Here is a 245198-nt window from a genome sequence, read left to right as displayed (position 1 = left end):
CGATACCAAACTAGCGGAACCGGAGAGGGGTGGGCAGGGAGGGAGGACCCCATGATAAATGTTATGGCAAAGTAACGTGCGTTTGATGAATTACTGGCTTTATTTAAACATTACATACTGGCAAGTTTTCTAACGGAAGAGTCATACATATATTTATACGGGCAACTCCTTAAAGTAGGCGATATAACAAGAAACTGAACTTTTATTGCAACTGTTCGAAAGAAATAGCTTCGCTGGAAATCGGGTTGTAATGGTCGTACACATCTGCTGTCTTTTTTTCTTGTGAATATTGCAAGTAAGTTAAGTTGATTATTGTTGTTGAATAATATTACCTAAAATAGCGATACATTTATGCTGTACACTTAAACACCAAGTACAATTCTTTGTTTAACTATTAAATTTGTTTGTAGCAAATGTGCATTTTTTTATGTGCGCCGTGCGTTGTGCCCCTATCGGTAGCAGTTGTCAACTTGTTGTCAACTTCTCTTAACAAATTGACAGTCACTTTAGCATATGCCAAAGTGGGTGAAGGAGAAATCCTGCGCGCTCAAGAGACATTCGTTAAGTTACTTGAAATTCTCATTCGAATGCGTTGCTACTTCTTATTACTTGTTTTCTCCCACCAAAGGTCGTGGGTTAGAGTGCCTTAATTTACGCTACCTTAATTACCTTTGCCTTAATTAGCTCTGCTCTAATTAACACAAAAATCATGCGTTCGACTTCCACATAAGCTCGAGGGTTCGACCCCCACCGAAGGCCGTGGGTTCGAGTGTCTGAATTAACTCTATAATAATTACTTCGCTTTTTTGGGGGGGCATAATGAGCGGCATCGGGGCCAGCTGCGGAAGAAGACGACGAAGAACGCGCGGGCAGCGGCACGAGCGCGTGTCTGCGCGAGGCGAGCCCACATGACTTTCTGTACCGCATGCCGCGTTTTCCAGACCATCGGGGGAACGGGCGCATTCACACTTGCGAGTCGCAGAGGTCGTGCGACCGTCAGTCGCCTGCGACCAGGCAGCGGCTCGACAACGCCGACGTTTACACTTGCAAGGGCAACCTCGGCGGCCTGCGGGTCGCATTCTCGTTCGAAACGAGAACTCTCGGCAAGGACGCCGTTGGCGCGCTTGCGGGCATTTCGCCTGCTGTGACCGCGTCTCCCGCATTCGAGCTCGGTGTGCTCTAGTCCCTCGCAGTTCGCGATGTACCATGACGGCCCGAGTGAAGAGGAGGCTGTTGTGGCGGTTTTGATGTGCACCGCGGCCGTACGGGCACTTCAAGCGCCCAGGCAGAGAAGACGGCGGCGGTGGTGGGTCCGCCCGTGCCTCCGTTCGCGGGAAGTGGCAAGCCGGATGCACAAAGTCTCGCACGCTACTTCTGGGGCACCGCTGATTGGTTTAGCGGTTTGCGACTCGCAGTCGCAAGGCTGGAAAATCGAGCAGCGTGCGACCGGCCTGCGACCGTCGCTTTTCAACCAATGGGGGGGGAAGACGACGACGCCGCTGACGGAGCGCACGCGCCTCGTATGGGCTCCGTATATTTCAAACTCTTGTGGCCAAACAATCACCGCTGGACCCAAACTAACGTCGGAACCAGCTTCTGGAAGTGTTCTGCTACCGATCAAGACCAGTCCCGACGCCAGGGACCCAGGACAAGGGTTTCTACGACCACAAGATTGCTAACCCTAACAAGATCTTCAGCTCCTCCGTCTGGCCGAGAGACAGGTGCGCCGCAGCTACGAAGGTGCGCGGCGTCACTGTCGCAGTCCCGGCTCCCGAGGACTTCGCCCAACGACTCGCACCCTCGTGAAATCAAGTAAGTGCAGTCCCTCCCCTGGTCATGGAGGTAGTAGAGGTTGAAGGCATGGAAATAGCCCCCGAAGAAGTTACCGTTGAAGCAGGGTGGCTTGTCAGCCACCGTAAGCAACGACAGACTACGCAGGCATCATCCCTACTCATACACGGATCCCTCCGTGCAACAGCAAGCGCACGCACCGAGAGTACCGAGCAGTCCGCACTACGCCGACGCGCACCACGGCTACCACGACTTCCGAAGAATGATATCAAGATCGTCATACGCCGAAGAGACGGTTTCAACGTGTCCAAACTAGGAGACGCCCAGATACGCGACTCAATACTACAGATCACGGACATTACAACCAAAGAAGCAGAGGACGACATTTACCGCTCATGCACGGATAATAACGTCATTGTAGTTAGCACGCCAATGATGTCTAACGCCGAAAAATACTGTCGCATCCGCAGTCTCCCCATCGGAGCAGTCCACTACGCTGCCACAGCATACGTCACACCGCCGGAGGACACAGCCAAAGGAGTCATACATAACATCCCTTCATATGACACGGAAGAAGACATTACCAACAGTCTCGTTTACAAGAAGAACCCTACGATTCTGCAGGCCCGACGCATGGGCAGTACTAATTCAGTGCTCATCGTATTCGACGGAAAGCAAGTACCGTACCATGTCTACTACCGCGGAGCAGAGTACAAATGCTATCTACATAAGAAGCGCATCGAGGTCTGCGACATCTGCGGGACCGTCGGCCACAGGGCCGATGTATGCCCCACACCAACCCAGAAGAAATGCAAGAGCTGTGACACAGTAAATCCGCCGGCTGATCACCCCTGTCACCCTTGCTGCGCGCTCTGCGGCAAAGACCACCCGACTGGTGATAAGTCCTGCCATCGCCGCTTCCAGACACCACACCTCCTACTCCAACGACGATGGGAACGCCTACGACTGGGACAACAAGGAGCTGACCAGGAGACGGGGCCATCGACTTCTGCAAATGGAGACTCAGCTCTGCCAACACCGAAGTCAACACTACAACCGCAGGCTCCCGAACGCAGCAATTCACGAGGACGCAGTCGGTCTCGTGGACGCAGCCGCTCCCGAGGCCGCAGTCAGTCACAAGGACGCAGTCACTCCCGGAGCGGACCGGATTCAACACCGCCGCAGCAGCAAGAAAACGCAAGCCTCAGAACGACCACAGTTAAAGTGCAAGACGCACCCCCCAAGGTAAGCTGGGCCAGCATTGTCTCCCACACAGGTCACACCACACAACCTATAGCAACCCCAGTGAACACAGTTAGTGACGCTACCATGCACAACTTCATGCAGGAGCTCCGATCCTTACGTGCTGAGATACAAGAACTCAAGACAGAAAACGCTAATCTGAAATCACAACTTGCAGACACACAACCCAAACATTTACCATCAAATGCAGACATCCTTCCTGTCCCTGCAATAGATTGCCCGCAAACCACCCAACAACCAACCTCGCACAAACGCAAAGCTCTCGAACCAATCTCAAAAGCGGCAGCACCAGCATACACTTCAGAAGGAATTGTCAACTGTGAGGCTCTCACTGAGCTGCAACAGCGGATAGAACGCAACCTCAACGAAGCATTAGATTGTAAGCTTGCCACATTGCTCGACGCCTCCATTGCAAAGGCTCTCGAACGCGCAATGGACAACCTCCTAACGGCGAAACTAGAAACGCTACTACTGCCCAGAATTGAGCAAGCCTTTGCGGCAAGAGAACAACAGCGACAGGAAAACATGGACGACACGCGCAGTGCTTCAAGACATGGTCGCGACTTTGGCTCAAAATCACAACACCCGTTTGACAGAATTGGAAAACACCCTACTCCGTCCCAGAGCAAGTCCCCTAAAGAAGCCGTACTCGCGTCCCGACAAAGATGGCTGCGAGTAATCCAGAACGTGTTACCTACTGCATTTGGCAGTGGAACTGCCGGGGCTTCCGGCGAAAGCGAGCACACTTAGAGCAATACATTACCTCTCTCGCACCACATACTTCCCCCGATGTTATCGCATTACAAGAGACCGGAGAAGCGGCTAAGCTGTCGGGATACGCGGCATACACCGCAGTTTGCAGTGATAACCGCAGGCCCCAAGTAACCACACTAGTTAAGCGAAACATTCCAGTTATACAGCATCATACAGGCATTGATACAGCAGCCCACATTTTTCTGGAGATCATCCCGTCTGCAAGGCGCAAGCAACAGAGCCTCTTCATCCTCAATGTGTACAGCAGCCCCAGAGAACAACATAGGTTTCTACGACTTTTCACCAAAGCAGATCAAGTAGCTAGGGGAGCCCCCCTGCTCATCGTAGGGGACCTAAACGCCCCTGCGGTGGCATGGGGATACCCAATTGACCGCAGAAAGGGAAGACAACTATGGCTTGACGGACAGAATCTAGGTCTTACTCTTGTCACGGATCCATCTTCTCCCACTCGTATGGGAAACAGTGTTAGCAGAGATACTACTCCGGACTTGACATTCGCAAAACGAATTCCAGAAGCAGACTGGATCAACACACAAGACAACTTGGGCAGCGACCACTATTTAATCCAAACAACAGTTCGAGCGGGCCCGCGAAATCCTAAGGGTCGTCAACTCCGCATAACGAACTGGGACGCTTTCCGGCAGGCCAGAGCCCTCACCTCTTTCTCGGGTACCCAACCCCCTTTCGAAGATTGGGTCGCATCCTTGCTCCAAGACGCGAGCAAAGCCACTAAATTGGTGCCTGAAGAAGCCAATCTGCAGGAGGCAGATAGCAAGTTACTTCATATGTGGGAAGCCCTCGCCAGTCTGCAACGCAGATACAAACACAACAAGCTCAACCGAACGCTCAGGAAACGTATTAGTACTCTCACCCTTCAAATCGAAGACTATGCACAACAACTTACTCGTCAAAATTGGCACAGCACATGCGACAGCATGGAGCGGCAACCAAACCTGCCCAAAACGTGGAATATCCTCCGTTGCCTCCTCGATCCGGCTAACAGCAAGAACACACAACAGCACAACTTGCGAAAAATTATTCACACCCATCCGGGCACGGACGCACAAGTTCTTCAAGAATTGATAGACCGATACATAGGACCTCAACCTGCTACACCCGCTCCAGCATACACAGGCACCGATAACGACCACCTGGACGCGCCCATAGAAGCAGCAGAAGTACGTGAAGCCATCCTCGCACTCCGCCCTAACTCAGCCCCGGGACCTGATGGCATTACTAATAAAATGCTTCGCAACCTAGATGAGGATTCTATACTAGCCCTCACAGCTTATTTTAACGCATACTGGGAAACTGGAAACCTCCCCTCACAATGGAAAGAAGCCAAAATTATTATGATTCCCAAACCCGGGAAGCGCCTCCTACTCGAAAACCTCCGCCCTATCTCCCTGACTTCATGTGTCGGAAAGGTCCTCGAGCACGTCATCCTCACACGCTTACACAGACATATGAACGACAACGACCTCTTCCCCAATACCATGGTTGGCTTCCGCCCGAAACTTTCTGCTCAAGATGTCATGATTCAGCTCAAGCACCAAATTATCGATGGCGACAAAAGCTCCAGGCTGGACACCAGAGCCATCTTGGGGCTAGACCTAACCAAGGCCTTCGATAACGTCACGCATGAGGCCATACTGAACCAACTGGCACAACTCCAGGTTGGACATCGAACATATAACTACGTGAAGAATTTTCTTACAGGTCGCACGGCGACCATTACCATCGGAGGGTTGCAGTCGCCAATTATTCACTTCGGCAGCAAAGGCACGCCGCAAGGATCGGTTCTATCCCCTTTTCTGTTTAACGTGGCCTTGCTCGGACTACCGCCTGCATTAGCCAGCATCCCCAACCTCAAGCATAGCCTCTACGCAGACGATATCACCCTGTGGGTCACCGGGGGCAGCGACGGGGACATCCAAGACACGCTGCAGCAAGCCATCAACGAGGTCGTTGCATACGTAGAACCGCGCGGCCTGGCGTGTTCCCCACAGAAATCGGAGCTCCTTCTGTACAAGCCTAATTGGGGAGGTCGACGTCCAGACCCTCACCCACCCGAGATAGAACTTCACGTGCACCAGGAACGCATACCTACAGTACCTAGCATTCGTATCCTTGGCTTACGCATCCAACAAAACGGCAGAAACACGGAGATACTCAAGCAATTAGATAAACATGTACACCAAACCACTCGCCTCATTGCACGCATCGGAAATCGACATCACGGCATGAAGGAAAGCAACCTTATACGCCTGGTAACCGCCTACGCCCTGAGCAGGATCACCTATGTCGCCCCGTACCTTAGCCTCAATGCAACTGACAAGCTCAAACTCAATACCATGATCAAGAGGGCCTATAAACAAGCCCTACATCTTCCCATCACCACCTCTAACGAGAAACTGGACGCCCTAGGCATTCATAACACCATAGACGAGCTTATTGAAGCGCACCGTATTAGCCAATACGAACGACTTGCCACTTCCACCACGGGCAGGCACATTCTAGGCACCCTGAGCATAACCTACACCACCCAATTCGGACCAAAAGTACCCATCCCTCCAAACATTCGTGATCAGCTAGTTATCCCGCCCATACCTCGCAATATGCACCCTGAACACAATCCGGAGCGACGTGCAGAAAGAGCTAAACAACTACAAGAGCGCTACGACCAAGCCGCTGACGTAACCTACGTGGACGCAGCAGAGTACCCCAACCAAAACGCCATGGCGGTCGTCGCAGTCGCGGGTTCGCAGTACCACCTCTCCGCGGCCGCATCAATATTCGCCACGCAACCCGAAGTAGGAGAAGAAACGGCCATCGCTTTGGCCTACGCGGCTACCAATGGACACTGCATCATCAGCGATTCAAAAACGGCCATTCGTAACTACGCAAGAGGACTCATAGCACCCCAAGCGCAGAAGATTCTCTCTGGCACTCCGCCCTCAAGGCAACGCCGCGTGCAGATCATCTGGGCCCCTGGTCACTCGGGTCTGGCTGGAAACGAAGCCGCCCACGATGCCGCCCGAGCTCTCGCACACCGGGCGCATCATCCTTCTCCTGCGTCTTCCGATCCCGACCAGCCCTCTGTTCTGCATCGCGGTCACGCGCGGGACCGAATGGTCACGTTGAGAGAAATTCTCCTGCACTACCACCAGGAGCGGTTACGCTACCCCCCAGCACACAAAACACTGAATAAGTCTCAATCCACCACTTGGCGACTCCTTCAGACACGAACTTTTCCGAGCCCCGTGCTTTACAACCGCATGTACCCCGATCGGTCTACGCGCTCACCTGTTGTCTTTAGGCACCCGGAAGAGCCTTGCAGGCCTTGTTTTTTTGAAGTATTTGTGCACCACTGCACGATGCATAAGCGGTGCGAGCCGTGAAACGGAACATCGCGGAGCACAAGCACGCAGCTATCGAGGACCACGAAACTGACGAAACTGCCCGCGCCGGTCAACGCACAGCAGCGTATGCGCTTCCCGATAACAGCAGGTAACGAAACATGAAACTTCATGCAGTGGGCTATGCTGGCGCGGAGACAGCCGAAAGTGAGGGAGTTGCAAGGGAGGGCAAGGGGAGAGGAGTTAAGAGGAGGGGCGAAAGGGCACAGACTTCCTGGATCGGCGCGCGCGGGCTCGCGCCTCTCTAGGAGGCCGTGCAAGGGAAGCGGAGTTGCTTTCCCGCCCTCCTGATGGATGGCGCCAATTACCTCTGCCACCGAAGCGGCGGAGTTTCCGAGGCCGGACTGATCAGCGAGAACACAGCACACGCAAAGCTACGAGCCATCGGCCCACCTAGACTGTGCCCCCAAAACAGATCGCTTTCAAGATAAAGCCCGCGCGACCGCGCGCCATACGCAGGTGCTGCCAAAGGACAACGCCCAGCCCCCTACATGCCCTCCCCCCGGTTCCTTGCGCGCGACGGAAGACGGCGTGCTTCCTCCCCGCTTTCCTCCCTTGCGCTCGCGAGATTGAGCCGCGATCGTCGGATCACCTTCGCACGCTTTCACTAGCACATACAGTATACGGCGTGCGGCTGCAGTGGTATCGCCCTTGGATTTTATACAGAGCATCACGGCGACGGCAAAAATGCGCCTGAAGTGTCCGTATAATTGCTATCGCAATGAACGAACAGCCAACATGGAACCGCGTCGCACGGCAGCCGCGTTATCGGCGGCACAACGCTCGCACATACGTTGCGCTCCCTTATTCCATCAAACACAAACATACACAAGCATTGAGTATGCACCTGTAGCGTCAGTACGGAGGCTTCGCAGCACCGGCGACTCCATGGCTAGACGTATGGCGCATGCTTCCACCCCCCTCCCCGCCCGGTGTTTCTTGTTTTGCTTCTAAAACTGTGTCCACTCTTCGCGTCTCCGCCACCTTTGCGGGACGATAGAAAGAGTTTGGAAAGGAAACTTGGGAAGCCTCGCAGGCGATCATGGGTGAGCTCGAAGCATTGGGTACTATGCCAACGTAGAGAGAGAGAGAGAGAGAGAGAGAGAGAGAGAGAGATAAGGGAGGGATGAAAGGCAGGAAGGTTAACTAGACTGAATCCAGTTTGCTATATACATGGGGAGGGGGATGGAGGAGTGAAAGACAGAGAGAGAAGACATGAGTCTATATCGCACTTTCACGAGCACTAAGCTAGATGCAGCATGTCTACAGTCGGAGACTCAAGTCTGTTGCCTTCAGGTACTGAAGGTACGCTATAATGGCTTTCTTGGCTAATGAACTGCGAGGCCAGGCTCCCAAGACCTTTCCTTCTGTGAATGGCCTATCGTCCAGTCTATTCAAGGCATACTGGAGAGTATGACGTCGGTTATCGAAGCGAGAACAGTGGCACAGAAGATGACTGATGGTCTCTTCAGACTTGCGTTTAGTCCACACCCGTGGATCCGCCATTCCAATACGATAGTTGTAGGAGTTAATGAATGCAACTCCTACCCACAGCCGGCACACCAGTGTCGTGGCACATCGTGAAAGAAAGGTTTGCTGGTAATTTCAGTGATGGGTCGAGATTTAATAGTCGATGGTTAGAGTTCTGCGGTGTATGCCAGTAATTCAACGTGATGGTAAGAGAGAAATTACGATGCTTTCGTGCAGCGTCTACTCTCGATAATGGTAAAAGGAGCGTCGGTGCTCCAGCCTGGGCGCGTCGGGCCGCGTCATCGGCGAGGTGATTACCAACGACGCCACAGTGTCGCGGCTGCCACTGAAAGATTACATCATGTCCTCGTTCAGAAGCGCAATGGCAAATTTCGTTAGTTTGGGACACCAGCTGTTCGTAATTACCACGTCGTAAACCTCCCAAGCTTTGGAGGGCTGTTTTCGAATCACAAAGTATTGCGCACTTGCTAGGCGGTTTCCTTTTTTTCTATTATATTCCACAGCAGCATGAAGAGCGGCCAGTTCGAATCCTGTAGATGTTGTGACATGTGAAGTCTTAAACTTGATGACGACTGATTGAGATGGTATAACAATGGCACCCGTTGAACTTTCCGAGACCGAACCGTCCGCGTAAACATGGATTCGCTTAGCGTACGAACAATGTAAAAGTTCCAATGTGATCTGTTTTCGCTTTCGCCGTCACCTTAGTGAGAAGAGTCAGGTGCCGTAGCCAGAGCCCGCGAGGCCGTCGGCGTCGCGAGAAGCGAGCGCGATCGACGTCGATTGGCCGAGTGCCAAGCAGTTAGCGTTCCTTTCACCCTCGTGCGCTCGATTTTCTTTTGCTGACGCGTGCATGCTGCTTAAATCGAGCGTCCGCGCTGTTGCCCTGTGCGGATGCGGCAGGGGCGTTCAGTACAACTGAGAGAAACTGTCAATGTCACGGCTGCGCACTGGCCGTGCTACGCGCACGTCTATGCCCGTGTGAAATTTGTGCCATGATTGCATCACTACTGTTGCATCTGTGAAGCAACCCTGCACCTTCGAAATCTTCAGTACTCAGCGCTGCATTCTAGACCATTGAGGTGAGCCGGACTGTCAGCAGTGCTCGTGTATCCTAGTTAGGTTAGGAATCGGGCTACTTTAAGCTTGCTTATGCTGAATTTATGGCGCGCACTATTTCTCTTACAATGCAATCTTGGCGATGTTACGTTTCGCCTACAACGCGCGGTAATGCCGGCGCGGATGCAACGGACGCCGGGGCTTCGTTCAAAGCGGCGGACATTTTGGGCCGTTCGACGCCGCCGCAACGCCTCCCCGCCAAGCGTGTCCAAGCGTGTTTCAGTGCCACGTGTCTTCGTGTGTGCGTGTGTGTGTGTGTGCCCACGCTTGTCAAAGCGCGGCAGCCGGGGAGCGGAGCTCCCCAAGTGAGGAGCCAGCAGGTCTGTCCGTCGGCGGGTTGGCGATGCGTCACTACACTCGGCTCAACATGTCTCTCGGCTCGACCGTGCGCGCCGTCGTGGGCTCATGCTCCGCCGTGTCGTGGGCTCATCCCGTGACCTTCCTTCTGGCCCGCGACGCCGAGAGTATAAGAGCAGCTGCCCCCGGACGCCAGGAGAGGCTCCGATTTGTACTGTTGAGTTACGTGCTCTCCCGTCTCTCCACTTCGGTCGACCTGACCGGCCGCTCTTTTGCTATGTTAGAATAAACAAGTTGTTCTGTTACCAGTCTTCTCATGCTTTGCCGGGACCTTCGGATGCTTCCAGTGCCCCAGGCCGCCAGGCCAACGCTACCCTTGGGGCTTGCGACCCATTCGCAATAACGGGCGCCAGCACCGAGACCCCAACAGCGAGCATGCCTCACAGCGTCAGGAAAAACTTGCCTAACCGAGTGAACAGCTAGTATTCAAATGGTGTTGCTTTCATTGCGTTTTGGATCTTTTCAGTTAAATTTTATTTTCCCGCTACGTACTTGTAGCCGTGCGTCTGATGATCACGCTGCCGGCTCATTTTGTAACTGATTTCTAGGCATTGTGATGCACAGAAAATAAGGTGATTCATTGCATGTTAGATATTACGTCAGTTTTCTTCCGAGATTTGTAACTTGTATACGTGTGCATGGGCTCTATATCAGACTGACGATGTTTTGTTTTTAAATTTTTATGTACATTTATCATTGTTTGAATGTTTGCAACATTTTGTCGCTAAATAAGTATGTACCATTTATGAAGAAAAAAGGCCTTATTATCCAGTTGCGACGGAGATTTTCCCTTTACAAATTCCTAAATCAGTACATGTGTACGTCAAAGGAGGCTATTTTGTACACTTTGCGCATACTGAATACGGATGAAAATAAAAGCAAATACGGAAACGGAGGGAGCGCAGAGACGGGCGCGTCGAGGCGCCGCACCACACTCTAGATCTAGCGTAGCCGCTGCCTACTAAGATGGCTGCCTCTATGCGTGAGCTTGCTGTGGCTGCATAACATTAAAGTTCCCTAATTGACGTTTATGTAAAAGCATAAACTGCCGTATCCCACGTGCCAGATAGTCCATTCCTGCCTCTTCATGATATAAATTGCTCGTGCGCCCCGCAGACAAGTCTCTACCGCCGGGCGACGTGTGGCCATGAGGCTAGATAAAGTGGACTAGGCCGAACCGGTTCGCGAACTGTTATATATATATATATATATATATATATATATATATATATATATATATATGGACCAGCATAATCAAACCAGCATTGTTTATTTTTTTTGAGGAGGGGGGGTACACTCTTGTTAGATTATCAGTAAACGCTGACGAGTGTGAATGGACGTCATTATGAGCGTGGACCCGTGCGTGTAAATGTGAGCAGAAAAGTTTGCAAGTGAGTGCTTGGCAGTGCGGGTGTGTAGACGTGAGTGCGAACGTGACTTAAAGCGTGAGCTCTGATATTGCTCTGTATCAGTGATCCTTTTTGTGAGCTGGAAATTCACATGAAGTGTAAGCCTGTGGAGTTCGAGTCATCTGAGTCAAAGGATGATTCCATGAGATTTAATGTAGTCCGATCCCATGATTCAGATAGTATGACTGTGTCCGGGATTGAGCGTGAATCCGCAAGAGCCTGAGTGAGTGTAAGTCCGTGAGTCTTTGATGAGTCTGAGTCCCAGTGAACTCGGATAAATAGGATATTGGTGAGTGTGAGTCCGAGTGAGCCCGGTTGAGTAGTATTCTGGTTAGTCTGAGTGCGAGTCATCTCTCAGCAAAAATATAAATTTTGTGAGTGAGTCTGAGTAAGTTTCGTCTATTTTTCCCATCTATTGTTCTCGCTATCTCGTCGTGAGGGAAGCCTGACTTGTCAAGTTCATTCACTCAATGAATATGCTTCGAAAGCGAAGCGACCGGCGAGGTACGTTTGTCTGCACCGACATATCTATTTTGCAGCAACGAAAAAAGAGAACACGATGACAACAACTCGGAATTAGCTGAGTGGGCGCTTTCCGCACTCTAGAATGGAAGCACAATACACAGACATGCTGCCGACAGAGATATAGTTCCAACAAAATCAAAGCACAAGCCTTCAACGAGATAGAAGTCTAGAAAAGTACAATACGCATAAAACATGCACAGTTTATTGCTTTACGCCGGACAGAATATTTCGCTTTACGGCTTTGGAACTAAATTTGTGAGGCTAGATCGCAACAAGAGCAAACTTACAAAGGCTCATAAAGTTTGGCGCAGAAATTTGCGATGGACTAAATGTTACGGTGACCGCGAACTGCGTCCTGCTTGAATGTGCAATCGTCTACATTATACAATACTCGCATGCACGGCTTCACTTTACGCGATCCCCATCAATGCAAAAGCGCAAGACGCACCGGTGACACTAAACGAAGGGCCACATTTCTTCAGCAGGTCCAACAACGAACTCGGACGCGTGACCTCGTATATTATTCGTCTCATGACCGACCGTCCTCGCGTTTCGCCATCCCCGAATTTACACGCACGGCCCGTGTACCGGTGGTAATAATGATTGAGAGGCCAAAGGGGTCGGCGGTAAAACCCGCACCGGCGAAATGATGGCCGCTGTGAAATACACCGCCGCTCCTGAAAAGCGATGGGAAAAAAAAGGAAAGAAAACTTTATCCTTCCTTCGAAGCAAGGGCGTTTTTTCGCCGCATCGTCGTCTCCTCAAAGGTCGAAACACCGATTCGTTTCGCAAGACGGAGCGGGTGCGACACTGCGTGACGAGAACCACAGACGTCTCGGGTTACTCTGGGTACACGCGACGCCTTCCCGTATGCCGTGTCACGACGACGTCATCATGCGTGATAAAATGCCGTGGCATGCAGGCAGACTAAAGGGCGAACTCTGCGATAAGGGAGGTGGCTGTAGTTTATTGACACTTTCAAGGGCGTCTTCAGCTCCATTCATCCAGGGGAGATTTATGCCGAAAGCAGTTTAGAAAACGGAGGCCAAACTGGCACTAGGGGTGCAAAATTATTATGCCGAACAATCAGCGGGAAGAACATACGTGTTTGCTTTTCGTCATCATATGCTAAAACAAGTTTAGTTCGTGAAGGTTATGGGGCGTTTCCACGTACCTTTTCACCAATCTTTTATTTCTTGTTCATCTCTGTCTAAATGCAATACTCTTGATATTCTCATTATAGCCTATTAGCTTGTGTGTATAACGCCATGGGCTACAATTAGCACATGACCGGGGTAGTTGGAGAAGTATGGGAGAGGCCTTTGCCCTGCAGTGAGCGTAACCGGGCTGCTGCTGTTGCTGATGATGATGATGATGATGATGATGACGTCATGGGAGCGCTTTTGTGCTTCACTCTCACCAGAGCATGCCAGCATATAGACTAGGGTGTAAGCTTATGGATATTATATAGCTATTTTCCATTCAGCGTGTATGCACACATAGGTGTAAATAGGTGCCAACATAGACTGAATTGAGCACATGCTTTCAAATTGCTCACCTTGTCGGCAGGCCGGCAACGGCGGGATTTGACGAACAAGGAGCCACGTGAATGGGCTTCATGACTGACAGTGAACAAATACTACGTCTGTGAGTTGCTTCGTTGCGACAACTTTTTAACCTGCAGTTTCAATTTTGCACAGCAACCTCCTTACTCTTTCCCCTCTTTCTCCTAACGGCCATCGATGTAGCGAGAATATGGCCACAAAAATAAACTAACGGAATCTAATACCTGTATTTTTAATCTTGGTAACCTTGACGTCAAAACAGCGATCTCAAAGCCTGTACATATGGCATGTCCTACAAATTCACCCAGCCAAACCATTTATTGAATGAATTTCATGATGCTTTACACAACGAAGCGTGTTTCAAGAATAAGGGTTTTGATGTGATTGGGAGACCATCTTCCTTGCATAAAGGTACAAGAGAAAATGGGGGCACGGCTACCGTCTTGAAGGTTCTGTGAAGAATGCACTCGTCATACGCCTAATACCAACACAAGGAAAAGTGGCGCTACAGAGCGGACGTTATTGCAGTGGATGTCGTTTATCTATTTTCTTCACGTCTCACCTTTGATGATATGCACTTTGAGGTCCATTTTCCAGTCTGTCGCTTCTGAATGAATGCTAGCGCGCTCTGTTTGTACGTGCATCAGGAGCACAAAGCACAGGCTTATGGCGAAGCCAGCTTTTGTGTAGCGGTGCAGCGAATAACACTGGAAAGGCGAAAGTACCGTTCTTGTGCAAAGGTCACATAAATATAGAGGAGAGGAGGGCGAGGTGGAGGAGCCTTTATATTTGAGACCTCTCGTGATGACGAGAGCAGTCACTCTCGTTATATTGGTTTCCGTTTTCTACGGGTAGAATGCTATATAATTCTAGGCCGCGTGATTTATGGCCCGTTGATGCGTGTTTGGCGGCCATTTACTATTGCCAAAGGGCTTACGTAACGTACCATTGGACTATGGCGATCGAAGCGATGGCAATATATTTGACGTGCCACTTTCCGTTGTCGCCTCTATCGATTATTAAACAGCGTGTTCTATTCGAAAGGACGTCTGCATTTGATTATAGGGTGTTTTTTAGCTGTGAAGCCATCTGTCACTATAGTATATATAACTTTACTCTCCTTGTAATTGTTTACCTAGCCTGGTAAAACGCAGTCAACCTGGAGCCATTTGCTGCACTTTCGTAGGTGCTTGCTGCGGACGTAACGATTTGTTCGAAGGTATAGAGGGCACTAGCCTCACTGCATGAGCACCAACGGGGCTGAACCGGTGCTACACTTTGCTATTTTAGCTGGAGTCGCAGCCCACTCCGTTTTCATCTTGCGAGAGTTCGCAAAAAGTAATGATAACATTGTCTTGTCTTTAAGCTTTTAAGTGTTGCGGAGACTGTGAAAGGGATGCGTCTGCAAGTATATTCATTGTGAAAGTTGAGGCCAATGAGTTAAAGTTTCAAGGCTCCATTAAGCTTTAGAGGACAACTCTTGCCGGCGGGGATGAAGGAATACGTCGATACTCTTCGTTCGGGAACCTTCAGGGAAGCTTCCTGCGATAAAGACATCGAATATTTATTGCAAAGTTCCTTCTTTTTTTAAACGTCAAATTGCTTTTGCCTGACAACGGGTCGCGACCTACCTGCGGGCGAGAACGTTAGCTATATCACTATCCCCCTTGGCGCTTTTCCGTGGCCTTTTTGCCGCGGTACGTGAGAACGTATTGTTGCACTTTTCTGTAGACTTAGCTTTAGTGGCGTGTTTCATGTTTTAGTTGGAATTGGTTCTATTAGACGAAGTTGTAGCCCGGGAACTATTAAGAGCCGTCGTGTGCCTCCAATTCCCATGGATACACTTCATAAGTAGAACGCAGTGAAGCAAATCCATCAAAGGGCAGCACGATGTCATGGGCGCTTGCTACGACGCAAGAAATTTTTTATACAGGAGCGACGGCGATCACAGATGTGAAAACACATTGCCTTTGAGCCTATGATGAATGGGTCAAATAGCAAACACTACAGTGGGCATTGCTTTCTTTCTTCTTTTTGTTTAAAGGCGGCGTCGGCTGCCAGAGAGGAGGTAGCGCGACTGTTTCTTACTCTTTCTTGAGATGACGGGTTTTCCTGCCTGTGCTGAAACTCGCACTTTTGCTAACCTGACTAAGCCGGAGACAGACCCGGTTTTGCTAGGTTAAAGCAGCCTGAAATTTTTCAACGGCACCATCATCCCGCGGGTAAACTGAGGGTGATATACAGCTTTATTTCTCACCTCAGGTGTTACTCGTGCCTGCTTTCACTTTGCCTACAACGTGGCATGGCACATATGATACGAGCAACCACGAGTATACAGTCTCGATTTCAGATGCAATTTACATTGGCCGGGATTTCAATAGTGCGCCTTCTTCATGTCTGCGTTCCTGCCACCGAAACTTTATTCGCAGTTGAAACAGCAATCAGAACCGCACCCTGCAGAATTCGATCAGAAATGAAGGCGCATATAAATAACGATTGGAACACGTCTCACGTCAATCGGCTGGCAGCAAAGCATTTCATGATCTTGTCTTGTAACACAATTTGAAATTTTAATTTTTTAATGAGATAGACGCGCCAATCTTACTCCCACAGCTTCTCACTGCTCATGCACGACACACAAAATGCATGGTTCATAAAAAAAAAAGTAAAGAAAAGAAAACAAGAACAATGTTTCCTGAGACGACCGAGTACGTAGACGCAAATGAAGTTATACGAATGCCTCGTCGTGGTCGAAGGTCTCCATAAGAAAGAAAAAATGAATAAAGACTTACGTTGCTCTCTTGCTTGCTTAGCGGAGAAAGCGAGGAGATAGAGAAACGAGCAATGACCTGCTCAATTGACGTCGCAGGCCTACATTGGAAGAGTATAGAGTTGGGCCTCAGATCGGCGCCGATAAAGGCACGCCTCAATCGTTCTATACGGCCGTTAGTGCAACCGGCGAGGCAGCAGCTGAGTCTATTCTCACGCAGCCACTGGAAAAGCGGTTTCGCCAGCGGTGAAAGTTGCAGCGTAAGCTCGATAAGAAACACGACTTTTTCTTCTTGGCCAGCTCTGTCCTGCACTTTGGCAAGGAACCCATTGGTCATTGCTTCTCGCGCTCAAAGACGGACAGAGACACGCCGAGATCGTTCAAATAAAAGGAATCGTTCACTCTTCTTGTTACGCAAATACGAAGAGGGTAATGACCTTCGAAAGGACGGATACAAAGTGAACTGAGATCGCTCTCTCCTTATGGAGCCGGTCTGGAAAATTATGCTATTTCCATCATCTGCTTTTTATTTGCGAAAAGGCGAGCACTGTAACGTATAGCAAACGTTAGGAAATTGTAGCGGAAAAGAAAGTTGATGAGCCAGTATTCAATTACATGTGGTGACAAATCACGAGCGAAAGTGTACAATTTGCTGCGAACTGTCGCTTTGAACGTTGACGAGAGCAACTGTGCCGCTGCTGGTTTATTACAGGGCAAAGTAGCGTGTCGGTCAAATGACAGGTTTTGCGGAAAAAAAATTGAATCCTTTTGAGAGATAAACTGTGCAAAGAGTGTGTCTGATTTAAATATCTCCTTCTGCGACCTCTAGTTACGTTTAACAGATTACATGCCATCAGAGAAGACACCACCAGAATACAGTGTTATCAGTTTGCTGAAAATGACAAAACTTTCTGGCCAAATGTCTCAATGAAAGAAACAAACAAACGAAGAAAGTAGCAATGAAATGAGAAAGTAAGGGCAACAAAGAGCGAATAGGTGGACGACAGGCATCTCAAACTCTTGGGTTGGTACTCAAAAAAATTCTTACGCTAGATGCCAGACAATCGATCTGTTGGAAATATTGTTGGCGAACACGACCGCCTAAACGCAAAGAGCACTTACGAACCAAAATGTTTGTCCATTTGAACCCTGGTGTTTACAACTGTCCACGCTGTCAATAGAGATCCGCCCCATGGCGTGCCGTTTGTGACCGCCTTGCCAACGGTAGCGTGATGCCTCTCTCGTGCGGTGAAGCGAATCGAAGTCAGCGCTGAAATCTAAACTGTGGGAGCAAAGAGATATATATGGTGCTTTTGGCATTCTTGGGAATCCTTGTAGCGAAAATCGGGAAGCGACTGAATGTCAAGATGTCATATGCCTACAGAAACTGCAGCCTTATTCGGGAGTTCTTCTTCAGTTCCCAAAGTTCTACTGTCCGAACATCACAATGATTTGGAATATTCTTTCACCTGGTATTGTTCATATGGTAAATAATTAAGTCTTTTACAGCAATTTACGTCTGTGACTGTTAATTTTTTTTATGCAATACCCCCCCCCCCCCTCCTCCCGTTAGGTGTGAATCAGGTGCAAATAAATAAATAAATAAATAAATAAATAAATAAATAAATAAATAAATAAATAAATAAACGAATAAATAAATCTGTCGTTCGCAATAAAGGTTTCCAGATGAAAGTGAGCGCTCGTCCTTGTCTGCTCTTCGGTTTATGTCCTCGTCATAAAGTAGCGCTGTCATAGTTTTCGAGAGTGCTTCTAACCTTTCACCTTAACGCACCAGTTGCGTATAGAAGATGTGATAGGGTTTCTAGAACTCAAGCTCAGCACTCCTGCCAATCACTTATGCTGGAAGTCTAAGCCACACAGAAGAAAAATAACTACCTTTGTTGCGCAAATCCGCTCATTTCAAGCTATAGTAAAGTGAAGTACAGTGCAAATGTGTTTAAGCAATGCCCTTAGTGAATCTTGCATCAACTCTGCGCACAACAGTTTTGCCTCAGGCGTGCCACCTGTGATCAGCGGCCTGTAGAAAACAAAAACAAAACAAAGGTCGTCAGTGGTGCATGTTATGCGCGGGCGACAGTCGAGGTTGACAAAAGAAACATTGCTATAACACCTTACATTAGGGTGTCCCAACTAACATTAGCCAAGGTCTTAAAAAGAGAATATAGAATATACGGCGACGCAACCAATGGTATTCTGTCAGTAGGGACGTACTGCACCAGGATGACTTTTTTCATAATTGAACTATCGCTAATTGGATGACATTAAATAAGACAATTTTTAATTACACAATTGTGGGCTAGAATATTGATAGAAAAGTACTAATTGTGTTTTAAAACAGCCGGAGCAGTTTTCTTTTTTTTTTTTTACTGTGCTATGCCTCGCTAAGTAATTTTCCCGCGTTATGAGGAAAACGCGCGAAATATGGAAATAGCCGGCACGATCACGAGTCCGCGCGCCCCGACACGAGCGGTGCCAGGCGTTGCTCGGAAGAACGAGCTCAGCCCTCCTCCTCCTCCTCGATGCCGCTGCGAACTGCATTGGCTTCGTGCGGAAGAGGCAGCTCGCAGTTCGCGGCGACTCCGCCAGTACCGGTGCCTCGCCACTGTCACGAGGCCACAGGCATTGAGCAGAGTTCATTCTTCCGAGCAACGCCTGGGACCGCTGGTGCCGCTGCACGCGGACTCGTGATCATGCGGCTATTTTCACATTTCGCGCGTCTTCCTCGTAAGGCGGGAAAATTAGTTACGCGAGACATGCCACACTGAAAACAAGCGAGTCGGGTGTTTTAAAACAAAACTATTACATTTCTACGAAAATTCGCGCCCTCAATTGAGTACATAAATTTTTGTTATTTAATCTCCGCTAGTTTTCGATAGCTCAATTAAGAGGAAGCTTTAGCTCGGGCCCAATTCCGATGCGGCCTATTCAAACACACGTACAACGCAAAAACGCTTTTCTAAGATAATCCCTGGACCGATTTTAACGAAATTTGGTGCAATTGAGAGAGACAGTTAAATTCTAGTGACTGTTGGAAGCATAATTTCCATTTAGGGCCTGAATTTTGTTAAAAGAATTTGAAAGGATTCGGAAATTAAAAAAAAACATAAACGCACGAAGTTTATAAATTAATAGCTCTGCATCAAGAACAGATATCGCAGTGCTGTAAACGCCACCCATTAGAGCATTAAAAGCGTACAAATTGGACGTGTTAGTTTATATCTTACCTTAATTTGTTACGTTGTGTACAAGGGTTCTGCAAAAGCTGTATTTACATATTAACTGAATTTTTCCACATTCATGCGTAGCATATCGATTTTGTCCGCTTTAGATGTACTATCACATGCAACTCACAGAATTGTGATATCATTTTTCCTTGTTGAGTTACAGAGTTGTAAACTTGATAGTTTCGTTTTATGAAAATTTTCTATTTTTGCCAATATTTATTAAAAAATTGACTATCTAAATCAAACATTCGAAGCCAGCAGTCACTAGATCTTAAGTTTTCTTTTAAATGCAACAAACCTCGTAAAACTTGGTGCAGTGGTTGCCGAGAAAAACGAATTCTCCTTTTATATGTATTTAGATAGGAGCACCTGAGCTAAAGCTTCCTCTTAAGAAAAAAAAATCCTCTTTGTGCGGTACGTCACTGCTGACAATATTCCATTGGTTGAGTCCTCATATATTTTATATTTTATTTGTAAGAGCTTGGCTAACGTTAGCTGGGACACCCTGTATACAGAGACTATCACACAACCTAAAAAAAAAAAAAAAAGACATATCGAACTCTAGAACTGCAGGCCAGTCAGTGTAGCATTCTCAATGATTAAATAGCGCAACAAAAAGGACGGCGAGCAAGACGAGCCAACGCGAGCGCTAGGCCTCGTCTGACTGTCCGTCCTGTCTATGCTACTATATTATCCTAAGCTATGCCGAAAAGCAGGCGTGAATATTACCCTTTCCGCTATACATAAGCTGTCAAGAATGCGCACTTCAACAAGCCCTATCGACAAAACGACGCATAATGCAAAGTGAAACATTGCCATCAGTATGTCTCATGTGTAATGGCTGTTGCCTATCACATTTTAATTAGCCCCAGGTGGTCCAAATTAACCTGCAGTCCCCCACTACTGCCTGAAATAGTAAAGGCTCTGAAAGAGCCTCGACATTTTTCCCTTGAAAAAAAAAAGAAACTTTAAATGAAATAGCCGGAAGGCGCGTTGCTTCCAACGTCTTTATCGAATTGAGCTCACGCTCAACAGCAAGTGGCTGTTGAGTTACAGGCATTGCAAGGTACAGAGTTTTGTGTTGAGAAACAGCTCTGAGCAAGCAACTTTCGAGTTATTGTTGGAACGTGCAACAATAACGGGACCTTTTTCTAAAGTCAAAATATAGCTGGTGCATAAATATAGCTCAGGCTGCTGGCAGTGGCGAAAAATCACTGCCGCCAGCCAGAGGAATCGTGTCTTACCGAAAGAAAGAATCACTAAAACTATAAATAGCGGCAACAGTAGCACGCTTAGAAGGGACACATTCGTAAAGGAACGTATGTTCTTAGAGTCTCACTCTCGTGCCAGACAGAAGTGCGAAAGAAAGTGAGTCATTGAAGCTCTGCCTCTCAGTGTGAGCGAAAGAAAAGAAACACCTACGCAGAGCGGAGAGGAATTGCAATTGAAACGTGGTAAGACTGCCAGAATAATTTTCGTTTCATCAGTCTTCAAAAATAACTTGAACGGCTGCATTTACCACCCAGACGCGTGCACTGGAAAAACGCCCGAGGCTATTATTCGATTGATCTCGCAAAATGTGCTGTTTCTGTTTTGTAGAAATAACCGTGCAGTTTCGGATTCTTTTATTTCTTTCTGAATATAAGATTTCATTCGACCGAGAACTTAAGTGCAGGAAAGTAGCGTTGGATCCGTAACGCAAACAACCCTAAGTCATCCTCGTCGTAATTTTCTTTTAAGTTACGTTTGCAAATCGTCGAAGAGTCGGCACTTTCTACTTTCTGATCTTTCTACCGAAATCAGAATCTCGACTTTTATTTTTTTAAGAAAATGAAAATAAAACAAAGAGATACAGTAACCCTAAACTGTTGACGGCTACTCTTTTTCGCACAGTAGTAACAATAGTAATTGAACAAAATATCGAAAGAAAAGATGAAACAGCGTCACAGGTTAAAATATCTGCAGAATACAATTTTGAATAGAGGGAAAATCAGACATCCACCCGTTGTAGCAATTGCTACGAACGGGTGGATGTCTGATTTTCCCTTTATTCATTACTTCTCTCCACCTTGCGGGTTTCCGCAGAACTACTACGTCAAACTCTTGCCTTTGCTTCGTGTTGTCGACAAGTTCGACTTCGCCCTGCCATCTGCTAGCCGCCTGGTTAGCTCAGATGGTAGAGCGGCTGTCCCGGAAAGGCGGTGGTCCCGGGTTCGAGTCCCGGACCAGGACGAATTTTTCTTCAACTATGAGGCTTTTCTTTCGAGGAACCGTTTGGGTTTCCTTTGTAGCGATTGCTACGAACGGGTGGATGTCCGATTTTCCCTTTATTCATTACTTCTCTCCACCTTGCGGGTTTCCGCACAACTACTACGTCAGAATACAATTTTATACACACACGAACATATAGAGATATCACACCACACTGAGTCCCTACATATAGGCGTATGCAGAGTTAAACACATACACTATCTCGTGATGCGGTATGGGATGAGCAGGTGGACACATGAGGAAGAAGCACAATGAAATAAAGCACGCACAGAGACACGAGATTCAAAAACGAGCTTGTGGTTATGTACTTTAGCGTGATGTATGCTTGGTTTATGGGCTTCAACGGCCATTTTTTTTGCGAACAGGCATGTTCAACAGCTACACAATAAACTAAAGCTTGTTAATGATGATTATTACATTGCCGATTATGGTATGCATTAATATGAGAAACTTGATCGTATTCGAAGACAACTCCACTTTTTTTTATCTTTCAGAACTCTTGCATGCCGGTATTTGTCATTCATACGCCGATTTCGCAATAACAGGCATAACCACTCCATAAAATGCAGCTTATAGCGAGGAAAGTCGCTCCTTCCTTGTTTTTCTAGCCGAGAGCAGCGATGGAGTTATTATCAGCTCTTCCCGGCGTATACACAGTCAGCCACGTCACCTGGCGGGTTCGTCTTTGTGTCAGGACTCCTGCCTCTGAGAGCGAGGTTTTATGGCGCACTGCGTGTCAAATTGGGTTACGAATATATCGGAACACATTATCTCGAGGAATCGAGCGCAAGGACGGCAAATACGGTTTCGGACCGGGTCACACCATTCACTATACGCGCCGTCCATTCCACCTCGCCCTGCTAGCCCGCCCACACGGCTCGCCATTCAGTGGCGCTCACACTTCAGTTTTCTTTATCGGGGAGGAACTTGACGCGGAGCTGAACACCTCCCTGCTAAATATACAATGTCCTCGTGGGAAAAAGACGTTTTTGAGCTTGTGCGCGGCGCCACTCTATGCTCCAGACCACCTCGCGACTCTTAGATTCAAATTTCGCTTCAGTGAAGAGGAAGACGCTGGTATACGGCTCAAGCAGCTTGGTCGATGAAGGGTCGACCTCGTGCTCTTCGTGCCTCGTACGGCGATTCGAGTATATTGGCAAAGAGATAAAATAATCTTAAGCAACGCCTTACAATGGACGTACGGTTGGAGGCACGACCTTTGTGCAGCAGCAGAGAAGGCGAGTGGAAAGCAATCGCAAGATGCGCTTCCGAGCGCCAGAGGGCGTCAGGAAGCTGTCAATTATTCAGGAACCACGGCCCTTCCCCTGACACATTGTTCTTATCACGTGTTCTGCATTTCCTATCAGAAGACCGTACTGGAAGCGAGAGAAAAAGCGGCAGAGGGAGAGAGAAAGCAGAAACAAAAAAAGAATGAATCGCTGGATGGCCAAAATGTGGTGCAAGAAATAAAAGATGACTCGTTATTTGTGACTGTTAGCTTTTTCTTGTTTTGTTCTGAAAAAGAAAGGGCGCGCGCTTTGAGCTCTACGTGGGGTGAATGGAACAATGGATTGTGACGCGTAGCAGTGACACTAGGCTCTTGCTTTTCCGGAAATTGTGGGAGAAGGTGTTCCGTGCTAGCCCACCGTAAATACTATCGCATTGACAAAGGGGTCATTGACATACACCGAGAAGCGTACTTCGGAAAGTGAATTTGTAAATTGCCACCTTAGTTGGTGCGAACCGAGGTATGCAGCAAATAAAACATAATCGCAGTACATTTTACTTGCAAATGATTTCACACCATCTGTTCCTTTTCATGTTGTTATTCTTAGTTTGCTATTTCCTATCCGACAACTGAAGAAAGAAAGAAGGAAGGGTTCCTAGTATATTACGAAAGCCAACCTCTATGCACGGACGAACTTTGCAACACAGTTTTCTTTGTGCTTGTTAGACATTGCTTTTTTGTTATTGTTGTCGTCCTGTCACGAGTCTGAGGACTACCTACCAGAGTATTTGGGGGCAGTTACTTTCACTGCTATCTTGATGGGGAGACTCCTCCTCATGTCACCCTCCAACCATGCCGTAACAAGAGTAGCTCGGTGCCTTGCCACTTCTGTTTTCGGGCCCAGCTTTCTTCATTTTTCAGATATGTTTCAATTCTACTCGGAAGAACAGACGCTGTAGCAGCACTTTGCTCCATGGCACGAGATAGTCTATTGGTTTTGTGGAATTCAACGAATTACACGAACAGTCGCCTACATTCCCTGTCTCCTGACTTGAAAATTTACCTACCGCCTGGGCTACCAAGGTGTGAAGAATCTCTTTTGCACCGGATGTGGCTTGGTGTCGCGTTTACCGAGTCATATTCATCCATAATTGGATGAGCCCCTACCTGTGACATTTGTGACTGTGAAGAAACAATGGTACATCTTTTAGTGCATCTCCCCACGTTATGGTACCCGGAGAGGCAGGTGATGTGTGCTGTGTTAGAGTGACTGTACAGCCGCTTACTGTCAGAGTACCAGACACTAGGACAGGGTTCACAGCGAGTGTGTGCACTGAAGGCAGCTAGAGTGCTAAATCGCCTCCAGCGGTCTGCGGTCCTGCGATATCGGCTGTGATAGCGACGTGTGCCGGTATCAAAATTTTGTGCGCCGATTTTTTCCGTTTTGCAACTCAACTTTCTCCCTTCCTAGCTCTTTAAATCTCTTTTCTCTTTCCACTAGTGAAGGGTATCAAACGGGGCTTTTAAGCATGAAATGCTGTTAGCTCCCGTTGTCGGCGACCTTCAAGTGACCTTGAGCCAAAAGCCAGAGCCGTTATCCGGGCAAGTTGCGAGAACAAAACGAGATCATTTGGGCAACCAGTCAAAACATAGGAAAGTATGGACTCTGGCCCCCAACCCTTTGTAGAGGACCACATTACATACGCGAGTTACTGCCCAAACAAGTTTTAAAAAATATTGCTTCCGAGTTCTTCCTAATGTTTGTTCGCAATATCACTCAAGCTGTAACTTCTAGTAACCTGAAGTTTTATTTGCTATTTCCAATAGCGGCGTTCAAAAGGCTGATACAGGGCACCATACACTTGGTTGTAATCTTTTGGAGCTGAGACAGGGTTGTCTGTGCTCTTTTGAACGCCAGCGGTCCGTGAGTTCCGCGGCGTGGGTTCTGCGTCGCCTCGAGAGATGGCGCCATGCTGCGTGGCGCCTCCTTCTGGCGCTTTTCTTCTTCTAGCTGGCCCGTGCGCTCTGTCTCCCTGTCGTCTTTCGCTGCCTGTCATGCGGTCTTCAGCTAGTTTTCTTCTTCTAGCTGGGCAGCTTCCATATGTACCAGTGCACAGTATGGCGTGGTGTGCTGCGGTGTGGTGTGGTGGACTGTGCCGTTGCGAATATGCACTATACCCATTTCAAGATTGTGGCTAAAATCATCTCCAACCAATCTGCTTTGCCGGTTGCCACGTCATGCTTACGTCTACTGTAGATTACGGAAGAGCCAGCAATTTTTTTCTGGTTACCTTGCCTGCCATTCCATTGCTTTTTTCTCTCTCTTTCTCTCTCCTTTCTGTCGCCTCACTCAGGCACTATCGTGTTGCTGTATTCCTCCTCATCATGGCTGGCAGATGGGCTGTTTGCTCCACAGGTGAAGCGATACCGTTACATGGGTCACTTGGCCTTCTTTATCTTCTTGGCTGCTGTGCACTGCTGTTCTTTTCCTTCCGAAGGAGGGAAGGGTAATAGGACAATTTAGAAATTGCATATCCAAGCGGCTTCGCGTGCCCGAAAACCCTAAACACCGCTTGTGTTCTTTTGTACTCTTTTTCCGTTCTTTTGTACGGCCAGTCGATACCGTCTCCTATATTCGAGACCCCTATTTCTATGACTCTCTAACTCCTCTTCTAACGCGTAGTCGAATGGTGGCCGAGTGGGTATACGGGAGTGTTATGTCTCTGAAGACACGAGACAACGAATAAAAGAACATACTTGTGCTCACTTCTAATTAAGATTATTGAAAAAAAAAAGAAAGTGGGCGCGACTGTATGCATAATGCAAGGTGAAAGGTAAAATGAACAACTAAACGGTGCGTGCGTATATGTGGAAACATGTGAAAAGGAAATGCCGGAAAACTGTCTAGGAGCAGAGACAAGCATAAGAAGTCCGCTTTCTTTGCCTAATACTGCAATACGAAGCTCAAAGAGAAATAACAACAGGTGAGCGTGCTGGAAGGGCCTTCGGTGGCAACCCTTGTAGTACTTTCGCCCTCTGTACGTCACATATCGCACAGAGTTCCCTAAGCAAACGGCCCTATAGGCAGTTTCGGCATGGGTAAACTAAGTGTTTTCTCTACCAAGCGTACAAAGTGTAAAAAAAAAGCCTTTGACTCCCTTGCGAATTATAACAGAATGGAAGGCGACGTGTTTTGAATTATCATAAATAAATATAGGCGGGCAACATGAGCGACAACACAGAGTACCCCAGTAACTACATAAAAATAGCTAGTCATTGCCGCTGTAAACTTATCATAAAGTATAGTTTGAACCAGGATGTATAAAATAAAACGGTTAAATATGTGGAAAAGGTCAGGCTGTAAGTTGAGAAAAATAAAACGAAGAAATTGTTAGCTATCCAGACCCGAGAAGAGCAGACGTTCGAGCGTAATATTAATTTTCGTAAGTGCTTTCATGTACTATAGCTTCCATGCCAAAAGCTCTCTGGTAATGAAAGCGTCCTCTTGCTTGATGCGGTGCACTTAGCAAACATCGCGTATTTTCTTTTCAATATACGTCGGCATCACCACTTCTATAAAAGAACAAAAGAGAAAAAAACTCTCAGGGTAGATTGAATGGAGTATCTGGATCTACTAAGTCAAGTAGCCTACTGAACTAAAAATAAAACAGTCAAAGTGCGCAAATGCTAAGGAGGGCACTGCAAAGCAGGGGCGCAAGAATTCGAAGCAGTCACAAATACTTATGAGCATGGCGCAAGCCCTAAAGGTCCTTACATGTGCCTTATGTGCAGGATGTCTCAACGGGGGCCCCAAAAGAGCTTGTCGCTTTGAAGAGCTCGTTTCTAAAGGTTTTTCGTGGTCATATCATTGGGAGAATGGCAAACGCGTTCTCTGTCTTCCACTGGGTAAGTGATTTTGAAAGAAAGTTCCGGGGTAACCAGCGCGAATGACTACAAACTTCGTAGACGGGCTTGTAAAATATACAGGGTGTTCCAACTATCATGCACCAAGATTTAAAAGCAAGATGCAAATGCCACTTAGCTGGATATAATGTTGTTGGGCATCGCTTGGAGATACTCAGATTATTTTTTGCATTCTACCTAATTACATAATTAGTCTTAATTAATTAATACACTTCTAAAATATTATAATTAGATGAAAAGTGTCAATTAGAAAATTGTAGAGCAACATGACAAACTCGCAATACAGTTTTCTGTTGCTCAATACCTGCTACATAAAAGTGTTTTTCCGAGCGGGAATGAAGCCGCGAATACGTGCAAAGTGCCTCGAGCGGCTACTCACACGGCAATTTTGCGTGTGGAGGAGGCATCGTATGGAGTAATGTACTGTACGTGACTACAGTATTATTTCATGAATGTTTTTTTTGTTTAACTAAGCCCTTCAGTCCCACTTCTCTCTGACATTAAATGTAGCAATGACTAACGTTTACCAGTACTGTACATACCTACAAGTGTTATTTCAAGACTGTGTTCTTAACTAAGTCCTTCACTCCCATTCACTCATTCCCGATCACTCACTCCCATTCACTCACTTCACCCCCTCCCCCCCCCCCCCCCCCAAATAAAAACATTTGTAACCTAGGCGCATGTAACCAAGTCACTGGTTATTGTCACCTTGAGCAACTCAAAGTGTTTTTTTACCATCATCTTAAGCCATTAATAAACAAAATGAAATAATAAATGAAAAGAAATCTTTAGGTCGCTGCAACAGCAACTTTTATTCCCAGCATGGTACTTTCACAACGCTTACCACTACTGCAAGGATAAGGTCAAGTGACCGACCTGGATCGGACATAAGAAGTAATGTCAACATATGCCACCTGCATGTTTTCCCTCGCTGCTCTGTCTTTCTCCAAGTCCACTGTGATCTGTAGAGCATTCCTCTTCTCTATGAGGAAAGCCGCCTCGAGGGAGGTTGTTGGCAAGATAATCCTGGCTATCAGCAAAGGAGTCAGCGTTGCGGCAGCTAGAGCTCGTCTGGTGTCGGCTGTCAAGAGGCCTGGCGTTAACGATATACGAGTAGGCGCGATATTGCAAGGGCGGCCAGGATGCGCTAGTGCTGCGACCATTGGCCACTGCAGCGATTGAACAGTCAAGCACCGCGAAAAAAATCGGGCTCCACGCTTGCGTGCGCCAAGCTACAACTCGAGCCAACGAAACTGCGCTCGTAGCACGTGCAAACAAACGGACACACGAGCGGACGCGTATGGACAAGAACGGCACCGAGAGCGGCGCTGCTGCGCCGGCGTTGAGAGCGCCGCATGCGACGCAAAATTCTTTTAGCGGGTGTACCCCTCTCCCATCTCTCGTTCGCACCGCCTTGATTGCCTCCTGCACTGCGCGTGTTTGGGCACGTTTCGTGCCGCGCGTGGTGTGTGCCTACGGGTGTGCGCGTGAACATTTCATTCGAAGGGCGATGTACAGTCTGTTCACATTTAGGGGGAAACTCGGAGCGCATTGCATCGCGGCGGCAGCAGCTCGCGCAGGTGCTCGAGGGGCGGGATCTTGAACGGCGTCGTCTGCTACGGCGGCGCGCGCTGGCCGCACTGTCGGGAAACCGTCTACTGTCAGTTGCAGGGCGCCCATCTCATCGTTACTGCGTGAAATGAGCCGGTATTCTTTACTAAGCGTTGTGCGACGCCCACTGATACGCCTCGAAGGTAAGTTCATCGTTGCAGGGCAGTCATAGACGACGTTCTGATTCCATACATTCTTGACGGCCCGTTTCTGGAAGGCGACTATATATTCTAACGCGATAGGTCGCCGATCCACACTGCTCGCGTTGTGCAAGAACTGCTGGAAGAGCGCGCAGTCACTCTCTTGGAGTGGTCGCCTCAATCCCCGGGCGCCAACATCATTTAAAATGTCTGGGGCTCGTTGAAAGTATCGCTGCAGCACCATCCCCTCTATCAGTCGCCCGAAGATAGGCTTCGATCCACCATCATCAGCGACTGAGACGTGCTGCGGATGAACACATCCCTGATCAAGTCATTCTACACTTCACTGCCTTCAGGATGAGCGCTGTCATCGCTGCCGCTGGGGACATGACGAGATACTAACCGAAGTTCCGAGCGTGACGTGTCCAATTCCCCGCCGGCGGACAGGGTCTGTCTGGTGTAGTGATTGATTGTCGAGAAAGATCACTTCCAGCTCATTGTCTTAACCTAAAACATTCCTTTAATCGTACCCGTTTGTTTCATCGTGTTCGACCCCCATAGTAATCATTGTTGAGTGCTTTGTTTTCCTTTCGAGTCAAACAAAGACTGAGTACGTTGCACGCACATCTTGGTGTGTCTTGTCGCTGCTTATTACGGTAGCACACACAGTGAACAAATATACGTGCACGCGCTCAGTGCCCAACCCTTTCGAAAGAACAAACGAAGCATGCTGTTAAAAGAAGTTTGTGGAACTCCATTATCGCTAATGAAGGCTCAGAGTTTGGCGCCGCACGACGTTTAGTAAAGAATATCAGCTCAGCTCCCGCAGAACCCGATGAAATCGGTACTCTGCCCCTGACAGTAGCACGCTTCCCGACAATGCGGCCAGCGCGCGCCGCCGTAGCAGATGACGCAGATCACGACTCCGCCCCTCGAGCGTCTGCGCCTGCTCGAGCTGCTGCCGCCGCACGACTCCATTGCTTGCCGCATCGCAATGCAATACGTTCCGAGTTTTCCTCTAAGTGTAAAACAGACTGTACACGCTTCTATTTGCCTTTAAGAAGATCGGTACGCTTGACGATTATTTTTATGGCTGCAATGCGGCGAAAGGACAGCGTCTGCTTAACCATGTAAGTGACGCTGAGCAGGTAATTGGAAACGACATCGTATGTGCCGCCGGAAAAATCGTCAGCACATACGATGCGGCACATGCATACGGCACATACGAGCTAAAGTCATTTTTGCAGTTTCTCACAATATGTTTGCTACAAATCCGTGTTGTCTCTGATGGCGACAACGGATTTCCATCGACACTGTGCGGAAATAAACAAGATATATCGCTGCATAGCACAAGTACGACATGCGCACACAACTTCAACTAGTACGTCCCCTACAATATGGACTAGAGGCAGCAATGTAGACAACTTGGCCATTTTTTAACAGTGCTCAAGAGGCGGAAGTTGAAAGTATTAGTAATCATTCCCGCTTCAGCAATGCCGGCGCGACCAAGACGCGGGCGTGTATCGTCCAGTAACTCGATCGATCGGTGCAGTGGTGAAGCGGGAATGAACTCCGGTCATGTTCAATGCATCGTGCACATATTCAATTCCTCGGCACGCGTGAACTTCGGCCACTGCTAGCGCATACAACAAAAGTGGTTTCCATTCTTGGGCAGCGCACACACAAACGAAACACGAGAAAGAAGACAGGACAAGCGCTCGTCGAACAACTGAAAGTTTTTATATGAATAAAAGGATTATGTACCGAGTAATTCTTAAATTCATGTGGGTTACATATAAAAACCGTCATACACTTAGGAGTGATCAATGAACGAGCTCGCTTCGTTTGCCAGTTGTTTACTTCGCTCGGCGCACCGCAGTAATCCATGTCTGTCGTCTGCTTTTTTCGTACCATTTTCTTGTGAATCGGCAGAATTTCACTGGTGGCATCAACCCTTTCATGTTTACATTGCTGTCGTGACAGTTAACAACACAATAATAATTTCCGGTCATCCGAAGAGACGCCGTCGCAAACAAGAGACGTTTCGCCCGCAGCGCGAACTGAACGCGGGCGCGATCGTGAAGGGAAGCGGCGGCGGAAACCTACCCCCGTTGGAGGTGAAATCGTTCCGCCAGGGGAGAAACGAGCGCTGGCGTCTAGGATGAAACTTGGCGTGCGGTCGTCCATAACGGCTGTCAGCGCTGCGAAAGTGCTCTGGCACGGCGCGAGGCTGGAGTGGCCTCGCGAGTAGATTGCCGCTACATTTTTGTCCGCGAAAAGAAAGTTATCCTGTTTTAAGCGCTAAAGACAAGGGCAGCATGAAAATATGAGCCAGTTATTATACAGCGATGACGGAGTTAAAAGTCAGCTTTGCTTCGACTTCTTGTTCTGCCAAGCGTACATCTCGTGCATCCTTTACAAAAAGGGTGCTGCGTGTGCGTCTCGGACTTCTCACGTGGGGTTGTTCCGAAGCCTGTTTTTGTCTGAGCCCATCTTTGGTTGATTTATATGCTCCATGTCAGCAGTGTACGGCCGTAAGCTCTTTAGCATGTCTTTGACACAGTTTCCCTTGTCGCCGTCGTTCCTGTCAAGGCTTCCTTTTTGATGACAGCTGTCATAAACTTTCGCCACACGAACGGAAATGTTTTTGCACCGTCCGGTCGAGGTACAGGATTTCGCAGCTCATGTTTACGGAAAAGCTTATGTTGTAGCTTTATGCTAACAAAGGCCACATAGGACAGCTACAGGAGAGATTGCGCTGAGTGGCATTTCGAGCAGCGCCTTCTTTCCTTTGATTTTATTCGGGCTGGAGGGCAGGTATATCGTGTTTTTCTTCTCTTTTGTTGATGCGAAACCATCGAATGGCCCACTGAGCGAAAATTCCGGTGTCTGTTGCAGCAAAACGGCACCTAAATTCCCATTCGCTGCGACACCACGTCACGTGCGGGCCTCGACAGAGCGGAGCGGGTGAAAGGGTACACCTTCTGCCGCGCGCCAGGTCTTGCATGAGGGCATCGACGCGACATCACGTCAACCTCGCAAGCTTGCGTTATCTGCGCGTTCCTTGTCTGCGCAAGCTCTCACCTGCCTTCTAAATTCGCCTCGGTAACCGCTATAATGGAATAATTGCATATATAAAAATACAATCAATCGAAAAAGGAAAAACGTTAGCGGCAGTGAATACCGAACCTACGACCCCACGTGAGAAGCGCAATGTCTTACCCACTGTGCCAAACAAGTGCCTCCTAGCTATCAGCCCTGTGCACGCTGAGTTATGACATCATCCTACTCCCTCTCTGCTTTTCACCTCTTGTTTTCTTTCCTTCCAATGCCAAGCCCGGCGTGACAGAAGCGGTGACGTCAAAATCACTGCGGCTTACCAACGCCTCCTAGATAGCACAAGGCTGGTGCATCATCATCAGCCTGGTTATGCCCACTGCAGGGCAAAGGCCACTCCCATACTTCTCCAACTACCCCGGTCATGTACTAATTGTGGCCATGTTGTCCCTGCAAACTTCTTAATCTCATCCGCCCACCTAACTTTCTGCCGCCCTCTGCTACGCTTTCCTTCCCTTGGAATCCATTCCGTAACTTTTAATGACCATTGGTTATCTTCCCTCCTCATTACGTGTCCTGCCCATGCCCATTTCTTTTTCTTGGTTTCAACTAAGATATCATTAACTCGCGTTTGTTCCCTCACCCAATCTGCTCTTTTCTTGTCCCTTAACGTTATACCAATCATTCTTCTTTCCATAGCTCGTTGCGTCATCCTCAATTTAAGTAGAACCCTTTTCGTAAGCCTCCAGGTTTCTGCCCCGTACGTGAGTACTGGTAAGACACAGCTGTTATAAACTTTTCTCTTGATGGATAAAGGCAACCTGCTGTTCATGATCTGAGCATGCCTGCCAAACGCACCCCAGCCCATTCTTATTCTTCTGATTATTTCAGTCTCATGATCCGGATCCGCAGTCACTACCTGTCCTAAGTAGATGTGTTCCCTTATCACTTCCAGTGCCTCACTTCCTATTGTAAACTGCTGTTCCCTACCGAGACTGTTCAACATTACTTTAGTTTTCTGCAGATTAATTTTTAGACCCACCCTTCGGCTTTGCCTCTCCAGGTAAGATAGCATGCATTGCAGTTGGTCCCCTGAGTTCCTAAGCAAGGCAATATCATCAGCGAATCGCAAGTTACTAAGGTATTCTCCATTAACTCTTATCCTCAATTCTTCCCAATCCAGGTCTCTGAATACCTCCTGTAAACACGCTGTGAATAGCATCGGAGAGATCGTAACTCCCTGCCTGACGCCTTTCTTTATTGGGATTTTGTTGCTTTCTTTATGGAGGACTACGGTGGCTGTGGAGACGCTATAGATATCTTTCAGTATTTTTACATACGGCTCGTCTATACCTTGATTACGCAATGCCTCCATGACCGCTGAGGTTTCGACTGAATCAAACGCTTTCTCGTAATCAATGAAAGCTATATATAAAGATTTGTTATATTCCGCACATTTTTCTATCACCTGATTGATAGTGTGAATATGGTCTATTGTTGAGTAGTCTTTACGGAATCCTGCCTGGTCCTTTGGTTGATGGAAGTCTAAGGTGTTCCTGATTCTATTTGCAATTACCTTAGTAAATACTTTGTAGGCAACGGACAGTAAACTGATCGGTCTATAATTTTTCAAGTCTTTGGCGTCCCCTTTCTTATGGATTAGGATTATGTTAGCGTTCTTCCAAGATTCCGGTACGTTCGAGGTCATGAGGCATAGTGTATATAGGGCGGCCAATCTTTCTAGGACAGTGTTCCCACCATCCTTCAACAAATCTGCTGTTACCTGATCCTCCCCAGCTGCCTTCCCCCATTGCATAGCTCCCAACGCTTTCTTTACTTCTTCCGGTGTTACCTGTGGGATTTCGAATTCCTCTAGACTATTCTCTCTTCCATTATCGTCGTGGGTGCCACTGGTACTGTATAAATATCTATGGAACTCCTCAGCCACTTCAACTATCTCATCCTTATTAGTAATGATATTGCCGGCTTTGTCTCTTAACGCATACATCTGATTCTTGCCAATTCCTAGTTTCTTCTTCACTGTTTTTAGGCTTCCTCCGTTCCTGAGAGCATCTTCAATTCTATCCATATTATACTTCCTTATGTGAGTTGTCTTACGCTTGTTGATTAACTTCGAAAGTTCTGCCAGTTCTATTCTAGCTGTAGGGTTAGAGGTTTTCATACATTGGCGTTTCTTGATCAGATCTTTCGTCTCCTGCGATAGCTTACTGGTATCCTGTCTAACGGAGTTACCACCGGCTTCTATTGCACACTCCTTAATGATGCCCACAAGATTGCCGTTCATTGCTTCAACACTAAGGTCCTCTTCCTGAGTTAAAGCCGAATACCTGTTCTGTAGCTTGATCTGGAATTCCTCTATTTTCCCTCTTACCGCTAACTCATTGATCGACTTCTTATGTACCAGTTGCTTCCGTTCCCTCCTCAGGTCTAGGCTACCTCGAGTTCTTACCATCCTATGGTCACTGCAGCGCGCCTTGCTGAGCACGTCCACATCTTGTATGATGCCAGGGTTAGCGCAGAGTATGAAGTCTATTTCATTTCTAGTCTCACCGTTCGGGCTCCTCCACGTCCACTTTCGGCTATCTCGCTTGCGGAAGAAGGTATTCATTATCGGCATATTATTCTGTTCCGCAAACTCTACTAATAATTCGCCCCTGCTATTCCTAGTGCCTATGCCATATTCCCCCATTGCCTTGTCTCCAACCTGCTTCTTGCCTACCTTGGCATTGAAGTCGCCCATCAGTATACTGTATTTTGTTTTGACTTTACCCAACGCCGATTCCACGTCTTCATAGAAGGTTTCGACTTCCTGGTCATCATGACTTGATGTAGGGGCGTAGACCTGTACAACCTTCATTTTGTACCTCTTATTAAGTTTCAAGGCCGGTGCACCATAGAGTAACATAGTAAACGTAAAGAGTGGACACTCCCATAGGAGCCTGCGGCCGACTTTGGCTCTCAGCGCACCTAGCGGAATCGGCGAAACGCACCAGCCTCCAAGATGGTCGCGCACGCCGCCGAACCTCGGAGGCCCTAATTTCAGTTTCGTTTCTTATTTTTTTGTGTGACCCATAACGTTGCTTGAATCGAGTGATTTCATGCAGGCGCTTGTGCCATTGTTTATATGTTGTGACGACGATCGCACAAAGGTGTTTCACTTCATGTTAGTTTCATTTAAATTCATATTTGCTGTTTCAAGCTGTAACTTAGCGCACCAATCATGCCAACTGTTGAGGAAGTAGAACTTTATCGCTTATGATATTGTACGTCTAGTAACTCACGCCAAAAGGTGTATCGTGCTATGTTCCTTAAATATAAATCAACTTGCTGCACAGTCAAGAACACAAAAATAGCAGACAACAATTTATTGCGGCAAGGTTGTATGAGGCAGATACATGAAAACGGGAAGAAACAGTGAAATGCAAGTAATACAGGTGTCACACGACGTACTTTTAAACGCGATCAAGCCCAATCCCATTAGAATTTCTCGGTCGCGATTGGTTCTCTTGCGCAAGCTGCGCGATGGAGCCAATAGCAGTCGAGAATTTCGATCCGGATCGGACTTGATCGCGATCGAAAATGGTCGTCTGACACCGGTATAATGGAGAATAGTCGGAAATTAATGGCGTGATGGCAATAACTTTGCACAAGCAAAACACATAGAAGACGTGTTGCAACTATCCAGATAATGAAATAAAAAAAAATAAATAACTACACATACATGCCAGCAATTTGCTCAAAATGGGATTGTTCTGTAAGGAAAAAAGTATGACTTTTCTCGTACTTCTGCGAAGGAGGGTGAATTAAGGTAGCAAAATTATGTGAATGGTTGCGTGTCAAAATAAAATGGCTGCCTAAATAATCTGACAGCGTCAGTTGGGCTGTTTGCAACTGTTGCTGAGTGTGGCGACCCTGTTAAAGCCGACCCTTCGTACCCTTCGCCGGAACAGTGCGCTCCGCAGTGCGCACTGCGCTGTCGACCAAGAGCTTGTCAGCCGAGACAATTTTCTAAAACGTGAGCGCCGCTGGGTTGCTTCTAATTCTTTTAGAGGCGAAAGGTGGCTGTGGCGGGTGATGGGTTGTATCTTGGGATAAGCCAAAGCACCGACTCGTCGCTTGGCCAATGATGGTGTTCGCCTGGACTAATTTGGAGTCACCGATAGCGAAGAGCAGGACGAATCGGCTACAGAGCTTGAAGCGCGAGTAGGGCCTTGAGCTGGAAGAATGTAACGACTCTATTGCACTGCTATTCCTTTTTGCTCTTCGCCAGTGGTCCGAGTGGCGCTTCGCCCATGTAATGAACGGGATCGGCCTGCCGTGAACAGCGGGTGATAAGAAAGGAATAGAATCAAACGAATGGAATCCTGACGTTTACCGGCCAAGTGCTGTAGATGGTGCAGACGCACTGCTGGGCGTGTCGCTTGCGCGAGATAAAATAGGCTCCATGTTTTCAGCAAAGGGACAGAGCGCGGGCAAAAAGAATGTAGACTACAACGTTGAAATTACTGCTTCATTGGTCGACGTCTTGACCTTTGCTAAGAAACTCATAAAAACTTGGCCTTGTCAGGATTTATCTTGCTTTATGAGAAAATTCATACCAATAGAGCTTGCCGTTTTTTTTTTGTTTTTTTTTGTCGGCACGAACCGTGGTGGTAGCGCCGCCTAAACTTCGGTATGCCACTTTCTGAAAATTGTCGACAGACCTCCCGCAGTTCATACATATAGACAGGATGCGGTATAGGGATGGTCAGTACGAAGCTCGACTGGGGTAAATGACATTCCCGTGTTGTGAACCCGTCGATCCATATTAAGAAGACATGAACCAATGTTCACAATAAGTGTTCAACAGGTGGTAATAAAAGCAATAGGGGGTAATCAAAATTTACTTCTGAAGCTTTTCGAGGGCAAACGTAGGTAGCAGTCTACAAGCATTCACTGCACCCTATTGTAGAGTGCCCCTGAACTATTAAACACAACACACATTGAGTGAGACCTACAGTGACCCCCGGCGACGCAGTTATTCTTTCTACTTGCGATACCAAGTTATACTTAGGTCTGATTCGGGAAGCCTCGTGTGTGCTTCCTTGTTTTTAAGGGTTTGGGCGCCCGCTTCTTATGCTTACGTAGTTATGCGTGAACATTGTCTTCTTCGTAAAGTGTACTCTTTCTGTATTTTCATATTATGTAAGTCTCTTTTTTGGTTTTTATGAGTGCATTACTAGTTCTTTCAATCTCTTTTGTTCCCTGCACTGTAAACTCGTAGAACTAATCCGGTATTTTTTACTCTTGGAATGTATTCGCGCCCCTCTTCTCTGCAATGTACAGCTATGTACAGTGCTCACGGAATGAAATGGGACACGGAGCATTTAGTAGAACCCTACATATGTGCAAAGTACGCGAGAGCAGCATGTCATGTCGCTAGGAATTTGATCACCAAAGGTGACCAGGACTCCGATGTAAGTGTATGCGCAAGAATTACGTCGATGTGACACGAACTACAATCGGTTGAAACGAAAGTGTGCGCATTACTTAGCCCTAAATTGACGCGTTTCATTCCGTGAGCACTGCTTGAGGGTATCACAAATAAATAAATAAATATTCATTGGAGTGTTAACGAGACGGTCGCCTCGACGACACTCAGTCGCAAAGGACACTTTCGTGAGAGGTTTGTGAACCTTTGCACTATTCTTTTCTTGCACCGTATTTAATGTAGTTTACTAGCGACGTTATGACAAAACAACAACAACAACAACAACAACAACAAAGCACCGGTGCCTGTATGGCTAAGCTTGGTTAGGCAGACACAATCATTATAGGGTTGCTCCTCTTTTTCATAACTTGCATCTGAAGGGCGTCAATCGGCTTTGGAGTTTGGAACAGCAAAGAAAAAGAAGGTGTGCGCACCCCTGATTAGCTAAGTGAAGACGACGTGGAAAGATATAGAAAAAGATAATTCAATAATGCACCTCGAGAGCGCGTAGGTCGATAAGCACTGTGTTAAATAGTGGCGGGCCGCGCTTAATTTATTTGTTCTTGTTGCCATCAAAACCTTGCATTTCATTATCTTAATCGCCCAGGGCTTCCTTTACCCATACGAGCAAAGACAGAATTTGCCTACGGGCGAGGCCTCTGCACTTCTTTACGTGTGCCGTTTTGGCGTAACGGAACTCGGGTCGAATTCCCTATTCGCTGAGTGTTTCGCGGTCGTACAGCACATTTAAGACACGTTCAACGTATGTGCACGAGAATGGTACGTATTGCAGTTATGGCCATGATAGCTATGTGCCTAATCGCTGTTGACCTCTTCCTCGACAGAAGGAAGTCTAATTTTGCCAACATATATACGTGGCAGTCACGAAATGTTTGACGTAAAGACATCCTTCCGCTCTGTCGGCTTCCAGTCCTTCGATCGTACACGATGTTTTTTTTTTAGGTGACTTCCATTAGGCGTCAAGTCGGGATACTCCTAATAGCTTCCGTGATGGAGTAACGACGTCGTGCTTCGCGGGCTCAGTGCGTTGCTTTGGCTTGTTGGTTGCTTTGCTAACGGGCGACTAGTTTTGAAGCAAGTGTCTAGACATAGGATATGATGAAACGTGCTTCGGTTGCTTTCAATTCATGGCTGCAGAGAGAACACGTTGGAACAGATGTCGCTGTTTGTAAATGCGATATTTTCATCCATTCCGATTGCTCCCAAGGTAATGTATGAAGGCGGAAAGTATACGATGAACTGCATGAAGCTATACAGGCGCGCATATGTACTGATTATGCACTGTTCAGAGCGGGAAACACCGCGGACCATGTGATTTGAGCGACACTGCGGAGAACTTGCTGTTCAGAGTGGAACAAATGCTCTGGACTACAGGAGAGGGAGAGAGATAAGCTCTTTATTGAAAGCCAGAGGTTTTTGCTCTTGACCACGTGAAGAGTGTGCTGCAACCAAATGTAGCGGACCTCGTGGTATTGTGACGGTGCGCCTGCGTGTCAGCAAAGAAAGGTGACATTATGAGGGCACACACTACACTCTAAGAAAAGCTTACACCCTTTGGGTCGGATCTTGCCACACAACAATAAACGTCATCTGTCTTGTCCGCATTTCCTTTCTTTAACGCTGCGAGCCCGGTACTTCCCAGTAACGAACGGAATGCGCGTTATCAGCATGACAGAGCATTGCCGACAGGAAAGTAGCGGGCGTGGCGTTTTCCAGAAAGGAAACGCAAGCAAGGTAGATGAAGATTATCGTTGTGTGGCAGATATACGCCCCAAAGGGTGTAAACTTTTTTTACAGTGCGTACACCCTAAAAAAAAGGATAAAACAACGACAACGATAAACATTCGCGTGATGAGTCGCAAAAAAAAGAAGGATCACATTTCTCCTGTTTTCTGTCTGCAACTTCTGGTCACATGATAAGTTTTTTCTTTCTTTCTTTTATTTTCTGCCTTAAGGTGCAAATAAAGGTCAGTTACGAAATCGTCAGTGAAACTTTAAAAAATAAATAAATTATGGTGTTTAACGTGCCAAAACCACTCTCTGATTATGAGGCACGCCGTAGCGGAGGACTCCGGAAATTTAGACCACCTGGGGTTCTTCAACGTGCACCTAAATATAAGCACACAGGTGTTTTCGCTTTTCGCCTCCCATCGAAATGCGGCCGCCGCGGCCGGTCAGCGCGGCCGGTCACTTGGCAGCGGCGGCTGCAGCGGGACAGCACGGCTTACGCTGTGTCTCCTCTTCTATGCCTCGCGGATTGCCTATCGTCCGCCGGCCCCATCGATGTATCGGCCGCCCATGATCATCCTGTGACTAGCCACGAGCCCGCCTGCACGTCACGGCCACGTCATCACCATTCCACAGTGCCAGCTCTACATAAACCTGACGCAAGTACTGGGATGCTTCACTTGGCAGCGGCGGCAGCAGCGGGACAGCACGGCTTGCACTGTGTCTCCTCTTCTATGCCTCGCAGGTTAGGCACGATGTGCGACTGAATTATTCACGTTGCTTATTTACTGCTGTTGCTACTGCCAAAGGCTTCTTTTTTTTTCTGTGTCTTTTTATTTTTGCTGCAATGCGCCCTGAAGAGCAAAAAAAATGCTGAAAGATCTGAAACAAGAAATTCGTGATATGCGCGCATCTCTGGAGAGAGAATTTAGGAAGGAAAATAGAGAGATTAAGAATAGCCTGGATCATGTGAACAAATGTTTTGAGGAAATCTGTACCACCATGAAAGATATTCAGAAAGAAAACGCTGAAATCAAGGCTGAGAACGCTTACCTCACTTCTGAGTGCACACTACTGAAGAAGCGTGTACTGGAAGCTGAGCTCAGAATTGTACAACTAGATCAGTATTCCAGAAATAAGAATCTGGAAATCAAAGGTGTTCCAACTTCACAGGGCGAAAACCTTTCTACCATTCTGAAAAGAGTCGGAGAAGTTGTAGGTGAGCCTATTAGTGAAAATGATGTTGAGATTTGTCACAGGGTTCCGACGAGGGATCCCGGGCAGTCCAACATTGTGGTACAGTTCCGTAGCCGGTCAAAACGCGACGCAGTCCTCAACAAAACTCGAAAGAAGCGACTGTCGGCCAATGATCTTGGCTACACACAGTCTTGTGCTGTATTTGTCAATGAACACCTGTTCTCTGAATTGAACAAAAAACTTTTGGGCATGACGATCGCACGAAAAAGGGAAAAGAATTGGCGTTTCGCTTGGACGCAGGACGGAAAGATTTTTGCTAGGGAAAGTGAATCCTCGCGGTCGTTGCCAATAACGTATGTCTCTGATCTAGAAAGAATTGACTAGCCAAGATTTCATGGCTACTAATGATGACGTCATGTCTGGAAAGCGCTACGCACGCATCATATCTTGCGCCGCATGAAGTTGGCAGCCTGTATGGTAAAAATAAGAACTGCCTATCTTTTATCCATCTTAGTGCGCAGTCTACCCAAGATAAAGAGGAACTGATTCTCGCACACATCGCTACGTTTGGCTTTGCTCCTGACATACTGATGGGGACAGAAACATGGTATCAATGTGAATCAGAAGTTAGTTCTTAAGTTGCCTGGCTACGCAACATTTTTTTTTTTTTTTTTTTTTTTTTTTATATACCCGCCGTGGTTGCTCAGTGGCTATGGTGTTGGGCTGCTGAGCACGAGGTCGCGGGATCGAATCCCGGCCACGGCGGCCGCATTTCGATGGGGGCGAAATGCGAAAACACCCGTGTGCTTAGATTTAGGTGCACGTTAAAGAACCCCAGGTGGTCAAAATTTCCGGAGTCCTCCACTACGGCGTGCCTCATAATCAGAAAGTGGTTTTGGCACGTAAAACCCCAAATATTATTAACATTTTTTATGAATCGGTCATGTCGAAGAGGAGGTGGCGTTATGTTAATGGCAAAAAGCACAGTCCGTTGCAACATTGTTGTATCTTTTTTCCTTGTTACGTTGGATTATGAAGTGCTTACTGTTCAGCGCATTGATAATGTTTTCTGCGCCCTATATCGATCACCAGGATCACGCACGCAGAACGTTCTGTTTTTATGGAAAAATTCTTTGTGCTGGGGGGGGGGGGGGGGGGGGGGGGGGGGTGACTGATGATGGTTACAAGTTAATTCTGGCAGGTGACCTAAACATTCATTTTTTAAATGCTTCTACTTCTCGAGAAGAACTTAGCAAGACAATCGAAACAAATGGTTTTGAAAATGTTATAAATAGTCCGACTCTTGTTTGAACAGATACATCGACATTAATTGACGTCTTCATAACCAACATCCACCATTCTAACATTTTATCTGGTATTGTGAGTGCTCATATAAGTGGTCACCTTCCAATATTTCTTTTCATGACCCAGTGTTCATCTTCAACATGCAAGCACTGCTTCTCAGAAATGGTTCGTGATGTCAATATGCAAAGCCTGAAGTATTTTCGTAAGGCAATATCGCTAATAGATTGGGCAGAACTGATGCGTACCAGTGATCCACAAACTGCTTATGAATACTTTGCGCTAGGTTTAAGGATACCTATGATAAATGCTTCAAATACAAAGTAGTTAAACCGGCACGTAAAGGCAAAAATCATGGATAAATAAAAAATGTATCAGTGAAATTCGCGCCAAAAACCGCCTCTACAAAACTTTATAGACACCAGGACTGAAAAAGCATTGCATGAATTTTAGGTACAAAGAAACAAAGCTAATAGTCTTTTGCGTAGAGAGAAGAGACAGCATTTGGATAATTTGCTCAATAATGACGTAATAAAGAAATTCGATATTGTCTGGAAGCGTACTAATGGTTTTCTTGGGCCAGGAGATAGGAACACGACTATAAGAGAAATCATATTAGGTGATAAAGTTTTATCAAATGAGACGCTTGCAAATACATTTAATAGCTATGTTACAAGCTTAGTAAACAGTACTTATGATCATAATTCCTTGAATTATCTCGGCTGCAGGACTAAACAATCTGCATTTTTAGCGCCTACTACGGAAAATGAGGTATTTACTACTTTTACGTCTATCAAAAACAGCAGATGTTGTGACGTAGACGGATTCGAGATCATCCCAATTAAGCATGTCCTGGACTTGATCCTACCTGCATTAGTACACATATTCAACTTGATATTTTCCAGGGGCTCGTTCCCGAAAAGACTTCAGGTTGCGAAGGTAGTAGTTTTATACAAATGTGGGGATAAAAACGAGTTAACAAACTACCGACCAGTATCGGTGTTGCCATTTTTTCTAAAGGCATATAAAACTAGTACATGCCCGCATGACATCGTTTCTAATCAAACATGACCTGATCACTAGTATGCAGTATGGCTTTGTGAAAGGGCAGTCGACAGAAACTGCCTTACTTACTCAAAAGAAAATTATATTGCAGTCGTTTGAACAGGAATTATGTACTCTGGGTATCTTTGTTGAATATTCGAAGGTGTTCGATTGTATAAATCATGCTACACTACTCAACAAACTAGAACATTATTGTTTTCGTGGCGTATTTCTTGAATTAATACAGTCGTATTTTCAACACCGTACGCAACAAGTGATCATACAATGATATGTGTAGAATTTAAAGCCAGTTGACGCGGGAGTGCCACAAGGAAGTATCCTGGGGCCCCTGCTTTTTTGTATTTATATTAATGACTTAGTTACTATTGATAATAAGGTGAAATTTATTATGTACGCTGACGACACAACTATTCTGGTTACCGCACCGAATTCCACAGAGGCTATCGGTATCGCAAATGAGGCCCTAACAAAACTGTCCTTTTGGTCTACCGCAAATTCACTTAGTATAAATACTAAGAAAACAACAGCTGTTCTGTTCAGACCGAGAAATCGTAATGTCGCTACAGACTTAACATTACAACTTAATAATTCTATCATTCCGATTGTGCCTACTGTTAAATGCCTTGGGGTTGTATTCGAACAACATATGTCGTGGAACTTGCATGTCGATTTAGTCGTTGCTAGAATATCGCGTGTGAGTGGAATTTTGTGCAGGTTAAGATATTTTCTACCTAAAAGCATCAGCTCCTCCTGTACAAGTCCTTGCTTCTCAGTCAAATTAACTATTTCCATCTTGTTTGGGTACTACGACACTTTCTAATACCCCCACATTAGACAGAATACAAAAAAAGGCCGTCCGTAGTATTCTGGATGTTCCCCACGACACACATACGCGCCCATTTAAAAAAAAAAACTGCATTTACTTCCTATGCCTGATATTTATGAGCAAACACTAATTCACCGGTACAAGACAGGTGTTAACCGAAATAATAACACGTTAAATACAATCTTGAACTTACAACGCACAGATGGGAAGCTAAATACGCGCAGTTGCGAACTCTGGGATATGCCGCGGGCAAGGACTAATTACACCTACCGAATGTTGCGCTTTACATTTGTCGATTTCATATATGTATAATGTGCATTAGTAATTAGCCTTAATTCTTTTTTCTGTCGGTTTCAATTGTACGTGAGCGCTATATGTACGTAGACTGAAGACGGAGTCTTACAAAATAGATGTTTTTCTTTAGTGGCGGGCCAGAAGAAGAGCGTGCAGCTTACGCACTTCATCGTCTTTCGTGGCGCCGACCTCTGCGCGCGCCGTCCTGTGGTGTGGGAGCCCCACATCTTTGTGTCAATTGTCCCTCATGCGAAAAGCGACCGTTTCGGTCGCGTCAAAAAGTTCTTTCAGCGACATATGAAATGGAGCTCCTCAGGTGCATCTCGGCGTTCACGTACGCGCATAGTATGGTTTCACGCGCACTACATGGACAATTTCAGTGCGAGGACGACGACGGAGTGAACCGGGGTCAGAACTGCAGGGGACGACATCATAGGTCACGTCATTGAGGCGGCGTGTAACCTTGTAGGGACCAAAATACCGGCGAATCAACTTTTCCGAGAATCCACGGGATCGGACGGGCGTCCAGACCCACACGCAGGCGCCGCCATTGTAATGGACGTGGCGTCGACCCTGGTTGTATCGAAGGGTGTCGGTACGCTGTTGGTTCCGGATACGATGCCGAGCAAGCTGGCGTGCCTCTTCGGCTCTTTGTACGAACTCTTCCACGTGTTCACTGGTCGGGCTATTATCAGCCAGAGGCAGCATGGCGTCAATTGCTGACGTGACGTGGCGCCCGTATACAAGTTCGAACGGCGTAAACTGTGTAGTCTCCTGTACAGCAGTGTTATACGCGAGAGTCACATAGAGTAAGATCTCGTCCCACGTCTTGTGCTCTACGTCGACATACATGGAGAGCATATCAGCCAGCGTTCTATTCAGACCTTCCGTTAATCCATTGGTTTGAGGGTGATACGCAGTGCTCTTGCGGTGAGAGCTATGCGTCAGCTGGAGAACGTCCTGCATCAGTTCCGCTGTAAATGCTGTACCGCGGTCGGTGATGAGAACAGACGGTGCACCATGTCGTAGGACGATGTGGCGCACAAAGGACTTGGCCACTTCATACGAATTTGCTTGCGGAATAGCTTCGGTTTCGGCGTACCGGGTTAAGTATTCAGTAGCGACGAGTATCCATCTGTTCCGCGAAGAGGTCACTGGGAATGGCCCAAGTAGATCCATTCCTATTTCCAACCGCGATATGACGTAATTGAGACGCAGAGAAAGCACCGTGTCAGTATACTGCGACGTACCAGTTACCACAGATGACCACGAAGTCACGGCGTTAATCGACACGGGTGCGGACACGTCTGTTATGAGCCAGAATCTCGCTTGTATACTGAACAAAGTTTCGACGCAATGGGACCGGAACTCAGATTCGTACTGCAGGAGGGCATCTCATAACTCCAATGGGCCGGTACACGGCACGAGTCAACATTCGGGGCTTCATGTACATCGGCGACTTCGTCATTCTTCCTGAATGTTCAAAGGACCTTAATACTCGGCATGGATTTCCTTCAGGCGAACGGTGCCATCATCGACCTGCAAGAGTCTAGAGTCAGCTTCGCTACTGCGTAAGCCATAGAGAACAGTAATGACAACGACCGTGACATCGCGCTTCGCGTAGCTGACGATCACGTTACGTTGCCACCCAAGAGCAGCGTGCTTACCCTTGTCCGATGCGACATGGAGGATGCCGCCGAAGGAATAGCTGAGGCAAACATGCCCCTGCTTCTTCAGCGCCACATTTGTATAGCCACAGGGCTTCTTCAGGTGCGAAACAAATGTGCAGTCGTTTTGCTAACAAACTTTAGCCACGAGTATCGGCATGTACCGCGAGGAACGACAACAGCATTTCTGCGCGAAATCACTGATGTTACTGACATTGCCACGTTGGAAACCGCATCGTTTCAGCAATCTGATTTACCCAGCACCTCCACCAGAAAAATGTAATGTAGATTGAAGACGGAGTCTTACAAAATAGATGCTTCTCTCTCTCTCTCTCTATATATATACATATATATATATATATATATATATATATATATATATATATATATATATATATATATATATATATATATATAATCATCAGCCTGGTTACGCCCACTGCAGGGCAAAGGCCTCTCCCATACTTCTCCAACTACTCCGGTCATGTACTAATTGTGGCCATGTTGTCCCTGCGGTGCAGCGGTGGCGTAGAGGTAGAACACCCGCCTCGCGTGCAAGAGGTCCGTGGTTCGAATCCCGGTGCCGCGCAATTTTCCACCGGACTAAAAAAAAAAAAAAATCCGCGTGTTGATAAAATTGCATAAACAGGCCTGGAGTGTGGCCTGATGCCGGTGACCAGAACCGGTAACACAATCCCTCACCAGAGCAGGATTGGCCACCCTGGTGCAGTACTTGGCCACAACCTCCTATATGAACACAACAATCAAACCCCGGCCCTCAGTCCCCAGCAGCTGCGAAGCAACTGACCACGGCGGCGGTCAGACCTGCGACGCTGCAGAGGGTGCTAAGAATCCCTGGCTCCGGGCAGGCCGCCATTGGAATATGAACCTGGCAACGTTTAACGCAAGAACATTATCTAGTGAGGCGAGTCTAGCAGTGCTATTGGAAGAATTAGAGGGCAGTAAATGGGATATAATAGGGCTCAGTGAAGTTAGGAGGCCAAAAGAAGCATATACAGTGTTAAGGAGCGGGCACGTCCTGTGCTACCGGGGCTTAGCGGAGAGACGAGAACTAGGAGTCGGATTCCTGATTAATAAAAATATAGCTGGTAACATACAGGAATTCTATAGCATTAACGAGAGGGTGGCATGTCTTGTTGTGAAACTTAATAAGAGGTACAAAATGAAGGTTGTACAGGTCTACGCCCCTACATCCAGTCATGATGACCAGGAAGTCAAAAGCTTCTACGAAGACGTGGAATCGGCGATAGGTAGAGTGAAAACAAAATACACTATACTGATGGGCGATTTCAATGCCAAGGTAGGCAAGAAGCATGCTGGAGACAAGGCAGTGGGGGAATATGGCATAGGCTCTAGGAATAGCAGGGGGGAGGTATTAGTAGAGTTTGCAGAACAGAATAATATGAGGATAATGAATACCTTCTTCCGCAAGCGGAATAACCGAAAGTGGACATGGAGGAGCCCGAACGGCGAGACTAGAAATGAAATAGATCTCATACTCTGCGCTAACCCTGGCATCATACAAGATGTGGACGTGCTCGGTAAGGTGCGCTGCAGTGACCACAGGATGGTAAGAACTAGAATTAGCCTAGACCTGAGGAGGGAACGGAGGAAACTGGTACATAAGAAGCCGATCAATGAGTTAGCGCTAAGAGGGAAAATAGAGGAATTCCAGATCAAGCTACAGAACAGGTATTCGGCTTTAAGTCACGAAGAGGACCTTAGTGTTGAAGGAATGAACGACAATCTTGTGGGCATCATTAAGGAGTGTGCTATAGAAGTCGGTGGTAACTCCGTTAGACAGAATACCAGTAAGCTATCGCAGGAGACGAAAGATCTGATCAAGAAACGCCAATGTATGAAAGCCTCTAACCCTACAGCTAGAATAGAACTGGCAGAACTTTCGAAGTTAATCAACAAGCGTAAGACAGCTGACATAAGGAAGTATAACATGGATAGAATTGAACAAGCTCTCAGGAACGGAGGAAGCCTAAAAGCAGTGAAGAAGAAACTAGGAATTGGCAAGAATCAGATGTATGCGCTAAGAGACAAAGCTGGCAATATCATTACTAATATGGATGAGATAGTTCAAGTGGCTGAGGAGTTCTATAGAGATTTATACAGTACGAGTGGCACCCACGATGATAATGGAAGAGAGAATAATCTAGAGGAATTCGATATCCCAGAAGTAACGCCGGAAGAAGTAAAGAAAGCCTTGGGAGCTATACAAAGGGGGAAGGCAGCTGGGGAGGATCAGGTAACAGCAGATTTGCTGAAGGATGGTGGGCAGATTGTTCTAGAAAAACTGGCCACCCTGTATACACAATGCCTCAAGACCTCGAGCGTACCGGAATCTTGGAAGAACGCTAACATAATCCTAATCCATAAGAAAGGCGACGCCAAAGACTTGAAAAATTATAGACCGATCAGCTTACTGTCCGTTGCCTACAAAGTATTTACTAAGGTAATTGCAAATAGAATCCGGAACACCTTAGACTACCGTCAACCAAAGGACCAGGCAGGATTCCGCAAAGGCTACTCAACAATAGATCATATTCACACTATCAATCAGGTGATAGAGAAATGTGCGGAATATAACCAACCATTATATATAGCTTTCATTGATTACGAGAAAGCGTTTGATTCAGTCGAAACCTCAGCAGTCATGGAGGCATTGCGGAATCAGGGTGTAGACGAGCCGTATGTAAAAATACTGAAAGATATCTATAGCGGCTCCACAGCCACTGTACTCCTCCATAAAGAAAGCAACAAAATCCCAATAAAGAAAGGCCTCAGGCAGGGAGATACGATCTCTCCAATGCTATTCACAGCGTGTTTACAGGAGGTATTCAGAGACCTGGATTGGGAAGAATTGGGGATAAGAGTAAATGGAGAATACCTTAGTAACTTGCGCTTCGCTGATGATATTGCCTTGCTTAGTAACTCAGGGGACCAACTGCAATGCATGCTCACTGATCTGGAGAGGCAGAGCAGAAGGGTGGGACTAAAAATGAATCTGCAGAAAACTAAAGTAATGTTTAACAGTCTCGGAAGGGAACAGCAGTTTACGATAGGTAGCGAGGCACTGGAAGTGGTAAGGGAATACATCTACTTAGGACAGGTAGTGACTGCTGATCCAGATCATGAGAGTGAAGTAATCAGAAGAATAAGAATGGGCTGGGGTGCGTTTGGCAGGCATTCGCAGATCATGAACAGCAGGTTGCCATTATCCCTCAAGAGAAAAGTGTATAACAGCTGTGTCTTACCAGTACTCACGTACGGGGCAGAAACCTGGAGGCTTACGAAAAGGGTTCTACTTAAATTGAGGACGACGCAACGAGCTATGGAAAGAAGAATGATAGGTGTAACGTTAAGGGATAAGAAAAGAGCAGATTGGGTGAGGGAACAAACGCGCGTTAATGACATCTTAGTTGAAATCAAGAAAAAGAAATGGGCATGGGCAGGACATGTAATGAGGAGGGAAGATAACCGATGGTCATTAAGGGTTACGGACTGGATTCCGAGGGAAGGGAAGCGGAGCAGGGGGCGACAGAAAGTTAGGTGGGCAGATGAGATTAGGAAGTTTGGAGGGTCAACATGGCCACAATTAGTACATGACCGGGGTAGTTGGAGAAGTATGGGAGAGGCCTTTGCCCTGCAGTGGGCGTAATCAGGCTGATGATGATGATGATGATGATGTCCCTGCGAACTTCTTAATCTCATACGCCCACCTAACTTTCTGTCGTCCCCTGCTACGCTTCCCTTCCCTTGGAAACCAGTTCGTAACCCTTAATGACCACGCTTATCTTTCCTCATTACATGTCCTGCCCATGCCCATGTATTTTTCTTGATTTCAACTAAGATGTCCTTAACTCGCGTTTGTTCCCTCAACCAATCTGCTCATTTCTTATCCCTTAACGTTACACCTATCATAATTTGCATATGTATATATATATATATATATATATATATATATATATATATATATATATATATATATATGCATTATGTCTGTACTCATGTTATTGGGACTTAGGTGATTCTAGTTGAATATGTAACACCTCACCTTATGCTCTGCCACTGCCTGTTAAAAAGGGCTGCGGACCTCGTCAAGCCATAAAAAGGCTTTTTTTTCGTGATCCCCAACATTTTGGTGTTGAAATAAAGTGAATTGAATTGAATTGAACAACTTCTAGCTCGGCATCGACACGGGAAAGCAGGGACCGCCTGAGACAGGACTAGTGGAGGTACGCCGTGGCACCCTTTATCGTCCAAAGCCCCTCTCGCCTTAGCAGCACACATACACCATTTCTTTGACCGGCAGATCAGACCAGCATAATATGAACTAGGCTGTAAATCGTTAAACATTAATGAAAAGGCATCATTTTGGTTTCACCTCTATGAAAAACAACAAAAATCGCATAGTGGATTCGAAAGTACTTGATATTTAATTTACTAGATGTGGCTCACAGTTCAAATTATTTATGACAAATCTGAAAGCACATAATTAAGTGTCTTGAATACATCAAAACTACCCGCAACGCTTCGGTGCAGTAGCTGATACCACTGCGAAAAGACTGTTTTCCTCGTGACCTATTATGAGAAAAGTTGATGCAAATACTGGTAGACAAAATCTAATACAAATCGAACAAATACGGTACCGAGTCGAATAGGAATACAAATCAATTTTTTCATGTGTATCTCTAATAGTTTGTAAACGGCTTCGAGTGGCAAAACTATTTGTAGCAGGCTGTGGGAAAAAAATGACTTTTTTTTTTGTTCCATGAAGCACGAACGCTTGGTTAAGCTGGACGGTTGTACTAGAATTCGGATATTTGCACAACCCTACACCTATCTCTCAGAACGGCCCTGCCCCTAGTCAGGAGGCCCCCACGACTCCTGCCCCCAAGAACAGAGCCCTGCAAGATGGAGCCACGGGTCAGGTCCGCTCTGAAGTTAAAGAGATGCTCACCTCACTTCAAACAACTATTAGCACTTTCCAACATGTACTGGACTCCATCCAGCACGCCTTCATTGGTATTGTCCAACGAGTGACCAATCTGGAAACTCATATTCTCACGCCTCCTAGCCATGCCGCCCCCGTCTTCGACCCTTCCGGCACGCCGATGGCGACATCCACCATCTCCCATCATGGCTCACACTAATCAAGACGCCCTTATTTGGCAGTGGAACTGCCGAGGCTTTCACCAGAAACAACCGATACTCAATCAATACCTACGCCAACATACCCGCCGCCCGGATGCTATCCTACTTCAAGAAACTAATAACGGCCCCGCCACGCTCCCCGGTTATCAAACCTTCCATACTACCCACCCTCTTCGCCGGATCTCCACCCTAGTACGGCGTCGTATCCCTGTTATTCAACATGATCTCCATAGCACTCACATCGAACATCTATTCCTCGAATTAATTCCCAATCATAAACGGAAATAATGGATCTTCCTTCTGAACATTTACAATAGACCCAAGGACAAAGCAAAGTGTCGCTTCCTCACCCTCTTTAAGAAGGCTCATCACGTAGCTGGAACGCACCCGCTACTCATCGGCGGCGATTTCAACCTCGCCAATACAGGCTGGGGCTACGTTCGCACGGAAGCTGCAGCTCGCAACCTCTGGCAAGATTACCACGACTTAGGCCTCACGCTTATCACGGATCCCTCCTTTCCAACACGCCTCGGTACCTCCACTACCTGGAACCCTACCCTCAACCTCACCTTCATCAAAAATATCAACAATGCACACCGGACCAATATGCAGCAAGACCTGGGCAGCGACCATCATATCCTTACTATCTCTTTACCCCAACCCGCTGCCGCCCCTGCCCCCACTAAAGAATTCACCATTACCGACTGGGATGTTTATCGTAAGATACGCATTGGTGCTACCTCAGCAGAAGGCATTGCCGACATGAACACCTAGATGCAAGCGCTACTCACTGACGTTCAAACGGCCACTCGGGTGGTAACTACAGATGCCCCAGTTGAACGCATGGATAGCCGCCTCGCCCATATTCTGGAGGCTAAGGCCTCCATCCTAGCTTTATGGAAGGGGCAGCGCCTAAACCGTCGCCTCAGAAGTAAGATCTCTAAACTCAATACAGCCATCGAGGAGCATTCTCAAACCCTCAGCCGGCAACAATGGACTGAGCTGTGTAACACGGTGGATGAACAACTTCATCGCCCATCCTCGTGGAAACTCCTCAAACATCTGCTTGACAATACCATCACTCGCACCACCCAACAGGATGGGCTGCAGAAACTCCTTTATACGGAGACCCTTAAGCAAGGTCCACAACAGCTGCTTGACTACCTCTGCACCAGATATATCTCCAGGGGAGAAGTCAGTCCACACAGCAATTACATCGGTAATCGCAACCCTACACTAGACGCCGATTTCAGCGTATCTGAAATACATACTTCTCTTCGCAAGCTTAACGGTCGTTCTGCTCCAGGCCCATACGGGGTCACAAACAAAACCCATCGCAATCTTCATGACGAGTCCGTGTCCCATCTGACTGACTACATCAACGATGGCTGGCGCAATGGCGCCCTCCCAGCTGCCTGGAAGACTGTTAACGTTATCCTAATCCCAAAGCGTGGCAAACCATCTAGCCTCAACAACATAAGGCCCATCTCCCTCACTTCATGTATAGGCAAGGTGCTGGAAAACGCCTTCTTAGCACGCATCAACACTCACCTCGAAGACAACTATCTCTATCCCCAAACCATCATTGGATTTCGCCCTCACCTTTCTACTCAAGATGCTATGTTGCAGCTCAAACATCAAATGCTAAACGACCGTTCCCGTAACATGAAAGCCAACCTAGGACTCGACCTCACTCAAGCCTTTGACAGCATTTGCCATGCAGCTATCCTTGACCAGGTCTACCACCTCCACCCTACAATTACAGCCTACAATTACATCCGTGACTTTCTCTGCAATCACACGGCCACCCTCTCGGCCGGGGATTTACGATCAGACCAGCTTCCCCTTGGCAGCAAAGGCACCCCGCAAGGTTCAGTTATATTTCCCATGCTCTTTAACTGAGTCATGACTGGCCTTGCCCAGCAACTACAACGAGTCGACAATATCAACCATACCATCTACGCCGACGACATCACCATCTGGGCGTACTGAAGCAGTGATGGTCAAGTGGAGTCAGCCCTCCAAACGGCGATTGACACGCTTGAAGCCTATCTCCAAGGAACCGGACTGCGCTTAACGTTCGCCGGCTGAATCGGAGCTTCTTCTCTACAAGCCCATTCAGCGGGGTCGCCCTCCCAATCACCAATCTGATCACCAACCCTGTGATGCCATCAGCCTACGCCTTCAAGATGGCAGTCCTATCCCACACGTTTCTACTATCCGGGTCCTCGGTTTCACCATCTCTACCAACGGATCCAACGCCTTGGCTCTCAACAAGATCCGTGCCCAATCTCAAAACACCCTACGCCTTCTTAAACGTATTTTAACCGACGAGGGGGACTCAAAGAAGAAAGCCTTCTCCGTCTCGTGCAGCCCTTTGTCATATGTCCATTACCTACGTTGCTGCGTACCGGGCCGAGCAAAACAAGCTCGGCACAAGCTCATACGAGGGGTCTACAAGCAAGCACTTGGCCACCCGCATTACACCAGCACTGAACTCTTCAACCAACTGTGAGTTCACAACACCCTTGCCTAACTCATTGAAGCCCAAAGACGCACTCAGCTTGAACGGCTCACCCTAACTGAAACGGGACGCTTTATTCTATCCACTCTTGGCTTCACCTACCATCAGCAACAGGGCCCCAAACAAACGATACCGACTGACATCCATAGCGGGATCTACACAGGCCCTATCCCTAGAAACATGCACCCTGAATATAACAGGCCCCGGCGCCAAGCTCAGGCCGGAGCTATCATAAAAGCCCTTGCTCAAATACTTGGTGTCACATTTGTTGATGCAGCCCAATATTCCCATGGCACACGATTTGTGGCCGTCGCCACACGCGATGGAGTCCTACACCACGCCTCCAACGTCCCTACCCCCCCCCCCCCCTGCCGAGACAGCTGAAGAAATGTCCGTCGCCCTGGCCACTCTAGATTCTACCTGTCACACCATCGTGTGTGACTCTCACTCTTTAATGTTGTAATGGCTGGTCTTCCCGCTGAAGTGCAAAAACATTGCAGGCATGTCCATATGTCGGTATATGCGAACGACATTTGTCTTTGGTTAACCGGATATCAACACAAGCGTTCAGCTCTGATAGCTCGACAGGCATTACTTTCAGTTCAAAATTACCTTCAAGGTGTTGGGTTGACTCTCTCAGTGGAAAAATCTGGCTTCATCATGTTTCCAGGTAGAGGAAGACGGTATGCGCGGCTGAAGATAGACCTTGATCAATCTTGCTTTCTTCAATTGAAGCACAAGCGTTTTCTGGGCGTCATTATTGACTACCGTCTACAGTGCCGACGAGCTGTGGACTCGATTGTGACATCACTATCTTCACGTCTCAATGCGATCCGTAGAGTTGCAAGTGAGCAATGGGGAATCACCCTTCTTCAATGATCAGGCTGCACGATGCACTGGTGACGAGTCGAATAATGTACCAGCTCCCTTTAATTTCCCCCTCGCTATCACAGCTGGAACGACTTGAGGTTTTGCACAGAAAGGGCCTAAGGAGGGCTCTTGGCGTTCCGCAAACTGCTTCTAACATTGCAGTACTTTATGAGTCTCTATCGAGACCTCTTAGCCTAGTCGCTTCACAAAGGTTATTGATGCAAATTGGCCGCCTCAAACAGACAGTAGCCGAGCGAGCCCTTCTACAGCGCCTTCGAAAGAGATCTGAGTCCCAAGAGTACTTGGCCCTTAATACTCTTGGTTACGTGGGTCTTGACGCTAGAGGTCGAACTAAGGTTGAAACCAATTTGGTCATTCGCAAGCCTCGATTGTTCGTTGACAATTCCTCACATTCGTGCTAAGCGGAGTTCTCCTTTGGCGGCAACGCGTTTGCTCGTACTGGAACATATTGAGACTGAATATGCACGTCATCTTCAAATTTTTACTGATGGCTCTGTGGACAAGGTCAGAGGATCTATTGCAACTGCTTTTCACATTCCCTCTTTGAAGTATGATTGGTTTGTTCGCTTCACTGCAGTCATGTCCTCCACAACGGCTGAAAGCGTTGCCATTGAGGCAGCTCTAAAGAAGCTATGGTTTTGTACGCCTGAACCTGTTGTCATTCTTACAGATTCAAAATCTGCCCTTCAAAGGTTAGAGCACGGGTTCCCTACTGATGCCTTATGTCTTAGCTCCCTACGCTCGGTGCACAATCTCCATATCAAAGGCTTCTCCATACGCTTCCAATGGGTGCCCTCGCACATAGGTATCATAGGCAACGAGATGGCGGACAGCCTCGCCCATAGAGCGCTGTCTGGGAATCCATTGAGAAGAGTGCCTCAAGAGGACAACAGACTCTTAAGAGAAGCGGTGTTGTGCCACTTCAGTTCTTTGTGGAGCTCACCTCACAAGCCATGTGTGACCAAGGCCCTCAAAAGAAACTAAGCCACTTTACTGCTCCGCATTCGCACGGGCTCTGCTCGCCCCCCCCCGCGTGGATGTATAAGACTGGCCTGGCGTTGTCTCCATTATGTACAACGTGTGGTGTGTGCGGTGACATAGAACATTACCTTATGTACTGTACCCTGTATAACGCGGAAAGGAGCGTGTTATTCGGGTCCCTCAAGAAGACAGGAGTTCCTCATAGTTCTCTTCAGGACATTGTTTTCTCGCGCGGAAACCAGTTGTGTAGGAAGAAGGTTTCTCACCTTCCTTTAAATTACCTACAGGACACGGATTTGGCCTCCACATGGTTACCTTAGGAGTGACTATTTGTAATTGTGAGGCCTGTGACTGATCCATGTGATTTATTTATTTTAAATGTCGCTACGGTGGAGCAATTGCCGGCAGCAACAGCAAGGCTAATCCCACCAGTAGCCTACAACCACTCAACTCAACTCAACTATCGCTCAGCCGTCACTAACTTCAGCAAAAGCCGTATTTCTCCCCAAGCTCTTCGCATCCTCTGCCAGGCACCTCACTCTAAAGACAGCACGATCTCCCTGAAATGGATCCCGGTCCATGCTGGCCCTGTCCCCACGCACCTCCCCAATCTCAACGATGTCACCCACTCCATTTCGCGAGGCCTAGTCGACCGCGTCGGAGTCACTGGAGACGAATTGGACACCAGGGACAATCTGACCACTTATAACGATCTCGTTAAGGCCTTTTACCTCAGTCGCCGAACCTTCCCCCCACCTCACTCTAAGCTCAGCCGGGCGCAGGCTACCACCCTGCGTCTGCTACAAACAAACACGTAACCTTCAACCGCCCGCCTCCACCTTATATTCCCAGACGTTTACACTAGTCCCCACTGCCGGTGCTGTGGCATTCACCCGGCTACGCTTCCGCGTATGCTGTGGGAGCGCCCAGCACAGTACACACACATCAACACTACGACCCTCTCGTCGAGGTTGCATGAGGCTCTGCGGAGCTCCGCCCTCGACGACCAAACCTGGGCGACCCAGCACGCCCGTGAGGCGGCGGCGAGGCAAGCCCTCGACGTCCCCTCATGAGAGGCTTACCCCCGGCCATCATAAAGTACTGGCTCTACAATAAAAGTTCATCCCTCCCCCACACTCCTACAAATAAATATTGACGCAGTTGAGGAAACAAGATCATGATAAAACTTTGTTTGGTGTCTAGTTTAATAAAAAAAAATCTCTAAATTGTGCCTACAGCAAAGCGCCGCACGCGTTATGCGTATAGGCTGTCACGCGGATGATCTTGCTTGCATTAAACGAAATAAATAAATAAATAAATAAATAAATAAATAAATAAATAAATAAATAAATAAATAAATAAATAAAGGAATAAATCACACCTGCGTGAAAGTCTTAAAGAAAAGCTTATTAAAATTAAACGCACGTAAAATTATTCTTGAAGCTGTACCTCCCTGTCTTTTCTGCCACTCTGTCTAGATTACGCGTTCATGGTGTTCTGCCAGAATACAGTAATTCGTTAAACGTTGTCTTTGCTATCAATGACAAAAGTTTGCCACCTCTTAGGTCACTGTTAGCAGAGTCCTTCAATACTTTAAGACCCTGCTACTAGCATACGCTGGCGTTGGTGGCGGTTGAGATTTAAATCAGCACAATCACGAGCCCGTTCGAGGTAACCGCAATGACGAAAAACTGAGCGCTGGAGAAAGGTCCGTGCACGAGAGCACGGGACGCGAAGAAATTACACTGCCTTAGAGAGATAACCACTGGACAGACTGAAATAAAGAGGCGATCTCTGTTGGCAAGCGAAGCAAAAGTACACACACAAAAAGATAGGAAAAGTACACTTTAGGTGAATGAAAAGCAATTAACCGCCGAGCTAAAAGCATGCAAGGGAAGAAGCGATAAGAGAGAGACCAAAGTAGAAGTGTAAATCTGAGAGGGACAAAACAATGGCAGAGGCCCGAGCAGCGGGAAGTGTAATAAAATGGACAAAAGTAGGAAGAGACAGAGAAAAAAAAAAGAACTGAGGCGTGTTTGAAGGAGGAAACGGACGAAACTTAATTTCAAAGGTATAAACGCGGCTATAACGCCCATGTAGAAGAAGGCGTGATATTCCCGCATGTTCTCTTACGAGACGAGCTTAATTAGCTGATGGCATGTGCGGCAATATTATGGTCATATAATGCACCGTGTCAAAGAAGGGAATTGAAAAGCAACTTTGTTAGCCCTTACAGCGGCTCTTTCACGCGAACCAATATGATTACCTTTATATATTGTGGGTTTTATATACTATGGACCACAGCTGCCACGGTAGTAGTAGACGTATGTTAATTAACGAAGAAATCGGCTGCAATGAAGAACTGAGCTCAGGCCTTCGTATGAAAAACTCAGCAAGCTTCGTTCGCATCATGGAAACTGTAATCTCATCTTGTGTGTACAAGATGCACCCAGTTTTTTTTTTTCATAGAAGCTAGAACGGATGATGGGGGTGGCAAATTTTCGCGATATGTCGCTTCCCGGTGGCATATAAAGTCATCCGTTCAAAGCAAGCATGACACGCACGCACGTAATTGACAACAAATTGACGAGCTGATACTTGCGAAAACAGCGCAAGAAATAAGACAAGCACGGTACACCTTCCTTCAAAGGGAGTGCATGCGCAAGGCTCTATACTTGCAATAAATGTTTTTCTCTCTGCCAGTAAAACACTTTGCGCACCGTGCCATTCTTAATTGTTCGGCCCCTAATCCTTACAATGTGCTGTAGCGTACGCATTACTTTACGAATGGTGCTGAATTGTCAATATCTCACGTTAGCGAAAAAAAAAAAGTTGCTACTGGCCGGCCGCCTTCGCTAACGTGTCCATGTCGCAATTCATGTGAGGCTATTCTTACGAGACGATCGCCCGTATAAACTGCTTTTTGAATAGGGGCCCAGTACCACGTGAAATGGGCGGGAAGGCTATCGGGCTAATCATTCACACTAGATCTGAATAAGCAGTCCCCCTGCATCTTTCCTAAACTGTTGTTATAACCTTGAAGAGACTGCTTTGCGGGAGGCATTAGGTGTATACAAATGCAGTAATTAAATCCTGGGGTTTTAACGTGCCAAAACCGCAATCTGATTGATGGTGAGGCATGCCATAGCAGGAGACTTCGGATTAGTCTTGACCACTTAAGTTGCCTTTAACATGCACACATGTTTCCTCTAACAGCACATATTTGCACTTCACCGTCCATCGAAATGCGCCGCCATGGCCGGGTTCGAACCCTTAAACCTCGACCTTTGCAGCGCAACGCCGTAGTCACTTGGCTACTGCAGTGGGTACACCCAGTGCACTGTAAACGTTATTTAGATACAGCGCTGCAAAGGAACACGAACGCGAACATGAACGAGACAGTGCTTCTAAAGACTTGTTTATTTCACGAAGAAACACATGGCAAGTAGATGTACGCGCCAAAACGCCCATGCGGATGGAACTGTGCCCACAACAGAAAAAGAAAGCATAAGAAAACCATAAAGGAAAAAAAAAAGAAAAGAAAAACGAGAAAAAGGCACAGCAATGAATTTCGTATTGTGGAACGTGAAATATAAATCCCTCGCGTGACCTCATATTTTAACACATTGCCTCGACTTCGCCTTTTGGAACAAACTACGCTATAATATGCACATACTCCGGATTTTTCTGGCCGCAGGAAAGAGAAATTTGCAACCAAATAGAAACGCTGTATGCCGCTAATGCTATTTCAGCTAGCCCCAACGCAAGCCTTAATAACTGTACGCGGTTCATCCCATGCAATGCACCAAATGGCCCTTATTGCACGTCATAAGGCTCCTAATGCATATTCAAGTAATCATGCGTATATGTTCGCTTTCGAGCATAGAGTTCTGGAGTGCCGCCCTTTACAATCGTCACCCCACCAGTCGGTCAAGGCACCCTTGAAGTTCTTGCGTTCGAGTGGCCCTAGAGAGACTATATTTCTCGCAGACGTTTCCCACCTCCTTTATTTTTTTTCATGCCTTTGCTTTATCTCTCAGCTATTCTTTCCATCTTTCATTTACCCTTCCCCTTCCCTCAGTGCAGGGCAGCAAACCAGAATCTCTTCCGGTTAGGTTCTTTGCCTTTCCCACACCATTCCCGTCTTTCTCTCTCTCTCTCTCTCTCTCTCTCTCCCGCGCGTAAGGTAGGTCTTAGTTGTTTTCTTTCTTGCTTTCCGCTCGTGTTTCGATATACTGTATTATAATTGCACTTCTTCCTGTTAGTGCTTCGAATACTGTGCTTAGTTACACAGCGTTCTACGTGTCCATCAATCGGAGAAGTCACAGGTTCTTGGGTGTTGTGATCCACAGAGACCAGTCCTGGACTCCTCACGTGAACCACGTGAAAAAGCAACTGATTGCTATCTGTCATCTGGGGCCCTATAACGTAAAACTATTCTAATACGTTTTTATTCCAATATCCTGACGTCAAATTTGCGTAACCGCCGACGCAAGCATCAGACGGTCACCCGCAGGGTTGTCTGAACAGACCAATCAAACGCTCTCCTCGTTCATAGGAGGTCACTTTTGTTTGCTTGAAAAACGAATAACATTGCCTACACTGAGCGGCTTGTCATATTTAATTGGCTGACAAGAGGCGAGGAGCACGCTGAGGTGGAGAGGGATTCGATGGTGCTGAACCACTGCAATGAAAATCGATAACCGGATGAAGAGGGTGGTGCCGGCGTCTGTGACTGGTCTGCTTTTCCTTACTTAGATTATGGTGGCTTGTCGGCAATCGCGGCGGCATGCAACGGAAGCTTAAGAATGACACCAAAACGGATCCTCAACAAAGAAGAGTTGGCAGAACGAGGTCGTAAACGTGCCGAAAGTGCTCGAAAACGTTACACGGCAACACAAAAAGTTTTATTACACGCAAATAAACCCATGCTCTCCGGCAGGTGCGAGTAGCCAGTGCCTGAGCGATCGGCGGCAGTCATCTTTTATTCCTTTTGGAACGGGGCAGCCTGCGGCTATTCAGAAGAAAATTCAGTTTTGTTCAGCATATTAATGCATCCTTAACGCGTAAACGTCACATTGATGCGGTGAGCTTTTGCGGTTTTGTGACGTCGCGTGACAGGCAGGTGAAGTGGGTGCAGCCCGAAAACTCTTGACCAATAGCCGAGGGCTAATGGCGAAAGGCGTCGAATCAGAAATAACTATTTTTTTGTTTGGTCAAATCTTGCATAATCAGTGTGTACACGTCATATCAGATGGGGAGCTATCGCGGTTTTCGTGACGTCGCGTCACAGACAGGTGAAGCGGGGGAGGTCCAAAAACGTTTTTCACCAATCGTGGAGGGCTGATTGCAGAATTGGAATAGAAAAGTTTGGAATAGTTTTACGTTATAGCGCCCCTGTGGAGTTTCGTTGCAGAAAAGAACTGGGGGGTGTCCACACAATCCATGTTACCGCTGTACAGGGTGTTGTTTGTTGGGTTCCTCCGGTACAGCCTACCTGTAATATCCAACACCTGCAAAACCAATTTGCGTACAGTTCAGAGCGTTCAAGCCCAAGCTCTGAGGATATGCCTTGGATTACCACGCAGTGCGTCTACGGCTGAAATTATGGCCATTGCTCAAGATTATTCAATCACGATGCACATCGTCGTCGAGATAATGTGGGCACATGTCAGGCACACTGCCCGGACCCTTTGCCACCACCTTGCCGTACTCATAGTGGAAAGACCCCGCACGCCATTTAGCACAAATGTCAGCGCATAACGTGCCTCACTTACATCGGGGTACACACCTGCGGCCAGGTTGTTGTCTCCTCCATGGTGTTTGTGCCGTTCTGAAGTACACCTCAGAATTCCAGGACTTCAGAAAAAGTCAGATTTACCACCGCTTGCACCAAAACAATTGAGCTTACTCCTGTTGTCCGAGAAATACAGTAGCCACGTACACATATATACTGACGCATCGACCACATCGACCAGTTCTTGGGGTGCTGTGTTTATACCGACAAGAGGAGTAACACTGCGATTCAAGACGTCACATGACACGACGTGACGGCTGCAGAACTCAAGGCTCTGCGCGGTGCGCTTCAGTTTATTGTCACAGAAAATCCGGGTACATAGGCCATGTTTTCCGACTGGAAACTGGCTTTACACAGCATGTAGTCAATTCTCAGACGGGGAGCTCACGAACAGCTAACATACGAAATTGTCAACTTTCACCACGCCGTCAAAGAGAAAGGCCGCGAAATTATTTTCCAATGGCTACCTGGCCATTGCGGAATCAATGGAAAGGATCAAGCAGACAAAGCTGCCCGAGAGTCACATCAAGAACAACACAGCGTTTCCATTCCTCTTTCCATGACAGACGCTGCAAGTCAGCTTCGTCACCTGGCACACAAGCTCTCTTTCACAGAGTGGAACACCCCAAATATAAGGCACAGCAGGTTGTACGAACTGAACCCTTTGCTACAACTCCGACCTTCACCCGGGCTTCACCGACATGAGGCATCGCTTCTATACCGGCTGTGGTTGGGAGTGGCTTTCAGGAAAGCGTACACTACTTTGATCGGAATGACCGACAGTGCTGCAAGCGACGCCTGCGGCGCGGAAGGGAACATCGAACATTTATTGTGCCATTGTCATCGATTTCAGTCGGAACGACAAGCATTATCTATCGCATTGCGACGACTGGACGATCGGCGGTTGTTTTGTGCAGGTGCTAGTTGAAGACCGTCCCCATCGCTGTGAAGGCACTTTTGTCTTTCTTGAGGGCGACTGGCCTATGTGAACGTCTTTGAATCGCTCAGGCCCTCCGCGTGCGTGCGCGAACTCACCGCGGCTTTCCTCCCCCTCCCCTCCCTCTCTCTATCTTATCTTTCTATTCCCTCTTTCCCCTCCCCAGAGTAGGGTAGCCAACCAGACGCATTTCTGGTTAACATCCCTGCCGTCTCTCTTTATTTCCTCCTCCCCCTCCTCATCGCTCCTAGACGACAGCGAATCACGATATGCACTATGAGTGCAAATATTTATTCTCAACTTGGCAAATGTAAATGCAGTTGAATCTTGCTGGCCTGAAGACAAAAGGTCCTCCTGAAGCGGCCACTCTTTTCAGACGGCCTCGCTGACAAATGGCGAAGACAGGACGGGTAGCGCAATTTGTCTTGGCAGCCTGAAAGGACTCGTTCGCCTCAGTTAGAAGAAAGAGGCCATTGTCTGAGTTCACTGAGACCGTTCTTGCAATCGGCAAGCATGAGCGATTTCTGCGAGTGAGTCTGCTTATCGCTCTGAATAGGGCGTCGATCGTGTTTCCTCGGATCGGTAGAAACTTTTTTCATTTAATTACACTGCAGTCACTATAGAACCAGTCACTTTTCATGAAAGGGTAACCCGGCTTAAAACGCTCGATTGCTGTAATATTACTCGTATACGATGGTTTGTTACAATTTCATTACAAGCAAATTACGAGCTTATTCGTGCTGCGTCACCCGGCAAGAGCATTGGCGTTATTGCTATATATGTGTAGAATCGACGCTCTGGATAAGTGAATTGAGTGAATTAAATATTTTCAGTATCTGAATCTAGCTGCGCCTAGTGTTAACCGAAACTGTTTGGAAGCATACTGCATTGCAAATGCACGGCATCAGCGCGTACTCCGGTATGGGTGTACAACATCGGACTCGCCAGGTCAACGCAATGTCTGACTTGAAAGTCTCGCGTTGACGTTGAATGCTATACGCTGGAGTACTTTGAACTTGCTACAGAGCGCATATCAATGGTTGAACCACTCCAGCCTCTCCACATGCTACAGTGTGAAGGACGCGTGCTGTTTTCCGCGAGTATGCTGGACATTCAGGAGGGTGGTGTTCTGACTCGTTTCGAAGCTGTCAAGTGATGTGGACTTAGCCTGCGACTGGTAACGTTTGGCTACCTCGTTTCAGGGCGTTGTGTCGGTGGTCGGGTGGTCTGGCCTGCAGCATCGCGCGCGGTATGGCTCAGAACAGCCTGCGGGTTTGTGCCGTGTTCCGCACCGCTGTGCACGTTTCCTTGCTCACCCGTCTCGCGCTGTGCTTCTCAACATTGATGAACTGAACATGCGGAGAGCGTTACCGTTTCTTAATCTCTCCTGGAAGAAGGCGCTCGGGTGGATCAATAGCCAGCATGTCTTGCAAGGTTAGATCTGGCTGCAGCCAGTAACGTCCTCCTTCTCTACGAGCATTAACAGAGCTGTTGAACGCAACTATTCACTTCGTAGCATATCACTCGTACGAGTTGCATTTATTATGTGAAAATACATTCGTAAAAATGATTAGCAATATGCAGATCCAACGCACGTACTGGAATTTATGCGAAGCGAATCCTTCGTAAAGCCTTTACTTAAATGCTTTACAACTAACGGCTATGCGCACACTTTTGTCTACTTTTATTCTATGCAATGTGCAATCTCATGTTTATGCACCAAAAAGGCCACATACTTCTCATACAATTGTTATACTTTGCGCTGCATCGTTCGCAAGCTATGCCGAAATGCAAACTCCAAATCAGGCGGATTCGCAGTTTGAGACGTATATGCAGCGAAGTCACAAGAATGCGTGTCTGGTTAACCTCCTGCCTTTCCTCTCTTCGATTTCTCTCTCTCTCTTTCTTGTCGAGGGAAGAATTGTGATGACAGGTGCATGCACGGAAAAGTACGGCACGTATCAAGCAACATTTAGGGATTCTTTTAGGGATTAATCTGCATCGTCTCTCGTTAGCCTTGCGATTATTTCGGTTGCTTCGCCAGGAAGAACAGTCAGAATCTGTTGTGGCCAGCTTTCTAGCGCCAACCCGTTTTTCTCACAGGTTTGTTCAAAAGTAACGAGAAACAATCCCATGTAATCGTTTACCTTGTACGACAGCATGAGATCTCTTATTTTTACTCCTGCTTCACTTGAACGTCTTTCATTTATTGAGATGTTATTTGCCGATTGCATGGCCAGATCCTGCTGCACGTCTAGTTCTTATTGCTTTAGTTCGTGAGCTCTCTGTCTTACTTCTACAGCTCCCTCTGCTCTTCTCGTTCCTTTCATTTTGCAACTTCCCTTTGATCAGCTCTCTGCCTTTCTTCTACAGTGTTTCGTTCAGCTTTCTGAGCTCTCCGTCTTTCTTCTGCAGCGTTTTGTTGAGTTTTCTCAGCTCGCTTCTCTATCTCTTCCCATGCTTCTGATATTTCGTCCTCAAGAGCCCCGCACTTCTCAGTCACCTCAAGAAGCTGCGGCTTTCTCTGACTTTTCCCGACCTCAATTCTCCGCTCAATAACAACTCTGGTTTTTTCCGTTTGCTTAAATCCATGGTCAATCCCGAAAGAGCACTTTCTTACTCTGCTGTGACGTGAGGAAGCTTTCAACAGCAGCGTGATTTCTAGTTTTAGAAATCACACCAGCTAAAATTTGGGAAATTGTCAAAGAAAGTCAAACGCTCTCCATTCTGCTGAATCCAAGACTAAGGGTGGAGTATCCCATTGCTGCCAACCAGTTGATACGATCTCGACCACGTGACGTGGGTCTTCACCGCAAGAATCAGGTAATGACGACGAAGCCGGGCATCGTGATGATGAAAAAAAGGTAGAAAATAATGTATTCACTTCACTGGTGACTGTGACTCAGCTCCGAGTCTCGAGTGGTTCTGATAAACACGGGGGCTAGGCCAGCTTTAATAACCCCTTGCGGTCTTGTGGTCGTCGCTGTCTTCTTGGGGAACCTCTGGAAGTATTAGTGCTTTCGTCAGGCTCTGCTGTCGACGTCCTCCTGCCCTTCGGGTTTTCTTCTCTTCGTCTTTCTCTTTGTGTCAGCTCGGGGAATAAAAGGGGTTTCACTGTTTCGGAGAAGAGGGTAATTATGTCGATATGGGGACGCCCGCTTGATCGCTTCTCACACTTGGCAGGTCGATGTTGAGGCTTATCGTAACAGCCTTTTCTACGACGAGGCAAATTATCTTGTCATGGGAACGTACGCCTGAATGTCTCTCACACTTGACAGCTCGATCATAACACTAGTTATCCGCTTCTTCGGGCGTCCGGACTTTCTTAGGTCTCCCCATGGCAGCAGCACGTACGCACGGGGTAGAGGAGGCGATAGGTGTGTCGCCACGCCGGCTGTTCTAAGCTTTTACTCGCCTGTGACGTCACGACTCTGCCCTACGCGCGTGGGGTGCGAGGAGGTTACGTGGCTCGGTGCTCTCGCAAGGGGTTGCTAGGCAACGCGAGGCGGCGCGCAGCTGGGCTGAGTTTTCTGGTGATGCTCCACGGCGGAACTAAAAGCTTAAACAGCTCCGCTGCTAAAACCACCGAGGCAAAGCTGAGCACGAAACAAATGCTTGACTCGGACGTTATGTGAGGGGCCCTACAGCTTTGTAATTGATATGTTTGCGGTCAAGCAATAATTAAAAAGTTCACTAATTAAAAGCTATAATTAATTAATACATCGTGATGAAAAAATACTGGCTTTAAGTGCCCACGACTACGGCTACTATGAAGTCGGTACGATTTCTCTAGAGCGCTTGGGGATTTAAAAAAAAAGTTTGGTTCAAGTTAACTGCAGGAAACCTGGTATAAGAATATGTAAGCCACTTCATGGGTACTTCCATCTAACATATATATATATATATATATATAGTCGACATGTTTCTTTCAAAAGCACTAGCTAGCGTGCCGGCAATGAAGATGCGAAGCGATGGTGATGGTTATGTATAGCTGAGGAAGATGACGTCCGTAATGCTCACACTAATTGCCCCCGTGGACGAATGCGGCCAGCCTGCCCGCAAATTAAGGTAGCGTAGAGCGCCGATGGAATGGCTTGAGGCAGGAAACATGCACGACTTCTGTCCCGCAGTAGCGTCGGTCAGTAGGTGTGTCAACAGGTGTAACGTGGTAGTTCACTGCGGAGGTCTGTTCTATGACTTTGTAAGGGCCGATGTACCAAGATTGAACCTTTTCCCACAAACCAGGCATTCGCACAGGGGTCCAAAGCAGTACGCTGTCGCCAGGGCGATAGAAAACAACACAGTGAGTTGCATCATAATGACTGTTGCGGTCTTCGTAGCTCGCCTCGGTGTTTATGCGAGCATGGCGGCGACATAGGGCAAGACGGGACAGAAACTGGTCGCAAATGAATGGAGAAGCGTTGACAGAGTCAGAATAGAAAAAAGCGTCGAGGCCGGAGGTTGGATGGTGGCCATAGACCAGGAAAAACGGAGAGTAGCCTGTGGTCTGCTGGACAGCGGTGTTGTAGGCAAATTTCACAAAGGGGATAATGACATCCTGGTTACAATGGTCAGGTTAGGTATATATGGACAGCATATCACTGAGCGTGCGATGAAATCGCTCTGTCAGACCATTGGTTTGGGGGTGGTAGCCTTGGTAGCCGTGGTTTGGGAGGTTGCCTTGTGCGCGGTGTTGCAACCTCGGGGAGTTTCATCAAGCGTGTTTGAGACAAATGCCTTTCTGCCTCAAGACCTCGAGCGTACCGGAATCTTGGAAGAACGCTAACATAATCCTAATCCATAAGAAAGGCGACGCCAAAGACTTGAAAAATTATAGACCGATTAGCTTACTGTCCGTTGCCTACAAAGTATTTACTAAGGTAATTGCAAATAGAATCCGGAACACCTTAGACTTCCGTCAACCAAAGGACCAGGCAGGATTCCGTAAAGGCTACTCAACAATAGATCATATTCACACTATCAATCAGGTGATAGAGAAATGTGCGGAATATAACCAACCATTATATATAGCTTTCATTGATTACGAGAAAGCGTTTGATTCAGTCGAAACCTCAGCAGTCATGGAGGCATTGCGGAATCAGGGTGTAGACGAGCCGTATGTAAAAATACTGAAAGATATCTATAGCGGCTCCACAGCCACTGTACTCCTCCATAAAGAAAGCAACAAAATCCCAATAAAGAAAGGCGTCAGGCAGGGAGATACGATCTCTCCAATGCTATTCACAGCGTGTTTACAGGAGGTATTCAGAGACCTGGATTGGGAAGAATTGGGGATAAGAGTAAATGGAGAATACCTTAGTAACTTGCGCTTCGCTGATGATATTGCCTTGCTTAGTAACTCAGGGGACCAACTGCAATGCATGCTCACTGATCTGGAGAGGCAGAGCAGAAGGGTGGGACTAAAAATGAATCTGCAGAAAACTAAAGTAATGTTTAACAGTCTCGGAAGGGAACAGCAGTTTACGATAGGTAGCGAGGCACTGGAAGTGGTAAGAGAATACATCTACTTAGGACAGGTAGTGACTGCTGATCCAGATCATGAGAGTGAAATAATCAGAAGAATAAGAATGGGCTGGGGTGCGTTTGGCAGGCATTCGCAGATCATGAACAGCAGGTTGCCATTATCCCTCAAGAGAAAAGTGTATAACAGCTGTGTCTTACCAGTACTCACGTACGGGGCAGAAACCTGGAGGCTTACGAAAAGGGTTCTACTTAAATTGAGGACGACGCAACGAGCTATGGAAAGAAAAATGATAGGTGTAACGTTAAGGGATAAGAAAAGAGCAGATTGGGTGAGGGAACAAACGCGCGTTAATGACATCTTAGTTGAAATCAAGAAAAAGAAATGGGCATGGGCAGGACATGTAATGAGGAGGGAAGATAACCGATGGTCATTAAGGGTTACGGACTGGATTCCGAGGGAAGGGAAGCGTAGCAGGGGGCGACAGAAAGTTAGGTGGGCAGATGAGATTAGGAAGTTTGGAGGGTCAACATGGCCACAATTAGTACATGACCGGGGTAGTTGGAGAAGTATGGGAGAGGCCTTTGCCCTGCAGTGGGCGTAATCAGGCTGATGATGATGATGATGATGATGCCTTTCTGCAGTCAATCAAAAGGACGCGAGGGGCTTCGTGGCATAAGCAGATAGCTTGAATGAAGAAGGCAGCCACTTCCGAAGCATCTCTGCGCGCACAGAGGTAGTTTGTGCGTTTATCGTCAAGTGATCCACAGCAGTGACGGTCCATCGGTTGCCGTCTGCAGTGGCCGGGAGAGGGCCGTAAAGGTAAATGCCGACGACAGCGAAGGGTTCTCCTGGACAGGGTAGTGGTTGAAGCGTCCCGGCGGGTGCAGTGATAGGTCGCTTGCGGCGTTGGCAAAGAGGGCACTAGGCGACATATCGAGCTACGCTGGTTGAAACACCTGCCCAGAAGAATAGGCTGCGGATGAGCTCACGGATTTTGTGGTAACCCAAATGGCCAGATGTCGGCTCGTCGTGAGAAGCCTGGAGAACTTCAGCACGAAGAGAACGCGGAACGACAGAAAGCCATTGATGGCCCTCCGGGTGAAAAATGTAGCGGTAGAGAACATCGTTCTCTAATTTGAATAGTTTGAGCTGTTTTCGAAGTCTGGAGTTAGGTGGGATTGAAACACCAATGGGGCGATCCATGATGTCGCGGCAAAATGGATCAGCGCGCTGGTTAGCGGAAAACAAAGAAGGGCAGCTGGATGGCAAGTGGGTCAGGGAACCAATAGGTATCACTGAAAACGCGACGTCTATGTGGCCAAGTTGACAAGGCGGCGTAACGGGATCGAAAGATGGCGGTAATGGGCAGCGAGAAAGTGCGTCGGCGTCTTGGTGCTTTCTTCTAGACCTATAAACGATCGAAATCATAGGCTTATAATCTGAAGATCCAGTGGCCAAGGCGTCCGACAAGCTTTTTGATCATTGGCAACCAACATAAGGCATGTTGATCGGTAACAACAGTGATATTCCGACCATGAAGGTATGGGGCGAAATTTCTGCACGGACCATACAACAGCCAGATACTTCTGTTCGGTAATTGCGTACTTTTCCGCGGAAGTAGAAACGCCGCTTGCGTATGCGGCGACTTCTTCGCCAGCGCGGTCGCGCTGCAGCAGCACTGGAGAAGTACTGCGCCCCTTCAAAGAGGTGGAGAATTCACAGGGATCTTAAAGCACTTCCACCACTAGACAAGCAACGGTTTTACTCAGCGCTCTTATTCGAAGAGCACGAGCCAGAGCGCCGACAATGAAGATGCGAAATGATGGTGATGGTTATGTACAGATGAGGAAGATGACGTCCATAATATAAATGCTCAAAATATATATGTCCACAGAAATAGAGACCGACCCAACAGCAACCAGCAACCAGGCAGCCCGCCAAACCCGCTAAAGTAGGCAAACAAAGCTTTGCTTCTATAGTTGAGTACGAAAAAGAAATTCGCTATACGCTTGGCAACACAATAGTGCAAAGTATGCCGAATGTTTAACTTGGCCCTTCGAGCCGAATAAATTCAATGGATACATCCTATTTTCATTCAATAAAAGTCACTATTTCGATCATAGACATTCGCAATAAGGAGAGTTGCTCGAGATCAAGTTTTCTTGCTTACGACAAACGACGTCAGAAATCTTAGGAGCCTGCGAAGGATGTAAAAAGATATATAAAAATAAGCAAGCAAAGAAACAAAAAATGCAGAAGAATTCATGTTAGTGGACGATAGTGGAAGTCTGGAATGCGCAGAAGGAAAAGCATAAATGTACAAAATCTGGTCCGAGGACAGAAATATTAACGACCGCCAGACTTCGCGCCCTAGTTTGCTCACTATTTCTCAGACCATATTATAAGACATGCGTGTAGGCACAGAAAATACCCGGGAGACATTGTTAGCGGCTATGAAAAGACATTGTGTAAACAGTGGCCAGGGAAAGGAAGCCGCTCGTTTCGAGAGAGAGCACAAAAGAAGGATTAATGTTTGCTTCCTAGGTAATGTGGAAGCTTATAGAAAACGTATTGAAGGCTATGAAATCATATCGATATGAGCCATAAACAGAAGCAGCGTCACGAAAAATACGCGTATAGGCGGAACTATAATTCACGAAAGTTTATAAAAAAGCTTTCTAGAGGCTCTTCGCTAACGAATGAGGTTTTTATTAAACATCTCTGCAAAGCGCGTTTCCCGGCGTTCCGCGCTGCGGCCCTACTTTATAATAAGCTGCCGGAAGCTCCAGAGCCAATGCCATTTGAGTAATGCTTTCAAGTCTTCTTCGTAGGCACTCAAGGTAACTTCAGTTAACTTCATTTTATGCGGCACTTTTATGTTAAAAAGGGTGGGACGGAGGGCTACGCTTCCCGTTGCCGTGCGCGTAGTCAGCTAAATTGAACGAGTAATTTGAACCCAGTTACGTCGGTCTACATGGTCATTTTGAAACGTAGACACATGAAACTAGACTTTTACGAGAACTCTTCAACTTTTCAAAGTAAACATGTGCCGAAAAGTATGCAACTTAGAAGTTAATTAATATAATTAATTTAGTGAATGCATAGATTCGTTTTTTCTTGCAAATGACGTCCGCCTTGGCCGATAATTAATATATATCAATGTAATTAAAGTAAATGCTCAAAGCACCGTTTTTCAGAACGTGTTCGAATTGAAATGAAAAGAAAACTGGACCCGTACTTCGCAAAAATCCCTTACGCTAGAATTTTTCGCAAGAGAAAATTCCAGCCAATTCTGACGCTGGGCATACAGTTAGCGAAGGTAACCGGCCAATGGCCAAGAGCACTTCCGAATGTAAAGCTTTGTGAATTCTACCCTGGAAACTTAAGCCGGACTACGATAAACATTTTTGGTGGTGTTCATCACCTTCCCTAAATTAGCGTGAAGGATGTTTTTCGTAAATACATTGCAGTTTTGTTAATGACAGATGGTTCCGGGTGAGTAGGAATAATTCAGCTAATTGCTTTACGCGGTGCGCTGTGGGCGCCTATCACCAAAGCCTGCTTGAAAGAGCAGCGGAGTAAAAGTAGTCGGTATATCGCGACGTCAGGGCTTAGCTACGTCACGGCCCGCTTTTTTAGGACCAGACGCAGCGTGCTTACGGGACTCTCAGCTGCCGTCAGTGGCCGATTGATGAGCGAACAAAACCGAGATGCTGGCTCACGGAAAGAACAATCGGCTCCGCTTTCTTCGTTTCTTGTAGGTTTTGCAGTACGAAATGAGAGCGATGGAGAGAGAGAGAGAGAGAGAGATAGAAGAGCACCGTGGATGCTGTACACGTTGCGGTCTTCCCGCCACTCAAGCACGCCCGCCCAGGTTCGCTCTAAGAGGTACTCGCATAAGACGACGGTGAACGACGAGCTATCACAGAGTGTATATACATGCCCTTGACAAACGTTCACGACACCTCGTAAAACAAATCCTCGAGGCGCGCACCAACCACAGGCGGAGACCTGAGCCTGCTGTCGTTTTTGCAGAGAAGATGCTCGGGGAAGCGCGGACGGGGGCTTCAGCGGAGGGGTCTTTGCTAGTTGGACGTGCCAGCCCTACGGGATGGAATCCGGCGTGGGTTGCTGCTGCTGCTGCTGACTGAGGTGTGACTAGAATGGAAGAGCTCTTTTCCGCAGGCAGTCAGCGCAGCGGGAGAAATCACCGGCTCTTTTACAGCGCCATGCGTCTCTACACAGCTTTTACGGAAAGCGGTAAAAAAGAAAAAGGAAAAGAGAACTGTATAATACGAAGTTCTCCGTTTGGCTTTCACCTCGCGTCGAGCTGCAACGTGATTCTTATTTTCTCGCACTTTTTTTTTCTCTTTTTCTCTACCTCGTACACTGATACTTTGCGTTACGCTCTACGTCCAGTGGAAACGCTACCCTTTGCACGTACATTCGGAGCCCCCTGTCAGTATCAATTTACCGTGCATACGATTTCCAAGTGGCAGTAAATCTCGCCTCAATGTCAATACTACTTCCGGACACGGCACATCGCAGTCCTAAAAAGCTTCCAGTACTAAAGTTTATATAGTACACTATTTCGTATATCGCTAGAAAACGACACTTTGTTATTTTAGGCGTTCCGACTACCATAGCAAGCCCATATTACAGCAAAAGAAAAGCAACGGACAGATTCAACGCCATGTCGGAATATAAATGACGCAATGTTTTCATGAATTGGTGAGGTAACAGCACAAGCAGATGACACGCTCACGCAGCTTCGTCGCTTGTAGATGTAGCTCTGCGTGTCACTAGGAAGAAGGCAATGTACGATGCTTGTTGAGGGAAGGATGTCGGCGAGCATGTATGCACAGAGAAGTGCGAGACACTTCAAAATACATTTAAAGCTTCTGTACTCCTTGTCCTATAAAAGCAGGTTTGCACACAAACTAGGGGACAATAATACGTAACTTCATGGCCGTCATGGAATGCAGATACCAAGTCGCCCAAAACAGTATCATACTCAGTTCCGTACCTCTTGTGTCACAATGGCCCATAACCTATCTGTGGGATTGAACAACAATCGCCACATACCCAGTGACACATACCAAGTGACCCAAGAATAGGGTAGACTCAATATAAGACTATTGACACGTGTACTCGTTCATCTTTTACTGGTGACCTCTTTTAACTGGCTACCAAATGTTAAACGTTAGCGCTCGTTGCAGGACACGCTTGCATGCATTTGTATTGGAAATCTTTCGAATCTTATTGATTGTTCTATCCCTTGTCTCTTTTAAGCGAATCTTGCGTAATCTCGTTCTGGAAGGCACGCGGGTACCAGAACCTTCGACGAGCCATGCATAAGAAGTCGACGGGCTTGATCCGCTGGTCAAATTTTCGACGATCGCCAACTTTGCTCGCCGCTGTCGTTGTGCATTGAACGTCACTAGCTTTTAAGGGCACAAGTTCGCCCAATAAAGAGTTAGTTCGTCATACACAGTTTTGCTACTGTGTTCTACGTGACATCTGGTGGAAGTGCTCTTGCGTTACTGTACCGGACGCCCCCGTCAAACCCACACCCCGAAGACAACAATAGCGTCGCCCCGGACCATCGGGCAAGTCGCAGGCTACAAAACCTGCCCCCGGAGTACGAACTTCAACCTTAGACGACCAGGAAGATCGTGGCCAAGCCAACAATTACAATGGCAGTCCCAGCTTCCCCCATCGCGCTGCAACAGCCCAGGGAGCCGTAGAGCTTCCTCGGATCATCGTTCGAAGATCTGGAAAACTGGCTGGAAACATACGAAAGGGTCGCTATATTCAATAAATGGAATTCCAGCTAAGAGCTGCGGCATGTATACTTATCCTTAGAAGACGCCGCCAGGACGGGGTTAGAGAATCGTGAGTCAACCCTGGCAAAGTGGGACCTCATCCACGGCACCTTCTTGAACGCCTTCACGAGCTTCGTCGGCAAAGTGAGGGCTGAAGTGATACTGGAATCCTATGCGCAACTCCCAAACGAGGACATTGCGACCTACATGGAAGAGATGAACCGCCTGTTCCTCCAGGCCGACCCGGGCATGTCTGAGGACAAGAAAGTCCGCTTCCTAATGCGTGGTGTGAAGCAAGAGCTTTTCGGCGAATTGACTCACAATCCACCCAAGACCGTCTAAGAATTTTTAACGGAAGCCACGGACATCGAGAAGACGCTGGAAATGCGCATTCGGCAATATAACCACCAAGTGCTTTCGCCGAAGAGCGAAATCCAAGCACTAGGCTCCGACGAGCTCCGGAGACCATCGGAGCCATTTTACGCGAACAGCTGCGCAGGATGTTATCTTCGATGTACCCTCGCGTAGCCTACATTGATGTCATCGCCCGAGAGGAGATCCCGTAGTTACTTGGAGTCGCTGAATCGCCGCAGCCTCAGCCGCAAGCGATGACTTACGCCACCGTAGCCTGCACACATTCGATTCCAGTTGATTCGATCCTTGCGAGACCGCAAGATTTGACTCAATTATCCGATATATGGAATTAACAAACGCATGCAAGATTAACGAATTCAAATATTTCTTATTGCTTGAAGCAGTCTGCAAAGCGCTACTCAACCATCATGTGGCTAAGAGCTCCGACGGGTTTAAACACCACCACGTTGGAGTGTCGCGTTGTTGACAGTGTTGTCGTCAGTTAGTGGCTCAGAAACCTCAGCACTGTCATCGGCACTGTCCATATCTTCAATAGAGACGAAAGTATTAGCGTTGTCCGCTGAATTTCTTGTTTTCAAGGTGTCAGTAACTGCTACGCACATGAGGGGACGCCACTGGGGGTCGGGTCAAATTGACCGAGGCGGCATGCGCTCGCGTTTGAACCAAACGTGCTTTCATCACATAGCAATGTAAGGTTTTTCATCTGGACTTTCCAATGTGTGCGAATTAAGCAAAAATTCAAATTAGCCGAGGCGACACTAACGGGAGTCAACTGTATATATATATATATATATATATATATATATATAATCTGGCAAAGAAAGCTCCGCAAAAAAAAGAAAGAATAAGTTCAGAACCATTCCGCTCCGTGAAGGTGGATGACCAGCGCAGCTGTGTATATGGCGATAAATATGTTGATAATCAATATGTTGATTGAAAATAAAACACACATACCACAATGAATTTTGTTTTTCACGATTTTTTTGTTGTTTTATTAAATTGCATACTCAACGTTTTTTCTTTTATTTTTATCCATGTTTTGGTTGCTCTTTTGGATTCATTATGTGGTCACCGAGGTGACTATTGCTTTATGATGGCTATGATATACGGCCAGTAGCTCTGTGGCGACACTGGAAAGGTTCTCGGCCAATGTGAGGTCTATACACGACGGATGACGCGTTGTGGGCATACTTGTCTTCGTGTAACATTGTATGCCGAACCCTTCCAAGAGAAACGCCACCAGCCACTTTCCATCTGGCCGAGACACGTCTATGTTGAAATCAGCCACAATTACGATGGGAATGGAGTCGGTATGGGTGGTCCAACCAAAGGTTGGCGTTTGCGGCACTATGTACCTCCGTATTACGTACCGCCCGCTGTCACCGCGCACATTCGCGCTTCTGTTCACGACGCTGTCCTTTGTAGGCGCGCTGTTCTTCCGCAGTCCTCACCGCACGCGGCCTACCCATTGCATGGGTGGAAAGGAACTGAGATGAGGTTACGTGGTTTGCCTATAGAGCCCGCGACGTCAAACCATGGTCCATACTAAATAGTGTCTATTCCGGTTTTACTTCTTTTATTACGAAATTTTTTTATCACTACATATTTTGACACTTCTCACGATTAAACACAGCTGTGGCATTGCCGGCGATACGCTTTTGCTTGATGCTTTAGTTCTTTTAGCTCTGGGGCGACCGCAATCTTTTTTTTTTTTACATACGCACACAAGCCATCAGAACCTAGCGTAAACCAGCTCCGCTGTAAAATCTGCAAGGACACGCTTTATAAATATCTTTCTGAAAAATTTGTTCCGAAAACAGGTGCGCCAGACGGCGGTGAAAATCGCACGTAGGTGGGTCTGCTATTCAAGGACGGAGAAATATGCGCCCTCAATGCGCTGCGTGCAATATCGCGTACGCCTACACATAACGCTGGTTCGAAATCAGAAATACCAATGAATTAACACAATGAGGCTTAAAACGTGTTCTATACATCTAAGGACACTTTCAATTGGACCCATTCTGCAAAGTTGATTAATATGCGCAAAGTGTGTTAGAGAAAGGAGCTGGGACATGAAAGTCTGGGCGATTGTTCCCGGCGTGGATATGTCGTCATATAGTGAGCTTTATTCTTTCAGTCTTCGTTTTTAAAGTGAGTTACAATTTGCATCATACAAATTTCTCCAATGGCTGGATGTTTTCTAAGTTCAGTGCGCGCGAAGTATTTTGAGAGTTAACGCATGAAGTTTTCACTGGAAAATTTAAGGATTTGTCTATTATGCTGCTGCGCGTGCTTAAACACTGAAGAGGACAGAAATTTGTCATGGACAAACTTTTTGCGCCCAGAATCTATTGGCACCTTAAAGGCACAGGAGTCGATTATCCTCATCCACAGGCAACTGTGGATGTGAATGAACAGAGGTTGAACAGCTGAATAGCGACTTCGGATTCTGTTCTACGTCTTGTGATAGCCGAGATGACCAGCCGTCGGATCATCGTTCTGAGATTCAGGTTCAGGTTTTCTTTAACTTGAGAGCCTCACATTGGAGTGAACGCGGTACGACGAGGGCCCACTTGTTGCCATCGATGTGATAAATGTAGCATTATAAAACTCCGCATTGAAGTTTCAGTCGTTTAAGTTGTCGACAAAGCCGGGCGTTCGGGGATGAAGAGGAGCGTCTCATCGCTCGGGTATAGTGCGCCAGCGTGGGTCGGCACGTTGGCGGGAAACAAAGACGGATAGATGGTTGGGGCCTAGCGAGTACAGCGTTGCGATGGGTAAAGACAGTGACGATGGCTAGATGCGTACGCTGGCTCGTACAAGCGATGGTGAGTGATCAGGTATCGGAAGAGGATAGTGAGAACGAGCATCGGCGTCCTGGGACTTCTTTCCAGACCTGTAGCTCACATTGAAGCGAAGCACCCAGCGACCAAGTTCTTTAGTGATGAAAGCCACCACAATGCGTGGCAGTCGGTAACGACAGTGAAGTGGTGGCCATGGAGATGTGGACAGAATTTTCGCACTGCCCAAAAATTAGCAAGGCACTCCTGCTCAGTGACCATGCAATTCTCTGAAAAGGTTAGAGAACGACTAGCGTACGTCCAGAAAGTATGGTCATATTGCAAGAGAACAGCACCGAGACCATGACCGTTACCGTCAGTGCCAAAGGCCGTGGGTGTGGTCAGATTGAAGTGGCATAGTACCGGGTCGGACATGAGGACGTGTTTGAAAGCCTGTAAAGCAGATTCGAAGTTTTCTGATCAAACGATGGGTACGGCATTTGCGGGGAGTTGATGGAGTGGGGATGCAAGCGCCGCGAACTGGCGTATGAAGCGCCGGAAGTAGAAAGCGAGGCCGAGGAAACTGCGCAGGTCGTTTTGACGCAGTGGCGTCAAAACGACCTGCTTCCTCTTTTGCTGACCAAGTGTCCCAGAACTTTGACGGTCTTACTTGCAAAGCTGAATTTTTTTTGATATATTTAGCTGTAGTCAGGCGTGGGCAAAACAGGCAAGCACTTCGTCAAGGTGCTTCAGACGTGAGATCGTGAAAGAAAATACTATTATATTGTCAGGATAGCATACGCAGCTTTTCCATTTTAGACCAAGCAATACAATCTGTACCATGCGCTTGAAAGTGACAGGCGCGTTGCAGAGACCGAAAGGCATCACATTGCAGGAATGCAGGAACCTTAGATGCGTGAGCAGCGCCTGTCACCTTGCATGTTTTCCAGGTTGCTTTGAGCGACGTGCGGGTGAGGTTGTGTGTTTTTCTGTTGGTATGGTGATACGCAAATAATTACAGTGCGTCGCGATATATGTTTTGCCCACTTGCTTACGTCATGCCTCTTCCAATGCAAGCTGTACGTTTGCACGACTCCTTGTGAGATGAAGCCATAAGATGCTAAACTTTGGCACCTAGTATTCCAAACTTGCATATACTCGTGAGAATTAAAAAAAATGGTTTACAACGGGTAATAATCGGATTCAACTTCATCAATATAAACAGGAAAGTTCGTAACGCAGTAATATATGTTACAAGAATTATCTGGTTTATTATGCGCTTGTGAAGTTGTGCCTGACAGCGTAATACAGCTTCAATACCCATAATGCTCTTTGAGTTGTTCAACCTTTCTGCTAGTGCAATAGTTGGAGAATAATTCTACTGAGTAAAGTTTGCCTACGTCTTCCATCGTTCTTAGCCTCTGTGAAGGCGTGACAAGGACGAAGCTGAGACATCGTGCCGCTATCTGCAGCTGAGGACACATTTAGCTGAACGGGCGTAAGTACGTGAAACTTCCTCGAAGGATTTAGGAGATTCGGCCCAGTTTGTGAAACAGGAGTGAACAGAAAAGGCTATAGTTACTGCAATTATATTGTAACACGGATACTCGAAGCTACCCTCGGATTAGTCTACGAGCAAAAGAAATCCCTAAATATAGGACTCCCGGCCTTAAATCCCCTTCGAGGGGTGGGTCCACCCCCAAATGACGAATCACATCCCGAGTTTCGGAACGAGAGCACCTTCTGCTTGCAGGATGCCATCTTCCTCTCCCAGAGTTTATCCTCCCACGTATCGTTGACGGAGTCGCCGTCCTGTCCGGTACGATGGCGCCTCGGATAATTTGGGTGTGCTTCTGGCCCTGATACGAATTCGCCGCAAACAATGCCACCGAGACCACAAAAGAAGTCTGCAGTTCGCCGTAGCTTCGGCTTTGCCGATCATGCGCCGAGCAGCTGATGATGAATCGGTTAGCTAAGCATGGTGGCTCTGCTGGGCTCACGAAGAGTTGCTAGTCACGATGACAACACAATTCAGTTCATTTGTTTGTTCTAACTAAAACTGAACCACTTGCATAACTTTCATGAAAGTTCACCTCTCCCTTCCTTCTCTAGCATGTCGCCGTAAAGTTGCACGACTATTTTTATTTCATAAGCTGTACCATCATATACCATCATACCACACTTCATGGCGCCCTAATTAATCGTCCACAATACGTGTCACACAACATCGATTATCAGTACAAAGTCCGAATGGAACCGTGTAACGTAAAGTATTTTTTTTCTGTCTTTCATTCTGCGCACATCCATAGATTGGAACCACCTTCTTGCAGAAATTGGGGCCATCCGTGATAATGAACATTTTTCATGAACCGTCAGCTAAAATTGTATAAGTATAAAGCAATGTTGCCTTCTAAGAAGGAGTTATAACTTTATCCTGTTTATATTTATCGCGAAGTATTGTACTTCCACTTACCTCTATAATGCCATATGACCCTGAAGAAGCGTAAACATAATAATGCGAAGCTTCCTTTGCCTGTTCCTCTTACTGTGCGAGTGCTGAGCGCTGGCAACTGTCTCGCAGGATAACCCGGTCACTCCCAACCAGTACTGAAGATGTCGCTGGTATTGTACGTAAATAAGGCACAAGTGAACTCCAACACCAGCACACCATTTTCGTGATGCTGTCGTCGTCACCACAGTACTCAGTTGTCGTCATTTCGACGCTTTCTTTTCACCGTCATCATTAGATCTTCGTTATTACTTTATTGTCATGAAGACGTCATAATTCTGTCGTTGTCGCTCTGTCACAGTCATTCCGTCATCATCATGCCGACGTCGTCATGAAGTCGTCATTCCATCATCGTTATGCCTTCTTCGTCATTGGGTCGCCCTCATGTCATCTTGGTTGTTTCTTCGTCGTCATTACGTCGTTGTCTTTCAGCGTCATGATCCCGCTGTCATCACGCCGTCGCCGTCATGCCATTGTCGTCATTCATTCGCCTTAATTCAGTCATCGTCATTACTTCGTCGTCATTCTGTCGTCATCATGCCATCATCGCCGCCTCCTCTTGCCGTTTTCGGCACCTGCGTTCACTTTATACACAATAGGACATTGCGGGAATGTATGAATGCATAGAATTTATTGATAGGAAAGACAGAGAGGTCGACCTGAGCTAGTGCGCTCTAGTCTGCTACTCTGCACTGGGGAGGAGGGAAGGGGAGGGAAAGTATTGGGATGGATGATGATGATAAGAGAAGTGGTGAGTGCTTATGTACATCAGACAGTTGCCTCGCTAGAGAGAGAGAGAGAGAGAGAACAACTTTAGTGAAAATGCCTGCAGAGCCGGTTAGGCTCCCTCCACGCAGGGAGGACAAGCTTTTACCGCGACGCGGCCACTACGTCAGTCTCACGCATTGTGCTCCTCCTAGAGCCGCTCGTCGAGCTTGGTGTCCTGCAGGAACTTCAACAATACTTTTGCACGCATTGAAATTGCAGTGTCAGGCCATGGGCCGAGGATAGCTTCCTCCGACAGTAGTTGTCTGCCAACGCTGGCTAGGAAACTGTCTAACGTCCTTCGCTCCAGCATATATGCTGGGCAGTCGCACAGTACGTGTTGCAGTGTTTCGGGCATCTGGCAGTGTTCACAATCAGGGCTGTTCGATTGGCCGATGAGGTGTGCGTAGCGACGGGTGAAAGCAACGCCGAGCCGAATCCTGTGTAGCAATGATGTTTTGCTCCGTGTAAGCTTCGGGGGCAAACAGAATTTACCGTCTGGGTCAATCATATGTAGACGCCTGGGAAATTTACACCACGAAGCTATTGCTTGACTTTAAAATGAAGCTTTATTCGCCTCTACCACCACTAGCCTAGTATAGACGAGCGGTATGTAAAAATACTAAAAAATATCTATAGCGGCTCCACAGCCACCGTAGTCCTACATAAAGAAAGCAACAAAATCCCAATAAAAAAGGCGTTAGGCAGGGAGATACGATCTCTCCAATGCTATTCACAGCGTGTTTACAGTAGGTATTCAGAGACCTGGATTGGGAAGAATTGGGAATAAAAGTTAATGGAGAATACCTTAGTAACTTGCGATTCGCTGATGATATCGCCTTGCTTAGTAACTCAGGGAACCAATTGCAATGCATGCTCACTGATCTGGAGAGGCAAAGCAGAAGGGTAGGTCTAAAAATTAATCTGCAGAAAACTAAAGTAATGTTTAACACTCTCGGAAGAGAACAGCAGTTTACGATAGGTAGCGAGGCACTGGAAGTGGTAAGGGAATACATCTACTTAGGGCAGGTAGTTACCGCGGATCCGGATCATGAGACTGAAATAATCAGAAGAATAAGAATGGGCTGGGGGCGTTCGGCAGGCATTCTCAGATCATGAACTGCAGGTTGCCATTATCACTCAAAAGAAAAGTGTAAAACAGCTGTGTCTTACCAATACTCACGTACGGGGGACAAAACCTGGAGGCTTACGAAAAGGGTTCTACTTACATTGAGGACGACGAAACGAGCTATGGAAAAAGAATGATGGGTGTAACGTTAATGGATAAGAAACGAGCAGATTGGGTGAGGGAACAAACGCGAGTTAATGACATCTTAGTTGAAATCAAGAAAAAGAAATGGGCATGGGCAGGACATGTAATGAGGAGGGAAGATAACCGATGGTCATTGAGAGTTACGAACTGGATTCCAAGGTAAGGGAAGCATAGCAGGGGGCGGCAGAAAGTTAGGTGGGCGGGTGAGATTAAGAAGTTTGCAGGGACAACATGGCCACACTTAGCACATGACCGGGGTAGTTGGAAAAGTATGGGAGAGGCCTTTGCCCTGCAGTGGGCGTAACCAGGCTGATGATGATGATGATGATGATGATGCTGATGATGATGAGCACCACTCCTCTGCTTCTTTGCAGGTACTGCCTACTGACGGCTGTGTCGCACGATGGGCCGGTCCCGGAAAGCGTGCAAACCGCAGAGGCCCAGGGCGTGCTGGGGATGTAAGCGCAGACGCCGAGTTCAAACACAAACAAACTGGTCAGACGACCGTGTTTTCAGGCAGCAGGAATCTCCCTTACACCGATCACATTCGGTGGCAGCTTCTGCGTGGAAAACTAAGGCGAGACAGAAAATTGTACACGATCCTGTCACGGACGACGCAAGAACGAACGGTTGCCATGAAACACGTAGATTTGGTACTCGCTGTCGTGGGCAGATGGCGCGACACTGCTTCCGTCTCGTGTCGGAACTTGTGACACGATGACTCTGCGGATTCAGATGAAGCTAGCACTGTAAGCGACATCTCATCGATCTTCTTCTGGGGGAAGCGAGAACTGCAGTCCAAGTAGCGTTGCGCGTGGCCGCCGATGGACCTCCATCGGCGGTTGGTAGTAATGAAGCGAACTTAAATTAGCATGCGCGCTGCAACGAACTTGCTGACAACTTGTCGACCAACCCAAGCATGTTATTGCTGCCGGTATTCTCGTTTTGAACCTATAGTTTCCGGAATCATGTTTTTCTCCCTCCTGACTGCATACTTGGAGTGGGTTTCGACAAAGACATTTCGGTTTTGCGGCCTGAGGTCGTATATACTTTGTAACGACTGTCTTCACTTTTCATTCTTTGTGCCGCTCACTGGCTGGCTCGATGATAGCTCCTCGTTATCGCTGGGATCAGCAACTGGGCGGGAAGGATAAAAAGAAATGGATAGAACCGGAGGAAAAAAAATTGCAAAATAGAGCCGCATTCTCTCAATCTTTTCTTTTCCACTTCTTCATTTCACGTCATCAATCGCGAGGAGTGGTCTACCTCGACAATAACATTGGCCCTACGGCGTACAAGCAAATGACAAAAGGCAACGGGAATAAAAAATAAAGGGGATTTTTACAAGGCACCGTTACTTTTGGAAAAATAGATATGGGCCGTATGGCTAGGTGACAGAAGTCGGTGCTCGATGCTCTCACTGCCCCCGCGGGCTATGGAGCGCGACGTCGCAAAAAGAACAATAACAACGGTAACAACAACAGACGAACAACACAGCTGCGGAGGAACGCCCTCAGATAAGTTTTTTCTTTGGACCTCACTTCGGAGGGCTGCCGAACGGCGCCCTAAATGCGTTGGTGGCCGGTCGTCGAAAGAGAGAAGCGTAAAAACCTTTTATGTGGAATGAAAGTTTCTTCACTCTTGTGGCTAGTGCTCTTTTCCCTCTTTCTTCCTTCGTTTCTTTCTTTTTTGGAGGTTTAAGGTGCTTTGTAGCTGCAGCCGTTTCTGTTTGCCTGGAAATTTAGCATAATCAGCTTGTGCCGCAGCTCTATAGCGAACAGCTAGCCGCGAGCATTTAATAGCGTACAATATTTGTTTTGATTATTGTCTTTATTTTATGAAAAGGAGTAGCCGTCACCATTATAGGGAGACTATACAACGATTTCTTTGATATTTATATCAATTTAAAACAAGAACAGAAAAAGAAACATGCGGGCGCTTGCATGGTGATATATAATACCACTGATGGCCGTCACAATCAGGCTTCATTCCACCTCCGGCGCCTCTCTTTTCCTTCACTGTGACGAGGTTTTTGTTTAACAGATAATGCCGGTCCATAAAAATGGAGCACGGAATTATGAAAAACAAACCCCCAAAAGAAAGTACAACCATTTGTAAAGTACGCCCTTAGTAAAACATCAATCCTACGGAAACTCTAACAGAATTTAAAAAGAAACGAGGACACTTAAGCACTTCTTATGAGTTGTGAATGCGAAAGCATTAATGTCCAATTGAACACCGCTGAACAGTCCTTCGAGTTTTGCGCTGAGAGTAATGTACCATAGCGGTACGTGCAACCTGAGCCGGCAAGCATCAGCATCCTGTGGTGCCAACGCCGCATGCCACCGACGTCATGCGCGACGAGAGGCCGAGGAAGCAGCAGCGGCCACCAAGGCCGGCAGGCGCGCGCAGTCACTAAGCCCAGTGGGGGCGAGAGAGAGAGAGAGGGATACGGACCCTGTGCGCCGGCTTCCGGGAGCGAGACGGCGGCACCCGTCACGCCCGGCGGTGTCGCGTCCCCGAATCTGCTCCGTCGAGGCTCGCTGGTGGCGTGGCGTCGCGGCGATGCCCTCTCCCCAACAGCCACTGGGAATTTAGGCGCCGTTTTGCTGATTCAGACGCCAATTTTTTTTCGCTCAATGGGCCATACGATGCTTTCACATTAAAAAAAAAAAAGAAAAAGATGCAGAAGAAAAAAGGGAAAGATTGAGTCCCGCCGAACGTTGATGTTTAATGACGCTCAGGGCGTCCTAGCGCCGTTATGGATTTCGAAAGAGTTTGTTTCCACTGTGACAAAACCGAGAAGCGGAAGAATGATTGCGCAAGTGGCGGTGAATTCCCTCCGTTAAACGGTACGGTGCAGTTCGTGCAGGAGTGCGTCGAATGACGGCACGCTAAGTTGATGTTGATGTTGATTCCGTGGTCTGTCAACAGTAGGTTTCTTTTTCTTCAACTACTGATGTGACTTTCTTCCGGTATGCTTTGAACTTCTCGCACACACTAGTTATTTATGCGCTGTGGCTTTTCAAATGTAGCGCTCTGCGGATAACGTGTCTGCCCGCACATGCAAGTTGCAAAATGCTTATTTATTTATTTAGTACTACCAGTTGCCGACGAGCAGCCGAGGCAAAAGTGGTACACCAACTGTCGCTGATTGTTTGATTCAAACTGATGATTCATGAACGCGCTTCGTTAGTTTCTAGTTATTTGGTTATTTATTTATTTAAAATACTCTTAAGGTTAAAAGGCATTATAGAGGGGTGTGTTGTAAATATGAAACAAAACGTCGTTACACATCCGCGAAAATAATTTAAAAAAGGATCACAAACGTAACAAGAAAGCAGAGAAAGTGAATAACTAAACGTTGTTTGGATGTGTCAAAAAAGCAAAAAAAGTTACATAATATTGTACTGACAGTGTATTGTAATTTTAGTAATTTCTTATTTAATGTTGTTTTCATTGGCTAAACTTTTGGAATAGCCTACTATTTTTGCAGCCAAATTTCCCATGTTTCACAGCTAATAAAGAATATGACGCTAAAGAGTGCTACAAGAACATTGAAAGTAGTCACAACTTTGAGGTGTGCAAGTAGCACTAGGTCAGTGATGACACCAGTCTGTGCAACTAGCACGGTCACAGCGCTCTATCTATCTATCTATCTATCTATCTATCTATCTATCTATCTATCTATCTATCTATCTATCTATCTATCTATCTATCTATCTATCTATCTATCTATCTATCTATCTATCTATCTATCTATCTATCTATCTATCTATCTATCTATCTATCTATCTATCTATCTATCTATCTATCTATCTATCTATCTATCTATCTATCTATCTATCTATCTATCTATCTATCTATCTATCTATCTATCTATCTATCTATCTATCTATCTATCTATCTATCTATCTATCTATCTATCTATCTATCTATCTATCTATCTATCTATCTATCTATCTATCTATCTATCTATCTATCTATCTATCTATCTATCTATCTATCTATCTATCTATCTATCTATCTATCTATCTATCTATCTATCTATCTATCTATCTATCTATCTATCTATCTATCTATCTATCTATCTATCTATCTATCTATCTATCTATCTATCTATCTATCTATCTATCTATCTATCTATCTATCTATCTATCTATCTATCTATCTATCTATCTATCTATCTATCTATCTATCTATCTATCTATCTATCTATCTATCTATCTATCTATCTATCTATCTATCTATCTATCTATCTATCTATCTATCTATCTATCTATCTATCTATCTATCTATCTATCTATCTATCTATCTATCTAAATACTTTTGCAATATTGCAGAACATGACCCATTTCCGTAGTTTGTTTAAAAACTATTCTTTCGTGATCTGGCTTCTTAGTTATCCCCGGAATAGTAAGGCACACTTGTCACTGGTGGAGACACCAAAAGAAAGATGAAGGTCAAGCTGCTGGTGTATATCCTGATAGAAAACAGTGTTTGATGAGTCGCGATAACATCTAAAAATAACTTCTAGGTCTTTGTGAGGGCGAGAAGGTGAAGGGGTGATCGGGAATGCGGGAAAGGGGTCAAATGTGCGATCCTTAGACAATCAACAGCGATGCATGTTGGCATTGGATGATCTCTGACAAGCATGATTGTTGCAGAAGTAGAAGCACATCGAAGTAGTCCCAAGCAGGTGCCCAGTACCTGGCCCCGTAAGCTCTCCAATGAGCGAACACTGGACCCGCATGCTTTTGAAAAATGCTGGCAGGCTGTAGCGTAATAATCCCCGAAATATAGCTCCGTGGAAAATCACGGGGCCCATCGGTATGCCCCATGCTATTGATAGTGAGAACAATTGTCAATAACACTTCCGACGCAACGCTTGAACTTTTCGGCCGAAGTTACCCGGCGCGGTGGTCAGTGACTAAGCGTTACGCTGCTGAGGTCCTAGGTTCGATTGTCGGCTGAAGGGGCCGCGTTTCGATGGGGGGCGGTATGAAAAAAAGAAAAGAAAACGCTCATGTACCGTGCTTTGTCTGCACGTTAAAAACCACAGGTGGTCAAAATTGATCCGGAGTCCTTTTCCACTATGATGTCCACCGAACGCACAAAGTTTTGCAGGGGTTCTCATATACACAGGACTGGCAACTACTCCTGTCACATGCCTACGGGATTCGAAGGTGTTTGGCAACAGCTGCTCAATAACTTTTACTAACATGTCGATAACGCTTCGTGCAGCGGCACATAATCGTACGAAAGCATGCGAAAGAATTGAAGGGGCTCGAGAGAGTGACGTAATTGCCGACAAAACCGACATCTGAAACTCATTTCACCCAGAAACGAAATGACTTTCTTTTTCTCACAATATTGACTGCTATACTGCAGTAATCTTTGAACCAGGCAAAACAGTGAAGTTGCAAGCAACAGTCGGTTTAATAGGACTGGGGCTCTATTCTCGACAGGTATGGCGGTTGCACGGCCTCCATTATCCGCCATGTTGACTCTCTCATTGGCTGTAAAGATGTCACGTGTTTTAAAATTTGCGCCGAGAAGCGGAAGTGTTGCAAAATGCAATTTTGCGTTTTCATGAATATGACAAAACGTGACGTGAAGCTGCAAATTTATCGACTGATACATTTCTCTGGTCCTGGGAAGCTATATTGCGACGTTAGCGCTTCAAAAAGAAAGTGAGTGGTAGCGTGCAGAAGCCAGTACAATGTATCTGTAATTTCGCGAATCTGCGATTGCGATCCAAGATAGCCGCCATGTCAGCTTGCTGATTGGCTCAAGGAATATGCCGTGGGGAGCGTCACAGGAAGGGCCTTTTCGTAAACGTCGATTTGGCGTTGCGTGACGTTGCGCGGCGCCGCCATTGCAGAGATTTTCCGCCATAACTTGTGGTGCGACGAGCCACGCGAATTATGCTAATGAGCAGCCATATGCAATGGCGACTGGGAGGCACGCGTATCAACGCATTTTCCCCATCGTTTGGTGCAATGAAAATGCACCGAACGGCTGAGTCACTTGCGTTTCACGAGATAGCGATAACGCGGCCTAGAACGTGCGCTCACTACAACTGGTAAGTCGCATATGTTGTCTCAAAGTAGAAAACAAGCGCGTTGGCACCAATATACGATGACTCATGACGTTTCCCGGAGACACGCATCCTAGCTAATGAAGCTGACGACGGCTTGTACGCAGCAGACGACGGAAGCGAGAAGCGTTTTCGACGCAATAATCGTACGCTTTGAGCTAGCTGCTTTATTTTTACTTGGGAGCTTAAAACTGTTTTCCTTCATTAAGAACGTTAGGTTCAGTGCCTTCATTTCAGTTTCATAGGCAAAACGTCTACTTTGCGTCACGTTACGAAAGCAAAACAGGGCCATCAGCGCCATTTTGTAAGCGTCGCGCCTACGTCATGCTTCGAAGCAAATGGCGGAATGTCCAGAATAGAGCCCTTGAAGTCGATTCAGATTACAAACTCCAGTTTTGTTTTCGTATACTGCGCACGCCAGTCACATCAATGGCCCTAACCGGGACTACAATTTCCCGTGTTCTTTCATTTTGCAGTGCAGACGAGCAACGCACTTGCCAGCAACCATCTTGGCGAACTACTTCTCTTATGGCGTGCAGTAATGCGACAGGTTTCGCTTTCAAGTTGCCTGCTCGTGCTGCAATTTCAGCATATGCTGCCCCCAACAACAACGGCAAGAAAGAGCATTCTGACTGGGTTGGCCTATATACGCGTTTGGGCAACGTTCCAGAGCTTCATTTGCGACAACGGGGTCCTTCGAGACTGATGCGGCGGTTATTGAAAGCATGAAAGTTATTCCAGCCGCTTCCACAAACCGCCTCGTTCAGACGCTTTCAGGTCATTTTGAGTGAAAACTGAATGTAATAAGAAGTCTGGCAATCCTTCTGCCATTCACTGAGTTCTTTGGTTGCGGAGTTCTTTCTTTCTTTCTTTCTTTCTTTCTTTCTTTCTTTCTTTCTTTCCACAGGAAATTGAACGCTTCCTGAACTCTGAAGACTTCTACAGGACTCCAAGTTTGGAAGTGTTCGTGGCCACTATTTTAGCGAATATTCAGCAGTTCGGCGCCCAAGATAATCATCCGCTTGTCACAGAATTCGGCAAGAAGGCAGATAGAGGCATCACTGTAGCGACACCGCGGAGCGCACAACCACTGTGCAGCGCTTCTCTATTCCGGAGCGACGTTTCCGGAAAACCGAGTACATTGGACGCGAAGGAAACGACGCGCTGTAAAGGACAGGCCCATCACGCAATAGAACAGAATGAATATTGTCAGTTTTGCTTGGATCTCCGTGGGTCACAAACTGCTTCTCATCCGTGCCTCCTGAAATCAATGAAGATCTCAATTCCTTCGCCCGACTCAGCGGAGGCTCGGAAAGGAATGTGCAACGAATTCGTGAATGCCAACGTTTTTGTGTGCGTTTCCCAGGAGCGCGCCAACACCAGCCACATACAAAACAAAAGCGTATTGCGCTCGTGCTGTGGCACAGTTCTTGCGCTGTGTCTGTGACGGGAGACCCGCAATCGAATGTAGAAAAACCAAATTGCAAGCATAAAACACCGAATGCACATTGTGAGAGTTGGGCCCAACGGAAGCAACGCGGCAGCAAGTATTGGAAGGCGCAGCAATCGCGATCAGTAGCGGCACATAGTCTACTTATCAGTGATAACAAATTACAGCTACAAAAATACAAAACACTAATCCTTGGGTTGCCTGACTTGTGCATAAATAAAGTAAACAATAATCATGTTTAATTTGAAGTAGCGCTAGTTTAATTTGTGCTGCAGGATCGAAATAGTTTTTACATATTAACGTTTTCCATACGAAAAAGTTTCAATGCGATCGCATATACTCATCTGGGGGATCAGCCAAGGAGCGACCGTCACGTCTAAAATAAATAAGAATGAATGAAGAAATACAATCCTAAATAAGATTTGTCACATTGCCTAGTCCATGTACGCGAGAGCACATGCGCTCCCCAGTTTCATTTACGCCAAAGACGTAGGAATAAAATGGGAAAATTTCTAGCAGTTCATGAACCACTTCACCAACGCTTCGCTTCACAGAGATTTCAACACGTGCGCTGGAGCTGCATAAGATTTTTTTTGTAATATTTGTAATTTACACATATCTGACTGGCTTGTGGTACTCCAAATAACAATAAATAAAATGTAAGGCAAACCGACCATTATAAATAAGCAACTTCGCAGAGGTGGGTAGAACATATCTGTTAGGACATACAGCGCCTTGCTCAGTTTTTTTGAAAAGAAAACTGATGTGTTGATCACAATGCGTATTACACGAAAATAGTGTCCCCAATATCTTTATACTGTCCTCTACCTGAAAATGTGAAGAGGCAAAGGTTAAAGCCTCAACTAATGAAATTTGCGTGCCCCTTGCGCGAGAAAGAACTGCTTTTGGTTTGCTAGAATTTACAGTGAGATTATTTTCCTTAGATTAGCTGTTCTAGGGTTTCATTGGAGCTGTTAAATAGGTCTTGACAAGTGGATAAGGTCAAGAATATGCTCGTATTATCCGCATACGTTATCAGTTTAGCAAAATACCGGAGGTGTTCAATGTTATTTGAAGGAGGTATCATGAACTGTGTATACAACGGCCTGTATACGGCATCGACATGGTCCCTGTAACAGCGTCGCTGTGAAAATTCACGTGGATAAAGAAATACGACAGAACCGACAAATAAAGGTGTCCAGAAATATTTCTTGTCGTGTGGAATTGCGGCATATTGCTGCGAAAAAAAAAGAAAGAATGATTCAAATTTCACGCACTGGGGAAATCAATGCTACGCGAAACATTTTAGGGATCGCTGGATATCTAGCTTCGTTTCAAGTTCCGCAGAGATTTAGCGGATGGCAAAGCGTGTCCGTGTGAGACAAGCAATTGTGCGAGAACAATGACAACGCAATGATACGGTGCAATTTGCGACGGCATGACCGCGATCACGACAGCATGACGACGTTGGCGATGTGATAGCGTGACACTTGTTCTGTGCCTCCCCCTCATCAGTGCTATGTTCTTCTCAAGGCGCCACTGAGGAAGCTACGGCACGCGTATAGCTGCTCTCTCTTTTATAAGCAATTCATTACTCTACCACTTCATACACGAGACAATTGTGTCAAAGTGCTACATATACCACGTGAGAAGGTGAGTCTGAGGCTGAGAATTATTCACTCGTTCCGCGTCAGCGTGTGTGGCTTAATGGGTATAGAGAATCCGGCTATTGCACTGGGGGACAGTGGCTCGAATCTCACCGTCGTAAAAAATGTACTTTTGTTGTTATTGAATAAGCCCTAAGCGAGCCGACACAGTAGTCAAGCTACCGCAAAATACCTGATAAGAGACAAATAGTACTTCGCATTTAAAGTTTCCAACGAACGGCATCGAACCTGCGTACCCCAGCGTAACAAGCGTAGATTACACATACCAAAGCAGAAGCTTCGCATGAAGTCGGCTGCTGCCGCCGTTCAGCAAATATTATATCAGTATTTCAAGTCCTTGGAGTTTTCACACCACACAGTTTTTGTTAGTTTAGGCGTTTGCAAGTGGCATTTCTCGCGCAATATACACACATTCTACACAAACTTAGCATATATAACATATTTGAAGCCGGTGGTCACCCTCTAAATGTTTCAGCAAGAGCTAGTCATCAGTCATGTTGGCACGGATTGCAATCGAAGTAAGTTGCTGAATTTACAACGGCGCAATTGTCTTCAGAGAGACAGATCTATACCATTTCCTATTACGAGCAGACGATGCAACATAAGTATATAAGAAACACGACCTTAAACATATCTAGAATCAGGATGTCTGATGCGGCGCAGTACACGCACGCTACCACGATCACCAATATTTTTTCTTTCTTCTTGCGTAACTAATACAACACGAAGTTGGGCCTTCTTCGACCATCCGTCTTTACTTAATCCACTCACCAGGACAGCGACCACCATCGTCGTTAGGCCACCTCAGTTTCACAGTATACCATAGGACGGAGAAAAAAGAAATGTGGCCAGAACTCGTCTACGTAAACTATCCAAGTACGCCAATAGCCGAAACGCGTCATGTATGAGGGGTGCGCTGCAATCGGACACGACACGCTGCGCCTTGTGCCGTCACGTTGTCAAGGCCGCGCATGCCCAGTCGCCCATACATAGCGACCCAAGTTGGCGCCAAAGCGATTCATGGAAGAGTGGCACATACACAGTGGCACATGCCGAGTGGTCCCAGGCGCACATACCCAGTGGTGCACAGACCCACGTGAACGGCCAACATTTTGGGCTGCACTGCTTTTGAGATTTGCCCACATTTTTTGTGGGATAGCGAGATAGCGAGATAGCCGGAAGAAAAGCTGGTCTGACAATGCCAAGAATGCTATTCGCATGTGTTGTGTACTGATATCGCGTGTCACACTGCATTTTCATGATAATCGCTTATCGGCCACGCAAGCAGCAGTCGGCAGATCACATCTTCATCACCCTATAAAAAGGGCACGGCGTCAATAAACGTTGTCTGTTCCACCTTGGCGTCCTGCTGATACGCTACAGCATGAAAAAAAAAAGGACTGGCTTGCGGTGTAGCCATTTCAACCTCCAGCTGAAGCTGAGCCCCAGTACAGCATCTAAGTTATTTGTAACCAAACAATAAAACCACGACACAATGCCTGTATATATCTAGTCGGCTCCAAGGGTATCCCTAAGGCGCACAGACATGTTATTATATTAAAACAGCTTATTACATTAAAATGTTTCATTGTAGAAGTCTAAGACAAACCTATGTTATTACAAAACATTACGTGTTGCAAACGATCATCGGCAAACGGCCAAGACATCAGTGCAATAAGCATTTATGCGCATGAAGCGGAACTCTCCACCCCCAATACGTGGGGATTGAAACTCTTATCCCAGCGGCAGTGCGCACTCGGGAGACGGACGCGCCAACTACTCGGCAGTGGCGTAGCCAGGGGGGAGACGGGGGAGGGGGAGACGCTACCGGGCTTTAGCCCCCCGCCCCCCCCTCCGCAAAAGTTTTCCGGCCGGCACTCTGCTCCCTTTTACGCTTGGCATGTCGCCTATGAATAAATGTGCATATGCTTCAAAAGGGCACCCCGGGCAAGTGCAGAATTGTAAACGCCTTCAGGCAGACCAAGGGCGCTCTCAAGGTAATACATGTATTATTATGCTCCAAGCATGGGAAACTTAACAGGGAATAATGGTACCTTAGGGTGCCTCGATGTGCGCCCGCTCTTTCGGAGCGCGGGCGCGCATCGAGGCACCCTATGGTACCTTAGCCCCACCCCCGAAAGGACATCGTGGCTACGCGCCTGCTACTGAGCTATCGCGCCACCTTTACGCTTGGCTATTTTTGGAACGGATTCGGCACCACGCAGACTATAAGAGCGATAGCATCTGCGCATGTTTTTCGGAGGCCACAAGAGGTACCACTGTAGTTTACGAAGACGGCATTGCGCGCAAAGAAGTTGTTGAGAACAATGTCGGTTGTGAGAACCTGCGGCTGTCGCGGTAAGTGAGTTCAACGCCAGAGGAATTGTTGAAATCTCCATTTGTTTCATGCATTGAAGCACAAAAGTAACTGGAACACCAATACATTTCGACGGACACTTTGAAAATTAATATTTCGGAACTGGTGCTGTCCAGAGAATTCGTTCCAAGTGGATACGCCGTGCGAACTCAGCGGCTATAATTCGTAAATTGAAATATGTGGCGTGAAGTAACAAATTAAAAGATCAATTAGCGTAATTACGTTAATTATTCCATTCAAAATTTTGATTTCTAGTAGAAGTAATGGCCGCCTCATCGAGTAATTTAGATCAAGGGTTAGAATTGTGCTCTTTGCCACAGGCAATCTTTAATAAATTTGGTGCAGCTAAAAAAGTACCATGTATAAAATGAATGGAGTTATTCTGGACAAGTTGAACAAAAATCACTAGCTTGTAATGACTAAGGTCTCATACGGCTGTTGCATACTTTACCATATCTTTTTCTATTATTTTTTATTCCCCTTACTCCCTTTCCCCAGCGCAGGGTAGCCAGCTGGTCTGAGAACTGGCAAGCCTCACTGTCTTTCCATCTATTCCTGCTTCCTTCCTTCTATTCCTGGAGCGTATTACTGTCTTATAAAGCTGTAATTTTAAAGAAGATGGAGCAGCACAAAAGTTACGGCCAAACATGCGGTGAGCATTGTTAATGCATTCGGTATATAGCGACCAAGTTAATATAGCCATGATGTGGACTGTCTGGTACTTGTAGGAGTTTACAGATTCTAACGGAATGTTATTGTGACAATACAGAAGTGGGCATTTAGTAGTTTTGGATACAAGCATGACTTTGCGATTTTTATTGTCTAGGTCCAGCAACCATTTCTTGCACCAGTTAGATATAGCATGTAGCGCGAATGTCAGATTGGAATACATTATTGTCGTCATCGATACTTGTTTTTCAAAAAAAAAAAATCATTTGATTAAAATATTTTATCTATACTCGTTGTTTCAGAGAACACTTTCATTTTTTTTTAAATTTCCTGTGGCAAATAGCACAATTTTAGTTCAAGAGCTGGTCTACTTGAAGAGGCGGACATCACTTGCACAAAAAATTGAAATGCATAGTCGATTAATTGACAAGAATCACTAATTGGATTTTAACTAATTACCTTATAGCACATATCGCAATTTACAAATTCTAGTCGGGGAGGGCCCAAGGCAGATCCACGTGGAACGAATTCACAGGATGACACCAGTTTAGATATATTAATTCCCGAACTTTGCGGAGAAATGCATTGGTGTTCCAATTAGTTTTGTGTTTGAATGCATGAAATAACGTTTTAAGAAAGTAAGTGGAACGACAGTGCATTTTTACCGCATGTTTCACGGTGCATATATCGCAAATGGCGTTATCTGCACAATTATTTTCAAGTGGACATGCATTGCAGTCTAACCCACTAGAAATTGCAAATTGCAATAAGTGCCATAAGGGAATTACATAAAAATTTAATCTGTGAATTTTTGTTAATCAGTCGATTATGCATTTCAAAATTTTGCCCAAGTAATGTCCGCCTCATCGAGTAGACTAGCTCATGGACTGGAATTGTGCTACCTGCCACAGGCAAATTGAAAGTGTTTGCTGAAACACCCTGTATACTTTGGTGCATTTGAGTCTATCTAGCCTCTTGCGCCATCGTGATGCCTCCGTGGTCGTTTCCTTACCTGAATATACAGGGTGCCCCAATTATGATGCACCAAGATTTAAAAATGGGCAAATGCCACGTAGCTGGACAGAACCAAGGTAATGTTGTTTGCCGTCGCTTGGAGGTACGCCGATTATTTTTTGCATTGCGCCTAATCAAATAATAAGTCTTACTTAAGGAATCAGCTTCGCAAATATTATAATTCGGTGAAAAATGTCAATGAGAAAATGGTAGAGCAACTTGAAAAACTCCCGATACAGCTGTCTGTTGCCCAATACGGGCTACATAGAAGTGTTTTTCTGAGCGTGAAAGAAGCCACGTGCAACGTACTGGCCGCTCGAGGCACCTTGCGTGTATTATATATATATATATATATATATATATATATATTCCAGTTACCACTAAGGACCCTCTGGTTGAGGATATTACTTAGAGTTGTCTGGTACAAATAAGTGTAGGCGTATACAAAATTAATAAAAGAAGTAATAAAATAAAATATAATACAGTTAAAATACATAAACAGTGCAATGAAAAATAGTACAGAATTGTTACAAAAAAAGGATATAAATATTGCACATATATTCCCACGTTACATGAACAACACCCATGCGTGATAACTCGAGTTATTGGTCGTCAAAGGAGAACGAGTCAAGAACATAGTAAAACAAAGGTACAAAATTCGGTAGCAAATAAAGTACAGAGCAAAAGTATAAAGGGGCATGACTAAAAGTGCAGAATACAAATAAGCATATAGAAAAACAAACTGGTGAATTAATTAGCACACTGTGTAAAGAACAACCCAGTGGAATAGCAATCAGGGATGGTTGCATGTACGTTATCATGAATGAGGTCTTGAAATTTTCTGATGTTAGTTTTGTAGCGATGTGTGATGGCAACTGGTTCCAATTCTTTGATGTGCGCGGTGTGAAAGATTCAGCGTAGTGTTTTGAGCGGTTTATTATCTGTTTTATTTTGTTAGGATGGTCCCGACGAGTAAAGATGGCTGCTGGTTGCTGGAAAAAATCGTCATGGAGAGATGTGCGATGATAAAGTTTATGGAGAAGTGATAAGCGAGCAAGTTTATTAGGGCTATGGTTTAGTTTGTATGGCGAAGGTACAGGCTAAACATGGTTTGTAAATGACATAGCCTTTGATTTAGCTGTGGTTAAGTGGCATTAGCTAGGATGAGCACCATGAACTTGCCGTGTTAAGGTCGGACTGTAATGTCAACTGGTCGGTCATGCAGGATAAATTACGATATATGCCGCAATCATCGGCGAAGAGCCTAATTTTGGATGACAGTGAAGATGGAAGACCGTTAATAGAGATTAAGAATAGTAACGGTCCAATCACACTGCCCTGGGGGACACCAAAAGTGACGTGTCCGAAAGAATAGGTGGTGTCATTAAAAGGGGTGAATTGCACGCGAGCTGATAAGAAATCTTTTGACCAAGCTAGAACGTTAGGGTGAATGTTAAGCTTTTCAAATTTGGTCAGTAGTCGGTGGTGAGGGGTGCGGTAAAAAGCCTTTGAGTAGTCTAGAAAAATTGCACCTACTTGCAAACCCGCGTCTATGGTAGAATGAATATCATGGATGAAGCCGGCAAGTTGCGTGTCACAAGAATATCCTCTTCAAAAAACGGGCTGGTATTTGAATATAATGTTACGTTCTTCGAGGTAGTTAATGACTTGAGAATGTATAATGTGTTCTAGAAGTTTACAGACAGTGCTGGTTAGTGAAATTGGACGATAGTTGACTGGAGAAGACCGCTGGACCTAAATATCGGGATAACTTTAGCTATATTCCAGTCATTTGGAATGGAACCAGTTGCTAATGATCGTGAAAAAAGCGCACAGAAAAGTGGAAATACACTAGGGGATACACTTTTCAGTATTTTATTGCTGATACCAATGGGATCCGAAGCAGATGAAATTTTTAGTTTGTTTAGCAGGGAATAAATACCAGCTTCAGTGAAGCTAGTGCGTGTGGCGATGTGTTCGTTAGTAAAAACTAATACAAAAGTATTGTTAAAAACATTAGTGCACTCTTCTTCAAAAAACATCATTAGCACCTGTAAGATAAATTAACAATATAATTCGGGTTAATGAAGCTGCAGAATTTGCGAGGGTTATTAGTAAGCGCAGATAACAGGTCATGGTTAAAAATTGGCGTTGGGTGGTTCTGAGCAATAACTGATACTTCTTATCACATACTTTGTAACGCTTCCGCGAATCATAAAGTTGGTGCTTCTTTGCTTATCTGTACCACCTTTATTATATATGACCAGAAGGCGCCGTAGAATAAAGCTTAAGATTTTATATATATATATATATATATATATATATATAAGTTGAATGAACAAAATCATTTACTAAAATTTTCAGATTTATTACGTCCGTAGTATTAATGATACCGCTTTGTGCAACATATAGCACACCATGAAAATGGCCGAGTGGTCTTGCTGCCGTGGGCGAAAAACAAAGCCTCACTGACTGTGTTCTTGTTAGCGCGATGTGTGGAGTAAAACAAGACAATTGTTTGCTGCCTTCAGGCATAGATGAACGTAGCACTTTTTGAATCTGGCGACAATTCTTGGTGCAAGATGGCCGCTTACACCTTTGCCACTTCTCATCAAATTCTGGCCAGTGACCAGTTGGTCACACTGGACGTGTTTGGGAGGCAATATGGCAGCCAAACCCCGCGCTTTGTCGGCTTGAATCTGGGATTCGATATCTTGAGAAGAAGGTAGGTACCCTGGTCGCTTGTTTGGGTAGGCACTTGTTATTAGAGGTCAGACATTCTGCAATTTCTCTTTTGAATTGAGCCTGCACAATAAGGCTCTGCTGCACAATCTCAGAGGCGACGCACTGTTTATCTTTGTTTTGCGTGTCACTGAACAGATGGCGCCACACTGCCCATTTTCTCACTCAGATTCATACTGTGCCAAACATGGCACACACCACGGAGGAAGGAAACTAAGGAGAGGCCCTGACGTCACTCTTTGTGAAGCTAAAGTTAAGCCGGAAGTTCGCGTTGCTCATGGCGTTGCTCCGCCTATCGGGCCAGCTCTCTTCTCTCGTTTACATTTCTCGCGAAACCATGCCGCGCTGCGCGCAACCGTGCTGCTCGGACGCGCGCGCTCCGCAGCAATACTAAGCAATTGTTAACACGTTAGCATGATTCCGCGAAAGAGGGCAAAATTTCCCGCGGATATTCCTTCGTCCGTAGCCATTGCCGTGGCGCGGTACATTGCGTACAGCGTTGCATGCGCGTTAATTTCACGAACTTTAGTTCCTCTTGTCCCACCTGGTCACAGCAACATCCGGGAGAGCACGGTCTAGATAACGCAGCGCAACAAAACACGGAGACCAACGCAAACCTGCCCGCACGGCGCCTTTGCCACGGTACGAAACCTACGGAGCAACACGTGTGAGCGCACAGAACCAAAACAAAGCCGCCATTGTGGCCCGAAAGGCGTGGCCGCAGCAAAACAGAGGAGAACGTACTACGTCACTTTCTCCACACTTTTTTCCTAGCGCGCGGTGGGGGTAGGGCCTCTCCTCAGTTGCCTTCCTCCATGGCACACACTGATTTTCGTTTCTCTGCCATTGTTGCGGAGGAAATTGATAAAGCGAGTAAATAAGCTTGAATTGATGACACGATAAAATATGCCAAAATAATTTTTCCCTGTTACTGTGGTAAAATTGTTGCGAGAAAAAAAGGTAGCAATTGCTTTTGTTCGCGCCCCTCCCCCCCCCCCCCCCCCCTACGGACTTTCACGTGGCTTTCCAAAATCTATTTCACCTCTGTTTTGCATACCGCCCGAGAGATACAGCAGACAGCAGACCTCTTCCAGAGACCAAAATTTTTGAACCATGGCCCCACGCGTCTAGGCTTAAAAAGCGACGCTTTCATTGCTACGGTTCATATAATCGAATGGCCTTAGTGACCGATTGTAGGCGGAAAGTGATGGACAACTCCACGTATTCACACTGATAGTACGTTATTACCTCCCTCTCTTTTCTTTCTTTTCATTCCTTAAATCCCTTCCGACCATGTAGGATAGCAAACCTGACATGCGTCTGGTTGACCTCCATACATTTCCTTCCTTTCTTTCCTTCCTCCTCCTTCCTCCAGGGTCGGCGCGCCGTCTAGAACATGCCGATCCTGGAGATAGTGCAACAGTAAACAGCACTTAACTCGGCGAAGTCTTGCCCGGCAACGAAAAAGCGCACGCATTGGCCCGAGAGCTTATTTACCGGTACACAAATGCAGCCTTTCCAGCCAGGGATACCCAACAAAAAGAAGAAGGCATAAACACTTACAACGAAATTCTCAGTTATTATAGAATGGGAAGGAAAACACTGCCAGAGGCGCATAAGAACCCAGTAAGCAAGTAGAGATAGCATGGAGGCAACTCCAAGAGGGGGTGATCTGCAACCCCTACATTCAGAAGAGATGGCACGTAAACACTGAGAACATGAATTGCAAACACTGCGGGGCATAGGCGGGCGTGATCTACATAATATGGACATGTCCTAGATACAATAAACCAGATGGAGATATACAATCCTGGGAGACTTTAATGCCCAGCTCGAAGGAAGAGGATCAAAGACAAGTCATCCGCATGGCCTTGGACACCGCTGAGCTCCAAGGAGCATCAGCCAGCTGAAAAGGGAGGAGCAAGCCGAAGAGACAGGAAGTCTCTTGACTCCTCGGGACTTTTCTTTGCGGGTGCAAAGAAACGTTATTTCTCTCTCTCCCTCCCTCTCTTTCGGCGAAATGGCGACCAAGCAGATACGCCTACCTTAATACCTTAGGACACTAGACATAAAAATATTTACTTAAAGAAATTGTGCTCTTATAACGCGCTTTTGTCGCTATAAAGATTTTTAGGTATCATTTGTCTTATCGCTAAGTAATTCCGTGGAAAACCAGGCCAGTAGCCAGAACACTTGTAAGGGTAGTAAAGGTAGCAGTGCTGTTTTTGCGTGTGAGCTACTCGGCCAGTATGCTGTAGCATCCAGCAGCCACGGCCAGAAAAGTTCGAGAAGGTCGGCAAAGAAAGTTCAAACGAAACGCACTCAGCTGCTGAGAGCGAGGATGGGATTTCGATACGTGGACGCGGCGGTCGAGCAGGCCGAGTGCAAAAGCTATTACCGTGTACTGGGGCGCTATTCTCGACACGCATGGCGGCTGCACGGCCGCCATTATCCGCCATGTTGACTCTCTGATTGACTGTGGCGAGCTCACGTGCCTTGAAATTTGTGCCGGGAAACGGAAGTTTTGCGAAATGCAATTTTGCGTTTTCATCAAGATGACGAAACGTGACGTGGAGCTGCAAATTTTATCGACTAATACATGTTTTTGGTCCTTGGCAGCTATATATTGCGACGTTAGCGCTTCAAAAAGAAAGTGAGCGGTAGCGTACAGAAGCCAGAGCAATGCATCTGCAATTTCACGAATATGTGGTGGCGATCCAAGATAGCCGCCATGCCAGCTTGCTGATTGGCTGAAGGAAAGTCCCGCGAGGAGCGTCACAGGAAGGGCTGTTTCGTGAACGTCATTTTGACGATGCGTGACGTTGCGCTGGGCCGCCATTGTTGATGATTTTCCGCCATAATTTGTGGTGCGACGAGCCGCGCGAGTTATGCTAATGAGCAGCCATATGCAATGACAGCCGAGAGGAATGCGTATCGCCACATTTTCCCTGTCGTTTGGCGCCATGAAAATCTTTTGTTCATAACGCGTGCTCATAGTATTTGCATCCCTCTCGGGTGGTGCTGGCATTTGTGTTTGGAGCCATCATTTTTTAAAAGAATGCGTTTATACGAAATAATATTGGTTGAACATAGCAAACTTTCGGCAATATTCACTTTTCACTGCTACCCGCCGTGGTTGCTCAGTGGCTATGGTGTTATGCTGCTGAGCACGAGATCGCGGGATCGAATCCCGGCCATGGCGGCCGCCTTTCGATGGAGGCGAAATGCGAAAACACCCGTGTACTTAGATTTAGGTGCACGTTAAAGATCCCCAGGTGGTCGAAATTTCCGGAGTCCTCCACTACGGCGTGCCTCATAATCAGAAAGTGGTTTTGGCACGTAAAACCCCATAATTTAATTTTTAATTTTCACTGCTGCATTTGTGTATTGTAATCAAGATTAATGCCTTTTCGCACAATCAAAAGTTATGACAACGGCGTCTTTCTAATTTATAAAAAGAAACGCACGCAAGGCGGCGCCTTGAAGTTTCCGCCCGCGGTGCGAGTAACCAACGAAGTGAACAAGAGACGCCAGCGGCGGTGCTTGCGTCGTGCTAGTGGATATCTCTGGCGCGCGTAACGCTATCGGTCATATTCGGCCGTTTCTCAGCCAGCCGAGTCGGGCTGAGTCACTTGCGTTTCACGAGATTGCGATAACGTGGCCTAGAACGTGCGCGCATCACCACTGGTAGGTCGCGTATGTTGTCTCAAGCAAGAAAACAAGGGCGTTGGCGCCAACGTACGATGACTCATTCCATTTGCCGGGGACACGCATCCTAGCTATTGAAGCAGACGACGGCTTGTACGCAGCAGACGACGGAAGCGAGAAGCGTTTTCGGCGGAAAATTCATGCGCTTTGAGCTGGCTGCTTTATTTTTACTGCAGAGGAAAACTGTTTTGCCTTACCGAGAACCGTTTACGTTTAGCGCCTTCATTTCAGTTTCTTAGGCAAAACGTCAAGTTGGCGTCACGTTCCGAAAGCGAAATGGGGCCATCAGCGCCATTTTATTCGCGTCGCGTCTACGTCACGCATCGAAGAAAATGGCGGAATGTCCGGAATAGCGCCCCTGGTGTTGTCATGCACGTTTTAGAAGCTCGGGTGGCTAAAAATAAATCTGAGCCCTCGACTACTATACGGCACCACTTACCGCGCACATTTGTCTACGTGTGGAATGTTGGAACAATAACAAAAAAAAAAAAAAAAAAGGAAGCACGCCTTCATTGTCGCGTGCAGCTGCGGTTTCGGATAGAAGCGGTCACACTGAAGTTGAATAATGAAAGCCGAAAACAAGATAATCGTTCAAATTCGTAAAGATTAAATGAAAAATGGAAACACAATAGGCGTCTGAGCTGGAATTTTAATGAAAGAGAGCCGCATCGCACACACCTAAAACACTAAGAAGTCTGCAAGGCTCAAGCCTGGCTGTTTTCTGATTGTCCTTAGCGTGTTGAGTTGTTGAATTGCCGTTTTGAAAATGAAATAAGGAGCTCCCATGACGTTTCTCAGCACAATGAGAGCCTTTCGAATCTTCAGGGAAGATTAAATGCTTTTAGAGCCATCGAAAATCGCTCCAAATAAATTTTCTGAAAAAAAAAGTTGAGGAAGGTTGCTTGCCGGGAGTCTTGGTACCCGTACATTCAGATATCTACGACAAATCAGCGCTGCAGTGCTCATGTAAGATACGGAAAAAAATAAATAAAAAGGAAGTAAGCAAGTCGATGAGGCGTACGCCATGGAGTGGAAGGAGGTACAAGATCCAAATGTTGAGTTAGGACTTGCCGATATCAAAATATAAAAAAGAAAGCGAAATAAGAAAGATTGAATGGCGAGGAACAAGAAAATGAGGACGCAGTAGAACAGGACTGGCTTTGTGAAAAGGCGCGCGGATGAAAGACATACGTGACCGGAAGGAATGCAGAAAGTGTAGAACTGTGCTTAACGGATTTATTGCTTGTCTTTAGTGATTATTATTTTCTCGTTTTTTTTCTCTCTCGCCCTCTTACCACGACAGCAGCGGAAGAATGCTATACCGAGGACTTCGAGGCTGGAAACTGCGCCATCTGTTTATATACGCTGCCGATTTGGGGCGGCGGCCCTATGGTGACGGCGCGGTCGCGAGAATCTGCGGGTAAAATCTATCGAGGTGTCATTTTTCTTCCAGAGGCGCCAGGATGATAAATAGTTCGCTTGAAGAGGGATTTCGATTACAGATGTGGCAGGTTGGATAACGAAAAAAAGAAAGAATATGGCAACGACTGAAAAGACTCAAACGCGGCAAGCGAGTCAAAAAGAAGAAATAGAAAGATCGCATTGGTGAACGCTCTGTCAGAAGCTGACTGTATGCGTCAGCAAGGCTTCGCGGAAGTGGAATGTCGAACACCAGAGGCGCTGGGAAGGTCAGAGGGCGTACTTCGACATCTCTGCAATTTTTCGCCCGTATTATTTGACTTATTAATGGACGCCACGCTACGATGAAAGACACAGGGTCGTTTCGTTTTCTACCACGTTCTTGGTGCCGGCCAGTTGCGATACATATCTTGTAGATTTAGACGCCATGAATGGGTTTGTTTCAGTTTCCCAACGCCACACCAGCGTTATGTTATACACCGTGGAGGAGGGCTCCGCGTGAACTTTGGCCACTTGGTCTTGTCTAACGTGCATTTAAGTCGAGGTAAACGAGCGTTTCTGCATCCCACTCACATTGGGACGCAACAACGGAGCCACCGCGGCGGTTGTTAGGTAGGACGCTCATAAATATAGAGCCGTCGAATTTGTCATCGAACCTGCGTAAAACGATGTTATTTAGGGCTTCTTGACAAACTTTATTGCAATGAAGACGTCGTTGATCGCTCACAACACAGGCAGATGAATGATCGCCCATTAAAGCATTCAGAAAATAATATGCACGAGTAGCTGCGACGCGCTCTCGGCGTTTCGTAATCTGGGAAGCTGCGAGGCTGACGCGTCGTTCGCTGCCAGTGCGATCTTTCAGGTGCAGGAGAGAATGCAAATTTACCAGGTGTTTGCGTAATTCTTGAAAGTGTTTTCTTTCCCAGAAAGAGGTGAAACGGACTGATTTGATTTATTCGATCATATCGGAGATGTTTGCAAATTTTGTCGCCGGCTTTTCAACAACATTTGGTTCTTTAATAACTTTACGGAAATGCCATGAAGAAATTAGCAATTTAAGAACATGCGCACCCACATACACGTAATGACGAGCGCTTAGCGTCAGTGCACTTGAATTTACGAACAATGTAGTTGGTGTGACAAGATATTCGGCACAATGCGCACATAAGCGTTCAGGCAAAGAAAAGACGCACGTGAAGAGAGCAATGGCATATACCTAGTAAACATTCAATCAGAAATGCAGGGACATTTGCGTTATGAATGCCGGAATGGCGAGCAAATAAAGTTATATACAGTCAAAAATACATATATGTATACAATTGGACAAAATAATTAAATTTAAGCATCGAAAAAAAGAAAAAAAAAAGATTACATAGGCAGAGACAATGCGGCAGTCCGTTAAGCAACTTATTAATGGATTCAGAGCTCTTGCTTGCTCTTGCCGATGATTCCACGACCGAAACGCTTTTCTACAGTAAAAAAGTCGAAATGGAACAAAGTGGGAAGAATGCGAGGTTTAACAGTAACGTGAGAAAGATTACTGAGAAAAGGCTACGGGAGATTACTGGGTCAAACCACAGCGTTGACTTAGCAAGCTTGTAGAACATCGGCGTGTCAGAAATCATCATTAGCCTATTTTTATGTCCACCGCAGGACGAAGACCTCTCCCAGTGATCTTCAATTACCATTGTCTTGCGTTAGCTGATTCCAAGTTGCGCTAGCAAATTTCCTAATTTCATCATCCCACAAATTTTCTGCGGCCCTCGACTACGTTTTACTTCCCTTGGCACCCATTCTGTAACTCTAATGGTCTACCGGTTATCTGCCCTGCGCGTTACATGGTCAGCCCGGAGCCATTTTTTTCCCCTTGATATCAACTAGAATATTGGCTATCCGCGTTTGCTCTCTAATCTACACCACTCTCTTCCTGTCTCTTAACGCTGCGCCTAACATTTTTCGTTCCATCCATTGTGGAAGGAAAGCGTAGGAGAGGACCAGGCCAGCACGGGCGTGTTAGAGAAAGTGTGGCGGAAGTCACGTGCTGCTTTTCGCAAAGGAGCACTGGAACTGTTACCCCGAACATCAGCGTTGCCATAGCGACCGCGCTCTTGAAGATCTCGCTGCTACTCTAGGTCTCTGAATAGTGAGATACATTTCGTTCGGGCCGTGTTTTTCTCGCAGCACAGTCTGTTCACGAGACAAACTGACTTTGGAGTGTGACGTGTAAGCTTAAATGTTGTGTTTAGGGTCTATGAGGCTCAGTGGCAGCCAGCAGCATATAGACTCAAATAATCACGGCGCGGGCCCTCGTTGTCTTCTTCAACGTGCCACAAAAAAGCACAGGAGCGCGTCTGCTTCATTAAAACTGTGACAGAAGTTTCGTAGGCTTTGTTCGGACGCGCGTCGGCCGCACACACTTCCGGCGGCTCCTAGCAATGTAAGTTCAAAACTCGCGCCTATCTGCTCCGGCGAGCTGATTGGAGGCACAAAGAGAGATGGCACACCAACATGGCTGCACTTCCGGCTTCAAAAACGTGATGCCAGGACCTCCTCCTATTTTGTTTCTTTTCTCCATGGTTCCATCGCTCCTTGCGCCATAGAGTTTCTCACCATATTACCTAGAGGGAAATCTGGCGCTGCTGCGCTGTGGTATGCATGGGAATGCCGGTATATTGTGGATTCGGATTGGCATCGTTCTCGTAGAGACAGGACACCTTGAAGACGCGCTTGGCAAGTACCATTCCGTCTGTCACAATGATTCATTTTCTACTAGAACGGCATATAAAAAGCTGTTTTAGCTTTATTATTACGCGAAAACATGTTTTGTTTAACTATGAGGACTTGTTATTGTGTGTACGACTACATGTTACGTAAGAAGTATCAGCGGGCCGCTAAAGTTGGAGGACAGACGACAAGGTTCGCGCTCGCTTTGAAACAGTTGGTCGTCTGTTCTTGCTTTTCTTCGCTTGGTCATGCATTGTGGGTGAGTAAAGATGTAATATGCGTGAATGGAAGCATTTTATGAAGATTTTACTTTGAGAACGCGTTATTTGCGTAGCCATATCCACGTTTTAGACGAAGCCTCTTACAACACCAGCCAACGCGAGCCTCGCAGACACATATACCGTCATTCCCATGACGGCACGCTGCCCCCTTAAGAAACTCCCATAGACGGTGGCGCCAGATTACCCTCTAGGTGTTATAGTGAGAAACTCTATGCTTTGCGCCGTATGCAGCCGACGGTGAACAAGGTCGGCTGCATCGTGACTGGCGACGAGGAAGCGGCAGGGCGTTCTTTATCTCATCGGCAGCGCTCGGCCAGAAGCATGCATTTTCGCCCTCATCCGACGGGAGCCGACATTTTTCACCGAACGCACGCTTGAGAGCAGCACGATACCACTACGCAAGCGCTCCCTCACGTGGCTTTTTTCATATATCGCGGGCTTTTTTTGCAGCCCGGAAAAAAAGGACTACGTGAGACGTATCGTAAAGGAAACAACTCGATCGGTAGATTCTAAAGATGCTCTACAAATCTGCGTATCATACTTGGGGTCCTCAGCCAATAATTAAAAAGTTGGGCAATTAAGCTTAATTTATGAGTTATGCGGCAAACAAAAAAATGTCTTGAGTTACTATAGGCTATTGCGAATATTGTGTGTTCGGTTCAATTCGCTTCCGACGCGCCTTGCATGTTTAAATTCTTGGCTCAAGTTATGCGGGCCACCCTGTATACCTACCTCCCCCCCACCCGGTCTCTTAGTTTAGGGTAGCGAACCGGATTTCCCGTTTTAGTTAGGCTTCCTGGCTTTCTTCTTTCGTATACAAGATCCTTGTATATAAAGATCTTCGTATATAAAGATTCTTACATTTCTTCGTATATAACGATTGCGTTAATATTGGCAATGCAAACATATTAGCTTAAAAAGGAACAAGCTTGAAAGCTTGTTAAAAGCTCTGGGCTAACTTATTTTATGTTGGTGATGTTTATATTTGTAAACTGCGACCTCATGTCCCTGCAAAACACCTCTAGTTAAACTTTAGTGGAAGCTTAGGGTACTTAAAGAAATATTGGTTGTTATAATCTTAAAGCCTAAAAGCTTCATTTCGAGGCTGCCGTAAATGCAGACCCTTTCATTGCAGTTACCCTTACAAAGATAACGTACATAGTTCTAGCATGACCAACAATTCTTTTTTTTTTTCTTTATCAGAATCTAAATACGGTAAGTCTGGCCCAGAAAGGGCCGGCTATCCTAATATAGTGGTTCGAAAAAAAAACACAATCAAAATACAAAACACTGTCAAGAGTATAAGAATATAGGAAAATACTAACATATTGTCACGCGGTAGTGACGGTGAAGAAAGCAGCAATACGGTGGAATACAAAACTAGCTTTTATTGGGCGAACCTGTGCCCACAAAAACAGGCTACACTTATAGCACAACGATAGCGGCGAACACGGTCTGCGATCGTCGGAAATCTGATCAGCGAGTCAAGCGCGTCGGCTTTTATAGAGCAGTCGTCGAATGTTCCAGACTAATCGTTCGGACCCGCGTACCTTCCACAAAGTTCTACACCATTCGCGTTACACGATGAAATCAGATAACACAACGTTCGGCGACAACAGATAGCCGGGTAGAAGTATCGATAACTTTCCAGAAACTTCGGATACATGCAGGCGCGTCCCGCGCTGTGCGATTACATTTCTTAGGTGGCGAAACGTGGTCGCCCGATAAAGATAAGTACACGTGTCAATACCCCCCTCTTAAAAAGCATCGTCCCGATGCTACAAATATAAGAGAGCGAAACACAAAAGGACCCTTATTAAACATAAGTAACAAAACAACGAAAAGAAATCAAGTCCAAAGGTCAGTTACGCGAAGTCCGAAAGTTCGTCAACGCTGGTGGTACGGCTTGAGTCGCACAACGTGGACAATTTCAGGTCGTGAGCGGCGCCGCTGTGACAGCGAAATGCCGTCTGGCACGACCTCATAGTCCAGTGCGCCAATACGTCGGATGATCTTGTACGGTCCGAAATAGCGACGCAAGAGCTTCTCGCTCAGTCCTCGTCGGCGTATTGGGGTCCAAACCCAAACACGGTCACCGGGCTGGTACTCGACAAAGCGTCGTCGGAGGTTGTAGTGTCGGCTGTCGGTCCTCTGTTGGTTCTTGATCCGCAGGCGGGCGAGCTGTCGGGCTTCTTCGGCGCGCTGGAGATAGCTAGCGACGTCAACATTCTCTTCGTCAGTGACGTGGGGCAGCATGGCGTCGAGCGTCGTCGTCGGGTTCCTGCCGTAAACCAGCTTAAACGGCGTGATCTGTGTTGTTTCTTGCACCGCCGTGTTGTAAGCGAAGGTTACATACGGCAGGACCACGTCCCACGTCTTGTGCTCGACGTCGACGTACATTGCTAGCATGTCGGCGAGGGTCTTGTTGAGGCGCTCCGTGAGACCATTCGTCTGCGGATGGTAGGCAGTTGTCCTCCTGTGGCTTGTCTGGCTGTACTGCAGAATGGCCTGGGTGAGCTCTGCTGTAAAAGCCGTTCCCCTGTCGGTGATGAGGACTTCTGGAGCACCATGTCGCAGCAGGATGTTCTCGACGAAAAATTTCGCCACTTCGGCTGCGCTGCCTTTTGGTAGAGCTTTAGTTTCAGCAAAGCGGGTGAGATAGTCCGTCGCCACGACGATCCACTTATTCCCGGATGTTGACATCGGAAACGGCCCCAACAAATCCATCCCAATCTGCTGGAATGGTCGGCGAGGAGGTTCGATCGGCTGTAGTAATCCTGCTGGCCTTGTCGGTGGTGTCTTGCGTCGTTGACAGCCTCGGCATGTCTTGACGTAACGGGCGACGTCGGCGGTCAGACGCGGCCAGTAATACCTTTCCTGTATTCTCGACAGCGTCCGGGAGAATCCGAGGTGCCCAGCGGTTGGATCGTCGTGTAGGGCGTGCAGTATCTCTGGACGCAGCGCTGACGGTACAACAAGAAGGTAGCTGGCGCGGACTGGTGAGAAGTTCTTCTTCACGAGTAGGTTGTTTTGAAGCGTGAACGAAGATAATCCAGGCTTAAATGCCCTAGGGACAACATCGGTGTGCCCTTCCAAATACTCGCCTAGGCCTTTTAGCTCCGGGTCCCCTCGTTGTTGTTCGGCGAAGTCTTCCGCGCTTATTATGCCAAGAAAGGCGTCGTCATCCTCGTCATCTTGCGGCGGTGGGTCAATGGGGGCGCGTGATAGGCAATCGGCATCTGAGTGTTTTCTTCCGGACTTGTATGTTACAGTGATGTCGTATTCTTGTAGTCTGAGGCTCCACCGCGCCAGCCGTCCTGAAGGGTCCTTTAAGTTAGCTAGCCAACACAACGCGTGGTGGTCGCTGACGACTTTGAATGGCCTGCCATAGAGGTAAGGGCGGAATTTAGCTGTAGCCCAAATGATGGCGAGGCATTCCTTTTCAGTCGTAGAATAATTGCTTTCCGCTTTTGACAGCGACCGGCTAGCATACGATATCACCCGTTCAAGTCCTTCTTTCCTCTGGACTAGGACGGCACCGAGGCCTAGGCTACTGGCGTCAGTGTGGATTTCGGTATCGGGGTCCTCGTCGAAGTGTGCAAGTACCGGCGGCGACTGCATGCGTCGTTTGAGTTCTTGAAATGCCTTGGCCTGCGGCGTTTCCCACATGAACTCGACATCACATTTGGTTAGATGTGTTAGCGGCTCCGCGAGGCGTGAAAAGTCCTTGACAAAGCGCCTATAGTAGGCACACATGCCAAGGAATCTGCGCACTGCCTTCTTGTCGGTTGGCTGCGGGAACTTTGCGATGGCAGCTGTCTTCTGTGGGTCGGGGCGTACTCCTGATTTGCTGATGACGTGGCCTAGGAACAAAAGCTCATCGTAAGCGAATCGACACTTTTCCGGCTTCAGAGTGAGCCCTGATGACTTGATGGCCTCTAGTACTGTCGCAAGCCGCCTCAGGTGATCGTCGAAATTTCCGGCGAAGACGACGACGTCATCCAAGTAAACGAGACAGGTCTGCCACTTCAAACCTGCTAAAACTGTGTCCATCACGCGCTGGAACGTTGCAGGAGCCGAGCACAGTCCGAATGGCATAACCTTGAACTCGTAGAGGCCGTCTGGGGTGACGAAGGCCGTCTTTTCGCGATCTCTTTCGTCGACTTCTATTTGCCAATAGCCAGACTTGAGGTCCATTGACGAGAAGTATTTAGCGTTGCAGAGCCGATCCAGTGCGTCGTCTTTCCGTGGGAGGGGGTATACGTCCTTCTTCGTGATCTTGTTCAGACGACGATAATCGACGCAGAAACGCAGGGTACCGTCCTTTTTTTTCACCAGGACTACAGGAGATGCCCACGGGCTTTTGGACGGCTGGATGATGTCGTCGCGCAGCATTTCGTCGACTTGGTGCCTTATAGCTTCACGTTCTCGCGTCAAAACTCGGTATGGGCTCTGGCGGAGAGGTCGAGCGCCCTCTTCGGTTATTATGCGATGCTTTGCGACTGGGGTTTGTCGAATCCTCGATGACGTCGAAAAGCACTCTTTGTATCGTCGAAGTAGACTTCTGAGCTGTTGTTGCTTAATCGTGGGGAGACTTGGATTTATGTCGAAGTCTGGCTCGGGAACTACGGTCGTCGGGGTAGATGCGGCAGAATCCGAGAGGACAAACGCATTGCTGTTTTCCAGAATTTCCTCGATGTATGCGATCGTCGTGCCCTTGTTGATGTGCTTGAACTCCTGGCTGAAGTTTGTCAGCAACACTTTCGTGTGTCCTCCGTGCAGTCGAGCAATCCCTCTTGCGACGCAAATTTCACGGTCTAGCAGTAGACGTTGGTCGCCTTCGATGACGCCTTCTACGTCAGCGGGTGTTTCGGTGCCGACCGAAATAAAAATGCTGGAGCGAGGCGGGATGCTCACTTGATGTTCGAGCACACTCAAGGCGTGGTGACTACGAGGGCTCTCCGGCGGTATCGCATTATCTTCCGACAGCGTTATTGACTTCGACTTCAGGTCGATGACTGCGCCGTGTTGGTTGAGGAAGTCCATGCCGAGAATGACGTCTCGTGAACACTGTTGGAGGATAACGAAGGTGATAGGGTAAGTCCGGTCGTGGATGGTAATTCTTGCCGTGCACATTCCTGTCGGCGTAATCAGGTGTCCTCCAGCGGTCCGAATTTGAGGGCCTTCCCATGCAGTCTTAACCTTCTTCAACTGGACGGCGATGTGTCCACTCATGACTGAGTAATCGGCGCCTGTGTCGACTAAGGCGGTGACTGCGTGGCCATCTAGAAGCACGTCGAGGTCAGTGGTTCTTTGTCTTGCGTTGCAGTTGGGTCTTGGCGTCGGATCACGGCTGCGTCGTGTTGAACTGAAGCTGGTACGTCGCGTCGTCAAGTCGTCTTTCGTCGGTGTAGTCTTGGCTTCCTGACTTCCTCGGGACGGCGGCGTGTCGTTATTATGTCGTCGAGATGGTTTTTTCGGCGTCTTCTTCGGCGGCGGAGGATCTTCGTCAGTTCGACGAACAGCAACCGCACCTCCATCGGTTGCTGCTTTTAGTTTTCCGGATATGGGCTCGCTGACCGGCCCCGGGCTGGGCCAGTGTATGGTCGGCGCTGCGGCGAGAGGTAGCGGCCTGGTGATGGCGAACGCGACGGTCGTCGAGAGCTCCACTGAGTAGCGGCGAGGTAGTCGGCGATATCGCGAGGGCGTTCACCTTGCTGCGGGCGCGGAGCGTTGACGGCGAAACCTCGCAGTCCCATCTCCCGGTATGGGCATCGGCGATAAACATGGCCGGCTTCTCCGCAGTGATAGCAGAGCGGGCGGTGGTCGGGGGCTCGCCAAATGTCCGTCTTCCTCGCGTAGGTGCGCTGGGCGATGGGTGGGCGTGCTGGCGGCGGCGGCGGCGGACGACGGAATTGCGTCGTTGCAGGGCCCTGGCGTGGTCGCGGAGGGGGACCTTCACGGCGTGCGACGGCGGCGTATGTCATCGCTTCTGGCTGGGGCTGCGGTAATTGTGGTTGCAGCTCGGAAACTCCAAGCGATCGGTGCACCTCTTCTTTCACGATGTCGGCGATCGAAGCCACTTGGGGCTGCGACAAAGGCAGGACCTTGCGCAGTTCTTCACGCACAATGGCCCTGATTGTCTCCTGAAGGTCGCCGGAATTCAGTCCTTGGATGGCGTACTGCGGCGTGAGCCCCTGGCGGTTATATTGCCGGGTGCGCATCTCCAGAGTTTTCTCGATCGTCGATGCTTCTGCAGAAAACTCAGCTACGGTCTTCGGCGGGTTACGAATAAGTCCTGCGAAAAGTTCTTGTTTGACGCCCCGCATCAGGAAGCGGACTTTTTTCTCCTCTGACATTTCCGGGTCGGTGTGCCGGAAAAGGCGGGCCATCTCCTCCGTGAAGATCGCGATCGTCTCGTTTGGCAGCTGCACTCTGGTTTCTAGTAGTGCTTGGGCTCGCTCTTTTCGCACGACGCTTGTAAACGTTTGCAAGAAGCCGCTTCGGAACAGGTCCCACGTTGTTAAGGTGGCTTCTCGATTCTCGAACCAGGTCCTGGCGGCGTCTTCCAGTGCGAAATAGACATGCCGCAGCTTGTCGTCGCTGTCCCAACCGTTAAACGTAGCGACCCTCTCATACGTCTCGAGCCAGGTTTCCGGGTCCTCGAATGTTGATCCGCGGAACGTCGGAGGTTCCCTGGGCTGCTGCAGCACGATGGGGGACGCTGGGGCTGCCATTGGGGTTGCCTTGTCCACGATCTTCTTGGTCTTCTCAGATAGAAGTCCGTGCTCCGGGGGCAGCTGTTGAAGACGGCAGCTTGCTCGATGCTCCGGGACTACGTTGGTGTTCTCTTTGCGGTCCGGGCTTGGATCACGGCATGTCGGGGGCGTCCGGTACATGAAAGAAAAGCACCTCCACCAGATGTCACGCGGTAGTGACGGTGGAGAAAGCAGCAATACGGTGGAATACAAAACTAGCTTTTATTGGGCGAACCTGTGCCCACAAAAACAGGCTACACTTATAGCACAACGATAGCGGCGAACACGGTCTGCGATCGTCGGAAATCTGATCAGCGAGTCAAGCGCGTCGGCTTTTATAGAGCAGTCGTCGAATGTTCCAGACTAGTCGTTCGGACCCGCGTACCTTCCACAAAGTTCTACACCATTCGCGTTACACGATGAAATCAGATAACACAACGTTCGGCGACAACAGATAGCCGGGTAGAAGTATCGATAACTTTCCAGAAACTTCGGATACATGCAGGCGCGTCCCGCGCTGTGCGATTACATTTCTTAGGTGGCGAAACGTGGTCGCCCGATAAAGATAAGTACACGTGTCAATATCAACTTTGTCAAATCGTTCGTCCCACGACAGTGAGGGAGTCTAACGCCAAAAGCCGAAGCAGAGCTCAGGGTGTCTACCAAGTTGACATTTCCAAATTCCCTGAGTTTTCCAGGTTTTCCCTGAGTGCCTTTGTGAAATTCCCTGAGTGATGCAGAACTATGTTTTATGTCAAGACGGGCTGGAACTATATCGCCCGATGCTGTCACTCTTTAATAAGCATATGAATTTTTTTTTAAAAGAACCGACTTAATCCAATTTGAATACTAAGGAGTAGTGTTTATGTTATTCAAAAAAAGAATAGAAGGGAGGGGTTAGTAAAATACACAGCAAATAAAATGTCTTCGAAAGAAATTTCAAATGGAGTCAGACATTCTCAAATACAAATAAAAAGGAGATGCATACAGAAGCAAATATTTTCGAATATGAGCTATTTATACCAACTGATAGCAAGCTCAGTGGTATGAGGCCCGAATTTTGTCGCAATTGAGAGTCTCTCTCAACAGCTCGTAAGTCAACCTCAACTGTCCTGACATACTCTCAGCCCGCGCACGACGCCTCAGTGTTGTGTTTCACTGCTTAAGGAGTTTATTTTGGTTTGTATGAGGGACACCTGCATCTCGGAGTCAGCCAAGAGTGTTTTTTGAGCTCAGGCTCCTTCAAAGAAACGCTCGCATACTTCATTCCCCGTTCATTCCTCAATGCGTCGGTCCTTTCTGTTCTCGTGCTCCTTTTGTCACGCGTTCGCACTATGGACCATTTGAAGCATACTATTGGTCAGTTTACAGTCACCGTCCAATTTTTCGGACCCCCTAGGGTCCGCGAAAACTTGCGAAAAATCAGGCAGTCCGAAAAAATAAATGCATGTCTTTTACTGCCCTTAAGGGCTAAAATCATCACAGGCACGTCCGAAAAAGCTCTGAATGCCTGTCAGTACACTTATTAGGCATAGCGGTGCTCCTACTGTGACAGGAGAGGGCGGGTGCACGCGTGTAAAATTAAGGAATATATACTGTGTCCCGTGACAGTTGCCCCTTCCTACGCTTGTTAAGCTTCACCGCAATACTTTTGCTAATGCGTCACCGCGTTGCACAACTGTACCGAGGCGAAACTAACTTTCAGAAACCAGCATTATGGAATGCGCCTTGCTTTCCGAGCTTCGAAGCCAAAATTATTGCTCACAGCGGAGAAATGAAGAAACACGGCACCGAAGCAAGAAGCTTAATAGCGAACGTCGAAGCAGCTAGGCGTAGCGTTGCCGCAGTGGTGGCTACGGCTGCCAGCGGATCTGCGTGCGATAGCGCCGGTTCGAGGCGGCGAGGTAATCAAAATGGCAGCGGTGGTGGCTTTGATTAATGCCGTTTTGGACCTGCGGTCATGCGGAACGTCCGGAAAATCGGACGGCAAAGAGTTCTTGCGTCCGAAACTTCAGACGTTCTGATACATTGACTCTATGGGCTACGTGGTGGTGCCGCGAAGCCGTCCAAATTATCGGGAATCCGGAAAGTCGGTCGTTGACTCTACACTGGCAACTCCTCCAGCCGACGACAGGGCGTAAAAGTCGATTCGTTACGATCCCTGTCTGTTACTCGAACCAGCATTACCACGACTTTCGACCCTTTCAATAAAATTACAGCTAATTTTCCCTGATAGAGGCACAAATTCCCTGAGCTTTCCCTGAATTTTTGCAGACTACTAAAATCCCTGAGAATTCCCGGTTTTCCCGGTTTTCCCGGTTGGTAGACACCCTGAGAGCTATGCTTTACACTCTTAAAAATGTTTGAACCCTTTGGGGCTTATCTTGTCCCACAGCAATAATCGTCATCTATTTTTCCCGCATTTCCTTTCTTTAACGCTGCGAGCTCGGTACGTCCAGGTTACGAACGAACGGCATGCGCGTCATCAGTGGGACGCAGCATTCTCGACAGGAAAGTAGCGAGTGCATGCAGAATTTCGAATAAAGGAAACGCAAGCATGACAGATGACGATTATTGTTGTGGGACAAGATAAGCCGCAATGTGTGCAACCTTTCTTTAAGGGTGTAGTTCGTCCGACGCGACTACTACGTCAGGGTCATTCTTGGTGGCGAAGTTCTTTTAAGAGCGAGTATAGAAATTATTTTTAGGATTCTAAGCCTTTTTGTAACATACTTCCGCCATTTTCATTGTGCATGTGCGAAGAGCAGTGGCGAATATGCGTGGCTAGTCGACAACGAAGCATGCGTCTTCATCACTACTGCCATCGTACAGTCTCAATGCGTACAAATTGTGGTGCGTTACCGCTGTACCTGATGTCAAGGCGTCACTACGATACGCTGAGTTTTGAAAAGCGTTTCCGGTGCAGAGCCTTCTCTAACAATGCATTCCATTTGTCGAACTGGTTGTATCTACAGGCAAATTGAGATAATGATAGGAATAATCAATTGAGCGTATAAACACAATAACGGGCATCTATAGTTCGGCAGGATAAAAAAAAAAAAAAGACGATCTGGCAAAGTGCGGACAAGTTACCAATTTAATTTCACCGTATATTTATAAAAAATATAATTATAATATACTTTTCACCGCCTGATTAATGGCTTATCCCCTAGAGTGGGTTGCGTCCGTTTCACTGTGGAACAACAAGAACAACAACTCTTCGTACTCGGCAGACCTCTTTACCATCACCTCATTCGCTATCACGGTAGGCCTGTCTCTATCGACGGGAACCTTTTCTTTTTTCCATATAGACGACTTTATAAAATGTGGCGCCGGAATCGGAAAGGCGATCCTTGCGTCGCATGTTGAAGTTCGTCGTTTGTCTGTTGCAAGAGTATATTGCGAATTTCTCTCGCGGCAGATCTCTGCGAACGTTTACGATAGCTTGCATTAAAAACATAAAGCGACTTTTCGGCATTTGAAAATCTCAGTGATCTTCCGGTTCAAAAGCTAACGAGTGCGCGTAACGCCGTCCACGTTTACGAGCCTCCATGACCAGGATCGCTGGCAATTTTGGCCGTGTTCTTACGCTGTGTCACAGGAATCACCGCATGAAGAGACGGGCGTAGAAAAAGGCAGAACAGAAAGAGGCGCTCGTAAAATCGACAACACTGAACTTTTCGTGCGGCTCTCGACAACGCATCCGTGTGCAGCTGTGTGCTTATTACCTATAGGCAGCTTATACGGTTGCCGTACTTTGCTCCAGATTTTGTGTCGATCGAAAGAGGCGGGGAGTTAAGAGCGAGTGGTCGGCGAACTCATAAATGCTGTTCATGTAGGCCTGGGTGATCTCCTGGGCCAAGCCCCTTATTTACGAATCGATGGAAGTGATATAGAGAACTCCTCCTCCGATGAGATTTCGGTCGTTACGGCTCCTGAACTGAAGAAGCTTAGCTTCGCCACGTGGCCTGCTCTCTTGCGTCGGCATTCTACGGACCTCGACATGGCAGCGCAACGCGCTCTGTGGCATAGAGTCGAGAAACGAAAGAGTTGCACTTTTCTTCTTTTGCCTGGACACACATGTAACCTTATTGATTCTATTCAACCTAAACACGCTTAACAGTCGCAACTTCTGGCCGGCCTTTTTTGTATAGTTTTGTATAGTTTGTGGGGAATAAAATTTCTGCGTGCGCAGGTATTGAGCATTATGTATCTTCGAATGGCGCTCTTCTTGGAAGCTGCACTGCAATAGACATCGCATAACTCGGTCTAATCGGCATAGTTGTTCGGCAAGAAGTCGCAGTGGCACAAGAACGCGCGTTGGGTTTAGTCCTATGAGAAAAAAAAAACATATTAGACCTAAGAATGTATTTAAAGCAGTTAAATTGAAGTAGACAACTCGAAAGAGAGGATAAGTTAATGGTCATAGCCGCTTGCGAATCTTGAAAACAAGAGGGACAGCTTGTTAGAAACATCGAAAGCTTTACGTTTCTGATAAAGTTGAGGCCGGTGGTCGTAAAGGGGCGCCAGTTATCGCCTGCGTTCTTAAGCTTATTTCACTCTTTGGACAGTGCTGCACAGATATGGACCCCCTATCGCGCCATTGTGCGCGATTTAATATGCAGCCAACCTTCATCCCCAACGCATTGGGACGACTCTACACAACTAACCACTGTCCCTATATTTTAACACTGAACTCACAGCTTGTCTGCCCTCTAGAGAACGAGGGTACTTGATACTGTGTATCTTGAAGACGACAGAGTTTCCATCACCACATCAAGAAGCTTCCTGATAACTAAATATATTTTTTGCCTAACAATGCTGAGTGCCTTTGTTTCTCTGTCGGTATAGTGTGTGAGGATGATAGGTTTGCGGACTGACCGTAGGTGCACCGCCATTCCTTATTATCTTGGAGTGCATTTATTGATATCACTTTATCAAGCACGCCTCTATTTAGTTTAGTTATTGTACCTTGAGGCGCCCTGACAAGAAAACGAAGACAAAGCTTGATGATAGGCTAAGAACATGAAGACAGTACTCGCATTGCGTTTCCCCGCTTTCGCTTTTATTTTCCAGCGCTCGATTAAATGCGTTTTCTTTCCACATGCAATAAAAGCGTTGGACTATGAGAGACACCATAGTGCATAGCTTTGGATAAATTTTGGCCACTCGGGGTTTTCTTAATGCGCGACGAAATATCCGTATGCACACGTTGTGCATTCCATTGGCACCGGAATGCAGTCGCCGCGGCAGGAATTTGCATAACTGGCACCTCGCACTAGCAGCCGAACGAATGCAGTATAGTCGCTGAGTAATCGAGTCGGGTCTTTTGCGCTGGAGCGCTATGGTTGCTACTGCTTCGTTGTTATTATGGTTGCTCGCTAGGCGCTGCCATCCTGGTTCTCTCAAGCATTAATGACTTAGCGCCAGCTCACCCAGGTCGTGGTTTTGATGCACTGCCATTGAGACGTGCCGACTCTAGCAGTTATCATCCAAGCAGTACTCAAAAGGAAAACCATGATTCTATCGCAAACATTCAATTCGTTACCCATCCTTTTCGTTCTTTGGCGTCACATCGAAGGGCATCATGCTTATGTCCTCACTTGGATCGTAATCTCCTGCGCAATGGGAGACGAGAACAAAGTAAAATTGAACGAAAAGAATCGTTGCATTATACCTAGGCCCCGCAGGGTCAGGCTGTCATTCACAAATTTACGATCGCCCCTCCAATGGTTATTTATATATATATAATTAGAAGCCATCAAACAAGGACACCAAGGATAACCCAGGGGAAGTTAATTGTACTTAATAATTGAATTAAAGAAATGATAAGTTTATGGAAATGAAAGTGGATGAAAAAAACAATTTGCTGCAATTGGCGAACGATTTATCGTCTTCGCATTACGCGTGCGATGTTCTACCAACCAACCCTTGTCTTCTCGTATGTATACACACGTCTGTGCCGCCAATTCTTGCTGGAGTGAAACATAGCTGGCTGTATGCGGAAAAGACTACGGTCAATCGTTTACGCGGGCACTCCGAGACAAAGTGTGACAATTTCATCTCCGCATAACGTTTACTGCTATAGAGAAATAAGGACCTGAAAAAATAAAATTGTTATCTCAGAAAATTAACAGAAATTGAGAAAAAAAAGGAGGAAGACCTCGAGCATCCCCGTCCCTCGAACGCTAATATGGATCATTAGGCGGAGCGCTGTCTTTCTGATTAGATGAGTTTTGTGCCTATCATCTGGAGCTCCCGCGAGACGCATCTTACACGCTGTACAAGTTGTATGAACGTTTCTCTAGTCGGAAATACCCTCACAGTACTTTCCTGGTCGCCCCGCGTCCTTGAAGGCAGCGCACTTGGTTGGCCTGTCGCCGAAACAGGCGGTCATTTTTCTTCCATCCCGCGTCCAGTGTGCCCTGAGCTGGAAGCGATCGTTCTGAACACTGGATCCGCGAACGCGGTGAAACGGCCTCAAAGGAAGCGCACTTTATGGCAAAGCGAAAAGACGGCCAATAATTGCTCGGCAGACGCCGCTCGCTCGCTGAGGGCCTGCGCTTGACAGCTTGAGCAAGATAAAGGGGAACTTTAATTTCGCACGAGCGCCGCGTCGTGGTTTCTCGGCGATGTGTCCACTTACGGCTCATCGGCGCGGACATCTCGGAGCGTGAATCTGGCAATCTGTTGTTATACGTACTAGATATCTATCTGCACATCGGTGTCGTCTATGTCGCATGTGCACAAAAGCAAAGCAAAAGCCTCGACGAATACGCGAGTTGAGAAGCAAAGGGATCATTTCCTTTTAGGATGCTCTCATCACGAGACGCCAAATCACCGGCAGAAATCGTCATTATTGGCATTAGATCGGAGAGTCTTTAATTTAAAGAAATTATGTGAGCGTGACCACGCAACATTACTGTCTAATGTAGCGTTAAAAGCCTCTCGAGGACAAATGGCATACTTCTGCGCTTTTATCGTATGTACATACACCATAGAATCCTTTCCTAAGACAGTCTTGTTGAAATGAGTGTTTATTTCTACTGTCATTTTGTGCATCGTATGTTTAATGGTAACTCTGTTTTGTTCGCACTGTTGCTTTTTTTTAGCTTTATGCTGGGTAGTTTTGACAGATATCTAGTAGAATGCATGTCGGTGCATGTTGTATATATACATACCTAATGCACATGTGTGTCATATATGTACAGTATGTTTCATGTATATCTATGATCACAGTACCAATATTATCAGGGTTATACGTGTGAACAACATCTTTTTTGTAAAACATCAACTCTTTATGAGACAAGTAGCCGGTGGGATATTCGTGTGCCAACTAAGTGCGTCTATAATGTTAATACAAAAATTTTTTGGCACGACCAGATGTGGTAAAGAACATTTTGGATGGTGTATCCCGTTTTCTTTTTTTTTAAATATTTCTTTTCATTCATTCAGAATTTATTTAAGACAACGAAAAGGTTGTCCAGGGTGACGTGGCAAAAGGCATACTTTGCCTGACGAGGCCACGCCACCCGGATGATAGGCGGCACCACAGGCTACAAAAATCAAGAAAGAGCATTACATAATAGAACACACATTCAATATTTTTTACACAATACATAAGACATCCTTACAAAACACAGGCTTTCGGCGGAAAAACAAACAGCATACTTCAAAACACAATTCGACCATAGCAGTATTTACAAAACACACTAGTGATAGGTATACGTTCAGTTTTCACCTTTAAGGTTCATTTATGAGCATTGCTTTAATTAACATTTTGTATTTACGTATAGAGGGAGTGTTGCGTACAGTATCCAGAATAATAGGGTATTGATTAATTAAGTCAGGAATTTGCCATCCTAACCTCTGAAAACCGTAATTAGTGCGTACACGAGGTGTTTCCATACATTGTTTCCTAAGTTCGTATGTGCTAAGTTTAGTGTGATAGGTGGTTTCGAAGGTTATTTTGTCTAGTTTGTACTGGCGTAATATTTCCAGACATAATTTGTATGTGTGCAGTTTACTTATTTCTAGTATTCCATAAGACCTAAACAAGGGCCAGCAGCTGCGCAATAATTGTATTTTCCCAATAGCTCGTAACGCCCGCTTTTGAATTGCAAAGAGGGAATCTCGATTTGTTTTTGTCGTCGTTAACCATACAAGGGAACAGTAGCTTAAACGGGAATGTATTAATGAATAGTATATTTGCCGTTTTATGGACGCCGGGAGATATCTCAATTTGTTTAAAATGCCAACCGCCCGACAAAGATCACTTCGAAGCTGATCAACATGCGAATTCCATGAGAGATTTTCTTGAAACAGAACACCTAGAAAACGAATTTGCGAGCACTGTTTCAGCTGAGTGTTTTCAAAGTTTAAGTTTAGGTTGTCAGGAGCTTTTACACCTTTTGCTCTGAAGAGAATGTATTTGGTCTTACTAGTATTTAATTGCATCTTGTTTAGTTTTAACCATGTACTCAAGCCGGTCAACCAATAGTTAGCCTTTCTTTCGAGCGCATAGGGGTCAATACCTGAGAAAAAGACATTAGTGTCATCAGCGTACAACACTAGGTTTTCGCTGCCTGGTATATTCACAATATCATTCAGGTATAAAATAAAGAGTACAGGTCCGAGAATAGATCCCTGAGGCACACCATATTTTATTGTTTTTACGTGTGAGGCTGCAGCATTTATGACAGTAAACTGCTCTCTTGACGTTAAATAGCTCTCAATTAAGGTCAACGACACGCCACGGAATCCGTAAAGTGGAAGCTTTCTTATTAGAACATCGTGCTGAACACAGTCGAATGCCTTTCTGAAGTCGAGGAAAATTCCCAGGGTGTGTGCCTTTTCTTCAATGTTGTTTAGAATTTTTTCCTTTATCCCAAGGAGTGCGGTTTCGGCTGATCTATCTTTCCTAAAGCCAAATTGTTCATCGGCTATAATATTTTGCGCGGTGAGAAAACGGACGAATCTTTTGTTTATAACCTGTTCGGCTACCTTTGCAAATACTGGTAGTACTGATATAGGCCTATAATTTGTTAGTTCGTTCGCTGGGCCACCCTTGTGCACAACAGTCACTTTGGCCAGTTTCATTTTCTGCGGAAAAACTCCTGTAGATAAAATAATGTTGCAAATGTGAGAGAGCGGACAACTGATTATTTCACCTACAGCCTTTAGAGGTTTCGGTTTAATTTCATCTGCTCCTGGAGCACAGCCATTTTTTAGTGTCAGAATAATATCTAGCACTTCACGTTCGTCAGTGGGTGCTAAAAACAATGTGTTTGCGGCGTTTGATGCAATGAACTGCTCGCACGGTGAATCAACTGAATTCCCATCGCATGATCCGACTGCAATGAAATGGTCATTAAATAAATTTGCGACTTCGTTGTCAGTCATAGCATCGTTTTGATACGGAACCTTTTTGTGCTGGGAATTTTTCGAGAGTACCTCCCTCACGGTTTGCCACATTAACCGTGAGTTACCCGTAATGTCTGCAAACTTTGTTATGTAGTATTCAAATCTTGATTTTCTAATATCTGCATTTAATTTGTTTCGAACTTTTTTAAACAGTGTAAAGTCATTTTCATGCTTGGTATTCAGGAATTTTTCAAACAGCCTGTTTTTTTGTTTGATTCTCATATGCAGTTCATGAGTGATCCAAGGCTTCCTTATCTTTTTTCGTTTTACCCATAGCTCGAGGGGAAAACACTTCTCGTATGCAGCCATAAAGCAGGAAAGAAAAGCCTCGTACGCTTTATTTGCATCTGTTTCCATTAAAATGGAGTCCCACCTTTGATTTGAGAGAAGATATTTGAATTTGCTGATATTTTTTCCAGAGTAATGGCGGATAAAAACTGGTTGCTTATTTGAATTAGGCCTTTTGTGAGGTAAAATGCAGTAGATTGGCAAATGGTCACTTAAATCGCACTTCAATACACCCGATTTGACAACGTCAGGCGGAAAGCTTGTAATGCAAAGGTCTAAAATACTTTGAGAGGTAGGAGTAATCCTAGTTGGCATATCTATTAAGTTACAGCACGCGTATGACACAAACAGCTCTTGTAGGCGCGAATAGCCGGAGGTATCTGATGAAACATTGAGATTAAAATCACCAACAAAAGCACACTGTAGTTTTAACTCAAGACTTAGTTCAAACAGTTCTTCCATACAGTTCAAGAAATGGTTCAAGGATCCAGATGGCGGGCGATAAAACACTCCTAGCAGGATGTCATAAAGTTGTACAACGACACATTCAATGTTTTCATTTATAATATTATATTCTGTGAGTGCATTGTACTTGAAGTGTGAGCGAATATACATCGCACTACCACCACCACGTTTGAAAGCGCGACATACGGATATGCAGTCGTAACCATCAAGAAAAGCACACTCATCATCAGAGGAAAACCACGTTTCAGTGAAACAAAGAATGTCAAAAGAATAGTTAAGGTCATTTAGAAATAAGTCTACCTCATCAAGTTTAGTTTTTAAGCTCCTAGCGTTAAGATGAAACAAAGAAAGTGTGTCTTTTTTTAAGAAAGCAGGTTCACAAGGAAGGTCAAAACATGAGTGCGTCATCTTGCACTAAAGAACACAAAGAACGCCCACATCGTGGGTGCTACAAGAGCACGTTACTGCAAGTTGATAAAATCCTGCTCACTGCGAATGACGAAAGCGGGGTCGCCGGTCTGCTTCCGCAGCAGAACTTTTCCGTTAGCATGCCAAACGTATGCGTAGCCATTCTTTTTTGCCCATTCTTTTGTCGAGGTTAGCAATGTGCGGGAGAGCCGCGTGATATTTTCGCAGATAAACAAGCTTTTCTCTTTTTGCAGCAAATGTCTGTTTGCCAGCCAAGTGTCACGGTCCTCTTGCCTCAAAAAGCGAGTGATAATAGCTGGCGTTTTGTCGGCCTTCGCTGGCAGCCTATGCACGGCAGCTATATCCTTCCTTGTTACATGCGGTACATTCAGTTTGGTAGCCACTTCGTTTATCTTTTCTAGTAGGTCCTCATCGACGGACTCAGAAACGCCATGTATTTCAAGATTTAAGCGGCGACTTCGCCACTCTAAGCTTTCGACTTCACGCTTTAGGTGAGCAATTTCATTTGCCGAGTCCGCCTTCTCAAGTTTGTCTACACGCTGACAAAGTTCTTTGGTGTTTTTTTCTTGATCAGTCAGCCGGTTTTGAAATTCGTCAAACTTATCTGAGATAAGCTGCACTGAGGCTTCTAATTCATTAATTCTTTTGGGCAAGGTTTGGAGAGCGTCAAGTTTAGTCTCAATTTTGAGCAAACGTGTTAACACTTCCTTTTCTGCACTAAGCTTCTCACTTCCATCTTCCACAGTGTGGCCATGTTTGCATGTATTGCACTTCCAGTTTTTTTTCACACGTTTTGTTTGCCACACCTCTTCGGTTATACCAGAACAGTCGCCAAAATGAAAACTAAACTTACATTCACAGCAGCTGGCAGAGGGCACATTTTCAGGCACAAGCGAGCGGCATGTACAACATCTCGACATGTCGTGCGGTGCAAAGGCAAATACACTTCAGGAAAACAATGTACTCGTGGCAGCAGCGGCAGGGTCGGCAACAAAAAAAGAGTCTAATCCTTATTAGTAAAGACGACCAACCTGTAAATATACAGAGTAGATTTCACTTGTCGTGCGTGCCGGTGGCTGCCGCTGCTGCCAAATGCGGGGAGACGCCCCCTCGGTCCTTGCTTGTTCGTCAGTTGTCGCTGGCGTCGGTGATGCAGGTGGCGATTTGCCTTCCCCAGAACTGTCTCGCTTCCACAGCGAAGGAAAAAAAAAAAAAAAACTTCGGGCGACGATCGGTTTTCATTTGCACCAGCGCAGCCGGAGCTGCTCTCGGCGGCCAGGAACTTTGGTCCACAGGCGAAGGACGCTGTAAATATACAGAGTAGATTTCACTTGTCGTGCGTGCCGGTGGCTGCCGCTGCTGCCAAATGCGGGGAGACGCCCCCTCGGTCCTTGCTTGTTCGTCAGTTGTCGCTGGCGTCGGTGATGCAGGTGGCGATTTGCCTTCCCCAGAACTGTCTCGCTTCCACAGCGAAGGAAAAAAAAAAAAAAAAAAACTTCGGGCGACGATCGGTTTTCAGTTGCACCAGCGCAGCCGGAGCTGCTCTCGGCGGCCAGGAACTTTGGTCCACAGGCGAAGGACGCTGTAAATATACAGAGTAGATTTCACTTGTCGTGCGTGCCGGTGGCTGCCGCTGCTGCCAAATCGACGCTTTCGCAATCCGCAACTTTCGACTTTACCACCCTCTGAAAGTGTCAGCTTTCGCACGAATTCAACTGTGATCATATGGCTGCTTCTGCCGGGGACGGTTTCGAGCGCAGTTCGTTCCCCTTATGAGGGATAATGTATCTTCAATGACCTACGGGCGTGATGCCACACCATACTCCCGGCAGCCTATACGCAGAGCTAGCACCAGCTTTCTATGCCTACGCTGTTATGGACACGCAGAGAGCCGCCACCATGCGACCTTCCCTCTCATCGCGCACGTGACGAATGATCCTTGTGGTCGTTACTCGGCCATTCTTTTATCTCGGTCGCAACGAAGCAAGATTCATGGTGTCATTTTAACGTTACCACAGGAGGACAGCGCGAAGAAAAAAAACTAAAATACACAAAAAAATTAAAGAAACACGCTTCCGCTTACGCATGGCTTCATTCAACAAAAATTGATGACATCGTTGTCGAGCGACAGGGAGGGCCGGGGGGGGGGGGGGGGGGTTGTAGTTGGCAGAGATTACACACACAGGTTTTGCAGCTCATAACTGCAGTGGGCACCATTAGCGAATCTAGAAATATATAGCGAAATTCAATATAAATCTACGTCCGAGAGTCCTACTCGTATGTGTACCATGTGCGGAGAGGGATGTAGTCGTTTGTGAAGTATTGTGTCAACGCAATCGTATGGGAACAACACTGCGAACGTCGTTAGCGATGTTGGCCAGCTGGGGGGTGTTCGGAGATTGTTGTTCGAAACGCGCGTTCAGTTTGCGTTCAGTTTCGCCTCACGCGACTGGCCTAGCTACGCCGCGCCGACGGGAGCGACTGACGGCGTCGGCGCGGCCTAGGCCAGTCGCGTGAGGCGAAAGGGAACGCAAACTGAACGCGCGTTTCGAACAACAATCTTCGATCGCGCCCCTGTTTTGTGGCTTCCTGCAGCCAGTTTTCTACAATGACTTGAATAAAAGTGAGATATGTTCCCGCTGACGCTTGGAGCATCGGCCGCCGACGCAATCATTCTAGCATCATTGCGGATCTGTGGGTTGTCTCTCATGTTGCAATCGTTTCAGTGCCTGCAGATAAAGCACAATACACAAGTATTCGAGACAATGTGCTTTATGCTTTCGGGCGTTGGCACCATTCCTGACAAACGTAGCTTTAGATATACTTGCCGCAATGGTGTCCCTAATTGCCAGGTGCAACGCGAGGGTACATTATGTTGCAGAATTGTTAGCACCCCATCAATATTCGGCCATAATATCTTTACGTCCTGACGACGCACTTTCATTACGTGCACATTTCAACGTTTCCTGCATTTCAACGCTGTGCATTTTGGCGAAGCTTGTAGAATAGAAAGGAGCACTCCACGTATATTTTATGCATAACTTATATCAGCTTACCTTCGCACTTACTTGATGACAGCGATCGGCGTAGGGGTGGCGATGATAGTGATTCAATGCGAAATACGAGACGTATTTCGCAACTTCTCTGTGCTCGAGTAACGATTGGGAGCTCATGCCGAGTTCAGTCAACTGCATGCGTTCAGCACCACTATATAAATGGCAATAAAAACCACATTGAAGGCATGTATGTATGTATGTATGTATGTATGTATGTATGTATGTATGTATGTATGTATGTATGTATGTATGTATGTATGTATGTATGTATGTATGTATGTATGTATGTATGTATGTATGTATGTATGTATGTATGTATGTATGTACGCCTTCTTGCCTGGCAAACGATGAAGCAGTATGGGCATCCCTCTTCAACATGCAGGGCTGTGGAAACCACACATAAAAGAAACAAAAGATAGAGGAGGTCAAACCGAGCACAGCAAGAGCCGACTGACCAGAAAGAAAAACAAAATACTGATGCCATTCTTCGAATCACTGGCGAAAGGTGAAGCGAAGAAAGGCGATGACCTACCAAGTTTAGCACGTGACGCAATAACAAACAACAGTCGGCCTGAATGAGCGCACGAAGAGTGCGGTGAAATGCCCCGGAACGCGCGCATTGCCACTCAATCAATAAGCTGACCCCGGGAGAATGCGCACGCAAGACGCTGCTCTCTCGTCCTCGCTGTTGCGACTCTTGTGGCACAAAGTCAGGGTGTGTGACGCCGACAGAATGTGCCTCTTTGTTTCAGTTCGCCCAATTCTCTTGGACGCACTGCGGAATGTGCCGCGGCGACGAGCCGGAACGCGTTCCGGTGTCACGCAGCGATTTCGAGGAGGAAACCACTGGGGCACTGTATGATGTGTGCCAACTGCGTGACAATCGGAGCAGAAAATAAACGCAATAATCTTTTTACCTTCTGCATTTGGCCAGAAATGTTTAAATGCCCTTCTTCTTTTCTAATATTTCTCACTTGGCTTTTGCTTCGATTGAAATAGAGAACTTTTCATTGCATTGCACTTAGAGCACCACTATAACCATTACTGCATGTGCCGCTAGAAACAATGCTGTACACACGATGGAACCTATTTGAAGCTATAACATGACTCGAGTGAGAGGTCTGGAATTGACATTATTCGCTGCCCTGGCCGTACTACTGCTCTGTCCCACGGTATTTGAGGCATTGTATCGAAGCTTCGATAATTTAAGCTGATCAGCTGGCGCCAGCTCTAGTTTTCACATCCATATGTGGTTTCAGGAAGGCAGCGTACGTATAGTTGTGTACAGTGAGAATAACTAACGTAACGAAAACGCGACATAAATAAGCAGTGATACAAATGCTGGAAACTACCGCCCCGTTTTCATAGGTAAGAGACCGGTTCTACGATGCATGTACAGTTTCCGTCATAAATCTGAAGGTGAGCTTCTCCCGTAAGAAAAAAGATCTATAGTCCTGGAGTGGTTATTCTGTAGAGCTCTATACACTATGAAGCTGTGGACAATGGGAAGGAAAGCTCTTCTCTCTAGTGTTCTGGAGGGCCTTGAGTGCGCGGTTCTTCTACAGTGCCGGGCACGCGCGATACAGTTTGGTAGTAAGCCTGCACAGGTGATGCTTCCGAACATATTTACATATTCGTGACTTGTTTGTCTCCCCCTTTATCCACGAATTCGAGGGCCAAGGAACTCACAATTCTTGAAATGGAGACGGTTTTCTTGGCCAAAGATAATCAGACCATGGCCACATCTGTCACTGACACGAAAGGCTATCTGTGCACTGGTGCAGTTCTTAAAGTTCACCGAGCTGAGAGACCGCTGACAGTTCTGTGCATGCTCCCGCGTGCCCACAGGGTTCCTTCTCTCCCTTGTTCTTCTTTCTATTCCCCCATTCTCTTAGCACCAGTGTAAGGTATCAAACCGGACGCTCGCATGGTTGACCTCCTTGCTTTCTCTCTCTCTCTCTCTGCCATGGTGGCATAGGTAGTAATTTCAATCCGCGCTTCACATACAGTTAAGCCATCCTGGTTGTAGTTTGCGTGCTTGTAGTTGGTTTATATACTTATATGCTTATAGTTGGTTTGACTATAGCCCCTCACATTTACAAGGCTAGGAGCTTCAGTTCAGGCAAGCCTACGGAGCTTAAACCCGCACAGCGCGTAGAAACGCAGCATGTGTATACATCACACACATACAAAACAACATCACCATGTAGGCGTGTTTCTTTGCGGCGTTGATATTTTAGTATACAGTGCGCAGTGCGGGACATTTAGTCCTGCATGGCCCTACAGTGGGTTGCTAGTACACTCACTGGTTTGCCTTTTCCTAACCGCCATTCAAACAATTGTAGTCCTGAGAATTGGTCAACAAAGGCGTGAGATGCACAAGGATGGTGAATCGGACAAGTTGAAGCTTATCCCTGACAGCAGCGCACAGCAAAACGACGACACTGAAAGAGAAAATGCTTTGAACAGAATTAAAACACTGCTATAACACAGCCCGGCGTATCCAGCTTTTCTGGACATGAGGGTTTAGTTCGCGTGAGTGCCACCACGTGGCGTACTAACCTTAAACTTTTCAATCTTCCCGCGGTGACGCGTGATGACGTCAACCAAACAAAATAAAAAAAAAAAAAAAGCTATTCCTGCGCATTGAACTTCGCCACAATGCTTGTCCCGCCGGTGTTATCAGTGGTCTTGATCAAGCGTATTCGCTCGTCGCCTAGAAATTACTCGTCATCCTAAGAGCGTTTAGTCGCAACGAGCAATGGTTGATTCTGGGCTTTTGATGCGGCTCTTTTTTTTTCTTATTTTCTTTTCCTTTTCTTTTTCTTTTTTTTTCATTCTACGGAGTAAAGAAGCTAGCCTAATCGTCAGAAGTACTTCGGGGCAGCCTTTCTTCAGTCGGCACACATTGTTAACGTCCGAACATCGCACAGCGTCTACTAGAGACGCCGTCGTGGACGGATTTTGATTTTCCACTATCGAATTCGTTAAGGTGCACACAATTATTTCACTAGCGACATTGCAATGCGCACTCATGGGCTACCGCCGCAGCTGCAAATCTAGATGTGCTTAAGCATTAAGACATATACATGGATAAGTTGGTTTTTCACCTTAACACAAAAGTCACGATACAAGAGTTGAGCAAACTGTTCCTGTGTCGTCGCAGGGTGTGAGACCGGGCTAGTTGGTATTCCATGCTAAAGTGACTAGCGCAAGAGTGGACACGGGACACAAGAGGCGACAAGGATAAGCGCAAACATCCAACTGGGCGCTTGTCCTTGTAGCGTCTTTAGTGTTCCCTGTCCACTCTTGCACTAGTCACTTCAGTTTGTGTCGTCGTCCGTTAGCATGCTATAGCCGAAGCTGTTCGCAATATTACGTCTCCATTTACTGGCCACCAGGCCAGGTACACCATTGGGTACGACACATACAGTACTTGTAGTTAGTTTCCAAAGTAGTCTCCTATGGCGGTTGTCCACGTGCGTGAAGCAAGAACGATATTTAAAATTATTGTGCAGTAATATATGCGGGATTTGTGTGTTCTCCACATTCTCTACCACGTTGCCGTTCCGCCTTTATTATATAGCCGCAATGTAGACTAGCAGCTATCGAACGCCATAAAGGCTATCCACATACTCAAAGACCTCGCGCACAACTCCTGTCGCTTAATTGTATTCAAGAGTTGTGCGACTGCCCAGGATATCCTTAACGAATGTTACATAACACATTATGAGGTTTTACTTGCCAAAACCACGATTTCATTATGAGGCACGCCGTAGTGGAGGATTCGAGAGTAATTTAGACCACTTGGGATTTTTTAACGTGTGCCTAACCCTAAGTACGCGGGTTTTCGCATTTCACACCCATGGAAATACCGCTGCCATGGTTGGGATTCCACTCGAGACCTCGTGATTAGCAGCCGAACCCAATAAAAGCTAAGCAACTATGGAGGGGAAGGAATGTTGGCAGTAGGAGGAAGGTGACAGCCGGAAGGTGAGACAATTTGTTCCAATCCTCATTGCGCGAAAATCGGTACCATCTGTCGAAGAATGACACCGTAGAATGCACTGTATTCAATGAGTGAAAAAATTATGCGAATCCTATGTATGTGCGAATCGATGTAAGCAAAGCTTTCTGCGTTTGTTGTCATTGTCATGCGTAATCTCCACAGAGTAGACAGGCACTCTCTAATGAAATGCTGTCAATGTTTGCCTGATTACGCCTGCCATTGTGATGCAAATAAACGGGCGCCTTCAACTTTTTTTCTCAGAAATAAACGCTGAATGAAATGCTGACGTGATCCTAAACAAGATCAACAAGCGCCGTAGTGCTCGATCTCACGACGGCCATATTCGTAAGCTTATATTCGTGATATTTTTTTTTTTGGGGGGGGGGGGGGGGCGTTATGCTCTTGTACCCTAGAAATGTCCCTCGAACATCTCTGATGTGCTCGTTTTTATTCTCAAGTACGCAATGAAAACTCTCATCTCTGCAAGTTCATGATGTATTGGTGGCAGGCCACCATGGCGTGTCGCGCAAGTATAACCACGCTGATTCGTTTGGGTTGACATATACTATTTTGTGCGTCATACTTCGCCACATTCATTCTTCAAACTATGCCAGAGCTCGAAAAGGGCGGCCAACTCACTACATCCCTTACCTCTGTTTACTTCCGCAAAATGTGTGTTTATCGCTGTGGTTACCAAATACGCCCAGCGGTATGCTACGACACAAGCCTTTCTGGCGGCTGAGCAACTGAAGTCGCAGGCTTTATTCAACATGGCGTCGACGTTCAATATGGCTATCCTCAATTACTTTTCGCGGACTTCGCTCACCGCCTTCTCTCCAGAGTCATCTCTTACGCTACTGGCTCCTGCTAGACACAACACAAACACGCAACGACCTTAATGAAGTATCAATTACACGCTAGTTGACACACTGTGGACGTATATTTCCGCTGAGCACCGGGATTGGAGCGTTGTCCTGTCTATGGTGACATTATCCGTCTACAGCCTCTCTCAACAACACCGCTCGTTACTCATCACGTTCTTTTTTTTTTTTTTTTTGTCGGCAAGAGTATATAGTGTATTCCCTCTGAATGTGCTTTCGGCTTTAGGCGTGACCTTGCACGCCCGCTTATTCTGTTACGTTGACGGCGACCGTTGTCGTCAGGATGCCCCCTCATTCTGAGCTTCGCAGTCACCAGAGAGCACAGAAAGCTGTCTTCACAAACAAACCACCGAGATTCGAGCCCATCTCCCAAATGCTCCATCTTGCATTTGGGAAATGCAAGATGGAGCATTTCGCTAACCATTACGCTACCACCTGCCTCCACCAATTTCTGTTTATCTATCTGCCTGGAGCAATTGCCAGACTTGTTCGCCAGGCTAAACCCGCCTGCTGCTACAATTCACCACCACCACCACTACCACCATCCCACTTCACGTTTTTGCCGCAGACGCAGGCAGAATGGATGCAGAAACGAAAAAAAAAGTAAAGATTGCTTGAGCGGCCAGCTGACACATGACCTTAACTTTGGCAAGTTATTCTCATTGGAGCGCATGTAGGCTTGCGGCTCTGTGCAGATTGTGGGTCGCCTTAGCTTTATTGTAAATTTGCTTTCACCGACTCTTTTCAGCTAGAACTCAAATGCCGGAAAAAATGATACCTACCGTTGAATATTTTTTTCTTGTTTTCTTGGTTTCAACCAAAAACGCTGATTTACACAAATAGGGATCTTTTTAAGAAGTGGCATAAGGATACTACATTTCGAGGTCATGTCATTGTGTCAATACGGGCCGGCACCACGTATCGACGAAAGGGCTTCACATTGCCGATGCACGCGGCAGGTTACTCAATGACGAAAACAGGAAGCGACTGTTTTTCAGTTCTCGCAACATATTGTAACAGATACGAAAGGCACGGACAAGAAGATAAGAAAGAGAGGACGAAGAAAACGAGGAGTTAGAGAGGCCGGGCTGCGCTACGATCACGCTACCATCATCGTCCAATTCTCCTGTAAATAGAACCATTTCTTCGCAACTCCTCGTAACAGTTGTGGTGGAAGGTGCTGCGTAATCGACACCCGAAGACGGAGGCTGAACCACAAGTTCTTCGACTGAGCCGTCGCCTTGCTGGACTCCCACCGAATTCACCGGAGCTGAACATGTCCCACGACGCAGAAGAACAACGGCCCATTCCAACTGCTGCCCCGACAAGTTCTGTTCTGCAACTGAGAGATGCGCGTCCCTTCGCCTGAAGATCGGACGAAGACGTCGAGGAATGGCTCATCCATTATCACCGGGTGAGTGCCGCCAACAGGTGGAACAGCGCTTCTCAGCTTTCGAACGTCGTGTTCTTTCTAACGGATACTGCGTTGGTGTGGTTCGACAACCACTAGGAAACATTCACAACATGGGGAAGATTTGTTTCGGAAATCAAAGAGCGATTCGGCGACTCCGCGACGAAAAAGAAAAGGGCAGAACAGACGCTACTGCAACGTGCGCAAGTACCAGGCGAAACCTGCACGACCTACATTGAGGCAGTAATAAAACTGTGTAGGATGGTGGACTCTGGAATGTCCGAGGAAGACAAAGTCGGGCACATCCTAAACGGAATTGCCAAGGATGTTTACAATTTCCTCATTGCAAAAGACAGCCTGGCTTCCGTCGCTGACATCATTCGGCACTGTCGCACTTTCGAGCAACTAAAGACGAGGCGCATAACGCCGAAGTTTGGCAGGCTAGCCAATGTAACGACAGTTGCAAGCGTGGACAGCAACCAGCCCCTTGATCTTGAATCAACGATCCGACAAATAGTTCGGGAAGAACTCAGCCTGCACGCGCAAGTGACACATCCAGGCACTCATAGCTTCCGCCTACCCCTAGATTTTGAGCCAAACGTGGCATCCTTCTCCCCGTATCCTGCGGCAAGGGGCACTTAGGATTATGAACTCACGCCCCGACAGCAGTCACGTCTCTACGACAGAGGCCCTACTTATGACGCTCGGCCACAACGAGAGCAGCTGCGTTTTTACCCCCGAGGCCCTGCGACTTCTGTCAGGCCACGACAAGAACAGCCCCGACCCTACTACCACGACGCGACTTATGAAAGATATAACGGATTTCAGCAAGCAGCAGAGACACATTATCCACATGACCACGAACTTTCTCGCCGCCCGCAGCCGTCTACCATTCGTTGCGAGGAAGACGCTGTGAACCGCGACCCTCCCGTGTGCTGCAACTGCGGTTCCACAGGCCATATAGCTCGGTATTGTCGCCAAGCCCGTCAATCACGTAGGACACCATCGATGTTCTCGCCACTCAGAACCCGTACTTCATATGACCTGCGGATGACCGATTTGCTTCCAAGGGATCACTTCTCACACGAGACCAGACGCAGTGATTCGCCAGCATCTGAGCGGAGTTTGACGCCACCAAATAGCCGTCCCCGTCGCTCTCCGTCCCCTCGGCGCCGTTCTTCCTCACCGCCCCCGGGAAACTAGCATCCGCGGCCAGTGGATGTGTGGTCGCCGGACAGTCTTTGCAAGAAATACCTCTGCCTGTTGTGATGTTCAAAAACACAGTGAATGTCTCGATTAACGGAATTCCGACCATGGCGTTAGTTGACACTGGGGCGACTGTGTCTGTGATGAGCCTCGCTTTCAAAAACCGGCTAGGCCACAAAGTTATGTTTTCGTGGAACGACGGTATTACCTTTCGTGGAGTAGGCGGCGAGTGGCTTCATCCCCTTGGTGTTTGTGCTGTGAGTGTTTTGTTGGCTGGGAAAGTGTTTGTGTCGGAATTCCTTGTTCTTTCTCGTTGTTCGCACGACGTTATTCTTGGTATCGATTTTCTTGAACAGTGCGGCGCTTCCGTGGACTGTGGTTGTGGCGCAATCTAATTGAACAAGTTATTTATATGAGCACATTCCGAACAAAGCTTGGGTGGTGAAGACGGGGACACAGACACACTCAGTGTTCTTGATGAAGTGATTGTACCATCGTGGTGCCTGACGCCCGTTCGTGTTTCTACAACTACTGTTGATGCTGATTGTGTTGACCTTGTAGTTAGGCCTCTCCGCATAAACTGTGCTAAAAAAATATACTTGTGCCCTGCTCTGTCGTGTGCATGACGAAAGGAGTCGCCACATTGTGGGCGCTGAACTGTTCCGCCACGCCGGTTGTCCTTCCTCGCGGTATGAAAATCGCTCTTTTCGATGAAGCCGCATGTAGTTCAATAGCGGCACTAACTACGGGCGTCTCTACAGCTTGCTTTCCTTGCGATAATCGCCATTCTGAAGAGCTAATGCTTGGCATGATCAGCAAGGCTCTCGGTACATTGGAACGGCAAGCACTGGTACAAGTCCTTGCCAGGCATGAGGCCGCATTCGACTTCACGCATGGAGATGCACCCCTTCATTTACCGTCGTCCCGCGCTCGTCACAGAATAGATACCGGCTCAGCACACCCCATCCGCCAGAAGCCCCACCGAGTGTCATCGTCCGAGCGCAAAGTTATTGCCGAGCAAGTCAAGGAGATGGTGAACAAAGGTGTCGTTCAAGAGTCATCTAGTCCATGGGCAGCCCCAGTAATCCTGGTCCGAAAAAAAGATGGCCCCTGGAGATTCTGCGTGGATTACAGACATCTAAACGCAGTGACGAAGAAGGATGTCTATCCACTACCGCGAATCGATGACGTCATTGATTGCTTACACGCTGCTTCTTACTTCTCAACACTTGATTTGCGATCGGGGTACTGGCAAATACCTATGGACCCTGCCGACAAGGAAAAGATCGCTTTCGTGACTCCAGATGGCCTATTCGAATTTAATGTTATGCCTTTTGGCCATTTTAATGCTCCTGACACCTGTGAAAGATTCATGAACACAGTACTACGTGGTCTAAAGTGGGAGATATGCATGTGTTACCTCGGTGATGTTGTAATCTTTGGCCGCACGTTTGAAGAACATAACGAACACCTCAGCCTCGTTCTCGACTGCATTGAGAAAGCTGGACTGGTCCTAAACTCAAAAAAGTGTCGGTTCGGCGAACGTCAAACACTGGTCCTGGGACACTTAGTCGACAAGGATGGCGTCAGACCCGATCCTCGTAAGATTGAAGCAGTGAGCTCCTTCAAGCCACCGCAGTCAGCACGAGAACTCCGCTCATTCATTGGCCTATGTTCGTATTTTCGTCGTTTTCTTCCCCGGTTTGCCGACATCGTTTACCCGTTGACAAGTATTTTGCGACAAAATGCATCCTTCAATTGGACACCAGAGTGTGACGCATAATTCTCTCAACTGAAGTTTATACTAACGTCAGCACTCCTCTTGCGTCACTTCGATCCATCTTGCCCGACTGAAGTTCACACTGATGCGAGTGGAATCTGGATAGGAGCGGTGCTTGTACAACGTCACAGTGGCGCAGAACATGTTGTCGCATATGCCAGCCGTTGTCTGAGCATATCTGAACGCAAATATACGGTTACGGAGCAGGAATGCCTGGCAGCCGTTTTCGCCGTACAAAAGTTTCGATGTTATCTTTACGGTAGACCATTCAAGATTATCGATGACCATCATTCTTTATGCTGGCTGGTCGGTTTGCGTGATGCCTCTGGTCGCCTCGCACGTTGGGCGCTGCGCCTCCAGGAATACGACTTTGTGGTATCGTACAAGAGTGGCCGTCGTCACGCTGGCGCAGACTGCCTCTCTCGAATTCCTCTTGCGACTACCGACTGCGATGCTGAGAATTTTGACGACTGTCTCGCTGCTGTTACTCCTACGTTCCCTGACGCGGCAGACTTTCAGCGAGAACAACGGGATGATGTTACCCTTGATCCACTTTTTGTCGCCGCCCGTACTTCTAAAGGCAGCGGTCGCTTTACTGCCCGTGATAAATTGCTGTACAAAACTAATTACTCCGGGCATGGAGCGCGTTTTCTGCTTCTTGTCCCCGAGAGTCTCCGCTCCGACGTTCTACGCGCCATGCATGACGATGTGACATCCGGCCATTTCGGCTTCGTACGAACGCTGCACCGCACGAAGGAGCGCTTTTACTGGCCCAAGATGTACGAAACAACCAAGCGCTATGTCGCTAGTTGTGAAACGTGCCAACGTCACAAGCGACCGACCACCGCAGCCCCGGGTCCCCTTCGGCCATTGACACCGCCCAGTACGCCGTTCGAGCAAGTAGGCATTGACCTTTTGGGTCCATTCCCGTTATCTAACAACAGGAACCACTGGATAATTGTCTGCGTAGACCATCTTACACGGTATGCAGGAACTGCAGCCATACCGTCTTCCACCGCTGCTTGCGTGGCGGCCTTCCTGCTTCGTTCCGTGGTCCTTCGTCATGGCCCACCACGTGTCACCATCAGCGACCGTGGTCGCCAGTTCACGGCTGATGCCATTGAAGAGTTACTTCGTTTGTGCACTTCACAGTTCCGTCATTCCACACCGTATCATCCACAGACCAATGGCCTCGTTGAAAGGACAAACATAACGCTGACTAACATGCTTTCCATGTACGTCTCCTCCAATCATAAGAACTGGGACGACGTGCTGCCCTTCATCACTTATGCATACAACACGGCGAAGCACGAAACCACGAACTATAGCCCATTTTATCTCCTGTATGCAAGGTTACCGCGAAGCCCTCTGGACACTTTCTTACCCTTCGTTCTGCACAGTGATGATCCTGTATCGAAGACTTTGTGTCTCGCCGAAGAAGCGCGTCGAATAGCTCGTCTTCGTACTCTGGCTTCGCAAAGTCGTTCGAAAGAGCGATACGACGACCGTCACGTACAAGTATCGCTGCAAAAAGGTGACTTATTCCTCCTTTGGACACCGCAACGCAATCGTGGATTGTGCCAAAAGTTCTTGTCACAATATTCAGGCCCATTTGTAGTTGTGGACCGCCTGAGCGAACTCACTTACGTCATAGCTCGCCTCCTGTGCAATGGTCGGCCATCAAGCAGAACTCAGCTGACTCATATTGCTCGCCTGAAGCCTTTCTACCCTGCTTGTACATCCTGACTCGCCCCACGGGCTTCGTCTGCTTGCGGGAAAATGTAACAGATACGAAAGGCACGGACAAGAAGAGAAGAAAGAGAGGACGAAGAAAACGAGGAGTTAGAGAGGCCGGGCTTCGCTACGATCACGCTACCATCATCGTCCAATTCTCCTGTAAATAAAACCATTTCTTCGCAACTCCTCGTAACAATATTGTACACAGAACACAAGGCACCCACCACCATGACGTTTTATTTTTGCCAACTGCGACACAAAATGGCGGACTGATATACTTCCTAAAGGGGTTTAATTTTATTTTTTCATCGCAGAACCGCAAGCACCGGTTGCGTCGCGCGTATACCGCAGCCACGTACTGTGGCCGCACTCCTTTTCCTCTAACAATGTGGCCCCCGGCGGCTTCACGCGCTCCTGTAGGTGGCGGATTGGACTGTCACTCCAGAAATTTAAATACACAACCTCTTTGCATAGAAACGACGGCATGATTGTTATCATATTGTTGGCTTGGATATGTTTGGCACGAGGCCCAAGACCCTGTATTCTAACACTTTCTTACGTTTGCGTTCGCGTCTCTGTCTTGAAGGGACTCACACCGTGACATGCTACAATGGTGCTTGCGTTGGGCGTATGTAAGGCGAAAAACGCGGTTCTAAAATGTCTGTTCACTAACTTGTGCAGTAAACCCATGTTTATAGTATTCGCGCAGTATAGTAGTAGTACAGTAAGAGTCACGAGTATGGCATCCGTAACCGCAAGCGCCACGTTATGGTCGTCACTTGTCGGGACAGCGTAGTTGTAATCCACAGACCCTGCCACTAAGGAATACGTGGCTAGGCATGGCTGATGAATAAGTAATTGCGAAGATTGGTTTTCAGTAAAGGTTTGTTACCAAGAACGGTGGGAGCCTAGACTGCCGCAAAGGACGGATGCTGGGCGGTGACTCCAATCATTTACTCGGCACATCACACATCTACACTGGAATTCAACTGGTTTCGCCAACTCTTGCTTACATTCTCTCGCCTCTAAGCTGCGACTTCGCCTGCCACCCAGGCCCCAGCTTTTCCTCTTTGTCCCCCGCTTCTTTCCCAGTCTGCTGAGACGTGCTTCCACTGATGCTTGCTCCTCCTTTTTCTCAATAAATAAAGGCATTCATCCATGCATGCCTAAGTTACTGCAGAAAATAGCTTGTCTTTATCTCCATAAGCACACTTTCTCTCACCTGGACTCTCCCATCGCAAGACAAAGTTGCCGTGTTCCAAATGGCTGGGCGTCACATATACAATTTTCTAGGAATGGCCAGTAGCACGGCGGGCAATTCTCGTTGGGTGACGAGACATTATATAGAACACCTTCTCTGCCATATCCACACTCAGTGCTCTGCTTCGTGAGCTACTATTAGCCGCTACGACGATGTACGAAATGAAAGAAATCTAGCTGGGCTGGTCGCGCGCAGCTCTTTTTGGATTCGTGATGCGTTAGTGTAAAATAATAATATTTCTTATCTACGCCTAAATGACAGCGATATAAGCGAGGTGAGTTACGGTAGCTAGTTCGCTTGGACTAACGACGCTCTTCACGCAGCACTTTCGTCTTATGCGTGTTTGCGAACGGGAATGAAAGACAGGAGGGTAACACGCTTTCCTGAAATGAAACATTCGGAATAACCCTTTGTTTGGCGGTTGGACATATGTCGAGGGTGCCCAATACGAACAATCTGCAAGTCTGTATCACCTTGCAAAGGGGAACTCAGATGAAACGTTGTCAAACGGATAGGCTTTTAATTATCGTAAGTAGATCTTTATTGAAATTTCTTACCATGAAGTGAAAGCCGACAAATAAGCATTTAAATTTTTTGTGTTATTAAAACATCCTATTAGTAAAAGGTTGCTGTGCTTTACAGCCCCCTAAATTAAAACGTAAGTTATGGAAAATAAATTGGTGCGGTAAATGTGTAAACGCAGACGCAAGAAAGGCCTAGTTCATTTCCCAGTATTCTCTCAATAAAGATGGAGCACCTCTATACTCTCACGTTGTAGAAATGTCAAGAACAAAGCACTTCCAAAAGAGTCAGTCACGAATGTTACTCATTATAAGATGAGCTTGCGCTGGAAAAGAAAATAACACTCAAAGATACCGATGGCTGCGCGCAAAGTGCTTCCTCTGATTCCGATCTACGGATCAAGGCGTCGGTTCGTCAGATTGGAATGCTCGTACATTGCAGCGCAATCTCGGGTCGGCAAATGTGATGGAGAATGTACGACAGTATTCGCTTCACGCGCGCAATCTGATAAGATAGCGCTCTTTCGCTATTGAATTCGTGCCAACATACTGGATATTAGAAACACATGCAGGCGCATCTTGAGCTAACTGATAACTTTGGAACTGTGGTTAGACGCTAAAAAAGCCCCCCCCCCCCCTCCCCCTAGAAGAAAGAATAGAGTTGCTTTCAATATTAGCTGAAACATAGTGCTGGTGGTATAAAAAGGGCCCCCAACACTGCACAGCGGCGCCGATTGACATACAGGAAATTCAAGAGTGAACCACTTTACAATTACTGGTATTTATCAAACCAGCATATCGTGGTTTAATGTAGCCCTGTATTCGAGGGGCCAGTTCCACCACGGGTACTGTGTCGGAGCTCATATTTCATGTCAGCATTAATTGTCACAAAATCAAAGCATTTTTTCTTTAGATCTTAACATTAGACAGCCAAAATACATGCAGCGAAACCCTCACCTTAATATTTCAGTACTTTTCGTTCTAACGTACATATCCGTGCTGATCCATATGTTACAAAGTGCTGAAAATGTACCCAATGCTTTCCTCCAGGAAGCTGTTTTTATTCCTTATGATGCCAGGAAACCGAGTCTGATGCCACCAACGCTCAGAAACCTAATCGGGAGCGCGCACAGTGTTCTCGCACACCTTGTGGGATGTACCGTAGCGCTGAGGTGCTTCTTGTGTAATGTATGAGAATCGGTTGTAAAGACAGACGTGCAAGGTTGGGTCATGAGCTTAATTAAGCTCATGAAGTTGATTTGTGCCAAGATAAGCTGTCCAAACTTTCACACTTACTTTATAAGAAGCCTATATACAGCACCATCAATATGCCGGCTGCTTTTAACTGCACGAAACAAAACTATTCGAACGATGCAAACAATGTTAACATCATTTTATTATTCAAGTGTTCAGATTGGTAACCTCTAGATGCGGAGTAAGTTGAGAAGTTGTTTGCGTAATTAACAAAGCTACGTTGATTAAATTTTCAGTAATGGATTTTACGTGGTTAAAGAAAATGAGCAATTTGGAGCCCGTCCTCGAGATTATGCAGCCAAGCGAAAAACTTTCGACTAAACATGCTTCTGTAAGAGCCATGCGAAGAAAATTTTCCAAGTAAACACTCTTGGTAGGCGTAACTGACGCAGAAAAGGAACATATGTAAAGCCACAGAAAGAACAGCAGTTCACGACGGGACACAAAGGAGGAACCCACACACAAACTGCGCTAACATTAGGCGCTGTTGTTTATGTGATAATGAAGCAACTAGCCCGTCAGTCATTCCTTCCAAACCTGTAAAGTCAACCTGACCACATCTAGCCTTTTGTGATGCTGTCATCAATAGTATGGCCCCATGAACACGTTCCCCATGGTCACATAGTCGCGTTCCATTTTTATTCACGCTGCTTTCTCGAAGGCAAGCATTTTAATGTTTTAATGTCAATACGGCAGTGAACGTGTGCCGCCGAAAGCTTGCTTGTTCGCAGAAGAGATGCATGACGGAATGATGGTGCAGATTTAGCGTGTCGTCGGCATCAAGACAGTGCACTGCCGCCGAGGGAAGGAAGATAACGAAAGTGAACAGCTTGGTAGCTGCTCACGGAGCCGTGCCGATGGTGGCGGTGCCATCATGACAAAATCTGAGGCGGCGATATTGACGGCTTTTTTTTTTACAGCGAAGTCGTTAAGAGTATGCTTTAACTCGGGCCCAACTCCGACGTGGCCTATTCACATAAATGTAAAACGCCGAAACGATTTTCTGAGATAACCCCTGGGCCGATTTTAATAAATTTTGCTGGATTCGGGAGAGAAAGGTCAATTCTAGTGACTATTGGAAGCGGAATTTCTATTTAGGGCTTGAATTCTGGTAAAAGATTTTCAAAAATTCGAAAGCGCGAAAAATACAGAAGCACGAAGTTTACAAATTAATAACTCCACATCAAGAACTGATATCGCGGTTATGTAAACAGAATCCTTTAGACAATTCAAAGCGGACATATCCAATATGCCGATTTATATCTTACGTGAAGTCGTTACGTTGTGAACAAGGGTTGTGGAAAAGCTGTATTTCCACATTACTAATTTTTTTTTTAGATTCATGCGTAATATATCAATTTTGTCCGCTTTAGATGTGCTGTTAGATGCAATGTACAGAATTGTGATATCAGTTTTGATTGCCGAAAGACAGAGTTGTAAAGTTGGTTTTGTTTTCTGAAAATTTGTGATTTTTGCCAATTTTGAATAAACAAATGATGACCTAAATAAAACATTCTAAACCAACAGTCACTAGATTTTAAGTATTTCTTCTAAGTGCAACAAACCTTGTAAAATTTGATGCAGTGGTTGTGGAGAAAAACGAATTCTCCTTTTGCATGTATTTATATAGGACCACCAGAGCTAAAGGTTCCTCTTAAGGGCTACTTTCCCCACTATCGCGTCCGCGTATAGAGCAAAATCCCGAAGATAGCGTAATACCGGCCTCACCCGCAGCAGAGGTGCAGCAAGCGTTCAGCTCTCCCCATACGTGGGCTGATCCCGAATGTAACGCCATGCCAGGCCGACCAGCGGCGGAGGTGAAGCAGGCATTAAGCACTCCCCATACGTGGGCCGATCCCGAAGACAGTGCAACGCGGTGCCGACATACGGCGGAGGTGCAGTTCGCCATTAAGGGGCCCACATACACAGCTTTGCTGGTCATCTTTCTTCACAGAGTGGGAGGGCACTGAGATGTTTTACTTAACAAACATCAGGTCATCGACGGCGAAACCAGGGACACCAAAGCCGTCCTCGGGCTCGCGTCCGCGTATAGAAAGCGCCTTCGACAAGGCATTGACATGGGTTCGTGGTAGTGATAGCGACCACAGCTCTACTTTTTCTGCGCGCGCTAGCCATTGTGAAATTAAGGATGTAGTTAGCATGCCCAGCCACTTAATGCAAATTGCAGCAGTTACGAGTGTTGGAACCCCGCTGGGGCTGATTATGAAGAAAGCTTCCTTTCTCTGCCCACTCTCGCGATGGTGAAGCTAAAATGAGGAGGAGGCCTGACGGACGCAACGTTGATGGCCACCATAACAGAATGGATGGACGACCTGCGGAAAGGACGAAGCACACCAAGTTTTTAGCACTTGGCCTAGAGTAAAGCGCTACAATGGCTAGTATGGCCTCACGGAGATGATAGACCGAACTGCTTCTCACTGCTAACACTGGACTGATACTAAGAAAATACTCCGTTCGGGACACCACGCTACACTGAAATTAGCAAAACAATATCAGTTTATGAACTGATAGTGTCAATTATCTGGTGTCCTTATTGTGCGTGTGAATGGCATAAAGCTCCTAGCAATGAAATGGTAGTATCTTTGTTTTTGCTGCTGTTGCACACAAACAAAATTTGTTGAAGTGATCGGACAGCGATCTACCAGCAGAGAAGATCAACCCGCAAATTAAAAATAATTGCTGGTTTCAGATCTTCCGATGTACTTTGCGCTCAGCTACTATATGTAATATTTTTTTTCTTTTTGTGCTCTTATGAAGAGGAAAACTCCACATTACTACAATAGCAACAACAATACACAAAATAGACTGGCTTTGAGGCTGTGACCACGCACCGCACTTTTGTACATTCAGCACATGTAGTATTGGGGCAACGCGTTTGAGCAAAATGATTAGGTCTTCGGTGAAACCGCTGTGACAGGCGGGAAGAAATCGTTGTCATGCCCGGTCGAAATAATACTATCTGAAATCTTATTTACCTAACATATTTTTTGAGAAATCACTATAACCCTTTATACGTTCGCTTCGTATGAGTTATGTACTAGCTTGCCTCGTCAATCTCAAAAATGTATTGTCTTTGTGGGAGAAGGCTTTCGAAAAAACGGCCCAACATAACAGTAAAACATCCAGCATGGTTTCTATTCAGATGATTGACGAAATTCTGCACTGAGAACGTGTCGACTAGGTGTGATTGAAAGTTGAATTATGATCGTTGTAAGCTTGTGTTGCGTCTAGCACGAGCGAGTAGTGTTAGCGGTGTCATTGGCGTGAAAATGGTTAGCTCGGTCTGCGATTTGTTTTTGTGGATCTCCACAGTGAACGTCGCAGTCGTTACGATGAGAGCACTCCCGTGACATCATTAGCTCAGTGGGCTGGGAAGGCTCGAGTGGTAGCTCACCTTGAGGGATATAGGTAACAATTATTGATATACGTACTTTGCGATGATGAAAAATATGCAGAAACACCACTGGTGTTGTCTAACTATTCGTAAACAGGCCCCCAACTTTCAATTGGCCCATCCCAAACATTAAGTAGGCCCATCCCCAAATTTCAAGTTGGCACACCCTCAAATTTAAATTGGCCCACCCTCAAGTTTAAAGTCGGCCACGCCCGATTTTCTTTTTGCCCAGCCTTAAACTTCAAGTTGGCTCAACCCCGAATTTCAATTGGGCCACCCCTAATTTTCAAGTTGGTCCACGGACGAATTTCCATAAATCGTCCTCCAAATTTCGAGCCGACGAACCCCAAAATTTAGGTTGGCCCACCCCCATATCGCCCCCAAATTCATATTGGCCGACCCCGAGATTGCTCCCACATTTAGGTAGGACCAATCCCATATCACCCCCAAATACAAATTGGCCCGCCTCCACAACACCACCAAATTTAGGTTGGCCCACTCCAATACCACCTGCAACTCGAGGTTGGCCCATCCCCATATCCGCCCCAAACTAACGCTGGCCCACCCCTCGATCACCTCAAATTTAGGATGGCCCACCGCAAATCGCCCACCAACTAAGGTTAGTCCACCCATATATCACCCTCCAATTCAGCTTGGCCCAGCCGCGCATCACCCCCATGGTTAGGTTAGCCTGTCCCCATGTCAGCCCCAAATTTAGGTTGGCCCACCCCATATCATCCCCAAATCCAGGTTCGCCCACCCCCATATCAGCCCCAAACTTAGCCTAGCCCACCCCTCTATCACCTCAAATTTAGGATGGCCCACCGCAAATCACTCCCACATTTAGGTTAGCCCACCCCCGTATCACACCCGATTCAGCTTCGCCCAGCCCCATATCAGCCCCATGGTTAGGGTGGCCCACCCCCCATATCCCTCCCAAATTTAGGTCCTCCCACCCCCGTATCCTCCCCAAATCCAGGATGGCCCACCCCCCATATTCCCCCAAACTTAGGCTTACCCACCCCTATATCACCTCAAATTTAGGTTGAGCCACCCCCATATCAGCCTCAAATTCAGCTTGGCTCACTACCATTTCACCCCAAATTTATGTTGGACCAATCCCATATCCCTACCACATTCAACTTGACCAATCCCTGCATCACGGCCAAATTTATGCTGACGCCAATTCCAATTTCAAGTTGGCCACCCCACCCCTTTTTATAAAGACCTATGTATTTATATGGGAAATGCGTCAAGTTTTTTGGCGTTACAGACACGATTTTGCACGATTTTGCTTGCAGATCACTGGGGCACTCACCAAAGAATGCTTCGCATTAAAAGCAACTGCACCGAACGAGCGACGCCATATGTTGATCCTAAATACTGACGGCTAGCCAAGCTAGCTTCTCCGTAGAGCGACCGGGGCAGACACAGCACGGGACATTTATTCAAATTATTTTTTTACGGCCACACCTACGGATTCATACCACTTGGCTGTAGGGAACACATTACCAGTAGCTATTAATCCACACGCTGCACATCTTCTCCTATTTGGTGCATTTCTTAATTGGATGAATCTTTAGAAATAATTAACGTTCGGGCAGCGACTCAGGTTAGCAGACACTTTGTTCCGCACGAATGTTGCATAGGAATGGCACTGGCCACCGGGTGGCATTGTGGCCCAGGTGGACCTCATTCGCTCGGAGTATGTGCCATTAAGGACAGGGGAAAGTCGAAGAAAACGCACCTTCCAGAAGGACGCAATAAATATGGCCATCTTGTTCGCCCAGGTTCCACGCTACAAAGCACGAAATTTTTTTTTGCATAGCACAAAGCTTTGCGCAAGCTTCTAGTTATGATGTCCAATGAATAGAACCTTCATAAATGCGATGACTTAACAAATGAACACGACATTGCTGTGTTTTAGGAAGGAAAAATAGAAAACATAATATTTCAAGAGAACGACTGGAAAACCAGAACCGAAAGCAAATCATGAGTTTTGTGTTTTTTCCATCTGGTGGGAGACTATAAAACTAAGTCCTATGCGGCTATAAAAAAAAACTGCGCCGCTGAAAAACCAGAACCGAAAGCAAATGCTGGGTTTTGTGTTTCTGCCATCTAGTGAGAGACTACAAAACTAGGTCCTATGCGGCTAAAAAAAAAGTCCGAAGCGAGAATCGAACCGCGGCCACCGCGAAGCGTGACTAAAGGTGCGCGCAATTCTACCGCTCGGCCACGGCTTCCGAGGGTTCGCGCAGTGGTACGAACATTTTTTTATAGATACCACATGAATTTTCACGACAGTGTTACAAAAAACGCTTTTGGGAACAGTGTTACGCCATGTGTGGAGAGTCGAGCTAGACATCAATCGAAAGCAGAGTCTCCGGACTACATACGCTGCACTGCGTATTACGATAGAAACCGTAGTGTAATCACAGCCACGGTTCTTGCCTCGAAAATGGAGTACAAATTTTCATCGTTTCCATAGGCTTCCATTGCTAAATCTTTAACCGCTGTGGGAACAAAATTCTTACGTGCCATAGAGTGATCACTGCATTTGGCTCGTGTGGATTGTCTTCCAGAACACGTCTGTCACCTGCGTTTTTTGATAATCGACCTGCAGCTTTTGTTATTCGCGAAAAACCCGCTCGTTCCATTGAAAACGCGCTAGCTTCGTGCCGGGGCCGCTTGGGGCGCTAGTTGGTACGTGTCCAGGAAAGCTGGATATGGGGATGTTAGAACTATTTTTAACTGCCGTAAATGCGTATATATTAATAGAAGGGACTAGCTTCTCGGTGTTGCTAACTGAAAGTTATTTAAGTTCGACCAGCTTATTTAAATATAAGTTTTTAAAATACTGCTTATTGAGTTATGTGTGTACGTCGAGGTGAAGGTTGAGAGATGGCTGAAGGGGCAACGTTCAGAATTTTTGGGTATGTAAAGCCGTGACTTCAGGGCCGTGACCATTGCGCAATATTTTTTTTTTTGAAGACATGGTTTTAAAGTGAATTTCTGCTTTGTGCATGATATCATGACTGAAGGCGTGTACACCTTCAGTTATATAACGGATGCTGACTTGAGGCGTCTAGTATGCAGCTGTTATACTGGCGCTTTTTTGTGTGTGTGTATTTACTTTTTTATGCTCGTGCCCTTGGTCTATCATGATTTGGCTTGCGGACAGCGCGATCTGCGAAAACGAAGCCGATGTTCATAGCATGACACTTCTAATTTACATGCTGTGCTTTGTTGCCCCATTATAAAATATACACTTACAATTAAAAATAGCATTTAAGTCCTGTCTCCTCAGCGAAAGGTTCCTTTATTTAGGATCTGACACCCCAGAGAAACAGTGGGGCTGTGGGAGAGGCGGTAGAAGAATGCTTCGGATTATTTTCGAACACCTGGAGTTCTTTAACCAGCACTTAAACTTAAATACACGAGCATTTCATTTATTATTATTATTATTATTATTATTATTATTATTATTATTATTATTATTATTATTATTATTTTGTTTTTCCACTTTTGCATCAAACATTTAACCTTGTGTTCAGCAGCAGAATGCCATAGCCACTCAGCTACCACCGCGGGTGCTCAATCAAGGGCACCAATGTTAGTGTGCAATGCCTGAGGTCAGCTATTTACTTGCATATCCCCCCCCCCCCCCCCCCCGAAAAAAAAAAGAAAAGATCTCATCAGAAACAGGCGCATAGGAGCATAAGGTACGTAGTGAGAAATGACTGCCACATTTTGCCAGGATGCACTGCTGAAGAAGTCTGAGCAAGCATGGACAACGGCAACCAGACCAAACGTCGCGACGATGCACACACGTATACGCAATAGTTCGTTTGGGTAATCGGCAGTCCACGCACACTTGTGGAGGCGTCGCCGGAGGCCGCCGGCCCTTGTAGCTCACGAATAGATGCTGGCGTGGTCCTATAGCCGAGCGCCTCGCGCCACCGCTCGTCATAGTAAGGCGTGCCGGTTTATGACAGCATGTGGTCACGACGTCGCCACTGCACTGCCCAATGACGAACATTCGTTGTGACGGCTGGCGCCGTTGGAAGCACACTGCCGTAAACACATACAATTTTTTTTCATGTTCATCCGCTTCGATTTATTCGCGGCTGCCTTGTTCTTTCTTTGTGCACGGTCGTTTAGAATATTGGTGGTGGTATTACAGCAGGCTGGGCTAGCTTAACGTGCTTGGCCGGTAGTTGTTCCACTTGAGCATCTGCTGCGCTATTAGCGCGTCTCACCAAGCGTTATACTCGGCTTCTCGGAGGAAGGCAAACAGACGTAGAACTCTTTTCCTGATTACTTCGGGCCCTTGCGGGAACACGACGTCTTGAAAACTCGGGTGCGGAAGACAACTCTTCTGCAGGCCGTGAAGCAATACCTTTGTTTCCTTTTCGAGCCTGTAGGGCACAACCAGACGAAGTGTTCGACGTCACCGATCTCGCAACGTAAGGCACGAAGCGGGTAAATGTATCATCTTAAAGAAGCATGCCTGTGTGTAGGTGTTAAGAATATCCTTGTTACGTTAGTTTTTGTGAAAACAATCGGCTATTACTTTCGTGATAGATTCTTGATTTCAACCATCATTAGAATCGATCAGCCAGTGCTACCACTTAGCGTTTCGTTGCGTGAAGATACGTACTATTGGCACACCCAACTTGTCGCCGCTGCATCCCAGCTACTAAGCCGCTGGCTCTAAGTGCAAAACGGTCAGGTTGGAATGACGCGCGCGGACTACTTTTTGTTTGCCTGTAATTTTCACTTCCCTGGTTCACACTACTCCTTCTAAAGCCAGAACGTCAGCAATTTTCTCCCCTTAATGAGGTGATTTCACAAGCAGTTGTTCAAATGTGCTGCATAATTTACGGTCAGCAGAGGCACCGATACGTGTGTTTGCGCGTGATCGTAAGTTGGGGCACAATGCATGATACATTGAAAATTAATCGATGCATCACTTCGTGCCGGCTCGAGTAGACGCCGTCACCACCCGCGCACTGGTTCTTTTAATGGGAGCATGTGTCACGGCGCGCGTGCTGGAAAACGCTGTGTAGCCGCTTCTAAGTTTAAGCGGCCATCCGGGCAGAGCGTCTGTTGAGCGTTTGAAGCTCATTTGAGGGTCTTTATGCTCGCTAAATCACTCGGCGGATGCCACATCCCCTGAAGAAATCGCCCGCGCCGGCTAATCGAAAGCGCAGGCGGTTCCTAATTGCAGGAGGAGGGTTGGCGTGCGCGGGACAACGCCGGCCGCACTCGTATAGGCTTCGCTCGGTGCTGAATCTGACCGGCTTCCCAAGGAGTACGAGTTTGTAGCGACAAAATAGGTCTGAATAGACGACTAATGAGACAGCCGACGCACTCTTAATTCCGTTTCCTCCTAAAGGCAAGTTAATGTCGTCGAGAAAAAAAAAAGAAAGAAGAAAAGAAAACAGTTCAAAGAAAGCTACTCCAGGCTTGATAAGCTGCCCAGGCATCGAATTTAGAGAAGACCTGCGCTTTCGCCAATTTGCATGAGACGTCCGCTTTTTGTTCTGAACATCGTGCGCGCGACATCTCCGTAATGGCTCTTCTGTATACCGCTACGAAATGAGGCCGCACTTATTGCTTCGGCTTTCTGCTCCTGTAGCGGAGGGAAGTCTGCCGCTGCGCCAACTTGAGCGGCGCGGTATTTATCTTTGAGTTCAGTTAATTATCAGTCAGCCGGATAGTTTGCGCAAACTACAGTATCCAGAAAAAACCTGGTATTATACGCGCATCTTCTCGCGCGCGTATACGCTGTGGTAATGCGTCCCCTTTTGGTTAATGTTCGGGTATTCAGTGGTTTCAGCAGACGAGCGTGCGGTTACAAAATGCAGTGATGACCGCACAAAACTCCCGGCGCATGTGCAGACCTTCGTGCAACCGCTGTCAAAAATGAAAAGTTGTTTCAAACGAGTGTTTTAGCTATACTTACTGCAGCTTGCGCAGCATTGGCGGCGTTAGTTGCATAACAATTAAGTGTTGCCTTTTCCTGCCTGTCTGTGGGACAAAAAATACAGGCAATATTTTATATAGATCAGGAGCTGACGTCAGCATCCATATGCGCAGTCTGCTTTACTATGGACCCTTTGCTAGTGTTCGGTCAAATGGCGCGAAAACTAAAGAGATTCACTTTGCCCTCCTTCCCGTTTTCTTCTTCGGGATAATATTATACTTCGCTGTCACTGACAGAGGACACCGTGCCTGCACCATCTCGGTTCATGTGAAGCGTTACACTGCCGCATATGCTATAGCGACGGCACACTTGCGGTTTTTTTCTGCTAGCGGAACACTTGATTGGCCTTTTACTACAGTGGCAACGCGGCGTGCACATGCAGGTACTGTTGCCGGCAATAACGGCGGCAGCGGCGTTTTCTGATGTGCAGCCGCGGTCTCCGGAGAGCATCGCACATCTCTCTCTGAAAAGCGCGTTCCGCGAGAATAACGAGAGCGTGCCAACTATGTAGGGGACGTCACCAGGCCCTGATCGATAGGAGACTTCTGTCGCCAACGAAGCGCGTAGTGCATCTCGCCAAATAAGCGCGTACGTGAGCGGCGTTTCGTCTTCCCTGCAGTGCTCTCGCAAGCGGCCATGCAATACCACTGCGGCCTCCGTTTGGTAGTCAGCGGTCGACGGAATGGCGCCACGGCTAATGGACGCTGCCCGCTATGTGGCAACGGCCTAACTTACGGCACCCTTTCGGGCCGTCGTCAGCTGGCGGAGCGTTTATTGACAAACGCCGCTCTCTGCAGCGGCGAACAGTCGCGCTAGGCACCTGTCCACTCTCTCGTTTCTTTCGTCTGGGCTGGTGAAGCATGCGGAGGAAGCGACTCGCCGGGCCAGGTGGTTCTGCGGCCTGTCTTGGCCTTTAACATTAGACTGTATGTTCGAGTAATTAGCAGCAGTTTCCTTTTGCTCCATAAACGAGCAAAGGCACGGCAGGCTCGCATAACTCGCCTCGCAGTGGGAATTATAGCGCGGGTCTTGCGTCGGACTTGTGCGGATCTAAATACAGCGTGAATCACACTTGTCTAGTGTGGTCGTGTGGCCGGCAGGGGACTGCGCGAGCAACCGCAGCAGCTACCGTGAGGCAGCTGCGGTTGGGTTCTAGATCTGTTTAGCGCATGGAGCAGGGCATGCGGCATGATCATGCGGGGTCTTAATGCGGCGTCGGCCCGTACTTTTTTTTTGCGACAGATGGCGACCAGATCACTCAATTGACCACTCCAGACAAGCGTGCGTCACACTGCATTGTCAAGAACAGTGCAGTATCGTGTGCCTGCGCGTTTTTTAGCAGTACTGTAAGTGAGAGGTGAGCCCTCGCCCAGCTAACGTTAGCCAAGCTGTTCAAGGAAAAAAAGAAAGATTTAAAACCCTGCGAAAGATACAAATATAAGGCCTATATACAGTGTTTGGTCGTCAGAGGTTTGACGAGCGAACGCCGCAGATTTTTTACTTTATTTTTCTTTAACAGCTTGTATAGTGTTAGCTGCGAGGCCCATTATTTTCGCGATGCCACAAGCTTGATCGACTTCGCCAACAGTGACGCGAAAAGCTGAAGATAAAGCTTTATTCCACAGCTATAGTAGATTGAAACGGCTACATGGGAAAGATAAGAAAGGTGCATCCTCCGCGTCATGCCTTCATGGTTACTGTTTCTATAGAATATCATTCACGGGCTTGCGGGGTGCCTTCTGTCATGCTAAGATTCCAGACCGAAATCTACTTTTCTATCATAGTATATTTTTTTCGCTTCTCGCTTGCCCGCTGCGCACACTCTCCTGTTTCAAAATCTCTCCGTGCCAACTTTCTCACAACATTATGGGATTACACAGCTTTGAATGACAAGGAAGGGGGCTGATGGGATAGAGCCTTATGCGCCGACCGCAGTGCGTGAGTAGGACGGCAGAGTAGAGGCCCGTGTGCCGATCGCCGACGTCATGGTCGGAAGCTAGCGGCAAGATGCATTCATAAAAATAGGTGATTGTGTCGTTCATTGTGCGCGTGTAGTTGTTCTTTTTTAATCAAGAGAACAACGAAAACGAGTGGGAGAGTAAACAGCTCACGTACATGGGAATGTGAGCTGTGTGTGTGTGTGTGCGTGTGTGTGTGGTGTGCCCATGCGCCATAGTGTTGTAGTAGTTGTGTAAACTGTACACGGCAAGGAGGAAAGTGAAGTTTCAGGGTGCTTCGGGAATAGGACCCTGACTCTGAAACGTTCTTCCACTTAAGTAGTGCACTTTCCTTGCAGTCAGGATGCATTGTATCAATTCTGAAAGCTCTCTGATGAGGCGCCTTTATTTGGTACTTGCCTCTTGGTGCTTGCGTTGCAGAGGTAGACGTCCAAGACGATTCCGTTTTACACCGACCACGCATCAGTGTACTTGAATTCTGGTTACAAGACAACGACAAGGAAAAGGACTGGTTGCATCACATTATTTAGCAACTTTGGAAGTGAAACGACTACTCACCCGCTAAACCTGCCCACTCCAAGGCATTAAAGACCACGCCATTCCTCGAGTACTCTGCCAACTTCCGTGCCTATCGTACACCGGAGGCTATTGTCTGCAGTAATGAAACGAAAACAAAAACTGAACGAACTATGAGCTGTGCTATATATGACGAGTGATGACTCCTCGGACAAAAATTTCCTCTCTTTACTGAGAAAGTGGGCCCAAGGGAGTGTTATCAAGGCAAACATATCTACGCCCGCGTGAACGGCGACTCTTAAGCAGAGGCCATCGTTTTCATGCCCAATGAATCAAAAGAAATCTTCGCATATTGAATAGGTAAGCGTTGCCTGTTTTTCTGAATTCGCTCCTGTAGTCTCTTATGGAGTTCAGCCGCAGCGACATAACCACACAAACCGCAATGAAGATATTCTCAAATTGGTCGGTAAACGGTCGCAGAGACAAGTCGGTCTTCACCTTCACGAGTGCTCAAACCAGTGCGTTTTGTCTCGCCTTCTTCCTCTTTTCGTCCCTTTATTCCTTTGTGCTATTTACGGGTATCACAGCGGACGAATGGTTATAACCTCCCTGCAATTCCTCTCTTTTCTCGCTTTCTCTTCTTTCTACTTGTAACTTGGTGCTTCTCATGTAAAGAGAACGGTACCTCATAAAACCTAAGAATCAGTTCAAAATTGCGCCATTCGAATCATCTTCTCTCATTATTCCTATGATTCAAACGTCACCGCATGCTAACCTTCGCGATTGTACATCGCGTCACATTGTAGCTCGTCTTTGCCTTTTTTATAAGTTTTGTAGCGCAACACTTCGAATCCCTGCCGTAACACCAGTTCAGCATCCTTCAATTTAAAGCTAGTAGGCCCTTCTTCAGCTCCTACTTCTGCATGCCAGTCATCCTTCGTGCGGACTTCGACAGATTGGAATGGCCTTGAAAACGTGTCACTGAAAGTCGCTGAAAATATATTCTACAACTAATTGTGCACACCCTACATTCGAAACTCCTAAGTTGGGTTGTTTGGGGCATTCAAAATAAATAATTAAATAAAAATTGTGCTACTCTTGCGCACGGACAGGTATTTGGCAACGCCCCCGTCTCCTCAAGCATATACGTACAGTGTAACGTGCTTCAAACAGGCCGCCTACTGTGCAATATCTTTAAGCTAGTAACCTTACAATCAGTAATCTAGAAAAGAAACCTGGATAAGAACGTGCGATGCCTCGGAAAATGAGCCATAATTAAGTCCACACTCTTGCGCAGCATTTTCGCTGGCACAGTTTTGCGCGAACAGCATTTTCTGTCTGCACTGCAAGTTTTCCGTAGTGGCGCGAGATAATTACTTACTCTTCTCCACTCACTAACCAGCTGTTGTGCGCATTCTTCACATTCGTCGCGCATTTCTACGCCCGTTGACGTTAAGAGGACATAAACAGAGGCGGTGTAATGTGAAAACTAACGACCTTCCCTTCCTATCATCCCGTACGCACTGGTTTCGCCAGCTTTGAGTTACGAAAGTTTTTACGCGACTACACTAGTTAACATCTCAGCGACCCAACTTTTTTCATGCTTACGTTTCCATAATTACCTTGCGCAAGCTTACGAGGTCGCCCTGAAAACGAAATGGCCGCAGATTTTTCGCATCGCATGTTACACGCGTGCCTTGAGTTGGATTCTCACGCAAACGGCAGAACAGCCATGTTATCCCTGTCTTGTTTACACGGGGATATTTGAAACCCTAGGCAGTGTTACTATGGCTTTTTTGAGAAGTATTTTACGGTAAAGAGATTTTATTCGAATGCGAGGAGAACGAAAGAAGCACCTAGATACAAACACCCGTCGCATGAAGTTAGAATTCACTTGAAACGCAGTAGTCTTGCAAATGGTAAACCTTGTATCGTTTTCCCGTTATTGCAGGAACGGGAACATTCACCCTTGAAACACTTCGAGCTAAAGCAGGACCTCTTCTTTTCTGGCCCCTTATTACACTTTCAAAGTTGGTGATAGCCAACAAGTTCCCACCTGGTTAATGTACCTTGCTTTCTCTTGTCACTTTGATCTCTTTTTGCAGTTGAGGCACCACAGGGAGAGAGAGACAGAGAGAGGGAGAAAGGCAAGGGAAAGACAGGAAGGTTAACCAGAGAATATCTCCGGTTGGCTACCCTGTAGTGGGGGAGAAGAAAGGGATGCGATGTAGGATAACCATATAAACGTGCCAGTGCCAGCAGTAAAGCTTTGAATGTAATATTTTCTTAAGGCTTCTTTTAAGTATTCGCTTCTCTTCGTGCCTTACACTTTGCTGCCACCTACGACCTCAAAAAAGGTTGCAAACAAGATGAGACAAAAAGTCAGAGAGTTCTGCACAAGTTCCAACAATTACTCATTATATAAAGCGAAAAGCCGTAATTTCTCAGGCTCTAGTCACACAATGTTATCACATCGATATCAAGACGGTCTGGTACGAAAACATCATCGCAAGCCTCGGTTTCTATCACGCGATCGAGCAAGCGGTGTTTGTCAGGACTAGGCTTCACAGAACTTCTTTTTGTAATCTTCTAGCACCTCATTGCTCATGCAAGGCTGTCTTGTGCCCTGTGACGCGATCGACAGCAGGTGGCTCGCGAGTCAGTGCTGCTTCAAGAGCTCGTGCGTGATTGCTGTCATCGTAGGTATAGTTGATTGGAGCGTCAATTTCCGGAAGCGAAGGCACCTGGATCGATTACCCCTGCGCCTTTCTTGCTTCGAACATTTTGATTTAATATCATCTTTGTCATGATATGATAATTATTCCTTGTGGAGAATAGGAGTGAACGCCAGCCGCAGTAGCAGACTCAGCAATTACCGAGGTTCTGGCGGCAGTATGGCAAAGAAATGATGCGTCCGCGGCAAGGGCGAAAGGATATTCAATGGAGGGGGACAGAGCAGTTGGGCGTTAATCTCGGCATTAGCGAGAGCGATATTAGAAACGCAGCAGAGTTAACTCTGGTGCGTTTCCGTGTCAGCCGCATGGTTAATACGGTATTCCTCAGATTTGCACCTGCTTGGTTTTGCCGGACGAAAATAAAGCGTGCGGCCATGTGCTTTACCACGCGTTAATTCAGCACATACGACTCTATACAAGGTTATTCTCTGTAAAAGAGAAACTGCCAGAACTGTTCTTTTGCTAGAATATCGTTTTCGGTAGAGTAAAACTTCATGCACAAAACTTGGAGAGAGGGCGAAAGAAGGCATCAAAGAGAAGTGCGCGATGCGGGAAGAGCTCCACCCATTTTGGCTAAGCAGCGCAAGGAAACACGGACGCACGTTGTTTATCACATTTATTGATACGGAATAGCTCAACTTTCAAAAGCTGAATTCCTTTACTTTATGGCGGATTCACGGCGCCAAGCCACGCCCCCATGCAAACTGGTAGCGCGCCTTGCCACGCGATCGAGCGTTGTAGCTGATATTTGTGCGATAGCACATGGCATTTTGCGCGTTGAAACGTAACAGCTAGCACAATGTACGCAACTTCAAGTACTGGTTCAATATGTTATGCTGCCGCTGTCATGGGTGCTTAATTAATTCAAGTTGCAGTTTGCATTTCTAGCAGAAGCGTATAACGCCACGGAAGAACATCGTGGATATACGTATAGCATTTTGGTTCTCCCACTGAGTGAAACCGGTAGCTTAATTCATTTGTTAAAAGGTTTTAACCACACCACGCGCCGCAGTGCTATGTGTACATGGTATTCATCTGCCAGATACTTGTACAACTAGTTCTACACATGCTTGCGAAAAGCTTTCCTGTGCGCATAGACACGCTTTCGTACGGTAATATGACTGCGCAAAATCCTTATATTATTCATTGAGCCACGCGATTCTATTTTTGTTTTCTGACCCAATTTTCAGTTCCTTTCCTTCTTTTAAAAACTGAACAGCGTAGCATTCACTTAAACAAAATACCAGTATCAATACCACATGAATGACGTTCCGATAGGTGCTTTGAAGTCTTTGTTGTGAATGTTCATGAAGCGCTAAACACACGGCAATCGAGTGAATCCAAGTTCTAACCCACACCACAGGTGTCCCTAACTTTTTTCTGTGGAGAGAACAACAGCGAAGCTTCTTGAACTTTGTGAACCATGAAATGTAGCAAAATTTTGGCGCATCGACTTCTCTTCACATCCTAATAAAAAGTGCGCATATCTTTCCTTATGTCGTTATCTGTATTTTTATACAGCATCCCTACATCGTTTTAAATAAGTCTTATTCTTCTTATCCTTGTTTTTTTCATATGAGCCTACTAGTTTATTCCAAAAGCTAGCTTGCACATCCTTTCTTAACATTTTATTCTCGCTTGATATTTTATTGCCCTTATTCATCAGCATTTACACACGCAAAATATAACCCAAACCTCCTCCCGTTGCAAAAAAAAAAAAAAAAGAAGAAATAGAAAAGACAAAGCAGAAACATTGTCGTTATCGCTCACGTATTTCTGATACCACGAGCGAATCTCGGCCATTTAACGGCTTTGAAATGCATCAATCTAAAGAGCGGCTAATACAACCACCATGCGCAAAGCTTCATTCCAGATTCGAGGTTCTATTCATTGTACTTTGTCGAACGTTCTGGATCACACGCGAAGTCCCTTAATCTTCTTCACGTCATATCGGGGCCTGCGCTTGAGATAGGGACGCATGGACAGCTCTCAGTGGCGATGAATAATGAGCCCGTATTTGCATATACCATGTTGTTCTTCGCTTAAGACTCGTTTTCGAGTTATTCTTGAGAAATTTTTTTATTGAAATGAAAATAAAAGAAAGAGACGTAGTCACATTATAATGGTGACGGATACTCCTTTTCTCATAGCGGGAACAACAATATAAAAACGATATGTAAGAAAATGAAAAGAAACCATGTCATAGGGTCAGAAATCCACACCACACAGTCCCATACACCCATGAACATAATATAAAATTCAAATGAAAGTTGCACCACAATGAGTTTGTAAACAAAGTCACAAACACACACAAACGGCCGTGATGTAGATTGTGATGCGCATATAAACAGATGAGGAATTACACAGAGTTAAAATAATGCACGATTTCAAGCGGACAATTTGCTTTCCGGAAAAACTACAACGTGCGTCATTGCCTCGTTCTCGTTTTTGTATTTCCACCAGCGCCTTAAATATATAAACTCGCCTTCCACAGTTCAGCTATTCTATGCAGATCAGGAATCATCACCAAGCATTTAATTGAAGGGTCACTTCCCTCACTTTTCCTATATTTGTCTATAATTACTGAGCTTGCTTCAAAACAATGAATGTGCCAGGCATGGGAAATTCGTACTCAATCGTGTGAGCCCGTATTCCAGTGTTTGTCGCAAGACATCCAACATTGCTGCGAATTTTTTTCGCAGACCATTATAGTCACGCAAATACCTTCGATGCATGTTTGTACTGATGACGTTATAGTGATCCAACTACTGGGTGCGTGGACGTTATGGACGAATGCCGAGAACAAAATACTTAATTTTCCAGTGGCAAGTTAACTCACAAATGAAGCAGCAGTTTGACCGCAAGCCCTTCTTCGGCAACTTGTCGGTGAAGTACACCGTCCGGCAGCCGCACTCGTCAGCTATGTATGTGTTCTTTCCCAGTCTTACAGCACGCTCCGTTTTACACTTAAAAGGGCCCTGAACCACCCCTTGGTCTTGGTGAAATAACATAGACTCCGCGGGTAGCATACGCTGTTGTGAACATCTCAGCCATGTACTGCTGTCGTACGCGGTCCGTGGAGCTCGCAAGCGGAGCGCGAAGTCATCATTTTCTCAAACGCTCTCGTTTCAAATACCCCATGACCCTCGCTCTCTTCTGTGCGCTTTATTTCGTCATAAAGCACACTCCTATGCTGCTATTGGTCGCTGCGCTCGGCTACACCGCGGCCGCCGCGAGGTGCCGCCACGAGTCCAGTGGCTAAGCGCACTGCGGCTCTCTGAGGACAGCCGCGTTTGGCTTACGTTTAGCGCGGCACGGCCACCAAATCGGAAATTTGAACTGCGCACCACGGTGACGTCTCCGCCGTAGCCTTCTCGGTGCAAGGTATTGGAGGAGGAAGGGGATCACAGCTGAGGCCGCGTTTGATTGCCGATAACTCCGCTTCTGCTGAACGCATTGAAGTACGTTTTGCGGCAAAGTTGTTCTGAAATAGCCTATCTTCACTTCAAATGTCTTTCTCCACTTCGATGAAAAGTGGTTCAGGGCCCCTTAAAAAAAAAAAAAAGAAAAAGAAAGCAGCGCCACCTGACAACAACTCAATGAATACACAGCCGACGAAATGGCACAAGATGGCATTGAAATGCTTGCGGGATCCTACAACGCATAATAAGCGCTCGTAAGTTTTGGCACCCATTACAATACGTATTGAATCATCACCACTATACCGTCACCAATGTATGTATGTCTGCTCTTTTATTACTTGCAATTAGCCGCGCGCTTGTTAAACTACACCGGACTATGCTATCCTTGTGATCACTTGTCGGATTCTTTTTAGTTATTAATGCGAAGCTTTTTAATGCGCTAGTATTATTTGGGTACTTCACACACTTTTCATGGGCTATCTATCTATCTGATTGTATGTTTGTGTCTATCTGTACGAGTATGTTTGTATCTCACCGTTCTCCTGCCTGCTTGGGCCACTGGGTAGTCAGTGATCGAGTCGGTAACGCATTGGGCAGCTGCTGTGCTGAGGTAACAGGGTTCGAAACCAACCATCGGACCAACTTGGGTCATTGAGTATGTGGCTTTGTGAAAACACCTGCCGCTCTTCAACGAACCTCTTTCACGCCGACATAGGTTACAGTAAACGCGGGAGTATAGGTACTGCTATTCGAAGAAACTCTTTGACGCCGACTTGGAGTACTGGGTATGGGCCACTCTGTCTGTGATGATTTCCAACAAACCTCTCTTACGCCAACTTGAGTCTCTGGGTATGTTCCGGTAGGTGGGTGCGGCTCTTCAATGACCGTCTTTGACGCTAGCTTGGGCAACTAGTGCGTGCCGCTGGAAATGCGCCGCTCTACAATGACGAAAAATATATCTTAAATTTCTCCGATGCTGAGTGGAAACAATTCCCATGTGAGAGGGATTCCTCAGGGACAGCAACCCGACGCGTTAGGAGTCTGCGCCGCAAGTGCACAGGGTGTGTGACGCTTTTCAATGAACGCCATTCGCGCCAACCCTTTAGCGAGCTGCGCCATTAATACAATGGATATATGCCACTCATCAATGAACCTCTCGCCAACTTGGGTCGCCGAGTATGTACCAGTGAGTGTGCGGCCAAGTAAGGGGGCAATTCTCAGCTTTAGTTGGCATGGTAGATTAATATGTTTATTAGATTAACGAATAACCATTCATCATTTTAGCCTTTAATCGGTTAATAAATTTCGATGCAGGGTTTTTTCACTGATTAATTGATTAATCAAAATTTTTGCCAGAGGGTTGAAACAGAGTTATCTACTTTTGCAGTAAGCTATTTGAATGTTTGAGAGGCGGAACCAAGTTAGAGATACCAGTGTACAAAGTTTGATAGAGAATAATCTTTATCTAGTCTTTAACAAATTAGTGTTGGTACTTGTGGTCTTTGAATAGATAAACCATATATGTTACAAAATGGCACTTAAAGCTCACTTAAACAAGATACATGGCTCTATTAAGTCTCTACACAGTACAGTTAAACAAGAAATAAGAAAAATGCCAAAAGTGAAAGGTGAAGTCGAACTAAAATATGGGAAAAATGCACTATGCAGAGGGGAAAAGAAAATTACTGGTTGAAGATTTTAAGCAACATGCTCTTTTTTACAGAGCGAAGGAATGTCAATTGGCTGAGATGTTTGGGTGAAACCGACACTTTCTTTGAATGGCCGTGGAACAAGCATGTGAGAATAGATGCTGGGTAGCTGGAATCGAGTGGAAGCTGGAAGCTGTAATCGACATGAACTCCATCGCTATGTCAAATACATGCTCCTCCAAGCCGGCGCAAATGCTGTGCCACGTCTTTAGTGGACTCGCAGTGACATAGCGATCAATAACTAGGTTGCTATAGTATGCCTTGAATTGCGAGGACAGTTCAAGCCTCCGGCTAGGCGGCGTGTGCGGTGTGGGAGAAAAGAGGGTAAGTGCTCGGCTCGGCATCACTCGGGACTGGCAAAAACAGTCGACAGTCGCTCTACCACAGCCGCACAGTCACTGCTCGTGCTCCGCCGTTCTAGTACGATTTCAAAATTTTCGCGGTCGTCCTGGAAAATTCCAGAAACCGATTAATCGGGCATGTCTAATCGATTAAGTCGATTATATGAAAGGCGGACATCGATCAAGATTAACTGTTCTGCGTGATACTTTTAATCGATTAATCGTTCATCGACATCACCAACCCTAAGCTGCGTTAGCAGGCACCAGTGGGCCACGCTTCTCGTCTCGGAGGCGATGCGTGGAATTATCAGTAGTGCCACTAGATGGCGCAGCGGGTCCAGAAAGAAGCGCAAGAAAGGAGCCCGGCTGCCGCATGACGCGTTTGTGAGCGTTTGCACGCACAAGCGCCCTATGCATTTCGAAGGCCATGCGTGTAGGCTTTGCGGCGGCAGCTCTGGATGACATCGAGTGTTATTAGGGAAGCACGAAAGAGGAGTCCCGCTGCAGTACACGCCTCATACATGACTCCTTTCGATGGTGGCGACATGCAGTGTCAGTATACTAATTAACCCTCTAAGGACGGGACATATAAATACCCTTAAAGAATCTTTATTTTCTATCTAGATGTGCAAAGCACATCAAGGATAAGCATAATCAACAAAAAGAAAAAAAAAATATTTAATGGAAGTTTTTCCACTAGTAAGGAAAAAACCCCAGACAGGAAACTGGAAGTGGGCTTCACCCCAATCCACCTAAGGCTTTGTTTTTAATTTGTACGGGCAGCTCTCATAATATGTGAACCATAGGTGTACATTTCATTTGCTTTACATCACATGTGCGACACCACTGAAGCTGGACATCTTGCATCAGCTTGTCTCCTCTGGCCTTGTCTCCTCCAAACATCTTCGTCCCGTGTTCCAGCTCTAAACCAACAAATGACGCTTGATACCTGTCATTCAGTTTTGGCCAAATACGGTTAGCCAGAAACTTCGTACTCAATACTGAAACTCGGCAAGAAAAAAAATTTCTGGGATGTTGTCTGTAGGCAACACTCGTCATTAAATGGTTAAATGCAAACGCATTACTGTCGACAGCCATCGTGAGATGGGTTCTGCCGCAATTTTTTCTTGAATAAGTTAAGGAGAGAGAGAGAGAGAATCGAGAAAGTGAGTTTTGCTAGAACCGGCTTGCTCTAGCCTGCTACGCTATAGTGGGGGAAAAGAAAGTAAGAGCAAAATGATTTATGAATGCTGTTGGAGAAGGCGGAAGTAAAAAAGCATCCTTTCTGCAAAAATGCATAACAGAGTAACTGTCCTATTTCCGCGCATTACAAATCCCGTACCTAGCAAAATTTTACAGCGAAGCTGTTAGCCTCTAGTTGGGCGGGATTTGTCGTGTCCGTCAGCACAAAAAAAAAGAAGAAAATTGAACAAAAAGTTGCACACTTCCTTTAGAATCAGGTATACAACACACAGTTACGTATTCATTTCAATAAAGGAAAGCACAAAGCAAGCGTCAAAACCGCATGGTGGATGATAAGGCGACTGTGAACAATGCGAGGCGCGTTCCTTCTCGCCGCGTGTGCTTCCCGGTAAAGATTACGGCTGCATAAGCTGCTCCCATGAAAAAGGGACAACAGCAGCATACGAAGCAGTGAGTGACGTCAGCAAACTTCATATATAAAAGGGAGATCTACCTAGCAACTCATTCATTGCATGATCGCTATAGGTAGACCACGAAAAGCTAAGACTGCCGAAGAGTAAAGTGAATACGATGAGTGAAGAAGAGTGCAAAATCGTAATGCTCAACAACGGTGTCGTGCTAAGACTAGGCATAACAATAAACCATTTTATATCTTCATCGACGGTATTTGAGTGGTTTTCTAACTGGCCATCCACTTGCGCAGGGTTGGATGGCGAGTCACTCTATTTAGCGGAGCTCTCGTTACGTGAATTGCAGTTGAAGAGTCGGGCCATCATGCGAGAATAGAGCTGTAACACAGTGCCCGCCGCTGTTGCCCACATAGTAGGAACACACGAAGTACATGTACCGTGTTAGATCATTTCAGAGGAAGCTTTTCTTTCGAGGAACCCGTATGGGTTTCCTTCGTAGCAATTGCTACGGTTGGGTGGATGTCTCATTTTCCCTTACTTAATTACTCCTCTCCACCTTGCGTGTATATACGCAGAACTATTACGTCAAACTCTTGGCTTTGTTTCGAGTTGTTGGCAAATTCGACTTGCATCTGCTAGCCGCCTGGTTAGCTCAGATGATAGAGCTGCTGCCCCGGAAAGGCGATGGTCCCGGGTTTTATTCCGGGATCAGGGCGAATTTTTCTTCAACTACGAGGCTTTTCTCTCGAGGAACCCGTATGTGCTTACTTTGTAGCAATTGCTACGATTTCGTGGGTGTCTCATTTCCCCCTAATTAATTTCAGAGGACTGGAAGCGGCTGCAGTCGTTTGTCTTGCCAATGAGTTGCGCATTGCGCCGGGGGAAAAGCGATGCCCATGCGAATCCGGTGGAGGAAACCCGCTTGACTGTGTACTTGCCGTTGGAAGGCATACATTATGTTTCGTCGTCAACGTCAAGAAGACTCCTATATAGATCTGGTTGAGTTACTGCTCCACCTTGAGGGCTTGCTTGACTGATGAGAGGAGGCCATGTCACGAATCGGCGATGTTGTCGCGGTACTGCGAGCATTACAACGACAACGTTGAGCACTCTGGGGACCGATATGAGGGGAAGCTTTGAGGATAGACTATCCGCTATCCTGGCTATCTTGCGGTACTCTGTAAATAGCTTGTAAATACACTTTGATTTGTACGGCGCAGTGAGAGGTTCTTGAGTCAGGTAATTCCTTTACAGCTACGTCGCAGTGGCTAAACGCTAATTGAAACGTAATGTTTTAGTGACTTGGTTGCGCAGTATCAAGGAAACAACAGGGGCCTTCTATAAGAAGCAGTCTTTGGCTTGAAAAGCTAACCTCGCGTCGCATAACACCGCCATGTTTAAAGTGTCTGAGTAGAAATAAGTGAGTAGACAGAAAATTCTACGACTGCTAATATCGACCTGTGATTCAGTGGAACCGCCATGGAGTGTCATTGTGCGGAATGACAAAGGCCGCGGTCGAGGCAGATCATATCACCGAACCATGTGTTTGCCATTGTAGCATGGTGCAGATCTATATCTGCACCATGGACCATGGACAGGGTGAGCTGCTTCAGTCTACATAAAAGGACACGCGAATTTATAATCTCTGGGATGTAGGCCTCACCCGCAATCTAGGCCTTCACCTCCATATGCGCGGAAGTCAGTCTACAATACCGGTTGGCTGGAAGCTCGATGCCATAGCACTGACATGTCATTCAGCAGCCTCTGAGGTCTCGCCCTCTAGTTTTGCTCTTGTAATTTAAGACGATGTAAGTGTCCGGTGAACGGCCAAAGATAAACTCGGAGAGGTTCACAGCAGGTCTATCCTTCCGATTCAGTGCCGTTGGTTGACGCACTATGCCACAAGTGTGTGTGAAGTGATTGTGCTTCGACGCTGTCCGGTGTTTTCAGCATTTTCTCTAACACAAATGTATGCTTGAGAGCATAAACATACTATAACGCATGTAGCCCAGAAAAGGCGCTTGATATTGTTGCAACAGGAACCTTCCACTGGGCTCCATCGCGCCCCTGATGCAACACGGAGAACGCAGAGAAATATTAGCGCTGTGGCGTTTTGTTCAGTAGCGTTCGCTAAGTCTAATAGCACCTAGATTTCTCTGGTATGTTACAAGAGGGATCACCGCACTGTTGACAAAAAAAGTCGCAGTTCCGCACGAAAGGCGAACCATCTATTGCCATAGCAAAAGCGTATGCAGCCATACGAAGTAAGGATAGTAGTTTTATCGGCCGAATAAACTTGCAAGCATTCGCTTACCATCTAAATTAACAAGCATGGTGTCAGCGCGCGCAGGTAAACATGGACACATGACACTCGATGACCGCGGACATTCGATGTCACAACGCTGGCCTGAGGGAGCGCAGCAGCAGGAGCAGCGAGCAAAGTGACGTTCTTCGTGCTGTGTGTCGCTTCAATGCAAACTGAGCGGCGAGAACGCAGCACGCACAAAGATAGCCGCCGTCGCACTCAACTTGCCGCAGGTGGGGAACGATCCCACAACATTCGTGGCAAGTTGATTTTTCATCCACTTTCATTTCCATTAATTTATCGTTTCCTTATTTCAATTATTAAGCACAAGTAATTTACCCTATGTTGTCCTTGGTGTCAGTGTTTGTTGGCTTCTTATGATATATATATATATATATATACACACATGTAACGAACCACACAATAGGACGATATGGTGCAATAGTGAAGAAAGAGGTATAGGAAGAATGAAGGCAGCGTTCGGGCGAACCTGTTTATTATTTTCCCTTAGCTTCTCAATCTAATTTCTTTTTTTATGTATAGGTATTATAGGTATTATGTACTGGTATTATCAGCAAATTGCCAAATGATTCGTTTTAAATGCTCGCTTTTAACCCTTTTGGTATGTTGTTGCGTGTTTCTTTCATTCTATACAGTGTGGCCAATCCCCCTCGTGGGTACGAGCCATGTTTTGAGGTAACAACAACAACATGCTTGTTTCCGTCCGCAATCTCCTACTCGCGTCACACAACTCGACAGGATAAATACCAGGCAACCACCTCATCGGCCTCACATCATCATGCAAGTACTCAACACTACGGCGTGAACCGAGAGCGCACAGCTCCACCACCGACACCCACCAGCATCATGACCGCATCACCGCAAGCCTTGAACATACCCAAGTACACCGGATTAGCGGGCGATGGACCCGTGGAAGACTGGTTTTGCCTCCTCGAGCGCCACGCATCCGCTGCATCGTGGTTGGAACAAGATATGGTCGCCAACTTCAATGACTACGTCACCGATGAGGCATTTCGCTTCTACCTAACGCACATATTTGATAACGATGAATCGTGGGAGAAAATCATGGAAGAGATGGTCAGTCGATTTAAGGTATACGCTGCAGACTCCCTCATTATCCAACAGCTGGAAACATTACAACTGGGTCACCGCGGTCACGCAGTTTCCCCGTAGCGATCATCATCAGTTCCAACGAAAGTCCCGTATGACCAGATCGTGGACAACTTTTCCATATACTTATCCTACCGAGAAATGGTGCAAACGCATGCCTTGCATAATGATGACGACCGCGGAACCATCTTCGCCATCTATGCTCTCGATATTTGACGTGCTCGCACCGCTGTCTCGTACGCGCGGCCCACCACCGGGTTTTTCGTCACGTGACACTTCAACGGTTGCCAAACAACGCCCCATCTCCAACGCAGCTGTTACTTATTCTGATGAAACGAAGCCAACTTGCTTACTGCCAGGACGAAACCAGAATACAAGTACCACACCAACGCACACACCTTTCAAGGTGAAGACAAGTAGAGCCATATACCGCTAGAGATCTACCTGATTCGCGACTCTCAAGCCTCCTTCTGCGTACTACACCTCAACAAGACGCTGGCAGTGTAGAAGCGAAGCAGACACACACCAGCATCACGCACTGTGGAATTACCGAAGCGCCCATTCGTCATGCGTTGGCAGCAGCCTCGGAAAAGCCTTTGAGAAGGCTGCCACACTGTACTCGCCACCAGACAAATCTCACAAAAAGGGGCACGCCAGTCATTCATCTCTACGTCTATTAGCGCCAACAATCAAAGGCATATTCTGATAGATATGCTAACTCAACAACTGTCGCAACAACATCTCAAAGATCAACATCAGCAACTTCAGGAACAACTACAGCGACCCCGAAGACAACTTCGACACGGACGACGATGAAGAACGTCGCCGAAAGCAGATACAACATGGAAAACGTCAGTGCGTATAGCAACTAAACCCAAGGCGAACGCAACGAATACGGCGTTTTGCAAGAAAGCAACGTTGTCGAACACATCTTCAGCACCACCTATCAAGACTGCTCCCACGCCAAGGATTCCTGCGACAACGCTGTGCAAAATGACCAAAAAGACACAGCCATTTTCCAGGCATACCGGACCATCAGAGACGTCGCCTCAACGACCCAGTCCACCGAAGGTTCGAGAAGTAGACACCGCGTGTCTCCAAGTCGCAACGACACCCCAGTTCTCACGGCTCCCATGCGTCCAAACCTTCCTTCATCGGGGCATGCATATATCGTCCGGAGTGCAACAGCCAGCCTCGGCCACCTGAGCTCTGCTGGACGTTACCGGACTACCAGACTGACATCGTTCATATGTGAGGACATTATTCGCATAAATAGGGGGGCACGTACCCAGATATGTACTATCGTGAGCAATATGAGCGGGAACACGCGCATGCGCCGCAAATAGCCTTGGTCGTCGCGGCCCGCCGTGATTCACAGGATTTGCTTACATATAGGTGGTGCCGGCTCAGCATTGATACGCCTCTATTATTTTTATTTTTTCGTGGAATATGCTTATAAAGTAGACCACGGCTGTCCGCGCCTAGCAGTCATCTGTGTTTCAGCTCCTAACGATGTCGCGAGTGTCTTTGCATAACTGGGAAGAAGTCGTCGAATTGTGAAAGAAAGGTTACACCCAGCGCAACATTGCTGCCTTGACAGGCTGGCAGTTGAAGACCGTCAACTCGATAGTCCAAGTATACCGAGATGAAGGACGCATTAAGGATGCGCCGCACAAGAGGCGACTCCGCGCCACGTCGATGGACCAAGACCTGCCCATTGTTGCTGCAATCAATGAGAAGCCATTTAAAAGTGCGAAAGACGTGCACAGTACTCTCGACCTGCCAAATGTAAGTGACAGCACAGTACGGCGAAGGTTACGGTTAGCCGCACTACGAAGTCGCATCGCCGCTCAGAAGCCCCTTCTCACAACTGCCAACAAAACTGCTTGCCTGAAGTTCACTGTCGATCACCGCAGCTGGAAGGTGGCGGACTGGAAATATGTCATCTTCTCCGACGAATCTACTTGCTCGAGCCGCTGGAACCAGCAGAAATAAGTGTGGCGCATGGAGAACAGACGCTTCTGTCCGCAGAACATCAAGGACGTGGCCGCAAGCGAACGCACGTCAGTAAACGCGTGGGCGGCTATTTCGCGTGACGGCTTAAGTTCCCTTGTAAGAACCTCTGGGAGATTTATGAGTGCTGCGTATTGCACATTGCTGGAGCACGATATGATCCCATATGCATTGAATGGTCCACACTCGGATGGGTACCATCTATTCGAACAGGACTTGTCGCCTGCGCATACAGCAAAGGTCATGACACGTCTTTTAGATTAACGAAGGGTAATGTTCCTTGAGTGGTACTCGAAGGGTGCGGACATGAGCATAATAGGGCATGTTTGGGCACGTATGAAACATTACCTTTCCACGCTTTCCTTGGACTTGACGACCGCTGATGAACTGTGGAAAGCTATACAAGAAGAGTGGGAACTTGTTCAAGGTGACACAGCTTTCGTTGAGGCTCTCTACGGCATGGTTGCCAGATGGCCCCCCAGGAAAATAGCCAAACGATCTCAAAATGTAGCCTAAAAATAGCCAGATCCAAATTTTTCATGAGCGAAAAGTAGCCAAAAACATAGCCTAAACGTTTGATGATGTTCTGCAGGTGTCTTATATATGGTGGAAATGGCACCAAATTTTATCGCGTATTTCTGGCTCCAAAATTACTTCCGCCGCATGCAACCAGCACAACACTGGCCTCAAGATCTGCGTAAAGAATTCTAGTGAGAGCTGCCACTCAGACGTGGATTTGTACACCACTTATTGTTACAAGGAACCGAAGGATTTCTTTTCCGATTTACTCATGACGTTATTAGTATTTACTGAGCCACACTCTGAGCTAACTTTAGTTCACGCCTCGCTGTACCCGAGGCATTCTTTCTATGAGAGTCAAGTAAACTATTGCCAGCTCCAACCTCGAGGAACAGCTTCAGCTGTTCCCGATCGTGTGCCGAAGAGGCAGCCCGAGCTCAAGGAATTGAAATGGGGATGCCTTTCCTAAGCTTCATTCATAAAATAAACATGTTATTTCTCTCCCGCTTTCTTTGTTTCTCAATTTCCTCGCAAGCAGTTCGACGCGGAGTTAGCAAATGCTGCCGCTTAGAGCCACACTAGGCTCTGGAGAAAACTTGAAACCTTCTCGCGTTTTCCTCGTGCGACGAAACAGCACTTGTGACTGCAATTCGCCTTTGAATGTGAACAAACAGAACGACCTGCTGGCCCATAACAGTAGAGGTGAATAAAAGTTCATAGTTTTAATTGCCTCCTCGATTACGGCACTGGCAATAATCCAGGTGGTATTAGGAGCGAAAAGAGTTTAACGGCGCAATATTTAAACAGGGATTCCCTGGTAAGATTCGCGCAGTGTGAAAGCGTGTACGTAAGTTTCTGTGAATGCAGGCACGAATGCGTGTGTTGCCAAATTGCCGAGGAGGGCTGTGCAGCTTACTTTCAGTGCTACTTGAAAAAAAAAATAAAGAAATGTAATTCCCCTAGGGAAAACAGAAAATCGATCCAGAAGCACGGCTGTCATGAAGTACAAAGTAAAGTCCTTTGTCTAAGAAATTCAAGCTCTATACTTAATAAGAAGTCAGTAGAACACTATATATATACCTTTGCAAACTGGCAAGAACTCTTTGCCCAACCATCACTGCGATGTGTGCAAAAATAATAAAATATGGACGTAACAGTACCACAGGCACCTATTATGTATATATCGAACGCAGTTTTTTTTTCTCATCGCAGCTGGAAAATACGCATGAACTAACTACAATGTAATGGCTAGTAAGACGAACAAAGAGAAATTACAATGATGATAAAATACGTGCATATAAAAAGTAAGCCATAATCGCACTTACTCGTACGCACAAAGTTTAAAGGGAAGAGAATTGTCGCAGGAGTACGGCATGAAAACCGACGAGATATCATCCAGATGTTGGCAAGGCAATCACTCACCGGCCTTAATTTGGTGAGCAATTGGCTTGCCATCTTTACTCTGGACGAACATCGTTTTTCATATATTTAGAGCTTATCATTGTAATAATATGCAACGTTCAAGAAGTACCATGAAAAAGTCGCAGCTTTCACGTAATACGAACTCCTCGACTAAAACAAAGAACAAAAAGAAGCATTGTGTATAGCGCAAGTTGATACTTCTCACACTGGCAATTAACGCAAACAGATTAGATATACAATCTTGAGTCATTTGAATTAACTTCCACTGCCACATGGACCATATGGACATGCAAAGTTGAAATGTTACAGAAATGTTAATCTGGCTGAATATCTTTGTAGCAGTCTCCACTCTCTGTGAGACCAAATTTCACGTGAAGGAGAGCTTGCAGTTGTCATTCGACCTAGGGTTTCTCAAATCATTCTTTGTCAACGAAACCTGGCTGTACACGCGTTGGACGGGTGCGTTCGAAAGAGGCAGCGTAAGTAGGAACAAAGCAAGCTCAGACAGCAGGGGGAACATTGGATTTCCGGCACTGTTTTTTTGCATTCCTGATGCTTGGTGATGCTAGAGCAGAATATTTCGTTTTCATCGACAATTGAGACTACTGTGCTTCGCGGAGCATGTACATAAAGACTCGAACCGCCGCGTTTCTCGTTTAAAGCTACTTGCGGATTTTTTCATAAACTTACTGGGTAAATAAATAACGCTGTGATTTACGGGAGCACCAATCAAAGAGCTTCGAGGAATCCTTGAAAAACATTGAAGTACCACGGGCGAAAATAGAGAGTTTCAGAATAGGGGCCCCAAAGAAATAGCGTCGAAGCCACTGCGCATGCGCGAAACGCAGACTGCGTTTGGGTTTTGCGTCGGGCATGCTATTTCACTGATTTATCGAGAGCCCCAAAAGTTGCCCCAAAAGATTTGCATAAACAAACATGGCGCCACCCATCGAAGCGGCGGCTCTAACCTATAACACCAAGCTGGGCCCGATTCGTGGTAACGCGTGAAGTTCGAAAGCTAGGAGAAGTGACTCTGGTTATCGCTTTATCTCAACTAGCGTGGGTTATGAAGATTGATTCATTAGACGCCGCTGATTTCGAATTCGATTGTGGATTTTATGGCTCGTAGGCCTAACACGGCTTAGCTTGGCTGATGAAGGCACGTAATGTTGGTTACTCAAAACTAAGCGCAACTAATTGTTTGTTGCTTACAGAATAATCTCTAAATTATAATTAAACGCGAAAACACGAAAGTCCAAATTGTTATTCTTATAAAAAAATGGCACATTTTATTTAATTATTTCTAATAGCTTTTCTTTAACGCCGTAGTGGCGCTGTCAGCGCAAGACGCTATCCGCAAACGCAAAGCCCTAACTCTTCACTCCTGCGTGCCCCAACGCTAACACCCACAAAGCTCGTTGGGTCTCCGAACTATTTGGGCCCCTGTTCTAAAACTCTCTAACGACTCGCCCCTACATGCGGGCGAATACTTGACCTGTTGTGTAAGTCCACATAATAGTTTGCTGTATAGCAGCCGGCATGGAACACGTACTCGACAGCTGTCAGCCCCACCATTTTTCTTACTGAACCACGCGTGAACCCGCAGCAAATGGCGCGGAAACCAAAACAAAAAGAGAGCTTAGTGCTGGAATACGGAAAAACATGGCAGTCCCAGCGCCGACATTGCCTAAAAACAACGGTGTACGAATATACACCGTGCTAAAAACAAAGCCTGCGAGGTTGCCTACATATCTTTGTGGCAGCAAGGACCTTTGGGTTTTCATAAACCGGTGTTCCCGAATTTTGTCAGTGTTGACATGTCCTTGGGACTCGGCAGTCTTTAAGACAAATATAGCCCAAATATAGCCATGTAGCCAGCTCATAATTTTCGACGCCAACCCGCTTAAAAAGCAGCCCAATTTGGCTATTAATAGCCCAATCTGCCAACCCTGCTCTACGGGTCTCTTCCAGAAAGAATGGAGGCCGTCATACAAGCTCGGTGGAGTAATGACTCGTTATTAGCCCACTAAACGCGCGGGAAAAAGGCAAGCTAATGCTGATACAATGGGGTACTTTTTTATGTGCATTCAAAGTTTGTTACCATGTCACAAGCGCCCAATAAAAACTTTTCAACCGACTGCTACGTGCAACTTCTCTCCGTTCATGAGAACCAGGATACAGCAAAATAGGTATAAAAGACAATACTGCTTTTATCCTGCGCGTGAACGCTATTACAGGCGCTATACTATCAAGCCGCTATCACGGCCAGACGTTCCATGCGTGTCATAAAGAGAATGAAAAAGAGAGAGAGAAGTATTTTGCGCCGAACTATAAGCAACACATTGCCAGGCTCTGCGTGCTATAACCACCTTATCATCGCCAGCGGCCGGTGAAACGCAATCAGCTGCCGTTTCGTAGCAACGCTATATAGCGAGGCAGGAGTACAAACATGTCAGCGAAGAGCCGTTTTCGACAGCGCCATCCACGTATCGCGCTAACTCGGTTTCGAGGCTATTTGCCACGCGTTCACGTGTTTCCGCTCTATTGCCCATGATACAGTACAATAAGGGTGCCGTGCTTGGTTCACAGATAGTAGGCACGGGGAAATAAATAAGTGATTAGGGCCATGCATGGTGCTTCTATTAACCAAACTATAAGCACTGTTAGTTACATCTGAAGTTTAACGCCGAGTATAACACAATAATAGTTTTGTAGCCGTTTGGTAAACTTTTTCACTTGTCTTTTTTTGCGCGCGCCGATATCTAAAGCGTTAGCGTCCGCACCAGAGTCATGGCATTTCGGAGCGGCAGTGAAAACTTGCAACTTTGGTTGCTATGCCTTGATGACCGGCGCTGGAGTGCGAAATGGTGTCATCATTTGGAGCGGCCTCTTCAATGTGCTTCCCACAAGTAAGGCAGTGCATCTCAATGTCGCCGGCACTCCTTGCGTAAAAGCGTGTGCTAACGCGTCCCAACCATTGCGCACGTCACTCAACTTGGTCAATGTCGCTTCTTTGCTGACGTCAAGTCTGCGACCATCTGCATTAGGAGAGCGCGAACTGAGCAACGACAGAGGGGGAGAAAAAGTACGCTCTGTCACGTGGCCGACGTAGCGCTGAGCTTCGGTCGGCCACGTTACCGCTATCTGTCCACTCGGGACGTTTCTCTCGATTTCAAGACAAGCGTACTGCGTAGGCAGCTTATAGCGCCTCGTCAAGAAGCATGCCTTCGCCCCACACAATGGTGTGAACCAGTACTAGCCGGCTAAGATGGAGGGTACAGAGAGAGACAAGGAAAATTGGTGTGTGGTCATTAAGAGGCGATCAGCGATGTAAGATAGCGGAAGACCCATCTCCGCAAAGTGTTCACTATTGTTGCTCTAAGCCACGGTGGAGAGGCCCAATGAGTAAACAGTCGGTACGAAGCTCTGTAGAAGACAAACTGCGTTAACGCCAGGGTAAGAAACATCAATGCAACATAGAAGAAGACAACAGACCACGGCGTGTCCATTACAGATGGGTCGACACGCTGCGATCCGGCTGAGTGGCTACGTGCACGTTTCCGGTCCCATTGTTTTCGTTGCTGTCACGTTAAAGGAACACTAAATGAAGATATCAAGTTAAGCTGGAATATAAGGTTGCAGTTTTCGGACACCAAATAGGGCATTATTATTAGAAAGGGAGAAGGGTTCGTACGAAAGACGCGGAATGCAAGCTGCCGACTAGCAGGCTCTCGAAGTTCCCGCACGAGTTTACTGCGGTGTAATAGATAGTGGCAGCGTGTGGCTGCCTGCGGTGGGCCTGCTCGTCAAGACTAAATGACTTAGAATTACATTACATTTGAAAATAAGAGGATAATGTCACCACATCTTTTTGTTTATTTCTAGGACATTTTTTCTGCGCAAGATAAATCTAAGTTAGCCAAAATACCACAATGACCCTGATGGCTCGCTGTCATCGACGCTGCCGTTTTCAAGCAAAATACTCGTTTCTATATATATATATATATATATATATATATATATATATATATATATATATATATATATATATATCTGGCCGTCACTTCAAGTTTCAACCTTGCAAGTTCCGGTCTTTATTTAATGCTTCAGTTAAGTATCCTGGCATAATCATGCCACGCTAGAGAGAGATAGAAGAGCGAAAATCGTGGCGAACCCGGCGAGCAGCAGATCTGGCCTTTAAGAGTTCATAAAAAGGGAGTATAGGGGCACAAAGTCACTTAGCTTTGTGCCGCATTGCGAAAGGGAAACTTTTTGAGAAAATGTCCGCTGGAACGCCAACTAATTTTTTCACAAACTTGTCAATGCCACATTGTGATGTAGGTTGTTTTCCTAAGGTTTCGAACGGGTCCCTGAGGCCCAGAGCACCCAATCAAGAACAAAGCCGTTCTTCCCAGGAAAACACACAACACAATTAATACACCCAGGATGCAAAAATAGCTAAGACCCAACGAAATAATAGTAGCCACAGACAATTGCAACTCAAATTAAAACAGCTCTAGCACACTAAGTAGAGTTAGGGCATAACGGGAGGGCAAGCATGCGGTATAGTCAACACAACGACGGTTCCAGGTTGATTGGTGGCGGGCGAGGTGATGATGGAAGTGGCGTTCATCTCACCAAAATATTCATGGGGCTGATTGGCGAGTTGAATATCAGAGCACAGTTGTTCCGACTTGCCAAGAGGACGCAGGCCCCTCGGCGGAACCTTCAGGAGGAAGCGGCAGTAAACCAGGACGTCCTGGTCACTTAGCTGTACGTAAGCTCGGGCCGGTATAGACCGACCGCTCATGTTCTGCAAACGGGTGCAGGCGTCCACAGGTTTCGGGGTAGAATTCCGTGGCCCGGCGAAGGCATGAAGCGCAGGAACAGGTTGACAGGTTTCCTCGGTCGGGTGAAGCCCTGGTGACTCCGGTACGGATCCCGACGGCCTGTATTGAGCTCCCGGTCCGGAGGCCGACGTTCTTCCTGGGTTGTTCTTCTTATTGTTGCCTCGAAACATGGCTCGCACCCACAAGAGGGATTGGCCTCAATGTATGGAATGAAACGTACACCCAACAACATACCAAAAGGGGTAAAGGCGAACATCCAAAACAAAGCATTTGGCAACTAACTGATAACGCAGATTTTGAGAGGACCTATATATAAACTAAATAAATAAAACATTCATATAAAGTGAAAAACTAAAAAAATAAATAAAATCTCCCGTGGTCGGCACTCTAGCAGTGTAACCTTCCGGATGGACTTGTGCAGAGCAGTAATCATTGAACCATGGATTGTGTTTAATAGACAGGCAACAAAAGACATAATGTTTGGTGTTGTAAGCGCTAAACCCAGTTTCTTAGTTGGAAATATGAGTAACATTATGCGGAGGGAGGAGGAATGACGGCAAGAAAGAAAGAAATTGTCAATAGTTTCCGGTTCATTACACAAGGAGCTGAGGTCAGTTATGGATAAACCAGATCTATGAAGGTAAAAATTTAGGAGGGGAACTCAACAGCGGAAGCTTGATTACGTCACCTTGCATTGGCGGGAGAGCCATTTGCCCGTGTTGCACAGAAATTTCAGATGTCGAAAATTATCTGCGGAAAGTATGGATGATTCCTTACAATTCAACCCTAAAAGGCGTTTAAATCTAGTTCCTGTTATAAAAAAGAAATCAGGAGGAACATTTAAGACCAGGCCATTTAGTGATAAGGATGCGAGCGAGTCAGCTGATTCATTTAATATTCCATTAGGTGCGGGGACCCAGACAAAGCACACTTCAGACATAGTGTCTTGGACAAGAGTAAAAAATATACTCAACAGGCGTGACCGAGTATTAGAAGTTCAATGTGTACAGAAGAAAAGCGCGTCTGTAACACCTATTACTTTAGATTTCTGTGGACCCAATTTTCGGATGGCCAGAATAATTGCCAGAAATTCAGCAAGGAATATTGAAGTGTAATCAGCAAGACGGAGAGCAAAAGATCAGTTAAGCTGATTTGAAAAGATGCCAACTCCGGCCTTCTCTAAATTTTGTGTTGCGTCCGTAGAAATAACCAAGTGAGATGGAAATTGACTAAGGTGATCTTGAAGGAGACCTTCAAGTATGTGCGCAGGAAGAAGTTTTGCGTGTTTTGGAAAAACTGTCATCAAAAATCAGTTTTACCTTGCACGAATTAGGTTTTGGAGAAATCAGGCTTGGTAGACGAACTTGAAGTTTAGATAACAGCCCCTGAACAAATACAACTTGTGGCTGTGGGTAACGCCGCCAACCTCTTCTGAAAAATGATTCTGTAGAATTGATGAAAACGGGTTGCAAGTGAGAGAGGGATGCATCGTAAAGCTTTAGGAAGGTCAGGGCAGTAAGTTGCTTAAATCTGGATTAAAGCGGAATAATTCCAGACACCAAGTAAAGCTCATTATTAGCCGCAAAACTTGGCAGCCCTAGACAGAGACGCAGCGCTTGCCTTTCCAGCAAAATTAAAAGTCTTAGCTTGTATGCTGCACATTCTGAAAGAAGAACACAGCCAAATTCGAGACTAGGGCGGACGAAAAGTTTATAAATCATCAGCAACGTAGCTCTACGTATCCCTGTGTTTTTATTACTGAACCGGCGCAACTCAGGCTGGTGTGGAGTGAGAGCCGCCACAATTACAGCATCTCAATGAAGATCTGCAGGCATTAGCACTGTGCCCAAATCTCCAGCAGTTTCGGCACTGCAGTGGTTTAGGAGTCAACGCCTCTATGCGGGTTTCCCTGCGACTCAGCCCTCGTTGTTGTTGTTGTTGTTGATGATGATGATGATCCCATAATAGAGCTCATACGTACCTACCCTGAGGGATTGGCTAAGAATTGGGCACCTGAACTTTTATTTAATATTTCAAGAAACTACAAGTAATGTGCAATTGAGCAATCAAAACAGACAGATTGACAATTTTCCTAAGCATAAGAATTTGTAATAGTAATGCTAGGATTTAACACACAAATATGACTAACAGTACTTATAAATGTAAGAAACTTTAAATCCTATTCGTTTTGTTAATTGAATGAAACCACAAACGGCATCAAAAACGTCCCTGTGGCTAAAACCCAGTACAGAGGCATTGAAAGTTAGCATCATTTCTGATGTTGAGGTTACCTCTAGTTTCGCAAGCGGGATTTCAATAAGTCTTTTTCTTGATAATTTATACCGGCGACATGTTAAAAAATAGTGTTCTATGGATTCTATTACTAGGCAGTATTGAAAAAGGGACAATGTCGGCACACCAGCTTTATGTGAATATAGGTTTAATGGGGCGACATGGCAGCGCAATCTTATGATGATTACTTCCGATTGTCTTGTTGGACACCAGTGGATTTTCCACGGAAATTTTAGGGCTGAAGTTGTCTTCATGATGTTGTTGTTTTAATGACATCTCTACGAATTGAAAATTTTCAATATCTAATCGCTGGTGTGTGTGCCACTACTGGAAGAACCGATATTCTCGGTCCACTACGGGATGCTCGCGGTAATGAATTGGCCATTTCATTTAAGTGTAATTTAGAGTGACCTGGTACCCATAATAGCTTTACAAGCTTCAACTGTGGAGGAGATAATCTTAGGAATGTCTCTATGGCTGGTGAATTGGCTGAAGCTGTAAGTGAAGTACAGATGGAAAGGGAATCTGTTAAACCACACTGACTGCATTCAAAGGGAGGTTCTGCAGCGCTATAATCACTGCCAAGAGCTCAGCTTCAAAGACGGCAGTGAAATCTGGCAGTCTCAAAGATGGTGACTAGCCAAGCGAAAGCGAGAAAATGCCCACGCCTACCTTATCGTAGTTACCGAAAGCGTCTGTGACTATTATGTTATTCGTTTACATACGTGTGCAAGGTAACCTTGCAACCGGTTATTTAAACACCTGACTCAGTGATTCTTACCGTTTTGGGGGAAAATCTCATAAAATTCAATCTTAATATTATCATTTGAGTCATATGATGGAATTACATCTCGAATGTTCAGATTTAGACTATCCAATAGCTTTTGCACAAAAACAATCTGTGGAGTGTGAAAACGTGCCCAATGAACAAGAAAGAAGGGGTTTGGATCATTGATAAAGACATATTCAGATCGTCTAAGCGGAAAGCTGTAAAATTTTAGAAATGTTTACATCGTTAAGATACGGAATCTGCTGTACAATGTTGGTAGGCGCGTTTCCTGATAAAGAACATTATTTGCCACAAACAGCCCCCGTTCTACAATGCGCTTCATCTTTTTTCTTCAGCTCTGGCCCTTGCGTCCTTCCAGAATTGGGGATCCTTGGAGCTCCGTGTTCACCAATGATTGATTCTTGGTAGCTTCGTGGGTTTTTCGGATTGGTTCATTTTTTTTCATTTATTTACTTTGGTTGCGCCGCGTGTCCTCATGCTTGCCGCTCTTCGACGTCGTGGCCTTTCGTAAAACATTGGACTCACGTCCGTGCGCGCACTCCTCGTTTTCATCTTTTCTTCTCACAATCCAAGGCCCTTTGTTTCGCGCACTGTACTTATCACACATATGAAGTCACTTTTGGAAACATATGGAGCCAGGTTCCCTTTATTTATTGAAGCACACGTTTGTAACCGCGGATTTATAAAGCTCTAAAGGTATTCATTTGGCTGCGGAGAGAGCAATCATCCGCGATTTTTCACATTCCTCGTATGCCTCTTTCCTCCTCTAATTATTACTGCTACAACTGCTACTACTACTAGTACCACTAAACTATAACCACAGCTGCTGCTACTCTACTACTACTTTAAATGAAAGACCTCAATCAAAAGATCAGAACAAGGCTGACAAGTGCCTAAGAAAAGGGTGAGGCGTCCTGCGTTCTCGCTGCAAGTAAAAGGGACCAAAGCACCTGGGGCAGCCGGGCGTCGCGCGCAAATACTGTACTCAGGAGCGCAGCGGCCAAATGTCCTGATGTTGGAGGATGTTGCTGAGATGTGCGTGACAGCTAGTGAAAGGCACCATGATTAACCAGCGTTCTTAAGGTATTAACCCCATTTTATATGTTCCCTTTTCAGACTAACGCACTGAAGTTAGCAAATAGATAAAAAAAAAACTGATACCGCTTGAAGCCACAAATACGAAGGGAGAAAGAAGCAAGCAAGAGAAGCTTTTGCACACATTATTTTTTTATTCTGCCTAATATAGGGGATTATATTTTTTCAACCATATTTATTTTATTTCTATGGTGGAAATACATAAAAAAAAGACGAGTCAACAATGGTTGCCATTGAAAAAAGACAGGATATGCTTAGGCGTATTACTGTACCATGCGGTTTGTTTTTTAGACTGCACAACATTCGGGATCAGCCCCTATTTTTGACTGCACTGTAGTTCGCAGAGTAAGGCTACACTTTCGGTTCCCATTTTACGCGTGAGCAGTTGAACGAGTGCATCTGGGTTTAATTTCGGCCTCTTGGGACCAATTACACATTATTATTGCTCCGTACATAGTACTGCGCTAACCCGGTGTCTCTTTTTTGTTACAGGCGTCATGTTGACACCTTTCTTGTTGCCCTACGTGCACTAGAAGGTGTCAAATGACCTGGCTTTGACGAAAGGAGTCAGAAAGTTGCAGCCAGATAGCCCAATCCCACGAACCCCAAATCGATCTGGAGGCTCTAAAGAACACCCGGTGTTTAAAAGAGACACAAAATTCGAAACGAAGCAACAACCTGGCAACTGCCACACAAAGGGGGACAGCGCCTGCCTGCTCATCAAGGTAGTGGGATAGAAAGAGTGCGTAGAAAGAACACGGAACGAAAGAAAAACGCAAATCGAGGAACAAATCAGTGCACCTTTATACAGCGCCTGCTTCCCCATTTCTTGCTCTTCATTTAGCGCTCTCACGCCTGTTTCGGTTCGCCTCGAGGCATATTCTGTGGAACTCTGAGCAAACCTGTCTATGCTTAGCTGTTGAGGGACGTTAGCGTTAAATAAGAGACGAACGCAGAGAAAGAGTGGGACGAGCACAACCCCATCTGCCTATATTTGCGACAGCCGGAGCACGCTATTTCGAGCCTTCCCCGTAATTCGATACGTCTCACATGACTTCGTCCGCTTGCTGGACGGCCGATAGGCGTATCAGGGCGAACGTTTAAGAACGAGGTCAAAGGACAAGGCGAGGACACACACACACACGCACAAACACACACACACACACACACACACACACACACACACACACACACACACGCACACACACACACGCACACACACACACACACACACACACACACACACACACACACACACACACACACACACACACACACACACACACACACACACACACACACGCACGCACGCACACACACACACACACACACGATCGGTGTAGATATCATGGCTACGCTTAGAGGTATAGCCGTGCGTTTACTGCTACCGTATTGCATCGCAGGCAAGCTTGGCCGCTCCAGGCGACTGCTTTGTTGCAGCTGAGGAGAGGTGGGCTTCTCGGCATGGAGGGCAAAGCCACTGCACCTGCTCCCGAAAGAGATTAAGACATCTTGCGGTGTGAACGTTGCTTTTTTTTCCGGTCGTGTGTTAACCAAGTTACTTTACAAGTCACTGCGGTCGCATTGCGATGAGACAGGAATGCAAACACACCAGTTTACTGAGGATGCAGCGCAAATTGTAGAAACCCATGTGCTTAAGATTGGTAGCAAACAGCACCGGGAAATTGAGCACCTGACATACCTCTTACCGCAACTTTATCCCTGTGCTAACGACGCCGAGTAGCGGATCGAAAGCATCTTGGAAGATGACGCCTTTTTTCTCCTCCTTTTTTCCCACAAGAATTCACAAAGGACGCACTTCATCTTTATCAGCTGCATGATCAGCGAAAAAATGGGCCACCTCTCAATCGACGTTGCAACGCTTCCGCTAACTGCGAGTTAAATGGAGATTGTCACTGATTACCGTGCTATGCTGCTGCTCTCCCCAACTCTTGTCTCTGTCTTGCTCTTATCACTTTTAATAAACACTTCCACCCCTCGTTTCGCACAGGCGGGCACTGGCAGAGGTTGTTGGGCATCTCAATTACCTGCAATCTGGAATGCGCAGTGCCCTTTACAAGTTTTAAAGCGATAGCTTTCTGCGGCTCTCCCCCACACTTTGCGGTTTGTATGTCTCTGGACGGTTTTGGGAGGATAGTCAACTTGGGCCACTGGCTACCAGCTGCCTGTCTGGCCTAGTAGACCACTTGGGTTACTGGGTATACGCGCCACTGTGTATGTGCCCGCACAAACAATTTTGGTACTGCGTACGCGATATTAGTATGTGTCCATTCTTGTCCAATCCTACGTAAAGGATGTGCCAAGATGATACAACGGTTGTGTTGCCTAACTGTACTAGACCGAAAGCGCCCCATCCGCAGCAGACACCTCCATGTCGAGTGCGGCCACTTGCTTGACAGACAGTGCAACGAAGTTACAGCCACGATACTATCGGGATACAAGTGGTTGCTACGGAGTTTCAAGTGGTGGGCTGTGGTTACAACCAGATATATTATGTCGTGTTATCATTTGGCATTGTGGTTTGCTGTGAGATTGTCAATTCGTGTGTCTGTTGATTCACCCATGAGGCTTAGTAATTTACGTATGGCATGACAATATGCAGCAGCTGGCACAAGAAAGCTGTTGCTGACAGGGACGACCATCTTCGATGATTTATGCCGCAATATTTCCTTTTTTTATGAGTAATAGAGAGATGGAACTAAGATGGTTGATTTTTAAACGAAAAAGTATATATGCCCAAAATTCACTGTTTGGCTGGTGCTGTAACATGATCTGTAAGGTGTCTGTAACATCTCTGTAAGGTGCCTTGGGGTTGTCTCGTGCTGAAGATGCCCTCTCGGTGAGCGCATATTTCACCCCTCATCTTTTAAGAGGTTCAATACATACAAGCATTTGCCTAGCAAACCAGATTTTTTTTTTTCAAGGGAATTTTCCACGTCTCAGTAATTTCTCTCGTCGTATTCGAGTGCTGATTGCCGTGTTATAGTTTGTTAACGAAGCTTTCCCTCAAGTCTAAATATTTTAAGGCAGTTTTCCTAGCCTCTAAAGCCGCTCGAGTTCGCTCTTCTCCTTGAGCGGCCATTTTTCCTAGAAAGTATGCCTTCCAACTACTCCGCCCTTAAACTGGCTCTCTCAACTACTACACGCAGAGACAAAGCAACAGCGCGCGCATTAGATCCCATAGATGAGATGAATATTTACAATTAGTATTAGGGTTATAATTATATTCGAGTGCTGATTGCCGTGCTATCGTTTGCTAACGAAGCTTTCCCTCAAGTCTAAATATTTTAAGGCAGTTTGTCGTGTGCGTATCATGGCTACGCACGCTTATATCGCATTCCGTTTCTCTACCACGGGTGCGCTTTAAAACCACGGCGCTGCAGTTTTTGCTTTTCTCTTCTTTCTTCTTCTCCGCCCTTAAACTGGCTCTCTTAACTGTACTACACGCAGAGACAAAGAAACAGCGCGCGCATTAGATCCCATAGATGAGATGAATATTTACAATTATTATTAGAGTTATAATTATATTCGAGTGCTGATTGCCGTGCTATCGTTTGCTAACGAAGCTTTCCCTCAAGTCTAAATATTTTAAGGCAGTTTGTCATGTGCGTATCATGGCTACGCACGCTTATATCGCATTCCGTTTCTCTACCACGGGTGCGCTTTAAAACCACGGCGCTGCAGTTTTTGCTTTTCTCTTCTTTCTTCTTCTCCGCCCTTAAACTGGCTCTCTTAACTGTACTACACACAGAGACAAAGAAACAGCGCGCGCATGCGATCCCATAGATGAGATGAATATATATATATATATAGAGAGAGAGAGAAAACTATCAGTCATAGCTCTCGTAGTATAGCCCTCTGGGCCGTTTCCTTTTTTTTTTTTCGAAAGTAGTCCTATTAGGGTTATTATAATTACACGAAGGTATTTCGCCCTCATCAGCAGCAGTCCTTGGTATAGTTATTCTGGCGGCTAGCTTCCCACGCTATGCGTGCCGCCATCGCACCTGGTTAAGCTTTTCCTAGACGCTAGAGTTATGCTTTGTCCGCGCAACCTTGAGCGATCGGAAAGCGCGTTTCCCCCTCTTGGCCGGCGGAGAAGGGAAGCTTCGTTCCGGCCGCGAAGCTCTCCACATCTCTGTAAGGTGCCTTGGGGTTGTCTCGTGCTGAAGATGCCCTCTCGGTGAGCGCATATTTCACCCCTCATCTTTTAAGAGGTTCAATACATACAAGCATTTGCCTAGCAAACCAGATTTTTTTTTTTTTCAAGGGAATTTCCCACGTCTCAGTAATTTCTCTCGTCGTATTCGAGTGCTGATTGCCGTGTTATAGTTTGTTAACGAAGCTTTCCCTCAAGTCTAAATATTTTAAGGCAGTTTTCCTAGCCTCTAAAGCCGCTCGAGTTCGCTCTTCTCCTTGAGCGGCCATTTTTCCTAGAAAGTATGCCTTCCAACTACTCCGCCCTTAAACTGGCTCTCTCAACTACTACACGCAGAGACAAAGCAACAGCGCGCGCATTAGATCCCATAGATGAGATGAATATTTACAATTAGTATTAGGGTTATAATTATATTCGAGTGCTGATTGCCGTGCTATCGTTTGCTAACGAAGCTTTCCCTCAAGTCTAAATATTTTAAGGCAGTTTGTCGTGTGCGTATCATGGCTACGCACGCTTATATCGCATTCCGTTTCTCTACCACGGGTGCGCTTTAAAACCACGGCGCTGCAGTTTTTGCTTTTCTCTTCTTTCTTCTTCTCCGCCCTTAAACTGGCTCTCTTAACTGTACTACACGCAGAGACAAAGAAACAGCGCGCGCATTAGATCCCATAGATGAGATGAATATTTACAATTATTATTAGAGTTATAATTATATTCGAGTGCTGATTGCCGTGCTATCGTTTGCTAACGAAGCTTTCCCTCAAGTCTAAATATTTTAAGGCAGTTTGTCATGTGCGTATCATGGCTACGCACGCTTATATCGCATTCCGTTTCTCTACCACGGGTGCGCTTTAAAACCACGGCGCTGCAGTTTTTGCTTTTCTCTTCTTTCTTCTTCTCCGCCCTTAAACTGGCTCTCTTAACTGTACTACACACAGAGACAAAGAAACAGCGCGCGCATGCGATCCCATAGATGAGATGAATATATATATATATATATAGAGAGAGAGAGAAAACTATCAGTCATAGCTCTCGTAGTATAGCCCTCTGGGCCGTTTCCTTTTTTTTTTTTTTTTCGAAAGTAGTCCTATTAGGGTTATTATAATTACACGAAGGTATTTCGCCCTCATCAGCAGCAGTCCTTGGTATAGTTATTCTGGCGGCTAGCTTCCCACGCTATGCGTGCCGCCATCGCACCTGGTTAAGCTTTTCCTAGACGCTAGAGTTATGCTTTGTCCGCGCAACCTTGAGCGATCGGAAAGCGCGTTTCCCCCTCTTGGCCGGCGGAGAAGGGAAGCTTCGTTCCGGCCGCGAAGCTCTCCACATCTCTGTAAGGTGCCTTGGGGTTGTCTCGTGCTGAAGATGCCCTCTCGGTGAGCGCATATTTCACCCCTCATCTTTTAAGAGGTTCAATACATACAAGCATTTGCCTAGCAAACCAGATTTTTTTTTTTTTTTTTTCAAGGGAATTTTCCACGTCTCAGTAATTTCTCTCGTCGTATTCGAGTGCTGATTGCCGTGTTATAGTTTGTTAACGAAGCTTTCCCTCAAGTCTAAATATTTTAAGGCAGTTTTCCTAGCCTCTAAAGCCGCTCGAGTTCGCTCTTCTCCTTGAGCGGCCATTTTTCCTAGAAAGTATGCCTTCCAACTACTCCGCCCTTAAACTGGCTCTCTCAACTACTACACGCAGAGACAAAGCAACAGCGCGCGCATTAGATCCCATAGATGAGATGAATATTTACAATTAGTATTAGGGTTATAATTATATTCGAGTGCTGATTGCCGTGCTATCGTTTGCTAACGAAGCTTTCCCTCAAGTCTAAATATTTTAAGGCAGTTTGTCGTGTGCGTATCATGGCTACGCACGCTTATATCGCATTCCGTTTCTCTACCACGGGTGCGCTTTAAAACCACGGCGCTGCAGTTTTTGCTTTTCTCTTCTTTCTTCTTCTCCGCCCTTAAACTGGCTCTCTTAACTGTACTACACGCAGAGACAAAGAAACAGCGCGCGCATTAGATCCCATAGATGAGATGAATATTTACAATTATTATTAGAGTTATAATTATATTCGAGTGCTGATTGCCGTGCTATCGTTTGCTAACGAAGCTTTCCCTCAAGTCTAAATATTTTAAGGCAGTTTGTCATGTGCGTATCATGGCTACGCACGCTTATATCGCATTCCGTTTCTCTACCACGGGTGCGCTTTAAAACCACGGCGCTGCAGTTTTTGCTTTTCTCTTCTTTCTTCTTCTCCGCCCTTAAACTGGCTCTCTTAACTGTACTACACGCAGAGACAAAGAAACAGCGCGCGCATTAGATCCCATAGATGAGATGAATATTTACAATTATTATTAGAGTTATAATTATATTCGAGTGCTGATTGCCGTGCTATCGTTTGCTAACGAAGCTTTCCCTCAAGTCTAAATATTTTAAGGCAGTTTGTCATGTGCGTATCATGGCTACGCACGCTTATATCGCATTCCGTTTCTCTACCACGGGTGCGCTTTAAAACCACGGCGCTGCAGTTTTTGCTTTTCTCTTCTTTCTTCTTCTCCGCCCTTAAACTGGCTCTCTTAACTGTACTACACACAGAGACAAAGAAACAGCGCGCGCATGCGATCCCATAGATGAGATGAATATATATATATATATATAGAGAGAGAGAAAACTATCAGTCATAGCTCTCGTAGTATAGCCCTCTGGGCCGTTTCCTTTTTTTTTCGAAAGTAGTCCTATTAGGGTTATTATAATTACACGAAGGTATTTCGCCCTCATCAGCAGCAGTCCTTGGTATAGTTATTCTGGCGGCTAGCTTCCCACGCTATGCGTGCCGCCATCGCACCTGGTTAAGCTTTTCCTAGACGCTAGAGTTATGCTTTGTCCGCGCAACCTTGAGCGATCGGAAAGCGCGTTTCCCCCTCTTGGCCGGCGGAGAAGGGAAGCTTCGTTCCGGCCGCGAAGCTCTCCACATCTCTGTAAGGTGCCTTGGGGTTGTCTCGTGCTGAAGATGCCCTCTCGGTGAGCGCATATTTCACCCCTCATCTTTTAAGAGGTTCAATACATACAAGCATTTGCCTAGCAAACCAGATTTTTTTTTTTTTTTCAAGGGAATTTTCCACGTCTCAGTAATTTCTCTCGTCGTATTCGAGTGCTGATTGCCGTGTTATAGTTTGTTAACGAAGCTTTCCCTCAAGTCTAAATATTTTAAGGCAGTTTTCCTAGCCTCTAAAGCCGCTCGAGTTCGCTCTTCTCCTTGAGCGGCCATTTTTCCTAGAAAGTATGCCTTCCAACTACTCCGCCCTTAAACTGGCTCTCTCAACTACTACACGCAGAGACAAAGCAACAGCGCGCGCATTAGATACCATAGATGAGATGAATATTTACAATTAGTATTAGGGTTATAATTATATTCGAGTGCTGATTGCCGTGCTATCGTTTGCTAACGAAGCTTTCCCTCAAGTCTAAATATTTTAAGGCAGTTTGTCGTGTGCGTATCATGGCTACGCACGCTTATATCGCATTCCGTTTCTCTACCACGGGTGCGCTTTAAAACCACGGCGCTGCAGTTTTTGCTTTTCTCTTCTTTCTTCTTCTCCGCCCTTAAACTGGCTCTCTTAACTGTACTACACGCAGAGACAAAGAAACAGCGCGCGCATTAGATCCCATAGATGAGATGAATATTTACAATTATTATTAGAGTTATAATTATATTCGAGTGCTGATTGCCGTGCTATCGTTTGCTAACGAAGCTTTCCCTCAAGTCTAAATATTTTAAGGCAGTTTGTCATGTGCGTATCATGGCTACGCACGCTTATATCGCATTCCGTTTCTCTACCACGGGTGCGCTTTAAAACCACGGCGCTGCAGTTTTTGCTTTTCTCTTCTTTCTTCTTCTCCGCCCTTAAACTGGCTCTCTTAACTGTACTACACGCAGAGACAAAGAAACAGCGCGCGCATTAGATCCCATAGATGAGATGAATATTTACAATTATTATTAGAGTTATAATTATATTCGAGTGCTGATTGCCGTGCTATCGTTTGCTAACGAAGCTTTCCCTCAAGTCTAAATATTTTAAGGCAGTTTGTCATGTGCGTATCATGGCTACGCACGCTTATATCGCATTCCGTTTCTCTACCACGGGTGCGCTTTAAAACCACGGCGCTGCAGTTTTTGCTTTTCTCTTCTTTCTTCTTCTCCGCCCTTAAACTGGCTCTCTTAACTGTACTACACACAGAGACAAAGAAACAGCGCGCGCATGCGATCCCATAGATGAGATGAATATATATATATATATATATAGAGAGAGAAAACTATCAGTCATAGCTTTCGTAGTATAGCCCTCTGGGCCGTTTCCTTTTTTTTTTCGAAAGTAGTCCTATTAGGGTTATTATAATTACACGAAGGTATTTCGCCCTCATCAGCAGCAGTCCTTGGTATAGTTATTCTGGCGGCTAGCTTCCCACGCTATGCGTGCCGCCATCGCACCTGGTTAAGCTTTTCCTAGACGCTAGAGTTATGCTTTATCCGCGCAACCTTGAGCGATCGGAAAGCGCGTTTCCCCCTCTTGGCCGGCGGAGAAGGGAAGCTTCGTTCCGGCCGCGAAGCTCTCCACATCTCTGTAAGGTGCCTTGGGGTTGTCTCGTGCTGAAGATGCCCTCTCGGTGAGCGCATATTTCACCCCTCATCTTTTAAGAGGTTCAATACATACAAGCATTTGCCTAGCAAACCAGATTTTTTTTTTTCAAGGGAATTTTCCACGTCTCAGTAATTTCTCTCGTCGTATTCGAGTGCTGATTGCCGTGTTATAGTTTGTTAACGAAGCTTTCCCTCAAGTCTAAATATTTTAAGGCAGTTTTCCTAGCCTCTAAAGCCGCTCGAGTTCGCTCTTCTCCTTGAGCGGCCATTTTTCCTAGAAAGTATGCCTTCCAACTACTCCGCCCTTAAACTGGCTCTCTCAACTACTACACGCAGAGACAAAGCAACAGCGCGCGCATTAGATCCCATAGATGAGATGAATATTTACAATTAGTATTAGGGTTATAATTATATTCGAGTGCTGATTGCCGTGCTATCGTTTGCTAACGAAGCTTTCCCTCAAGTCTAAATATTTTAAGGCAGTTTGTCGTGTGCGTATCATGGCTACGCACGCTTATATCGCATTCCGTTTCTCTACCACGGGTGCGCTTTAAAACCACGGCGCTGCAGTTTTTGCTTTTCTCTTCTTTCTTCTTCTCCGCCCTTAAACTGGCTCTCTTAACTGTACTACACGCAGAGACAAAGAAACAGCGCGCGCATTAGATCCCATAGATGAGATGAATATTTACAATTATTATTAGAGTTATAATTATATTCGAGTGCTGATTGCCGTGCTATCGTTTGCTAACGAAGCTTTCCCTCAAGTCTAAATATTTTAAGGCAGTTTGTCATGTGCGTATCATGGCTACGCACGCTTATATCGCATTCCGTTTCTCTACCACGGGTGCGCTTTAAAACCACGGCGCTGCAGTTTTTGCTTTTCTCTTCTTTCTTCTTCTCCGCCCTTAAACTGGCTCTCTTAACTGTACTACACACAGAGACAAAGAAACAGCGCGCGCATGCGATCCCATAGATGAGATGAATATATATATATATATATAGAGAGAGAGAAAACTATCAGTCATAGCTCTCGTAGTATAGCCCTCTGGGCCGTTTCCTTTTTTTTTTTCGAAAGTAGTCCTATTAGGGTTATTATAATTACACGAAGGTATTTCGCCCTCATCAGCAGCAGTCCTTGGTATAGTTATTCTGGCGGCTAGCTTCCCACGCTATGCGTGCCGCCATCGCACCTGGTTAAGCTTTTCCTAGACGCTAGAGTTATGCTTTGTCCGCGCAACCTTGAGCGATCGGAAAGCGCGTTTCCCCCTCTTGGCCGGCGGAGAAGGGAAGCTTCGTTCCGGCCGCGAAGCTCTCCACATCTCTGTAAGGTGCCTTGGGGTTGTCTCATGCTGAAGATGCCCTCTCGGTGAGCGCATATTTCACCCCTCATCTTTTAAGAGGTTCAATACATACAAGCATTTGCCTAGCAAACCAGATTTTTTTTTTTCAAGGGAATTTTCCACGTCTCAGTAATTTCTCTCGTCGTATTCGAGTGCTGATTGCCGTGTTATAGTTTGTTAACGAAGCTTTCCCTCAAGTCTAAATATTTTAAGGCAGTTTTCCTAGCCTCTAAAGCCGCTCGAGTTCGCTCTTCTCCTTGAGCGGCCATTTTTCCTAGAAAGTATGCCTTCCAACTACTCCGCCCTTAAACTGGCTCTCTCAACTACTACACGCAGAGACAAAGCAACAGCGCGCGCATTAGATCCCATAGATGAGATGAATATTTACAATTAGTATTAGGGTTATAATTATATTCGAGTGCTGATTGCCGTGCTATCGTTTGCTAACGAAGCTTTCCCTCAAGTCTAAATATTTTAAGGCAGTTTGTCGTGTGCGTATCATGGCTACGCACGCTTATATCGCATTCCGTTTCTCTACCACGGGTGCGCTTTAAAACCACGGCGCTGCAGTTTTTGCTTTTCTCTTCTTTCTTCTTCTCCGCCCTTAAACTGGCTCTCTTAACTGTACTACACGCAGAGACAAAGAAACAGCGCGCGCATTAGATCCCATAGATGAGATGAATATTTACAATTATTATTAGAGTTATAATTATATTCGAGTGCTGATTGCCGTGCTATCGTTTGCTAACGAAGCTTTCCCTCAAGTCTAAATATTTTAAGGCAGTTTGTCATGTGCGTATCATGGCTACGCACGCTTATATCGCATTCCGTTTCTCTACCACGGGTGCGCTTTAAAACCACGGCGCTGCAGTTTTTGCTTTTCTCTTCTTTCTTCTTCTCCGCCCTTAAACTGGCTCTCTTAACTGTACTACACACAGAGACAAAGAAACAGCGCGCGCATGCGATCCCATAGATGAGATGAATATATATATATATATATAGAGAGAGAGAAAACTATCAGTCATAGCTCTCGTAGTATAGCCCTCTGGGCCGTTTCCTTTTTTTTTTTCGAAAGTAGTCCTATTAGGGTTATTATAATTACACGAAGGTATTTCGCCCTCATCAGCAGCAGTCCTTGGTATAGTTATTCTGGCGGCTAGCTTCCCACGCTATGCGTGCCGCCATCGCACCTGGTTAAGCTTTTCCTAGACGCTAGAGTTATGCTTTGTCCGCGCAACCTTGAGCGATCGGAAAGCGCGTTTCCCCCTCTTGGCCGGCGGAGAAGGGAAGCTTCGTTCCGGCCGCGAAGCTCTCCACATCTCTGTAAGGTGCCTTGGGGTTGTCTCGTGCTGAAGATGCCCTCTCGGTGAGCGCATATTTCACCCCTCATCTTTTAAGAGGTTCAATACATACAAGCATTTGCCTAGCAAACCAGATTTTTTTTTTTCAAGGGAATTTTCCACGTCTCAGTAATTTCTCTCGTCGTATTCGAGTGCTGATTGCCGTGTTATAGTTTGTTAACGAAGCTTTCCCTCAAGTCTAAATATTTTAAGGCAGTTTTCCTAGCCTCTAAAGCCGCTCGAGTTCGCTCTTCTCCTTGAGCGGCCATTTTTCCTAGAAAGTATGCCTTCCAACTACTCCGCCCTTAAACTGGCTCTCTCAACTACTACACGCAGAGACAAAGCAACAGCGCGCGCATTAGATCCCATAGATGAGATGAATATTTACAATTAGTATTAGGGTTATAATTATATTCGAGTGCTGATTGCCGTGCTATCGTTTGCTAACGAAGCTTTCCCTCAAGTCTAAATATTTTAAGGCAGTTTGTCGTGTGCGTATCATGGCTACGCACGCTTATATCGCATTCCGTTTCTCTACCACGGGTGCGCTTTAAAACCACGGCGCTGCAGTTTTTGCTTTTCTCTTCTTTCTTCTTCTCCGCCCTTAAACTGGCTCTCTTAACTGTACTACACGCAGAGACAAAGAAACAGCGCGCGCATTAGATCCCATAGATGAGATGAATATTTACAATTATTATTAGAGTTATAATTATATTCGAGTGCTGATTGCCGTGCTATCGTTTGCTAACGAAGCTTTCCCTCAAGTCTAAATATTTTAAGGCAGTTTGTCATGTGCGTATCATGGCTACGCACGCTTATATCGCATTCCGTTTCTCTACCACGGGTGCGCTTTAAAACCACGGCGCTGCAGTTTTTGCTTTTCTCTTCTTTCTTCTTCTCCGCCCTTAAACTGGCTCTCTTAACTGTACTACACACAGAGACAAAGAAACAGCGCGCGCATGCGATCCCATAGATGAGATGAATATATATATATATATAGAGAGAGAGAGAAAACTATCAGTCATAGCTCTCGTAGTATAGCCCTCTGGGCCGTTTCCTTTTTTTTTTTCGAAAGTAGTCCTATTAGGGTTATTATAATTACACGAAGGTATTTCGCCCTCATCAGCAGCAGTTCTTGGTATAGTTATTCTGGCGGCTAGCTTCCCACGCTATGCGTGCCGCCATCGCACCTGGTTAAGCTTTTCCTAGACGCTAGAGTTATGCTTTGTCCGCGCAACCTTGAGCGATCGGAAAGCGCGTTTCCCCCTCTTGGCCGGCGGAGAAGGGAAGCTTCGTTCCGGCCGCGAAGCTCTCCACATCTCTGTAAGGTGCCTTGGGGTTGTCTCGTGCTGAAGATGCCCTCTCGGTGAGCGCATATTTCACCCCTCATCTTTTAAGAGGTTCAATACATACAAGCATTTGCCTAGCAAACCAGATTTTTTTTTTTTCAAGGGAATTTTCCACGTCTCAGTAATTTCTCTCGTCGTGTTCGAGTGCTGATTGCCGTGTTATAGTTTGTTAACGAAGCTTTCCCTCAAGTCTAAATATTTTAAGGCAGTTTTCCTAGCCTCTAAAGCCGCTCGAGTTCGCTCTTCTCCTTGAGCGGCCATTTTTCCTAGAAAGTATGCCTTCCAACCACTCGGAACCGACTATCGCGGACAACATGAGTCTCTTTCCACGTAAGTGTGAGGCTCGGAGCAGGAGCTGTGGCGCTTGAAAGTAGCCTGGGGCCTGACGAACCAACCGACTGAGCTATCTTTCCGGGCAACATCGAAGGGTCACGAGTTCAAATCACCTGTTATGTTCCTTTTTTTTTTCTGCCCCTTTTTCTTTCTTTTTTTTCTTTCTTTTAATGTCTTTTCCTTTATTTTATCACTGTACGGGAACCCTCCTAAAAAAAAAAAATATATATATATATTTATATAGATCTTCAAATATGTATGGCCTCACACTCACATGTGCAGGTCATAAACACCAGGTTCTCTAGCCGAGTGCCATCCATGCGGTGTAACCGAGCTCAGATTGGTCCACCTTGACTGACCAAGTAGGGCACCACTGTAGGTTAAATGAGGCGTACAACTCCTGCGGGACCCGCCGTGGTTGCTCAGTGGTTATGGTGTTAGACTGCTGAGCACGAGGTCGCGGGATCGGACCCCGACCACGGCGGCCGCATTTCGATGGGGGCGAAATGCGAAAACACCCGTGTACTTAGAATTAGGTGCACGTTAAAGAACCCCAGGTGGTCGAAATTTTCGGAGTCCTCCACTACGGCGTGCATAATCAGAAAGTGGTTTTGTCACGTAAAACCCCATAAATTAATTTTTAATTTAACTCCTACGGGGACGGTAGAGTATCCGTCTCCAGTGCAAGAGGACCGGGATTCAAATCCCGGTGCCGCGCTATTCTCCACCGGAAAATACAAAAAAAGAAAAAAAAAAAACGTGTGTTGAGAAAATTGCACAAACAGGCCTGGAGTGCGGCCTGATCCCGGTGACCAGAACCGGTAACGCACTCTCTCACCAGAGCAGGATTGGCCACCCTGGTGCAGTACTTGGCCACAACCTCCTATATGAATACAACAATCAAACCCCGGCCCTCAGTCCCCAGCAGCCGCGAAGCAACTGACCACGGCGGCGGTCAGATCTGTGACGCTGCAGAGGGTGCTAAGAATACCTGGCTCCGGACAGGCCGCCATTGGAATCTGAACCTGGCAACGTTTAACGTTAGAACGCTATCTAGTGAGGCGAGTCTAGCAGTGTTATTGGAGGAATTAGAGGGTAGTAAATGGGATATAATAGGGCTCAGTGAGGTTAGGAGGACAAAAGAAGCATATACAGTGCTAAAAAGCGGGCATGTACTGTGCTACCGGGGCTTAGCGGAGAGACGAGAACTAGGAGTCGGATTCCTGATTAATAAGGAAATAGCTGGTAACATACAGGAATTCTATAGCATTAACGAGAGGGTGGCATGTCTTGTTGTGAAACTTAATAAGAGGTACAAAATGAAGGTTGTACAGGTCTACGCTCCTACATCTAGTCATGATGACCAGGAAGTCGAAAGCTTTTATGAAGACGTAGAATCGGCGATGGGTAAAGTCAAAACAAAATACACTATACTGATGGGCGACTTCAATGCCAGGGTAGGCAAGAAGCAGGCTGGAGACAAGGAATAGCAGGAATAGGAATAGGAATAGCAGAGGAGAATTATTAGTAGAGTTTGCAGAACAGAATAATATGCGTATAATGAATACCTTTTTCCGCAAGCGGGTTAGCCGAAAGTGGACGTGGAGGAGCCCGAATGGTGAGACTAGAAATGAAATCGACTTCATACTCTGCGCGAACCCTGGCATCATTCAAGATGTAGACGTGCTCGGCAAGGTACGCTGCAGTGACCACAGGATGGTAAGAACTCGAATTAGCCTAGACTTGAGGAGGGAACGAAAGAAACTGGTACACAAGAAGCCAATCAATGAGTTAGCGGTAAGAGGGAAACTAGAGGAATTCCGGATCAAACTACAGAACAGGTATTCGGCTTTAACTCAGGAAGAGGACCTTAGTGTTGAAGCAATGAACGACAATCTCATGGGCGTCATTAAGGAGTGCGCAATAGAAGTCGGTGGTAACGCCGTTAGACAGGAAACCAGTAAGCTATCGCAGGAGACGAAAGATCTGATCAAGAAACGCCAATGTATGAAAGCCTCTAATCCTACAGCTAGAATAGAACTGGCAGAACTTTCTAAGTTAATCAACAAGCGTAAGACAGCGGACATCAGGAACTATAATATGGATAGAATTGAACAGGCTCTCAGGAACGGAGGAAGCCTAAAAACAGTGAAGAAGAAACTAGGAATAGGCAAGAATCAGATGTGTGCGTTAAGAGACAAAGCCGGCAATATCGTTACTAATATGGACGAGATAGTTCAAGTGGCTGAGGAGTTCTATAGAGATTTATACAGTACCAGTGGCACCCACGACGATAGTGGAAGAGAGAATAGCCTAGAGGAATTCGAAATTCCACAGGTAACGCCAGAAGAAGTAAAGAAAGCCTTAGGAGCTATGCAAAGGGGGAAGGCAGCTGGGGAGGATCAGGTAACAGCAGATTTGTTGAAGGATGGTGGTCAGATTGTTCTAGAGAAACTGGCCACCCTGTATACGCAATGCCTCATAACCTCGAGCGTACCGGAATCTTGGAAGAACGCTAACATAATCCTAATCCATAAGAAAGGGGACGCCAAAGACTTGAAAAATTATAGACCGATCAGCTTACTGTCCGTTGCCTACAAAGTATTTACTAAGGTAATCGCAAATAGAATCAGGAACACCTTAGACTTCTGTCAGCCAAAGGACCAGGCAGGATTCCGTAAAGGCTACTCAACAATAGACCATATTCACACTATCAATCAAGTGATAGAGAAATGTGCAGAATATAACCAACCCTTATATATAGCTTTCATTGATTACGAGAAAGCGTTTGATTCAGTCGAAACCTCAGCAGTCATGGAGGCATTACAGAATCAGGGTGTAGATGAGCCATATGTAAAAATACTGGAAGATATCTATAGCGGCTCCACAGCCACCGTAGTCCTCCACAAAGAAAGCAACAAAATCCCTATAAAGAAAGGCGTCAGACAGGGAGATACGATATCTCCAATTCTATTCACAGCATGTTTACAGGAGGTATTCAGAGGCCTGGAGTGGGAAGAATTGGGGATAAAAGTTGATGGAGAATACCTTAGCAACTTGCGATTCGCTGATGATATTGCCTTGCTTAGTAACTCAGGAGACCAATTGCAATGCATGCTCACTGACCTGGAGAGGCAAAGCAGAAGGGTGGGTCTGAAAATTAATCTGCAGAAAACTAAAGTACTGTTTAACAGTCTCGGAAGAGAACAGCAGTTTACGATAGGTAGCGAAACACTGGAAGTGGTAAGGGAATACATCTACTTAGGGCAGGTAGTGACCACGGATCCGGATCATGAGACTGAAATAACCAGAAGAATAAGAATGGGTTGGGGTGCGTTTGGCAGGCATTCTCAAATCATGAACAGTAGGTTGCCACTATCCCTCAAAAGGAAAGTGTACAACAGCTGTGTGTTACCAGTACTCACATATGGGGCAGAAACCTGGAGGCTTACGAAAAGGGTTCTGCTGAAATTGAGAACGACGCAACGAGCTATGGAAAGAAGAATGATGGGTGTAACGTTAAGGGATAAGAAAAGAGCAGATTGGGTGAGGCAACAAACGCGGGTAAACGACATCTTAGTTGAAATCAAGAAAAAGAAATGGGCATGGGCCGGACATGTAATGAGGAGGGAAGATAACCGATGGTCACTAAGAGCTACGGACTGGATTCCAAGAGAAGGGAAGCGTAGCAGGGGGCGGCAGAGAGTTAGGTGGGCAGATGACATTAAGACGTTTGCAGGGACAACATGGCCACAATTAGTACATGACCGGGGTAGTTGGAGAAGTATGGGAGAGGCCTTTGCCCTGCAGTGGGCGTAACTAGGCTGATGATGATGATGATGATGTAACATGATCAGGGTTGTTATGAAGTACGAGCAAAGCCACAATGAAAACGCAAATCTCGAAGATCGGGGTAAAATTTCAGTGTATCTCCCAATGTCGGGTACCAATTCGTTGTACGATAGTTGACTACCTCGAATTGCAGTTAAACGTAGCGTGAACAAGGAAGACAGAGAAGAATCGCGCGGCTAGGCTTGAGGGTAAAAGTCATGTTTCGAGATGACGACGAGGACCGCCGCAACAACAACAACAACTACAACAACGACGACGACGACGACGACGACGACAACAGGAACGATGCCAACAACGACACCAACAACAGGAACGACGACAACAACAACAACAACAGTAACGACGACAACAACGACGACGACTCACGCTGCCCTTAATCATTATTCTGCACCAGTTCGCTAAACTTTACGTTCGGAGTTTTTTCTCTCGTTATGTCTTTCGTGCATTTTCTATACTGTTCTTCGTAATGCAATAAAATAAAGTCGAGCAGTCGCGAAAGTAACACTTTTTCAAACCCATAACTAGCGAAAGTGGCCTCTGGGTTTTTCACAAGTTAAATCTTCATTTACTCGGGCTTACGGTATGAAGAAGGTGGTCTCTCGGGTGCGGCCGTGTTGGGAGCTAGACACTTGGAAGTTGACCTCTCCCGTGCAAACGATGTAAGGGACCAGGTAGCGTCATTTGTCTTCAGGTCTATCGAGCGTTTCTCGCGGACGGGGGAGTCAGCGCATTAGTGCCTTGGCGAGAAAGTTCCTCCGCCTTAGCTTCCGCGCCTTTCTTCTTTTTTTGCTCCTCTTTCTTTCTGTATCCTCACTTCCGCTATGTGCTCAGCCAACCAGTCGCACAGCACCGGCCGCGCATGCTTAGGCATTATTTGCGAGGCATGCGCGCGCAGTCAGAGCAGAAGCCGGCTAAGTAAAGAAACGCCGCTGATAGCAAAGACGTGGCCGCGAGCTATTTGCCCGTGTCAGCGCTGTTTATGGCATCGCCACCGCGGCTTCTCGGAGGCACCTAGTGGGGAATGCTACGACCTCTCTCTGGCTCTTTTTCTCACAGCTCCGTTGAGAAGGCCTTTCATTATATCCACCGAGATCACAACGACAAAAGCAGTAGCAGTGGTGTGGCTGAGGGACCAAACCCGATTGTGCGCATGTATTTGTGCTTGATCTATGTTTTTACTTATTTGTTTGCTTGTTTGGCAGTGCAAGTCAGTAAAGAGAGTTGTCTGAACAAAGTTAAAAAGAAAGCGGCGAATATAGCGAATGCTTTCTATGAACGTCAGTGTTGTCAAGCGATATAAGGACAGACTGTCACTTGCCACAGATGAGATCAGTGACGAAATTGTAGTCATATAGGTAGATGAGTCTTGTAGGTATAGGGACCATGTTAGAATGGGCGTTCCTACTTTCCATGACGGGGTGAAGCCAGTAGTGAAAAGCTCCATCAAGCGCTCTGTTCACGCGCGACTTGGGTCTGCTGAGGAACATCCGCGAATCACGCATTAATTCGAGAACTCGCAGCTTGGCAAGGATTGACTCATCGGCTAGTTGGTTCGTGATCATATAAAACAAAAAACACAATAAAAGGCCACTACCAGAATGGACGAAACATCCTGTTGATGTCTGTTTTAATCTTTTTCTTGCTTATTCAGTTTTTTTCTTCGACGTATTGAGATCGCGACCGTGTTGTCCCTTACGAGAACAACATTATGCTCAAATATGGGCGGTATATGAACTATATGTATACAGGAAAGTACTTATGTGGACTCGGCCCGAATGAGGCCTCCGTCACCATTTTCCTATCTTTAAAATTATAAAAGAAATTAGCAGCAGGTACCCACACACACACTTCTGTGTCTGCATGCTCCACCTTTTTTTCGTCCCCTCTGGCAGCGCTATTTATTTCATGTAACCCGCTATCTGTAGATCACACTAACTATACACGATCCGTAGACAAAACCATGTTAGTAACATGTAAGGTTATATATAAAAAAGCTGTTCCTTCAATAATAATCATTCTTTGCTTCATTCCAGGCAAATTACAAATTACGGTAGATAGGTAGGTTCCTTTCTCTGCTCGTTTCGGCCTTCCTCAATAAAAAAGTTGCATTTTCGCCCGAAAGGCGAAGCATCGATTGCGAGAGCAAATGAGTAGACAGCTATACGAAGTAAGGATAGTAGCTTTTTCGGCGGTATAAACATGAAAACATAGGCATACTAACTAAATTAACAAACACGGTGTGACGCGTAGGCAGGAAAACATGAACACATATTATCCGATGACCACGGAAACATCGCTGTCAGAACGCTGGAGTGAGGAAGCGCGGTAGCGGCAGCGAGCGAACTGACCTTCGTGCTCCGTCTCGCACCAAAGCGAGCTAAGCCGCAAAAACAAAGCGCATGGCGGACTCTTGTCTCCGTCGCAAATGGTTTTCCACATAGCGCGGCCCGCACAGGCGCACACGGCTACGCAGCAGCCGGCTGAGTAGAACGTGCCTCCCCCTTCCGTGCCCTCCCTCCAATACCGTACGCTTGACGGAATATGGCGCGCTTCTTCCTCACTTCCCTTCCTTTCGTGCGGGAGATTATGCTGCCATTGCAAGCCCACGCTCGTACGCTAGCTTTCACTCGCACATACAGCAAACGGCGCGCGGCGACGATTTTATCGCCCTTGGAATTTATGTGGAACCTCACGGCGACGGCAGAAATGCGCCTGAAGTGTTCGTATAATTGCTATTGCAATAAAACAAATGCGTGCCGGACAATGGGATCGAACCTTTGGCTGCCAGCCCAGCAGCCCAGAACTTTAACCTTACTTTTTCAGCAATATGTGCTCTTATTTTGTACATGCTAAAAAAAAAAAGAAGAAGGAGAAGTGTCCCCAGAATGCACAGTCGCCCGCATATTTTTTCTTTTTTTCATGCCAAAGACAACCAGCTCTTTGAGACATTTGGCGCGTGCGGCACAGTTTCTCGCGTGTTTTCTTCGTGACAGCAAGCACTTTGACAGGCCGTGTTGCATTCACCGCCTTCGGGATCGGCCTCATTCCACAGTCCTTCCCTTGTAGCAGCTAACGCTACGTGGACGCTGTGCGACATTCGCTTTCATGATCGGCCCAGGTCGAACAGGTTTGGACGTTTCTTCACCTGATGGTAAATGCCATTGTCGTTTTAAGGTGCCCCACATGGCAAAGACATAGTACGTATGACTGTGTAACACAGATATCACAGTCGGCGTTTGTCTCGCTTACGGCCGTCCCGTACCTATGTAGAGCCGAACAATCGGTATGTCGTGAACTCGCGTCAAACAGTTGGAGTAGAACTGATACCGTCGCCTTCATACGAGCGCCGTCACCGTCGTTGCCGTCTTGCTGCTGTCGTCACACACAGAACTGCTAGCCTCGCACAAACACCTTAGTTCCCGTGGGACGCTTTGCGGCACCCCAAATGATGGTGAACAGCCAGTTATGCTTTGCATAACCGCAATTTTTTTCACAGTTTGTGGGATGTGCAGCTTTTTTTATATTTCATCTTTCGCGACCTGTCGTTCGAGCTATTGAAGTAATGCGTGCTTACCTGCTTACGCAGCGATTAACTGTGTGGTATGTCTATGCGCCCACTATAATATGGAGACAAAAGGGGGGAGCAATTGCCGACAGGCTTCTGCCAGGCTATGTCCGCTCGTATAGGTGGCATCATCCTCATCTGTAACTACGAGAAATGTAACGCAAACACCCAGATCAGTTATGAATCATTAGTCGTGAAACTCCTTCGCACGTACACAAAGTAAACGCACAGATAAGTGGACCGAGCTAGAACCAACTTCACTGTTCTAATGCATTTCTCACATCATTAGTGGTTTAGTGTCGAACATTGCAAGAGACAGCGTTGGTATACCTTGAGCGTGTACCTCGTACAGGGGTGAGACTCGTGCGTCGCTTGCGCCTTTTGATACAAACGCCAATTCCTGCGCCAGACTGCGCCAAACACAGAAAATTGACCGGTATTGCGCCACGTTGCACCAGAACGACTTCGGCATGACTGCTCCGGCAGTGGCCGCGAACAGCAAGGGTACATTTTCTCCGAAAAAGAGTGCAGCCGTTCAGATTCCGCACACCGCGCGATGGCACCTCCCGCACAGTTTCTCGTAATTTTCGCGCTTATAACACTGGACTTTTCGGCACTTCCGGCAAGTGGCTGGCGCGCGCGCGGCCGCTTCCGGCTGTCGTAGCTGCTGTCGGAACAGCCAGTGCAGCTGTAATTAGCAGCGTGCCGCTCCCTACCTGAGGTTCAAAACAATGAAAAGTAGACTGAGGGCGCTGCGAGTGAACTAGAACCTTTTACAGCGAAGCTGTTAAGGGCTGCTTTCCCCACTATCTTGTCCGCGTGTAGACAAAAATCCCAAAGATAGCGCAATGCCGGGCCGATCCGCGATGGAGGTGGTCCAGGCGTTAAGCACTCCCCATACGTGGGCCGATCCCGAAAATAGTACAATACTGGGGGGACCCGTGGCGGAAGTGAAGCAGGCGTTAGACATTCCCCATACATAATCATCATCCTCATCCCTTCCCTTCTCTTGGCACCCATTCTGTAACTCTAATAGTCCACCGGTCATCTAAACTACGCATTACACGGTCTGCCCAGCTCCATTCTTTCCTCTTAATGTCAATTAAAATGTCCGCCAGCCCCATTTGCTCTCTGATCTAAACCGCTCTCTTTCTGTCCCTTAACGTTATGCCTAGCATTCTTCATTCCATCGCTCTTTGAGCGCTCCTTAACTTGTTCTCAAGCTTCTTTGTGAATCTCCAAGTTTCTACCCCATATGTCAGCACCGGCAAAATGCACTGATCGTGCACCTTCCTTTTCAATGATAATGGTATAGTGCCAGTCCCAAAAATAGTGCAATGCCGGGCCGACACTCGGCGGAGGTGAAGAAGGCGTTAAGCACTCCCCATACGTGGGCCCATCCAGAAGATAGTGCAATGCCGTGCCGACCCGAGGTGAAGGTGCAGTTCTCCATTAAGGGGCCCACATACACAGCTTCACTGGTCATGCTTCTTCACAGAGTGGAAGGGCACTGAGCTTTTTTAACTGCTTTTTTCCCTCATGTGCATGTATTCCTTATCTTGTAGCCACTTTGGCCTCTGGTTTTGCTCTTGTACCCTTGGCCTGGGTAGAAACGCTCGCCGTAATGAACGACTTTTATGTCTAATTGCAGTCAACGACCGATTTTTGGGACATGCTGGATAACTCGGACGGCTTCGCGGGACCGCCACGTACGCCTAACAGCCAATAATTAAGAACGTCTGGAATTTCGGACGCAATACTTTTCGCTGTCTGATTTTACCGACTTTCTCGCCGTGACTGCACGTCTAAAATAGCATTAATCGAAGCCACTGCCATTTGGATTATATTGAGACGTGTACTTCTTTATCTTTATCGGGCGACCACTTCTCACCACCTAACAATTGTTATCGCACAGGCGGGACGCGCCTGCATGTAAAAGAAGTTTCTGGAATGTTATCGATGGTTCCATCCGCTGTCTTTCCCCGCAACTTGTGTAATCTGATTGCATGTATGCGCGACGCGAATAGTGTAGAACTTTGTGGAAGACACGCGGGTCCCAGTGGTTACTCTGGAACATTCGACGACTGATCTATAAAAGCCGACGCGCTTGACCCGCTGATCAAATTTTCGACGATCACCGAATGTGTTCGCCGCTGTCGTTGTGCTTTAAGTGTAGTCTGTCTTTGTGGGCACAGGTTCACCCAATAAAAGCTAGTTTTGTCTTTCGCAGTATTACTAATGTGTTCTTTAACGTCACTACCACGTGACAATATCGTAGCCTCGAACCGGCGCTCGCGCACGCCGATTCACTGGCAGGCACCGCTGCGGAAACACTAGGCCTAGCTGCTTCAGGCGTTCGCTGCCAAGCTTCTTGCTGTTCGGTGCATGCCGTTCTTTTCATTGAAAACATTTGCCGCTGTCAGGAATGGCACCGACTCCACGTTTGTAATACTGACCAATGGCTTCAAGCGCATGAGGCATTCCACGTTGCATAATGTCGATTCTTGAAAGTCAGGTTCGCTGCACATGGAAATGTTACGCGGTCAAGCGTACGGAATGTATTGAGCTGAAGCATACAAAGAATGCAAAGAGGCAACGGTCACAGGACATGGTATGCATTTATTAATTATAGACGCAGGCACCCACCATTTCCTCTCAAAGTACGAGTACGATACTCCTAACAAGTGTAGTGGCACTCCATCACAGCTATTTCGGGCGTGTCTGTGATGATTTTAGGTTTTGGGGCAGTAAAGCGCATGCATTTATTTTTTAAAGTGTTTTCGCGGCCTCTAGGGAGTCCGAATAATTGGACGTTGACTGGTAGCTAGTTTCTAAGCATGGAGTAGGGCCATGTGTACGTTTCAAAGTCTGAATTAAGCCGCTCTTACAAATGTTTGCGTTTGAATTTATGCTTCTTTATGTGATTGTTTCCTGCGTAGAGTGAAACCACCTCATAAACTCATACCTAGAAAGAGAATGATAAACTATGTAACTGTATGGTAGTTAAACAAGTTGGGGTAACTAGAACGCACCTGTTTCCGCCACTATGTGATGTTGGCATAATTTTGACTTCAAGCCTAGTGTGAGCCATATATGCCACCCTTGTCACCCGGATTTAGCGGCGCGATATCATGCTAGGGAGTTATTACTTAAGAAAGGTGTTCTATTTTGTGATTCCTTATTCACATTTTATTTGTCCGTGATGGTACATCTGCTTACATACAGCAGTAATTACATTATGGAAATGAAGTACCGACCAAAGCTTTGGTTTGGTGGAATGCGAAAGTATCCTGCATTAGGGAGGCGCGCACTGCAGCGGATTCAGCAGGTGGGCGTCTCGGTTTCCAGGGCCGATATAACGTAGAGCTATTCAAATCTGTTCTGCTACCCAATATTGTAGAGGGCTGAGCCATTTTGTCCTATTACGAAGGGCTAATGGCGGATTTGGGACAAAAACTTAGCTTCCCTACCACCGAGAGACCTCAGACGACCTTGATTAGCGCTCGCCAATAGTCCATACCGTCATCTTATACACCGGCGGCGAAGCCTTAATGTCCCCTATGGTGCCTGCGATAGCCTCAAGTGAATTTTGCTATTCCCGGAATTACAAAAAACTGCCAATCATACGTCGCCGGCTCTGAAGCAACTGACGCTCCTATTACTGCACCAGTAATGTCATGACCGCATGCACATGGGGTGTTCAAAACTAAGCTTTATGGTTTTTTTAAAAATTAGGCCCTAGGAGGCACTCGATGACCACCTGTGCAAATAAGTTATGTGGCCAGGGTGACACGAAGTGAGATGATCATTATAGCTTTCTGCAGCCCAATTAACTAAAGTTGAATAATTATCTTTTTGTTGACTGCAGTAAGTGGGTATGTTTGTATTGAAAATATAGAGGCAGTCCTGTTTCTACACAGTATCTATTGGAAGAATTCTTCTAGCTTCTCTGTGCTCCGAGATATCCGACTACAAATTTTAATTGTCGTTTGCATGATTACGCATGCAAGAGAGTTAGGATCGGCGCAAAGCTCCTCACTGATATGACGTGGCTGTTGCGTGTGGCGTTTAGTCTGACAACGGGAAGGAGGCTTTGGCAAAGATGATAACTGTCCCCCTGCCCCTCTCGGCTGGCGAAATAAAGAAACGGAAGAACCCGGAACCGCTGTCGTAACACGCGGCCTGTAACGATGGCGGCAGCTGCCATGCCGAGATAATGGCGCGAGCGGAGAAGCCGGAGGGCCAGTGCGCGTGCGTAATGGTGACTAGCCTAGCGGGCATGGTTCTTGCCTAGGCTACGCAAATAAAGTGATTGCTGATTTCCAAGTATTGTAAGTTTTATTGCAATTAAGAGCGAGAACTGCACGGCACACCACGCTGTCATATCTTCATTTCGCCAGCTGAGAGAGGAAGGGGAACAGTTATCATCTTTGCCTATGCTTCCGCCCTGTTGTCAGACTGAACGCCGCGCGCAACACCCGAGAGAGAGAAGTGGTTCTTGAGGGGAAGGAGGAAAGGTTAGCGCTATCTTCTGTAACCCATGTGGGAGCACGGCTCAGCGCCAACAGGGTGGGGGAGATGGGATTAAAAGAGAGAGAGGGTAGGAGGGACAAAGGTAGAGGGTCGTCTTAGCAGCATCAGAGCAGCCCGGCCGGGAGGGCCCAGTGGGATCGACCGGAGGAGTAGGCTGGAGGTAGACTGTATAGGAGGTGGCCCAGCAGAAGCGAAGTAGTGGCGGATCAGGAAGCCCGAGGTGGTGGGATGGCCGTTAGGCCATCCGTCTTTGTAGAAATTTCCTATAGTCTCGCCGAGAGCCCCCACGAGTCGAGGTACTCGACGACACTTAGGGAGGCTGGTAGCTGATTACGACAGGGGAAGAGGATATCTTCCTGTCGTGAACATGGGAGCCCCTGGCGGTGGAACTCCTGCAGAAGTCGGCTGCGGTGCTGCAGGTGAGCGGGGCAAGCCAGCAGGAGGTGCTCCGGAGTATCTGGTTCACCACAGGAGGCACATGCTGGCGAGGTGGCTTTCCCGAAGCGGTGCCGGAGGGCTGCCGTCCAGTAGCAGCCCACTCGCAGTCGGAGCAGCAACGAGGCACCCCTTCGTGGGAGGCCGTGCTGTGGAAGAGGCTGTGGAGGCCGGTCCAGAGATACCCGTTTGTCCGGGTGGCAGGCGATGATGTGCCGGCGTAGCCTGTGTCTCAAGAAGTCTGCGGCCGTTACAGCGGGGCTGAGGGGGACGCTTGAGTGGTGGGCACTTTTTGCAAGAGTGTACGCCTCTTCATTGCCCGGGATCCCCACGTGTGCCGGGCACGCAACACCCGCGTCACATCAGGGAGGTGCTTTGCGCCGATCCTCACTCTCTTGCATGCATAATCATGCGAACGACAATTAAAATTTGGAGTTGGATATCCTGGAACACAGACACGCTAGAAGAATTCTTCCAACTGATGCTGTGTAGAAACAAGACTGTCTAACTTTTCAATACAAACATATCCACCTAGTGCAGTCAACAAAAAGTTAATTATGCAATTTTAGTCAACCAGGCTGCTGACAGCGATAATTATCATCTCGCTTTGTGTCTGCCTGACTACATAACTTATTTGCACAGGTGGTCTTCGCGTGCCTTCCAGTGCCTACTTTTAATATTTAAATGTTGAACACCCAGTGTATATATCGACGTCTCGATTTCCCCTACCTGCTCAACAGCCGCATTCGTCCTTCCAGCTAAGCAGGTTACAGTTAACTTCAATTTGTCCCACATGACTACATCTACGTTGGCAGAACTTGCAGCCCTACATGCCGCTTTTACCTACTTTACTGAAAAGCCGACAGAGAAATGGGTCATATTTTGTGACTCTAAGGCAGCTCTTTACAGCATCAAGTCTGCCTTACATCACAGAACATACCAGCAGATGATATCCGACATCAGAGAAGTACATCAAATAGCTCTGGAAACGGGGCACAACATAATCTTTCAGTGGATCCCTGCTCACTGTGGCATCGTCGGCAACGACTTTACTGACATGGCTGCCCGGTGTGCCCACGAAGACATCCAGACGCGTCCAATTCATTTTGCGAGGACGGACACTGCCAGAGAACTTCGCCTGCTTGCACGCAAAAAGTCACAGGCTTTGTGGAGTTCAAGTGCCTACAATTGCCGATTGCATAAGTTGGACCCCATGTTACGGCCAGAACTGCCATCTAACCTTTCCCGCGGCGAAACAACGTTGCTGTGCCGCTTGTGGCTAGGAGTGGCGTTCACGAACGCTTACTCCTATAGTATGGGAATGGCCGAGAGCCCGACGTGCGACTCCTGCAGGTGCGAGGAAACCCTCGAGCACCTACTGTGTACCTGTCATCGCTACGACGTACAACGCCTCTCTCTCAAGACAACTTTAAACGGACTGACCTCGATGCCGTTCTCTGAGTCAAAGACACTTGGACCATGGTTACCCCCGTCACTGGCACAAAAAGCGACTGGTTCACTAGTACACTACTTGAAGAGCACCGATTTAGAAGACCGCTTACAGCGTTCATGTGCTTTAGCCCACGTGCCCTCAGTGCTCACTCTTTACCTCTTTTCCTCTTTCTATTCTCCTTTCCTTTACCCCCTGTGTAGGGTAGCAAACCTAGCGCTAGTCTGCTTGACCTCCCTATCTTTCCTCTCCTTGCTTTCTCTCTCATAAAACAAAAACACATTGAAATACTTTTACGTTATACCGGCCCAGGCTCTATCCATGGGTCTTTGGTGGCATATGGTACTGCGTCGACTGGAATGCATAATTTGAGTACATTTTCCGCTGTCATCATGACTGTCGGAGGTGGACTATATAGTTCGATCGTAGTGCCACCGATATTTTCGGCTTTGAAGGAGAGCATGGGCCGTGCCGCCACTCGACCCCATTCTTCCATATTCTAGTACACTATAGCTACAAAGCGTGCTACTACCACCCCGCGTTCCGATTAGCTTGCGGCAAGGAAAAGCTATTTCTACTACGCAGAAATTGTTTTCAGTAAACCACAGTACTTCACGACTCTTGCTTCTCCATACCGTATCTTGGTAAAGCCAATTTCCAGGCCCTTAATTAGCCCACACTGTCGAGACACTAAAGAAAAATGTATGGACAAAAAATTTCTTGGCTTACTTTTGGAAATATTGGACTCGCTATTGCACAATGCATGCTTTTGTGATTGCTACTACTAATTAAATATCTACAGGCACTATTATCAAAATTTGCATGCACTAGACCGTTTCAGTATCAGCGCACTCAACTTCAAATTTCAACGTTAGACGTTGCTTAAGACAGTTGCAGTATAGCGCTCGTGTTGGCTTATTCTTTGTTCCATCATGCTTTCGAAGTGCGCTGTCATATTCAATATTCCATTATTCCACTAAAATTCAGATTGACTTGCTCCAAACTGCTTCAAAATGAAATTTTATCCGCTCCAACTTGCTCCAAAATGAACTTTAGTCTGCTCCAAGTTGTTCCAAAATGCAATTTTGTTTGCTCCAAAGTGTCCCAAAATGCAAATTTACTTGCTCCAAGAATTGCTATAAAATGACTTTGGGCTGTCGCACCCCTGCTCGTATGATCTGTAGATAAAACCATGTGTTAGTCGTCTGTAAAGCTTTATCAGGAAAGCTATACTTATTGATATTTTCATCTTTGACGTCTTGTTCGAGCTATTGACACAAGTGACCGACAAGCATCACCCAAGTTCCGCATGCCTCGAGCTTTGTTGCTTCATCATCTCTAGATATTGCATTGTAATTATTGCAAAACTTCCCTGTTGGGAAAGAATTACATTTTTATGACCAATATTTCTACTCTTGTTATTGTTATACACTGATACCGATTCGAGTTCTCAAGTCTCTAAAGGGAATTATTTTTTATATCTTCTGTTGTCTTCACCGTTAGCTGTTCTATATTGTGACGTTTTTTTTTTTTTTTTGCTTTTTCATGTCTCATGTCAAGCATTCGCAATAAAGGACCAGGTATATGGCTATGTATGGCTTCTTATCTATCTTAAATCTGTTTTTCCTGCCGAAAGACACTAAATCAATGTAGATTTAATTAATTTTTCCCTTATACCCATGTGGCGAGCGGAAACATTGGCAAATTAGGTTGGTTTAAATGAGAAGCATATCGCCATGCATGGCGACCGCTGTTTAATTTTACATGAAGGCGCAGAAACTTGTTATGGCGAAGCCATCCGCTATGGTTTCGTAAACATTGTCGAGTCCGTGCCTGGTGTTCAGCGTAACGACTGACTGCATTAATCACTTCATTCTGTAATGGCTCGAGTACGCGTGGCCTGAGATTAGTTTTTCCTTGGAAAAATGATTGTGGTAGATAGAAATTTTGGACAGAAAAACTATTTTTTAAATAATGTGTTCCAATTCACGCGTAAATGCTGTGTTAGCCTTCGCAGCTATTATAAATGCTTCGTGCACTGTGAAGAGGTGTAATGCCAAGAATTAGACCCATGTGTGCGTGCGTGTGTGTTTTTCTTCTTTTAAGCATGAATGTAAGTAAACTGTTTTATTCCGCGTAGATTGCAACATTGCATATTCTGCAATGGGTTCTTTGGGCTAGCTGAAAATGATTGCGCGTAAGTGATAACGACCTACTAATTAATGGAAAGACGTATTGCTTATGCCGAAACAAAAGGAAGACACATGTTCAATCAGCAGACAGCAGATACGTCAAATTGAGGGTGCGAGAGCTATAGTTCCAACCGGGTTCCAGCGAGGAGCCCATTAGCACCACACCCGTTGTTTCCGAGATCTAAAGAAAGAACTGTTGTGAAATATAGCGAAGAGCGCGAGACGTGTTGGGCCCTCTGATAGGCGGCGGTGCAGCGAATGCACAGTGGCAAACGGTTTATCGCGGCAAGCGCGACATTTATGCAGAGGGAAGCCTGGGGCATTTGAGGCTTGCGCACTTTCCTGCAGTCACAAAATTAATGATGTTGCTGATCACCAAAAAAAGAAAACAACAGACTGTAAAGCACGTTTGTGTTCTGATTTTCTGGTTGTCATGCCCAAAAATCTCTGCTTGATAGCGATTTTGTGAACGGTCGATGCGTTATTCTGGGAATCCCGAGGTCAAACCGTGTTGCGTATACATTTCCCGTGGCGGCCCTACATGTGCGTCAGCAGAGGTTTAGTTCCCGATAAAGAATTAAAGGGAATTCTGTGCTCATGCGCGTGCGCGCGTAGAGGGGAGAGGGAGAGGGTTAACTTAATAGTCCCTTCAACATACGAAATAAAATTATACGAGTGACCTTGGGGTTAAATATATTGATTCCTTCTTCCGACCCCTGCTCCCTTTCCAGGAGACTCGCAATAAACTAATAGCCTCGAAACGTGAAATGTGCTCAGCATTTCTAAATGCTGCGATGTCATGCTTATTGGTTGCTCTTGAAGCCTCGGTGCATTATTTACTCCTAAACTAGACATGCCTGTATACCGGCGTGCTTAGAGCGCGTGTTCGACATTAATCTCGGATTCATGACCCCCATCTCGCTTGCGTACCAGTGGTGAGACCTCAGGCTACATTTATATGAACTATTGAAACCCACCAGCATTGCTTCGCTCTTGCTTCGAGATCACAATGAACCTCGCGGTGTATGCAGAAGCCTCAAATACGCCTCCAAATACCACGCGTTACTAAAAAGACTCAGACGTCACCAGCGGTTCTAAACCACCCTACATTATCACTTTTACTCGAAAGGTATACGGACTGAACGACAGAAAGCTGAGCTAGTTGGTAAGGATTCATAATGCAAAAAGGATAAGGCGTGTAGACACGGACACAAGAGAAGAGCAGTGGACAACACCAACGCCGACTATCAACTGAAGGAGGCACTGAGGAAAAAAAAGAAACAAAACTCATCTGCGCATGCTCTGGAATGGTAGCACCACGTGTCAATAGTGTACACGTGCCGGTCTACGTGGGAGATAACTGTTAAGGCAATTGATCGCTTCTTTATGTAAGGCAATCGAAGGTTGACTAACGCACGTACTTCCACCATAATTGATATGCCATGCCTCGACCATATGGCGCTTACCTTTGTTCCTATTCTTGTACAATGTGGCGCATTCATCTGACTCAGGTGTGCAGTTACAATCTTGGCAGTCTTGTCAATGTAAAGAAAGATTAGAAGGCGATCCACCGGGTAACGACCTTTTGGGTCCCATTAGCCTCTGATTGATAGACCATCCCGTTCGCCCTACGTAGAAATGGCCACAGCTAAAGGGAACTTTATATACCACACCCATACGACAGTCGGTAAAATTGTTGTTCTTGATGTGCTTCACTTGACAAATATCTGCTCTTTTCTTTTTTGCCTTTCACCGGCTCTTTTTTCCACTACACGGCAGCGCATATTTTATCTAACTTATTGGGAGTAGTGAAAACAACATTAACACCATATCTACTTGCAACTTTTTTGAGCCTGTGTGATACTGAATGAATGTAGGGAATAGCTACTACTCATTTCTTGCTATTACTGCTTTCTGTCATCAGGTCCGTTCCCCTCGAAATCGACTTCTTTAGGCGCTCCGCCACAGTGGCTACTGCCATTAAAACTGGCGCTCACTTTGTGCATGCACGATCTGGTGAGAGAAGACTTAAGGCACGGCATGTCAATTCCGTTTTTTACTACTTTGGAATGCTTAGATTGAAAGTTTAACAGTGGATTCGAAGATCTAGGGGAGTACTACCAATACACGTTATTTGCCAACATACGTGAGTACTACCAACACACAAAATCACACGTGTTGGCAGTACTCCCCCAGATCTTCGAAGCCATTGCTAAACTTTCAGTAAAAGCATTCCAAAGCAATAAAAAACGGAATTTCCACGTCGTGCCTTAAGCCTTCTCTCACCGGATCGTGCATGCACAAAATGAGCGCCAGTTTTAATGCACAGGTCGAGCGCCTATTAGAAGCAGGTTATCCTAGCGTGGCAGTGGCCACTGTGGCGGAACGCCTAAGGAAGTCGATTTCGAGGGGAACGGACCTGATTACAGAAAGTAGTAATAGCAAGAAAAGAGTATTAGGTATTCCCTACATTCATTCAGTATCGCACAGGCTCAAAAAAGTTGCAAGTAGATATGGTGTTAATGTTGTTTTCAGTGCTCCCAATAAACTAGGTAAAATATGCGCTGCCGTGCAGAGGAAAAAGGAGCCGGTTAAAGGCTAAAAAAAAAAGAGCAGATATTTGTCAAGTGAAGCACATCAAAAACAACAATTTTACTGACTGTCGTATGGGTGTGGTATATAAAGTTCCCTTTAGCTGTGGCCATTTCTACGTAGGGCAAAAGGGATGGTCTATCAATCAGCGGCTAATGGGACACAAAAGGCCGTTAACCGGTGGATCGCCTTTTAATCTTTCTTCACGTTGCCAAGACTGCCAAGATTGTAACTGCACACCTGAGTTAGATGAATGCGCGACATTGTACAGGAATGGGAATGAAGATACGCGTCATATGGTCGAGGCATGGCATATCACTTATGGTGGAAGTGCGTGTGTGAGTCAGCCTTCGATTACCTTACATAAAGAAGAGATCAATTGCCTTAACAGTTATCTCTCACGTATACCGACACGTGTACCCTATCGACACGTGGTGCTACCATTCCAGAGCATGCGCAGATGAGTTTTGTGCCTTCTTTCTTTTTTCGCCTCAGTGCTTCCTTCAAATGATAGTCGGCGTTCTTGTTGTCCACTTCTCTTGTGTCCGTGGCTGCACACCTTACCCTTTTTGCATTATGTATGCGGACTGACTGCATCTTTACACGGACGGTTCTGTTTCTTCTACCGATTGCACGGCCACCGTCGTTGTTCCTGCCAGTCTGGTCACAGTCAAACTCCCGATGTCGCGTACGACCACGTCCACAGGATCAGAACTTCACACCTTTCGTGCCGCTGTTGAGTATATTAAACAGGAATCACAACGTAAGTAGGCTCTGTTCTGCGATTCTAAAGTGGTCTTTAAAAGCCTGCCAACAGGAGTTCGCCATAAAAATTAAGAGCTGTTGACTTCAAAAATAACTAAAATCTACAATCGCGCTGTCGGAAAAGGACATGATTTTGTTTTCATGTGACTGCCTGGTCATTGCGGCATTTTCAGCAACGATCTTGATGTTGAAGTTGGCCGATGAGCCCATGAAAACCTACTGGTCATGCTAATACCATTATGAAGAATGGACGCAGCTAAGGAAGTTAGTCGAATCACTCGTGACATCACGCTGGCCCTTTGCAATACTCTAGAGGGTTTAAACCGTCGTTTGGTAATGCTTGATCTATCACTGGAACTGCGTTTACCATCTGCCCTCTCTGTGCGACACTACGATGCGCGGTTGCCTACGAATGGGAGCAGCCTTCACAAATTTGTGCTCCTTCGTTACTGGAATGCCTGACTACCCTATATGTGATCACTGCAACTGGAAAGAGACCGTTCAGCACCTCCTTTGCCACTGCACCCGCTTCGATGTCCAACATCAGTCTCTTCAGAGTTCGTGGAAGGCGACTCTTTACAGAGGCAAAGATCCTAGGTGCATGGCCTCGCCTGTCAACCCAGAAAAGCACACGTGCTCTAATAACCTTTATAAGATCAGCGGACTTAAGAAGGCGCTTATACACCCTGTGTCTACCAATGTACACGTGAACTCTCTCTCTCTTTATCTGTACGCCTTTGTCTTCTCCTTCTTTCTTTCAAGCCCTAATCTCCTTCTTCGCCCCCCCCCCCCCCCCCCCCCCCCCCCTGTAGCGTAGCCATCTGGGCGTCCGTCTGGTTAACCTCCCTGCCTTACCTTGTCATCTTTTTCTTTCTCTCTCTATTCGTCACCCTTAATTGAGCTTTAGCTTATGCGTCACTGCTAAATGCATAATTGTGACACCTCAGCGTTTTTTTACAAGTTGTTTTTAGACCTTGTCGTCGAGCAAGAAGAAAATACCTGGCAACCAGCGCGCGGCGAGCATTTCCTCCTTTCTGGCTTTTGCAAACCGGCGTGGCGCTGCTTGAATATGTTGCCGCCGCGTGGTGTGAAAGAATTCGGAGCTGTTTTACCTGGCCCTGGGAAATAGTTACCTGATGTAAACTCGTTGGGGAGCACTGTACAGTCTTTGGCAGGAGCAATAACTAAACAAAGCGGAGACTCTTGGCTGCGCAAAGGTACGATGTATGTACATCACCAGCAGTGATGTGCGTATGTGTGGTTGTGAATTACGTTAGCTGCATCAGTCCTCATTGGACGAAGCCTATAGCGACACCTGTAGATTCCCAGCGTTAGCAGAAAAAAATAAAAAATAAATAAAAATAATAACTCGCCATCTAATCACTCGGCGTGGAGAGGGAGAGATAGAAAGCAAGGAGAAGAAAGGCAGGGAAGTCAACCAGACGAGCGTCCGATTTGCTGCCCTACACTGGGGGTGAGAGAATGGAGGAATAGAACGAGGAAAAGAGGAAGAGAGTGAGCACTGAGTGCATGTGGGAGCATGCACAGGGATACTATAAGCGGTCTCTCAAACCGGTGCACTTCAAGTGCTGTACTAGTGCACGAATCGCTTTTTGGTACCAGTGACAGATGGAGCAACGGTCCGAGTACCTTTGACTCAGAGAACGGTCTCGAGTGCACTCGGTTTAATGTTGTTCGGAGAGAGAGGGACCTTGTAGGTCGTAGCGAGGGCAACTCGCGGCGCCGAAAGTGAAAATAACAGCTAGTCCTCATGTGCGGCTAACTCAATGCAACCTCCAAATATATAAGCGCCAATCGCCAAGATATTCGCACCAACGACTGGTATTGTTCTCACGCATATGAAATTTACTGTGCTAGGTCTACGTTCGGTCTCCTGCCAGCTGATGGTGCGGCTTCAACACAGCGATCACTGCGGCTGGTAAGCCTACATCATACTAAGCTTTGTGGTTTAGCACCAGCTGTATACACTGTAAACGGTAATATCCAAGAGGTGACCGCATAAAAGAAATATGACTAGCTTGCTTCTTGAATTTCCACCTTTTTGTTTTCCGGTTTTTTGCTGTACGCTGCAAGAAATGTAGCCGAAGACAAACGTTTAAAGGAGGGAAAACGTAGTCCGTGTGGAACGTGCAGCTGTCATGTCTATTACATTCTAAACAGATACTGTGACACTAATATGCGATTGGAACAATAACAGTGTCAAGAGCTTTGAAGAAGCACCGCTGTTGAATAAGGTAACGTTTCAAGCAGTCTGCTTATATTCTACTTTGCGTACCACTTAAAAACGAACTTTTATATTAAACCTTCTCTTGAAAGTTTTCTTCCCTTTCTTTCTCGCTTTTTTTTTTTCATGAGTGTGCTGCGTTCACGATCTTCGTTCATGACTTTCATCCGACGTTCACAGTGGAAAATGGTGACGCAGTTCGGTCACTTAAAATTGCACTATCAGGAATAAACTTCAATTCTTGGAACAAACTTGCTCTTATTAGACTTCTCCACGTGTCTAGGTAGGCGCGCTTGCAAGGTCGGGACCTTCTTCAACTTCTGAATTCCGCTAATGCGTGAGAGCACTTAAGCCGCCACACTTACGGCACAGGAAAACTCCGCTGACGGTGCTTGCAAACGTGTGAAAATGGCACGTTGGTGCATCCTTGTTTCATTTTCATAGCTGTATAGAGAAAAGAAGTGTGTGTGGGGGGGGGGGGGGGGAGGGAAAGAGAGAGAAAACAGAGATACATAAAGGTAATAAGGTAATGGGGTTAACCAGCGAACAAATGAAAAAAAAATGGAGTTGGCTGTCTAAGAACAAGGACGACTAACTTTGCATTCCACCTGGAGTGCGGAATAGCTAGTTGGTGACCTGGAATTATTGCTGAGGCCATTAGAGCGGTTTCTCATTAATATATATCTTAGTCTTACAGTCAGCCTGCTGACTCACATCTCGTGCTTAGTGCAAGTCGTTGTTATCATGGTTTTCGCGTAGATTATGTGTAAATGTAGTGAATGTAGCGCAAAGTGTGTGTGGGGGGGGGGGGATACGAACAATAGAACACCGTAATTATTGACTTTCAGCTAACTATATAACCTGTGCTTACAAGTTGGCCAACTTAGATTAAATTTAGTTGTGAGCTAGCACATCGGATGCATTTTTGTTTGGTTCTTCTTGCACTTTATGTAATATAATCTATCCAGCTTTTATTTCTTCTCAGGCTTCTTCAAGTCAGTTCGCTAAAACAAACACATTATTTTACAAAACAGGCTCCAGCTATAGTCAGCTTTTTTATTGTAGCTGCTTCTTCGCAATAAATCGTTCGAATGAGTAAGCGCTGAAAACATCACGGGCGCGGACATCAAGATTCGAGCATAAGCAACAGTACGTCCACTCATGCGAACGCAAGGTCGAGCGTCTGGCTTCTTTATTTTTTTTTTAACGTAAAGTTGTAGCAGCCTTCGCGTTCTCCAGGCAAAAACCGCCAAGCCTTCTCCTGAATTTTCGTTAAGAACTAGTGGCGGTAGTTTTTTTTTCTTGTTCTGCTTGCAACGTCAAACTTAAGGTTGTCAGTGGCAGATCAGAACGTGTCAACGTCAGTGTCACTTTCAGCGCCAGTGTAAACGTCACGATTTCTGGGAGGAGCACGGGGAAGCTCTTATAAGCTGCCGTCTAACACCAATTTCAATCGTCGTTTTAAATTTCCAGGCGTGTCTGTTCCAATTTCCATACTGAACATATCGACGGCTTTACTTTCAGTTCCAATGAAAAAACAAAATACATATACAGCGCGCACGTGTCTTTGAATAAGGCCGTTGCAGTTCGCACGGAAGAGGATATGCAGGTCAGCCGACAGGAATGCGATGTATTTTCGAAGCATCTTGGAAATCAACTGTGAGATAAAAATTCAGATTACTACCGGCGATATGAAAATTTGATTAAAACTTCTTGGCAGACCCTTCAATGATTATATCACATACAGAAAGAACACTTGCGTCATCCATTACATGGAGAATGTAATAAGAGCCTTAAGATCTTAGTGGCTTCGGGAGGAAAATTGCCTAGTGAATTACTCTCCAACCAACAAAAGTTAGTCAAGTCAGACAGCTGACCATGTTTAGGCGAGGGCGTTGTTGGAATGACAAAATTAAAAGTTATTGTTGTGAGCCCTTTGAGGGGGTTTGTCTGTTCTAACTTGCATTGTGCGGCGTCATGCCGCTGAAAAGATCGCGTGTGATGTTAAAAAAAAAAAGAAACTGAAAAACAAACCGAACCTACCGACCGACCCTTGATGTTTAAGTTGTGGTCCCTTTGCAATGTTGCATTTCCAACCTACGTAGAGCAGAATCTATTTCAATGGCAGAAAATAAAGCTTGAGGTATTTATGCCGTAATGTCACATCTACCATAAACCAAGAGAAATACATTCAAAAGGAATATGGTGTCGCGGTGATGGGTAACATACAAGGCGTGCCAGCTAACTTTAGCCAAAGTTTAAAAATATGCGAATGCCACGTAGCTGGACAGAACCAAGGTAATGTTGTTTGTCGTCGCTTGGATATACTCAAATTACTTTTTTCATCCCGCCTAATTAGATAATTAGCCTTAATAAAATAATCAACTTCTCAAATATTATAATTAGATTAAAAGTGTCAATGAGAAAATTTTAGGGCAGCACGAAAAACTACCGATACAGCTTTCTGTTGCTCAATACGTGCTACATAAAAGTGGTTGCCTGAGCGTGAAAGAAGCCCGCAAATGCAATGAAAAATTGTTGTGCGACTGGCCGCTCGGGGCACTTTGCGTGCATTCGCGGGCTACTTTCACGCTTGTATTAGTCAGTGCTGAGTTAGTGCGACTCAGCACTGACGAAGCACTTCTTTTTTCTTTTCCAATGGTAGTCCAGTTTATACTTTGTTGATAATGTCGTGACCGGAGCTGAAGGAAAAAGTGCGTATATATTGTATAAAAGCCGGCGAGCAATTGCGTATGCAGCGCATACATGTTGACGCCGTACATGAAACGGCTAAAATGGCGCCAAAGTCGCTGTTATCACCTAAAGTCATAACAGCGACCAATTGGCTATGCAAGTGCCGCCTTCAGGCGTGGCAACTGAACCGGTGGACATAAAAAGAAATGGTGGAAGAGCTGAAAACCTTGACGAGCAGGGTAATAAACACCGACAAATAAGACACAAGCACGCAGGATGGGCGCGTTCTTTGTGCCCGTCCTTTGTAATCATGTCTTCTTTCTCAGTGTATTTTGCGCTGCTCGTCAAGGTTTTCAGCTATGACTCAATTGGCCCAAACAAAGGTTTTATCGGTGGAAAAGAGCGGAGGAGAGAGAGAGAGAGAGAGAGAGTCAAATGAACTTTTTGCTACGTGAAATTGGGCAATATTGTACGTGATTCTTATTGTAAGAAAAATGTAGGTATAAGTAACTCAATATGAACAAACATCGCTGGTTATTTTGCTCCCTGTATCCAGGTGTCGATAACTTAAAAAGAAAAAAGAAACAGTAGGTAACTGGCATCTCTCTATGGGATTCTTATTGCGTGGCGAATGTTGCACATGCATCACGGAAACCAGAGCTAAATGCAAATGACAGAACTAGAAGGAAGCGCACAAAATGACAGCTCCGAGCGAAACGTGCCCGTCGTACCAGATGTGCGCACTTTTAAAAGAAGAGAGTCACTGATATCGTGATTTTGTTTCGCCGCTTTCCGACCCCTGTTCCGCCGCTAACGCAGTCGGGGAGAAGGGTCGACACTTACGCATGCAAATGTCAAATGTGAAGTGCTCGGCGATAATTTATAAAAGAAGGTTCGATTGTATAAGCAGCGTCATCCAAAACAGCTCAGTCCTCGCCGGCAGTGGGTGTGCGGAATAAATTGGACACTTGGCAAAATTTCTTCGGCAACGAGTGTATTGAATGCAAGAAAATGATCTTTTCCGAGCGCTGGGTAGCCTTTAATAAAATTGGAGCGTACGCTTACACCAATAGTATGCGCCTTTCAATAAAATTTTATTGTCTTGCTTTAATTTCAGAAAAGTTATATCGAGTACAAGGAGAAAGTGCCTATTTATCCTTGGGAAAACTATTCTTTAAAAATACAGGGGCGGGCTTGCAATATTTATGCCTCAGATAACTTCGATAGTGTCCAGTGTATGCACTACTGTGAGATTGCTTTTCAATATGTTGCTGTTTTTTGGGCTAACGAGAATACTTCTACAAATTGCATTAGGATTTTCGCTCATCTGCCTTCTATAAAAAAAAATAGTGTTTGCTTGATTTGTTTTAGAACAGATGAAGCTAAGATGGCAGAACGTGAGCCAACAGTAAAATTTCCGAATACATTTTGTCTGAGTAAGCATCCTAAAGTTCGGCCATGTATTGTGTAGTGTAGAAAATGACAGCTTTCCAGAATTCTGAATGATGCAGAAAAACGTGAAATGAGACAAAAATAGTTTAATACCTTCAGGAGTCTTCTACTTAATTCACTCTGCATGTACATGTGTCCCGGAGCACACCATTAGCCTGTGATATGCATTGTTGTTTGTCTACCACAAACGCGACTTTATAGCGACAAAACCTTGGACAAAAATTTCAACAAAAATTTAGTGTCATTTTCTCACCACCATGAGTGTGTTGTCCAATTGTGGGTGGCGCCACGCACCGCGCCACTTACTTCCAAACATAAATGAAAAAAAAAATGCACCTGGCATGTACGGGGTGATCATTTTTAAGTATTCCAGAATTATTAAAAATTACCACTTGCAGGTAACCTAGTTCTAGTCCTTGAGCTGAATTATTCAGATAGGTGGACACTACTTGTACGAAAATTAATTCGAAACGCATATTCAACTAATTAACGAAGTCACTAATTCACTTCTTAATTATTTACTTGACGGCACATATTGCAATTTACGAATTGTAGCCGGTGAGCTTGCAAGCCGTATCCACTTGGAATGAATGTCTAGAGTGCCGCCAGCTTCGAGATCCGCGCCATCAAACTCGCCGCAAGAATGCACTGTTTTTCCACTTGTTTCTTTTTTTTAACAAGACGCGCTTTTATGCTTTGAAGCACAAAAAATAAACTGGAACGCTCATGTATTGCTACTTGCACAAAAACTGCTACATGCACAAAAGCAGGCTGTCAGACTTATCGGTAATCTGTCATGGTATACACGCACTGAACAATACTTTGTTTTACTTGAATTATCAGAGAAATATCTGTTTTCATTTCATTCACCTCCTTGAGCCCATATAAAGGGGCCCTGAACTACCCCTTGAGCTCGGTGAAAAAATACAGTGTGCGGATAGCATACGCTGCTCTGAACATCTCCGCCAAATTTCGCAGTGGGGCTCGACGCGTGGAGCTCGCAAACGGAGCGCGAAAGTCACCTTTTGCTCAACCGCTCTCTTTTCAACAGAAGCCTATAGACTCCTCACTCTTTTCGGACGCTTTATTTCGTAATACAGCAGATTCCCATACGTGGCTGCGATTGTCCAATTATCATCGTCAATATCGTAATCATCATCATCATCATCATCAGCCTATATTTATGTCCACTGCAGGACGAAGGCCTTTCTCTGCGATTTCCATGCAATTACCCCTATCTTGCCCTACCTGATTCCAACTTGCGCCTGCAAATTTGATAATTTCATCATCGCACCTAGTTTTCTGCCGTACTCCACTGCGCTTCCTTTCCCATGGAACCCATTCTGTAACTTTAATGGTCTACTGGTTAACTACCGTACGCATCACATGTCCTACACAGCTCCATTTTGTTTCTCTCAATGCCACCTCGAATATCGACTATCCTTGTTTACTCTCGGATTCACCACGCTCTCTTCCTGTCTCTTAACGTTACGCCTAACATTTTTCCTTCCATCCCTCTCAGCGTGGTCTTTAACTTGTTCTCGCGTTTCTTTGTTAGCCTCCAAGCTTCTGCCCCCTCTGTTAGCACCGATAGAATGCAATGATTGTACACTTTTCTTTTATGTAACAGTGGTAAGCGCCAAATAAGGATTCGGTAATGCTTGCCGTATGCACTCCAACCCATTTTTATTCTTCTGCAAATTTCCTTCTCATGATCAGGGTCCCCTGTGAGTAATTGACCTAAGTAAACGTACTCCTGCACGTACTTTGGAGGCTGACTGGCGATCCTGGATTCTTGTTCCCTTGCCAGGCTGTTGAACTATATCATTGTCTTCTGCATAATAATCTTCAACCCCACTCTTGCACTTCCTCGGTTAAGGTCCTCACATATTTGTTGTATTTGGTCCCCAGTGTTGCTGAACAGGACAATGACTGCTGCAAATCGAAGGTTGCTCAGATATTCGCCATTGGTCATCACTCCTGAGCTTTCCCAGTATAAAATCTTGAACACTTCTAAGCATGCAGTGAATAACGTTGGAGAGATTGTGTCTACTTGCCTGAACACTTTCTTGATAGGCAACTTCCTACTTTTCTTGTGGAGAACCAAAGTAGCTGTGGAATCTTCGTATATATTTCCCAAGATATTCACGTGTCTTCTGTACTGCTTTATTACGTTTTTATGACTGCTGGTACCTCAACTGAATCAAATGCATTTTGATAACCTATGAAAGCCATATTGCATATTTTTCGAGTATCTGATTGATGACATGGACGGGATCGTTTGTAGAATATCCGTTTTTGAAGCCAGCCTGTTTTCTTGATTGATTGAAGTTAAGTGCTGCCCTGATCCTATTGCAAATTATCTAGGTGAATATTTTATAGAAAACTGAAAGCAAGCTGATGAGCCTATCGGCCAATAGCCGGGACCAATCAAGAAGGATTTTTGCATCAGCGCGCTTTTTGCTACAGTTACTGTGCATATTTACTGACGCAGTTTAACCAAAAGGCCGGAGTAAACGAATGTCTGCTTTCGAATTTGCATAATAATTAAGTACTTCCGGAAGAAAACGACTATCGTGCGCTTACACTCGGCCGCGGCCGCCCGCGTGGGAATTAAACTTTGGCCACACTGTTTATCAGTGTCGTAGCCGTCGGGTCTCGCTAATTTCGATTAGTTTTTGAACTCTAAACTTGCTTCGAACCCCGCAAAACTTAAGGTCAGACCAAACTCACGATTGCCAGCTCGAGCTCACTCCTGGCCGCTCCTGGTTAGACGTCCTGGCCGACTTCGCTTCGTATTGAGCTATTGACAGCGCTTCAATATACGCAAGTTTGATGTGGCTACTATCTGTCGGTCAAGGTGGTGCAGGACAAAGTCGCTCCACGTATTACAGCCACACTGGAGCATATGAGCGCGCACTCAAGCACTGCCTCACGCAAAGCAAACGCTGCGTAATACGCAGTGTAGTTTTATGTAGCTGCGGTAAGCTACGCATACCGCCGCCGGGTGCCGCGACGAGCCCGCTGACTGAGCGCACTGCGGCTCGCTGAAGACAACCGCGTTTGGTGCGTCGTAGGCGCTACATTGAAATGTAATGGCGTCTTCGTGAACATCCAAAACCGAATTTAAGCTGCGCGCCACGGTGAGGTTCAGTAGGCGGAGCGCTGTGGACACGCCCCGCCGTAGGCTTCGCAGTGCAATTCATTAAAGAAGGAGCGCAGTCACCGCGAACGGTACGTTTGATTGCCAATGACTCCGCTGCTGCGGTTACGCACTGAAGAACTCCTTAAGGGAAAGTATTTCTGAAACAGTCTATTCTAATTAGAAATGCATTTCTCGACTTCGGTACAAAGGGCTTCGGGGCCTGTGTAATGTTAGGAGATAAGAAATATCTGTATAATTCGCTTTTTACAAGTAATACACTTTAAAAACAGTCGCACCCTTTGGGGTGTATATTTGCCACACAACAATAATAGTCATCTGTCTTGCCCGCATTTCCTTTCTTTAACACTACGAGCTTGGTACTGCCGGTACTTCCAAGTCACAAACGGCATGCGCGTTATCAGCATGACAGAGTATTCTCGACAGGAAAGTAACGAGCGCAGCGTCTTCAAGGAAGGAAATGCGGGCAAGACAGATGACAATTATCATTGTGTTGCAAATATACACCTCAAACGGTGTAAACTTTTTATAGAGTGTACACTGTAAAAGAAAAGTTTACACCGTTTGAGTCGTATCTTGCCACACAACAATAAACGTCATCTGTCTTGTCCGCATTTCCAATGCTTTAACGCTGCGAGCCCTGTACTTCCCAGTAACGAACGGCATGCGCGTTATCAGCATGACATAACATTGCCGACAGGAAAGTAGCGGGCGCGGCGTTTTCAATAAAGGAAACGCAAGCAAGGCAGATGACGATTATCGTTGTGTGGCAGATATACATGCCAAAGGGTGTAAACTTTTTTAGAGTGTAATTGTCTATTTCCTGTGATCACCTTTTTTTTTTTTTTTACTCTGCCAATATTATTAGATGCGTAATAGCGCCGAAAAAATATGTGCTACTGTTTGCAATCGTTCTCATAACTGGAAAATTATGTATGTAGTATTATTTCGCTACACTCTAAAGCAAAATTACACTCTTTTGCCACACAATGATAATCGTCATCTGTCTTGTCCGCATTTCATTTCTCTAACGCGGCGAGCCAGGTACTTCCCAGCAACGAACGGCATGCGCGTTATCAGCATGACATAGCATTGCCGACAGGAAAGTAGCGGGCGCGGTGTTTTCAAGAAAGGAAACGCAAGTAAGGCAGATGACGATTATCAAAGAGTGTAACCTTGCCTAAGAGTGTACGATTGTTTGCTCAATTTTATGTAAGCCTTGCTATTTTGTGGTAGTCTGAAACGCGTGCAAACGCATCACGTTTGAAGTTAGAATTGCATAAATGTCACGGCCGTGTACATCAACTACTGTCATGTGATAAACGGGTGCTGGGTGGTCTTCAAGCTGCATCAAGCATTATTTTGCCCTGCTTCCCCTCTATTCGGCTACTCTCTAACTGTGAGAGAAATAACCATTTCATTTTCATTACGTCGTCCCTCAGTTTGGGAAATGATATCGCGAAACTGCTGCCATCCTGAAGATTCTTTTCAAGTGGATACGGTTGCAAACTCACTGGCTACTATTATTAAATTACGATATGTACTGGAAACAATTAATTGAAAACTTAATTATTTTTATTTCATTATTGCAATATAGGTTTTGCTTTCTCGTGCTAATAATGTCCTCCTCTTCGCATAATTCAGCTCAGGGGCCGAAATTATGCTATCTGCACAGGCGATCTTCAAAAATTCTGGAAATCTTAAAAATGACCACCCGGTATACAGGGTGTTTCTTTAGCTGCACAAATTTTTTTAATTAGAAAAATATAAATAACGGTAACGTTATGTTTACCATTCGAGTGTACGGATTGACAGCCTCTGGGTACAGAGCAATTTCCGCAATTACGTGCGTAATTAACGAAGTTACGTTAATTAACTTTCTATTTATTAACAATAGGTGGCTACAGCATATGAGTACTTTGGGGGCCGTCCTCGGCACTACCAATCCCACCCAACGATCAAATTTTAAATAGCGGAGTTCATGTGCGAGCTAAGCGAACAATTAGTTCCCCTTGGTAGGCTATTTGAAACCGAAACTGGCTGAGAAAAGAGCGTCTGTGTCGTCGCGATGTCGCCAGCCCCCCCCCCCCCGGCATTTCGTCACGTTTCCGAGGTCACCGCCGGTCCGGCCCCGCTAGCAGCTTGCGTTATGTATTTGCTGTCTGCGGCTTGGGCCTAGCGCTTCAATGTCGGCGGGCCGCCAAATTTACTTCGTCATTCCGTTGGGCGCCACGTTGTCGCTGTAGCGCACGACCCCGCTCTTTGGGCATTTAGATATCAGTCTGTAGCGTCGACCATATGGCATTCCTTTATTTTTCCTTCACTCGATGAGTTATGTTCCTATCTGGTTTAGTTTACGCCTTGTTATTACACAACTCGCACGCGCGCGTGCGAGTTGTGTAATGCTCCCGGAGTCCACTTTCTCCCGGAGAAAGTGAATTCTGACTAAACGTCGTTCTCATCAAAAAGCGTGAAACGGCATTTCCTCGGTGGAAGGGGACACGTGGCGCCCAACGGAATGACGAAGTAGATTTAGCAGCCCGTCGTCATTGAAGCGCTAGGCCAACGCCGCAAACAGCAAGGAGATAACGCAAGCTGCTTGCGGGGCCGGACCGGCGCGGTGACCTCGTAGACGTGACGAAAAGCGGGGTGGGGGGGGGGGGGGGAGGCTGTGAAATCGACGACACAGACACTTTTTTTCTAGCCAGTTTCGATTTCAAGGAGCCTGGCAAGGAGGAATAACTGTTCGAGTAATTCCCGCATGAACTCCGCTATTCAAAATTTGATCGTTGGGATAGGTAGTGTGGAGGACGGGCCCCAAAGTACTCATTTGCTGTAGCCACCTGTTATAGATAAAGTTAAGTACCATAACCGCTAATTACGCACGTAATTGCGGAAATTGCTCTATATCGAGAGGCTGCCTATCCGTACAACCGAATGGTAAGCATAACGTTACCATGATTTATACTTTTCTAATTTAAAAAAAGTTTGTTGCAGCTAGAAAAAGACATCCTGTATATGTATCAAGGCTTTATAGCATCGCATGTATGTGGTACAAGAAAAGGCGACGACGCGCACGATGTGAAATTTTGGTAGTTTAATAGCTTTGACAGCGATATTTTCCGAACCTGACTTGAACCTCCGTAGGAACAGCATCAACAAAATGCCGATATAATTAAACGGCGACATCTTTTACTTCATTTGTCGTTGCATATACGACGCATTAAGGCAATTTGCGGCTAGACAATTGGCTCGTTAGCATAAACCAAGAGCGGACAGGATAAAGGGCGTCGGCTATTCACAAGGCCGATATCAGTGTGGCGCGCGCAGGCACGCTATATACTGTTCGCTATTATTTATTTGTTTTACTGGTGTCTAAATGAAAAAACACCGTCAGCCTTTATAGGGCGTCAGGCTCAGTGTGGAAGCGATGTTTCTTTTTTTTTTTTTTGCGTCTCTTGTGCTCTCTTATAAGGAACATTATGTCCGAAGAACAACTGTTTTATTTTCGCTTAGCAAGGTTATGGCAGTCATCTTAAGACAAAAAATTAAACATTGAAAATTATCAAATATACCTGAAGACCTCAGTTATACTTACGTTTTAAATATGTGAAACACTCGTTTAAGCATTTAATATAACGTGTGCGGGTATCTGTAAGTTCGCAATATTTGTTTTTTTTCAACACCAAAATATTTTACTATATAAAGCATACGTGTAAGACTATGACATTATGACATTTAATACCAATATCTCTCATTTCAAAGCTTCGTTGATACGCTTCAAATGACTTGTCTTGGCACTGCGTACTTCTACTTCCAAATGCCTCTGTTCTAGCGATTATGTTGTCCTTCATATTCGTGCGCGTCAGTTAAGATATCCATAGTTTCCTGCCGCTAGACGTTTTACACGTTTTGGTCGCTTAGGACGACGACGAAGTGTTTTTTGATACAGCGCTGTTCTTTCTAGCTCCGGATTATTTCTGTGCAAATCTAAGCTCATCCGCTGGTCCTCGCTCCCTGCTCGGTTGTGATGGAAGTGGACGACACCGCACGCCTGCCGGCGACGGCGGCGTCAGCGGCGGCCGCATCCAGGAAGCCGATCGGTCAGCAGAGCGACAGCAACAGCGAGGACCGCCATGTTTACTCTCTTAGCAGTGAGGGCACTTCCGATGACGACTTCCAGCTTGTGCAGAGCCGCAGAGCGAAGAGAAGGAACACCAGGACGTCCTCATCATCAAGCACGCAAACAGTAAGACATACGCAGAGGCCGGACACCAATACCATCATATTTGTGCCCCTGCTTCCCACCGTCAACATGAAGCTACTTAACAGGCGATCTGTGTCGATGTCACTGGAAGCCCTTGTGCCAAACGAAATATCGGACATTCGAGTGAACACCAGAAAAAATCTACTGGCGGTTGATGTCCAGCATGCGGCTGCTATGACCACTCTACGCGCGTAATGGACCTCGATGGCATTCAGGTGCGCTCTTACATCCCTCTTAGATCTGACGTAGTCACCGGCGTTATCTACGACGTAGACGTCGCCATCCTTAATAACGACTTGCCAATTCTTATCAAGCCAGCCAATGATGAGGTCATCGTTGATGTTAAGCGGCTAGGCAATTCACGCTGCGCGAAGATTACATTCAACGGTAAATATATACCCTCGCATGTTAAGGTGGGACACCTCAGACATTCAGTGCGGCCTTTCATTGCAAAACCTCTTCAGTGCCGCAAATGCATGAGTCTGGGACACGTGAACAGCGTCTGCGAACATCAGGCAGCATGCCCCCGCTGCGCCTAGCCCCCGCTGCGCCTAGCCCCCGCTGCGCCTAGCTTCACGCTGCAGATAAATGAGGCGCAACTGTAATGAAACGTTCAAACTGCGGAGGGTCACATGAAGCTTCATCGGAGAAATTCCCACATATTAAGAAGGAAATGGCCATATTGAAAGAGATGGCGAGAGATCATTCATCTCATCGCGAGGACGCCGATAAAATCAGGAAGCGACGTTCCCGTCGCCGGCGCTCCTCAAGGAAGGCTGCTGGCTCTGCGACGCGCATGCCACTTCCTACAACACCACCTCCTCCTCTACCCCCCAGGCCAGACACTGTGGGAAGGACCGCGAAGAACAAGGCCACTGAGAAGGCCACATCTGCAGAATCTTGGCTGGCTCTACCGAAACGACAGCATTCACCAACAGAATCACAGCAAACGTTTGCTGGACAACCCCCGCCGTCTACTGTCGGTGATTTGTGTGACCAAGACAGGCAGGTGGCTGATATGCTGCAATCGCTAATTAATACAGTGCGCATCATACTGAACAAACTGGAAACACCAGAAGCTCGAAGTGCTCTGCAAATACTGGGTGCACTAAATCCAGTGCTTGCTAACATCGTTTAAGCATCATGGCTGGACCAATAGTACCCTTCCGCACTGAAGTTAAAAGTGCGTCGATCTTTCAGTGGAATGCCAGGGGTCTAAGGACCCGTATAGCAGACTTTCGTCAATTCATTTTTACAAATCGCTTCCCCATACTGGTCATTTGCGAACCAAATACATCAACTCCACTCAGACTGTCCGGTTACGAATCTTTCGTCTCGTCCACTTGTGGTGCGAGCACGAGAGTAATCATCTACATCCGCACGGACTTTACATATGTCGCTAACGCGGTAGAGCCTCATGACGACAACCAATATGTCTGCCTGAATATCTAAAAGAAGGATGTGTCATTTACACTAATTGGAGCCTACATATCCCTAGCGGGACACTTTGACGGCGAACGACTTAAGAAAATATTAGTAATGAACAATGGCCCCTGGGTTATCACAGGTGATTTCAACGCGCATCACCAGCTACGGGAAATCACTAAAATTGATTCCAAAGGCAGGAGTCTCGCCTCCTTTGCTCCCGACCATGATTTGTGCTGTGTGAATGACGGCAGCCCTACATTTCTGCGAGGCACGACCTATAGTAGCTACTTGGATTTAACTTTGGTGTCACGGCGCTTAGCCTCGAGCGTCCAATGGTTTACAGACATAGAAACACATGGAAGCGATCATATTCCAACATACATAAAGATTAGAGGAGTTGAGCAACTCTCTTCTACTGTCTTGCGTACAGTTGATTGGTCAAAGTTTAAGAAAGATATGGATGACGCATGTCGGGAAGGCCTCTCACACACCATCGAAGATGCAATCGCAGAGGCATTGAAAACATCCATCTGCTGGCTTACAAGGTCAGCAAGGCGAACAGACGTGGACATGGAACTGGAAAGGCTGCGTGCGGCACGTCGACAGGCGGAGAGGAAGTATCAGCGCGCGAAGTCCGTCTTGGATATGAGGGCTTCACGACGCATACAAAAGAAAGTCCAGCGTCGTATGGATAAATTGGAAGACAAGCGATGGTAAACTTTCTGTCAGTCGCTTGATCCGAGAAAATCGCTCTCGCACATATGGAGAACGGCTAGGAGTCTTCGCTCATCTCCGCATCAAAGGAAGTCCTTTGCTGCCCTGGCCCTCTACCAACTCCGCTCGGAACTTCAAGTCGCTGAATAGTTCTGTGCACGGGTTGCTTGGTCCGTGGCCATCATTACTGACGCAGCACTGAATGACATCCCTGAGGCACGTGTACCAAAAATGAACGTGCTTTTCTCACTCGAAGAGCTCGAGGCTGCGTTGGCGACCTGCAGGCGTTCTTCGTCACCAGGACCTGATGGCATCACGTACGCTTTCCTATGCCACCTTGGACATGACGCACGTGAGGAGCTGCTCAACTACTACAATGAGTCTTGGCAGAACGGCGCCGTTCCTAAACAATGGAAATTGACTCGCTTGATCCCCATTCTGAAACCTGGAAAGTCTCCACTTGAGCTCTCATCATATCGTCCGATTGCGCTATCGAGCTGCGTCGGCAAAGTGATGGAAAGAATGATTCTTGCTCGCTTGGAATGGTACCTAGAGCGATTCAACATTTACCCGGACGCCATGACGGAATTTCGTCGAGGTCGCTCGTCCATCGACAACGTCATTGACATCGTAACCTTGGCCCAGAATAAATAAAAAAAAGAAAACAAGCGCCTATCAGTGGCACTTTTTCTAGATATAAAAGGAGCATAGAACAACGTCACCCATGAGGCCATACTGAACTCACTTGAGACTGTTGGAGTTGGTGGCCGGATGTATCAGTGGCTTCGGGACTATTTGACAGAGAGGTGCTTTTTCTTACAGTCCGAAGACGGCCCAACTTCAGAACATGACATCGGCCGTCGTGTGCCGCAGGGTGGAGTGTTGGGCCCTATTTTGTTCAACCTCGTCCTGGTAGGCCTAGCGGAGTACCTACCGCAGACAGTTCATGTCTCAATATACGCCGACGACATTTGCATCTGGGCCTCTGCGGTGACTCGCCCTCAGATATGAGCCAGACTTCAGTGGGCGGCAACCATGACGGCACCCTATCTCCGAGAACAAGCCCTCAGTGTGTCTCCTGAAAAGTGCGCATTGGTTGGCTTTACGTGCAAACAAATATCATTGTATCCTGTTTCAATCAATGGTCAAGCTGTATCTTATGATAAGACGCATCGCTTTCTGGGTGTAATCATTGACCGCAACCTCTCGTGGAGACCTCATTGCGTCTATCTGAAGAAGAAGTTAGTTGCCATTGCACAGGTCTTCAAATTTCTCTTCGGAAAAAACTGGGGTACACCAGTCCATTCTATGATGCAGCTGTACAGGATACTGTTTCTCGGACTCCTACCGTACAGTCTACCAGTGTTGTCAAATGCATGCAATACGAACTTTCGCGCTTTGGACAGCATACAAGGTCAAGCCCTACGCACGTGTTTAGGGCTGCCTCGGTGCACCTCAACAGCAGCAGCAACAATTGCCATCGCGGGGGACCATCTGATCCAGACACGTGTAGCTGTCGACTCTCTCAGAGCGCACATTCGCCATCTGTCAAGGATCCCCGACCATCATTTGGCCTCCCTACCAGCCGAAAGACCTCAAGCGACCTTTTCACGAGTGATTAGCGCTCATCAAGAGTGCATACCGCCATCTTTCGCACCGGCGGCGAAGCCTTCCTCTCCCCTGTGGTGCCTGCGACAGCTTCAAGTGAATTTTGCTATTCCTGGAATTACAAAAAAGTCCAATCATCCAGCGCCGGCTCTGAAGCAACTTACGCTCCTATTACTGCACCAGGCGTATCATGACCGCATACATTTATATACCGATGGTTTGACCTCACCTACCAGCTCAAGTGCCGCATTCATCGTTTGAGCAAAGCAGGTTACAGTTAGATTCAAATTGTCACACACCACTACATCGACGTCGGCAGAGCTTGCAGCTCTCCATGCCGCTATGACGTACGTCACCGAAGAGCCAACAGAGAAATTGGTCGTCTTTTGTGATTCTAAGGCCGCTCTTCACAGTATCAAGTCTGCATTACATGGCAGACCTTACAAGCAGATGATATCTGACATCAGGGAAGTGCACCACCATACTCTGGAAAGAGGGCACACCATCATATTTCAATGGATTCCTGCTCACTGTGGCATCGTCGGCAACAACCTAGCTGACAAGGCTGCCCGGTCTGTCCACGAATATACCCAGACGCGTCCAACACCTTTGGTGAGGTCGGACGCTGCCAGGGAACTTCGCCTACTTGCACGCAAAAAGTCAGAAGATCTCTGGATTTCAAGTGCCTTATTGCCGATTACGTAAACTGGACCCCACGCTACGGCTACAACAGCCATCTCCCCACGTGTAGGGTAGCAAACTAGACTCAGTCTGGTTAACCTCCCTGCCTTTCCTTCTTCCCTTCTCTCTCTCTCTAGCCTTTCCCGCGGCGAAACAACCTTGCTGTGCCGTTTGTGGCTGGGAGTGGCGTTCACGAACGCATACTCCTATCGTTTGGGAATGGCCGAGAGCCCGATGTGCGACTCCTGTGGGTGCGAGGAAACCATCGAGCACCTATTGTGTACCTACCTGCCCTCGCTACGATGTACAACGCCTCTCTCTGCGGGCGACTTTACACCGACTGGGCTCAACACCGTTCACCGAGTCAAAAATACTCGGACCGTGGCCACACCCGTCACTGGCTGGAAAAGTGATTCGTGCACTAGTGCAATACTTGAAGTGCACCTGCTTAAGACTGTTTATAGTGTCCCTGTGCATAGTGTCCCTCCAACACGCACTCAGTGCTTACTCTCTCCCTTTTTTCCTTTTTCTATTCCCCTTTGCCCCACACCCAGTGTAAGGTAGCAAACCGGGTGGGTGCTCTTTTGGTTGACCTCCCTGCCTTTCCTGTCCTTGCTTTCTCCCTCTCTCTCTCTCTCTCTCTCTCTCTCTTGGTCGCTTAAGGAAAAGCTTCCATGTCCGCCGTATACATCAATAGGCCTCCGCATGATGATAACTTCTGACTTAATTGACGTAAAGATTTAACGCGATAGCGTTAAGGGCCCCATGCCGCAGAAAATCCGGCGTCGGCGTCCGGATTTTTGCAAAATTTCGAAGCAAATTCCAAACCTCGCATACCCAACCACCCTTCTACCACTAAAGTTGCTCATACCTTGTCTTTCATTCTTTACAAACTTATTCCTCTGAATTCTGAGAACGGCAGCCTACAAACAAATGTAATAAAAAAAAATGCCGACAGCGCATATCTCTTATGTTAACCTTTCTCAGATATAATAATAATTATGGGGTTTTACGTGCCAAAACCACTTTCTGATTATGAGGCACGCCGTAGTGGAGGACTCCGGAAATTTCGACCACCTGGGGTTCTTTAACGTGCACCTAAATCTAAGTACACGGGTGTTTTCGCATTTCGCCCCCATCGAAATGCGGCCGCCGTGGCCGGGATTCGATCCCGCGACCTCGTGCTCAGCAGCCCAACACCATAGCCACTGAGCAACCACGGCGGGTAACCTTTCTCAGACTGAAATATTAAAAGTGCGAAACAATAAATGGAAATCGACTGTGCACGCAAGAGGCTGCGTTTCTACCAGAAAGCTTGCGCCAGCTGTTTCCCGGTAAACGTTATGGTTACATAAGCTGTAGTTGCCGAAAAGCATAAAAAGCAGTCTGGGGTCTTAGAATGCTATCGCGCTCCACTCTTAAAGGCGAAGCTTACGCGTCCTTCAACTTTTTATTAAAATCCTATGTTCGGAAATGAGCATATAGGTGGAGTATTTTCTAAAACATTGTCAGAACTGTCTAAATTCGCCTGCAGGATATGTGAGAAATTACTTATTGAGCAGAGAGAGAGAAAGAAGCTTTAATGGTATGCTGTAGATGTTAGCTTGGCTGTTCACCTGGCATGCTACTCGAGGTGCTCATTGAGGATTATGTGATAAACACTTAACAGCGCACGCGCACGCGCGCGCGCACACACACACACACACACGCACACGCACACGCACACGCACACACACACACACACACACACACGCACACGCACGCACGCACGCAGCAGATATATTTATAAAGTTTCGTTAAGGCTCGTGGCCCGCAGGAACGTCAGAAGCGCTTTCGTGGCGCGTAACTGGATTACTCGAAGACGAGACATTACTTGCACAAGAAGTCAAAGTGCATAATTGAATAACTAAAAAATATAACTAATCAACTTTATAAATAATTACTTTAGTGCACATATTGCAATTTACGAATTGAAGCTAGTGAATTCTTGGCACAAATATAAAATATAAAATATAACTTGGAACAAATATTGAAACTAGCACCAGTTTTGATATAAGCGTGGTACTTGAGGTAAAAATGCACTGTTGTTAGACTCACTTCTTCAGCAACGTACATTTTTTATGCAAGGACACTGAAAAATAACTGCAACACCAATGTTTTCCGCCACACATTTTCAGAACGCTTATATCTAAATTGATATTGTCCTAAGATTCGTTCCAAGCGGATACGCTATGTTAGATCGCCGGCAACAATTTGTAGATTGCAATATATGCCATCAAGGTAATAATTTGAAAGCTAATCAACAAAATCTTGGTAAATACTCTGTTCTTCATTTCGATTTCATGTGCAAATAATGTCTGCCTCTTAGAGAAGTCAGCTGAAGGTGTAGAATTCCGTTACATTCCACGAACGATTAAAAAAGTTATGTTAACCCTAAAAAGGCACCCTATATAGTGTTTCTATTTAGTTTATTCATTCCTTTATTCTGACGGCGGTTCGGGGTATTAGCTATATCTAGTTAATTTGAGTACGTTTTATTACTTACACCTGTGTATCGCGCCAAAAATTTTCATGTACCTGGAGCCGTATTCTCCTTCGATGACTTTCCGGGAAACTCGTTTTTCAGTGACGTGACATCCAACGCGGCGGGCATTTTGCCCGCTCGCTTACATTCAATAAATGCGCAACGAAAACACTAACCGCGAAAGTTATCGAGCAAAAACAGGACCCCTGCATTGTTGTTGTTGTTGTTGTTGTTACTGCTGCTACCACCACTATCGCTTCTCTGTTCGGGCTCTTTTTAGGAATAAAAGAACAGTTCCTACTTGCCTTTCAGCAGGCATTAGCAAATGGATGCGCTGATTAATAATCGAAATGCGCTCCCTGCGTCGTTGGCTCTCGTTTTTGTTAAGCGAGAACAAACGGCAGTTTGTATTTTTTTCTATGAGAACGAGGATGAACGGTGCTTTTCTGATTAATATTTCTCAGATGACGTATGCAGAAGTTGAAGCACGCAATAAAGAGGCATCTCGATTGTTTACGGAAGTGAACGTAAGGAGAGCTTATCTAAGTGCTTGTTTTCCAGGAGTGTAAAACATAAGATGGAGAGCGGAGATATTGTGGAGCGGAGTGAAGACCCGCCCGGAGGCGTTGCAGTCAGGGCCGACCAGGGCATATCGTTTGGCGATTTCGGCCGCTGGAAAGGGCCACATAAAAGCACGTGGCGTTGTCAGTGACGTATAGTGAACGTGAAAGTCACAACAACGCGCCGCATCAGTTCGCCGTGTCCGCCACAAATACAGTGTCGTTGGAAGGAAAACGGAGGCAGAGAGGAGGGTAGCGAAGCCTGGGGCAGGTCTGCCCCCCTGTACCCTTCCTCCCTCCACGCGCACGTCACACACAGACACATACACACACACGGAGACAAAAATGTACGCACGCACACACGTACGCATTCAATTGTCCTCCCCGTCTGTTTGCATAAGAATTGGATCTGCAGACATTGGACCGGACAGTACTAATGCCCCGGAAAATAACCATCGTCAATCATTTGCTTACCGTCTGCATCCTCCATCCGCAAAGCACCTCCGACCCTCGTATATATATATTCTACGTACCGAACGCCCCATTGAAGATGCTCGCAAGTGAACGCGTCAGCTGCACATTGTGATATAGAAGGCTCGCCGTCGGTCTTTGAGCTTTTCAGGGATGCGAAAACCGACGGTACAGCAATGCGCCGCATTAAAAAGAAAGGAATAAAAGCAGAAGCCCATATCTGTCTTTATTTATCTGTCTATATCTGAATTATTTGCCTTTACGGAACGTGCGATTTGCGCACAAAAAGTGTTATCAAAGCGAAACTGCTTCAAAACGAAGCTGACCGATCGCGTCTAGCATGGTTTTATTTAGTTATCTTTTATTAAGCAAGACATCAGAGTTTGTGTACTGCGGAAGAGGAATGCTACTCTGAAAAAAAAACGAAAGGTCGTTGCCCTGCTCTCCAGTATAAAAGGTTTTGGGGCCGATATGTGGTGTAGGTATACAGAGAGCTTCCGCTGACGCAGACAGATGCCAGAACGCATTTTTTTTTGCGAAATCCTAAACAAGACAGTGGTGCACAGGAAGAGGAGGATTTGAAGTGATTAACAATCGCCAAGCAAGGGACGACGCTGGAGCCAGCGTTTTGACATGCAGGCCTGTCTTCGGCAACAGCTGCTTTCCTTGTTATTGCGATGACGAAAGACAAGTCCATTTGTGGAAACGTTGGGTTCAGATACATCAAAGTGTTGAGTTGGGCTAGTTGGCTAAAGTTCATGTTGAATAGATCTTAAAGCGCACCGTAACGCAGACAAGATTTTACAAGAAAAACAGACAGGGCAACATAGGAGCGCTGTCCTGTCTGCTTTTATGTCTAATTTTGTGTGTGATCCGGTGCGCTTCAAGATCGGTTCAGAGACATCCATTGTCCGTCAATTGTTGATCAGTTTGCCTAAATACGCACCATGTAGCTAAAGCAGCTTGAAGGTGGGTACCCCTGTTTTCCGAGCAGAAAACAGTAGGCGGATCTTTCTTTTACCGAACAAGAGTCATGGTGCTCTGCCTTAACTGTACGGACGCTGCACGCCACTCTTGAGATATGCGATAAAAAATGAGCCATGGTTTACGATATATTTACAATATAGAGAATCTTCTATATTGTAAATATTTATATTGTGTAGCCGAAAGCTGCTACGCTTTCAGATTGAAAGGAACCACTTTAAAGGGGTCCTGAACCACCCCCTCGGGCTGGGGGAAAACGACAGCCCGCGGATTGCCTACGCTGCTGAGAACATTTCAGCCAAACTTTGTAGTCGTGCAAGGTGCGTGGAGCTCACAAGCGAAGCGCGAAGTCACGTTTTTCTCTAACACTCTCTTTTCAAACGACGCCCTCTCACCCATTTCGAAGCTGCCGGACTCGCCGTGGTTGCTTAGTGGTGTTGGGCTGCTAAGCACGAGGTCGCGGCATCCAATCCCGGCAACTGCGGCCGAATTTCGATGGAAGCGAACTGCGAACACCCGTGCCCTTAGGCCCAAACAATGAAACGGTCCTTTCCTTCGAGCGCTTCCTAACCTTACGTGAGGCCTCCTTACAGCGAAGGACCGATGGAGGAAGCAAGCCTACTCTGAAAGCTTCCTTCACCCGTCCTCACGTAAGGAGCGGTTGCCGCATGCCTGGGTTCGAGATTATCGCTTAAAATCTTTACGCGAACACCATTATTCTATAAAAAAATGTTGCATCGTCGCACAATTGTTAAATTGAACAGCTAATATAGAGAAGCGTGGACGCTTTCTTCTAGTTTTGTTTACTAAAGTTAAAAAAAAAGTAGCGCATTGAAGTGCAAAACTTGATGTGCTCCATCAACGCTCGCACGCCGGCGTCTTGCAACGCCTAGCAACGCTTTCATGCCGCACGCGTGACTGAAACGAACATGCCTGGCAAGACGTACCGTGCTCGCGCTTCTCCGCAGGTGGGCGACAGCGCGCATGCGCAAGCAAACGTCACGTGGTTAAGCAGTGAGGTGAAGCTCTCTTTCAGGGCCAGGGGCGGCGTAAGGACGCATGAAGGTAGCTTTGGAGCTACCTTATGCTGAGGAAGCACCAAGGAAGCCTTCACCAAGGGCCCCTCAGTAAGGAAGCTTTCAGAGTGACATAAGGTAGCCTCACAGCAATGAAGGCTTCCTTACTGAGGTAAGGAAGATTTCATTGTTTGGCCCTTATATTTAGGTGCACGTAAAAGAACCCTTGGTTGTCCAAACTATTCCGGAGTCCCCCGCTACGGCGTAACTCGTAATCAAACCGTGGTTTTGCCACGTAAAACTCGATATTTTTTTCTAGAAACCTGCGGCTTGCACATGTCGTCATATGCGAGACTCCCATAGATGGCTGCTATTGGCTGATCGCCGACACCAATCAAATTGGGTGTTTGGATCAGTGTGCTTCTTCCTACTGTTACTGCGTATATTTATTGACGCATGCAATTTACTAGCCTGAAGTAAGCGGAAATATGCGTTTCGAATTTCGATAAGAATTACGTACTTCTGGAAAAAGTAGACTGTCATCTACTCACCGTCCGGTGCGGCCGCCCGCGTAGGAATTCTTATTAGGCTACACTGCTGATCGGTGTCGTAGCCGAGTCATCGCTATAGTTTCGACTAGCCTCGAACCACGCCAAACTTAGTCAGACCACACTTACGCTTGCCAGCGCGCGCTCACTCCTGGCCGCTCCTTGCTAGGCGCTTTGGCAGACATCGGCGCGTCATATTGAGCCATTGACAGCGCTTTAAGATGCGCACTTACGATGTAACTACTATTCGTTCGTCAAGCTGGTGCTGGAAAAAGCCGGTACACACCCCGTACCACGACAGCCTGTCATGCACATATCGGACGTTGCACTATACTAGAGTTGCCTCCTGCAAAGCGAAGATTAAAAAATTAAATTATGCGGTTTTACGTGCCAAAACCACTTTCTGATTATGAGGCACGCCGTAGTGGGGACTCCGGAAATTTCGACCACCTGGGGTTCTTTAACGTGCACCTAAATCTAAGTACACGGGTGTTTTCGCATTTCGCCCCCATCGAAATGCGGCTGCCGTGGCCGGGATTCGATCCCGCGACCTCGTGCTCAGCAGCCTAACACCATAGCCACTGAGCAACCACGGCGGGTGCAAAGCGAAGATACCGTGGCCGCCAGGGAATGCCGCGACGAGCCCGCTCGCTGAGCTTGCTGCGGCTGCGAGGCGGCCCGAGCGCCAGCATCCGACTAGAGGAAGTCGTCTGCTTTGCGCGCGTTACACACCTTCCAGGTGTGTCGACATCATGGTCGAAGATCGTTACGTTAGGAATCATTTCAACGAGTGTCCGCAGTGTGGCATCAATCAATCACCCGATGTGGGCGCTGTCGACGTACTCGCTCGAGCGAACATAAACACAGCGTCACGCTCGGCTCTCGGAAATTGTGCGATTGTCGTAGAGGTAAGTGCGGAAGGAAATTTGCTACTTGCCCTCGGTGAAAGAAAGCAGCCGCGCGCAGCTATCTAGTACACTGTAGCCCAGCAAAGAGATGAAACACCATGTATTCGATCTTAAATTGAGGGTAAGCCTCCGAGTTTGGCGCATCGTAGGCGCTAGAATCGGAAGCAGTGGAATCTACCTGAACATCCAAAATGGAATTTAAACTGCGTACCAAAGCGACGTTAAGTAGGCGGAGCGTCGTGGGCACGTCCCGCTGGGCCGTAGCCTTGGCAGTGTAGGGCATTGGAGAAGGAGCGGTGCTGCGGGAGCACCGCGAAGTGGTTCACATCTGATATTTCATTTCCAATAACTCCGCTTCTGCTGAACGCATTTAAATAGCTTTTTTTTCTGTAAGGTATTTCTGAAATAGTCTATTTTCAATTCAAATTCGTTTCTAGACTTCGGTAAAGTTGTTTTAAGGCCCCTTTAAAACTTGTGAAACCGGGTGCAGCGTCTCGAATTCTTCCATAGCGACTGATCGCTGAGGTGTGCGCTGAAATGGAATATGGATCAAAACTTTTGCATACACCGCAGTGGGCCAAGGCTTTGGACGACCACACCTATTGCGGTAGGAGGCTGGTTCGACTTTGGTCGTCTGCCCACCGGTTTCCTAAAAGAAATGCAGGCGTCCCCCGACCCAGCGATTGGGTTTACTTGGTTGTGTCAACGTCCTGGGGAGCGAAGCCGTGTACCACCGCACGTTCCGAGTAGCGAACGCAGTATGAATAGCAGTATGAAGGTGCGGTTCAGTATTTATTTGTTTTCGTATATGTTCATTTGCTCGTATTATATAGGATGAAATGGCATAGTGATCGCATGGGCCACAGCTGGGATTCTCGGCAGCAGCAATGGAGGAAGATGGTGGTGGCGGTGGTGGTGGTTGTGGTGGTGGTGCAGCAGGCGGGATTAGCCTGGCATACAAAGCCGGCAATTGTTCCGCCTGAGCCTCCTATGAATGTCACTATGTGCGTCACCAGGTGTAAAAGAGCCCCGTGTCTCGCATGAAGGCAATCAGCAGTCGTTTCACTCTTTTCCTGAAAGCCGCGGGCCCTCCGGGGAAAACGATGCCTTCAAAGGTCCTGTGCGAAATACCATTCTTTTGCAGGCTGTCGACCATCACTTTTCTTTCAGTGTCGAACTGCGACCATAGCCAAATGAAATGTTCGATGTCACCGATATCACCACAGAAGGCACAGAGTGGGGAAGCGCATCGTCCAGTACCGCAATTACCGCGGCCTTGCAAAAACTACGCGCCTATTCCGCACGTGATGTCGTGGTGCTGACGGACTCAGTGTTACAACGATCGTACCGTGGCCTACGTCGAGAGAAGTTCACAGGGCAATCTTTGGCCCTGATCAAGGTTGTAATGAGCAAAGGATCTAACGTGAAATTTGAATGAATCCTATCCAACGTAGGAATTGAAGGAAATGAAAAAGCTGACACTCTTGCACCCCTAGCACTGACATGTGTCCCAAAAGTAAGAGCGTCAGTAATTTTTCCAGATATGCAATCCGCATTCACTTTAGAGCGATCCAGCACACTCCGCACCTAGCCTGTGTGATCTATGGATTTACTCGGAAAGAAGCAACGCTGTTGTACCGCATCCGAACCGACTCCGCGTACACACCGGCTTGGTTATTCAATGGAGGAAGAAAAAAGATAGCAGGGAGCGTCACGGGGCAATTTTGAATCCAATCGTAATATATATATATATATATATATATATGGGGTTGTACATGCCAAAAGCACTTTGTAATTATGAGGCACGCCGTACGGAGGACTCCGTAAATTTCGACCACCTGGGGTTTTGTAACGTGCGCCTAAATCTAAGTAAACGGGTGTTTTTCCCATTTCACCCCCATCCAAATGCGGCCTCGCGCGACCTCGTGCTCATCAGCCCAACACCATAGCCACTGAGGAACCACGGCGGGTGTATATATATATATATATAGTCATATCATAAGAAGCCAACAAACACTGACACCAATGACAACATAGGGGAAATTACTTGTGCTTAATAAATGAAATAAGGAAACGATAAATTAATGGAAATTAAAGTGGATGCAAGAACAACTTGCCGCAGGTGGGAACCGAACCCACAACCATCGCATTTCGCGTGCGATGCTCTACCAATTGAGCTACCGCGGCGCTGTTTCCCCGTCCACTTTCTTGGGTATTTATGTGTACTAGTAGAACCCTGGGAGTGTTAGCCAGCGCCACCACTCACAGACCTTGGCGGCGGACGTGGAACGTGCTTTTTGCCGCAGGCGTCACGAGAACGTGATCTTTTTGGGTGAAGGCAACTAGGGGTGCTAGGGGTGCAAGATCGACCAGTTGCCTATATATATATATATATATATATATATATATATATATATATATATATATATATATATATATAGACACGTGTACTTATCTGTATCGGGCAACCACGTTTCCCCGCGTAACAAATGTAATCGCACAGCGTGGGACGCGCCTGCGTGTATCCGAAGTTTCTGGAAAGTTATCGATGCTTCTATCCGCTGTCTGTTGTCGCCGAATCTTATGTTATCTGATCTCATCGCGTGACGCGAATGGTGTAGAACTTTGTGGAAGGCACGCGGGTCCGAACGATTAGTCTGGAACATTCGACGACTGCTCTATAAAAGCCGACGCGCTTGACCCGCTGATTAGATTTTCGACGATCGCCGACTGTGTTCGCCGCTATCGTTGTGCTTTAAGTGTAGCCTGTTTTGTGGGCACAGGTTCGCCCAATAAAAGCTACTTTTGTCTTTCACAGTACTGCTACTGTGTTCTTTAACGTCACTACCACGTGACATCTGGTGGAGGTGCTTTTGGTCCATGTACCGGACGCCCCCGACAAGCCGTGATCCAAGCCCGGACCGTAAAGAGAGCACCAACGTAGTCACGGACCATCGAGTAAGCCGTCGTCTACAACAGCTGCCCCCGGAACACGGACTTCTACCTGAGAAGACCAAGAAGATCGTGGCCAAGACAACCCCAATGGCTGCCCCAGCGACCCCCGTTGTCCTGCAACAACCTCGGGACCCACCGACCTTCCATGGAGCAGCAACTGAAGACCCGGAATCCTGGCTGGAGACGTACGAGCGAATCGCGACTTTCAACAACTGGGACTCCGACGACAAGTTGCGGCATGTATACTTCGCCCTAGAAGACGCCGCCAGAACGTGGTTCGAGAACAGGGAGTCGACATTGACAACATGGGACCTGTTCCGTACCGGCTTCCTGCGCACCTTTTCAAGCGTCGTGCGCAAGGAAAGGGCCGAAGCTATGCTGGACGCCCGAGTGCAGCTACCTAACGAGAACGTCGCCATATTCATGGAAGAAATGAACCGCCTGTTCCGCCACGCCGACCCGGATATGCCCGAAGAGAAGAAAGTCCGCCTTCTCATGCGTGGCGTGAAGGAAGAACTTTTCGGCGCAATGATACGAAGTCCACCGAAGACCGTAGAAGAGTTTCTTCACGAGGCCACCAGCATCGAGAAGACACTCGAAATGCGGAACCGGCAATTCAACCGCCGCACGAACTCTACCAACTACACAGGAATTCAGTCACTGGCCACCGACGACCTGCGCGAGACTATCCGAGCGGTCGTGCGGGAGGAACTACAAAAGCTGTTCCCGTCACCGCAGACTCAAGTGGCTTCGATTGCCGACGCCGTACGTGAAGAGCTCCAACAACAACTCGGAGTAGCCCCTGAATCGCCGCAGCCTCAGCCGCAAGCCATGACATACGCCGCTGTAGCCCGCCGTCACGTTCCCCCTCCGCGCCCACGGCAGGGCCCAGTGACGACACAGTTCCGTCGTCCACCACCAACCCCGCCGCCAGCACGCCAACCCGTCACCCCACGCGGCATTCCAAGGAAGACTGACGTTTGGCGCGCCCCTGACCATCGCCCGCTTTGCTATCACTGCGGAGAAGCCGGGCACATCTACCGCCGATGCGCATACCGGGAGATGGGACTCCGAGGGTTCGCCGTGAACGCGCCGCGACCACAGATTGGCGAACGACCTCGCGATATCGCCAACTACCTCGCCGCCACTCAGTGGAGCCCTCGACGACCGTCCCGTTCGCCGTCACCAGGCCGTTACCTGTCGCCGCAGCGCCGACCATACACTGGCCCAGCCCGGGGCCGGTCTGCGAGCCCATATCCGGAAAACTAAAAGCAGCAACCGATGGAGGTGCGGTTGCTGTTCGTCGAACTGACGAATATCCTCCGACGCCGAAGAGACCATCTCCACGACGTAATAATGACACGCCGCCGTCCCGACGAAGTCAGAAAGCCAAGACTACACCGACAAATGACTACGTGACGACGCGACGTTCCAGCTTCACTTTAACACGACGCAGCCGTGATCCGACGCCAAGACCCAACTGCAACGCCAGACGAAGAACCACCGACCTCGACGTACTTCTCGACGGCCACGCAGTCACTGCCTTAGTCGACACAGGGGCCGATTACTCCGTAATGAGTGGACACATCGCCGCCCAGTTGAGGAAGGTTAAGACTGCATGGGAGGGCCCCCAAATTCGGACCGCTGGAGGACACCTCATTACGCCGACTGGAATCTGCACGGCAAGAATTACCATTCATGACCGGACTTACCCTGCCACCTTCGTTATCCTCCAACAGTGTTCACGAGACGTCATTCTCGGTATGGACTTCCTGAACCAACACGGCGCAATCATCGACCTGAAGTCGAAGTCTATAACGCTGTCGGAAGATAGAGCGACACCGCCGGAGAGCCCTCGTAGTCGCCACGCCTTGAGTGTGCTCGAAGATCAAATGAGCATCCCGCCTCGCTCCAGCATTGTTATTTCGGTCGGCACAGAAACACCCGCTGACGTAGAAGGCGTCATCGAAGGCGACCAACGTCTATTGCTAGACCGTGAAATTTGCGTCGCAAGAGGGATCGCTCGACTGCATGGAGGGAAAACTGAAGTGTTGCTGACAAACTTCAGCCAGGAGTTCAAGCACATCAACAAGGGCACGACGATCGGGTACATTGAGGAAATTCTGGAAACCAGTAATGCGTTTGTCCTCTCGGATTCCGCCGCATCTGCCCCGACGACCATGATTCCCGAACCAAACTACGACATTAATCCAAGTCTCCCCATGGGCAAGCAGCAACAGCTCAGAAGTCTGCTCCGACGATACAAAGCCTGCTTTTCGACATCATCGAGGATTCGACAAACACCAGTCGCCAAGCATCGCATAATCACCGAGGAGTGCACTCGACCACTCCGCCAGAGCCCTTACCGAGTTTCGCCGCGAGAACGTGAAGCTATAAGAGAACAAGTCGACGAAATGCTGCGCGACGACATCATCCAGCCGTCGAAAAGTCCGTGGGCGTCCCCTGTTGTCCTGGTGAAGAAAAAGGACGGAACCCTACGTTTCTGCGTCGATTATCGTCGTCTGAACAAGATCACGAAGAAGGACGTATACCCCCTCCCACGGATAGACGACGCATTGGATCGGCTCTGCAACGCTAAATACTTCTCGTCGATGGACCTCAAGTCTGGCTATTGGCAAATAGAAGTCGACGAAAGAGATCGCGAAAAGACCGCCTTCATCACCCCGGACGGCCTCTACGAGTTCAAGGTTATGCCATTTGGACTGTGCTCGGCGCCCGCAACGTTCCAACGGGTGATGGACACGGTTTTAGCAGGATTGAAGTGGCAGACCGGTCTCGTTTACTTGGATGACGTCGTTGTCTTCGCCGGCAATTTCGACGATCACCTTAGGCGGCTTGCAACAGTACTAGAGGCCATCATGTCATCAGGACTTACTCTGAAGCCGGAAAAGTGCCACTTCGCTTACCAGGAGCTTCTATTTTTAGGCCACGTCATCAGCAAATCTGGAGTCCGCCCCGACCCGCAGAAGACAGCTGCCATCGCAAAGTTCCCGCAGCCCATCGACAAGAAGGCCGTGCGTAGATTCCTTGGCATGTGTGCCTACTACAGGCGCTTTGTCAAGGACTTTTCACGCATCGCGGAGCCGCTAACCCATCTAACCAAATGTGATGTCGAGTTCAAGTGGGAAACGCCGCAGGCCGACGCATTTCAAGAACTCAAACGACGCATGCAGTCGCCGCCCGTACTTGCGCACTTCGACGAGCACGCCGATACCGAAATTCACACTGACGCCAGTAGCCTAGGCCTCGGTGCCGTCCTAGTCCAGAGAAAAGATGGACATGAACACGTGATAGCTTACGCTAGCCGGTCGTTGTCAAAAGCGGAAGGCAATTATTCTACAACCGAAAAGGAATGCCTCGCCATCGTTTGGGCTACAGCGAAATTTCGCCCTTACCTATATGGCAGGCCATTCAAAGTGGTCAGCGACCATCACGCGTTGTGTTGGCTAGCTAACTTAAAGGACCCTTCAGGACGGCTGGCACGGTGGAGCCTCCGACTACAAGAATATGACATCACTGTAACATACAAGTCCGGACGAAAACACTCAGATGCCGATTGCCTATCACGCGCCCCCATTGACCCGCCGCCGCAAGATGACGAGGATGACGACGCCTTCCTTGGCATAATAAGCACGGAAGATTTCGCCGAACAACAACGAGGGGACCCGGAGCTAAAAGCCCTAGTCGAGTATTTGGAAGGGCACACCGACGTTGTCCCTAGGGCATTTAAGCGTGGATTATCTTCGTTCACGCTTCAAAACAACCTACTCGTGAAGGAGAACTTCTCACCAGTCCGCGCCAACTACCTTCTTGTTGTTCCGTCGGCGCTGCGTCCAGAAGTACTGCAAGCCCTACATGACGATCCGACCGCTGGGCACCTCGGTTTCTCCCGAACGCTATCGAGGATACAAGAAAAGTATTACTGGCCGCACCTAACCGCCGATGTCGCCCGTTACGTCAAGACATGCCGAGACTGTCAGCGACGCAAGACACCACCGACAAGGCCAGCAGGATTACTACAGCCGATCAAGCCTCCTCACCGACCTTTTCAGCAGATCGGGATGGACTTGTTGGGACCGTTTCCGACATCAACTTCCGGAAATAAGTGGATCGTAGTAGCGACGGACTATCTCACCCGCTTCGCTGAAACTAAAGCTCTACGGAAAGGCAGCGCAGCCGAAGTGGCGAAATTTTTCGTCGAGAACATCCTGCTGCGACATGGTGCTCCAGAAGTCCTCCTCACCGACAGAGGAACGGCTTTTACAGCAGAGCTCACGCAAGCCATTCTGCAGTATAGCCAGACAAGTCACAGGAGGACAACTGCCTACCATCCGCAGACGAATGGTCTCACGGAGCGCCTGAACAAGACCCTCGCCGACATGCTAGCAATGTACGTCGACGTCGAGCACAAGACGTGGGATGCGGTCCTGCCGTACGTAACATTCGCTTATAACACGGCGGTACAAGAAACAACACAGATCACGCCATTTAAGCTGGTTTACGGCAGGAACCCGACGACGACGCTCGACGCTATGCTGCCGCACGTCACTGACGAGGAAAATCTTGACGTCGCTTCCTATCTCCAGCGCGCCGAAGAAGCTCGACAGCTCGCCCGCTTACGGATCAAGAACCAGCAGCGTACCGACAGCCGACAGTACAACCTGCGACGACGCTTCGTCGAGTACCAACCCGGCGACCGTGTTTGGGTATGGACCCCGATACGCCGACGAGGACTAAGTGAGAAGCTACTGCGACGCTATTTCGGACCCTACAAGGTTATCCGACGTATTGGCGCACTGGACTATGAGGTCGTGCCAGACGGTATTTCGCTATCACAGCGGCGCCGGTCACGACCTGAAATAATCCACGTTGTGCGACTCAAGCCGTACTACCAGCGTTAATGAACTTTGGGGCTTCGCGTAACTGACCTTTGGACTTTGTTTCTTTTCATTGTTTTGTTACTTATGTTTAATAGGTGTCCTTTTGTGTTTCACTCTCTTATATTTATAGCATCGGGACGATGCTTTTTAAGAGGGGGGTATTGACACGTGTACTTATCTGTATCGGGCAACCACGTTTCCCCGCGTAACAAATGTAATCGCACAGCGTGGGACGCGCCTGCGTGTATCCGAAGTTTCTGGAAAGTTATCGATGCTTCTATCCGCTGTCTGTTGTCGCCGAATCTTATGTTATCTGATCTCATCGCGTGACGCGAATGGTGTAGAACTTTGTGGAAGGCACGCGGGTCCGAACGATTAGTCTGGAACATTCGACGACTGCTCTATAAAAGCCGACGCGCTTGACCCGCTGATTAGATTTTCGACGATCGCCGACTGTGTTCGCCGCTATCGTTGTGCTTTAAGTGTAGCCTGTTTTGTGGGCACAGGTTCGCCCAATAAAAGCTACTTTTGTCTTTCACAGTACTGCTACTGTGTTCTTTAACGTCACTACCACGTGACAATATATATATATACATATATAAAGGAAAGGCTCATGGGAAAAGGCCCTCACTACGTGATAGTAGCATTCATTCTGCTGCAGCGGTTACACGAGACGCATCCTCCTTTGTCCGAAACAAGGCGGAAACTGTTTCCGGCGATTTGCGTTGAGTGCTGGCGAGTGGAGGAGAGCACGTGGCTGAAACCGTCTCCCTTTTTCTTTTTTCCTCATGCGATGATACGCAAGTGTTGATATATATAAGCACCGCGTCGGAACACTTGCCCCGTTCCGAACTCCAGTAACATATTGAATGGAGCTATAGTTGGTCACACATATTGAAAACATTTGAAGACGCTAGAGGCGGGCATGAAACGCGTTCAACACTGCGAGCGCAATGTTGTCGAACGTGTTTCGTCCTTATTTCATCATTGTCTCTAGCGCCGTCTAGTGTTTTCGCTATGCCCTCTCATGGCGCGTCAATGTGATTCTTCTTCCTAGCGTATTACCACCGTTTACTTAAATCTGATGCGATGCGCCAGTTGTCCCATTCGTGCATAGAGAAGAGGCGATTTTTGGCCGCCGAGCCCGCAGAGAGTGCTGCAGGACTGGTTGTGAGGGTCGATAGTGGCGACAGTGTCACGAAGAGCTATACCGTGCCTTGAAAGGTCCGGCAACGTTGGAGGGCCTTCTTCCCAAGAGCCAACGCGCAGATAGGCCCCGGAAAAACGGAAAGTGAAGGTCAGAGGAGGTTACCTTGTCAAGTACACTGTACTGCAGAAGCCATGCTCCCTCATATATTTTTTTCTTCCTCCATATCAGCAACATTAGCGTCGACGTCACCAGAGGTGCCAGTAGCGGCAGAGCAGCAGCCGCCTTCGCCATGCCAAACCCCTAGAGGTTAACCGAGGAAAGATTCGATTTAAACAACAGCTATAACAAGTGCGAAGGACGTTCAGTTCCAACCCAGACATCTTATTTTTCATGGTTACAAATCATGCTTATACGCGTTGAAGTGAGCTTATTTCTCGAGTTAATCTCTTTCGAAAGCGACGCACTTATCCCAGTGTTTCAGTAGCGCATGGATGCCAGCAGCGTTGAAGGATTTCTCCTTGTGCCGCAGCTGTGAACGCACAGCCTGTTTGATCTCATCGTCGCTGCCGAAGTGTTGGGCTAACAGTAGCCCTTTCAGTGGTCCACACAAATGATGGTCACTTGGAGCGAGGTCGGGACTGTATGGCGGATGCGGCAGTACCGTCTATCCGAGATCCTGCTAAGTGCACATTGTGCGATGCGCTGTATTTTGGCGCGCATTATCCTGGTTGAACAGAAC

The 245198-nt window shown here is 46.7% G+C and overlaps 1 protein-coding gene and 2 long non-coding RNA genes across 3 annotated transcripts; 2 read left to right on the top strand and 1 right to left on the bottom strand.

Annotated features, from left to right (window-relative positions):
- The first annotated feature begins 1836 nt into the window (after positions 1 to 1836).
- On the top strand, positions 1837 to 3406 carry LOC126546890 (uncharacterized). The gene is made up of 2 exons (XM_055062602.1): positions 1837 to 3036; positions 3269 to 3406. The coding sequence occupies exons 1-2, from the start codon at positions 1837 to 1839 to the stop codon at positions 3404 to 3406; spliced, it is 1338 nt and encodes a 445-aa protein (XP_054918577.1).
- A 6076-nt stretch (positions 3407 to 9482) lies between these two features.
- Positions 9483 to 93124, top strand: LOC129380834 (uncharacterized). The gene is made up of 3 exons (XR_008609043.1): positions 9483 to 9820; positions 27020 to 27133; positions 92975 to 93124. It is a non-coding gene; the product is annotated as an uncharacterized lncRNA (long non-coding RNA).
- Positions 38860 to 124513, bottom strand: LOC129380833 (uncharacterized). The gene is made up of 3 exons (XR_008609042.2): positions 123253 to 124513; positions 83340 to 83468; positions 38860 to 38960 (listed from the first exon to the last, which is right to left on the bottom strand). It is a non-coding gene; the product is annotated as an uncharacterized lncRNA (long non-coding RNA).
- Positions 124514 to 245198: the final 120685 nt, after the last annotated feature.

Source organism: Dermacentor andersoni, chromosome 1, assembly GCF_023375885.2.
Source record: "Dermacentor andersoni chromosome 1, qqDerAnde1_hic_scaffold, whole genome shotgun sequence".
In the NCBI taxonomy this organism is placed as follows: domain Eukaryota; kingdom Metazoa; phylum Arthropoda; class Arachnida; order Ixodida; family Ixodidae; genus Dermacentor; species Dermacentor andersoni.
The sequence above is the reverse complement of the archived record's forward strand: the minus strand, read 5'-3'. Positions and strand labels throughout refer to the sequence as shown.

What these genes read in the sequence shown, in the direction of transcription:
- LOC126546890 (XM_055062602.1), top strand. Translation starts at nt 1,837, where the DNA reads ATGGAGGTAGTAGAGGTTGAAGGCATGGAAATAGCCCCCGAAGAAGTT. An exon ending in TGCAAGACGCACCCCCCAAG is followed by an intron (nt 3,037 to 3,268) that starts GTAAGCTGGGCC and finishes TCCCTGCAATAG; the next exon opens with ATTGCCCGCAAACCACCCAA.